Source organism: Styela clava, chromosome 9 (assembly GCF_964204865.1).
Source record: "Styela clava chromosome 9, kaStyClav1.hap1.2, whole genome shotgun sequence".
Taxonomy (NCBI): domain Eukaryota; kingdom Metazoa; phylum Chordata; class Ascidiacea; order Stolidobranchia; family Styelidae; genus Styela; species Styela clava.
In genome coordinates, this window is record NC_135258.1 from 2424 (window position 1) to 285703 (window position 283280).

The 283280-nt window shown below is 36.2% G+C and overlaps 8 protein-coding genes across 11 annotated transcripts; 6 read left to right on the forward strand and 2 right to left on the reverse strand.

The window, feature by feature from the left end:
• Positions 1-9057: 9057 nt before the first annotated feature.
• LOC144427217 (uncharacterized) lies at positions 9058-10005 on the forward strand. The gene has a single exon (XM_078116071.1). It carries the CDS (start codon positions 9058-9060, stop codon positions 10003-10005), a length of 948 nt encoding a protein of 315 aa, XP_077972197.1.
• An 18941-nt stretch (positions 10006-28946) lies between these two features.
• On the reverse strand, positions 28947-117079 carry LOC120339460 (dual adapter for phosphotyrosine and 3-phosphotyrosine and 3-phosphoinositide-like). Its single transcript, XM_039407590.2, has 6 exons — positions 117063-117079; positions 34680-34949; positions 33574-33758; positions 31414-31528; positions 30214-30358; positions 28947-29169 (listed from the first exon to the last, which is right to left on the reverse strand). Exons 2-6 carry the CDS (start codon positions 34905-34907, stop codon positions 29048-29050), a joined length of 795 nt encoding a protein of 264 aa, XP_039263524.2. The 5' UTR covers positions 34908-34949; positions 117063-117079; the 3' UTR covers positions 28947-29047.
• Positions 67022-107032, forward strand: LOC120339696 (cyclin-dependent kinase 17-like). 3 transcript variants are annotated; one of them, XM_039407880.2, is made up of 13 exons: positions 68372-68403; positions 68854-69498; positions 71781-71914; positions 97153-97284; positions 98041-98097; positions 99743-99857; positions 100387-100481; positions 101122-101246; positions 101722-101904; positions 102812-102961; positions 103831-103927; positions 104582-104672; positions 105121-107032. In XM_039407880.2, exons 2-13 carry the CDS (start codon positions 69144-69146, stop codon positions 105234-105236), a joined length of 1650 nt encoding a protein of 549 aa, XP_039263814.2. In that variant the 5' UTR covers positions 68372-68403; positions 68854-69143; the 3' UTR covers positions 105237-107032. The 3 variants fall into 3 exon arrangements, with proteins under 3 accessions (XP_039263812.1, XP_039263814.2, XP_039263813.2); XM_039407878.2 differs by lacking the exons at positions 68372-68403; positions 68854-69498 and adding an exon at positions 67022-67301; XM_039407879.2 differs by lacking the exons at positions 68372-68403; positions 68854-69498; positions 71781-71914 and adding an exon at positions 96295-96577.
• On the forward strand, positions 112044-139898 carry LOC120339697 (suppressor of fused homolog). 2 transcript variants are annotated; one of them, XM_039407882.2, is made up of 13 exons: positions 112044-112061; positions 123909-124091; positions 124574-124702; positions 125581-125717; positions 126214-126356; positions 126858-126943; positions 127187-127259; positions 127564-127690; positions 129585-129663; positions 131268-131396; positions 132318-132394; positions 133224-133354; positions 138174-139898. In XM_039407882.2, exons 2-13 carry the CDS (start codon positions 123922-123924, stop codon positions 138279-138281), a joined length of 1389 nt encoding a protein of 462 aa, XP_039263816.2. In that variant the 5' UTR covers positions 112044-112061; positions 123909-123921; the 3' UTR covers positions 138282-139898. The 2 variants fall into 2 exon arrangements, with proteins under 2 accessions (XP_039263816.2, XP_039263815.2); XM_039407881.2 differs by lacking the exon at positions 112044-112061 and adding an exon at positions 123705-123789.
• A 24243-nt stretch (positions 139899-164141) lies between these two features.
• Positions 164142-233215, forward strand: LOC120339593 (uncharacterized). Its single transcript, XM_078116074.1, has 18 exons — positions 164142-164347; positions 166887-167036; positions 170482-170607; positions 171142-171291; positions 172176-172298; positions 172680-172787; positions 174587-174667; positions 175514-175591; positions 176955-177050; positions 178556-179989; positions 180291-180601; positions 190104-190268; positions 193027-193191; positions 197912-198076; positions 205455-205619; positions 212652-212813; positions 216208-216369; positions 229072-233215. Exons 1-18 carry the CDS (start codon positions 164299-164301, stop codon positions 229249-229251), a joined length of 3870 nt encoding a protein of 1289 aa, XP_077972200.1. The 5' UTR covers positions 164142-164298; the 3' UTR covers positions 229252-233215.
• Positions 233216-238180: 4965 nt separating this feature from the next.
• On the forward strand, positions 238181-252909 carry LOC120338997 (uncharacterized). The gene is made up of 10 exons (XM_039407028.2): positions 238181-238359; positions 240454-240585; positions 241536-241688; positions 243008-243124; positions 244888-245060; positions 245962-246034; positions 248619-248733; positions 249257-249368; positions 250284-250360; positions 250657-252909. The coding sequence occupies exons 1-10, from the start codon at positions 238309-238311 to the stop codon at positions 251613-251615; spliced, it is 1962 nt and encodes a 653-aa protein (XP_039262962.2). The 5' UTR covers positions 238181-238308; the 3' UTR covers positions 251616-252909.
• Positions 252910-254360: 1451 nt separating this feature from the next.
• LOC144427219 (E3 SUMO-protein ligase ZBED1-like) lies at positions 254361-256102 on the reverse strand. The gene is made up of 2 exons (XM_078116075.1): positions 254993-256102; positions 254361-254783 (listed from the first exon to the last, which is right to left on the reverse strand). The coding sequence occupies exons 1-2, from the start codon at positions 256100-256102 to the stop codon at positions 254361-254363; spliced, it is 1533 nt and encodes a 510-aa protein (XP_077972201.1).
• Positions 256103-271118: 15016 nt separating this feature from the next.
• LOC120338831 (purine nucleoside phosphorylase-like) lies at positions 271119-279201 on the forward strand. Its single transcript, XM_039406795.2, has 5 exons — positions 271119-271357; positions 271828-271931; positions 272546-272721; positions 273315-273505; positions 274603-279201. The coding sequence occupies exons 1-5, from the start codon at positions 271177-271179 to the stop codon at positions 274800-274802; spliced, it is 852 nt and encodes a 283-aa protein (XP_039262729.2). The 5' UTR covers positions 271119-271176; the 3' UTR covers positions 274803-279201.
• Positions 279202-283280: the final 4079 nt, after the last annotated feature.

Genomic DNA, 283280 nt, shown 5'->3' on the forward strand with positions numbered 1-283280 from the left:
ACCAAATAGGTCGCATTGTCGAAAATTCTAACTTTCCTGATTGAAATTTCGACATTGCGACTTCGGAATTGCGACTTCGGAATTATCGACATTGCGACAATTTGGTTTTTTCGGTAGCAATGTCGATTTTTCTTGTCTAAAAATTTCACATTTTTGCGTATAACTTTTGAACAACTTGAGCTATCGACATGTGAATATGCCAATGAATGCAAAATTTTGATGCCAATATATGATCCAAATATTGCTGTTTTTGCATTTCCTTAAAAAAGCTATTAGTAGAAAACCTCAAACCCTAACGCTATCGCAATAAACTCTGTCTTAAAAAGGCTATAACTTTTGAAAAATGACTCCATGAGTGATTAAATTGCGGTCTATTGGTTCGTAAAAAGCCCCTCCTTTCGTAGATATCAAAATTTTTAAGATTGGGGTAAAGGAAAAAATATTCCTTTTCCGAAATTCAAATATATTCCCTTATGCGAAGTAAATTATGTTACCTCACTTTGGAGAGGATATGCCAAAATGAAACTTTTGATTCAGGACGTTAAACTTGGCGCAACTCGTATCAAAAGAAAGGTCTCGTTAATACCACCTCAGATATAGTTGAGTTTTTGAAATTGGTTCAGTAGTTCGAAAGTTATTAGCAAAACAAAATTATTCGTTCAAAAATTCGAACCTTGATAACTTTTCGAATATTCGATGAATTTTTAAAGTAAGAAGTGTTTTGGATTAGTTACACTAATACCTTCTCAAAAAACTAAAAACAAATGTTCTATTACATGTAGTTTATTTTTTGCATTTTGGGGTCAAAGTTCAAAGGTTAGGTAAAAGTTGCTTCAATAGTGGATAAATATCATACTGATGGGTTACCCAATCAATTTTTTTCATTTTACGATGTATAGTAAATGATATATTATTCTTCGAATGTTTGAAAATCAGTCGCGATTTTTTACGCTCCATCCATATTTCAGCTAGTACTATGCGAATAGTCTTAAAATTATCATGGTTTGAAAAACATTGACTCTTACTTTAAATGAAATTAAACTATTTTATTTCAGACTTTTAACTTTGACCAACATTCAATTTTATTTGTTTTTTACTACACTTTTTTGTTGGCAAATTGCTCCAAAATTATTGCGATGAAAAATACGAAGTTTAGAGTAGGCAAAACAAAGCTTCCATGGCATTAATAAAAAGCAATTTTTAATGTTGAAAAAGGTTATTTTTCCTCTGCCATAATTGTTCACTTTTCAAAGTGTTTAAATTAGTATGGAGAGCCATCATAAAATACGAAAAATTGATACTAATTCAAGAAATATGAAACCTTCGTGAATTTAGTTAATAAAAATATTGCCAGAGGCGTAATTTCATGACAAACGCAATGCATTTTGAATTATCAAGTTGAGTGATTTCTTTGAACATGTTCAATTCAATTTTAGGGCGAAAGTCGCACTGTTAATTTTAAGGTCAACAACACGCTTCGATAGAAAAATCGACAATTTGACAATTCGAGTTTTAGAATTTTTCCTTCGAATTTCAGGAGTGTTATCCGAATTCAAATCGAAATCCGTTGAAATTTTTAAAATTAGTTCAGTATTTCAAAAGTTATTAGGCAAACAGGAATTTACTACTTTTAACAGGGTCGGTCACACTTTCTGCCGCAATGTCGATTCGGCCAGAATTTACCCCCAGCAATTGTTATGGGAAAACGTGTCGCAATGTCGATGACTGTTGTATTATTGCAACATATACATACTTAATGTGACTATTTAATGGTGCTGTTTCAACTTGTACATTAAAACCCATAAAAAATAATAAAAAACAGCCAAAATTGCTTAGTATATCCTGCGCCGCGACTAAAACAAAATGGCGGCCATGAAGGAAAAACAAAATTGCGAATACATGTAACTTGAGACTTCGGAATTATCGACATTGCGACTTCGGAATTGTCGCAATGTCGATTTTTCATAATAAAATAGGTCGCATTGTCGAAAATTCTAACTTTCCTGATTGAAATTTCGACATTGCGACTTCGGAATTGCGACTTCGGAATTATCGACATTGCGACAATTTGGTCGCAATGTCGATTTTTCAAACCAAATAGGTCGCATTGTCGAAAATTCTAACTTTCCTGATTGAAATTTCGACATTGCGACTTCGGAATTGCGACTTCGGAATTATCGACATTGCGACAATTTGGTCGCAATGTCGATTTTTCAAACCAAATAGGTCGCATTGTCGAAAATTCTAACTTTCCTGATTGAAATTTCGACATTGCGACTTCGGAAATATCGACATTGCGACAATTTTGTAGCAATGTCGAAATTTCCGTCTAAGAATGTCGCAATGTCGATTTTTCATATCAGATTAAGGTTGTTATGCTAATTAGATAGTTTGTCGCAATGTCGATTTTTAGTTGTTGAATTTTCGACAGTGCGACAAAAAAAGGTTGGGGTTGTTATGATAATTAGATAGTTTGTCGCAATGTCGATTTTTCGGCTCCTTTTTGGGTAGCACTGTCGATTTTTTTTGTCTAAAAATTTCACATTTTTGCGTATAACTTTTGAACAACTTAAGATATCGACATGTGTAATATGCCAATGAATGCAGAATTTTGATGCCAATATATGATTCAAATATTGCTGTTTTTGCAATTGCTAAAAAAAAGTTATTAGTAGAAAACCTCAAACCCTCACGCTATCGCAATAAACTCTGTCTTAAAAAGGCCATAACTTTTGAAAAAGGACTCCATCTGTGATCAAATTGAGGTCTATGGGTTCGTAAAAAGCTCCTCTTTTAGTAGATATCAAAATTTTTAAGATTGGGGTAAAGAAAACAAAATTCCTTTTCCGAAATTCAAATATATTCACTTATGCGAAGTAAATTACATTTCCTGACTTGCAAGTAGATTATGCAAAATGCTAACTTTTGATTTGACGTTAAACTTGGCGCAACTGGTATCAAATGAAAGGTCTCATTAATACCAGCTCGGATATAGTTGAGTTTTTGAAATTGATTCAGTAGTTCAAAAGTTATAAGCAAAACAAAATTATTCGTTCAAAAATTCGAACCTCAATAACTTTTCGAATATTTGATGAAATTTAAAAGTAAAAGGGGTTTCGGGTTATTTACACCCATATCTTTCGAATAAACTAAAAATCAAATTTCTAAACATTGTAGAATTTTTTTTGCAATTTGGGGTCAAAGGTCAAATGCTACATAAAAGTTGCTTCAACATATGATAAGTATCATACCATAGCGTTTATTGATTAATTTTCACTATTCCCCGATGCATAGTTAATGAAATATTATTCTTCGAATGTTTCCAAATTAGTCCCGATTTTTTACGCGCAACCCATATTTCAGCTAGTCGCACTGTCGAAAATTCTGTCCAAGCATGTCGCAATGTCGATTTTTGGGCTTTCAAATGGTCGCACGGTCAAAAATTCGGGCATGAATCGTCGAAATGTCGATTTTTCGGTTTTTAAATGTCGCAATGTCAAATTTTCGGGTTCTTTTGAGAAAGTTGAGTTTTTTTTAAATTGGTCCGGTAGTTCGGAAGTTATAAGCAAAACATATAAAAGAGTAAGATTTTTTAACAAAGTCTTTGCAAGACAAGTTTAAAATAATAAAATTAAATATCGGACATGCAAATTGCAACAAGTAAACTTAATGATAATATTTAAAACGTAGTACTATAGGGAGGCGCACGCGCTCTATCACCATTTTCTTAACATTTCGAAGTGCCCAATTATGTGTCTACCGGTAACAATTTATTATTCGCTCAAACCGGATTCAGGACTCCGAAAAACATGAATCCGACAGGGTTTCCAGCAAACAGGATCGGATCAAGAGTGGGAATATTTTCGGTGGCCTGGAGTCAATCAGGAGTCGCAACTTAATCTATATTATGTCCGATAAAAGTACCGTACGCACAGGTATAATTTAAACATAATCAGTAATTTAATTTTCCACCAATACTGAAAATACGCAACATACATATACAAGCAGAATAAGATAAGGGTAGTATTTACAGAGTGGATGGAGACGCTGAAAATCAGTACTGGTTATACACAGCATAAAAAATACGAAGTAAAAATACAAAGCCTAAACTAACTAGTAATATAGTAACAAAATAGTCACTCTAGATACGATGACTACTAGACAGGTAATACAGCATAAAAAAAAAATAAAGTAGAAGGCTCATATTAATGTTAATAATTATAGAAACAGAGTATTCACACTAATATATTTTTAAGAACGTTAAGTATCCGGAGGCCGTCTGGGAAATTCGGAGACGCTCGATAATGCAAAAGAGAGACTCCAAGCACCTTCGAGGCGAGATAAAAACAGCAACTGCTCGGCTGAGTGCCAGCAGATTAATTTACAGTTATGGCATGGGTACCGGTACCGCAAATAGCAGCATATTAATTTGATTTTATCAGGCTGCATAAGATAGAATTTGTGTATATGAAAGTGAATCAGTAGGTTTACCTATAGGTTGTAAAACATGGACTTGGTACCGCGTTATGCTGTTATGTGGTTTAGTCAAAAGTGGGTACCTTTACTACTGTAACAGTGCTGCAGAGCGAAAATTGGTAAAAATTAAGAATTCCTAAACGTACATGAATTATCTGTACATGAATATTAAAACACAATCGTGCCTCGTTAGGCTGATACCATTCAGCCATTGGTGAAATCCGTGTTTACCACTGATGTACAAGCCTGAACCGAATGTAATTTTCAACATTTTTTTTTAACAGAGTTATTATGAAGAGATTCCACCCTTACCGGTATTTGAATAAAGAAAAAAATCTAAAAAAATGTCGTGATTCATCGAATACTGCACGTCAAACATCGGATTCCGAAAATGCAGCAAAATTCGGTGAAACTACCGGTATCATTCGAGATGTTGAAATGTTAGACCTTAACATAGCGGATAATTTTCAAAAGAACCAATTATTGGTCATACTTGATACCGATGATTAATGTTATATGTCGTTAGCAGCAATAGTGATCTTTAATCAGGCAATCACTATTGCTGCTAACGACATATAACATTAATCAATACCTATTTTGATTTCACAGGTCCAATAGTTGCATCTTCTCAACCATTTGCGTTAAATTTTGCTGAGCATGAAGACCAAGGCACTGGTATATAACATTTTATATTGTGCCCCAATTACACAATGAAATTTAACCTGCCTCTTTTTTTCTCTAATGATAGCAAAAAAACAATATATGTTACTGGGGCCAATAGTTAGTTTTTGTATTGTGTGTACCCCCTTTCAAAGTTAGCTCCTGTGTATTACCGCTAGTGGGCAGTGGTTCACTGATGTGTATTCTTAGTAACCGTAAGGCCTCTTCGGCAAGAACCTGAAACCGGGAGCGCACATAGTAAATTTGCTCATCTACTTTATCTGTTTATCGTAGAACTATTGGTTGGATAGACACAATTGTCATTTACCGCAATCAATTCCTGTATAGTTGCTTTATTGGATTACATTTAATAACTGGATATTCTGTTTAACTGTGGATTTACTTGGATTAAAATATCATTTCAAACAACAATATCAGAGCTGCATACTTCCAGTGTATCATAGACAGCAAGACAGGTTTTGGGAGCGCGTATAAATGCATTGCAGTCATAGACTATTTGCGGGGCTATTGAACTAAGTTGGGACTTTGACTACCGTAACAGTAAATGACAAAGTCTATCAGCCTTTGGAGTATTTGGTTGTATTAAGAAGAGTGGAAGTAATTGACAACATATCTTCCAGCCTTTAGTAGAAAGGCGTAACAGTAAATGACAAAGTCTATCAGCCTTTAGAAGAGTGGAAGTTCCAGCTTGGAGGCCTGAGTACTGTTGTGAAAGGAAAAAGTAGATTATCAGTGGTGACAGCACTGATAAAAGCTGAAGAGTTTCCCTGGTCATTTAACTTCCAGGAGTTTACAGTAGCTGACTGGCAACAGTGTTGCTTTCCGTTTGTGTGACAGTGTAAACAGATTTATTTCATGATGAAATCTGCGCGGAAAAGGTTTGCAAAAGGTAAACATGTAACTTCTGAGCCAGCATCCATGGAACATGGTGATATTGTAAACATTACAAAGAGAAAGATCAGACCGTCATCGAAAGTTGTGGAAAATAGGAAACAAGAGTTTGATCAACGGAGGCAAAGCGTATCTAAACTTTGTCAGAAGCTTGTGAAACTATGCGAAACAGCAAAGCATGTTAGCCATATCCTAAGAGCATCATCTGCAATGCGTGCATCTTCACGGGGATTAATGGAGATGTGGTCAGCGCTTGAAGAGATGGTGTCAAGAAAGGAGAGGACATCTTTGTTTCGGGGCATTCAACAAGTGGACAGAGAAGTGAAAGATTCGACCAGGATTGCTGAAGAAACTGTTGATAATCTCATGGAAAAGAGAGATGAAAGTTCATCCAGAAGCTCCACATATCGGACATCTGCATCTAGTAATGTTAGTCGTAAACCAGAAAAGATTGCTCTTGACAGTAAGCAAGAATGGTATGATTTACAGAAGGATGTTGGGGAACTCGAAGTTAAAGTAAAATCCGTGGAAGAAGAGAAGTTGCTCAATCTTCAGGCACTACAGCTGGAATATCAAAGAAAAATGAAGCTTTTGGCTGATGAAAGTCAACTTCAACTGCATAAGTTAATGCAGCAAAGCCAGTTAGAATTGCACTTGCACAAGAAGGAACTCAAGTCGAAGAAGGCAAGAGCACAAGTTTGCAAGAAGGTCCAGCAAGTTGAAAATCCTTTCGGGTTGAATGAAGAAGATTTTATTGCAAATTCAAGTAGTCAACAATCACAGATCTTGAAATCAGATTGGGATCATAGTTTGAAAACAATTCATGGAGAAGATAACTCAAATGATATTGTATGTGAGAATATTAATTTAGGTATGAGATCAAAATATGGAAAAAATAGCTATCCACCTTTTGATGAAATTGTTAAATTTGTAAATGAAGCGTCAGAAAAGGAGAATATTCCTGAGCTTGAACATATGAACAAAAATCGTGAATATGTGAAGTCATATGATGATAGAGAAAAGAAAAGTAAGTCTTTTCCCAGTTATAGAAGTGCACAGAATGCGAGAGCATATGCTCATAAAGTAGAAAATATGAATGCGAACAAATGCCCATTCTGTAGTGTTTGTCATCATATAGATGATTGTGATGAATTTGGTAAATTGTCAATAAAGGACAAGAAGACCTTTTTTCTGAAAGAGAGACTGTGTTATGAATGTGGTTCTAATAGAGGTCACAGGGTTAATTTTTGTAAGCAGAGGGTTACATGTAAGATTTGCAATAAGTTACATTTGACTGCCCTCCATGTGGATAAAACTCTTGATAAAAGTGATTCTAAATGTACTCAAGTTTGCACCATAGAAGGTCAAAGTGGTGGCAAACATAATTCTATGATTGTTCCAGTATTTGTGAGAAATAGTAAAAATCCATCTAAGGAAATCCAGTGCTACTGCATATTAGATGATCAATCTAATTGTTGTTTTGTTTCTGAGGAATTGCAAAAGCAACTTGATGTGAAAGGTGTACAGGCACAGTTAAATCTCTCTACGATGATGAAATCTGGAGCGTTGGTGTCTTCGCAGAGAATCAGAGGACTACAAGTGATAAGTATGGATCGTCAAGTAAAGATAGATATTCCACAAGCTTATACTCGTGTGCAAGTACCTGCGAGCCCTTCACAAATTCCAAAACCTGAAGTTGCCAAACAGTGGAAAGAAACATTTGGAGAAAATTGCAGACAAACTTATGCCTTACGATTCAAAATTGAAGGTCAGTATTCTCATTGGTAGTAACATTCCTAGTGCGGTAAGGCCTCGTGACATAATTCATGGACGGGAAAATGATCCATATGGTCAAAAGTCTATATTGGGTTGGGGAATAATTGGAAATGTTTGCAAAAATGGCAAACGTGATGATAAAAGTTCAATATCTCATCGTATCGAAGTGACACAAGATTGTTCCACAGCGGAATATCTGTTAGAGAGCAATGGTAAATCATCATTTGTATTTTCCACAAAAGTAAAAGAAATTGTAAGTCCTCAACAGCTCAATCACATGATGGAAATAGATTTTGTTGATCACAAAAGTAAGCATGAAAATATGTCAATTGAGGATCAAAGGTTTGTGAAAATACTTTCTGAAAATGTTATTAAATGTGACAATGGAATGTATGAAATGCCTTTACCATTGAAATGTGACCAAGTTAAATTACCGAATAACAAGCCCATGGTATTGAAACGAGTAATGCAATTGAAAAATCGATTTGAAAAGGATTCAGAGTATAAAAGTAAATATGTTGAATTCATGGAAGATATGATAAAAAATTATGCTGAAAGGGTGCCAGAAAATAGACTTGTTGTTAGTGATGGAAAAGTTAATTATGTGCCACATACTGCTGTTTTTCATAGTAAGAAGAAAACCATCAGAGTTGTTTTCGATTTGAGTGCTTTGTATAAAGGAGAATGCATAAATGATCATTTGCTCACTGGACCAGATCTTATGAGTGGAATGACAGGAATTTTGTGCCGATTTCGGAAAGAGGAAATTGCTGTAATAGGAGACATAAAAGGTATGTTTTATCAGTTTGTTGTACGAGAACAAGACAGAGATTTGTTGAGATTCTTTTGGTGGAATAATGGTAACACCGAATCAGAATTAACTGAGTATAGAATGACTCGACATCCATTTGGTGCTCGTAGTAGCCCAGGTGTTGCAATGTATGGATTGAAATTAGCTGGAGATGATGGTGAAATGGCATTTGAGATAGAAGCAGCTGATTTTGTGAGAGATGATTTTTATGTGGATGATGGTTTACAGTCTCTCGAAACTGTTAATGAAGCTAAGTTGCTCATTAAAAATAGTACTTCTCTGTGTGCCAAAGCAGGTCTAAAGTTGCATAAATTTGTGTCGAATCGGAGGGAAGTCCTAGAATCTATTCCTGAATGTGATCGGGCTAGTAGTGTAAAAACAATTGATTTGAATAATGATATTCAATTGAGAGAGTTTTAGATATGCTGTGGGATATAAATGATGATGTTTTTTGCTATCATTTGAATTTGAAAAATCAACCACGAACCAGAAGAGGATTTCTATCAATTGTGAGTTCCATATTTGATCCAATGGGTTTTTTGTCACCTGTGATATTGGAAGGAAAGAAAATTTTGCAGGAACTTTGTAAAAGCAAAACTGATTGGGATGATCCTATCCCAGAGAATGTACAACCAAGAGTCAATGCATGGATTGACGACTTACATGGCATTGATAATTTAACAATTAGCAGATGCATCAAACCACCAAATTTTGGAGTAGTGAAAGTTGTTGAAATGCATCATTTCTCAGATGCATGTCAGTCTGGTTATGGTCAATGTTCATATGTCAGATTGGTGAATGAAAATGGAGATTCACACTGCACCTTGCTCATGGGGAAATCTCGTGTTGCTCCGTTGAAGCAAATTTCCATTCCAAGGATGGAATTGACAGCAGCTACAATTTCTGCACGAATGAGCAGATATTTACGGGAAGAACTAAGGTATGAAAATATTAAGGAATATTTTTGGGTTGATAGTATGGTGGTGCTGGGTTATGTGAACAATCCAGTGAAAAGATTTCATGTATTTGTTGCAAATAGGATACAACAAATTCTTGATGTGTCTGATGTTAGTACATGGTTACATGTTGAATCTAATCAAAACCCAAGTGATTTGGCAAGTCGTGGTATATCAGTAAAAAAGTTAATTGCTGATTCAAATTGGTGGAATGGTCCTGAGTTTTTGCAATGTAAAGGAGCTTATGAACCACCAGAAGTTTCCTATGTACCAAATAATAAAACAGATGCCTTGTTGAAACATGAAATGAAAAAGGCAACAGCGTTCATAACAGTTGAAAAAGAAAATACTGTTGGGTATAATTTTGATATTGATAGACTGGACATATTTTCTTCTTGGTTCAAAGCCAAGTGAGCTGTGGCCAACTGTATTCGATTTTGTCACAAGCACAAGGTGATTGTGCGAATAATTTGGAAGTTGAAAATTTGTCGATTTCAGAGAAAGTAATTATCAGATGTTTACAGCAAATTCGTTTTTCAGAGGAAATAGAGCAGCTGCAAAGTTGTGCAGTTTCTGGTGCAATTTTGGATCGAGCCAAAATTAAAATTCGAAACAAACTTAGCCGAAGTTCAATTTACAAATTGGATCCATATATCGATGAAGATGGACTAATTCGTGTAGGTGGTAGAAAAGGGAGAGCAAATATGCCCATGGACTGTAAGCATCCATTGCTTTTGCCAAGACATTCTCATGTTACTAATTTGATTATTCGTCATTTTCATATGAAAGTTCATCATATGGGACGCGGAATGACACTGAATGAGATACGTCAAAATGGGTATCGGATTGTTGGAGGCACCTCAGCTGTGTCACAATTTATAACTTCATGTGTTGCATGCAGACGTATCCGAAGACCTCTTGATGTTCAAAGGATGAGCGATCTTCCAGAGGATCGTGTGAATGAAGAAGCTTGTTTGATTATTCTGCTGTTGATGTTTTCGGCCCTTTTGAAATAAAGGAGCGTAGATCTATTTTAAAGAGATATGGTATAATATTCACTTGTTTATCTTCCAGAGCAGTTCATTTAGAGTCTGCAAATTCATTAGATACAGATTCATTTCTCAATGCCTTGAGGAGATTCCTAGCAAGACGAGGAACAATTAAGCAGTTGAGAGCAGATTGTGGAACAAATTTTATTGGAGGAAGAAACGAATTACTAAAAGCTATTGGTGAGATAGATCAATGCAAGGTCAGAGAATATTTATTGTCTAATGAGTGTGATTGGTTCGAATTCAAGTTTAATGTTCCAAAATGTAGTCATATGCATGGAAGTTGTGAACGTCAAATAAGGACAGTTCGAAATGCTCTGGAGCAAATTATGCAGAAGTTCGGTTCACAGCTTGATGATGAAAGTTTTCGTACTGTACTTGTGGAGGCTGAACATTTGGTTAATTCTAAACCACTTACAGTTTCTAATTTAGGTGATGTGGGTTCACCCGAGCCATTAACACCAAATCATCTTTTGACGATGAAGCCAAAGGTTCTTCTGCCTCCACCTGGACAATTTCAAAGACCTGATGTATATGCAAGACGTCGATGGAGACGAGTCCAGTACATTGTGAACCAATTTTGGTATCGATGGAGATTGGAGTATCTACAAACACTACAATCAAGAGGGAAATGGACTAAAACTGAACTGAATTTATGTGTTGGAGATATTGTCATAGTGAACGATGAGAATGCCCCAAGAAATGAATGACAACTTGCCAGAGTTGATGCCTTTTATCCGTCTGAGGATGGCCTCATTCGAAAAGTTAGAGTTCTTGTTGCCGATTGTAATCTTGATTCCAGAGGCAAACGAACAAAAGCGGTGACATACCTCGACAGACCGATACATAAACTTGTGTTGTTGGTTCGTGCAGCCAAAGATGGCGATTCCCCGGACGAGGAGCCAACATCTTAGTTTTATTACTTTTTGTACTGTACATATGTTTCGTTTTAAAAAAGTTTTCTTTGCCAACAAAGAACTCTTTTTGGGGAGCCATGTTACTGGGGCCAATAGTTAGTTTTTGTATTGTGTGTACCCCCTTTCAAAGTTAGCTCCTGTGTATTACCGTTAGTGGGCAGTGGTTCACTGATGTGTATTCTTAGTTACCGTAAGGCCTCTTCGGCAAGAACCTGAAACCGGGAGCGCACATAGTAAATTTGCTCATCTACTTTATCTGTTTATCGTAGAACTATTGGTTGGATAGACACAATTGTCATTTACCGCAATCAATTCCTGTATAGTTGCTTTATTGGATTACATTTAATAACTGGATATTCTGTTTAACTGTGAATTTACTTGGATTAAAATATCATTTTAAACAACAATATCAGAGCTGCATATTTCCAGTGTATCATAGACAGCAAGGCAGGTTTTGGCAGCGCGTATAAATGCATTGCAGTCATAGACTATTTGCGGGGCTATTGAACTAAGTTGGACTTTGGCTACCGTAACAATATATGTTCCTAGGTTATGCTCTTCCATACACTTCCTACATTGAAAGTGAGTCTTCCTGTCATGCCCCTTCTTCTGCGTCATCTGCAGTCAGCAGCACTTCACACAAAAGAAAAAGAAGACGCTGTGATGACGAAGCGAGCGATATAGTAACAATACAAAAAGAAATAAAAGAACTACTGCATAATTTGGTAAACTCTCACAAAAAATGGAGAATTGTCTTGCAATTGCTGAAAAATATTGTGAGGGCAAGTAACTCAAAATTGTGACATTCATTCAAACAGTTTATTAGTGCTCCAAACAGTGCTTGTTAGCATTTCGCATAAGGTAGGCCAAAAGTAGGTTGACGGTATTCAAAATTAACACTGATCAATTATAAAAAAAAACGTCTGTCCACCCGCTTGTATACAATACCTGTACCTTGTATATGGAGTGATCCAAAAGTGGGCAGACTGCAAAAAACTTATAATTTACATTAATTTATTAATACTGTCCTTTGGTTCACCCTGTACATTTTTTCATCAAGCCTGGAATTTCTTTTTTTGCCCAATTTCTATAATTTGAAATACCGATACTTCTGTGGGTTTGGAGATCGTTTTATGCTGTTACTATTGACCAATACTCCAATCCCATCTGTAAACTATTATCGTAATGTGGAGATGTTTTTTAATATGGTACCGAAACAAAAATGTGAATTAAATACACTGCGAAGATGAAATATGGTTAATTGGAAAATTCCACGAAATGAGTAAGTGATAATTTTTTTTTTTGCCAAGCGAAAAGAAATGTGCTGGCTTATTGCTCTTACCATCGTACATCAGTCAGTCTGCCAAACATTTTTGAGCGATATAAGATTCAGAAATATTTTCTATTCTCCTTGTGAGATGGAATACAACAGTGGAGACCCTCCTATAGCAAGCAATACGAAACTGACAATATCACTTTTTATAGAAGTATATGAGACTGGTATTCAAAGTGGTTTGTTTATTGCAATTAAACAAAGCGATAAAATACAGTTCTGGCATAGATGTTGACATATGTGTTTTCCCAAAAATAAGACCTAGCCAGAATTTTAAAAATGATTTTAAAATAAGCCCTTCCCATGAAACAGGACAGGCCAAAGACCTTCATTTCTCAACATCAAACTGTGGGTGTAAAAATTAAGTTAAATAAAAAAACTTCATTGAAATATCTGAATCTAGTGACTTGCAAGAAAGAAAGAAAGCCCTAGTGTTATTTATGTTTAGCAGCTTTTCTAAAATTAAAGTGTGTTATTTATAAGTAAACAATTTTGAGTTTTCATATTTTGTATACTCTCCAACGCAAAATTCAATACTTAAAAATTGAAAAAGGAACGCAAAATTTAGACTAATTTATTTTCATAAATCACATTGAGCAAATAGAATTTAGAAATAATGAAGAAATTTCAAGACTAAATTTCACTTTTAATCATTAAATTTCACGTTCCTTTTTCAACACGTATACATGTATATGGGGATTATGACTCACTGCCAGGAAGTTGTCAAAAACTTAATACAACCCGGAAATTGGCGACGAGCATGACGTCATCACTGATTTCGTCATCCCCTTGCGACAAGTCTATCAAACATTTCAGAAAGATGTGTCAATATTAATATGGCCACTCCCAGCTCAGTTAAGGGTTGGGGCTGCTTACGTCACAATCATTGCATGACGAAATGTTTCGAATATCCAAATTTGTGATTGTGATACAAACAGCCCCAACCAAGCTGAGAGTGGCCATATTCAAATCGACTCTATCTGAAATGTACGATACAGGTGTCGCAAGGATATGAGGTAATCTGTGGTGACGTCACGCTTGTCGCCAATTTCACGTGTATTAAGTTTTTGACAACACCCTTACTCCAAAGCACACAAAAATTTTTGACGATACACTTAACTAAAACTTGAAACTATGGCCGAACGCACTGACTCTGCAGTGGGTTCGAAATCATCTTGTGCTGCAGTGTCATCTGTGTCCGGTGCAGGGTAAATTCTCCCATTGAAAGGCAGAGGAACGTTATTTCTCCTGCACATATTGTGTAGAATAACACAACATACCTTTAATTTTCGCAACTTTCAATGGCGTATAGCACAATTTTCCCCCGGTATGATCGAGAATGCGCCACCTTTGCTTCAACACTCCAAATGCTCTGAAACAAAATGCAGTTATTTACCTCTGATGCGGCATTTAGTATACAATTTTGAAATGCAACAAAATATTTTATTGTGTACATTGTGTAAATTTTCTGTCTAGCTGTTTGGTTGGAAATACTTAGGAATAAGTATGGCTATTAAGATTTTTTATTTGCTAGCTGCTATAAAAGGCATAATATTAATTTATGAATAAACTCACTTTTCGATAATTACTCTTGTCTTTTTGTGTGCAATATTATATCTTTAAGCGACTGGCCCATTAGGATTTAAAATTGGTGTCATCAACCATTTTTTTAATGGGTATCCACTGTCCCCAAGCAGCAAGCTGTTACCAAATTGGCCACTTTCGAATTTGTCATATATGTTGGATTGTTGTAATATGAACGAATCATGACTCGAGTCAGGCTATTTGACCACAATGTCTGTAAAGATCATTTTTTCATCGCAGATTGCCTCCAATTGAGAAAAGATGAAATAAATAAAATATAAAAGCAGTATTATAAAGGAAGAGTTGAATAACATTAGTGATTCTAAAGATCTTGCCTACAGAAAACATTAAAATATTATTGAAATATGAGCATGCTTTCCTGTACATTCAAAGAATGAAAATTCTTTCGACAAATGTAAAGATGTTCGTTGGCAGCAGGAGCAATTATCGGCACATGGGTCCCGTCGATAGCACCAATAACATTTGGAAACTTGTTTATATTATAGAAGTTCATTTTGGTTTCAAATGGATCGTCTGGCATATGTATAAAATCATTTGCAAGCTCACCTAGGGCATTAAGAAATTTTGAAAAACCTCTGCTTGCAGTTGGCTGGGAGACGTTAATAATGTCTTTAGCGCTGGACTGGAAACCACTGTCATGCCAGCCAAATATCAAACTTATATTCCCGAATTTCATATTAAAGTGTTTCCTGGTCTAACAAAATGTACTTTCTGACTTTCTACGAAAACTAATACTTTGGGACATCACGCTATCGGAGGATTTATATTCAGATGTTGATTTGGGAATATTACTGCAACTTATTATAATGACATGATATGGAAATATTCAATATTTGAAAAAAAATTTCAATTATGTGAAAATTGAATTTTTTCATTAAAAATAGAAATATTTCGAATCTTTCCGACTCGGAGGAAAAGATTTGAATATACCATTGGGTAGAGGATTAACATAAAAACAAATTCCGACAAAAAAGTTGGCGTGACTTTCGAACTTTTTGAGGTTCGAAAATCTTTCAAGTATGCGAAAATTGAATTTTTTCATAAAAAATCGAATTATTTTAAATCTTTCCGGTCTCGAGGGCAAAGATTTGAATATACCATTGGATAGGGGACTAACATAAGAATATATTCCAACAAAAAAATTGTGGTGACATCCGACGAGTATTCGCACTTTTAGAGATTCGAAAATGTTCAAGTATGAAAACATTGAACTTTTTCACAAATATCGAATTATTTCGAATATTTCCGGTATTGGGGGCAAAGATTTGAATATACCATTAGATAGAAGACTAACATAAGAATATATTCCAACAAAAAAATTGTGGTGACATCCGACGAGTTTTCGAACTTTTTGAGGCTCGAAAATGTTCAAGTATGAAAAAATTGAACTTTTCCACAAAATATCGAATTATTTCGAATCTTTCCGGTCTTGGAGGCAAAGATTTGAATAAACCATTGGATAGAGGACTAACATAAGAACATATTCCAACAAAAAAATTGTGGTGACATCTGACGAGTTTTCGCACTTTTAGAAGTTCGAAAATGTTCAAGTATAAAAAAATTGAACTTTTTCACAAATATCGAATTATTTCGAATATTTCCGGTATTGGGGGCAAAAATTTGAATATACCATTGGATAGAAGACTAACATGAGAATATATTACAACAAAAATATTGTGGTGACATCCGGAGAGTTTTCGAACTTTTTGACGTTCGAAAATGTTCAATGATAAAAAAATTGAACTTTTTCACAAAATATCGAATTATTTCGAATCTTTCCGGTCTCGGGGGCAAAAATTTTAATATACCATTGGATATGGAATTAACATAAGAATATATTCCAACAAAAAAATTGTGGTGACATCCGACGATATTTCGAACTTTTTGAGGTTCGAAAATGATCAAGTATGAAAAAATTTAACTTTTTCACAAAATATTGAAATATTTCGAATCTTTTCGGTCTCGGGGGCAAAGATTTGAATATACCATTGGATAAAAGACTAATATAGGAACATATTCCAACAAAAAAATTGTGGTGACATACGAAGAGTTTTCGAACTTTTTGAGGTTCGAAAATGTTCAAGTATGAAAAAATTGAACTTTTTCACAAAATATCGAATTATTTCGAATCTTTCCGGCCTCGGGGCAAAGATTTTAATATACCATTGGATAGAGAACTAACATAGGAATATATTCCAACAAAAAAATTGTGGTGACATCCGACGAGTTTTCGCACTTTTAGAGGTTCGAAAATGTTCAAGTATGAAAACATTAAACTTTTTCACAAATATCGAATTATTTCGAATATTTCCGGTATTGGGGGCAAAAATTTGAATATACCATTGGATAGAAGACTAACATGAGAATATATTACAACAAAAATATTGTGGTGACATCCGGAGAGTTTTCGAACTTTTTGACGTTCGAAAATGTTCAATGATAAAAAAATTGAACTTTTTCACAAAATATCGAATTATTTCGAATCTTTCCGGTCTCGGGGGCAAAAATTTTAATATACCATTGGATATGGAATTAACATAAGAATATATTCCAACAAAAAAATTGTGGTGACATCCGACGAGTTTTCGAACTTTTTGAGGTTCGAAAATGATCAAGTATGAAAAAATTTAACTTTTTCACAAAATATTGAATTATTTCGAATCTTTTCGGTCTCGGGGGCAAAGATTTGAATATACCATTGGATAAAAGACTAATATAGGAACATATTCCAACAAAAAAATTGTGGTGACATACGAAGAGTTTTCGAACTTTTTGAGGTTCGAAAATGTTCAAGTACACAAAAATTGAACTTTTTCACAAAATATCGAATTATTTCGAATCTTTTCGGTCCCGGGGGCAAAGATTTGAATAAACCATTGGATAGAAGACTAATATAGGAACATATTCCAACAAAAAAATTGTGATGACATCCGACGAGTTTTCGAACTTATTGAGGTTCGAAAATGTTCCAAGTATGAAAAAATTGAACTTTTTCACAAAATATCGAATTATTTCGAATCTTTTCGGTCTCGGGGGCAAAGATTTGAATATACCATTGGATAGAAGACTAATATAGGAACATATTCCAACAAAAAAATTGTGATAACATCCGACGAGTTTTCGAACTTTTTGAGGTTCGAAAATGTTCCAAGTATGAAAAAATTGAACTTTTTCACAAAATATCGAATTATTTCGATACTTTCCGATCTTGGGGGCAAAGATTTGAATATACCATTAGATAGAAGACTAACCTCAAAACGTTCGAAAACTCTTCGGATGTCCCCACAATTTTTTTGTTGGAATATATTCTTATGCTAGTCTTCTATCCAATGGTATATTCAAATCTTTGCCCCCAATACCGGAAAGATTCGAAATATTTCGATTTTTCATGAAAAAGTTCAATTTTTGTGTATTTGAACGTTTTCGAACCTCAAAAAGTTCGAAAACTCTTGGAATGTCACCACAATTTCTTTATTAAAATATATTCTTATGTTAGTCCTCTATCCAATGGTATATTCAAATCTTTACCCCCGAGACCGGAAAGATTCGAAATAATTCGATTTTTCATAAAAAAAGTTCAATTTTTGTGTATTTGAACGTTTTCGAACCTCAAAAAGTTCGAAAACTCTTCAAATGTCACCACAATTTCTTTGTTGGAATATTTTCTTATGTTAGTTTTCTATCCAATGGTATATTCAAATCTTTGCCCCCGAGACCGGAAAGATTCGAAATAATTCGATATTTTGTGAAAAAGTTAAATTTTTTCATACTTGAACATTTTCGAACCTCAAAAAGTTCGAAAACTCGTCGGATGTCACCACAATTTTTTTGTTGGAATATATTCTTATGATAGTGTTCTATCCAATGGCATATTCAAATCTTTGCCCCCAAGACCGGAAAGATTCGAAATAATTCGATATTTTGTGAAAAAGTTAAATTTTTTCATACTCGAACATTTCGAACCTCAAAAAGTTCGAAAACTCGTCGGATGTCACCACAATTTTTTCGTTGGAATATATTCTTATGTTAGGCCTCTATCCAATGGTATATTCAAATCTTTGCCCCCGAGACCGGAAACAATCGAATTAATTTCATATTTTGTAAAAAAGTTAAAAAAATTTTATACTTGAACATTTTCGAACCTCAAAAAGTTCGAAAACTCGTTGGATGTCACCACAAGTTTTTTGTTGGAATATGTTCTTATGTTAGTCTTCTATCCAATGGTATATTCAAATCTTTGCCCCCAAAACCGGAAAGATTCGAAATAATTCGATTTTTCATGAAAAAGTTCAGTTTTTGTGGATTTGAACGTTTTCGAACCTGAAACAGTTCGAAAACTCTTGGAATGTCACCACAATTTCTTTGTTGGAATATATTCTTATGTTAGTCTTCTATCCAATGGTATATTCAAATCTTTACCACCGAGACGGAAAGATTCGAAATAATTCGATATTTCGTGAAAAAGTTAAATTTTTTCATACTTGAACATTTTCGAATTACAAAAAGTTCGAAAACTCTTCGGATGTCACCACAATTTTTTTGTTGGAATATATTCTTATGTTAGTCCTCTATCCAATGGTATATTAAAATCTTTGCCCCCGAGACCGGAAATATTCGAAATAATTCGATATTTTGTGAAAAAGTTGAATTTTTTCATACTTGAACATTTTCGAACTACAAAAAGTTCGAAAACTCTTCGGATGTCACTACAATTTTTTTGTTGGAATATATTCTTATGTTAGTCTTCTATCTAATGGTATATTCAAATCTTTGCTCCCAAGACCGGAAAGATTCGAAATAATTCGATTTTTTATGAAAAAGTTCAATTTTTGTGTATTTGAACTATTTCGAACCTCAAAAAGTTCGAAAACTCGTGGGATGTCACTGCAATTTTTTCGTTGGAATAAGTTCTATTAGTAGTCCTCTATCCAATGGTGTTTTCGAATTTTTTCCCCGGTGACCGAAAAGATTCGAAATAGTTCAATTTTTTCGTATAAAATCACGGCCACACTTCGATATGACATTCGGTACAACTTTTTCGAGATTTGGCTGGAATTTTGCTGGCATTGCGGTGGCGGACTGGAAGCTTCCAGAGCCTAGTAACTTCAAGCTTATTAGGACTTGCTCTTCCACCGACAGTGCATGTGAGCGCCTCGTAAAGGCTGCCAGTTTTGGATGTAGAAGTTGGCACAACTCTGTTATTAATTTTTTATTTAGTCTATAGTCTTCTGTTCAGATCCTTTCACTTGCAACTCGTGGATTTTTTTTTCTGATACGATATGGAGAGATTGTTGGGGCTTTTCTCCTGCAAGCTTCAATATAGGCAGCCATTTGTAAATTTAAAATAATGTTTATAATAATGCTAGAATAAACAAAAAACAATGGGTTCAACAACTGAACAATCTCTGAATCTCAACCCTAGTTTAATCTGTAAATGCGGCAGATATCCCACAGCTAAGTTTACGGCACTAGACTACATACACGCTTACCCGAGTAAGGCCTTTCGATGCTATGCCAATTTTTACATAGTATGCTAACGTCTCAACGAGCCTATTTTAACTTGAATCACTGCTGAGAGCAGCAATCCGAACTGTTAACGAGGCGAAAATTGTCCTCGTTAGCTAGCGAGCTCTTCAGCGCGTTAAAGAAGTTTGGTAAATACCATTTCTCGGTAAAATGTGAGAAGAAGGCACTTTTCGAGACGTCTCATTTGGCGCCAAAAAAATTCTATCGAATAATTTCTCTCGGATATTTACGAAGCTCTGTGAATACCATTTTTACTTTTCACGAGAAAGTCGGGGCATAACTAACACGTTGAGCGGTAACGAAGCTTTGTGAATGGGGCCCCAGGTGTCGGAATAGCCAGTTGATGTATAGATACGATTACTCGCTTGCCGAAAACGCTTACCTAATTTTGATGCCATTCCTGACAATATAATATTTCATTTTGAATAGTATTTAGTATTCATTTAGAAGTTGAATTTGTAAGAATGAAACCCTTGGTACCATGGCTTGCAAAAGCAAAAAGTCCGCAGTGTTCAAATATTTCAAACAGAGTGAAGATAAAAAAAAAATCACTTATCAGCCAAGTATTAAAGAAAGATGGGGCCGTTTGCAATCTCAAGTTCATCAATAAAACTTTAAATTGAAAACGGCATTTGGAAAGACAGCATTTTGACGCGTTCGAGTCTGTCAAAAAAGAAGACATTGAAGACACAAAGAGAGACATCCACATAGGGCCTTCAAGTAGACAAAACTCTGTCTCAAGCTATTTCGCAATTGTGACCATTTCCATGACTAAAGAAAAATTCTACAGACATATCATACAAATGGTGGTGGTGAATATTGCAGCGGAACTTTAACTGTTCTCTTCAAAAGCATTCCACGGATTAAATGGTAAAATGACTAAAAATTAAAAAAAACTAAAAATTGAGAGTATCGCCGGAGAGACATGATATAAGAGATATGGTGGTGAAGAAAACCCAGTGTCAAAAAATAGTGTTGAAGGATATATTACATGGGAAATTTTGTTTTTTGAAAATGGACGCTTGTACTAGACAGGGAACCAACTATTTCGCTATAAATGTTTAATTTGTGGATTATAAAAATGAAATAGCCGTCCGTACATTATCAGTGCGGAATATACAAGCTCAACATACAAGTGAATTCATTCAAAAATTTGTTGAGGAAGTTCTCATAGAGTTTGAAATTAGTAAAGAACATGTATCAGCGATTGTGACAGATAATGCCTCTAACATGACAAAACAATGGAGAAACTCAATGCAGTTATAAGTGGGGACGAGGTTGAGCCAAACGATGATTTGAATGAAGATAGAGGAAATGTAGGTGATTCAGATGAAGCTTTACTTAGTGCTGTGAACAGCATAACGACTGTTTATACAATTAAACACATGAGTTGTACAGTACATACCCTTCAGCTTGCTATTCTTGATGGTTTGGAAGAAGCTCGTGCACACCTTTCTAGGTAAGTTACGTCAAACCTAGGTCACCTAAAATAGATGCTATATCGAAGCGTAGAACAGGAAAAGGTGCAATGATAGATCAAGACATTGTAGGAACTCTATTACTAGACCCATAACCAATCAAAAATGCAGGATTTCTCTTGTCAATCTTTTCATTAGATCTGACACAATTCAAAGATTGCAATGGCAAGATATTGCATTTACCATCAGTATCAATTTTGAGTTTGACATGTTGTTATATAAACCAGCAAATGCTCCATCACGATTAGTATTCCGTAAAAATGATCAGCATTATACATGTCATTGAACTCATGAACTGGGGTCTGGTTTTGATTGTCATGAAGATCTATGACATTCTTTTGATTGACCACGTTTAAAAAAGCACATTCATTGAAAATGGTTCATTTTGTGTCAAAAATTACATTTCTTGCCAAATGCTTGACAAGAATCACGTGATTTAGCATGATTTAAACCACAATACTGGCAAGCAGCATTAAATTTAAACGCGCTCTGAAAATGACTATTAGGCTTATAGAAATCGTCATTATTTGCACGAAATGTTCTATTGTTCATTGCGAATTTGTTAGGTCTAAATTTTGGACTATAGCGTGTGTATCTTTTATGAGGCGATACAGAATCAACTTCTTTCGTTGCATTCATCAATAGGGATTTCATTCTCTCATTTGTAAGTTCATGTATCACACATATATCAAGAGATTTTTTCAATGTAAGATTAGCTTCTTTTAGCAATTGCCTTCGCATAAATGCCAGTCAAAATTCTGTCTTTAATCAACTCATCTTTGAGATCCCCGAATTCGCAAGACTTGGCTTTGATTTTCAAGTCTACAACAAAGGATTGTATAGATTCACCCGACATCTGTTCTCTTGTGTTGAAGTGATGTCTTGTTAGTCCTATGTTTGACTTGGGTAGGCATATTTCAGCAAATTTTTTCTTCAGGCATTCTGGATCATCACGAGACTCAGCAGGAACGACACCTTCAGCTGCCTCATATGTAAAAGATTCTTCTTTTTCTCTGCCCCCTTTCCCAATTATATTGAGTAATATGCAACTTTCAGCTCTGTCAGTTTTATCACTGTGCAGTGCGCCTATGAAAATATAATATTCACGAACGAATATTCTCAAGTTATCTGCATAAAAAATCAGAGGATCTGGTCTGTTCAATGACGATCAGCCATCTTTAAATTGATTGCTCACTGACGCGATTTTTAGAATTCTTCAAGCAACTTTAAATCAATCCTGATTCTGACACCATGTTTGTTTGTGGGTAAACACACAACTGTTCTGGATGCTTGAGTATAATATGGATATAACATAGACGTCATAGATCACAGCTTCCAACAGCATGCAGTACAGGTAAGAGAGAGCGTAAGCAAGTAATGTCAAGTCGAGCAAGTACAGCATTAATAATGACGTCATAAATATCATCTTACACCTTTGGCGTCGTCGAATACCTAATTCAAACTACTTTTAATAGGCAGGTGTTTATTTTTGAGTGTTTCAAAATTCCATGTACAACGATTGTTGCGTTTCACGTTTTCTGTCTTGCATCAACTGTAGTTTATACTTTATAGAATAGCACTCATATTGCACTTCTATTGTTCAAAAGTATTTTACTATGTGAAATTTGTGTTACATACTTATTTACAAATGTGATTTAATTTTTGTATTATGTAGTCGCCCAATAAGACACACCCATCCCAAACCGGGCCAAAAAATTGGTTCTAAAAAAGCGACTTATTAACCGGGAAGCTTGAATATACTCTTGCTCCGGAGTTGGAGCTGAAGACATACCGATTTTAAGCCAGCTCACCAACACTGCTTGTCACACAATTGTATTGCTTGCACAATACTTGTCCTGTTTGTCCTATACTTGTCATGTCATGGTAATCTCACACTTGGGATGCTTGTGTCACACTGGTATTGCTTGATTCCTTCCAATTTCAATAGAAAGGTACATATACCGTCCCAAATTCTTGTCGCTTTAGTCTGCATTTTGAAAATTCTGTAATTGCTCACCGTATGGACATATAAATTATTGAAGTTTTTGTTATGCCCTAGTTGCTTGCAAACTCTTTGTAACTTGTACAATGAGGCATATGATTAACAGCGTTTTACATAATTTTATAGATAGAATAGAGTATTTTGGAATCTTACTTTCTGTGTAAGTGTTAATTGTAAGTATCTGTAAGCCTGAGATGTAAGAGTAATCAGAAAATCGCATTCCGTGTTGTTCTGTCATAAAATTAACCAGAAATTTTTGTGACTGATTGTTACATCACTAAAGTCCTGAAGTAATTAGTGTTATGGCTCGCTGAGGCAACTAGCGAAGTCGAATTATGTGCATGGCAGTCTAAATTGTTATATGGCTTTCTATCGTTTTGGTCGGGAATATATGCTAACAATTTTGGCGTCATAGAAAACTAAATATCGAATGCTGATTCTATTAGCTTCGGTTGGTTATGCCCAGTGGTGGGATTCAACTTTTTTGTCAGCCGGTTCCTTCACAAAGGTTATTTTTTTTAGCCGGTTTTGTTACAGACAGAACATTGACAGAAACCAGTAATGCTAACCGGTTCGCTGATCTCATAAAATTTTGCGAGACGGTTTTATAGAACCGGTGCAGACCGGCTGAATCCCACTACTGGCTATGCCGATAACTAAATGTTATGGCCTAACAATGTGATTCATGCCGGGTGTTTTTCGCAACCAACCTAAAACAGTTTACAAAATATGCTGCTTATATGTCGGAAAAATTAGTAATTACCATTCTGTACCTCACATATGGTAATCAATCAATGTGCAGTCCTTTTGTGGACATGAGTTTAAAAAGAAAGCTGAAGAATTCAAACAGATTTTAACTGTATGTGGGATGGGAAATACCGCAATGCTTGCTTAATATGTCGCAAGTTGTGTCGGTGACAAAATAATTGAATTGTAATCAAATGTTATTTTTATATAATTTTGAAAAAGATTTATAGTCAAGCTGTTTCTAATTGGATGTTATAGATGTTGAATGTCGTAGTCCCCATTTATCATACAACCAAATTTATTCAAATTTGCGATTGGTAATGATATGAAATCGGGCGGAACTTTTTGGACACCCTGTATATAGAATTTTTTTTGCATTTTTTTTTTGCAAGTCTTTTTGGTGGCTTCTGCATGGGTTAGATCAGTGTTTCCCCACCCGAGTCCGCGGTCTCGAATGAGTCCGCGGAGCGTTTGAATGAGTCCGCAACGAGCCAGAAATTCATTGTGGCCGCAAACGTTTTTGCGAAACTCAACTATCAGCCTAGTTACGATTTACGTTAGAATTTAGATAGTAGGATTTTTTCTAACGCCGATAACAAATTTGCAAGATCACATAAAATATGTATCAAAACTAAATATAATAGGATAGGATTTTACATATTTATCCCCGGGAGAGGAAAGCCGATAAGACGGATTAATCATATGGCGAACCACGGCCTCTCGTTCGGTTACTAGTCCAGTCGGGCAATATATTTTCACATTATTATGTTCGCTGATTGCCGTGGCATTTTAATTAAAGAAGTAATGCTTCATCTTGTGGTAAGCCGACGCAACCGCGAGTTACCATGAACACAATTAAATTAAAATAGGAAGACATTTCAAATTCTCATCGTTGTCATGGATTGAATATTGTGCGACAGAATAGGCCATTGTTGAAATTCTTTAAAATTCTGTTGTGTTTGGTTTTATTGCTTCTTCACACAGAGTACGGTTGCAATAAACGCACCTTGAGTCCGCAGAGGTTTTCGCCAGTGAGAAAATAGTCCGCGACCAAAAAAGATTGGGAAACGCTGGGTTAGATTGATAAATGACATAAACTGATCAATGTGTTTGCACAAGAAAAGTATTTGTTTTGTATTGCACTGTTTACCTATTCTTGGCACCAGTGGCGGCGCGTGGTCATTTTGACAACCGGGGCAAGCTACTGCGGGACCAAGTCACCCCCATCTACGGAGACAGGATGAGCGCTGTAAGTTCTCCCATCATTTTATGAGTATAAAAACCATTCCATCGGTAACAACCAATCGGCAAAAGCGACAATTTTTAACGATAAGAAAGTGTCTTTAAAACCGGTCCAAGTCAAGGGATTAATAAATATAGACATAGTTTATTTTGAAACCTCTTTCAAAAGGAAAGGCAATATTTACCCAGATAAATACAATGACAAATTATCAGAAACTTCGGGAAAGCAGACAAAACTTAAAATAAGGTTTAAAACGTTACTATGAAGGAAGGAAAGGTAATGCAAAGATAAGGACATGCGCCGCTCACTCATAGATATATATGCTTCTAGACTTCTACTGCTTGAACATATATGCAACACGCCGCGGTTTTTGGAAGCAAAATGCTCAATAACGCGCTGATTAAAGTAATGCATCCCAGAAATAACGTCTCTGTGAATGGATAAAACAGCCAAGGAATTTAATCTTGCTTCATTGTGTTTCTGAGATACGTTTTTATTACGCTTCAGCGTGCTGAATGTTCGCTCTGCGTCGGCAAATGATGTCCAGAAATTTTGTAGACGCCGCAAAGGTAGTTACTAGAGTGTTATCTATGAGGAACCCATAGAGCGCGCAAGTTTATGTGATGTTCAAAAAAGTTTGATTGGTGTATATACATCGCAATTCATTTTCCAATTTACCCACGTTTATCATGGGGTAAAATTTGGAGACAGTAGCCAACAAATGGATGGGAAATTGACGTGCAAATTTTGAAAAATTTTTGGGGTTCATCAAAGAGAACGCGGCAAGGTGTTCAGTGCGCAGACGATCGCCTATTTGATTCACCAGAATGTCGCAGCATTCCTTTGCAGACAAAATCAAACGCTGCGTTGTTTGCCCGCGGCGTAAAGAAGCACTCCATGTGTCGTCGTATTTTATTGTTTCCCGGATACGAGATACAGCATCGCAGAAGTCTGAAAAACACGACTGCACAGACGCTCCATCCATTAGCCTTGACTGCAATGCGCCGTATAATACATCCACGTGATAGAATATTGTGGAGAAAAAAGCGAGAAAAAATGAAAACTCACCATCTTCTAGCAGACGCTTTAGACCTGCCGCCTCCCTCACAGAGCGTTCGTCCCAAACCGGAGAGCTCTGAACAGCCTCAGTACAGCCGATATCCCGCAAGCCGTGCGATCAACGATTGGTACAAAGCTGTGAAATCTCTCGGTAGGTTTACCATCTTTCACAAACCGAAAAATCACAGCCAGTTGGGAAACGCACGTGATGTCAGTTGTCTCGTCAGACTGAATCGAAAGGAACTGGCAATTCTCAATTTCCAGAGCCAAATGTTGTAAATAAATTTTATACATTGAGTCGAGCAAATAAATCATTTTGGATATCCTTAGATGTCCCTTTCGAAACAGTTGCGGCATCAAGATGATCTCTCAATACTGTATCTAGGGATGCGGTGTATTCCACCATACTCAAAAATACCCCTCTATTAGAAGATCCAGCCCGTTCATCGTGCCCACGGAGGGACAGCTCGTGACAACCAATGAACTTCAAAACATCTATCAATCGACCGAGAACATGGCGGTTTTTCTCGACGTTTTGGTTGTGCCGACGAATAGAAACCGCGCGTCCTTCATCCAACTGTGCTGCAATATTAACATTTCCGAATGTTCGGTATTTTACTGCATTGTCCAGTTGCTCCATAGAAGATTGATGATCCCTGGCACGCTCGGAAAGATGTTTAAGATCTCTAAAACCAAATTTACACCAACGTGAGTCACGGGCGGTAGCAAATAGTAGGCAATAAAAACAAAAAAGTGCATTTTTGTCCTCGCTGTAACACAACCATTCGTGTTTTTTATACCAAGTTTCTGCGCAGAATGTACGCCGACGCTTACCTCCGTCATGGGATTGTTCTAGTGAACAATTTTTTGGTTGATAAGGCCCAAGACGTTGTACCTCTAATTTTTGTTCTAGCGGCAGCTGCGAAAACGGAGTGCGAAGAAGTGCATCAACCTTATTAATTATGAGGTCTAAGGCTGAGAAATGCGAAGCCGGAAAGAAGTGAGGAGCTCAAAAGGAATGTGGAAAATCGAAAGCAAATGGACTAAAGGTCTCTAACTGATTCAAATAGCGAAACAAGCGACAAAAACGAAGGCGAGGAAACTATCAACTCTTCAAGCAACCAACGAACGAGAAGGAATGCGTGAACATGTCAACACGTTGTTGTAAGAAACGTCGGCATTGTGTCGTCATAATTTCGGGGCTAGCCCCGATGATTTAGTAAAAGAAACAGAAAACAAACGAGACAAATGCGGCGAGTGGAAGATAAAAGAGAGAATACGATATACAATGAGCAACCGGGGCAAAATCGGCGTCGCCCCGTCGACGTTCGGCGAAGGCTTTGCGAGCGAAAAATGAACCATGTCGGGAGAATATGGCTAGTGTAGACAATCTGTGCAACCGATATTGAGGTATTTTTCGAATATTTTTTATTATACCGAAAAAACAACCGGGGCATTGCCCCGGTTGGCCCTATTGACGCGCCGCCACTGCTTGGCACTATTGTGGCCCGCGAACAATGCAAAAATAATTTTGTGGCCCGCGGAGCTGACAACCTTGGACCACCCTGGCCTAGACTGATCTGTATGTTGCCCAACAGCGTCCCGGTTAAAACTAATTTACTTATACTTATCTTTCCCACCTTCGCCCTTCGGATATTTTGTTTTAACGCTTTCACTTGAGCTACTATTTTTGGAGAAAACACTTAATGCGGAATATTCTGCCATCAAAGACAGTCTGTTATCATAGACAAACATTCAACCACGGTCTCTATTTCTTTCACACTTTGTCTAACTGTATTACTGGTAAGATTGCAACTGTTTCCATCAAACCTTAAATTCAGATATTCGAGGACCTAGTACAATGTGACGGATGACTTTGTGGCACGAATTATAGTACCAAGATGAGGGACACCGGAACGTTGTATGTGTACCAGGTTAGGATTAGGCCATAATTTCAGGTATAATTCGCACAGGAGTCACTTGGCTAGTCCACGAACACGCAATGTAACTTAAATAAAGAAAATTAGAATAAAATTATGCCCTAACCTGTTACATATACTACGTTTTTATGTCCGCCATCTTGGTGCACATACTACGGGAGCGCAAAAATTAAAAACTATAGATGTTACCATCAACATTTGGTATTGCTGGTTTGCATTGCGACGTTGCCCCGGTCAGGTAAGTTGCCGTATTACTACCACCTACTCCGTTTAATGTGTTTTATGTTACTTTATTTTTCTAGTCAAATTGTTTTTTACTTGAAGACTATTCAGACTTCCGACTCCAGCAAGTTTATAATTTGACTTTGACACCTACTGTGGACAGTTTGAAAATTTGATCTCGACTCCACAGAAGAATTCCACTTATTTACTCAACGTTCAACAAAAAATAAAACGTTTCTCACTGACAGTGTAATTTAATTGGACAGTGTATTGCTACAGAAGCAAAAAGTAAAATATTGCGAAGAAGTTTTCTGCGTATAAGTGTCGTAAACCCATCAATCTTTGCGATTTAGCTTCCACGTTAGCAGGGTGACCCAGTCGTCCAAATCGCTCTCACACTGTGCACTGAATATCCAAGTCCGATCTCGGAAGTTGAGGGAGAAGCAGTAGCTCTTACCTAAACATCAGCAAGAATTTAGCAGTGAGACATGAGTTAGACGAAAATCAAAATTTATCAACGGACATGGAACTCGGCTCGCCACTGCACTCCTGATTACCCTGCTTTGGTTTGAATCCTGTGCGGATGATTATGTGCGAGAGGATTGCTGGACTCCTCGCCGTCGTAGGGTGGTTCACGTAACCGCTGGTCGGTTACGGCTTCCTCCACCACCAAGTCCATGCTTCCCGAAAACAAATAACTAACTAATTCCATACCCGACATTATATAGTAACCGGAGGATGAGGGTGTGGTTCGCCGTATGGTTAAGACGTCCTATTGCTTTTCCTCTCCCCCGATATATTTATGTAATCCTACCCTGTCAAGTGACACGAGCCATCTAAGTGGCATGTCTCGTTATCAACTAACTACCGGTGTGACTCGACACGGTGATTGACTCGAATCGGATTACCAATGACTCGGGGGTTACAACCAACACTGGAATATAGCTAGATCACTAACTAGCCCAAATAATACACCCAAACCGACCTGTAAATCAAGTTCTCTTGTGGAGTCCAAGGATAAATTGGAAGTAATATTATTTCAAGCTTCAAATTAGAGTTGAAATAGTGTTATACATTTTTATGTGATACATTTTATCGCCACTAGACGGCGATATTGAATCATATTGTTTGAGCTTGTCTACTACGAATATTAATTTTGCTTTGGCTTTCGCAATAAAGTAGCGTTGTAATATATTACTGTTTGTAACTGATGGCAGAATATACTACGAATAGAAATCCCACAGCAGGAATACTCGCTGCAGAAAATTTTACCGAAGGAAATTTTGCAGCGTAGGAAAATTCGCCTCATGAAAAATCGTCGAACAAGCGTTTTATGCTCCTAAATAACGAATCATATTTAAATAAAAAGTGACCTAACTGTTTTATCACAAATACTTGTTTTACAGCAAAATGCTCATGCTGCAAAATTTTCTGAGGCGAATTTTCCTAGAACCGTTTCTTGCACAAGAGCCTATTCAGAGACATTTAACCACACGCATACCTGGTACATCTGTCTTGTAGCATTCGTTGCACTCACTCAAATCAATCGTGTTGATCGGCTTCTCATCCGTTCTCTCTTCGAAATAACTCAGCTGGTTTTTGATACAAACAAACCATCTTTGCTTCCAGGTTTTCACAGTTCCTCCCTGTAGAATTAGGAATGAGTTTTAATGATGGTGAAGCAGCACTACACAATTGAACGTTTTATAGGCGGCGAGTCAGGTTCGTACGGCAATTGGTTTATTATTTCTGAGGGTTAGATACTTTATGTATGTTTATTTCATTAGAGGAATAGCCTCAGCATCATAGGTCATGGCTACTTAAGCGCGACGTCTACCTCGATATGCCACCGTTCATATATAACCAAGGTTTATTCATCAGGAATAGGGATAGATTGGGCCAGTGGTTCTCAACCTTTTTTCTTTCGTGGGCTACTTTTGTACAAAAAATTCTGCGGCTCATTAGCTTTCTCATGCAAGGGTGAAACTAAAGGAAAAATAAAAATTATTTTTGTAAAGAAAAACTCCTCCTTTTAATAATTGAAACGAGGATTACCACTCAGTAGCAAAATCAGCATCTCATTCATTGCTACTAAAATTACAGATTAGCTAATTTACTAATAACTCTAACAAGTTTCAATAGGGAATGTTCCTGTGGCCTAGAAGTGGGTCATGCTCCGCTGGTTGAGAACCAGTGGATTAGGCTGTATAATAGCATACCCCCCGAGTAACACCAAATGATAAATATGGTCACCCCAATTTCTGTTTATTTACGCCCAATTGTTGAAAGAACTGCATCAAATATCTGAGTTTAAAAAAATGGTAATTTTCTTTCAAAACCTCCCAATGTGTGTTGAAATCGGGCAGAGGCGTAGCCAGAAATTTTCAAATGGGGGGGGGGGGGTCTGAAATTTCTTATTTCCAAGTTAGATCGAAACAGCTAGCAGATCGGGCCGAACGCCGGAAACGTGTGTTTTCAAGAGTCTTGAGGGTCTAAAATGCGTTTCAAGCAACGAAAAATGGCTATGTAGGACACAGAAAGATACTTTTATATTTTTTTACATTTCAAAAGGGTTGTCCCGACCCCCAAAACCAACCCCTGGCTACGCCCTGAAATCAGGCCCCTCTTCATTACTTGAAGTGAAAAGCAATGACAACAATTTTCAAACGATTCACAGGCCTACTTAGTTATTAGCTCATACCTGCTTAGTAAGGTATCCAGCCTTCGTTGCAATCGGCGTAGCTTTCGTTCTCATTTTGAGCGCTGCATTGTCGGCATCGAGCGACATGGTTGAATGCATTCTGATTTCATCGAATCTTAAAAATGAATATTATTTAGGAACAATAGTTGCCAGATCGGCTTGGCGGTGTGGCGCATTATGCTAAGCGTTAGGAATACGCTCGCCACAAAACCTCTGGTTACCATGCGCGGGTTCGCAGGTTCGAATCATATGCGGGGATAGTTATGTGAGAGGATTGCTGGACTCATCGCCGCCGTAGGGTGGTTCACGTAACCCCTTGTCGGTTGCGATATCAACTATGATCAAGTTCATGCATCTGAATACAAAACAAATGGCTAACTAATTCAATGGACTGGTGTCTGCACGAAGGCCGTGGTTTGCCATACGACAATCCGCCTTATTGGCTCTCCTCTTACCCGGTATAATAAATATGTAGGGTTAGACTATGCCAAACAGGCCCGTCCTTCCAACGACATTCTTACATAATGTTAGGTTTCAGTGGAAGTTTATACAAGCCGTGAGTATGTCCTATAAAATGTTAGCGAAAAAGGTTGAATACTGACAGCAGCACATTTGGCGTTCACTAGTCATTACTTATCGATCTTGATCGGTAAGTATGTCGATAGGTATTTGTTTATTTGTCTGTCTGTTAGACATTTTCGTATGTTACGCGATTCTCACGCAAGTGAGGTTGAATCTGCTCCAAATTTTGCATGTGCATATATCATATCTCGGACCAGGAGCCTATTGATTTTGGATAAATTATGTCGTATAATTAGCGTTATTAGTTATTAATCAATTAGGGATGGGTCACGCGGTGTCGCTATTGAGTCAGAGCGAAAGATACAGCCACTAGATCGATAAGTCGGCAGTCTCTGATCGCTATCTCGTTATATTTTCAGTTGAAACTCCACGACTTTGAACAAGGCCCTGTGGAGCATTCACTAATATAGAGCAATGTATAAGTAGCTACTATTTCGTAGGCTCACAATATTTCCGATTCAGCAATGCCAAATTTATTACACCTCGGGTGAGATGGCGAGCATATAATTTGAACGCGTGATGAGAGGCATGCAAAATCTTCAACCTCTAAGCCAGGGGTCGGCAAACCACGGCCCGCTGGCAATACCCGGCCCGCAGAATAATATAATCACTGAATTATATTAACAGAACAACTGTATTGACGATTATATTCTTCACGTAACAGAATTTGTTTTGAGGCACTAAATTATATCATAACCCAACAAGTATATAATTCACATTCATTCCTTGGATGAGCCTATAATTTATTATAATTAGACGAATGGCAGAGAAAGTTGATGCTTAGTGCAAATGGTTTAATGGCGCAGAAAATGATCAGTCTTCGCGTGCTGCTTAAAATTTAACTGAAATCTGTGTGGAAAATGTAATTCATTGGCCATTTGCTCAGATTTTAACTTTCTAAAAACAAGTGCGGCCCGCCAATGACTTGCAATCTTTAATTTTGGCCCGCGAACGACAAAAGTTTGCTGACCCTTGCTCTAAGAATATTTACACGTGTTCGTAAATCCGACTCAGACACACTTCGACTAGGGAAAAAGGTCTTGTCGATGTTTGCACATCAATCCACTCATTAATGAAGAGAAAGATTGAATACACGAGGAATACCGGAAAACAGAATATTCAAATTGAGCCGTTAAAAGTTCTCAATCCCGGCATCTCGTCCGTTTCCCACACCAGATCGTAATTCGAATTCAAATCTTTTATTTTTAGACAAAAATGCCGGCCCCTGGTACGGAGTCTTGTTCGTAGAGAAAGGCGTGAATGAACGTCTTTTGGATCGGAGGTCTGCTGGGTAACCATAACGCCTCAACCTATTTTGACTATACTGTTAGACTTGAAGCACGGGTGTCGCTGCTCGATGACCAGTAATGGGGTATCGCGCCTCCTTTCAATCTGAAGTATCATTTTTTTTTATTGTTTATTCATAAAGTGTACTTTGGCATGGTGGAAAAATAAATCACTGATTATATAAAACAACTGGCCAAAATCGCAAATTTCCAAGGAGCAGAATATCTTTTCATTTGTCAATGCTTATCTTGCGCCTTGCGCGGACGAATTACCAAAAAAAAACTAGCTTACGTGTCAGGCTCCTCAACATGAGAAGGATAGGGATATTTCAGCGTCACAAGAGTTCCGAATTCGAAGTTCTGACCCATCGTTCCTGAGTTGCTGCAGAGGATCGGTTGGTTTGCGAAGTGGATCATCAGATGTTCTAACGAATCAAACTCAGATATGCCAAACGAATACATCGACCCATCTCTCTCCTGGAAATAAAAGTGTGGAGTTATATCTATATCTCTGTTATAATGGTATGTATAGATCTTAGTTTCTCAGTGGCTACGTAAAGCCCCCATGATACCATGCTTGTATCTCCCGCACACATTTCCATCTTTATTTAAGGTTCGGGTACTTTCCTCGAGAAAACTCTCATATCAGTACATTTTTAACCTTCACTTGAGGGCTCAGAACCTTGCTTTGAGCAAACTTGCAACTCTTCTATCGGGACTCTTTCAACTTTTAATTAAAAGCTCGAGACCTTGCTTTGAGCAAACATGCATAAAAAAGATGTGACCGCATCAGTGGTCTTTTGCGACATACGGTTCAAGTCCACACATCCGGGAAAACAGCTGGGGAAAAGTTATTCCCACAAAGCAGAAGTTTTTGTTAAACTAAATTTTAGTCGAATGAAGGCACTAAGAAACGCAAAGTAACGCTCTAAACTTAAAATGGAAAGAGCACAGTTGGAAACAACTACTGACATTCCAATACCCGCGTACAGAAAGGTATAGATCTGTCATGGGCAAACTAAGGCCCGCGGGCCAAACCTGGCCCGTTGGGTAATTCAATCTGGCTCGTCTGATGCTGCCACAACGAAACTAAAACCAAACTTTGAGGTTTGAGTTAAAAATAGCTCAATGTATTTGTTGAGATTGCAATTAAATTGAGTTTTGGCAAGGGGCTTATTGTTTTTCAATTTTACCTTTATTACACTCTAAATAGTGTTCATAAAATTTAACTTTCCTACGTCACACTTACATGGTCCGCCAGTCTAGATGGGCAACATTTCTGGCCCCCGGTGCATAAACCTTGCCCACTCCTGGCATATATGAATATAAATTCTGGAGTCCGACTCCAGTTTTACGATAATCTGAAAACTCCGCGGAAAATTTCTCAAGACAACTCACCAGTTTGAAATGTTTGATCGCATCCTTTCCTCTCACACTGATGCAGTATTCCTTTCCACTTGGGTTCGAATCCCGCATAAGGTAGCTCCCTTCGACACCGTTCAGCATGAGTAAGGCTTCCGTAAGATGTCGAGTCAGGTTGCCATGGTACCATGGTAGATGCTCAATCGCAGAAAGTTCCTGCTCCTCAGTGCGGTTGTCCATATCGCTAATTAGTGATGATGTCATTATGCTGAAGACGTACTGTTATAACATTTCTATTCAAGTTAGCTGTTCAAAATAATACCATAGAATTACGCTTCACACCAGAAAAAAAATATTTTTCAAGCTTTTCCCAAGACTTGCAGTTGCGTGGAAATCACAACACCATGGTTTCTCAAACTGAGCCTTTGCCTTCGCCGGGGGCCAGGGTGAAGTTTTTTTTTAAGGGGAGGGGGCGAATAAATTGTTTCACTAGTAAGTACCATTCGCAGATAAGTTAATGAAAATTTACTGCTCTTCAATTCTGTGCTTAACTGGAATGCATTTATATTTTCGATTTTGTTTGTTGACTTTTCATAAATGTCGCATAAAATAACTGATGAAAACGCATCATAATCAAAACAATTTTTTTTTTAATATAAAATCAGCGGCTACAAGTATTGAAAGTAGGCGCGAATAATGGGAGTTTGAGAACCATTGCACTAAATTATAGCTTATCCGCTCATAGCTTAATTGTTTCCTGTTGAGTCTTGAATGCTTCAAAACTCGAGTGGTTAGTAGCGCTTAATTCACTGCGATAATTATGTATTAGTGGTTCTCAAACCTTTTTAGGCCTCCTTTTCTTGAATTTGTCAAGTCTCGCGCCCACCTCAAATATAACCAGCTAACAATATGCTACAAAAAAGAGATCGGAAGGCGGAGGCGGAAGTATGTTTTATTCAAAAAACACCTTGAAAATACGTGGAATCGCAATCTCTAAACAATAAAAAACTTTTTGTAAATATCCGAAATAAGTCGGGCAAGATCAAATCTAACAAAAAGTTTTATTTTTAATTAGCTTCACGCCCTCTTAAAAATTGTCTACGCCCCCATCATGGAGCGCTCCCCACCGCCTGAGAACCACTGTTCTATATGGTTTCAGTAAATATCGGCATTTCATTGGTACCTTTGAGAAAAATGAAAACCAGTAACTGGTCAACCATCCCCACGTGCACTGATAACCGGACGAGAGACCAAGGTTTGTTATATGACTAACCCGTCTTGGGATCTTTCCTCTTTGCCGATATAAATATAGAAAATCTCGGACCGCCCATACCAGGATTTCCCTGGCTTGAAAATAAGACCTAGCCTGGATTTTAAAAACAATTTCAATATCAGCCCTCCCTTTAAAATAAGATCTAGTCAATTGCGCAAAATATTTTTGACCCATTCGAGCAAGAAAATTCAGTTAAGTGAAATCTTCATTGAAATATATGAATCTCGTGACTTGCTAGACATTACATAGGATAATGATATGATCATTTTAAATAATCTGTGTTTAGAAGTTTTTTTTTCAAATCAAACGTGTTATTTATAAGTAAATGGATATCGGTTTTCATATTTCGTATATTTAAAAATCTCGTAATTCTCCACTTTGTAATTTTGTTTTTGATAAATGAAAACAAAAACATCCCTCCAAATAGCCCTAGTGTTTTTTTTTTTTCAAATAAATTCAAATAAGTCCTCGTATTATTTTTGGGGAAAACGGGGCAGAAGTTCTCACGAACCGAGTCAACGGAAACTCATTTTCAATATGTCTGGGCTCAGATTTGTACGTTTAACAGCATCAACAGTATCCGTTCGTATTTACGTTCAATAGCGCATGATGGTCACCGTGTATATTTATGTCAATGATGAATAAAGCACAAACGGTGTTAGAAAAACGATTTAATTTGCCGACGTTTCGAATTTCTATTAAGAAAAACTTCATCAGGACATGATAGGGAAGGCACACTCTGCTCTATATATTTACGATATCATGCCCTGATGGAGTTTTCTGAATAAAAACTCGAAACGTCGGAAACACATTCATGTTCGGATCATTTCAATCCTGTGTTACCGGTCCGTGAGTCAATTTAATTCAACGCTAACTGTCTGCAGTTGAGAACCACTGATAAGCTCGCGTCTCTAAAAACATTGAGCCTTCCTTCGGAAAACCCAGGACTACAAATAGGTCCGCATCGTTTATGTAGTTTGCGCCGTTTCACTCTGACGTCATGAGGTGACTCATGCATGTTGAACATCCTTAACAGTTAACGACGGCACCGTGGTTATTCTGCATGGGTTCAAATCGAGCGGAGCATAAATATCTGCGTGAAGAATGACTCCTCTGCCATCAAATTCATGCATCTGGAAGAAATGGTTGAATATTACTGTTTCCAACATATAACCTTACGAGAGGACGAGAAACCGTAATTCGCCGATAAACCAAAAAAATGAGGTATTCTACCGTGTTTATATTTTATACCGATAAATTTGATGCATTTCTACAGGGAATATACCGATATAACACCGCATTTGAGCGGATACATAGCGATAAACCGCATAACCACCGGGCTTCGTAATTTCATTCCTATGATTGTTTTCGAGAACATCGCATTGCGGAACTGTTTACCCCCGAGCTGTTTTAATTGACCGTTTCAAGTCGCAGATTATTAATGAATTACCGACCCTTTCTTCACTTGGCCTGGACCTAGCTCTGATTCAAAATAACTTTAAGGTCTGGATGTTATTCTGATAACGCACTACACCTGAAATATTGATCTCGTAGTCTGTTTATCTTCGGATAAGATAAGTAAGATACGGATTGGATAAGTCGGCTTATCACCAGTTGCGTGCCAGACTTTTCTGCTGCCCAGGACGAGTTTCTAACAATCAAGCTCCTCAAACCTAACTTCAAAAATACTTAGTGGGATAATCAAATTATAGATGTTGTTATACATAGGAACAAATAAATTAAAGGTCAAGTAAGAGTGAAGTGTTCGTATTATTAATTAAATCATCAACAAACGCACACGTATGAAATCAAACGCACGCAATGCTCAGACGAACACATTGGTGGGAAAGGGCAGTCAGCTGATTCACCACCGTCACAATCAGACTATACACGTAATGTCAGCGTTTACTTTTTAAAACATCGTGAGAAACATGTGAAATATTGCGAACACTCAGCTCAAATCTGTTTCTCTGTTTAAACCCGGCTTATCCTAATCTTACCCATAATAAACATGGTCAGACGTAGTAGTGGGGAAATAACAGGATAGAACACTGCCCTAACTTTTATTTCAATACTACAAGATATACAGATCTAAAATCAATCTTCGTGCAATAACAGAACCTTCTAATTTATTAAACCTAATATAAACAAAATGAGCGAAAAGAGATCGGTAACTCAGTGATGGGAAAATATCATATACCTAACCTTAGATCAGGGGTGTGCAACCTGCGGCCCGCGGGCCAAATGCAGCCCACAAGGGGAAGTTGTGCGACCCGCGTAGAATAGCCAATTTTGAATGGTGTGCGACCCGCGAAACGAGTTTTTGATTTAGTTTAATCTGGCACGTGCTCGATATTCCAATATCTTTGCGTCGCAAAGCCTATACCTGGGTTCAATATTTTATCTATGTCTAGGTAGCTAAATTGTGCAAACAACGCATGTCATAAGATCAATAACCGAAATTTTTGGGCCTACAACTACTAGAAAGCCTATGTTAAATAAGGGAGCGGCTCGCGGTCTCACCCGGTTATTTTCATCCGGCCCTCCTGTATTGAAGGTTTCAAACCCCCGCCTTAGACAAACAAAATTAAAGGAAAACGGCCAGTAAATTATTGGTTGGATAATAACAGAGTATCCAGATTATACTTAAGTCTTATAGAATATTTCTCATAAACAAGGCCTCGCTACACTAGCAATACTGCGTGATAGAATTTGAATAAATAAAAATCTTCAGCACAGAAATCAACAGGTTTGAAGAGTTTTCAAACAAAATTTCAAATACTACTATTGACAACATATAATGCTCAATATTGCGTTTCGGTGTCGGTAAGACAAGGCTTCAGTTGTGTAGCTGAGCGCCGAATTTGCTGAGAAGATTTGAAATATTCGCCACCATAGCAACCGTAAATATATATATTCAAAAGTCTTTGAGCGACTTATCTTTAAGACTGAACATTAGGTATATGTTAGTTGCGGAGAAGAACGATTTGTTCCAGGCAATATTAATTAAGTAAAAACCACCACATCCACAATAATTTTAGCAAAACGATTCATTACTCGAATTGTGTTCAATAGTAACCTTTTGGCAATCGTTAATCTGGGAAACCTTATTTTTTCGTTTTTGTCAATTATTTCCATCTTGGTACGAACTATTTCGCGAAATTGGGTTATTTGAGTAGTCTCTACCAGACATGGGCAGATAATCGGACGACCAGACGCTGTTTGTAATATGATTAATTAAGCCGTCTCATAGCCAGACACAGTATACTGCGAAAGAACACCTAACACCTAATCTACATGGCCGCTGGCTTCTGGTTTCTGTTGCAACTACCGTCGCGAGTGGGAAAAGACGGCGGATAGCATCCAGGGTAGACGTCTGCCTGCGGCACACGACGAGGGGGGCCGCGGGCGCACAATAGGTCGGTTCGGCCCAGGCCGGGTATGCCCGTGACGCTCTGGCCGCCATCGCCCCCCCCCCCCCCCCCCCCTGACATACACAGTTTTCTCCGTATAGACGGTTAATACCAAATTAGGTCGCATTGTCGAAAATTCTAACTTTCCTGATTGCAATATCGACATTGCGACAATTTTGTAGCACTGTCGAAATTTCCGTCCAAGAATGTCACAATGTCAATTTTTCATACCAGATTAGGGTTGTTGTGCAAATTATATAGTTTGTCGCAATGTCGACTTTTAGTTGTTGAATTTTCGACAGTGCGACAAAAAAGTATTAGGGTTGTTATGCTAATTAGATAGTTTGTCGCAATGTCGATTTTTAGTTTTTGAATTTTAGTCTGTTTTTATCAATTTTGAGGTCTGTGATCACTCGATCGTGACGAAATTTCATAGGCATAAACTAGACTCCAACTGCCTTCTATAACCCGAAAACGAGACCCCTATCTATTACCGTTCTCGAGATATGGCCTAAACTCACTGGACCGTAACTGAAGGCTACTGGAAAAAAAATTTCGCTGATACGTGATTGAAATAATTTTTCTGATCATGCCCATGCCTTTAGATTCTCGATAGGACCTCTCAAAAGCCGGCAAAAGGCCAAAATCACTAGACCGTGAAGGAGGCACGGGAGCCAAAAAATTCCTTGAAAAAAGTATTAAACCAATTTTTCCCAACCTACCTATGTATTTTTTTTTCTCAATATCTCAATTCTTAAGCGCAACGTTCCGAAGTCACTGGACCGTTACGGGGTAGGGGAATCCCCAAAGTTGGGGTGGTAATATATTCTATTAATTAGTCCCTTTGATATTTATGGATCACTTTGCCCGAAAACCGATTCCAAGTGCTCCTAATCACCCAAAAACCATATTACCTGAGTGGGCGTGGCTTTATCTCGTGACTTGCTAGACATTACATAACTAGCAATACTGCGTGATAGAATTTGAATAAATAAAAATCTTCAGCACAGAAATCAACAGGTTTGAAGAGTTTTCAAACAAAATTTCAAATACTACTATTGACAACATATAATGCTCAATATTGCGTTTCGGTGTCGGTAAGACAAGGCTTCAGTTGTGTAGCTGAGCGCCGAATTTGCTGAGAAGATTTGAAATATTCGCCATCATAGCAACCGTAAATATATATATTCAAAAGTCTTTGAGCGACTTATCTTTAAGACTGAACATTAGGTATATGTTAGTTGCGGAGAAGAACGATATGTTCCAGGCAATATTAATTAAGAAAAACCACCACATCCACAATAATTTTAGCAAAACGATTCATTACTCGGATTGTGTCCAATAGTAACCTTTTGGCAATCGTTAATCTGGGAAACCTTATTTTTTCGTTTTTGTCAATTATTTCCATCTTGGTACGAACTATTTTGCGAAATTGGGTTATTTGAGTAGTCTCTACCAGACATGGGCAGATAATCGGACGACCAGACGCTGTTTGTAATATGATTAATTAAGCCGTCTCATAGCCAGACACAGTATACTGCGAAAGAAAATTCCCTGTTCATCATAGGTTGGGACTTTTCGTTTATCATAACCATACGTACACGTTTGGCAAGAGTTGATCATCTAACAGAGGGTGTTCAACCTTCAGCAAAAAAATGTACACGAGTTTTTGATGCTGTTTAAGCTGGTACGTTCGAGTAATTTTTTTATTTGAGTTCAATTTATCATCTGCCTACGATGTTACAGTGCCCTAACAGCTGATAACAAAAAATTTTGCGCTTGCAACTACTAGAAAGCCTATGTTAAGTAAAGGTGCGACACGCGGTTTTATCCATTTATTCGTATCTGGCCCTCTTGTATGAAAGGCCGCACACACCTGATCTAACATAAGCTCATCAATATACTTGCTAGGTAATTAGAAGATAGTATGTTAAATGTAACTTTCGTGCGAAGCGTCCTGGATCACTGAAACTTAACAAACTAGATTTCGAGCGTCACCTAAATTATCTTAGTTATGAAAGAAAATTTATTGGTTCTGTTTTGAAGTTGACTCTGCATACATCTATAAAGTTTCGTTATTCGAAGTAAGATTAAGCTATGCAATGTTTCGTCGTAATAATTTGGATTATGGTGTAACAAAACCCACAATTACACCCGCTATTTCGAGAAAAGAGGTCATATGGTTCGGATCTGAAGTTATATCTATGTTATTCTTATTCTAAGCCCATAAATTATAACCTAAAACAAGCAGCATAACACGATGAAGCCAAAATGCAGGAGAATATCTCAAGCTCCTGTAAAAGCACCTACTAATAACCAACCCTGCCAACCAATGTCGTAAAGCTTTTACTCTGCATAAAAATATGTTAGTGAAGTCCCTACATCAACACCAAGCATGGCGGACGTATATTTCATTCTAAATACCTGCTCTTATCTTCAGCCCACACTCACCGAATGATGTTGTTTCCCTTCACTTTCAGTTTCCTCAAACACCACTTCCTATGTGACGTCATACAGCTATTGTAACCTCGACAGACTGTTAAAAAGCTCGTTCACCTGACTTGCATTTCGCAATTATTCAACCAAACCAGTTTTGTGCTGATGTACTATTTCAATTTATTTGTTAGTATAGCAGATATGATAAAATCTATTTCGTTTCGCCAATGTTAGGTTCAGCCAAACAAAATTATAGTAACTTTTGTAGAAAGAGCACTCATAAAGGGTACCCTCGTTGTGTATGTACCAGGTTAGAGATGGGCCATAATTTTATTCCGATTTTCCTTATTTTAGTTACATTACGAGTTCGGGGACTGTCTGTTTTAGCCAAGTGAATTTACCCTGCCCATAGGTTTCAGTCCCTTTACAACAAGTCGATGTGAACTGACGAACAAAAGTAGTTACCTCTATATTCGTAGGGGTACACATACTTCTGGAGCGCCCATGAAAGAGTTGCACGGGGTGCCTCCGGCATATGAAATTTCGTCGGCAATCTCCAGAGATTACCAAAGTACACTCCAATACACGCCAGGCCACCAACTTACATATCTCACTTTTGTTTGATATTGGCGAGGCAAAATAATAGTTTTAGTCAGGAATAACGGAAATGAGCTTCGAAAGTTTTCTATAACCAAAGCGGGTACCCGGGTTAGGTTTTTTGAACGACTGGGGTTTATATTAGCGTCGGCGCCACGCTCACTTTACCCTGAGCAGATTCGAACCTTTATGGGAAAAATTATATTTGAGATGATAGCTGGACTCCTCGCCGGTCAATTACGACTTGTTATACCATGGAATCCGTGCATCTGAAACAAATAACTGATTAAATAATCTCATACCCGATATGGTCTGGTAATCGGACTGAAGGCCGTGGTTTGCCATTGTGATTCAGCCGTCCCATTGACTTTTCTCTCACAATGGATAAAACACCTCATTACATTTATTATCGCAATTGCATAGACTGCTCTAAACATGTACATACAAAATCAATTCAAGTCCCAAGAAATTTTCTACCATGACATCCGCAAAAATTACCACCAAGAGCTTCGCTGTTTGCACTCACTGGTGCTATAAAATGTTGAAAGATGAAACAAAACGGTCATCGACTCGTTTTCCTTTTTTTTTCGATTATATTGTCGAAGCCAATTGTGACAGTTCACTTTCCGTGTATAAAAATGGCTAGGACTCTCGACGGCCTCGCATAATTACACAAAACAATGTTCATTGGCCACCCTATTGCTATAAAACCCTTTGCCACTGTTTTGTATTCTCGGTTTGTGGAAATGGAATCTTTCTCTCCTCCGCTGTTGCAATAGAAATGCATAATAATTTGCCTCCATTCTTAATACTCAATACTGAATTTGCCAACAGGGAAATTTGCATTCTACCAAATATATATTATTTGTCTTTGTGATCAAACCTGGTCCTTGTGTTTGGATTCATGTGCGGCCCAAACATGACCAGGTATACAATCTGTAGGAAACCAAAATCGATAAATAGAAAGTAGATTCGGGTGATTTGAAGATTGAAAAATTATCATCTGTGACTTGACGATCATTGGTTGAAAATTCGGAAGTATGCGTTGTCCAGGTCCGGGCCCTATTTAACCACGGTTATTTGTATTGATACATCATAGTAGTAATTTATTAAACACACATTGTACGTCATAATTCAGAATGAAGAAACGCGAAACAACAGCAGATGGAAGACGACATGAATATTATTTGAGCGGTCAATCAATTTCATCATTCAATCAGGTATTTATTTATTTTATCAGTTCAACATAATTTGTTCAAAGCAAGGTCGCGCGCACTCACTCCGAAGTAAAGGAGACTCACTTTTGAGCAAAGTTACTGGCGAACACTGTAATGCCAATAGTTATGGCAATAAATTGCACTTTAGTAAATATTAGATAGCGAGGTGGTTTAAACAAATCATACGCACAATCTTTCGGCTGCAAACTACAAGTTAGTGAATTGTTAATATGAATATAAACTAAATGACGCTCAAAACCAATAACGCCTGAATAATAATGAAAAAAAACATTTTTTCATCTTTCATGCATGGCTATCCGGTGTAGATGCTTGTCAACCACGAATCGCGAGTCAAGTCCGAGTTACGTTTCACTGACGGTCAGACGAGGGCGAGTGCAATTCATTCTATTTAGATGACTCAAGTCACTCTGATTTTTGATACATGGCGACTCGAACCCAATATTGGACTGGTATCCTGCTACGCCTTTCAACCGCTGATTTTCTGATCTGTTTTTTTTATTTGTTTGTCTATGTTATGATAAGTTTGGTTACATATCACGGCTCTGCGGTATGGCGCATCGTGATAAGCGTCAGGAATACGCTCGCCACCGCACCTCTGGTTACCCTGCGTGGGTTCGCAAGTTCGAATCCCACCTGGGAATAGTTTTGTATAAGACGATTGCTGTATAGGGTGGTTTATGCAACCACTGGTCGATTACTGTTCGTTCCACCAGCGAGTTAATGCTTTCGGAAAACAATAACTGCTAACTAATCCCATACCGGAGCCCCGTTCCTGTTCAATATTTTGTTGCATTTGCAATTCCTGTTGTTGATAAATTAGGCTATATAAGGTTTAGCTGTTGCCGGAATAACGCCAATTTGTGGCCAGTTATCATTTCTAGCGAAATCGTCATACTGTTACACTTTTTGCTAATCTGATTCCATGGGTGAAACTGTTGTTGGCTATCGCGCGAGTTAGTATAGGTGTTAATATTTTTAAAATATTTTTGAGCTCCCATTCTTGGATTGTAGCATAAAAAGTATCAAAATTTTAAGCTACCAATTAAGGTGATTGATTACCATTTGGGATTGTAAACTACTTTTGAATGCCTGACAGGAGATGTAGAGCCTTCCGAAGATTTCAAACAATTTTTGTCATCATTTACACTCACCGAAGCTATGTATTTGTTTTCTATTTAAATATACCCATATTAATATAACGCGAATGCCGCCGATCTTTCAAGCTTGTTTTGTCGACGTAGGATTCAATCATCTCAATGGCATACTCGAGCCGTATAAAAGCTGAGAGTTTGCGTATTCACAAGTAACAAGGTTGCGTCTGATGATTATAGCGTGGGCAAAGGACGGTTAGTTTGGGTAGTGGGTAGTATAATGAGGCAGTGGGTCGAGGACAGGTACGTTGAGGGGGCAGAAAGTAGAGGTTAGGAAGTTTGAAGAAAATAGGACAGTGGGTCGGGGAGAGAGTAGTTGAGGAGACAGGAAAATGGGTCGAGAAGAGAGTAGTTGAGGAGACAGGTAAGATGAAGAGTCAGCAAAGTGGGTCGTGGATATAAAAGTTGAGGAGAAAGAAAAGCGAGTCGGGGATAAAAATGTCGAGGAGACAGGAAAGTGGGTCGGGGATAGAAAAGTTGAGGAGACAGGAAAGTAGGTCGGAGATAAAAATTGAGGAGACAGGAAGGTGGGTCGGCAATATAAAGGTTGAGAGAGAAGGAACAGTGGGTTGAAGATAGAAAGCTTGACAGACATAGACAGTGCAGTGGGTCGAGAATAGAAAGGTTCAGAGAGAGATGAGTCTGGGTCTGGGATAAAAAGCTTGCAATTTCTGCGGTCGCTCAGACACTTCTGTAAAGGTAGGACTGTAAACATTGCCTCGTATTCGTAGTTTCCCCATGGATCTTCAGTTGCAGTTATCGTTAATAGGTCTCGCAGACTAGGCAGAAATAAGTTATCTGTAAACGGATAATTCTAATACAAATTTTGGTTTCAAACATGTAAATCAGTTTATAAGAGCTACCACCCTCAAAGTAGGTGTAAATTTTTCAAATATGATGAAGCCATGTTGTTGTTGTTCGACTTTTTGCTCATAAAACTGAATGTTGCAGTAGACAGCAAATATTGTTTTTTTCTGGTAAAACTGGAGGTTGAAGTTGTCAGCAAGTATGGGAATGTTAGACTTTACCCAGCTGTTTTAGGTTAGTTTTGAAACTTATAGATCTTAGGATAGGATTTACATATTTATCCCGGAGGAGAGGAAAGCCGATAAGACGGCTTATCCATATGGCGAACCACGGCCTCTCGTCCAGTTACCATTCCAAGTCGGGTATGGGATTAGTTTTACTGTATTGTTTGTTTTCGGAAGCATGGACTTGGTGGTGGAGGAAGTCGTAACCGACCAGCGGTTACGTGAACCACCCAACGACGGCGAGGAGTCCAGCAATGCTCTCGCACATAACCATCTCTGCATGGGATTCGAACCTGCGAACCCACGCAGAGTAGTTAGAGGTGCGGTGGCGAGCGTATTCCTAACGCTTAGCCCGTTGAGCCACACCGCCGCGTCGTCTATTCTAGCAATTTATTTTATTTATACCTATAATTTGGAAATATAATCAAAACCTAAAACTGGATAAACAGGACGATGTTTACAATCGCGCTTGAAATTGTATCTGAGTAGAAAAGTGTCTGGTTTGTTGTCCAAGGTTTCACAGGTTCTTGTATATACTTAAAACTATCTTAGACTACTTGATAATTTCATCTGATAAAATGGAGGGGAAAATTGATCAATTGAATACAAAGATGGAGTTGTTGGAATCGCGAATTACAAAAAATTTAAAAATAGAAATAAAAGTAATAGTGGAAGAAAGCATAAGGGACCTACTAGATGACTCAATAAGTGAACACGACAAAAAGATTTCAACTCATATTAATGAATCAGTCCTGAATAACACGCAGCAGATGACTGAGAAATTGGAGGCTATGTTTCTTCAAAGTGACCAGCTGGTAGAGAAATTTTCAAAAGTAACTGAAGAACTAGATGGTCTGCGTCTCAAAAACTGTAATCTTGCCACTGATCTCTGCACAGTAAAAGCCAGCCAGGAGTTTATTAATGCAGAGTTTGAGATCCAGAAAGATTACATTGTTAAGCTGGACCAGGTGGTGAGGGATCTGTCTGCCAAAAATGAATACTTACTAAGTATGTTTAATTCTCTCCAGCATCGATTGGACCATGATTTTGAGGACCTTGCACAGTACGTGATAAGGGAAAATATTGAATTTCATGGGATTCCCTTCAGGGAAGGCGAAAACACAGATAACATAGTTGTAGAAATTGGGAAAAAACTGGGCATCACTGTGGAAAGACTGGACATTTCGGTATCGCATCGTCTTCCAAGGAGAGATAGTTCTAAAACTGGACCGATCATTGTTCGATTCACTAACAGAAATAAAAAAAATGAATTCATAGCTAAAAAGTTTGGTGCTTCTCAAATCAAGGACTTTGGTATAACAGGTATGGTCTCACTTTACATAAATGAAAATCTCACACCTTTTAGGAATAATCTTTTATATAACTCAAGACTGGTGAAAAAATCTAAAATGTATGAGAGGCTGTGGACAACCAATGGCAAAATTTTCATGCGCAAATCTAAAGATAGTCCCAGAATTCCAATATCAGAGCTCTCAGATCTTGAAAAACTATCCTAAATAGTCTGTTGATATCTTTTGTATATTAGGTCAGTAAAATGGCTACTCAGCGATTTTGCTTTAATTGTTCTGATAATTTGCTTACAAGCTGTGATTGTCTTTGCTCTACTTGTTTAAAATGTACTTTTCCATTTTATACTTGCCCCTATGTATTTGACAAAAAATTAGAACCACTTGATACATCTAATTTTAACTTTGAAAATGTTGAACAATGTTTGTCGTTCGAGACTTTTGACAATGTATATGATACCTTAGGCTGTTCTGGTGCACCTAAAAATCAATTTACTCTGGCTCATTTTAATATTCGCTCACTACAAAAGCATATAGATGAATTGTCCAACATTGTACTTAATCTAAATTCATTCCCAACTGTAATAGCTCTCTCTGAAACAAAACTTAAAACTGACCCAATTGTTAATGTAGATATTCAAGGTTATGATTTTTTACATACTCCAACAAAAACGCAAGCTGGTGGAGTTGGATTATATGTTAGGTCACATCTAAATCCTTCAGTGTTGCATAAATATACTCTGAATGTTAACGCATGCGAAGATCTCTGGGTTGAAATACCTATTCACTTTGAAAATTTTTCTTCGATAGTTCTTGGTGTGGTGTATCGACACCCAAGATCCAGCGAATCTGACTTTATGGCTGCGCTTAGCCATACTCTGTACCAATTGGCAATTGACAAAAAGAAATTTATTATATTAGGTGATATTAATATTAACTTGTTAAGCTCCTCAACATTTACAAGAAGTTTTCTTGAAATGTTGATGTCTCACGCCACAATTCCAGTTATAACCCAACCGACTCGAGTAACCAGTTCAACCGCTACTTTAATAGATCATATTTATTGCAATATATCTGAAAAATGTGTTTCCTCTATTGTTTGGCAAAATTGCATGACAGACCATTACCCTATTTTTTGTCAGATTCAACTTAGTCATGCATCTTCCCACTCTCACCAAAAAATGAAACGTGACATGAGAAACTTTGTTGATGTTAACTTTATTCAAGACGCCCAAAATCTTTTTAACTCTAATCCATTTTCTAATGTTAATGCTGATAATTTCAATTCATGTTTTAACGATTTTATTTCTAAAGTCCTAAACGTGTGTGATAAGCATGCACCATTAAGAAAACTTACTAGAAAAGAACGTAATCTAGAGAAAAAACCTTGGATAACAAGTGGCATTATGCGTTCGACTAAAGTCAGAGACAAATTGCATAAGACTCATTTTATTAACGGATCATCTGAACAGAAACTGCACTATAAGAAATACGCCAACAAATTGTGCCACTTGAAAAAGAAAGCTAAGGAGATATATTTTGCAAAGCGCTTTGAAAATGATATAAATGATCCAAAAAAGACTTGGAGCACAATAAATTCCTTAATAAATTCTAAATCAAGCAATAACGTTCCTCAAAAACTAATTGATCAGCATTCAGGGGAGGTAGTTCATGACAGTGGCATAATATCAAGAATGTTCAATAGGTATTTTTCACAGATTGGGCAAACGTTGTCTTTGGCTTTTCAGGATGTGAGCAATAATGAGCATCTAAAATTCATGAGCGCTCCAAACAAATTGTCTATGTTTATGGAAGATGCTTCATTGAATGAAGTAGTAAATATAATCAATTCTTTAAAAACTAACAAAGCAACCGGGTATGACCATATTCCAGCTTATCTCCTGAAACTTTTGTGCAGTACAATTAGTCCAGTTCTCTGCAAACTCTTCAATTACTCTTTCTGTTTCTTTTGGTATATTTCCAGATCATCTTAAGGTTGCCAGAGTTGTTCCCGTTTATAAATCTGAAAAAAAAAATAATGTATCCAATTATCGACCCATCTCTATACTTTCATGCTTCTCTATTGTTTTTGAAAAGTTGATGCTTAGTCGCCTCCAAAATTTCCTTAATAAACACTCTATTATTAATAGCGATCAATTTGGCTTTCGAAATCATCACTCGACTACACATGCAATTTTAGATATAATTAGTAAATATTATGAAATCGTTGATAAGGGTTTGGTTGGCTGTAGTATATTTTTGGATTTAAAAAAGGCGTTTGACACAGTTGATCACAAAATACTTATAAGCAAATTGAAACATTATGGGATCCGCGGTACTGTGAGTAAACTATTTTCTAGTTACCTGCACGGTCGAAATCAATTTGTCACTGTCTCTGCCAATGAATCACCTCATGAACTTGTTTCTGTTGGCGTGCCCCAGGGCTCAGTTCTCGGCCCAACCCTTTTTCTTGTTTATATAAATGATGTAGTTAATTGTAGTTCAGGAATATTCAAACTTTTCGCTGATGACACAAGCATAACGTCAATATCTTCCAGTATCTTTGATTTGTCCAGTCTAGTCAAAATAAACTTACAAAATATTTCTAAATGGATGAAATCTAATAAGTTAACTATAAATTCTGAGAAAACACAGGTACTACTAATAAATCATCCCTATAATAAAAATATCAAGTATCCACATTGTCCTGATTTTACTCTAAGTGGTGTTAGACTAAACGTGCATGACGCAGTCAAATACCTTGGAATATTCATAGATAACAAGCTCAAATGGGACCGACACATCAACTCCCTGAAATTGAAACTATCTAGGTCTGTAGGAATAATGACAAGGATAAAAAATTTGATTCCTAAAAAAATCATGCGAACTGTTTACTTTTCTCTCTTTTATTCGCACTTACAGTATGGAATTGTGGCATGGGGTTCCGCTGATAAAACTAGACCTAATGCTATAACTGTATTACAAAATAGAGCTCTTCGGGTTATGACCAATACTCCTTTGCATCATAGTATGAGCCCCATTTACAAGCGTATGAACCTCCTAAAATTAAATGATGTTTATATCTATGAAATTGCTAAATTAATGTTTCAATTCAGGCATAGTATGTTGCCAGAGGCCTTTGACTTGTATTTTAGTGATTGTAGTTCTGTGCATTCTTATGGTACTCGTTCCGCTTCTAAGGGAGAATTTTTTTTTTCACGAACAAATTCAAAATTTGCTCAAAATTCTATCAAATTCATAGGCCCTAAAATTTGGAATGATATCCCAGACATTCTAAAAACATTCTCGTACAAAAAATTCAAATTTGAGTTCATGAAATACATCATATCCAAATATTAAATGCAAAGTTTAAGTCCTCCAATTTCAATGGGATACTGATGTGGACATGTGTATAATATGCTTATTTTACCTTGTTCTCCATGTATTGGTTTAGTGGATTTACACATATGACTAGTGCCTGATAGTTCATAGTTATTAATTTAATAACTGTATACCTACTTTTGGGCCACCCTGTATGTGTCATTGTATAGTCCAACTATATGGCTAACAAATTGCAAGTCAATATGTTTTGAAACCTAGCTAGATCTTGGAATTATGTAGGATACTTTTTTGTAGCATTTTGTGATATTTATTCACTCTATTCTTCTTTCCAAACCAAGGTTCAAGATTTATCAATACTTGCTACATGCTCTTCATGTACGGCATCATATATATTTACATAGTGGCTTAGACATTCCTGAGATGTACATATACATGTGCAAATTTTAAATATGTGGTTATTATGCTTTTCAGTAGTCAATGACCTGGGCTAACTGGGTAAATCTGAAGGTGAGAACCTAAATGAATTTCATTATACAATCCAGTATTTCTAATTCATTTTAATAATTAGATGTGTAGTGTAATCAGAATTTCATATTGTGAATTTCATATTAAATCTCATATGTTATAGTTAAAAAAGCATGCACTGTTGAATGTGAATCACAATACCATTTCATTATAACAACCAGTTTACTTTTGACGATTCAAGCATTCATGGTTTGTCTAAAATTGATATTCATAACTTGTTTAATTGCATTAATATAATTGTTATATAAATTTTTTATTCTCTAATCATAAAACTCACTTGCTACATTCTAATATATTCCTCCACTCCTTAATTGCGGTTCATGCTACAATGGCTGGAAACTGGCCTCTTTTGGCCCTACAATTAGATTATAGTGTACTTGTATGTATTATTCTTGGTCTATCCTGCCAAATTAATCCATCGTTTTATGTATATTTCATTCCTGTCATTTATTATTCTGCAAACAATTCTAATCATTTTCTGATATCCCACCTATGCTCAACAATAGGTTTGATATTATATAATTACTGTTTCAATTACCATTATGTGGTTGTTATGGTTTATTTAATCACATTTATCGATATTGCAATAAATTATTAAAATTGGCAATTTTTTGATACCCCTACCACCAAAGTTTACGTTTGGGAGTAACCAAATTAATCCACTGTTTTATATATATCTCATGCATTATCATTCTGCAAACATTTCCATTCATTTTCTGCTATCCTATCTATGCACAACATTAGGTCTGGTGTTATACCACCCTAGTAACCCCAAAACTGCTCCGCTAAGTGACTTTTTAAATTCATGTGATGCTCCTCAATATAATTACATTGTCAATTACTGTTAAGCGGTTGTTATGGATTATTTAATTAACTGTGAGTGTGATTAAAATTTATCGATATGCGATATCTTAATAAATTTAACCATTTTTTTATATATACTACTACTACCAAAGTTTTCGTTTGGGGTAGACTATGAATTTTTGTAAGATTTGAAATGGTTTTTGGACTATTGTAACTGTCTCATCTTTGTCTTTAATAAATCATATCTGCTTAAATTTGCATATGTCTATTTATGTACTATTGTAGTACTATTTATTTTATATTTTTTCATAGTGTTAATATGATGTACTAATTAATTCTCATATATAGGCTCATTTAGAATTAAGTATCTATTTTGGAAATGCACTCCTCTTTTTCTACCATTAAATTAACTTAAAACAAAAACCACATTATGTTACTGTTATAAATGTGTCATTTTTCACAATAAATTCCCAACCCTGATTAGATAAATCCAAAATTTATCCTCGTTTTGTAAATAGTGTAAATAGTTCTCTATAAACTGAGAGTTAAAAAAAAAGAACCTGTGTCAATTTATGTATTTATTCATGTGTTGTATTGGGTGGTAACTGACTCAGATGACCGTAACTGGTCGTATCGTTACCTCCCAGTCATACCGAAAACTTTTGTTTCACTTATTATGTTATTATTATATTTAATATTATGTGTTTTCTGGTTGACGAAATAATAAATTCTCTCTCTCTCTCTCTGGTCTGCTGAATAAATTTAGGCATTTGATATTAGCCGTTGTTTATGAATATACGTTCATGAAAAGTATTGGCGCTAGATGGCGCTCCAACACCACTTCAGTTCAAGCGGTTCTTGCTAGTCCACGATTTTTGATGGATTTCCGATTTGGCTATGGATTTAAATTTGGCAAAAAAAAAAAAAGATTTTGATTTGTGCAGCATTTCAGTCATTGCCCCAATTATCTGTTGAATTTTAGACAACAACTAACGTTGGATAATATTCCAAGTATGTACGTAAGTAATACCAGTTGATTCTCTTTATATTTGTGTATTTTGTTGTGTTGCTACAGTGCTATGCTGAAATTAGTGGAATGGACGAAGTACGGGACGATACGTTATTCATGTCTCTCTTTGTTTTACTTTATTAAACCGTAGCACGATGGATTACAAGGCAAGTTACCGTAACTAGCGATAGCAGGGGTGGGGTACCGCCGTACCTGTACGGTACCGTTAACGGTAGTTTATGTAGGTATTTCAGTAGCCTATTTGTAGTTGTTCGATTACTGTGTATTTTTGAGTAAGATTGTCATGTTAGCAACTCAGTTAAACCTTCTCCGGGTCTGGTATAGTATAGTACCACATGCACTTCCAGAGTTGGCCTGGCTCAACAATTTTTGCAATGTCATTCCTAACCCCCATCTGACTACGTTGCCAAAAACTTACGTCCCATAGCGTCCCGTACCGTAATAAAACACTCCCAAGGTGTACGGATGGTCGTCGAAAACGCGCAGACAATCACCCGAAATCGAGAAAGCTATTTCTCGTCGCTACGATCCCGATGTGAGAGAGTTTGCGGGCATTAGTAGGCTAGTCCGTTATCGGCGGCGCAAGAGCGTACCTGTCCGGCATAAAATACCTGACCCAAATCGTAAGGTGGGTTACGTTGGGCTCGAGACTGAAAGCAATACACCAAAAAATATTAAAAACTCTCAAATCATTTCAGTTTCATTCTCTACTAGTGAGAATCAATGAAACGCGACTGACAGAATATTCCTATATGCCGATGCAAGGATCGGTGCTGTCATTTCACACTTTGTTGTTTTGGGGTCAAATCAAGTCTAAATCTTAAATCATACTTATTTTACCCCCAGTAGACATAACACTTGCCACTTGTATTTCCGTAATGGAAATTACTTTCCATCACAGTTTGATATGGTAAACACTAGCATACAGTTTGACCCAGTAAAAAGTATTTCTATGAAAGAGAAAAAAATTTAACACCTAACTTTAGTCCCAAAGGTTGATAAGTTTAGTGAGGATGCTTTGTACAAAAATTTTGTTCTCTTCACAATAGTTCTCAATGACTGGGGTTCTGTTTTTTCGAATCATCTTGTATTTGTGTAGTGGGCAAGATTATCCAATCATATCATTCCCTGCTAAATATTGAGTCATTAGTTCCACCCACACTACGTTTAGTTTATATTCATGGTCATTGTTGGATGAAAAGTCGATATGTTAAACTAAAAACACAAATTTCATGAATAATTGATTAGAAGGTTATTCATAGATGGGAAAAGGCCTGGTCTATATTAAGGGTTCATGCATTTAAATTCACACTTATTTTATATTAAAGCGAAATGCTGCAGTTACTTCGCGGCATTGGTTTGCGAATTGATGGGTTTTATTTGGTACTCCCGTAGTGTGTACCAGGTTAGGGTTAGGCCATAACTCTATTCGGATTTGTCCTAATCATTTCGAGTTCTTCATAAGCTAAGTGATTTTTTTCGACAGCTTTTATTATAAATTATAATCAAATGAAATTATGCTCACTATTGAATTACTGGCAACATTGCTATAGATTTTTCAATACCATACGTATTTTTATAATAATTCAATGTGATTTCTTAATCAAAAATAGGCAAAAACCTATTCCTAATTCTGTGCCGTCATTATTTATTATTCCAAGATAGGGGGGAGCTGGAAAAAATATGCGAGCAATATTTATTCATCAGACTTTCCTAAACTGTAATTTGGAAATTAATTATTCACTTTTTAACAACCTAACATGGTTGGAAATCAAGAGACTCCGAGGCCACAGTAGATTTTGCCTGTAGTTCCATAGGCATTGATGTTTTTGGCATGACTTCTACTATGAAACGTCATCTCAAAATATAAACTGAAACGGATATATTATTTTTATAATGGAGGTTTGTCAAAGTAATTAGATGAATAAAGCTGCATCCACTCAAACAATTTTCGTAAGTTGGATTTCCCGTATCGTAGGTAGATTTTCTATTGTATAGGTTAGTCAAAGTAATTTGATTGTTAGAGCTGGATCCACTCAAATTTCTGGTAGATCTGCTTAGGCTTATGCAAAATGTCACGACTCCCCAGCCCTGGTTGTTAGAAAGCATCTAATCATGCGTGTTGGTTTCGATGGTATCTCTCATCACACGCGACTCCTGAGACCTTGCCCATCAATATTTCATGAGACTGATGCCCGGGTACTTGGTTGTTCAATATTGTGAAGTATGTGTACCAGGTTAGGGTTAGGCCATAATTTTATTTTGATTTTCCCCTATTTCAGTTTTATTATGAGTTCGGGGACTGTCTGTGTTAGCCAAGTGAATATATCCCCTGCACATAGGTTTCGTCGTTTAACACCACTTGATGTAAAGTAGGCAAACAAATTAGTTACCTCCATATTGATACACACACTTATGAAGCGCAGAAAAGTTTATGCCAGAAGTTTTAAAACAAGTTATTTGAAACTCCTCGACTGTATCAACCCGAACTGCTTAAAGTTACTGCTGGTGCTTAATTCACTGTGATAATTCTATATGGTTTCATTTTATTGGCATTTCAAATCTTCTAAAGATACAAGTAACTTAATAGAGATTTTATTTTATTGCATTTATTATTTTACTTTCGTTTGTTGACATTTTATTATTAAACATGGTGAACAAAATAAATAATGGAAACCTTTTAATAATAATATTCACTTGAATGTAGAAATCTTTTTATTCAAAGTTTGGCATTGATTGCCCAATGTAGCGTCAGTCGCGGTCTGATACACTTCAACCAGACTATGATGTCACAGACAATCCAGGATGTTTACATTGATTAACCCCTTGTTTGCAAACAATCTGTCATACCAGAGCAACTATAATTCATAGATGGCCAGACATGATCAGTGTTTACCTTCTCAGTATGTGTCATGGGAGAAGATAGTTTTAATAAGTTTCATCTGACAGATTTTAAGTTTATTCAGAACATTGGCCAACTTAATGATTGAATATTCAATGTCTGAAAACTATTTTTCAAAAATTGCCCATGTTATCTATTATCTGTTCTTTATATTTTTATGGAAGCTTAGATACTTCCTCAGTCCTGCTATAACGACGAATTTTTGTTTTCAGTAGGGATTAGTGTTTAATAAGTGGTGAGGGGCTTGATATACTTTGTAATTTCTCTCATTTCACAGAAAAGTAAACCCGGTCATCTGTTTTCTTGAATTGACTACCTTGCAAAATATGCAAGCTTGTTTCGGCTGCATAAACTACGGAATATCATAATCCATGCAGTATACGTATAGTTAATTCCTGTTCTTTCCATGCCACAGATGTTTTGGTTCCCTTTCGCCAAATCATCACAGCTAGTCAGTTATTCAACTTTGCTGAATGCCATTTTCCTTTGATCTTTTTAACAACTGATTTTATAATATAACCATAATGTGAGAGGCTGGGGTATGAAGCACATCCTATGTCCAAGTTTTTTTAGGAACATTTCCCTATATTACTCAAAGTCTAGCACAGGGGTTCCCAAACCAGGAGTCGCGACCCCAAATTGGGTCGGAGTGATAAGTAGGCAGGGTCGCAAACAGGTAATGGGGTCGCTGAGGTATGGTGGACGATGGATGTACAAAACATCTAAGATTTGACAAACCATGGTATATTTAGCAGTTTGTACCATGGCTTACTGTAAAACAGGCCTATAGGCATAGCTCTATGCTTATGCTATAGAAATATAGTTGCTTATTGTGACATCACTGTTTGGTTTTAGCTTATTTTACTTAATACCACCACATGACCAAACTCAAAAGTCCAGTGAAAGAAGCTCTAAAGTTTGATGAAAAATATATATATTGACCTGGGGTCGCACTGGGCACTTGAAAGTTGTCCTTGGGTTCATCCTGAAAAAAAGCTTGTGAACCCCTGGTCTAGCATGTTGTCAAACTGTTAACCGACAGCTGGTTGTTAACAGACAAATTCTGAAGTTGCTTCTGATGACACTTGAATATGGAGAACCTGTTCAGTGTTGAGTTGCTCAAAGCATTCAGTCATGACTTAAAGGGACTTCCAATCCAGCATTCACCACCATGTAGTTCACTGCTATAACTTATTAGGCTCTTGGCGGCTATTCAGCTAATTTGTTGCTAACTTTTTCTAAACAATTGTCTTCTTTCAGTCATAATCGAAAGTTTTGATATTTGCTTCAAGTCTAAAAGCATTTAGTGTTACATTGCCGTAATTCTTTAAACTGTAAAGTGAGAGCCTTTAGAATTTCAGTTGCTTCCAAGTGAGTGCCTGGAAATTTGCTGAGAGATGAGTCTTCTTTACTTCTGGCTGAGTGCCTGTAACTTTGCTAAAAGATGAGTCTCCTTTACTTCTGGGTGAGTGCCTGTAACTTTGCTCAGAGATGAGTCTCCTTTACTTCTGGGTGAGTGCCTGTAACTTTGCTGAGAGATGAGTCTTCTTTACTTCTGGTTGAGTGCCTGTAACTTTGCTAAGAGATGAGTCTCTTTTACTTCTGGGTGAGTGCCAGTAACTTTGCTTAGAGATGAGTCTCCTTTACTTCTGAGTTAGTGCCTGTAACTTTGCTCAGAGATGAGTCTCCTTTACTTCTGGGTGAGTGCCAGTAACTTTGCTTAGAGATGAGTCTCCTTTACTTCTGAGTTAGTGCCTGTAACTTTGCTCAGAGATGAGTCTCCTTTACTTCTGGGTGAGTGCCTGTAACTTTGCTCAGAGATGAGTCTCCTTTACTTCTGGGTGAGTGCCTGTAACTTTGCTCAGAGATGAGTCTCCTTTACTTCTGGGTGAGTGCCTGTAACTTTGCTGAGAGATGAGTCTTCTTTACTTTTGGGTGAGTGCCTGTAACTTTGCTAAGAGATGAGTCTCTTTTACTTCTGGGTGAGTGCCAGTAACTTTGCTTAGAGATGAGTCTCCTTTACTTCTGAGTTAGTGTCTGTAACTTTGCTCAGAGATGAGTCTCCTTTACTTCTGGGTGAGTGCCTGTAACTTCGCTCAGAGATGAGTCTCCTTTACTTCTGGGTGAGTGCCTGTAACTTTGCTCAGAGATGAGTCTCCTTTACTTCTGGGTGAGTGCCTGTAACTTCGCTCAGAGATGAGTCTCCTTTACTTCTGGTTGAGTGCCTGTAACTTTGCTCAGAGATGAGTCTCCTTTACTTCTGAGTTAGTGCCTGTAACTTTGCTCAGAGATGAGTCTCCTTTACTTCTGGGTGAGTGCCTGTAACTTCGCTCAGAGATGAGTCATCTTTACTTCTGGGTGAGTGCCTGTAACTTTGCTAAGAGATGAGTCTCCTTTACTTCTGGGTGAGTGCTTGTACTCTGAGCAGAGGCCACACTCGTCATCTCACAAATTCACAGGCACTAAATCTGAAGTGAATGAGACTCATCTCTGAGCAAATAGAGAAAATAAACCAGTGGAGCCAAATGGTTGAAATCAGGTTAGGACATGTTAATACATCAATGGCCGCTCAGATACGTCGTCTACGTAATAAAGCCAGTCTTTGTTTCGTCCGAGTACTTAAAGTGCTGTCCACAATTGTCTGTTGTCTAAGAAAACTTATGTTTCAAAGTGTGTTATTTGTCACGATGAGAGTAGGGCGGCTACTTAAAGATACTTGGGGAGAATAAAAAATTTCCATAGTGAATTTTCCAGAAATGCTGTTATTTTGGACGCTGCGATGGCCTGTCGGTTGATGCATTAACTGCGCTGGCATTGCAGGCTACATTTCTTCGATTACAAGGATCCGGTGATCAATTTTTGCGAATGTTTGATTCTGAGTCAAATATTTTATTATTTTGAATACATTCTGAAACATATTTTCAAAAATGGAATATCGGTATATTTGAAATGTTCAACAAAGGCCACACAAGTCGCGGATTTAAAATATATGTAAGTTAAAATACATAATTTTCGTCCCCTAATTCTCAGCTTTCAGAAATTTAAGACATAATGGCTCCGATGTGCAAATTTGTTCCTTGGACAATTCAAAATAAGTGTCATATTCTAAACTATTATTTTAGACTGTATTAGATTATTCAATTCGTCTATACGCGAATTTTATTTCAATACCTCTTGAGTGTGTGCAGTCTCGATCCTATTCATTACTTGAGCCCTTTGTACTTAGGTTTTGGATTAAGTGTCGCGCCTCATGGCCTTCATTGTCTTCAATGTTTGTTTACATTTAAACCGACCAATTAGTGTAAAATTATTTTGAGACTTATTTTTGGAAAATTTATTTTTGCAGATTGAGTGATTTACACAGTAGAGAGCAGACTTCTTTAATAAAGAATGATTTCTATGTTGCATAAAAGTAATCAATCCATGGCCAATCAGGCATATTTAAAATGTCTCGTTTTATTAATTTAATTGTCTATAACTGTCTTATTCAATGCCAGAAAGATTACAGACAACTGCGATGTCTCGATGGCTGTTTAACAATTCCACTTTCTGTTCGTCATGAACGATATAAGGATTAAGTAAAATAAAAGAACAGTAAGTAGGAATGACAATTAATCTACATGTAAGCACAAAAGATTTGTGGCGCACTCTGTCCTCTTTCATGGCACACGGTGTGTCGAGGGCGTGGCATGCAGTTTAAAATCGTCTGGCACAGTTTCATGACATGACATTCATACCATTTTAATTGTTCATATTATGTTCATTAGTATGTTTTGCAATAATACTAGATAAGTTTGGAATATTGGTAAGCGTGACCCAATATAAATTTAATGTTCGTAATGTTTTCCACAATGGTTTCACCACACTTAGTTTGATCGAATGTCAGTTTTATCTAATAATTTTTTAACTTCAAGTCAGCCTGTGTATTTCAGGAAATTACACTCAGCCTGCTACGGGCCTTAGGTAGAATCTATACAATATCCATATAACACGCTTGGCCATATTATATTTGAATGTTAGGATGCCATATTATGGATATGAATTTCTGGCCCCATAATCTGTTTCAGGCAGCCTGTGATTGCTCTGAAATATGGCAAAGGCCGTTTCTGTTAAAAAAAAATAGTTAAATTTGGTCGGACTAAAACCAGATAATCCCCTATTTAGAAGAACATGCAGAATGTGTGTCATTGTGTAGTCAATGAACGTAGTGAATGAATAATAAAATTAAGACAAGATCTATCTCTATCATGTTCATATTTTAATATATTACCAGAAATTGACAATTATCTTTCATATTTGCAGTTATATCATGGATCTAATGAAAGCTCAATAATGTACTGGCTATTTCGTATTAGAGTTTGAATTTAGTGATGCAAGAAAGCTAAGATGATTTGATTGGTTTTACAATCCCTTGATATTCAATGTTTGTTTTTCGCTGCGAAAATCACACAAAATCATAATTTTTCAAATGAGAGAATGAAAAGATTTAAATCATTTTGGTTGTCTTTGGACATTGGAGGACTGCGCACTAGTTATACTCGCCATGAAAGAATGATACCTCTGAAACAAGGATTTGTATATGCAGCACTGAATGTAATGAGCTGGCATTGTTCACCTAGTTTATTACACCCTGGGTGAGATGCCAGGCGGAGGAGACTCAGGCCTAAGATTTCTACCCTGCAATGACAAGGTAGTAGAGGCATTGCCTGTTGAGACTAAGCTTAGTCCTGAGAGTTAATATCTTACTCCATATTACGTCCATAGCGTGACAGGGATTTCACGGTGGCTGCACACATGGCGTCTAAGTTTCCGCAAACCGCATATTTGGCCACTTACCAATAGTTGTTTTGTTTTGCAGTATTTTGTGTGAAGTTAAACAAGAGACAGCTCAAGCCAGTGATGTCAGAAGCAAACTTATTATCGGTAAACTGTTTGAATTAGCTGTGTTGGTATAGCACATAGGTGGGCAAGGTTTTTGGACCAGGCGGTGACATAGAAGTTTTTAGGAACATTTTAGGAACAATATTTACAGTGTAACAAAATTGGAAAACAATAAACATCATGCCAAAACTAAATTTGAATGCAATCTCAACAGATTTCTTGAGCTATTTTTAACTAAAACATCAAAATTTGGTTTCAGTTTGATTGTGGCCAGATTAAATTTGGACCGCGGTCCGTAGTTTGTCCAATTAATTTTGGACAATCCTTAATAAAATGAGAATTTTTAAATGAAATTATTTTTAAATGTCCCTATTAAATTTGAGAATTTAAAATATTGAATATAAACGTTTATGTATATTTATTTTTGGACAGTCCTCAAAACGATAATTTTCAAATAAAACTATTCATAAATCACAATCTCAAATATAATTAATTTCTAATTGATTTTTTTTGGAAATGGGAACAAGGTCTGGGGCCAGACGAAATGTTACAGAAATACATTTGTGTTAGTGTGCAACAAAACTTTTGAATCTAATAGTATAGGCATCTATAGTCTTGCCACAGCATCCTTGCGTTACCTGCATACGGATCCACTTTCACAAAGGCATAAAACAAAGCAAGGCAGTTAGTCTTGTGTTACCCGAACTGACAGTCTCAAAATAAAGTTCTTTTAAAAATTTGTAAAATAAGAAATTTTAAACATCCCTGTATTAATACGTTTCTGTCAATATTTGATTATTTATAGATTACATGATTATTGGTGTCGCCAATATATTGATTAAACGTAATTAAGAGATTTCTTGCATCTGACACTTATCAGATCAATACAGTGTGTTATATGAGAAAGGTTTAATAATAAGAAGGCGATATTGTGAGAAATCGAAACCAGGATGAGATAACTTATCACTTAAATAAGATAACGGAAACCAAATAATCCACTATGCTATATTTTAGCAGAGGTATTACAATGTGTTGTCAGGGATGGCCAAGAAACGGAATAACTGAGTAATTCAAATTTATTCTAAAATAACTTTTCGAGTACGGAATATTGAATATTTTATTCATAAATGAATCTGTTCCACAAGAGAAGTTATTTGAGAGAATTGTGAATTAATAGAAATCGGATTTGGTTATTTAGAATAATTGAGATTGTTTTAAATTTATTTTTATTTTTCCATGAATAATTTTTGTCTACAGAAAGTAATAAATACTGATGACATTTTCAAGAAATTGCTTCATCGAATATAATCAATTTTGAATGTATTCGATTTGTTTTGGATGTCCCTGTGTGTTGTAACTCTAAATTATATTGGTCAACTTTAATTCAAGGATTGCTGCAGTGTGTTATAACCTGTCAGTGGGCAAGCGCAACAAATCCTATTAAAAATATAGTTAAATAAATTATTTAATAACAGGAACTAAATAATCCATTATTCTTAACATACCATATTTAAATATAATTTTTTTTGCAGTGTTCCTAATAGCATGGATGTAGAAATGCTGGGGATAAGAACTAAAGCATGTCTCGTCTGTCATGATGTCATTGTCTGAGACTGATATGAAGTCTTTGATGGTTTCTTGTAGAACATGTATAGGTCTCATGAGGTTTCAAGACAATGTTGAAATTTGATAAAATTATTAAGAAATAGCGACTGTGTTTTTTTTCTAATGAAAGTTTGAGACCATATTCATCAGATATTTCAGTAAAAAATGAGTTTGAAAATCAATTTCTTTCTTTTGAGTTGAAGCCCTAAATATTTTTAGCATAGAAAAAGGAAAATATGTCCATTGATAAAATGATAATCATTATTTTTGTGCGCTTGTCATATTTATGCTTGTCTGAAGAAGTCAGACTTTTGTCAGGCGAAAAGGTAGAGTTTGTGTTAGTTGGTTTACAGAAAGATTCTTGAAATACACAATATAGGTTTGATATTTAAAAACAAATTAATTAATCTTTTCCGCTTGTTAAAATCTCAGGTCCGATTCCCCATGTTCACGACCAAGGTTCCCTCTAAGGTGCGCCATTGCGCAGTACCGCCAGACCATTTGCGCAGTAAAATCTCATTCTCGCGCACCTATAACATTACGTTTTCAAAGCGTGGGTCGCCATACTTTCTAACGCCCCTCTAGAATGCCTGTTTCACAGGTTTCATTTCGTTACCTATGTTCATTGTGATGTCACACACGTGTCTGTTACATCAAAGTACCTGGGTTTCTCCTGAAGCATCTGGAAAAAGCTATTGTATGCCAAGTTTACAATGCCAGCGCGGGCCGGTGCCCGCATGCCAGTAATGAAAATGGACAAAATGTTCAAACATTAAAAAATCACAAAAGCTTTTTAAGATAATTTGGTGTATTTTTGTGAATGTACTTTGTTGGCATAGTTATAACATACTGTTGTTGTAATATTTCACTAAGTTTGTTAATCATTCAGGCCTCGGCTCAGCCCTAAAATATCCATGCTCACTAAAACGAACAACTGCGCAGTGTAATATTTTCTTAGAGGGAACACTGTTCGCAACCACCTCACCCAGGGTATAATAAATTGAGCAACGCCGGATTAATAAGATTTGTGTTTTCAAATAATACCAGCCCCTCACTTATCTTGAGGTATCAGTTGCTGCTTTGTTTGGAGCGAAATGCTTGTATGAGTGCAAGTTAATTTATCTTTTTACACTGCCTGTAGTGACGTCTATTCACAATCAAAACAGTTACTTTTAGACGACACTCCTTTAACTAATGTTTACTTAACAAAAGTGCGAATCCATTGTTCACGCTACTTTGCTAATGTTTAACCAGCTGTGGATGACGTTGCAGTTTGCCTGAGTGAATTATAAAGTAGTTAAATCAGCGTTTCCCAATCGGGGAGGATTTCTGTTGTTTTCTGTGGAGTGAATGCAGAAATTTAACCTTTCAAATGTTTAGTTTTTCTAATATTGTTTAGACTTTAGATATTCAGTATTATTGTAATCCATATTTCTGAACACTTTGTAAACTATTTAAACTGTGCAAAAGACTTTAGCATAGTGAGGGATGAATAAATTCAAAATAGACGAATAAAGAAATATGTTGAAATAGTTTGGGAACCACCCAGGTGATGCCATTGGTTTTTGTTTTTGAAACAGTGTGATTTTTAGGCCGTATTATCTTATGAATGGTAATGCATAATAATCAGGGCTAAGTAACTTAGATAAACTTATCTACCGTAAGTGATTCAAGAGTCTTGCTGCACACTAGAAAATTAAATAATGAAATCAGATTACAACCTCATTAGCTTAGCCTGGAACAGTTTGTATCTACAAATACATTTTCAAAAGGGTCTGACATTTGCTTTGAAGCCAGTTTCAGTGCAGAAAGTAGTGTGTAGCAGGACTCTTGAATCACTTGGGATAGTTATCTTTACTCTTCCTACAGCATCTTTGCATAAGTATCCATCGGCGCAAAACCATAGAAGAGGGAGATGTAGTTAGTCTCCAGAAACAATATCAGATAACTTTGTTACGGTTTCAAAGAACCGAAATATTCTGATTCGTCATGATTACACAATTAGTTAAACCCTAGGTTAGGGAGGGAACTTTGAACTTGAGATATGTTTAACTGGGATGCCAACAGTCAAACGCGATTAAGTTTCAATGGCTAGGCCATTTTGATAATGTATCTCTAGTTTAGAAATTTATTAATCGGCATGAGATAACAATTTCAGAATATAAATTTTAAGCCTTTCATTCTAATCAAATAAATTCTTGTTGGTAGTTTCCTGTTGTATTGATCAGTTCAAAGCGTCAGAGAAGTTTCAAAGTCATCATGGTTTATGATGTCATACATTGATGACACGACTTTATTGCAGACTCGCAGTGTGTTTTTAGGTTCGAGATTAAATTAAGCCATAATAAGTTTTTATAGAATTATTAAAGAAATGGAGTGAGTATGTGTCACCTTGTTTTGAGCAAATTAGATTGAAATACCTCTGTTATTTCTAAGAACTTAGTTGTCTGAATTTCGCTTCCTCATAGTTGTTTTACTGGTCACCTGGGCTTGAAGCATCAATTGGTTCCTTCAAAGAAATTTCATGTCAAATGCAAAAACTGGAATTATCTTGAATCCAGGTTTTTTATCATTACCATTACAATAGTTGTTACAAAGTAACGTAATTTTGACATCTTAGAAGTAGTTGGAATGGGTATCAAATTTCAGTCTATAAAGCCCTGAGGCTGGCTTTATAAATATTTAATGGAGAATATCTTTGTGGCAACTATAACTCCAATGATATTGCTGTGTCATTCTCATGATCCTGCGTCACTCAATTTGTTTTTCATAATTCTTCATCTTTCCTGTTCGGCAGTTCCTAATTAAGACATGCTAGATCAGGGGGTGCGCAACCTGCGAAGAAGAAGTGCCAATTTTGAATAGTGTGCGGCCCACAAAACAAGTTTTTAAATCAGAGTAATCTGGTAGGTGCGATAACTTCAATTCCTTCGCGTTGCAAGGGATATACCCTAGTCCAATTTATTATCTATGCTTATGATGTTACAATGCCCTAATAGCACTTTTGTGCAAAGTTAACAACGCATTTCATGAGATCAATAACCAAAATTTTTGTGTGTTTTAACTACCAGAAAGCCTATGTTAATTAAATATATTTGGGGCCCGCCGTTTCCACATCCAGTTATTTGTATCTGGCTCATCTGTATTAGTAAAGGTTGCATACCCCCCTGATATACCGCTGCCCTATATGACTGGGAGGGATTGGAATTTGAGATCTTTGATATACCAACTTGGTTAGCTCTATCTCTCTAACTAACCACTTAGCCAATGGTTTTTTATCTTTCTGGTGGAACGAAACCCCACTGAAAGCTTGAAAAAAACCTGCCTATGCAATAGTTTAATTGTCTTTTTATGTGAATTGTACTATAAATATAATATAGAAGCAAACCTGATACTGGCGAAATCAAATGATCGTTGTAGTTTGATGTTTATCAATAATGAAGAACTGGATTTTATTATATTGAATCAATATAAAAGTATCACTATATTAGGACTTTCGAATTTGAATGGAAACTTGTGAAACCCTTGGACTGGCAGAAAACTACTGCACTTGACCATCACAATTTAGCCAAATGAAGCTCAAAATCAATGCAATTTCCAGAAATATGAATAGAAAAATAAGGACACAGGTCAAAAATGAAAATAAAACCTTAAAAAAACAGCCATAAATGTATTTTATGGGTCACCAGCTGTAGGGGCAGTTTCTCTGTAGGGGCGGTAGAATGGTGCGAAAGCCCTATAGCTAATCATGGTTGTTTCTGGATATTCAATCTATTTTGGGTGTAATACAATGACTCAATATTTTTGTTTATTTACTCAACACTCACTTCTCACAACGAAACATGATAAACTCAACATCTAAATCCACCTCCAGGCATCAGTTTATTTTAAGAATCTTTGTGGTTTATGAGTCGGCTATGGAACTGGAAATAAAAATCATACGCGATTCAATATTGTAAAAGAGAAAATAATGATACTTTACCAAATTCAATTTCTAAAAATCAAATTATGACAAATGTCTTGCGTATAATGCAAGGATGCTGTAGCCGGAATAAACATGACTATACTATGCAATTCAAGAGACTTGCTGCTCACCAACACGAGTGTATTTCTGTAACGTTTCCTCTGACCAAAATCAGACTTTACTTGTCTGAGGAAGTCTGATTTTGGTCATACTAAACATTACCATTTTGATAACTTCAATAAATTGTGAGTTTGAATCAAAGACCTTAAGTTACCCCTCACAAGATTACCAGGCTGATTTATAGCAATGCATGCGTTTAGCCAAGCGAGTGCATACAATGATATAGACCAGGGTGGGCAATTATTTTTCTGATTGGGCCAGTTACAGATAATAACTTGGTTACTGGGACGGATGCGCAAAACTCAATATGACAAACTATGAATAAAAACAGTTCATTTACAAATAATAAACATAACAGTTAATGTACAGCCAACATCTAGTGTACCAAGTGACACAATTATATTCAGGTGCAAATGATAAAGCACGAACTACGGTCTATATTTTAGCCAATGATACATTATTTTCATCAAAATTTCTAACGCAAATTTATATCCATAAAAATCTATAGTTGTAATTTCTACAGCCACAAGTGGGCCGCATAAAACATCTTGGGCCGTAATTTGCCCACTCCTGATATAGACCCTATTCCTATTGACGAAACCAATCTAAAACCAGACCAAAGCTTTATATACAATAACAATCATCAGGAGATAAGATAAGATAAACAAGATAAGATTTGAAAGTCTGATGGCTTTGATACAGCGTGCTTGCCCATTTAAAGTGGATTGTCAATTCAAATATTTTTATTTTTGCAGTTTTAAATTTAAAAATTCATGAACTTTATTATTTATTCTACAAACAAAGAAATCGGAAAATCTTTGCAACCAAATACTTCAAAGACTTTTCTTTGGATTTCCAAATATTTTACAATATTCAACATAAATCGGATTTTATCGAGACGTAATGAACGTAAGGATGAAGAAATTGAAGCGTAGATTCTCGTTTTCCTTGCGTCAGAGTCGGAGTTTTATCGATGATTCAATCTCGGAACTTACAGAACAAATGTCGATCGATGAAGCGAGCGTCAGAGAGAACGGAGGTGAGGTCTAAAGTTCAATTGTTCAAACACGAAAATTTTTGACGGCAATTTAATTGAGGTAATGAATAATCAGGCAAATCCCGCCCTCAATTAGTGACGATATGTTTCTAAACGCGGACCAAACATAATGTGGAAAGTTTTTAAACTTTCGCGGGCTTCAATAAAACATATTTTGTTTACGGTTCTATTTTCAGTATTTAAATAGCCACTTTTGAATCAAAAAATTTGCGTTTTCCTTAGAAACTCGCCGCCCGCCGATGAACATATTCACCGGATTCACAATTCTGTGCGAGAACAAAAATAAAATCATTGTCATCGTTATTGTGGAACAAATTTGTGGAAAATTTGCGTTTTAGAGAAAATAACACAAACGTAAAGGCGTTTATAGCCTAAATAACATGTCCGCTGATAAAGCAATCACGCGCAAGTTCCTATCGAGTATGTTTCCACTCAACGGAAACGTCCTGAAAGCGGCGTCGAAAATGTGTGACGTCACACAAATATCCGATATTCTTATGAACGCTAATTCCGATATTCGAATACTTTATTCGAATTAGCCATCCCTGACCGTGGGGCTTCGTGACGTTGGTCGCGATTACCATGTCTCTAGTTGTCGATCGCGTCTGATGTTGACTGAATCTGATAACATACCTCCAATATGTATGACCTCATTATAGATTAGTCAATCACGAGCAATTTTGACAATTTTTGTCGATCATGGTCGAAAACAGGTTGGCCCCTCTGAGCTATAATATGATGCACTGGACTCGCATAGAATAGCCATCTCCACTCATACACCAATCAATGAAAGAACTCTTACATAATCCCAACTAATATGTCATGGCTAAATTGTATGAAGATTTGTTTCAACAACATAAAAATTTAAAATAACTGCTAATTATAAGATCATTAATTATTTAGAACATGTAGGAGAGATTTCTGGCTATCGACTAGGTCAAAAGAATTTCGCTCTATCAACTAAGTCTTGTTCTAAGTGGATGGCTTGTATTGAAATCATTTTTAAAATTGAGGCCAAGTCTTATTTTCAGGGAAACACAGTATTGGAAACATGTGGTTCAATGGTTTGTTGGGACTTCATTCGGTGATTCTCTTGATTTTTTCCTCTTTTGATATTATTTCACGTTTTACTTACAACTTGCGTGTTCTGAATACAGGATTTAATGACCTGACATAACAAGCAGACACTGATATGTGACGATATATAAGGAGTTACTATTATTTGAAATGACCAGAATCTTTTCGGTTTGCCATTTCCTATTCAATTTATCACACCATGGGATGAGATGGGGGTACCCGTTCTGAACTCGGGATGTGCGAGGTCGACACAGTTGAATTTTACGTTTTAATATTGGGTTATCGCGGAATTTCTCTTTTTTTTATTACTAGTTCTGCTCGTTAATTAATTAGGCAACACTCTGTAAATTGAAATTTTATTTTAGAAATCGCAATTTAACAGAAAACAACTACCAGTCTCACTGAGTAACTCCATACTTTGCTAAATAACACTTTTTAATAACCTTCAAATTTCCAGGTAAAGCACCAAATGGTTCAGGAACTCAGCCAAAATGTTCCAGGGTTGGGGGAGAAAAAATAAAAACCAGAAACATAACTAAAGATTTACCAGCTAGCGTTCCATCCGCCACTGTAAAATCAAACATTCAATTAAAATCAGTAAAAAACTTGGAAAGTGAGACAAAAAGTTGCAACTCTGGTAGTGATGATGCGCCATTGTTAGCGAAACAAAAAAATGATCAATCAACTACTGTCACATCACATTGCCACGTTAATCATGTTTGTAAGGAGGAAAAATCTCGGATAAAAATGACAATAGGGGATTCCCCACTACTTAAAAATTCATCAAGCTCCTCCCCACTCCCAAAAATGCAAATTAACCAATTATCATCGAGCCCTGGTCAGAGATACACAGATGATGACTTGGCTGTTTTGGACTCACCTGGATATGATGACTCGGCATTCATGGATGAAGATTCGTCGCCTTCTTCTGGGCAGGATTCCTCTGGTGGGGGATTGCGTATTGATACAGACATATTGCACAATAATTCAGATATATTGCGCAATAGAACTAGCATATTGCGTAATAGAGATGGAAAGAAAAAGATGCGACATTCGATATCTGCAATATGGAGAAAAAGCTTCGGGAACTCTTCGTCCCTTGGTACGAACGCATCTGCACAGTCATCCGTACTAATTGCTCTCACTTATCATCATGAGTTTCTTATTACTTTCATTTCTCTAATAATTTCTCGCACACCCCGACCAAAACTTTTCTCTAGTCTTCACTTTTGCATGAATCAAGCAATCATGATATTTTGCAGGTTAAAAGTTTCAAATTCCATTTCCATAACTTCAGCCAAGGTGTAATGGATCATCAACGTTTGAGATTCAGTGAATTCAATGCCAATTATATTTGCTGTTTTAAATTTTTGAAAATTTAAAATGTTTTAAAACTTCATATTCCCAAGCAATTGCTCACATTGTATGAATCAAAATTTAAGGTCAGTTGTGCAAATCCAGGACGACGGTTTGAACCACATATTGCTGGGGCAATGAATCAGGTGTGCCAACTATTGCCTTAACTGTGTTGCCGGCTATAAAGATTTCAAGTTCAAATCTCATGCCTCACCCATTTAGTTGAATGACAAAACTCAAATGGCAATTACTCAATTCACACAATGACTTTGCCGGGTTTTTATTCACTATGTAATACAAAAATAAAACTGGCACAATAGAAAAGTGAAATCATAAGCAGGTCAAATAAAGAAGGTCTTCATAAATATCTGCATTCCGGCGGCGTCAGAAATGGTACTATTGTTAGCTCAAAATTAGGTTATGGTCTTTTCCAATATATTAGCTTCTGACATATCAGTGGCAATTTGCACAAACCCTCGTTCGGATTGTGGAACACTTCTCAATAATAAATAATAAACTCAAGTCAGTTTGGTACAACATGCATGATGAATTGAATGGCCAGTGACTCTGATACAGAGTGTCTTGAAATAATCCTTCAGTTAATACTTTTACCCAGTACAAAAAATTTGTCCGCTACTAATGATCATCCTTTCTTCTTGGTTTATCAAAATAAAAATTTCATGATGAATTCTCACGCACGCTCTGTGGAAGTTTCATGATTTTGAATTTCTCTGGAGAAATTCTACCTCATTTGGATATCAATGGATCTTTGCATGATGCGAAAACACCACACAGAAAGAAAATAAGAATAACATAACATCTTTCCACTATACTTGTGATATACGAAATAGCAAGTTATATAACAGTCTACCGTAACTTCTCCAGACAAACCAGGTATAACTTTATCAAACAGGGAATATTCATTGAAAGCTTTTGTTATTTTCATCACGCCAATACTATCAGGCATTCGTGTGGCAACAGCCTCATATGGGTCTGAAGCAAACCAAGACTTGAGGCCCACTCTTAATCAGAAATGCCATTTGATTTGTCATCCTCACTGCATGTACAGAATCCCCAAACATTATTTCTGCATGATGCGGCATATCCTGGACAAGGATCGTTCCGAAACATGCATGGTCCTCATTTACAATGCCTGACATGAACAAATAATGTAAAACATAATTTTGTTTTTGGCATATATTGCAGTCTTAATAACATGTTTATTTTTATTTCTGCAATACCAAAAGTTAAATGAAAATTAGTTCAAGAATAAACGGACCTCCAGAAGTATGCGCACCAAGATGGCGCACAACCTGAACAGAGTATGTGTGTACCGGTTAGGATTCAGGTTGTGCGACATCTTGGTGCGCATACTTCTGGATCACCGAATAAACTCTATTGAACACAGCTAATATTGATTTGTTTTGACCGGCCAGGATGATTCTAAAATCTATTCTGAATTTGGGGGTTTGAAATACAAATCTAATAACAATAGATATCATGTTGCTAAGATGTTTAAGTATACCTCTATAAAATCACTCGGGTGCATTTTGGTAAGTGTTGGAAATACGCTTGCCATCGTACTTTTGATAACCTTTCGCAGGTTCAAAACTCGCGCAGGCTAACTATGCTCGAGAAAAATGCTCGACTCCACGCCATTGTAGGTCAGTTACGGCTTCCTCCACTATCAAGTTAATGCATCTGAAATAAATAACTTATACCGTCTTGTTGGCCTTTCCGTACTCCAGAAGTATGTGCATCAAGATGGCGAACATCGGAACGTCACATGTGTACCAGGTTAGGGTTAGGCCATAATTTCAGGTGGAAATACTACGGGAGTCACTTGCCTAGTCACTGACCTCGTATTAGAACTGAATAGGTAGAATTAAAATAAAATGATGGCATAATCCTAACCTGGTACACATGCGATGTTTCGGTGTCCACCATCTTGGTGCACCACTTTTAGAGCGCCGGCCTTTCTTCACCAGGATGAATATGAATACACAATGCTATTCTTCTTTTCGTCAGGAATTGTCCACGAGAACATGAGATCGGACGGTGAGAGTGATCAGGCATCGGAACCGTCATCTGATGAAGTGCAAAGTCCTGTGAAAGTGCGACTAAGGTCACAACCAACAATGTTACAACGAAGATTCAGCCAGGTGAGATCTTTTCATTGCTATGTGGGGGGAGAGGAAAGCATAGAAGACTGTGTGGATTCACGTTGAATATAGAAGTATAGGTTTAGTACTATTTGAGAGTAAAGAAAAGTCTATAAGACATGATTTATTTTGAGTGGTTTGTGGGAGATGAACACACCGGTCAGTGACTGGCCACTCTGTGGCAGTGTTATGGAGGCTCGATTCATTGAATATACTTGAATTGAACCCAAGTCACCATATATCAAGAACACAAAGTGAACAGAGTCAATGAAATGAATCCGACTTAGTCAACAGCCTGTCACACAGTGATTGACACGCCTTAACAGACTTTCCGTCCCACGCCCCAGGCGTTGCAACTAGGGATGGGCAATATAGAATACCGAATCCGGAGGATTCGAATCCCAAAGTATTCGAATCCAACGGGATTCGGTAACAGGATTCGGTTTTCACCTCTCCGGCGCCAAGCGTCAATTTTTGTATTTCGTGTTTCTAATTTATCAGACGAGCGTTTTTTCTCGCGTGGAAATCTCACTAGCGTTTTTTCTCGCGTGGAAATCTCTCTCGTTTAATATAACTTGCGTCTGCTCGTAAAATCGGTAAACATCAAACACTGTTATCTCAATCGGCATATTCAGGACAAGAAGTCGGCGAAGTATACCTCACGGCGAAGACTCGTATTGCACCATTTTTGCGTTTTATTGATTTGCTAATAGCCAACGTATAATATTAATAAATATTTGTGCCGACTTACTAGCAATATTCCGATAATCTGATTGCAACAATCTTTAATTGTTTACAGATGTACCTTCACTACCTTGCTTCATTTTACATTAAATGATATCTCGCGACTTGCGAGTTTTCCCAAAAAATGATGCATGTAAACCAAAAGCCAGGCGTTAAATGTTATAACATTGCTTTCGAATAATTTAGAACAAATATTATTTACGAATTGTATTACACCATTTTCCGAAATACAAAAGTCATATCGCAATACGCGAAAATCTGTCACATTTAAATTTCACTCTCAAAACAATACATTTTTTTCGGTCCGTTCCTATCGTTTAAGATAGATGCACGTTTGATCTGATAAATTTTAAAAAAAGTTGCCGCATCTGGCTAAGATAGTGACGTATTGAGTTTAATTAGGGCCAAGTCTGTGTAGATAATGATATGTAACGATAATCATAGAAAATGAATTCGTCTTTAAAAGTTGTTACCTAATAACTAAGTACGAAATAACTAAGTACACCATTTTCCGAAATGCAAAATTATTTCGCAATACGCGAAAATCTGTCACATTTGAATTTCACTTTCAAAAGATTACATATTTTTCCGCCGTTCCTACCGTTCAAGATAGACGCACGTTTGATCGAGTGTCTGTAGTATTTTAATCGCCGATAAACTTAAAAAAAAGTTGCCGCATCTGGCGAAGATAGTGACGTATTGAGTTTAAATAAGGCCAAGTCTGCGTAGATAATGCTATGTAATGATAATCACAGAAAAGGAATTAGTCTTTAGATGTTATTACCTAATAATTAACTACGAAATCGCGTTTACGGGACCTTTGTTTTGCAAGTCTTGCTCGCACAGAAATAAAAAGTTGATTTTGATTGATAGTGGTTAAATTTAATATTTTACAACGGCCGCATAGATTGCAGTGGCCACACGCTGGTCCTACACCTGATTATTCTCAGCGGGTTTTAGTATACTCGGCAGACTAACATTGAAAATTATATAATGCCGTTTCATATTTTTGTATTTAACCGCTTACTGTTAAAGTGTATAAAGCGTGTCCTAATTTAGCATTTCAGTATTTAGGGATTATTGGAACATTTGAAGGCAAAAAATATTGTAATTTTCCTAAATTTTATTGTCCTGGAAAATGCTTGTTTAGTATCAAATGAAATCCAAGGTTCAGGACATTTCCAAATAAATTATACATTTATAGTAATACATTTACAATTTTTACAATCTAAATCCAGCATTGTGGGAATTCCCACTATTTGAATAAGTATGAAAATAGAATAGGATTCGGTATTCTGGATTCGATTTAACTATTCTAGAATATTCTAGAATAGTAAATTATTCTACATTGCCCATCCCTAGTTGCAACACACACAGGCTTTTTAACCACTAGGTGTCATGAGATAGAAATTTGAGATATGCTTTTTTACGCCCTCATTTTTGACTACTCTTTTAAGGCGACTGTAAAACAATCATAGATCTTCTAGACAGAAAAGTTTGTTTCTTCAGCCCTGGTTCATAGTCTGTGAAGATATTACTGCCTCTAGATGGAGCCAGTGAGACACAAGATAGTTTTAGGTGAACATCTGGTAAAAATCAAATATCAAAGTTTCAGAGAGTACAAGATATTTTGTATTAAACTGCAATTTACTTTCTCCTTGTTTTCTTCTTACTTTGGTTTCGTGTGTGGGCTGTAGCTCTGAGGGGGGGACGGTAGTGATGAGTAAGAATGCTTATACTTGCTATTTCATGGTCATGATTAGATAACTTTACATAGACATGCTGGGCAATGAATAAACATTATTGTTATTGTTTTTTCTACCCAGTTGTGGGTACTCCCGTAGTATGTGTACCAGGTTAGGGTTAGGCCATAATTTTATTCCGATTTTCCTTCCTAGTTCTATTATGACTGTCTGTGTCGGCCAAGTGAATAGGCTATACTCCTGCCCGAAGGTTTCAGTTTCTTCATACTAAAACTAAAAAAATAAAAATGAAGTAGACAACAAAATTAGTTACCTCCATATTTGTACACACACTTGTTTGTGCATGTACCTAAAGCATCTACTATTAACTTTATTTATACTATGGCATCTTTCGCTGTGGGTTATCACACCATTCAAGGTATGTTTGGTATCCATATGGTGTCGCTCTCTGCCTAGTTAAAACACAGAACCAGTAACTTTAGAAACATATGTAAAAAAGGAGGAGGATGTTTTTAAAGATACAGTAACATCAGGCAGAACAGGAGTAAGAAATTATCACAACCTTCATAAATGTTTTTTTCAGCAAAATCGAGCTATATCTGTGTTTGATATACAGTTTATAGGCCTTGAGCCAAGGTGAACCACAGGCCAGAAATGTAATTGCAACCCCATCCATTTCATTGAGCATTTTTCAGCTAAAACTTCGAAATTTTGTTTTAGTTTGGTTGTGAACTTGTGACAGCATCGGGTGGGCCAGATTGAATAACTCGGCGGGCCATAATTTGCCCATGTCAGGCCTGGAGTCTATATACCAGACGTGCGCAAAGCGTTCATCTTATTAAACTCTGAATTTTCTGAAGTAGAATTTGTACTGTGAGTTCAATCATATGTTGATTGAGTTGACTCACTTGACAAACTCTTAACCTGTTGTGTCATATTTGCTGTAGTAAAGGTTTTCACGTCACATTCTATTTATGAACCTCCCAAAATAATTAACGACTTAAATGAACTGAATTAGCTAGAATTGACGTCATAATTTATCTAAAATTATTTTCATGAAATAAAATTTATAAAATTATCATTGTATAGCAGGGTGTTTTCATAATAAAAGCCTTTTTCAAATTTGCCATTTATTAAGAAGAAAGTAGGTTGCCAGTTTTTCAATTTTCTTCTGTCTGCTTTTTTGCAATTTGATTTTTTTCATCATTAGATAAATTTAGGGTGTAGATATTGTTCACTGATTGTGCAAATTGTTTATCAAAAAGTTAGATGAAATCCTTATTCTTGCTGTCTGGAACAGTTATTAGTAGGACAAGGTTTTTGGACCAGGGGTCAAATATTTTGCACAAGGCGAAAAAATGGTGTGAAGAGTGCGACGCCAAATTGTGTGAGTGAGAAAAGTAAGGTTGTTCAATATTCAAGGGATTCTTTGCTTATGACATAAGCAAATTTGATAGACAGCATCTGTACAGATTGATGGTCCATAAATATTTATAACAATAAAGCCAAACAAATAATATGAGAAATTATATGCAGAGTGGTTTCTTCTTCAAACTGTCAACAGTTAAAAAATTGAAGAGACTTTTGAAGTGATATTACTTTCATAAGTTTTCACTTTTCCCGTTCTCACATGAAATATTTCTAGTTGTTGATTTTACCACAAATTTTGCCATGCAAATTTTTTGTCAGTATATCAGTACAACATATGCAATACAATAAAGATAGTACAACAAAATATTTTTTCCATTTTCATTTTCATGATTTTGCAAATATTAATTTTATGCGCTGACAAAAATAAAAAGCTAAAAACGATAAATACTTGTTACAATTGACCCACAAAATCTTGTTTTAATCTTATTTACTGCCGAAAGGAATATTATTTACGGATAAGGGATTTGGTAAAACTGATTTGTAATAAGTGTGCCGCGACTTTTTAAACTTGTTGTTAGTGTTCCGCGAGCTGAAAAAGTTTGGGAACCCCTGCGCTAGGGTATCACGTCTTCTGGAAACGACCAATATTCTGAGAATGCATTTTATAAAAAGAAACTTAGACAAAACGTCTTGAGTTATTTTAGTTTTCCTTTCGTTTATTTTGTCATGTATTGATCTGTCCCATCACACTTTGGAGAATTGTTAAATTAACAAACTTTGATTGATTAGATTAGTAATGTGATGGGAATAATGTTTAATCAACTTCCACTCTTATTAACTTGTGCTATTGATTGGGTTTCTTGGGAAGAATTCTTTAGCAAGAGTGGAAAAAGTTGGTGAATTTTAGGATGACAGGACAAATGTTGGAAATATGAAAAACAGTTCATTCAAAAATATTTGCGCTAATGATTTGGTTTCTGCGGGAGTAAAATGCTTGTCTGAAGAAGTCTGACGTTAGATATACGTTAAATATTCTTATCTAAATATTTATCAGAGATTGACATCCGGCAATCTAATTTGAGATATCGCTGTCTAAGCTGATACGCTTGTTAATTAAACCCTGTGGGCATGATGGCCTAAAGCACTGGTTCTCAAACTTCTTGAAGCCTGCATTTCCTAACAGCTAGTAAGACAGAAAATATGTTTTATTCAAAAAACATGTTATATGTGTACATGATAAAGAAATGTAAACAATAAAAAATGTAAATATCCAAAATAAAGCGGGTAAGATCAAATCTAATGATTATTTTTATTTCCAATTAGCTTCACGTCCCCCTCAGAAAATTGTCCACGCCCCACCGTTTAAGAATCACTGCCCTGGAGGTTTGAGCATTTGTCGTTACTGTGTTGGCATCTAAGTTCGAAGATCTCCACCCCCTGCCCACAACCTTGGAATGGGAAGCCCTAAATAATAAAACGAAAAAATTACAATTCTTGTGAAAAAACAGTCGCTTCCTATGTATTAGTGGCATTTGAATGTTAGCGCTTCATATCGAAAAGTTCAATGATAGGTTTGATAAAGCATTTGGATTATATTATATTTCTCAATTTGGGAAGTTCCTATGAATGGAAAAGTGTTTTTGCACAGAAATTTACTGTTTTGCTTTTAAATTTTCACATATCATGAGCTATTTGAAGCAATTCATCGTTGTAAACTGCCTGAGTTTGGTCAGATCAAGCGTTACTAATTAAAAATTGTGGAAGTGTGATGCCAGACTTTAATTGAACAAGTCAAGGCAAAATCAGGTTTTTTTGATCTATGGTGTTAGGATGGAATAAGTTTTTGTTGTTACTGAAATATTATAATTGCAAGTAAGACAAATAGAGAAAGGCAATAAGCTTAGCCTCATTTTTGTTATCTCCTTCTAACTGGCTCTGAGCCAAATCTGATAATATTTGGAAAATATTCAATTGACGTAAACGACAGTTGATAAAATAATAACATTGATTTTCAATTGTGATATCATAAATGGAAAACCGTTATCTTTAGAAAAGAAAAAATGACTTTGTATTTTATTAATAATCTGATACATTTGTGTTAGTGTGCAGCAAGAATGTTGAATTAAATAGAACACTCAGTGCTGCTGAGGCAAAGGATAGAAAGTTATTCTTGTGATACTCTTGCTGGTAGTTTGAGAACTTTATTAACCCAATAGGGAAAAACATGAAAAAAAGCCATTTGAGAGAATGAATAAAATTTGTAGTATGGTTTTTCAAATTTTGATTGAAATACTTAGTGAATATTGCTTATTGCTTCAATTCAAGATTGAATATGACTTACTCATTTTTTCAGTTAAAGTTTATTCAATTCACTCTTGAAATATACGATTCCCTAGCCGCAAAGAAAACGAAGGTATAGTTCAGTTTTTACAATGTGTAGCTGACTTTAACTTTTACATCTGATTAGTTCATGCTTGGTCAGGCTGTGCATGTTATGGATGATTGATAGTTATGATAGTAGCAGACGAACTCACTCATGCATGCAATTTGTGTCATCATAATATCTCTTTAATTGAATGATTGACCACAAAGTAACAGACCGAAGAATTTCGTCTGAGAATATTTATGAAAATTGACGAGGGTTTTTATAGTTCATCAAAGATTGGAGGACTTATTCAAGAATTTTTGAGAAGTTATTCTTCAAAATTTCCAAATAAAAAAAATAGTGGGATATTCAGATTTAGTTATATAAGAATAATTTAGAATATTTCACTGCAAATGTAGGATTTTGAAACAAGACGAAAAATGTTGGAATATTATTGAAATGTAGTTATATCCATTTCATTGAAAAAGTTTCTGTGCTGTTGATAGCCGATGTATAAACAAGCTAGGTTTTATTTAACTTATGCTAACTGGAAAACATAAATTAATTAATTAAATCCAATATTTATGAATACGCAATGAATAGCAGTATCAACAGATGGGTGTCGTTGCTTGATAACAATTATTGCTTCTCGCACATCCTTTCACCCCAAAATTCCTGAAGTACCATTTTACTTCTTCTTGTATTGTTTATTCATGATAAAGTGTATTTTAGTATGAAGAATTAACCACTAATTATTAATGGTAAGGTGGGCCAGGCTTAGTGAGTGGATGCCTGACTGTTATTAGGAACCAAACAGTCTACTCTATCAGTGTTTGAGTGTCTGCACAGATAACCTTAATCAGAGCAATGAATATAAATCACTATATAACTAAAAAGAATGTGTTCTTATCAATTAAATTTATCTAAAATCTGACCAAAGATAATGTCATCCAGGAAACATGTCTATCTCAGCTTGTCTGAACTTGAACTCTGTCTAAACTTGACTTGACTTGTCTGAGTTGATTGAACCTAATGTTTATGAATACGTAATGATTTGTGATGGTTTGACCATAAAGTCTTGAAAATTTTTAAAATTGCAAACGGAATTTATCAAAACCATTATGTTGTTTTTGCCCTCACAGATGCATTAATAAAGTAAAAATATTTGAACAATTACTGGTTAAAGAACTTGGTTATGATATATCGATAACTGACTTCAAACAAAATTGTAAAGGGCCTTTATGGACACCCGGTATATTTAATATCATCCCAGAATATATTCTAATCCTGCATCAGAAAACTCATTGAATATATATCGACTGTTGGACATGTCTAAATCAGAATAATATTTCAAATAAATTTTTAAATTATTCGGTTTTGCCTTTCAGTAGACGCAGTTTTTTTGTGAACAATGGAGGTTATCACAGGATAAATCCTAAAATACCACGCACCCTATGACTGTGGAAATGATCAAATATTACAATGTCATTGTCGCGCTAATTATAGAAAGGCAGTTATTAAACCTATTATATTGTAATAATAGCTATTATGATGTATCAATTATCTTCTTAAATTACAGAAAGCCTGTCATCCAAATATTTTTGAATATTTTGTAGTTTAGATTTAGGTATTTATATTGAGGAAATATTTAGGATTACTTTATTTATCGTGAGGGATTGGGAAGCCGATAAGATGACTTAATTATGTGGTCAACCACCCCCTCTCGTCTGGTTACCAGTTCATATTGGAGCTCCCGAAGTATGTCATACTTCCCGAAGTATGTGTACCGCACAACCTGAACATAGTATGTGTACCAAGATGTGTGCCATCTTGGTACACATACTTCAGGAGCGCCGTTCATGTTGGGTATGAAATTAGTTAGCCAGTAATTTGTTTCGGATGCATGTAGCCTACTTGCTAGTGAAGGAATCTGTAATTTCCATAAGCGGCATTATATTTATAATCTCATTTCTGGGAAACATTTTATTAATTTTATCAAGAACTAAATAGTAGTGACTGATACGTATTGATCTGCTATTTCAAGAAGAATTGGAATAGTTTAAGCTCATCATTTCCTATCTACAGTAATTTATTCCACACTTGGTGTACTATTGTCAGAATTGACTGCGATTTTTAAATTTCGGTTTGATTAATAATTGGGGTGGGTGGGGGTGCATATGTCAGGGTATAAATGAGAGTAAAATTTGTGAACCCCCCCCCCCCCCCCCCCGATCCCCAATTGTTAAAAACAAATATAATTTGAAATACCAGTTAATCCAATCTTAGAGGACCAATTATCACACCATAATCCCTTGTCACAAGAAGCATTATGATTAGACAGACAGATTCATAATCATGTTTCATTATCTACTCTTCTTATTAGATTCAAAAATATATTTATTTAATCAGGTATGTGGATGACATAATGCATGAACCATTATAGGCATTTCCAGTAATGGAATTATTTGGAAAAGGGGTGCATTTGCTGACAGGTTAATGAGAGGGTGAAATCTGAAAACCCCTTATCAGCAAATGTCGAAAACAGATGTAATTTTAATATTTAAACAGCCATTAAACCAATCATGGAGGACCAATTATCACATCATAATCCCTTGTCACAAGCAACATTATGATTAGACAGACAGATTCATATTTGAATGGCCATGAGATACCAGCAAAACTTATCAATATATCATGCTTGATCTTTCACTAATTAAAATCATTTCAATTGTTTTATAAATTGTTCCAAATTTCATAACGAAGGCTCAAGTGTTCTTCAGTATAATCAGCCTATTATTCTATAAATAGCAAACTTTAGGTGACCAGTATTGTAGGTGATAGATCTATGATCAGCCCACGAAAGAAGTTATCTGTTTTAGGGTGATTTTACGGTGCTCCAGAAGTGTGTGTACCAATATGGAGGTAACTAATTTTGTTCACATACTCTACATCAAGTTGTGTAAAGGAACTGAAACCTATGGGCAGGGGGTATATTTACTTGGCTAACACAGACAGTTCCGAACTCGTAATAGAACTAAAATGAGGAAAATCAGAATAAAATTATGGCCCAACCCTATACACATACCACGGGAGTACCGATTTTATTTTATATTAGGGGTTTTATTATTAATATTAGTTACTTATTTTGGAAACATTATGAACTATTCATTCAAACTATATTAAAGCATGACATTTTTATGAGAGATTGAGATGTTAAATGGAGAAAGATGTAGTTGATTAGAACTGAAAAGCAAATGTTAAAATTTTGGAGAAAAAATCATTCAAAAAAATTACCAAAAAGCTGATTCCTAAGCTGGTATCTAATCAAAGAAGCTATATTCAAGAAAGAATTACAATGAAAAGTTTGAAAATCAGAAATATATGGTTCCTACATTTACCAAAAACAGTTTTTAAAGTCCTTTTGGAAGCCCTCTGATTAGCATACATTTTACATATCTTTGTTTGTGTAAGGGATGCCAGGCTTCCTTTACTAATGGGAATAAGTTCTTAAATAATATTCCTGGGAATTCAAATATATTCTGATTGCAATCATGTTTCACAAAGAGAATGCAATGTAAATAAGTTTGTTGAGATGAACATTGGTTTGATTGATACTGTGAGACTCAGATTGCTCAAAAAATTGCGAATTCAAAATATCTCTCAAAGTAAAACACTCAAAATCTGCAATAATTTTTTAAGTCAATGAATTTTCAAGTTAATTTTCATTGACAGTTGTTCATGAATAACTCATGAGACCATCGTGTGGCAAGGGAGCTAATTAGTCTGTGACCTTCCGATGTATTAGTCGTATCTCACTCCAAATCAGAATATAATCATTCAGGCTATTCACAGGTCAATGGATAGACCGCTTGTGATTTCAGATTGTAGTAAGAGGGATGGTGATTTTATAGGAGAAAAATGTTGATAAGACGTCCCTCGCGACTTCTGTCACATGGATAACATATATAGAGATTCCTTTTTTATTAAATTTGGTCGCTTGATAGAAAAAGTTGGAACTTTTGTCTTAAAACGCCCATCTTTGAATAAGCACATCACTGACCTCAGAAAGTTCCGAATGACAGACTGTTGCTACAACCAGTTGGTTAATTATTATCAAATTAAAGTGTCAGACGAAGTGTTTGCTCAGTAATTGTTAATTCATTTCATGCATTGAGGATTGAAAGTTCATACAATAGACAGCAGTGGATTCCTGACCTAATTTTTTAATGAATAAATTTTGAAAGTCAAGAATAGACTCAAATACCAAGCGGCATGTAGGGCTTTCATGGACGCAAAATTAAATTACTAATACTGTAGCATTTAATTCACCAGAAAGTGAGAAACCTGTGATGGTTTGCCATTCTGAGATTGTTGTCCGCCATCACCTGCGTGGCTTTACTCAATTAAGCACAGCAAAGTAGACACTGCCTAGCTGGTATTTGAGATAGGTCTCGCTCATTGTATACAATTAATATTAAGCAAGGTTTTAGTATTAAATACAAGATAAACAATAAAATTCACTAGATCAATAAACTATGTTGGACAAACAACAGAATTTAGCGCTGGAATATCCATTCCCTTCAGATTATTCTGATTTATTAGTAAAATTATCTACTATGATATGTAACTACATTTGAAGGTACTCATGTAGTGTGTGTAACAGGTTAGGTTTAGGCCATTCATTCGGTATTTTTGCATAAAAGAGTCAACATTATAGAGATTCCTTTTTTATTAAATTTGGTCGCTTGATAAAAAAAGTTTAGAACTTTTGTCTTAAAACGCCCATCTTTGAATAAGCACATCACTGACCTCAGAAAGTTCCGAATGACAGACTGTTGCTACAACCAGTTGGTTAATTATTATCAAATTAAAGTGTCAGACGAAGTGTTTGCTCAGTAATTTCCAATCAATTTCATACGTTGAAGATTGAATATTCCTACAAGAGGCAGCAGTGTCAGGGTTAGGAAATAATTTTGTTCCAATTTTCCTAATTTTAGTTCTATTAAGAGTTCGGGGCCTAGCCAAGTGACTTCTGTAGTATTTCTACTCAAAATTATGGCCTAACCCTATTCTGGTACACATACTATGTTCCGGAGTCCGCCATCTTGGTTCACATACTACACGAGTACCAAATCATCTACTATATGTAACTACATTTAAATAAGTGATCCCCGCCATAAACTCGGCTTAACCTCAAAATCAGTTCAACTCCAGGGCCGATATCTTTAATTCAATTACATCTACAGCATTTCGACTTTGATAAGAACATTTTTAAAAATACAATTGTGATCCAATAAACGATTGGATAAATTGAATTATGACAACAGAATCAATATAAATAGTGTACTGCGCTACATTATCTGTTCTGAAATTGAATTTTAATCGAAGAAATTAACTTCAAGTAGAGAAGAGGAGATGGGGGGACAAGTAATGAACAAAATAAGAGATCATCCTAAAATAATTTTTAGTCGACATATTTTAAAATTTTTTGCTCTGAGAAGGCTCAGCACAATGGCCACTGTCAAATGAGGAGCTAGAATTGCCTGGTTCATTTCGTGCAACCTTTAACAAAAAAATTGGTGAAATCACATGCCACACCCTTATCTAACATAGGCTTTTTAGTAGTTTCTGGCACAAAAATTTTGTTTATATGATATGGGGGAAACGCTTGAAAGTACGAATGGGAGCACTTTTATATACCATTGTGGCACCTTGGAACACTTAAATGGTATATGGGAACACTTTTATGTGGCAAATGGGAACACTTGTATATGAAATTGTTTTTTTGATATCATGGACTCCCTCAACTATAATATTCACACATCAATGACCACTCGTCTAGGGCCTTATTCAGGGTGAGGTTGCGATCATAAAGACCTGGCCTCAGCAAATCAATATGAAGCTCTTAAGATTTCTATATTTAGAAGAGCCATTGTTCTGTCATTATTGATTTTTGTGGTGAGGTCGTGTTTCTTTTGTGTTACATAATAATAGGCTTTGTCGCTTTCATAATATAGCTGGTTATAAGGAGGAATAGAGGATGACAAGCATTATGCTGTCATTATAGATCTGTTTGCAGCAGAAGACTTCAGGATTAGTTTATGGTAGGGCCGTACATGGGCTGGGTCTCCCCGGGATATCGAGGGATTCCAGCATGACATGGCAGGTTGTGATTTTGTTTACAGCTTTTATTGAAAATAGAAATATTTCTGAGGTTATTAAACGTTCTGCGCGGGCAAGGCAATAAGCACCTCTGAGTAAGGAAGTACTTTAATGTTGCGCATTGCCTATCCAATTCATTACACTCTAGGTGAGGGGAATGGAACTCTAGATGTAAAACCTGCGATGTCAACACAGTAAAGTCTAATGCTTTAATATCTAGTTCGGCAGTGCCTTTTTTGTTTTGTATACTCCCTTTGATATTGTGCATTATGCAAGATAGGATAGGATTTACATATTTATCCCGGGAGAGAGGAAAGCCGATAGGACGACTTAATCATATGGTGAACCACTGCCTCTCGTCCAGTTACCAGTCCAGGTTGGGTTTGGGATTAGTTGGCCAGGTATTTGTTTTTGGAAGCATGGACTAAATGGTGGAGGAAGCCGTAACCGACCAGCGGTTACGTGAACCACCCTACGGCGGCGAGGAGTCCAGCAATCCTCTCGCACATGATCATCCCCGCATGGGATTCGAACCTGCGATCCCACAAAGGGTAACCAGAGATGCGGTGGCGAGCGTATTCCTAACGCTTAGCACGATGCGTCACACTGCCGAGCCAATTTCTGAATTCCCTAGTTAGAACTGTTATGTAGATTTGTTGTTGACTTCACATGTTCAAATTCCAAGCCCATCACTTCAACCAGATGTACTTCCAAAAATACTGGTTACTTACTTGGTAACTTGTATAGCGATTTGTTTGCAGCAAATGAATGAAAACATTTGCAAAGAAATTGTGTAAATTCCAAATCGCTAATATATCAAAGTTCAGTTTAGTTATACAAAGAGAGCCCATTAATGTGGTCCAGATCAAAGTCTTATTAGGGTTCACGCGAGGTATAAAACAGTCTTGTGCAGGAATGATCATTGCAGAAGGGTCCATGCCATCTTGTTTCCCAGCCAGGGAAGAATCTTGTCGTTCTTAGGGCGGGATTTATTGTGCTCTGTAGTTTTGTTGTATTAATAAAACTTGAATTATACAAAAGCAGAATTGCAAGTTGAGCACTAGCTAGGAATTCATTGAAGATTCAATAAATAAAGTATTTTTTGTACAGTGGGAGCTTCAGAGCCCAAAGAGCTTCAGCAAAGGGAAGGGAGGAGTGTAACAAAAAGTTGGAAGTCACTGGTCTATGCAGTTCAGTTATGTTTGTCATGCAATGACACTTTGTTCTGAGTTGGACTTAGTAGGGTTTTGTGTCCAACACTGGTCTGAGTCTGGGTTTAGTTTAGGTCCAGGTCAATGTCTGAACTACACATTCAGCAAGTTCTGTATGATAGGTTCAATGTTTTGTGTTTTTTTGTATAGCCTGGCAAATATTTTCACAAAATCGACACTTTTTATTTATATTTAAGTCCTGATTACCGGTAGGTCCAGGTCAATGTCTGGACTACACATTCAACAAGTTCAGTGTTGTGTTGTTTTGTAGAACCAGGCAAATATTTTCATAAAATCATCACTTTTTATTTATCCTAATGTCTTATTTGGGATTATCATTCATTTGAAAAATAGTATTTGAAAGATTATTTTCAAAAACTCTTAGTCCTGAATTTCATCTGATTAAGCCAAATTTCTTCAACATCCCATTCTCAGATTTTTGTTTTATTTTTGGCTGAGACATCGCTAGTGGAAAAGTACTCAAGTAGCTAAAATCTATAAAGAAATTGTTATGATAAGTATTATGAGTATGTCGTGTCGATGGAACAGAACATGGAATTTCTCTATTTTATACAGGTTACAAGAAATGAACCCAAGGTCTATTTGCTTTGCTACCCTGATTTTGTGTTAGCGCTAATCCATGTACGCGACATGTTTTTCAGCTCGTAGGTTATATTTAGATTTAATACTTTAATGACATGTTAACAAGGACTTCCGTGCGAGTTGATTATACGGTTGTTCGACTCTACGATGGTTTGAACAACGTGGTGCGACAAATTCAGTCAAATGAAGTCTGAGTTAAGTTTCAGTAAGCAATAGGTTGAGGTTGATACATAACCGAATAATCTAAATCAGTGGTCTCAAACGGTTGGACGTGTCCCACAATGGGGGCGTAGACAATTTTTTGAGGGGATGTGTAGCTAATAAAAATTAAATATTGTTAGATTTGATCTTGCCTGCCTTATTTTGGATATGTACGTTCCTTACACATATTTTCAATGTGTTTTTTCACCTCACTTCCTGATATTTGTAACTTTTGTTAGCTAGTTATTTTTGAGGTGGGCACAAGTCTTGACAAATTCTGCGACAAGGGGTGCGGCTTAAACAGTTCGAGAACCACTGATCTAAATTCTGAATACATTCCAAAAAATATTCTTGAATAGATAGTAGTAATCAACAGAAAACACATTATAGAAGTCCGATGTGTATTCAAAGAGTTTGAATCTGGATATACAGAGAAGTTGAGATGAACATTGAATATTTTAAAGTTTTAAGAAATGAAATAAAGGTCTTTTTTGCCCAATAGAATGTGAAATGGTGGAATTCTGTATGATACTAAATACCTGTGTATTTGAATATACAGGATAATTTCCCTTTACAATTCCAATTTTGTTATGAAGTCAGTTCTCAATATATCTCAACCAGGTTTATTGTTTTTTTAATCAGTAATTGTTTAAGTATTTTTACTTTATTAATACATCTGTGAGGGCCAAAACAATATATGGTATCGATAAATTCCCTTTGCAATTTTAAAAATTTAAAACTTGATGGACACCCTTTATTTAAACAAGATGGTGTTGTGGAACCCTGGTTGAAAACCACCGCCCCGCCAAGCAACCTCTGTTACTTACTTTCAGCAGTTTAGCTAGAATTTTCATGTTATCATTGAAAAACCCAGCTTTGGTAAGTGTCAGAATAAGTGCTGGCGGAACCCCGATTCACCTCCATATATATATCCCATGGCCATCAAATATTCTAGCGCCTTTTGCTTCATTTTGGTTTTCTCTATCGTGAAGGGGTCGATTTAATTATGTTTTGTTTTCTGCGGTTTCATGGTCTGTCTAGAAAGTGTTTGGTATTTATCTATGATTATTCATGACTCAAAGATAGGCTGCACTATTGAAGTCAGGTCCATACTCTGGTCAGTCGGAGTGATGTTTGCAAAATTTGAATTCCTATAAAGCTGTTTTGAACCTAGTTTTAGTTTTGAATGCCACATTCATGTCATTTAAAATTTTATATTTGTGCTCTTTTTTTGCCGAATAAATTCCAATGCCAAACAAAATTTTTGTATAGAGATTTTAGTGTCGGATCAGTTATCAACTTATATGTCTTACAGATTTAGCAATAATATTATTCTAAACAAAAGATTTTGTATTAAATTTGACCACATTTTTTTGCATATTCATTGTTCGAAATCTGTTTCAAAAATAGTTTAAGCTTTGAATGTGAGTCATATCCATTTCATATTTGAGCTTATTATCGACTTGCAGATTTGGCAAAAATATTATTTTAAAAAATATGAAATTTTGTTCTAAATATTCTTACATATTCATTGTTTTAATCATATTTTTCTAATGAGGTAATTATTCAATACTTTTACTTTGAATGCTGTTCAATTTATTTTGAATACAAACAACAAAATATATTCATTTTCTTGTCTAAACTCATTGAATATGCATCAACTTCTATTTGTGTCTTGTTAATCATTATTCATTTTAGAATAACCAATATATATTATTCCAAATCATATATAGAATAACAGGGTATATGTTTAAATTTGAACTTTAATGTGTTATTTTCTTTGGTTGACCCAGTGTAGGATATATCCTTAAAAATAGCAGATTATTTGGTTTAATAATAAACGTCTCAATTTTTTTCAGTGATCTTATCCTATCATGTGTGAAGCATAACTTGGGCATTAGTGTATTATCAGTTCAACATGACACAATGTATTTGTAATCTAATCTTATCAAATATAGATTGAGATCAGTGTGTTATCAGTTGAACCCGCCCAACAGACAGAAAATATTTCTGCCTAGAATATCTCAAATTGTGTAAATATACCCATTTTCTTAAAGCAACAATTTTCTCACAAACCATAATCAAACATTGCCTCAGGCATATTAATTACTAGTCTGTTTATCTGAGAAATGTTCCGACGACATTTCTAAAAGTTTTGTTCAAAAGCAAAGTTCAGGCAGTTGCGCTTCAGTTATAGTTTAGACAGAATTCATTCTGAGCATCATTGGTTTTTATGTGGGACATGCAGGCAGTGTTAACAGTCCATATCGGGCAAATGTTGGAAAATTACAAAGGAAAGCTGATTTCCTAATTAAGATTGAAGCAATATTCATCAAAGTATTTCTATAAAAAGTAAGATGCCAAAAATTATATCCTCACTTTTTATTGAAATACTTTGGTGAATATTGCTCCATACTATACAAGTTTAAAAAGCACCTATTTCGTGTAATTTTTATGAATTTTCAACATCTGTCCCTTTGACTTGAAAGCCTTGTTAGATAGTAAATTGCAAATTAGGATTCATAATTTTAATTGCATTCAGTAATTGATCCTCATAAATAAGAGTCTGAATCTGAAATAGGCTTTGTTCAATTTTTGATAACTTGAATGAAATTGGAGGTGATGATCTTAAATCAATCCTTTTGCATCCATTCATTATTAGTCCATATTCTTGGGAATAATTTAGAATATTTGAATTAAAATTTTTAATAAATTAGCCATTAACACATGGAGAATTGCCAAGCAGCTTATTACCGTATATTGAATTACTATTAGGAGCGGAATCTTTTGGGTCCAGCATTGTCTGACCAATTTATTATATTTTTGGTGAGACTGTTGCATGGGGATTCAATCCAAAATGTCTTCTGTCTACATGCTAATGCAGTGGTTCTCAAGCGGTGGCCAATTTTAATTAGCGGAAAGCTGATTAATAATAATTTTGGATATTTAGATTTCTTTATTGTTTAGAGATTGTGATTCCATCCATGTATTTTAAACATGTTTTAAGAATAAAACATACTTTTGCCTTACTATCTGTTATTTGTATCTATTTGTTAGCTGGTGATTTTTGAGGTGGGGCAAGAGACTTGAAAAATTTCAAAAAGGGAGCACCGCTTATGAAGTTGGAGAACCACTGCTCAAATGCTTTGACTGCTGGGCCATCGACGTCCCATTCTATCCATTGAGGTGAAATGTTTTGTCATACACGATCTCCTCACAATGTTTTACCAGATTTTGAAGTATCGGATTTCATATCTGAACATTCCAGGGCTTTGTGTTTTGTAAGATTTCTTTAATGCTTTACAAGGCATATGTTGTTGCTAAAAGGGCCGGCCTTGCCTATTCAGCCGAAGTAAGCCAGCCCTGCTCTGACACTAAGTTTGAATCATCAAATTTAACCATTAAAAATTGTAATCATGTTAGCGTGTCGTACTTATTCAGTAAACTAAAGACCAGTGAAGGCACTTGATCATGATTTTGTTTTTGGTTAAAAAGTAATAAAATGTAAAATAAATGAAAATGCCTAATTTTCGGTGGTTTCAAATGAATAATTTTTGAAGAATTATGAGAGCCACAGGAAGAATAGTTGAGATGCCGCAGATGGCTCTAAGATCTGAGGTTTAGAATCACTGCTTCAGATAATAATGACGAACCTAATTAACCTAAGGTATTTGAATATATTCAGACAATATTCATGTAATAATACAGACTCTCGGAAACCCATAGACCAGGGGTCGGCAACCTAAGGAGCAATATGATCCGGCCCGCGATGCGTCACTGAATTATAGTAACAAATTATAGCTGTTTTGTCGATTATATTCTTTACGCAAAAGAATTTATGTGTAGACTAAATTATATTATAACGGAACAAGAATATAATTCACAATTACTCTTTCAATGAGCCTATAATTTAATTATAATTTAGACAAATGACAACAAAATGCAGAAAAGTTGATGCTAAATGCAAATGGTTCAATGGCGCAAAAATATTCAAATGGTCAGTCTTCGCGCGCTGCCTAAAATTTAACTTCTGATCTGTGTGATAAAATGTGATTCATCGGTCATCCATTTGATTTTCAACATTCTTAAAATATGTGTGGCCTGCCAATGACTTGCAACCAGGGATAGCCATTTCCGAATACTAAACTATTCCGAATACATTCTAAAATAATGTTTTCGAATCTGGAATTCTCGAATTTCTACAAATGGCCATATGAAATGATAGCCAAAGAGTTGTCTGACGCTTTCTATCATTGGTACCATGATATTACGATAATAGTCAAGTCTATTGACAAAAATACTACTTGTATTCAGATAATTGTGTATATTTTCTGAGAGTAATAAAATTTCTTGGCAATACAGGCAACTGAAACAAGCAACAACAATAGAAAATCCATTATACCTTTAAAAATTCTGATATTTAAGCATAGAGTATTCTACTACCTACCAGTATATTTGTATATTAATTTATGTGAACCATATTGTTATTATGTGTAACATATTGTTGTGTTTGAAATTAGAAAAAAAATTAGTAGAGGATAGATGACCACCACTGCCAGCCGCGCAGCCAGGATTTTCGAAATCGGAAATTCCCATTGACGCCTGTAACACCCACCGCGATTCCGCGCTCGTTAAAAGAGCCGTCTTTTCAGCGTATAATGATCATTCTGTTACGTAAAATATTCAATCCATGACAACTACGAGATTCCAAAATATCTTTATATAATAATTTAATGTGTCCAACGTAACTCGCGGTTTCTTCTTCTTACGTCAAAAAAAGAACATTACTATTCGGTCCACGGCGATCTGTGACCTAAACGTACGAGATAAACTGCCTGATGTATTTAATTTTAGTATGTATTTTTGCAATCTTGCCAACTCGTTATCGTCGTTAGAAAAATCTCAAATAATTATATAAAATCCTGTTCAGTGTAGAGTATAATTCATTTCATACAATGAATATACAAGTTTAGCAGTAAATTAAAAATACATATTCATCGCCGCGATTATGCCACCTGTTAAAAGAGTCGACTTCTACAACAAATAATATAACAACGAATATATATTTTTCTGTTGTGCAAAGTGATGAATTCGTGACCGATACGGGCATATTTAAAATGTCTTTCTTCATTAATTTAATTGTCTTCAATTCAACCTGCGGTTGCGTCGACAAAATAAAATCCTCACCACTCTTATATACCATTGCAATCCGCGGTCATAAAAATAAAAACGTGTGGTAAACTGCCCGAAATAAAATCCATAAATCCTCTAACATCTTAGAGGGAAATTTATTTCATCAAGATAAAATTGATTGAATATACTTTTAAAATATTCGACGGCAATTTGAAGTAATGAATAATCAGGCAAATCCCGCCCTCAGTTCGTGACGATATGTTTCTAAACGCCAACCAAACATAATGTGTGCCAGAGGCACACGAAATTCTGCGATTTTCACTGCCTAGAAGAGCGTTTTTTAAATTTTCGCGAGACTCAATAAAACCTATATTGTTTACAGGTTTTATTTTCAGTATTTTAAATTGCCGCTTTTCAATCAAAAAGTTGCGTTGTCTTTAGAAACTCGCCGCCGATGACGGTATTTATCAGATTCACAATTCCGTGCACGTGCAAAAATAAAATAATTGTCATCCTTATCGTGGAACAAATTTGTGAAAAATTTTCGTTTTAGAGAAAATAACACAAACCGTAAAGGCAATTACGGCCTAAATATCAGCTTACGCTGACGAGTGATGAAAACAATCACGCGCAAGTTTCTATCGAGAATGTTTTCATTCAACGGAAACTTCTTGATAGCGGCATCGAAAATGTGTGACGTCACACAAATATCCGATATTCTTATGAACGCTAATTCCGATATTCGAATACTTTATTCGAATTGGCCATCCCTGCTTGCAACCTTTAATTTTGGCCCGCGAGCGACAGAAGGTTGCCCACCCCTGCCATAGACTGTATTGGGGGAACCCCAGACTGCCTCAAAACTGGTTAAAAAATACTGATTTAGTTTGCATGTCATTTAATGTTTGTCTGTAGCATAGTTTAGAGTGAAGATCTGGAATGCATCATTGTCAAGAATAGCTATTCAGTTAGCAGTCTAAACGTATCAGTGGCTGATTGCCAGAGTAAAAGTATGAATGCCATGAATGAGAACAATAGTCAGAGCCTTGTTCAGAGCTAAAGTGTTCATAAACAACTTTTCCCCATGGGAACCTAGTAAACCATTGGTATGCTTGTTGCCTTGGGAATAATTCTAATTAGGTTATTGTGGTTCGGTAGGTTTCTCAATACTGGTTATTCTATGAATAGATGCCGGCTTGAGAGCATTTAGATCAGAGGTGGGCAAACTAAAGTCCGTGGGCCATAGCTGCCCAGAACGAAATTTTATGCAGCTGCGAAAGCCATTAAATAAAAAAATTAAAGCAATTTTGTCGCTTCATTACTATGGTTGCTTATTAAAACAAACTTGCATGTGTAGACTTCAATATTTCAACAATGAATAAGATTGCATCATAATTTTATTTTTTGTATAAGTTAACTTCTAAGTCAAAATTTTTATTTTTTGTAATAGTCAACTTCTAAATTAGTAGATGATTGAGTAAGCTTTCTGAGTTTTGCACACTGACTTGAAGTTTCACAAGCATTTTTATTCGCGATACCCTTGGCTTTGGAATTGCATTCCAATATATTTTAAAAAAAAATTTAAAAAGCAACATGCATTGTTTACGGAGCAATCAACTATTTGTGGTAGCACTAGCGAGCGGTATTACGGTCTACAATCGTGCCAAAGTCTTTTACTCCAAATATGATGAATAGGCAAATCAATTTGAATACTGTATCACTGTGCACTGCACTGTATTAGCCGTTATCTACGTTATTGTAATTTGCTTTTCAATTCTTACATTGCCTCATCTATGACCTTCAGTGAACCTGGTTAGAAGGTCACAGGATATGACATCATGTTTGTTTATTCATTGTATTCAAGGTGATTTGAAGGACAGGAAGCTTCAGACGATTGTGAGTCTCAGGTTATAATAATGGTTTATTATATAGATGAGTTTATGAATATCAGTGTTTCCCAAGCAGGGGAGAAGGGGGGGCAGATTTTGTTTTTGATGAGGAAATAAGATATATTACTTTGTATTCTGTGTTTTACTAATATTGTTTAGTTATTTGGTATTATTGTGACACATATTTATGCATGCATAATGAGCTATCTACCTATGCAAAAACCAGAGTGCAAGTTGCAAGTATCACTCACAATTTGTTGTAACCTGAGATCTTGGGATATCAACATTTGCTATTTGAAATGGATTTCTTGTTTCGGCTGAATATGCATAAATGGCAAAATTTTGAACAAAAGCAATAGATTCCAGTTAGGTCAGAAACCTGCATCTCCGAACCGGAAAAATATTCTCGTTTTATGAGAATTTTCGCTCTGTATTTGCTGTAGCATCGCTAGTATTCTTTAGTTCTTTATTACTATAATAAATATTCAACATGTACATTATAAACTACCTAATGAATGCATTGTCACATTATTATAGCAATCACCATTCTATATATAGAAGAGAGAGATGATTAAGGTCTGCAGGGAATTAATTACAATGCTGATTTCAGTGTGTTAGGAATCATTTGGTTTGGTGGTGTATGTAGAAGAGGCAAGAATAATAAAATAGGACATTTCAGACTATTTTGAGGAGAGGAAAGATACCCTCGTAGTGTGTGTACTAGGTTAGGGTTAGGCCATAATTTTATTCTGATTTTTCTTATTTTAGTTCTATTGTGAGTTCGGGGACTGTCTGTGTTAGCCAAGTGAATATACCCCTGCCCATAGGTTTCAGTTCCTTTACACAATTTTATGTAAAGTGGGCGAACAAAATTAGTTACCTCCAGATTGGTGCACACACTTCTGGTGTACCAGAAAAATCATCAGTAATGTTTTGCAAAACAAATTTATTGACACAATTTCTGCACTGAACGTCCAAATTATTTCTCAAAAACACACTTCTGGAGCGTCGAGAGAAAAGATAATTAGTCTGCAAAGGGTGGTTGTTATGTTTCCAGGGCATTAGTCACGATGCTGAGGTTAGCTCAGTACAAGCACAACTGTAAGAGGCGTACAATATAGATAAACAATAATAGCTAAATCAGTAGTTCTGATATATTTCTCCTTTTCCTATTTTGGATCCCTATATTCTTCTCCCGCTATGCATAAAAACTTGCTGGATAGTTAATACTGTGTCCATGAATAGTTGTTTTGATAATACTAATTTTTTTATAAAGGCAATATACATTAAATACAGAGTACTTGTTCCCTCTCTAAAAGCACTTACCCTATGTAGGAATTCCTGCCAATCGGCAAATGCTGGACAAAAGAATATTGTTCTTACCAGTTGTGTATGATGTATCAGGAGTAGGAACTCACTAGTCTTGTCTATTAGCCCCTGAGAAATTGTTACCTTTGACATGTTGGCCTGGTATTAGATAGATTACGTTATTAAGAATCGATTCTACACAGTTTTATACATAGAGCGATTGCTATTCATCGATAAAATTTGCCTGTATGAACACTCGACCCCAAGTCTCAATATATTCTATTAAATATGTTTGCGCGTTTCATTCCGCACCAGGCCCTATACAAGTAGTCACCGATGCATCATTAGAAATAACAAGTGGTCGACAACAGTTTGCGATTGTCTGTTATTTGTTTGTTCAGTATGTTCTAAGGATCCCAAAATACTGTCGCAAGCACTGCGATATTCCGTAGTTTCGATATTTCAGCAATGGTTAGTAATAGTATTGATAATGTGAAGAAAAATCAGAGCAAGCAGAAAAATAACCTTGTCTGTGGTCTATTGGTTAGATCAGAGATGGGCAACGGGGCAAAAATTTGTCCATCTAGACTGGTGGGCCATGTAAGCGTGACGTACAGTGTTACAAAAGTAAAAGTGGAAAACGTTGAGCCTCGTGCGAGAACTAAATTTAATCGCAATCCCAAATTCCTTGAGCTCATTTTCTAGCTAAAACATCAAAATTTGATTTCAGTTTGGTCATGGCAGCGTCAGACGGGCCAGATTGAATTATCCAACGGGCTGAATTTGGCCCATGTCAGGGTTACCACATGTAAAATTTAAACCTAATACTCGCATTCGGGGTACCAAAAATCAGATGCTGGACCGTAAAGTCGTTTCGGAAATTGAATATTGCGTAACAATCGCTGCTGATGCGAAATTTGATCCAGTAGTTTCGTTATTTTTTCACATCCGAGACAAATTGCACCATCAGCATGTTATGTTAGATAGGTCGTGGTAAAGGAAAATGAGCGAAAGAAGCTGATTCCTAATTGATGTAGTTTGGTGTAGTTGTTAGTCGTTGTATACTGATGTGTACACTGCCAATTCTAACAGTTGCTCTTGGATTTTGAGTGTCAGATGAGACTCAATTCGATGTTTAGAGATTTGACTTGGCGGTTGGCGCATCATGCTAAGCGTTACCTTGCATGGGTTCCTATGTTTGAATTCTGTGGGGGAGGATCTCTCTAGACTCCTCTCACTGTCATGGAAAGGTTTATTCATAAACCCATTAAGGCATTAAGTAGGGTCAGTTCATTAGCTTCATTGTAGTGATTGCTCAATTCTTGTTAGACATTGTATACTGGCGGTAATACACTGCCATGATTCTAATAGTTTCAGCAGCTCATCGCAATTGAGTGTCAGATGGCACATGCTAAGCGTAAGGAATACACTTTTCATCGCACCTCTGATTACCCTGCATGGTTTGAATCCTCCAGGAGACAATTATATGCGAGAGAAACGCTCGACTCCTCGCTACCTTGACAGGATTCATGTAACTCCTTCAGGTACACAATGCCCGAATCAGCATGGTATCACTCCTTATATTAGAAGCCGTTTACCTAGGCTTGTGTGATGTGAAAACTAATCATAAAAAACACTATAGGTTTGGTATTATCCTGCCTAAAAATGTTTCTTTTTCTTTTCTGAACTTTTAGTTTTCTATTTTCTAAAATTGAGATTAATTTTGGGTCAAAAAGTACAAAATGAGTAGAATGTATAAAAAACGACATTCTCTGGTGCAAATGTTCATTAAAACCAGAGTTTCTGACACTATTCTCGAAAACGAGAGAAATGAAAGTTTCATCAAAAAATCTGGCAACCGTGGTACCGATGATAAATCTGGCAACAGCGGTAGTGATGAAAAATCTGGCAACAGTGGTAGTGACTCTGATAGCACTGAGGATTACCCTCCTGGATTTAGACCTCCTGGATATGTGAGTCGCTCTGTTAGTTGTCAAACATAACATGAGAGCTATTTTTTGAAATCATTCCCATTGCCCTTTGTAAGCACGTTAGATGGAAGAATGGTTATAAAGGAGGAGGGGTGGTTTTGCGGGTCGAAACCCCCCTTTTGAAATGTAAAAAATATGAAATAAAAACATGCATATTCCAGCGTTTGCTCAGACCCACTAGCTGTTTCGATCTAACTTGGCCAATAAAAATATCAGAGCCCCCTCCCCTTTGAAAATTTTTGGCTATGCCCCTGGTTACAATCGCCATTTGAATGATGGCCTCTTTCATAGAAGGGTTATTGGACTGCCATGTAGACAGCAGGTTAAGAATAGGGATGGATATATGGTCCCAATCACCATTTGAATGGCCTCCTTCATACAGGGTTATTTGGCTGCCATATGGACAGCAGGTTAGGAATAGGGATGGATTATAATAAGGCCCCAAACACCATCTGAATGGCCTGATAATGTATATGCACTAAAGTGCTGTGGAAATTGCAGTAAGGTCAATGGTCATGCATCAGCTCTTTTTTTATTTATTTTCTCATCTTTTGCAGCAAGACATCACGAAGCGTCTATCCCTTCCTGCAAACGTTCAACTCCCCACAGATTATCTTCAAAAAATTACCGTTAATTCTCCGGGTTTCAACAATCAGCCTATGTCAAGGAAACTGAGAAGAGCTTCACTGGTGAGTGGAACTACATTTGTTAGGGCACCTGTTCACAACTCAAACGAGGAGACGTGCCGAAGTTTTTAAAATAATCATGTCACGTGTCATGCTGCTCTCAAATAATTGTTGGTATTGGAAAAGAACTTCATTGAATACGTAACAACAAACTTCACCAAAACACATAAAAACGAGTAACTATATACTTGAAACAATTGAATGTAAAATGCTTCTATATTTTATGTGGGAGTGTTTTTAAACTCTCATCATGCACAAGGCTCTATGCAAGCACCCAAGTTGCCAGTCCATGTTGGGTATGGAATTAGTTAACCAATTAATTGTTTAGATGTATGGACTTGATGGTGGAGGAAACCTCAACCAACCAGTGATAACATGACAAGCAGTCCAGCAATCCTTTTGCTCATAATTATCTCTCACAGGATTTGAACCTAGGATATTCAGAGTAGCGATGACAGATAATTCCTGAAATTGGCTTAGCACGATGAGCCAACCGCTGAACCTCTTTTTCAACCATTTATGTGAAATCCCTCTCTCCCATCGCTGAAATGTCGAATTGTCATTCTCATTTTACTAATAATATAATGGACTGCCAATGTTTTTTTGCACTTTCGGAATTTGTCAGAAAAGTTCGATTCTATACTATATTTCCTTATAGTGTCAGTAGCTCTTGGCTTTTTAAAGGTTACATGTTTCTTCTCTTAAATTTCCCTGTGTCTTTGTGTTGTCCACATTTCTCAAAAATGTCATTTTTTTCAGTCCGAAATTGGTTTTGGGAAACTGGAATCGTACACGAAGCTTGACAAACTGGGAGAGGTGAGTTCATTTGTAGATCCAGGTTACGAATTTACAGCTTCAAAAAACTTTTTTCATACTCTGCCTCTGCCAATATTATTTCTTGCAATCTTCCTCGTTTAGCAATGCCCGCCTGAGTTATTACATTCTGGGTGAGATGGTAGGCATGGGATTCGGGCCTGGGATATTTACCCTGCGGAGCTGACCCAGTCTGACACTTTACCCATTTTGCCATCGCACCAACTAAAGCGACTGAACACAAAAACAGACGACAAAATAAAATAGTCATCAAATATGGCTAAGTACCACTGTCTTAACATTCTATTACCGTGGTTCTCTAACTTTTTAAGCCCCGCCTACTTTTTAGAATTTTTTTATAGTCTCGCGCCTCACCTTAAAAGTAACCAGCTAACAATTATTTACAAATAACAGATAGTGAAGCAAAAGTATGTTTTATTCAAAAAACACGCTGAAAATATGTGGATGGAACATGAATATCCAATATAAAAAATTGTAAATATCCAAAATAAGTGAAAATATGTGGATGGAACATGAATATCCAATATAAAAAATTGTAAATATCCAAAATAAGGCAAAGGACAAATCCCAGAAATATTTTTATTTTTAATTAGTTTCACACCCCCTTAAAAATTGTATACGCCTCCCTCATGGGGCATGCCCCTTCGTTTTAAAACCATTGTTCTTTTCTGAGTGAGTTTTGTTTGGCAATGTTAAGTAAAACTCTTAAATCACTTGGTTCTATTGATGACCAATACAAATCTAATACACAGGTTACAAATCCAGTCAAGCGAATGCATGTAAAGGCAACCTCTGCCCTGTGACACGGGTAATCGCAGCCAACATATTTATGGTTGTATTTGCGCAGATGGCGCCACATCTAGGTCAACCGCAAAACACTTCAAATACAATTTTAATCCTCTAGGGGGAGCTAATTGTCAATCAACACATCGTTTCACTCCCCAAGGAAAAGATATTTATAGTCCATAGATGCCACTATGATGCCACAATGTATTTGTACCCTGCATAGATTATGCTTCAACATAGATAACCCTTATATAATTGGCATATGTCAACACAGGCCCATACTTGATCATATGCAATTTGAGAGGTATTCAAATAAAAATAAACAAGGCTGTTGAAAACACGAAGCAAAATAATCTTTCATTTTATGGTTACCTGTACAATAGGTTATCATCCCAGTGGTGTCCCGACTCCCTGGTGAAGTGGTTCCCGAACTTTACAAACCCCAATTGGAATTACCAAAAACTCAATTACCCTTTCATAGAAATTATACTTCCTGTAATTCAGTAGCAACATTGGAATACATAAACACCATAATAATGTCTTGATTTAATCTCAGCGAATGTTGAAATTTAAAGAAACTTTATTTGATTATTATAAAAATCTAAGCTGAATCAACTTCAAGCAAGTGTTTAGTCATAGTTTCAAACAATATTCATCAGTTCGAAAATCAAAAACATTTCTTCATTTCTTCAAAATTTTTATTTCAAGCCGCATGTTGTACACCCGTGATGTATAAAATCAAATAGATGTTGTTTTCAGATGTGTAATGTACGATACCGATATAATTAGGATATGATAGTTTGTTCCTGCATCAAGCCTAATGCTCATTCTTTTTACACAGGGCACGTATGCCACGGTTTTCAAAGGCCGAAGCAAACTGACAGATAATCTGGTTGCTTTGAAGGAAATTCGACTTGAACATGAGGAAGGGGCTCCATGTACAGCGATAAGAGAAGGTGGGCAGTGTTGATTGATATTTTATAAGTTTGCTCAGATCAAGGTCACATACACTCACATAGAATTCAAGGAGACTCGTTTTACTCGAAGTAATATGCACTTACTCAGAAGTTAGAGAGACTCATCTTTGAGCACTTTGGCACTCTCTCACAAGTAAAGAAAACTCATCTTAGAGAACTTTGGGCACTCTCTCACGAGTGAAGAAAACTTATAGTCATCTCTGAGAAAAGTTAAATGCACTAACTCAGAAGTTAGAGAGACTAAGTTCTGAGCGCTCTGATGTTACAGGCACTCCCTGAGAAGTAAAGAAGTCTCATTTCCTAACAAAGTTAAGGACACTCACTCAGTCCTCATTTTTGATCCAAGTTACGAGCCCTCACTCAGATAAAAAGTTACGGATACGGCATTGCAGGCAAGCAAACATTGATGCAACACAAGAACAGTGTGGCACAATCCGACCCAAATCAAGAGATTGTTCCGGTTTCCCAAGACATTCTCTATTTTTAATACCTTTTGATTTTTTTCCAGTTTCATTACTCAAAGACTTGAAACAAGCAAATATCGTTACACTGCACGACATTGTTCACACAAAGAAATCTTTGACTTTGGTGTTTGAGTATTTGGTGAGTTTCATAATATACTTAATAAAAAAAGATAATTTATTGTGTATTCTGTCACTGTGTGGAAACATTCGATAACTCAAATTAAATATTGACAAACTATGACTACAAAAGTGATGCTCAAACTTCCATAACCCATGGTTCGCTTCTAATGCTTCTCAACAATTGCAGCTCTTGAGCTCTTCTAGAAAAATTCTTAATTTTGCCTTTAATTCATTTTCATCAGTTTTTTCAACAAAACCAAATGAGTACTCTCGTAGTATATGTACCAGGTTAGGGTTGGGCCATAATTTTATTATGATTTTCCTTATTTTAATTCTATTACGATTTCGGGGAGTGTCTGTGTTAGCCAAGTGAATATAGCCCATAGGTTTCAGTCACTTTACACAACTGGATGTAAAGTAGGCGAACAAAGTTAGTTACCACCATATTGGTACGCACACTTCTGGACCCATAAAATGAATAAGAATGCGTGGACTCTGACTCAAGAAGATAAAAAAATCACACTTAGTTTACTTCAAATTACTTATGAATGGTACTTAGTGGAGGTCTTTACTCGTTGCCACCTCCGAGTTGCTCTGTTGCCCCCTTGTGGAGTCGAGGTTTAGGAAACTCCAACTAAACTTCAATTTTTACTTTTCAGGACCGGGATTTGAAGCAATACATGGATGACTGCGGCAGCATCATGAGTATGAACAACGTTCGCTTGTTTCTATTCCAGTTATTGAGAGGGCTCAAGTATTGCCATAAAAGAAGAATCTTGCATCGGTGAGTGAGTTCGGTTGTATTAAGATGCAAATATTACTAACCTCCTGGTAGTACATTTTGACTTTTTTAAGGGTGGATTAAGTATAAAGATATTCTCTCCATAACTTCTAATCAGCCATAAATTAACTCCCAAGTCTACTTTCGCACTTCACAGTGCAGTCTATTATTATATCTGAATGGTAGTTTTCTTGAATTAACTTTCCTTACCAGGGATGTCCTATGTAGCCTTCCTTATTTGTAAACTTGACCAAATCGGAAATAGGTGTTGATGGAGATGTTGCAGGTTCCCATTTATTAAATATGATATATTTTGTCCAATCACAGCATGTGGTACATTTTTGCGGGTACACGAGCGAATCTTAAATTGTCCAAAGAGTATCAATGAACAGAAAGTTTGAGGAACCCTGAGTTAGCGTATTTTGTTGTATTATGATACATCCCTAACTCCACCAACCTTATCTTCTTATCTTATCAGAGATCTGAAACCCCAAAATCTACTGATCAATGATAAAGGAGAATTGAAGCTTGCAGACTTCGGACTTGCTAGAGCAAAATCAGTTCCCACCAAAACGTATTCAAACGAGGTCGTTACCTTGTGGTACCGACCACCAGATGTCCTACTTGGGTCAACGGAATATAACCAATCCATCGATATGTGGTAAGTATCCTTCTTTGACCTTTGTTGAAATGACAAGGTCACCTAAATGAGCGTATGATTAGTTGACTCGTTGGTTTCTCTCCATGGACAAACAAGAAAAATAGGCGCTAGCCTGGTTCGCAATACGCATACCACAGGAATATCCTAAAATATATTCTTCAAAGGACAATAAGTTGTGTAAATGGACTGAAACCTGTGGGCAGGGGGTATATTCACTTGGCTAACAGTTGACGAACTCGTAATAGAACTAAAATTGGAATAAACTTATGCCCTAACCCTAACCTGGCATGCATACTTCGAGAGTACCGAAAAATATATTCTTAAAAGGACAAATATGAGCTTGGTATTCTGGTTTTCTTGGCATCCAACCGGTCAACTATTCCTCAGGGTAATCTATAGTGCTGTGGTAATCCTGGTTCGCGACATGAATTCAGCTCCACCTCAAAACTCAATATGAAAAACTATGACTAAAAACAACAGTTGGGCTAACGTTTATTTAATAAGAAACACAATCAGGGTCATTATGGTGTTTATTTTCATTGATATTTTGAACTGAAATTCATATCCGTAACTATAGTCCTAATTTCAGCAGGCACAAGTGGGTCGGATGGTCCTATAGCTAGGAATAAGACAATTTTGAAAATAAACTTTACTTGATTTAACTTTTACCATTATCTATTCAAATTTATCTCACAGCTTTCAAAGAAATAAAATTTTGAAATTATTTCTGATTTTTATTATTCATATGAAGTATTAGAAAATGTGATTGTTAAAAACCACGTAGCCACTAAACGGGACCACTAAATTTCCAGTAGTTGCAGCTCCAAACTGTTTCAAGCTCATGTTCCTCAGCCCTAGTTTAATGGACATATCAAGTTGCAAACTCTAATCAAACTTGCACTTTCAGGGGAGTTGGCTGTATATTTTATGAGATGGCAGCAGGACGTCCACTCTTCCCGGGATCAACTGTAACTGACCAACTACATCTCATATTCAAAACACTCGGCACTCCCACAGAAAAAATGTGGCGAGGAGTTTCTCAACTACCTGAGTACAGGTAATGCTTACTTTGACTTTTGATCTAGGGATTTTCCACTTGGGGGAGGTTTCTGAATTTGGTACATATCATTGAATCCTTAGTGATTCAAGAGTCTTGCTGCACACTAACACCAGAAACACCCATCAAAAAGAATCCAGGATTTTCAAACGTGGCAGAAAGTCACGCAGTACTGCGGAAACTAAATCATTAGTACCTTTGAATCAATTCATATTTTCTTTGTAAATCTTGTCATTTAGAAATTTTGATTCAAATTTAATTTTGGCAACTACTACATTAATTAAGTGGATTGCATGAAACTCGTTCAATTGTTCTGTTAACTGAGTATAAACGTATAATTTGTAAATGCCCATGAATATAACCAGAGTAACTCCCGAGCACTCGAGTACAGAGAGCTTGGCTACTTCATCTTCTCAGCTGGTTGGGCAGGATCAGTCATCTGTGACTGATGACATCACAGGTCATGCTCAGCCATCTGGGAAAATGCTAGTTGCCAGAAATACAATACAGTTATCACTTTAACTGTAATGCGTTTATCCGTTTGTCGCTTTTTATTATTAAATGTGGCGAATAAAATAATTGATGGAAACCTGTGAAAAGTAAAACTTTTGGGTATCTTTGGAAATGAGTCACAGATTGGCATGATTTAATGTAAGACGTCCTGTCACTGCCAGTACTGGTTCATAGTTCCTCCTTTCACGCTCAAGGTCGGTTAACCTTGAAGTCTTGCCCGGCCCCTTCTGATTATATTTCATGATTATTGTTTATTCTTACTGCAGTATTTCCCTTTATGTAATTTAAAAATATTCGGAAAAGAAATCATTCTCCATCAATCTGCATGTACATTCAAACTCCTGCTAATATTCCAGGCACCACAGCAAGAAGATTTATCCTGGGGAGTCTTTAATCAGCATCTGCCCAAGATTGGACCACGATGGGCTTGATCTGCTTGGAAAATTCTTAGAGGTTTGTCTTTTGGTTGAGTCAGGCTTTTGCTAAACAATATATTTTTCCAGTTGTGTAGCAATTCAAATCTGGAGTTTGTGTTATTACATGTATATTGACTGCATATAATCAAATACCTATTAGGTTCACCATTATTATTAAAGTTGCTCTGAAGACCATTTTGCCAATATCAGGTTTGCTTTTATATAGCCTACTTGTATAGTTTAAAAATAAAATATTGTGCAGGGCGTTCAGTTTATACAATTCGTATATTAAAAAGGCAATTAGACTATTGCACAGGAGTTCTCTAGCTTCTTGAAGGTTTCATTGGGGTTTTGCTCCATCAAAAAGTCAGAAATGCATTTGCCAGATATGCAACAAGACTAGTGGTCGCCCCGATCAGACTTGTTTTAAGCAAGAGTGTATTGAACTGCAGGCCCTTTCTCCTTGTTTACTTTCTATTCCGGATTCGTATGTGGCTGTTGCCACAAGGATGCGTGACTGAGGTAGTATTATGAAGATAAATAAAAATAACATAATCTCTTTCCACGAAATATCAAGTATATTTAATATATGTATAAATATACTTGATAATTCGTGGAAAGAGATTATGTTATTTTTATTTATCTTGATATGACCTTGGAAATTAACGAAGGTCATTTCTTTTTTTTTTAGTTTGATCCTCAGAAACGTATTTCTGCAGAAGACGCCGTTCATCACCCGTTCTTCAAGACTTTGGGACCAAGCGTACATCGCCTACCAGACAGTGAGTGTTATTTCTAAGAACAAGACTATAGACTGACTTAATAGCTTGAATTTTGATTACCAAAATTTATTGGACATGAAGTTTACAAACAATAGTTTTGTTGTTGTTTTTGTCAGCCTTTTCTTTTCTTCTTGTTGGTATGACAAAAATGACTTTTTTTCATTTCCTACTGGACTAATTCAATCTATTACTAAGCCACGTTATTTATTAAGGTTGGCTTGTCCAATTAGCAATTCCTTTTTTTGCTTCAGATATATGGTTTTACTTATGAGTGAGTGCCCGTAACTTTACTCAAGATGAGTTTTCTTTATTTCTGAGTGAGTTCTCGTAACTTTGATCAAAGATGAGTCTCCTTTACTTCTGAGTGAGTGCCCGTAACTTTGCTGCTCAGAGATGAGTCTTTACTTTCGAAACTTTTCGGTAATCGATCTTTATTTGTCTTTTACAGCTGTTTCCATATTTACACTTCCTGAATGTTCAGTGACCCGTAACCCAGGGTCACGTAATTCCTCATTCCCTCACCAATCCAGCGGTAAAGGACGACGACAGTCTATGCTGTTTTGAGGCAACAGTGCTGCCTAGTAACAAAGAAAAGACATACACGCCATCAATGGTAACAGTTGCTTATAGCAACAATGAAGAAGCGTAGCGCCTGGCAACAATATTGTTGCCACGGTGAAGTGAGGGTCATGTATGGTGATTTTTCTCCAAGAATGTGATATAAATGTTTTTGATTCATACTTTCCTGGTCTGAATGTATTTTTACCAAAAGTTATCCCCGATTGATCAGTTATTTAAAATGCATCCTACACGGAAAAAAAAAGAGTGCTAACAATTTATGGAGCTTAAATATCTTTGCAGTCTTGGTCCGAAAATTCAACTTGTTTGAATATACTTCTCTACTTTTACCAATTTTGAATACATTCTAATTGAAGTTCCTACAGAGCTTGATGTTTATGTATAAAACAAAAAGCCTCTGCATGATTCATACTATATTTCTGCCACTATTTATTTTTCTGTGTGGGATGGATTTGAAATGAGTTCTGTCATAATCTTTGCACATTCTGGGTTTGAGACCATTCCTAGAGACGAGACGCAATTGCTGTTTTTATATTTTACCAATTGAATATTGACGTACTGTGATTTTAATCAGATATTTATAGGATTGTTGGCTTCAGTGAAAAATCTATTGCCAGGAAATTAAACGCATCCCCATCTAACATAGGGAAGGTAGCTTTTAAAAATAAGGCTGATCATAGAAAATATTAGTTTTTTACGTAGGTTGCTTAATAAGACATTGTACAAAAAAGAATTGACAAATGACGTAAATCTCACTTTATATGGCTATTCAGACTATTTCTCTAACTAAGACTAAGTCCTAACTCAGAAATCTCTAAAGCAAATGGCCGTACAAACGATTTTTCGCACAGATTTGGTTATGCCTCAAGTGAAGTTGGAAAAAGAGTGAAATAACGTACTTTCGTTAGAACTTTTCTAATAACGGATTCTGAATGAAGGTTTCAGCATTTCTTAATTTGATGAATTGTTTCTCAGCATACTAGGAAAAATATCGGGCTTTCTACACTTACTTATTTACCTACAACTTATGGTCCAATTCTTAACATTACCAAATATACCAGAGAGTCTCATTAGGGAAAGCACCTCCCAAATTTGGGGGTTCAATATTTTAACAATTTTCTTTACAATTTCTTTCTTTAATGAAATTTTATATTATTGTTATTTCCATTTTGCCTGCCTGTGATGTCATAACTGACCGATTATGATGTCATAGAGAGTTTTTAAAGTTGTTAGTGTGATGTCATACTGTGCTCCATTGCTTCATCTTTACATTGTTGCATCACACTTTCACCATCTTAATTAATTGTGACTTCATAGTAGAAACTGCTTGCACTGTCCTGTTGTTATTTTGCTTTGTCTTGTCCGGACACGCTTTTCATTTTATAAAATTTTTTAAAGGAGGGGAAATTCCCCAGTTTGTATCCTCTCCTCATATTATAACATTTGTCTCTCACGCCACCAAGTGGGGAAATCATGTACTATCGTGCCATACATATTAATAGTACTCTTGTTACATTTGTTGTCATGACATCATGATATGAAATATGATGTCACAGGACAATAATATGACGTCATAGTGACCAGCGGTAAGTCTTCATTTGCTAACTCGTGCTGAAATATTGAAATCAAACATAATTATCAGAGTCATTATAATCTCCCCCCATTTTAAATTTTTTCGATATGCATCCACTTTTTATGGTTTTATCTGATGGACTTCGATCATGTCTAACTTGGTGTTTTTATCAATTTCTGTAATATAATAAATGAATTTCATTTCCTAATCTGTGTATTTACTATTTTAAGAAAAACTGGATTTTAATCAAAGAGGAGAGTATTAGACCTAATCTCATCATCCAGCAAAGATTTTACTTTAAAAGACCCACAGTTCCCCCACCAAAAAAAATTGAACACATGTTTTCTATGCAATTCAAACTAGCGCGAAGGCGTTGAGGAAGGATTTGAAGTTAGTCTCGCATACCCTCTACTGATAGTTCTTGTATATGTTTTTAAAGGCAATGTGGCTTTTGAAGTTATACAAGTCGCGTATCCTCTACTGATAGTTCTTGTATAAGTTTTTAAAGGCAATTTGCAATATAAATTCACCAAATTTCTGAAAACTCAATGTGGGATTTGGCATACTCCATCATGAACACAAGTGCAAAAGCCCAAATTATATTTTTCTCTCCTTCGCGCCATGATTCAGGTTTATTTGCTCTTGACTTGTTTACACATTGGCATTTTCATCTTCTTTTGCCCATACACCGCCAACAACAGAGGCTCAATTACATTCATGACATTTTATTAAGATTCAAGCGTTTTGAAGTCATCGGTGAGCAGAATAAATAGCTTGATTTGGGTTTCCTTCCTGTTTAGCAGTTGCGGTAATTGATGTAACACTTGTAGATATGTGTCGCAGTGCACTTTGTTAAATTTGTCAAGGCTGGCAAATGGGCAGGTGACATATGGTTGACGACTGACGTTACCCCATGGTAGCATCACGGAAGGCTTCATTGACACGTGGGTCAGGGCAGTGTATGTACGAGAGGTTCGCTAGAGTAGTCAACTCTATTGGGGCGGTTCACAAAACTGCTGGTTGTTTTAACCATCAAGCAGTGATTTCCCTACACCCCCCCTATAGGGGGTGAACACCCCCCCCCCCCCCTAAAATTTCAAACACCCCCCCTAATTTTGAGGTGCGATTCCACACTGAGGGGTTCTAAACCGCAGTCTGCGGGCCAATTACGGCCCGCGTGACGATTTAAAATGGCCCGCCGAACTTGAGTGAAATAGTTTAACCCTTCATGTGGTACCTTTTGAGTTTTAGATACCGTCTATTGTTACATGTATATCACAGTTTAAGCACGTTTATTTCGTAACAATTGAATTATTCCGGTATCTTATGTATACGTATGGGTATTAGGATTACACACTGCAGTATTTTAGATATCAGCCGTATATTAAGAAAGCTTAAAGATGTCACAAAACGAAAACTAGGCACTGAAAACAGACTTTTTTTAGATGAATGACAGCGTTGTTTATTTCTTTATTGAAAAGAATCAAACTTCAGCGATTTGTCTTCTTACCAACAAAATATTTCAGTTCTGAAGGAATACAACATTATGCGACATTATGACCAGTTGACGAGCTTATTCCAAAATTTAATTCATACAAAAGTCAAACAAACATGTTCAAAAAAATTAGAAATGTGTAACAAAACAAGCCATAAGTAGCCATTCATACAATGCCAGATGAGCAAGTAACTTCATTAGTCACTATCAGTTGCAAATTACTTGTTGAAACGTAGTAGTATATATTTACGGTTGAAAGCCGTGCTTGTTATCTATTCCCCGGGAATTCTATCAGCTAAATATTATAATTATTGATTTCATTACATAACAAACTGCGATGTTAGGTGTATCTAAAATCAAGCTTAGAGCCTATTTTGGTGCCTATTTCTCAAAATTTTCTCAGGGCGCTTGAGCGCGCCCTGAACCCCAGCCGTGTCGTCCCGCACTTTTCCTCGCTCCCCTTTTCTGGCCCTACAATTACATTCTGCTGTGGATTTTGGCTCGCGTCAATCAACTTGGGGGGCCCCATGTAGCCTACATCGTTTCTTAAATACATACCATTTTTTTAAGAATACAAATAGCCTAGTTTTATATCTAACAGCAAATTATTTACCACCCCCTAAATTTTGAAACACCCCCCCTAAAAAGAAAAGCTGGGGAACATACTGCCATCAAGTAAGTCTATGCATCTGACCGTAAATATATACTACTACGATCTGACACAAACAACCGACCAACAACTCCTATACCTGACATGAAATGGTAACCAGACGAGAGACCGTGGTTCGCAATATGATTAAGCCGTCTCTCCTCTTCCCGAGATAAATAAGTAAATCCTATCCCAAGTCGCCAAATTACTAGCAGGGTACCGAACGAATAATTCCCAAATACATTCAGTTTGGTGTTGGCTCACCTTTTAGCTGCAACGCAATGACTTATCCAATCCCAGCCTGCACATCTAGTAATTAGTGGTGAAGTAGATCCCGAATGTTTTGACACCGCCCATCAATTACCCGCTTTATTTGTCGGAACAATCAATGAATCCTCAGGTTGCCCGATAGGGCACGTCTCGCCACTCATGTTGCCAGTGAAGCGAAGTGAGCCAACAGTCCGGCGAATATCCTAGTTCGTGTTTGGGCCGAAGAAAGGAAACAATTTGCAGTACAGATAAATACATTACGGGAGTAATTGTCACTGAGATTTTCGTGGCAATTCTGATTTATATTGCAGTAATTTATTAAACACAGTTGATCAGTACAGTCACGGCATTATTCATCACTAGTCTTAAAAAGAATGCACATGCATGATCATATAAACACCATCGGTTATTGTAGATATATAAATGATTTAGAATTTCCTATTTCCGATCGTGTTCTTCTATTTTACATTTTTTATATGCAATGTATCGATCAATCCCACTAACAGACAAACATTTAGCAAAAACAAAAAATCGAACGCCAGCGGCCCGTGAACCACCATGCAATGGTACCGTGTTTCCCCGAAAATAAGATGTAGCCTGAATTTTAAAATAATTTTAATATAAGCCCCCACCTCTGTTGAAATAAGACCTAGGCGATAGAGCGAATTTTTTTACCTGGTTGATAGTGGGAATTCTTTCCTACACGTTTTAAATGATTACTCCAAAACAGGGGTGTCCAACCCGCGGCACGCGGGAAGGATTCGTGCAGCCCACTTAAAGTTTTTATATAAATACGGACGTATAAACATATTCAACATAAAATTTTCCTGGTACGATATCAAATCTTACGAGATTTGAGGCTTCAATTTCACGCCGCTCCTTCATAGGAAAAGCGCTGTTAACGCCACATAATATGATTTTGCGGAGGGCCACTTAAGCATGCAACATCAGTGGCGATACAATGAGTTTTTTACCCATTGTGAAATTAATTACAGACTGTTATGAAGATATACAGTCGTTTATCTCAAAGCTTGAACTGTATGAAACTCAATTTGAATTGAAGAAAAGCAGTTTATTTCCCATTTCTAAATAGCTTCGACGGCAACAATATGGGATTCTATGAATATTTGAGACAAAGTCGCAAATTTGTTGAAAGCATTTAATGAGAGATTCGCTTAATTGCAAAATTCGACAGTCTCTTTAAAATTTTGTACGCGTTCCGTTGACATTCGGGTAGAAGAGGCACTAGAATATACGCAACTTGAATTGATGTCCAGTCACCTACGGAACTGAAACAGTTGTTTCAAGGAGATAGAAAACTTCCACAGTGAGTATATCGAAGATAAGCTTCACATCATGAGACAAATGGCAATGCGTGTTGCGGCGGCAATAGGCACAACATATATGTGCAAATATTTCCTTTCGAAATTGAAAATTATGAAATCGAAGCATAGAAGTAAGCTGTCGAACGGCAATTTGACAAGCCAGTTAGTTACGTTGTGAGGTTCCAAAGCTAGCCGTTAATATTAAACAGTTGAGCAATGACATTCAAAAGCAAGTTTCGCATAAGTTGAACAAAAATAATTGCTGACTATATTTTTTCTGCCGATGTACATTGCTTGAAGGTTGTGCATTTTGCATTAAAGTTTAAGTTGAACTTGGTGTTGTTTGCGTGCAAGTTGTGTTAGAAATTCGCAAAGGGTTATGCAATCAAGGCGTTTGATTTAGCGACGCTCAAATTCTAAAGTAAATCGGCACTGGGCTGGTATTATAGTTGGGCAAAAACGTTTGTGCTCGCGAAGTATCCGTACCAAGATGGCACACAACCTGAACCTAGTAGGTGTACCAGGTTATAGTTCAGGTTGTGCGTCATCTTGGTACAGATACTTCAGAAACAGCAAAACGTTTGCGGCCCGCAATGAATTTCCTCATGTGAAAGTGGCCCGCGACACTAAAAAGGTTGGACATGCCTGGTCTAAAACGTGTTAATCTACGTTTAGTTTTTTTAATTGAAACGTGTTATTTATGAGTAAATGGATATCGGTTTTCATATTTTGCATATATCTCGTAATTCTCTACTTTTTAATTTTGTTTTTGCGACATTCTCGAAAAATGAGCCCTAGTGGTATTTTTTGGAAAAAAAAAATTGAAATAAAACCAGGAAACAGTCCAGCAATCTTCTTGCACTAAATTATCCCCCACAGCATGGCATTCCAGGTACAGCAATGAACGGTGAGATATTGAACAGCGTCGACTTGAATTGTTTTACGAACCTGTTGAGAGTAGTCCGCGTCGGCATTCCTAATGCTTAGCACAATTCGCAAATCTTCGAGACGTGACAGGGCGATACAGGAACTTACGAGGCTGAGAATCTGAAACACTTTATTTGCTTTTCGTCTGACATTTCCTGCTGAGAGAAAGCCTGATTAAATATTTGAACGAAAGATCGGCTCCTGTCTCTCACGTAGGAACAGAAACCGTGACTACGCGATTGTAATCGCACAGAAACCGAGTCCAGAGACTAGTAAACAAACAACAACTTGATAACTATTAGTAATAATTTCTATTAAATTAAAACCCCGTTCACCGCTACATCGTTGGTGGGCATTCTGCGTCAACAATTTATTTAAAAAAACCTTTTATGTCGTAAGAATTCTTTGAAAAACATCGTCGTCGATGTCAAAGCCGGTTCAGTGGACCGTGGCCGAAGCATTGTTTGTCGTAACAATACCCGACTGCTTTGATTTCATTTGAACCTCCAAAGCCGTGACCACCCTGTCTGCAGTTCGAAGGTTTCACTCTTATTCAGAAGTATTGTGAAGGGTAGGAATGGCTTTTATATTATTAACTCTGTAATTTAAAAATTATTTAGAATTCCGGACTAGTTCACTAAACGCCGTCAAGTACTTCTAGTTGGCGTAGCCATTTTCGCATACCCGTCATTTCTAACCCTCACCTGACTACGTCATTCAAAAATTCCGTCGTTACAAAGTACACGGATTGCCGTCTAAAATGCGCAGACGATCACCCGAAATCAAGCAAGCTATTTCTCTGATATGAGACAGATCGCTGGCGTGAGCGAGTTCGTTATCGTCGGCGGAAATGCCATTTCGAGCGATAGTAGCTTTTCTTCGGCAAGCGCTATGACGTGATTGTGACGTCGTAGTGACATACTTTTGGGATGACGTAGACAAGTTTGGGTTAGGGATGACATATGCAAAAATGTGTGTGCCACGCCAACTAGAAGTACTTACGGCGTTTAGTGAACAGGCGCCTGGAAATCTTTAGTTTCTGTACATTATCCAAGATCCGATGTGCATCCATTATTGTCGCTGATTTCACGGTAGGTTAGATAGGGGTACATCAGCGAGCAGGTTAGATAGAGGTACATCAGAGAGCAGGTTGGATAGAGGTAAATCTAGTGGTGGGATTCAGCCGTTTCGCACCGGTTCTATAGAACCGTCTCACGGATTTTTTTGAGATCAGCGAACCGGTTAGCATTACCGGTTATCGTCAATGACTTTTTGTAACATAACCGGCTCAAAAAATATGACTTGTGTGATGGAGCCGGCTGACAAAAAATTTGAATCCCACCACTGGGTACATCAGCAGACAGGTTAGATAGGGGTACATCAGCAGACAGGTTAGATAGGGGTACATCAGCAGACAGGTTACACAGGGGTACATCAGAAGGCAGGTTAGATAGCGGTACATCAGAAGGCAAGGCTTTAGCCCAACTCGTACTCCAGTATACTTAGTAGCGTGTTAGATGCAATAGAACAAGGCGACGCAATGTCGATGCGACACTCGAATAATCAATGTCGATACTTTTTAAAAGTACCCTCTCCCTGGCTGGCTTCATTCATGCTCAATTTCTTATCGAGTTCTTACGACCTTGACTTGGCGAGTTATTTAGGTTAGTTAAAACGTCATTTGTAAGATCTCTTTCTCATTAAAAAAAACTGCTACATACCAATATTTATACATAATGGTTTCCGCGAAATAAGGCAATATTTTCCAAACCTAATAAACTGAAATCTCGTTGAAATCAAATCCCGTTTGTCTTAAGAACAAAGTTAAAAGTAATTCAACAACTTGTTAATCCAAAAACAAAAACGCTTTTCGGGTGTAACCAATCAGCTCGTCGTGACACAATTTAACCCAATCTCTTTGAATTTATTGTTCGGTGTTTCTTTTACTTTTGTATTAATTTCTGTTAGAGATTTTATTGAAGGGGTCTCTAGTCGGTAACCGGTATTGTTCTTTCGCCTCTTCTTTACGCTGAAATGTCTTATTACTTTATTACATATTCTTTTTGTTACAAAACGCATTTCGAATATGGTCGAAAAACAAACATCAGCAGGCACTTCCTACGCGTGGGGCGCTATTAGCCGCTTGAGACAAAAACAACTAAATTACTCGATCTGTGTGGTCTTACACGGTGTGACTGCAGGATGTCGCCACAGGCCATGGCAGAGTTCACTTTCACCGCCAAGAAAGAAACGTTCAAAGAACCGCTATTTTGCTTGGCTAGTCATATTGCAATGGTTAAGAATATGATACGATTGGGTTTCTGCGGCACCAACTGTTTGTCCTGCGATACTTCGGAAATAGTAAGATTGCTCCTGAATATACATAAATTCAAAATCTCATTTGGTATAATCCAACAGTGTATTTATTATTTTTATTTCAATGTTAACATATTACATATTGCTCCATTAATAGCTAGGCATAACACTAGTCAATTTAGTGACATTAGTGATGCAACAATATGTCAAATGATTTTTTACGTTAATTCTATGACGAAACAACACCAAATGCGATTTCTTGATTGCTTTCCGAATGCGACGCGGGCCACAGATAATGGAGCTGCGGGCCACATGTGGGTAAATACGTAATATTGCAGTACGAAAATGTTCACATTTTTCTGGGGCGATGTGGACAAAACACGTAGCCTGCTCGTAGATTTTGGACACGTGCGCGAATTACCAAAGCGCTTTCGCAACTGATCGAAACCTAAAGTGTAATTACCCATGCAGCCAAGGCACCGCCTGGCAATCCATACCATACTTGTCAAACATTTAATCAAGGCTCAATCGCCAAATGAAGCAACTTTGCATCATATTTTCGATAACCAAGCGGCTACACTGGTACAAAATAACAGACCAACATAATTTCTCGCATGCAAAAATCCTATTTGCGTACCAGAGGGTCAACTTATTTGGATGTCACATTATCAAAAAAACTATAAAAAGCAAAATATTATTGGCACTCGTAACACTTTCACTCAATTACATTTATTAATATTTGGACACTAAATGGTCGAGTTATTGCTGAAAAACCCAAAGATAGGCCCAAATTTTCTATTCACTTGTATGAGATGTTTGACAGAAATTAGTCGACCCCGGAAAATCTTCACAGTTTGGGACAGACCCACAGTTTGGGAACCACTGGCATAGCTTATGTAGCTGAGTCCAATATATTATCTATGCGTATAATGATGTTATTTTGGATATTTACGTTCCATCCACGTATTTTCAACGTGTTTTTTAAGAAAACACACTTTCGCCTTACTATCTGTTATTTGTTGCCCATTGTTAGCTAGTTGTTTTTGAGGCGGGACTCGGGAAATCCTAAAAGGAGGCACGACATAAAAAGTTTGAAAACCACTGCTTCAACAGAAACCGAGGCTCGTATGCATTATCGTGAACAAATTCGAAGAAACATAGATCGCGAAATGATGCCCAATATCATTACTATATAGCCACTATATTAGCCACCTATCACATGAAATTTCGCTTCAATAATTAAAACAACCAGGCATGCATGGCATGAGAATTGGCCGTGGGCCTAGCATGCGTGAATCCACAAGCCCAACGGTATTTTAAATGACCATCAATAGAAGTTAATCAAGACTAACTCACAATCCTTCCTCAATGCCTTTGCTCTAGCGTTGGTGGATCCGTATAATGCAAGGATGCTGTAGCAGGAATAAAACTACCATACTATTACGCAATTCAAGAGTCCTGCTGCACACTAACACAACTGTATTTCTGTAACGTTTCGTCTGACCAAAATTAGACTTCTTCAGACAAGCAGTTTACAACTTACTAGCAGTTAAAGATCATAAGTATGGTCGGCGCTACTTGCGAGACCCCAACCCAAAGTGGCAAAGTACGGCCTTATCATTTATACAGTCGGTTCCCAACCTTTATTTCAAGCGGCCCAATTAAAAAAAATCTGTAAAATCTCGCGACCCACTAAACGGCATGTAGTTGTGTGGCTTTACATAAGCAAAATAGATGTCGAGTTTTTATGCTTTTATATTTCCCACATATACAATTACTACCGAGCAACACTCATACAAAATACAAAACAAACAACAAAATTAACTAGAAAATAAACTCCTGAATAACTGTAAACTACTCTTATTTTAAATAAATAAATCGATTTGAGAGGATTTTCAGGCGACCCATCGTCAGGCGATACGATACAAAAAAGTAGACCTTTCCATTATTTTTTTCCAACTCAATACAAACAGAACAAAATTTGACGAATAATTGTGGGTACATATAGCTAGTAATTACTAAGTAACATTTAACGTGTTTGTTCGAATAATTTAACTATATTTCACTGCTATTAATATTTTGTTTAAAGTTAAACCACATAAAGCCGTTCGAAGGTGAACGTTCTAAAATCAATATCAACAGATTTCATTCGTGCTTTGTTTAGATATCGTGGGGCATTTTTTAAATCGAATTAAAAGGAAATTTCAAAATCGCGAGTCTTCACAAACAAACATTCGGTTCATAAATAACTGAATGTATTTGCTAACATTCGACAAAAATTGTCCTTCATTTGTGGGCTTGGATGCTATAGCTCCTAAACTAAAAAGCCCAAAGTCTTTATACGTCGCGGCACCAATATTTCATGGCTTATAGCCAAAATACCCATGTAGTACATTTAGTCATAGTCATGCGGGCATATTGCAAGCTTTAAAACCTCATTCGAATTTTTGGAAGCTTGACTGAGTTTCTGTCAATGTGTTGTTTTTCGAATTATAGATGAATTTATTTTATTCCGATTTATTCGCAAAATCAAAATAAACATGATATATACACAAAAGATTAGGGCGGAAAATCTGGGAAGTTAACAAAACCTCAAAAATATATTAAAACGTATTTAACCCCGAAAAGAAAACGCGTTCACTCCACGAAGAAGAAATGGAAACAAGTCACACATACGAACAAATAAACATGAATATTGACGGCGGTCATTACTCGGGCGTTTCACTTTGTAATCAGATTGCGTGCAATTCATTCCAAATAGCACATGCAGCGGACAAAGGGTTAAATCAATAGGCGAGCTCAGAGGGTTAGTACGTTTTACCGACAGTAACGAAACGGTTACTTGAGAAGGTTGACCACAAAAATGCTTTTTTGAATCGATACGAGAGAGAGAGAAACGACATCGCTTAAAGAGAAAAACATAAAAATTGACGAAAAAGCCGATGAATAACGGCGACACGGGTGGTCCGGTGTAGTGCGGTAATCTTTGCGTGCCTCGCTCGACAGTTTTAGTTTACACAGCGGAGTGACTAACGCTTGACGTCGGCGTGTTATCATTATACAGAGACTGTTTTGTGAGAAAGACGTGCGCTGGACAAATTCTAAGGATCAAGTGTCTGTCAGAATTAGCCAGAATAATAGCGCGCATAATAACTAACGATCATGTATTATATGTGCGTATATTGCAGGTACCATCATCGTTTATAATAAATAAATTCCATACTTTAGGAAAGTGAGTTATCCGTTATAATGGTACCTTAATACAACCAAATACCCCAAATTGTGGAAAAGTGAAGAGACAATAGTGTATTACACAAATTCGGTTATTCGGTTAATTGCTCATGTTTCTTTGTTATTGTACATCATTGTCTTCTCTGGTGTATTTGAAAACGACTTCATCATTTATAACATGTATGAGCTTAGGTAATTTCTCACTTTTCTCTGTCTGTTTTCTGTTTTTCAATATTTTGTTCAAAGTTAACTCATTCCAACCTGAGGTAAACAGAATCAAAGAAAGTAGAACAGACACTTACTGACTTAGTTGTGTTGCAATAGACCGAATAGCTAAATAATGACATAGTAGCGAAAATGGGAAGTAAATTGCTATAGTTCTGTAGTTACTCTGTTTGTAAATCTTTTTTGCTATGTTATGTATTATGGGGATGATGTTACATTCTGAGATAAATAAATGTACACATTGTCGCCATCCACTTCTATTAGGTCGTAAGTTTGGGGTTTATTAATTCTGTTTTGTTAGGGTGTTGCATCACTTTCTCTTTGTTATTGTTAGTAAGTTGGAGATATGTCACATGCATGCTCTGTTGGGTTGATTTGGTTGAGTTATTAGATTGGTTAGGTTGTATATTATTGCTTCCGTTTTGTTAGGATAGGTGTTGCACCACTTCTGTCTGTTTATGTTATTGTTAGAACTTTGTTGAACCAAAATCAAAGGAATCTGATCAGATACGATCTGTTGGGGCAATGATACGATAGTACTCAAACTTAGCCTGAGATATGTAGAATCGAAACCCAACTTATCTGAACCTAAGATGGACAAAATCAAGTAAAACATATTAGTGGGGTGATGACAATGTATTATCCTACCCCATCTGTCTACCTCTGTGATTTTAAACCTTTTTGTGGAGTTGAACCCCAATGAAACATTCCAGAGGCTCGAGCAACCCCTAAGCGATAGTTGCCCTATGCAAACCTAACAGGCATTCAAGTATACTTGAATATTATATACACCCAGATTTGAATCAAATCTTGCCGACCCCCCCCCCCCCAAACTGTACTGGCAGAACCGCTGCTCTCAACTTCAGGATCAGTTATGGAAGGGTTAGCGTGAGGAAGAAATTGTGATCTTGATGAGGCTCGGAAGTGTGGAATACGCTCACCACCCTTGATTATCCTTCGCGGGTTCACACTTTATAAGTTCGAATCTCAGTCGAGATGGCTATGTGCGAGAGGATTGTTGGACTCTTCGCTGACGTAGGGTTGTTCACGTAACTGCTAGTTACGGCTTCCTTCCACTGTGCATTTAAAAACAAATAACTGGCTAACTAATCTCATATGGGACATAGACTGGTAACCGGGCAAGAGGTCGTGGTTTGTCATACAATTAAGTTGTCTTATCGGCTTCCCCTGGGATAAATATGTAAATCCTATTCTATCCAAAAATACCTTTATATTTCATGTCATTCCATATGACGGACAACCGAACAGTATCCATTGATTGATGATGTTTAATGATATATAAAGAGCTACGAATAATTGGAATCCTTTTGGTTTTGCATTTTCTTTACAAATCAGTGAAATCACTACACTTTGGTTGAAGTGTGGGCATGGGATTTAAACTTGCTGCTCGCACAGAGCCGTGCTCAGAGGGGATATCATTTGTCTATTCAGAAATCGTTTCTCATAATGCTGTGATGTGTCAATGACTGCTCTAGTTCTCAGTCATAATATGAAGTCTCAGAAAGCAGAGCGTATGGCTATGAAGGTCAAATGTCAACATAAGTTCTCATGAATAAAACAATTTTGGGTGAAATATGAGGTTCTACAGGACTAATATAGGCAGAGTTTGAATTGGCTTCTTGGCAACTTCTTACATCTTTGTTCAAAAATTTGTAGTTAGGGCCATTAGCTGCAGAGAAAATCGAATTTTGCAAACTACAAAAAGAATTCGGTAAAATAATCGCTTCGTGTTCAATAAATTGAAATCCTACCCAGGTGGTCTTGTTCAAAATAGCTCGAGGCTTAATGTTAGTAATAACATACGTCGCTGATACTAGTGGAAAAGATTAGAGGCCGGTATCGTGTTGTTATGGATATAGGTCATTATAAGATTTGAATTTTACGATGGATAATTATTTTTTTAATTTCTGAATTATTTGGGCAAAACTAATATAATACCTGCTCTCACTCATAGGTTGAGGAGACTCTTTGTAAATTTATAAGCGACCACTAGAATGATGAGATTGTGTTAGTGCATTAGACCAGGGGTTCTCAAACTTTTGGTGTTGCGGAGCCCTTGGAAAGGTTGACTATTATTCACGGAGCCCCAAAATAAATGTTAAAGTTGTTACTTTCAGATTAATATTCCTGAGCAAGTTAAAAGTACTTTACTTAATTTAAATGCTGAACCTTAGGGTTAATACAAGTCATAAATAAATCTAAATTTCAAACATAAATTATATATACACTAAAGCTGTAAATTTGACACTTGACAAACATATTAATAAATAAGGGGTCGAATCTTTTCCCTTTTGACATTTTTGGAAGACTTAAAAGGCCGCTAATAACGTGCGCAATTGCATTTTGTTACAATCGCCGATTTTTTTTCGTCAGCATGGCGTGTCTTTGAACCTTTTAACATCTCTACGCCGGTGTTTATTCTCCCTAAATCAAAACTTTCCCTCGGCATATATATACATGTATAGTTACACAATGACGACGTTATTCGCTTTTTTGTTCTCGTGGGGAATTATGAGTTCAATGTGAAAAACATGTTACCATATTATAGTCATCGTTACGAAATGCTAAAAATAATAATTAATAAAGAGATAAATCCGCAACTCAAATTTCTTGATTGAAAAGCGGCATTCTAAAATAATAAAACTAAAACTTAAAATGGAAGATCACAGGTTTGGTTTCAGCAGACTCACCTCAGATTGGAAACGTATTTATAGACATTGTAAATCACAAAAATTGGTGTTATGTTAGGTTTTCATCGTAGTAACTGCGAAATCGAAACAGAGTCAATTGTGCGCGCGATGTACCTTTTCCCCCATTATGAAACAACCGACGGAGCCGCACGCAATCAATTGTGCGCGCTCCGCGATGTACCTTTTTTTTCATTCTGAAACTACCGACGGAGCCGAATGCAATAAAATAAATTTCAATTGTTCGTTAAATGCTCGCATCGGTCATGGATTAAATATTTTACGCAATAGAAATCTCGTTATCCCCTTTTTTTTTTCCGCGAAGAATGTTGCGCGGAAATTTCCGATTCCAATTTTGAACCACCACCCTCTTAAGAATCCTGGCTGCGCTCCTGCTTATAAATAATGTCATTTTTTAATTCCGCCTCTTTGCCATATTTCGAGGCTATTTTGTTGTCAGATTTTATCAAAGCTGTTATTGCTTCTTATTAAAACAGTTACAAAACTAGTCAGTATTTTGAAAAGTAATCCAATAGCTCGCGGAGCCCCTGGGTTTCTCTCGCGGAGCCCTGGGGCTCCGTACGGAGCACTTTGAGAACCTATGCATTAGACGGTACTCCTGTAGTATTTGTACCAGGTTAAGGTTAGGCCATAATTTCATCCCAATTTTCCTTATTTCAGTTCTATTACGAGATCGGGGACTGTCTGTGTTAGTCAAGTGAATATACCTCATGCCCATAAGCTTTCATCCTTTCACACAACTTAATGTAAAATAGACAATCAAAATTAGTTACCTCAATATTGGTACACACACTTCCAGAGCACCCATTGCAATTGATTGATTTGAGACTTGCTCAAGTCAGGAAAACACATTTGGGGTAGTGGATTCAACATAACTGAAGTTCTCTGAACTCTTGGCTTTCATTTTCACTACATTCTCAGTTATATTTTGTCAGGGTGCAATCAGGGTTTGTCACCCTTCTTACCGGGATTATGTTTTTCAAATAAAGGTGATTCTAGCTTAAACCCAAAGCTTATGGGAGGGGGCGCAGGGGAATTTTGTTAAAAGGAATTCAGCAAACTGAAGTTGAGTCGCACACAGAACTTACTTACTTATGAAATTTTCTCAAATATGGAACCTATTATTAGTTGTGACAAGTTCAGTAAAGATACAACAGAAGACAATGTATATTTTAGAATGGAATTTTATTGTTTTTTTTGCAGTATTGCTTGTTTTCTTCACTAATATTTATTCGCACACGATAAACTATTTGAACTGTACAAAAACGAGGGTACAACTCGCACACAACACTTGTAAAGAATGCATTAAAGAATGAATATATCAAGTAGTTTTATGCATAGTAAGGTAGGAATAGAGTTTCAAAATAAGCGAAAAATAGGAATTTAAGAAAACGGTTAGGGACCACTGGTATGTTCAACAATTTGGGAATGCAGGAAAATGAGAAGAAATAGTGTGGGATGGCCAAAACAATTTCAATAACATTTTTTAATATGAGAATAATATTCTAAATTGGCCATGCCTAACAATAACACATAGAATTTATATTCAAAGAGAGTCTGAATTCTGAAACAATATTTTTAAATGTATATTGGGTAAGAATAGGATAGAATCCGTGCAGTTTTTTAATAAGTTTGGGAATGCGAGAAAGGAGGGATGATTAATGGTTTTATTTTTTAACACTTTACAGATATTAAATGAAAGCTTTTTTGATCATATTATGAAAGTTTTGTGTGGATGTAGCGTTTGCCCCAACTCTGTTTTTGTTTTGAAATTTGTCTCGATTTCAATTGAGACAAGTTGTAATATTTTTGTCGGGAATGTCATTTTCTCATTGTCCTATTTTATGTTCCAGTTTCCGAAATATAACAAAGGAAAGTTGAAACACTAATGATGTGGTGAAAGTACTTATTAACCTCTGGGTGGTCTCCCTTGCTTTTTGGGTATATTGTGTGTGTGTGTATATGAAGTGGCAGTTTCAAGGAAAATATGTAGGTAGTGTTTATCAGAAAAAATCTCACAAAAGCTTTTCAATAATCCGTGGTACATTTTTATACAATACTGAAATTACTCACAAAATGGTTCAGATTGAAGACAAGCACAATGTACTGTCAGTATGACTGGATATAATTAGTATTTGGGAGTAAATTTAACCAATCTGAAAATATGCAAGTTTACATACAGATTATTGAAAAAAGTTGGGTTGGAATTACAGAGTTAGGGAGAAAGATACAAAACAATACTAGATATTGACACAACCTGAGATATACCTAATCAAAAAATGATTCTTGGTTCTATAATGGAAGAGTATTCTGATTTATTCTATCATAAGATAAACAACAACCAAGGAAACAAATTACAAAATGATCAATAACATGAACTAACCCAGCATAGAGGTGCAATCTTGAATTAATTTAATCAATATATTATATGGGTCATTCATAAATGACATTATTCTTCATCTACTTGTACTTGGCCATTCACAAATAACACTATTTGTCATCTGGTTGTACTTGGCCATTCATAAATCACATTATTCGTCATCTTTTTATACTTGGCCATTCATTAATAAACATTTTGGGCTATAAATCATGCTTGATCTCTACATAACATGCTACAAGACCCATGTTCACTGAAGTGTGAATTGTCTGGTATTCAAGCTTCGCTCACTAGTTGGGTGGTCTGTGAGGAGTCTGAATCGAATTGTGTTTTGGAATTTCTATTATGTTTGCTGTTTATCGAAAGTATTATGAAAGTAGAACCATTACAATGGCTCAAACTCAAATCATGGGTGAAACCTGACGAGAAAACAGTTTTCAGAAAAAGGGGGAAATCTATAATTTGATTTAAAAACTCTCAACTTTTTATAGAATATCATTTTAAACTTTGATTGGATACCAGCCATTTGTGTGTATGTATTTTCGGTAATAGAGATTTTCTGATTAGATATTCTCAATTGATTTTCCATGACGAAGGAAGCAATACAGCAGCATCTTGGCATTTCTAATCAAAGATTTATTCTAGCCAGATACACATCATTATTCATTTGATAATTCATGATGTATTAGCCCAAGTAATTCCAAAATACGTCAGACAATTGCTGTTTGATTAACTATTCATCAATGTAATTATGTGTTTATTTTAAGCTCTGCATAAATAGGATCGACTATTGATTCATGGCCCTATTTATTCTTTAAGGAGAATAGTTATTATTTCGCCTTTTGTTCTAGTCTGTATCAGTGAAAGCAGCGTTCGTTCGTTCATTCTGAGGCTCTGAACCAGTTTGTTTAGTCTCTGAGCAGTTTTACGATGTAACAATTTTTTCAGACATTGTCTTTGAACGAGGCTCTAGGAATTAGATGAGATATTAAGTATTAATTGCTTTAATTCATTTCTGTGCTTCAGTTGCATATTTTGAAATCTGATAGTGAATTAGATACCCTTGTCTGATATATTTTCCTTGTTGTTTTAAATGTAAAAGAGCAGCTAGCTTTGTATTGTTTCAATATTGCTTATGCAAAGCCTGAGAATAATATTTTTGAATGGAGTATTCCACAACCTCGTAGCTGTATTGATATGATCTTCTTGAAGTCGTATGTTAATTGGTATTCACCAGTGCATGCTTCATCTACATGATTTCAGTAGCTATCAAAATAATTCCTTTTTTGTTTATAGATCATTCGTTCATCAGCATTCGTTTTTTTCACAGTTTTTCAGGCAATACATAATAGTAACTAGGAACAGCATGTATTGCCAACTTGCTTGCCACCAGCCTAAGCATTTGAGACCGATGACCATAGGTATTATTATCTCCATTTGTCATGGTTTGCCACTTGAGTAAGTCGTCTCATAGCCCCCCCCCCCCCAAAAGGGATAAATATGTAGATTCTAATCTCATTTATTTTATATTTTCCTACAGTTAGCACAGTATAATGAAGTCAATACCAGGTGGTGCCACAACTCGTGGCATCATACCACCAATCCCAACTCGGGCCTCGGCACCCACTCCACCACCAGGATTAGATGCCATATATCAGGCCTGTAAAAAAGTTTATCCAGAGCAACCGAACCCTCTGCAAGTCACTGCGGTCATGAAATACTGGTGAGCAGAGTTTCTACTTCTCATCTTTTCCTCAAAGAAGTCCTTGGACATGAATTGATGGAAGTCGAAACATTTACTAGTTAAAAGTGGCCAGAAGATCTTCTATGAAACTAACTCAATAATTCAGGAAGTTGAATTTTTTAAGATATCAATTAAAATAAACTTTGAAAGTGTTCTTTGCTCCTGAATAGTGATGGTCTTAAAACCAGATAGTTGGTGCACCTTTCTAAGCATCAGATACATGCCATCATAAAGATGATTACTCTTTATGGGTGTGTTTAACACACATGGGAAATAATTAGGTGCATCTAAGAGGGTTGCTTAACTCTTCTCAGGGGGATTCACGCTACCACCTCCACCTTTTTCCTCCAAGTCTACACATCTAAAACAAATAACCTCAACTAATCGTATATGCTCTTTTCTTTTTTGTATGTTCATGGATATGCAGCCGTTGAACTAATATATCATCCTTATTGTTACAGGCTTGGAGGGCCAGATCCTCTTGACTATATTTCAATGTACCATAACAAAGGCAGCAAGGAAGTCCCAGAGCATTGGCATTACGTCACGTTCGGTTTTTCAGATCTGCATGGAGATGGCAGAGTACACCCGTAAGATTATTAACGGATATTTTGAAGGTTAAAGCTACGTTATGCTTATCCGTGTGGCACTTTGAATATTTTGACCTGTTGTGACAGTTTTTTCGTAATAATGGAGAATATTGCTAGAGATCTTAACCTAGAGATGGGCACCTAAGCATCTTGTGCGGCTCCCCTGCCTGCTCTTGGAGAAAGTTGTGAAATTGTTTTAGATTTAGATTTCCATTCAATCTTTTTTATATTATATTAAAATATTTTCAGCTTTTTTTCCTCAGCGGTTCAACAATGTCAGGACAAATCTAATTAACTGAAGGTTACTATGTGGTACAGCCCTTTAAAAAAATTAGAAGTAACTTACTAGATGTGGCCCTTCGCAAAAAAGATTTTGAGAATGTCTTTTGCACATTCCTGACTTGACTAAAACACAAAAAACAAACTTTGTATAGCATCGCCCAGACAAATCACAGTTGAAACAGCTCTGCAGCGGAATGTGGGTATTTCTCCTCAGATATAACCACTTCAGATAGCTAGTTTAAAATCAGTATGGCTTCACTGTAGCATATTCGAGCTGTGGCTCCTGCTAAGAATCTTTAATAACCTTAGAGAATTTTTGGTGTGACTTCTGCTATGGATAATCATCTCAAATGAAGTTTTGCGACAGTAGGACTCAAAAAACTTTTGAATTGATATTAGAAACCATGCATTGAAAAAATTTGATAATAGATTCTATTATTTGTATGTAGTAATAGAAAATTATAAAAAGTAATTAGATTGTTTTGGTCTGGATCCATCAAATTTTCTGGTAGCTCCAGATCCATCTATCACAGTATGCTTGTCTCCAGCTCCTCACCTTTATTTCTCAGAACGATACTTTTTTATTCTTTTATCAGGACTGCCACACCGAACATGCCGAGTGGTTTCGGGTTTGAATTAACAATGAGACTGAAACGTGAACCGGGTGAGACTGGGCCCCCTACATGGCCTGCTGAGTTGCTACAGGCTCTGGGAAGATATGTCTTCCAGTCAGGTAAAATGGTTACTATAAGTATTGTGTGGACCAGCATTTACTGGAGCTTAGTTAATGAGAAATGAAACGCATGAACACCCTGCTTCTTTGATTGGACCATTTGTGTCAATCGCCACCATATTTCTATAGTTCCAGTACAGTGTTCACCCATGACTTCAGCATGTCTTGAATTTTGGTTGTCATGCTGTAACTTTGCTCAGAAATGAGTCTTCTTTATTTCTGAGTGAGTGCACGTAACTTTGGTCATAGATAAGTCTCTTTTACTTCTAAATGTGTGTGTGTAACTTTGCTCAGACATGAGTCTTACTTACTTCTGAGTAAGTGCCTGTAACTTTGCTCAGAAATGAGTCCTATTTACTTCTGAGTGAGTGCCTGTAACTTTGCTCAGATATGAGTCTCATTTACTGTTGTTGCATGTGGCCTCACTTTTTATCAAGCTTGTTGTCATGGTTTCGGACATTAAAAAAAAGGATAATATTATTATATTTTTTTCCAGAAAATTCTCTATTCAGTGGAGATCATGTGTCATGGCATGCGCCGTTAGACAACTCTGAATCCCGGATCACTCATATGCTAATGACAGACGACCCTCAGTTGCCAATGGTTACGACCCCTCTCGGAACTGTGTCATTTATACAGGTAATAGATTTTATCTTAATTTATTGTGGCTGTTTGTTCTGCTTGGTTTCTCAAACTTTGCATCTAGGGTGGGGTTTCTTAACATTGGTTCAATAAGCCTCTGGGGTTTGGTGCACCCTGAAGTTTAGCGAATCCACAAAGGTCATTCGAAACATTTGTATTTATTGTGCCAGTTACTTGGGTTAAAAATAACCAAAGTACATCGTAGAAGTCCGACATTCCACATTTAAACTTGCCATGTTACGGCATATGATTAATTTGTTTGAGCTTTCATTTGGGATATATGAAAATCCTTTTCCTGAAAAGATGTAAAATTATGGGGGTGCATTAACTCATTCCTGGAAACTCAACTCTGAGCAATGTCCCAGGCTTCTACTACAACCAAATAGATTAACACCGGTCCATTACACATGTACTCACTCAAAAGTAAAGAGACTCATCTTTAAATTACTGAATAACTGAGCTATGGTATTTTCAAACAATGTTCATCCCACTTCACAGGTTGTCGGAGTCTGCAGTGAAGAACTTCAGGCCGCTCAGCAATGGAACGGACCAGGTGTCATTGAATTGCTAAAAACAGTTCCTGTGTGAGTTTCTCGATTTTAGGTTTATTTTAGATTAGGTTGGCATTTTATTTATGTACATTTTTGCTGCAATTTTGCTAAAAGAAAGTCACTTACCCTCATTAAAAGTGGAAATTACTTTTATAAGATTTGCAAGTCCATCTTTGATGCCAGCATTGTTAGGAATAACGCCAGTCGCTAAGCTAAACAATGTTTTTGTGAAAATCCTAAACCCTATTTTAAAACATTTCCTTACATTTCATACAGAGCTGGAGGCCCATGGCTTGTAACAGACATGAGAAGGGGAGAAACAGTGTTCGAAATAAACCTAGATTTACAGGTGGGTTCAATAAATTGTTCATATCATTGTATTTCTGTATGACGGTGTTTTTCGCTCTTGACAAGGCTCTGTAAAGCTTCACTGATATCTAAATACATGTAATAAACTACTATTTTTTTCAAAACACCAGAATATTAACAGTTCAGCACTGCCTACCCTATTTTTTAAGAAATTTGAGTTTCAAAGTATCTGGCTATACTACATGCACTAGGCTATAATGTAGACAGCTCAATATGGTCGTTTTTTTTTTCAATATCCTAACAAAACTAAAACTGATATTTAAAATTATATTTAACACCACTAGGAAGAGGTAGAGAACGGCATTCGCACTAGTGGATCCAACCTGAGTGGTGTCAGTGCTCGCTGCATATGGACAGAGTCGAGTGCGCAAGAGAGTGATGGACACACGCCTCCTAAACTCTCAGAAGAAGGTAACATTGGTTTGTTGCTGATATTTGTATTTCTGGCAATTGATGTTTTTCCAGAATTTATTGATTCATATACACAGCATTTACACAGCACAGCAAATGTTGACCCATCAATACAATTCCAATCTAATAAGTAGGGATGGGCATTGGGCAATATAGAATACCGAATCCGGAGGATTCGAATCCCAAAGTATTCGAATCCAACAGGATCCGATAACAGGATTCGGTTCCCGCCTCTCCGGCGCCATGCGTCGATTTTTGCATTTCGGGTTTCTAAATATCAATTAAAGACGAGCGTTTTTTTCGCGTGGAAATCTCTCTCGTTTAACTAGACTTGCGTCTGCTGGCAAAGAACCCGTAAAATCGGTAAACTTCAAACACTGTAATCTCAATCGGCGTATTCTGGACGGAAGTCGGCGAAGTACATCTCATGGCGAAGACTCGTTATTGCACCATTTTCGCCGGGCGTCAATTTTTGTATTTCGGATTACTAATTTTATCAATTAAAGGCGAGTGTTCTTTCTCGCGTGGAAATTTCTCTCGTTTAATTAAACTTGCCTAATCGCAAAGAACCCGTAAAATCGGTAAACATCAAACACAGTAATCTCAATCGGCGTATTCTGGACAAGAAGTCGTGAAGTACACCTTACGACGAAGACTCGTTATTGCACCATTTTTTGCGTTTTCCTGCTTTGTTATCTAGCGAGGGTTTAATAATAATAATTATTTGTGCCGACTCACTGGCGATATTCTGATAATCTGATTGCAACAATCTTCAATTGTTTACAGGCGTGCCTTGCTTCATTTTACATTACTGTAAATGATTTTCCGCGACCGGCGAGTTTTCCCCAGAAAATGATGCATGTAAATCAAAAGCCAGGCGTAAAATGTTATGACATTACTTGCGATTAATTTAATTAAATCAAATATTATTTTGGAATAATTTCATTACTTTTATTACACCAGTTTCCGAAATACTAAGTTATATCGCATAACACGACGATCTGTCGCATTTAAATTTCACTCCCAAAAGATTACATATCTTTCGGTCCGTTTCTATCGTGCAAGATAGACGCACGTTTGATCGAGTGTATGTAGTAATTTTATTCGCCGATAAACTCAAAAAAAAGAAGCCACATCTGGCGAAAATAGTTACGTATTGAGTTTGAGTAGGGCCAAGTCTGGGTAGATAATGATATGTAACGATAATAATAGAAATTGAATTCGTCTTTAGATGATGTTAACTAATAACTAACTACGAAATCGCGTTTACGGGAACCTTGTTTTGCACGACTTGATCGCACAGAATAATAAGTTGATTTTATTTGATAGTGGTTAAATTTAATATTTTACACCGGTCGCATTGGTTGCAGTGGCCACACGCTGGTCCTGCATCTAATTAATTCTCAGCGGGTGTGTTTTAGTACACTCGACACTCTATAACATTAATAATGATTTAATGACGTTTCATATCTATTTTTGTATTCAACCGCCTACTATTAAAGTGTTTGAAGCGTAATTTAGCATATAAGTATTTAGAGATTACATACATTTGGAATAATTGAAAGCAAAAATATTGTAATATTCTTAGATTTCATTGTCCTGGTAAATGCCTGTTTAGTATCAAATCAAATCCAATGTTAAGGACATTTCCAAATAAATAATACATTTATAATTTTTTGACATCTAAATCCAGCAATCAGGAAAATTCCTTCTATTTGAATAAGTATGAAAATAGAATAGGATTCGGTATTCTGGATTCGATTTAACTATTCTAGAATAGTAAATTATTCTACATTGCCCATCCCTACTAATAAGTGATCAATGATAATTTCTGCACAATTGCCAGCATGCCTGGTACGTCCTTACTCACTTTTATTGCAACCCTCTGTTTCAGTTTCAAACCAAATCAAGGACGCTCTTCTGCAAGGCCTAGAGAAGTCAAAGCAGAATATTGATGGCTACAGTATTGATAAGTGAGTATACAATTGGATTTTTGACTTTAAAAATGGGGAAAGTTGATGAGACAGACTAGTCATGGTTTGCTCATTGGTCCATATCAGAAATAGTAGACTTGTGTGTACCACACGTTAACAGAGTTCAAAGTTGAGTTGAATCACTGGCAGTTAGTTTAGTGTAGTTGTGTTGCTTCGAGTCTTTGACAATTAGTAAGTGGATGCCCTCCCGATTTGAGTCCAGTTGTTTGTTTCAAAAGCATCAACTTGATGGTAAATGATGCTGCAACCAACCCCGCAGCAGTTCTTATGTACCAGTCCAGGTCTGGTGTAAGCCAGGTCCAGATGCATGGTCAAAGATTGCGATGGCGCGGCAACTGACCAGCTAGAGCAGGGCTACTCAACTATTTTTACCAAAGATCCGCATACAAAACACAAAAATATTTGGGCCCGGTCTTTACAGAAATTGTATTTTGGCACTCCTAAACACGCACTTCCTCGGTCGACTAATGATTATTAGCTAATCAAGATTGTTCAATATGGCGTTATAGTTCGTTTCATATATATTTAAATCTATAAAAGTGATTTGATGAGAGGAAACTTTAAAAGTGGGGCTAATGATCCAAAATAAAAAATTAGGAGCGGTCCGAATCGAATACCCGAAAGGGGCGAATTTGGACCGCGGTCCGCCAGTTGAGAAGCCCTGAGCTAGAGTGCTGAATATGAAAAAATCTAAATCATGCTTACACAGATTATAATTAATTTTATAAGCTGGGTTGTAAAAACTAAAGCCCCTCCTCCACAACTGTTGATCACTAAACACCCCGCTGCCCTTAGTATTTCTACCAGTACTCTTTCTATTCTTTGCCATTTAGCACTCATGGTTACTAAGGCTACCCCGCGAGGCCAAGAGAAGAAAATCCACTGAAAAATTTGCTAAACGTGCGAAAACTGTTAAAAATCATAGCTCTAGATCAGGGGTGGGCAAATTCTGGCGAAGTGTTTCATTCGGTCCATTTGTGTTTGCTGAAATTATGACTATAATTCTTATGAATATAAATTTTTGTTGAAGATATCTATAAAAAAAAGGCCTAAAAAACCTATTGTTGCACTGTGCTTCTTATTATTGTATAAAGATTAGTGGTTGTAAATTACCCTGTTTTTCTTATAGTTTTTTATATCAAGTTTTGATTCTTCAGCTCAGTGACCATGTCTATTATCTGTAGTTGGACCACCCAGAAAAGTAATTGCCATTGTGTAACTGATTCAGTGATCAGGGTTAAACTTTAAGTTTATAGATTTATGGAACTTTCTTGAGAACAAAATTAAATGCAGGAGTCTTGCTCTACATCAAACCAAAAATATTTCTCAATACTTCCCTGTTTCAACAATTCGTGTCAACTACTCCGATGCTGGGAACATTGACTTGAGTCACTCCTCATCGAACTGTAACAAAGCCAAAAAGTGACTCAAGCTCTTGTTCAACTAACCCCCATTTACACCTAATCAAGTGATTGACTAGAATTTGAAATCGAGGCACTATGGACCTTGTGACTCGACTTGTCTTATCTAAACTGTTTTCTCCACACCGACAACTCCCCTCATGTAGAATCTTATCATTTCAGTGATCGTCGAGACAGTGAAGACAGTCTATCTCAAGTTATTCCTCACGAACTGGTTTGCACTCGAACATTCGATGCAATTCATCTGAAATTCAACTTAGAAGCCGCAATGTTGCTTCCACTGTCTTGCAGGTAGTTTGCTTTATTTTGGAATTTTGCGTAATTGTATTGTCTCTTAACAATCTTTAATTAAGGGTGTTTTCTTGATGTCTTTTAATGACTTCCATCCCAGACATAGAGTTGTGTAAACAGACACTAATATGAAACAAAGTTAATGTTATTTGATAGATTCTAGGTCTTTATGCTTCATAAATCATAGCATTTGCATAACATCTTTTCACGCTTTCCATCCCAAACATGGCACTGCATAAACAGCCACTGATATTAAACAAATTACTGTTTTTGATAATTGGTAGATTTTGAATCTTTATGCCTCATTATTGCCTATCTAATTCATCACCCACTGTGTGAATCGTGAGGCTCGGTTGCTGAATACTTAGATCTCGAATGCCAACATATTTGGTTCCAATGCTCTAAATGTAAGGCCAATGTACGTGCTGGTCTACTTTCTCAATTGTTTTATCAGAATTAGGAGCATACAGCTCTAAACATAAAAGCATAAAAAGCCTTACATCACAGTAGCTCCTAAATATGATTAGATTTCTGGACTTCTCGTCATCTCAGGGTAACCGCTTGTCAGTTATGGCTTCCTCCACCATTAATTCCATGGTTTTGAAAACAAGTAAATGGCTAAATAATCCTATACCCGACTTGGATGCGAGAGGTCGTGAGTGGTTCTCCATGTGATTATCAACTTTGATCTCCCGTTTAGTAAATATGTAAATACTATCCTATAACAATAGCTGCTTGTGCCTTGCTGAGTTGCTGTTGTAGCAAAATGTGTCAATATTTATCGTAAATGAAAGTTCAGATTCTCACCAAGGGTACATTGTATTGAGTCCATAATGGGAAGATTAAGATCCAAATATCATCATCTATGATTGTGTGCTTGTATATAGCTTTGTTGAGCGATTGTACTTATTTCTCTCACAGGGGTCGAATTCTTCACGGGAGACATTTTACATTCAAAAGTGTTCACGGTGATACAGCAGTGACATTAGTTGCCACAGGTAAGTTGTTTGCTGCTCTTAGTTTTACCTCAATTATTTCAGAATCGTGGCGTTTTTATAAAATTTGCATTAGCAGTAAGGGGTCAGTATCAGCTAGAGCATTGGTTCTCAAACTGGGGTTCACGTTCGCTTGGGGGTTCGGGGGGGGTTTGAAGTAAAATTTTGATGTCATGCATTTACAGTGTTTCTGCAAAGCACGACACGGTCTACTGAAGACATTATTATGTAACAAACGTTAGTGAACGTGCCAAGTACCGTTAATTCAAAGTGACTATTTTCACTTTGTGTAAATCAGAGCGTATTGTTTAGGCAAGGTGTGTGCATCTGGTTGTAAACTTTCTCGGGGTAATTTAAAAATGAGACCTGATATGAGAGTTGCATTATCCAAAGAACCCAAGGTAGAAGAACTAACAGGAACCAAAAAGGTGCACCCATCTCATGATGAATGCTTGATATACCGCGTTGCTATTTGCTTTCATTTCTTTAGTGGACCGCGAGTCATCATAAAAAATAAAAGTGGACCGTTATGCATGATTTTTCAAAAAGTTTGAGGACCACTGATCTAGTGGCTCTAAACAGTTTTTTCGAGCTATGAAAAATTGCTATGTATGATACAGAAAAATCTTATTTTTTATATTTTAAAACGGGGGGGGGGGGGGGGGGGGCGGGGGGTTCCGACCCCCAACCCTCCCTAACTATGCTAATGCGACCCAGCCTGGGTTAAGCCATCGGAAAGATTTTAAACCTTAAGATACTAATACTGAGATTTACACTGCGCCACTGATATGAATGAACAATGATTAGCGTTGTAATTTATTCTCATTTTCAGGAGTTGAAGGAGCATTTGTGACTGAAGAGACACCGTTTGCTGCTAGGGGGCCCTGGTTGCAAGTCTTAGTTCCAGAGGATTTTGCTCAGGAGTTGGTGGACGACCTCAGTGAACTAACGACACCAAATAATGTAAGTGCCAACCTTGCCCATCAATGTATTGTGTAGACCAGTAGTTCTCAACCTTTTTCTTTTGTGGCCCACTTGCACAAAAACTTCTGTGGCCCATTAATTTTCTCATGCAAGGGTGAAAACTACACAAAAAGACAAAGAATTCTTCATACAAAATTAGACACTTTCATTTCCATAATTAGTATAAAAATAACCATTTAGTAGCTCAGTACATTATTATGATGCATTTGTACTACAATTAAAGTAACAATTTACTACCAATTTATCAATAACTCTTTTAATTTTTAAAATGTTTGTGGCCCAGCAATAGGTCATGGCCCATTGGTTGAGAACCAATTGGGTTGGCAATTTGGAACGGGATATTCTGATTCGGGTTCTTCCAATTTGCATCAGGTCCTCACATATTAGTGGCCTAAAGATCTGTGGTTTTAATCCAACACTCCTCCAGTGTGTGGACCAGAAAGATATCAGCCCTGTACCAAAATATAGTGATCAATTAAACAGGGGCTTGTTTAGGCGTAAGATTTGAACTTTAGAAATTTACAAACATAAATTTATCAGTAATTGCTCTGCATAAATCTTGTGGGAGATGAATATGTGTTACTGGGCCCAGGTTGTAATATATGACAATGTTGAACACAAAGATTTCCGTTGTTCTCAACATGTAGTGGAGGTGCTTTTTGTCAATCAAATCTTTGCCAGAAAATCCCAGGCAAAAAACGTATTCTCACCCTATCATCTAGAGCAGTGATTCCAAAGTGGGCGATATCGCCCCCCGGTGGGCGAAAACGATACAGAGGGGGGCGAAAAAGTCGAAGGGGGCGATAGGGGGGCGATTTCACGAAACCTGTTTTTGTTTGGAGCATTGTGCACTTATTTCTGTACTTTGTGTGCATTCGCAGGCTTGAATTACGTTGGCGATTATCACATGCAAAAGGATTGCCGGTCTTTGCAGTAAGGTACGGTAGTTTGCGTATCGCTCGTCAAAATACGGCCGGAGTAAAATAATCTGGCCCGGGACGATTCACTGAATGACCTTTCCCGACCTTTGACCGCGGAAAATTCTTCCTATACTTAGTTTAAGAGTGTTTCGCGAGTTGGTTCCTGTAAAAGGGAATATTTGTTTCAAACTATCATTCTAATTCATACCATTCAACAATCTGTTGATTCGCACTATCGTACTTACGAAAATAAAAAGGGCATACTACTATAAAATATCACGGCAATCGGCGAATATAAATTTTCTGGTAACCAGCTTGTAGGTAACGGTTATCCCATTGTTTATTGTATGCTAATTAGGCCATACAATAAGATAAGCTTGAATTTATTTTCGAAGTAGTCGAAATTTCTTATTCGAAAAAAATATATTTCCGAATGTATTCGAAATAGTGAATTATTCGGTATTGGCCATCCCTGGCTGGTAGGGGTTCAATAGCGCAGTAAATATTCGAATATATTGCAATGCAAAAAGGAAATAAAATTCATATTCTATTCGAGAGATTCGTCATTGCTTAATTTTTCTAAGAATGTATCTTGTGCGAACAAATATTTCCGAAAATGAACATTACAAAGAACAAATCGAAAATGTTCCAATCTTGGCGTCGTAAAGCTATCAAGCGTGATGCAGCAACATGACAGTGTCACAATAAATGTCATTGCAATAATTTTTTAATAAGACGACTGAGTTGAATTCACGAATTGTCGCAGTTTTTGCGCACTGTTCCGTTTTTAACTTACCCGCAAAAAACTAGCAACCCTAAATTTTGTCCCGCGAGCGAAATAAAATTTGCCGACAACTGGGCCGTACGTAGCCTATAGTCGGTCACGACTTCTTCCACATCCGAGTCCATGAATCCAAAAACAAATGGCTGATTAATTCTGTGGACTGGAGATCGTGGTAGGATGAGGAATCGGGGATGAATTTTACCGAAATATTTTGGTGCAGGTCATCAGGCTGTAGGAATGAATTAGATGTACGAAAATCATTAATATATGGAAAATTAACTTTGTTTTCATTATTTTAATGTGAAATGGGATGAATTTAGAGAGTAAAATGCTATAAGGCAAGAGTACACGGCGGTTTTTGAGGAGGTAGAACCCCGAATTCTTTCATTTCCGACCTAATATATGGTGAAAAGGGGGTTTTCAACCTAGCTACTATTGCTATCAAAACAACGAAATCGCCTTTTTATCAGTAAACGGGGTAATTTTAGATATAATAAAAAACTCGCTGAAGAACACCAAGCTCATCCATCTCATTAAAATACACTATAAACTATGAATTGTCTTCTTTTTTGGTCTGTAATATATTCGTTTCTGACTTTACATTTTTTTGTAGTGCAGGGGGGCGATGAAGTTGTATAAACCAGTGGTTCCCAACCTTTCTACCCTGGCGGACCGGTAAAATTAAATTAAATGTACTCGCGGACCGGCGAAAAATTGAAATGACCGGAACATAAAAGAATAACATATATTTGCGTAATACAATGCGATGTCGGGCACTCAATATGCATCTAGAGTCTAGACAAAAAAGGCAAACTTAAAAACAGCTCACACGAAGAAAAACTATCAAATAATATGACGGCCAAAAATATTTGCGTAATGAAATGCAGTGCTGGGCACCCATTATGCGTAAGAAAGGCACACATAAAAAACATGTACATGTCAAATCATGTACAAACGTAATTAACTCTAGTGAAAATTTCCTGCTGTTTAGTTTCCAATATAGGATTGCAAACGATGCCTCAAGGAAGTTTCTGCAACACGTAGCCCTGCAGCGGCGTGCAGCCAATTTCCTTGCTTCGCTTTGCTAGTGATGAAAATATTTTTATATATAAGTAATAAAAATAGAAGTAACTCGTTGAAAATACGGACAACAGTTTGATTGCTCGATTACTTAGCGATGGGTATTCGGTATCAAGAGATATCCAAAATTGTGACAGTGATTCTTTTTTAAATCTGGACTGTAAAGTAGAATCACAATTTGAATCAAGCTTTTTCATTGGGTTTGTCATATCAATCCCTCTGCAGTTGATCGATGCTTCAAACGGAATGAATTTACATTACAATGACAAATTCGTCGGTAATTTGGCACCAGGCTTAAAATCCTACTTTGTCTGCTCAAGATACTGGAAAAGATCTCAGCTTTTTTCGCTCCTCGTGACCACCTGCCATATTTTACTGGATTATTATACTTTTCTTGATGGTTTTTTGGTTTGAACAAAGAAATATGCATAACGTTTTATTTGGATGGTCATATTAATCAGGAAAAGCATGCAAAACAGAAAAGGCACGCGTGCCCAATTTTAGGTTTCTGAATCTTGCAAGATTTGATGGAGCGCATTCACGATGAGCAAAAAGTGTGATTACTTGGCGCCAAGATGTCGCGAAAGACGTCGCAATATGACGGCGGAAGAGAAATTGCGTAATAAATCGACCTCGTCTTCAGTAAAAAGATCGGAGCGCTTTCGAGATGAATCGGAGCCGAAAAAGCGAAAAGTATGATTACTCGGCGCCAAGATGTTGCAATATGACGGCGGAAGAGAAATTGCGTAATAAACCAACGCGACCTCGTCCTCGGTATAAAAACAACAAAACACCGAAATTTTTTCGCGGACCGGCAAAAAAGCCTCGCGGACCGGCACCGGTCCGCGGACCGGCGGTTGGGAACCAATGGTATAAACTACTGTAGGGGGGCGATGATCAAAAAAGTTTGGGAACCACTGATCTGTCTAATTAGAAATATTTTCCTTATTAAAATATAGTAGATTCTTCCATTTCTGCGGCTAATCGAAATAAGACTCGATTAAAGTGAAAGTATGGACATTAGGGACTATTACTGGGTTTCTAACTTTATGAGTGTTTCACGTAACTAGGTCATGGCTTCCTATACCGCTAGGGCTGGGCATTTTCGAATACCTTGTGATTTCAGAATCGAATCGAATAATTTTTTCGAATCGAATCTCGAATACTTGAAAATATATATTTGTAAGCGACTTTATTATAGTAATTGGTCCTCTCAACAAATGAATTACTGAAGACATAAAATAAATAACCCAGATTAGATTACTGAGCGTTCACACAGAATAACAAACACGTTTTATGAATAACTCACTACAGAAAATAGTCATATGTTAGAATTTGGTTGAAAAAATATGACTCCAATGAGAAAAAAAATTGGGGAATTCACCTCGACCATTGGCGGAAAGATAAAAAAAAGATGGCGGAGATTCGAAATTTAGCTCTGAACCGATTCGAATAATTTACTATTCGATTCGATTCGATTATTCGATTCGAAATGCCCAGCCCTATATACCGCCCATGTTCATCTCTAAACAAGGCATTAGACAAGCAGCTATTAATACGTAGGACGCAACTGATTTTAGAGATCCATCCTGTCCAGCATTGCTTTCCAGCTTTGACACCCTTGGTTGAAGTTTAAACCTGCGACCCCAAATATGTTCAAAGTCGCTATTTCCTACTCAATTCAGTACTTTTATGTAATGAGCTACTTGATGAAACCTGGGTGTGGGCATGGTATTTGAACCTGTGGTGTTTACTCAGTATCAGCATATAAATAGTAAATGCCCATGTATAATCAGTGAATAACCATAAACATGACCAAAGTGACCACACCTAAAGAGCACATAGCTACTTCACCTTCACAGCTGGTTGGTCATGATCTGTCACCTGTAACTGATGACATCACAGGTCATGCTCAGTCATCTGGGAAAATGTTATTAAGATGTGGTGTCAGCTTAGTTAAGCCACTTGATATTTTATATCATTATTGTTTCCCTCAATTTGTCTTTATTCTCAGGTTGAACTACCAAAGCACTTCAACTGGGCAGACCGGCAACTCAGAATTTCAATATTTGAAGACGGATATTTTGACGACCCCATGTCATATACGCAGGTTACGACGTGACATCGACTCATGGTTCATTGACTGTCGAATCTGTTCGCTAACGTGTGACACTAGTGTCGATTGTGATGTCAGTCTTGTGGCCGTTGTCAGTCTTATTATGAAGAAGTCGTCTTGTCAATTTCCTTACCCACGGGGATGAATTTACATTGTTCGAATCCATATTTCAGCATAGAGAAATCTAAATTAAAACAGAGTGTGTATTGCTTTTATCACTGTACATCTGTCTGGCTCGAAACAGCTTGTATGTTCGTCCTCAGATAAGGGCTGTCTATCTAGGTTATACCAGAACCTGTCTGTCTAGCTGACTGGTTCTCAACCAGTGGGCCACAGAACTATTTAAAAATTGCTAGTTTCATTTATGTCACAATATTCAATTCTTATTTTAGCACCAATGAATGATACTGCTGTTTTTTGCTACTGAGAATTAATCCATGTCTAACTATGAAGTTAATATAGTGTCTATTTTCGCTGAAAGATCATGATTTTTTTTGTAGTTTTCCCCTTGTAATAAGAAGTTGATGGGCCACAAGAATTTTGGATAACAAAAATGGGCCACGAAAGAAAAAAAAGGTTGAGAACCACTGGTCTAGTTGAAATAAAACAGTGACCGTTCGTCTGGCTCGGAACGGTCTGCCTTTTGTCTAGTCTGTTTTTCTGGCATTAAAAGACTATCTATCCGACTTCAAAACCAGTCGAAACTAAACGATGTCTGTATTTTTCTAAATATTCAGAAGTTACTTTTTTTTTTCATTTTATTCTTTGCAATTCTCTCCCACTTTATCCCACCAATACATCATCTGGCCGTATGACGCTAGATAACCAGCAGTCACTAGCATCAATCCATTCCCCCATTATCAAGTCTATGTATCGGAATCAAACAAATGATCCCTTACCGACATAGACTGGTAACTGAACGAGAGGCTGTGAATCGCCATACAACTAGCCTATCTTATCGGTTTCCCTGAATGAATCCCATTCATGTAAGGTTGTTCCAATGATTCCATACCAGACATGGACTGGTAATTGGACAAAAGACCAATTGTCATATGATTAGCTATCGCATTTCATCCCCCACGAAAAAATATGTTAAGCGGATCTACTCTTCTTGGGTTAGTTTTCGTCCTTGATTTAAATTTCCAATCATTTTGATTAATTCAGCATCGGGAAACTTAACAAATCGATATTTAATCGAGGGAAGCTAGAATGGCAATTCTTTTAAACCACCATCACTGCTAGTTACTATCTTTTGAACAAGGCTTCCTATGAGGACCCACTGATACACAAAGAGTTATATCCTGGTGCACAAAATTAAAATCAGATTAAACTACTGTCACTGCTAGCAACTATATTCTTCCCATGCCTCCCCCCCCAAAAATGATAAGTAAAATACCAATGCTGAAAGTAGAACCGCTGAAAATATGTTCTTCTACCAGCTAATTCAATTAATTATTCTTCCCTCATATTAGCTACCATCTCGTTTATATTTTACATTCACTGCCGTTACTTTAGCTGCTTCAAATAATTTTACCTTTTAATTATGGTATTTTGTCCTCAAATTATTTTTTATACTTAATTTTTTTGTGCAGTAATGTTGCCTGAATAAATTTTACAATGTGATGTTGGTGAGTTAAGGGAATTGGGAAAAGACTTCTTTATTTGTGTGGAAATAGTCTAACACCTGTTTCTGTGGATACTTCATAATAACCTCCTTTTATGGGATAAATTAAAATAAATTCATTCTCAACAATGAACACCAGCGGGGGGGTCTCCAAAATCTCGTGCCCACTTGTGCCATGTGTCCCATGTATCCTACTTGTACCATATGTTCCACTTTTACTACTTGCCCGAAGTGTAGGACATGCGGCAAGTGTGGGACAGGTGGAACTAGTGGGACACGACATTTTTGAGACACCGCCAGCTGGGAACCCAGATAACATAGGTTTGGGTGGCAAATCTGCCACTAGTATCCGACCCTGTACGAAAAAGTGTTCATCACAATGGGCACATAAGTGGGTCGTTGTCTATTTGATGCTGCGAAATTATTTCCACGTATGTCACAAGAGTGGGGTTTTCGTCAGCATGGACTAATTTGTAAAAGTACAAGCCGTCCTTCCGGTTTATGCCACAGCACTGCCCGGATGGGAATCGGTTTATAGTGTACGCTCTTCGCTGAGGCCCTGTTTAAAATCGGGCTTGATGTTTGGCTCATTTAGCTACTAAATAGTGTTATACCAAATTAAGACTACATAATACAAAGGAAATTAGGAATACTTGTCAGTGGTTACCTTGCCGTATCTGTATCAATTAAAAAATAAATAAATAAACTTATCCGTCTGCGTTGCTGGGCGGGCGTTAGTTTTATATTCCGCATGGTCAGCAATTTTGTAGTATTGCTCTCATCGAGGCATATTCCTTACAACTAGATGTCGCTAATTAGCCATCCATCCGAAATAAATCATGATGGTTCTTCCCATTCCTCTAGTTCTTTTATCTGTAGTAATCTGTCGTTCCATTCATGAATGTGTATTTTAAGTTAATTTTTCTAAATATCTAATTCTGAATCTTAAGAATACAAGTTACCTAATCTAAATGAAATCGATTTATGCGAAAATAGACCCGCCTCGAGATGACGCCGTAGAGCAATATTCACCTTGATATTTTTTAAAATAAGGGAATTCCCCTGTATATTATTTCTAAGCTATGCTGAGATTTAGCTTGAACTTTCAATGGAGGATTCAGGCAATATATATTAAGTTGGAACTCATAATAGTATTCATAATAGATGTATTAGTAGGATATTAATGAAGTATCACATACCCATACTGGTATGGAGAAAAGACTTGTGAATGTAGTCGTGTATGTAGTCCTAATTTGGTATAACACTATTTAGTAGCTAAATGAGCCAAACATCAAGCCCGATTTTAAACAGGGCCTCAGCGAAGAGCGTATACTATAAACCGATTCCCATTCAGGCAGTGCTGTGGCATAAACCGGGAAGACGGCTTGTACTTCTACAAATTAGTCCATGCTGACGAAAACCTCTGTTCTCTGATATAAACCAAAAATATACATGACTCTCGATGTATTTGGACAAAAACAAAAAATGTAATCAAACAATTCCATATTGGCACTGGAATTCAATTCGACATAAAAAAAAAGTACCGTAGTTTTTGTATTGGCCTAAGAATATTATTTTTGTTTTTTTAGCCAATGAGAGACTTGTAGGTTATTAGGGTTAATTATACACAAATATTTGTATTGTTGATACAATGAATATTCCTCTCAGTGGTCAATGTAATATTTCTAAATAATTCAGTCAAATTATTACGATTTAAAGTTCAAGTTACGGTACTGCTTGAGGACACAACATAATTTAGGTGTATTATGTACCGGTACAATTTCACATTCTGAGTTATACATGTGTATTTGATTTTCTGCCAGGTGTTAAAGTGACGGCAGGGGTAATTTTTATTTTTTTTTAAACCATTTTATTTATTGGGGTATATCATTTTTAATATAAAAACATGGGGGTGCTTGAATTTTCCTAAATGAAACTTGCTTATCAGTGTGTACTTCTGGTAGTATCCTAGTATATTTATTGACCATGGTCTGAATAGGGATGGGCTGGGCAATATAGATTAATTCACTATTCTATAATATTCGAACCGAATCCTATTCTATTTTTATTGTTATTCAAATGTGAGAATTCTCCCACCATATTGGTGGATTAAAATTACCGGTAAACAAAATTGTGAATGTATAAATGTCTTTGTATTTAATTGGAAATGTTCCAAGCATTGAATTTTATTTGATACCAAACAAGCTTGAACTGTTTTTCGTTTGTATATTTTACCCAGACTTGGTCCCACTCAATGTGTGCTTGTTTAATAGTTACGGTAGGTCGGACATGATTAACTGTCTTTACCAAATACAGCATTTTTTTTTTGATTCATTGTCCACTAAAATATCACAGACACTGGAACCCAAGCATTTGTAGATTTTAGACGATAGAATGATTAGCTAACTTGAATTCCATTTCCAGAAATACGTAATATTTTGGGAGGGCAAGCAAAATGTGATTAAGTGCCTTGTCTTGTAATATAACTTTGTATTTTTGGAGAAGGTGTGTCATACAAGTATTCAGATTACTCTATGCGCAAATAATATTTGATCAAAATTTATTGCAAATGTTATAACATTCAACGCCTGGCTTTTGGTTTGCATCATTTTTTTGGGAGAAATTGTAGCTCGCAAAAAATCTTTTTAATGTACAATGAAGCTCGGTAATCAGAATATGGCGTGTATGTCATCACCAATATAGCTGATGGGGTTCAACATCAAACCTGGCTGTTAGGACTATCTCAAATGTTTTGTTGCGAACTGCATTTAGTCCACTTAATAAAAAAATTGGATATTTTGAAACTGAATGACTTATTTTACCATGAAACAGGCAAAATTTTGCATAAATTTATCTCTAGCAGTTTGCCTGAATCGCTTGCGTCCCATTTCACCAATTATAAAGTTGCCAATATCGTATCAAACGCGATACTGATCAAAAAATTCATATTTTATCCCAATAGCCGCAACTAAATTCTCCCAAAAATCAATTAAGTTCACTCCTGCAAAAATTTGGAATTGTATTCTTGAATCTATTAGATTGGCTTTCTACATGAAATTTGTAAAATTATCTAAAATTTTTTGTTAGGGATTACTATCAGGTAGTGATAATGATAAAAATAGGTAATTAGCCATGATATGGTTGTCCCCTAGCCACTGGGAGCTTACTATATTTTATGCTTCATTCTTTTTCCAAATTAATTCTGTTTTTTTGTAACTCTTGCTTTCGTTTAGATAATATATTGGGTAGTTAACAAGTCAACGAATATTTTAAATTTTTTTTCAATGATTAATTGGCAGGAATGGGTGGTGGCTGACTTCAATGACTTTTGGTTGTATTGCCATCTCCCAGTCTATACCAAAATAAGTGCTGTGTATTTTATTATTATTCATTTGTATTTTGGTTAATAAAAATCAGAAACTCTCTCTTTATTGCAACCTCCAATATCTTGTTGTGCAGGTATTTCCTCTCACTGGTTGGCGCTATTGTTCAGTTTTTTGAATGCCTGGTTAACGCCTATGATTACTCTGTGGAAGTGATGTCAATGGACCACGTGTTGCAGGGTTCTGCACGATGGGTTGTTTTGTCATTGGCTTGAGAATGTTGCTTATGATTTTATAGCTAATGAGAGTCCTACAGGTTAATAAGGTTAGATATATGTAGGTATTTGTACTGATAGTAAACAGTGTATTATTTATAGTTGTCTCCGTGGTCAATATAATATATATTTTAATATAATATTTAATTTCGCATAATGAAATTTTGTTAAAAATCATGTATTTTGTAAATAACGATAGTTCGCTTTTTAAAAAACATTTTGCATCACTTCTGCTCAAACTATAATACTACCTCGCATTTTATGTCTTAAACTGCCTATGCGATTCATAATTTGTTAACTTTAACTGACAAGAGATATAAATAGTATTGTTTGGTATATTCTTCTCTATCTATGTCGAACAGTACAACACTCAAGCCCAACAATTTAAAATCTTAAAACTAGAAAATCTTGAAATATTGTATCAAAACAGCAAATACTTAATCAATATTTGATGAATCTAGCTTTAGGCTGGCCAACCCGACCAGAATTCCTGAATAACTTTTGATAATTGAAAATTTTGTCGATAATATTGTTTTTAAATAACAATCAGAATTTGGATCATTAGCAAATGTAAAAAAATAAAATTTTTAATTTTACAGAAAAATAGTAACAGGAAATACTGTAGAAAATAGTAATAGTGTACAGAAATATACAACATAAATTTGAAGAGCAATTCTGCCTGTAATGGAATTTGATATTGATTGGAATTATATTTGGGTACCAGGTATGTCTAGTCAAACAATGGTACGAGTATTACGTTAGAAAATTTTGCAAATGGTATTACAGACTGGAATCAAAACAAAGACATGTTCTTTGTGTTTTTTGCAATATGAACAGTGTTTGTAAAATTTATTTTTCATTTGTAACATTACCTTGGGATTGGTGTGGGTTTCTTCTTCAAGAATTGAATACTGATATTTAGCAACAATCATGATAGTAGTGTGTGGAAAATCAGCTATCTGGCATTTAAGCGAATTTGATGGAAAGTTTATATTCTCATTCAGTAACGAAAATTTAATATAAAAAATGCTTAGGAACATGAAAAAGTAGATCTAGAGGTTGTAGATCTATTTTTATTTTGAAGTCTGTAAGGTCACTTGTTATTTGCATGTCGTATTACTAATATCGATCAGTTGCTAAAAATATTATGATACATATATATGGATACATTATAAACTATCGAACTGTATAAAAGCTAGAGTTCCTGGAATCGCAATATATGCTCTGTTAAACATAACAGACTATATACCAGACCAAGCACAAAGTGCAAAACCTCTCTCGCTTTAACCCAAACGACCATGTTTGATCAGATACAGAGTTAGCCAATTATTGCCCACACATGCCAAATGTCTACCAGTCACATTTAGACTTCCTAAATGTTCAGAAAGTGAATATTTTTAAACAAATATTGCTTAACAGTTTTATCACTATAATTTTTATCAATTTGTTTCAATGTAATTTATTCATGGTATTTTTCCCTGCAAGCATATTTATTTACCTACAACAGTGGTTCTCAAACTTTTTGAAAAATTATGCATAACGGTCCCCTTTCAATTTTTATGATTACTCGCGGTCCACTAAATAAATGAAAGCAAATAGCAACGCGATATATCAAGCATTCATTTATTGATTGATATTAAAACAGTTCAATCAGATGGGTACGCCTGCTTGGCTCCTACTAATTTTCACTTCCAACTTGGTACTCTCTGCTGTTATTTGTCTTACCTTTTTTTTTAAAAGTAATGTGATCCAAAACATGTATCTTGTGCCACTAAGCCCTCTGTATTGAATGCCGTTGTGGGCTCCTATAGAACTTGTGGTATCGAGAAAAGAGATAGACAAGAAAAATACACTTCTATGCAGGTGCGAATAGACTGAGGAATGTGTAAATTGATACTCATCCGATTTCATACTAAACGAAGCATGGAGTGTGAATCTCTTCTCGCTTTAACTCAAACGGCCATGTTTGACTGATTATTGCTTTACTTTATATCCAATAATTAGGTATGTTGTGAGAGATTCTTTCTTAATTAATTCAGTGTTACTACATGTACTTACTAGGTAGTTTAAATCCTAACAAATTTGATAGGTAGAAACTAAAAACAAGAATTCTAAAATATCTATGGAAGGTTGGGGATATCATGTTCCATGTGCCAACTTTATTCATGTCTATACATATATTTTTTAGACAGTAAATGGCGAAATGAATAAAAACATGGAAATATTAAGAAAAAAAAGTGTTCAAGTTAGGAAATTATTTTTTTTGACTTTATGTCCGAAAATAGATTATTGCATTACTCATTACACCATCAACAGCACAATTGAATCATATGCCACCAACATTGCAGTAAAAGAATATTTTTCACTTTTAAGCCTGGTTATTAAAAACAAGAATAAAAAGAATGTCACCTGATTATATAAATCATTAAAATTGTTATGCAACTTGAGAAGGTTAGTATCATTTAGCAATTCTGTATATACTCTGGATGAGTAAAGAAAAAACTAAAATATCCCATTTTCAGATTGATTTAATAGTATATACCGGTATTTATAATCTAATAGTATCTATAATAACTTTCCCTGCTACAGAAACTAGTTATTCAAAGTTGCATATAAAATTATGCTGGCATACACTGAGATTTGCATACTTGCAATATAATCAGCTAATAAGTGTTGTTTGTGATCAAACAATTTTAGGGAACATTGTTTTATACACTGGAATATGGTATTCGTGCTAATTAGCACATGTGTGTGTAAGGAATGCATAAACATGAAAAGTATTTTCTTGGAAGATGATAGATTGGTCAACTGATTTTTATTGGAGAAGTCTGTAATGTCATATAAACAATCATACTTTTAAATGATTTTATTAAGGCATTTACTGATCCTGGATTTTAGTGTTTTGGGTGACAATTTTCCTCTGTATTTGCATGTTGTATTACTAACATTGTTTGGTTATTCATAATATTGTAATACATTTATATGGTCCAATATGAATACAATTTAAACTATCAAACTGTATAAAGGCTAGAGTGCAGGTTACATGAATCACTAGATAATAATCTACGGTATTATGAATAGAACGAATATGAATGAAGTGATAGTTGAGTTTTTACACATAGAGGAGAGGGAGAAATAAATAGTTTTGAAAGAGGCCAAGAGAAGAATTTATTGGTTAGAATGAGAACCACTGGTTTAAATAAAATGAGTGATTTTTATAACGTAAACTGTAAATGATATATTTTTCGATTTGTAGCATAAGACGGTTAGAGTTATAGACCCCACAGAAACCTAATTCTTAATCATGTTGTGAACCACGGTTTCCTATCCGGTTACCATATTATATGGGGTTTGCCATTATTCATTCCAGAAAACTTTAACCAACTCGTGGTTATGTGAACCACCATACAAACCACTTGATGATGACTGATCAGTTACTTGACTAGTGATTTGGCCTTAAAGATTTCAGTCAACACTGTAAAATCAGAAATATGGTCAGATCAAAAAGAAAGCACAGAAAAAAAGTTGAAAGTAAGTATGATATTGAGGTCAGAATAGATTGTATCATAATCTTTTCTGAGTATATTTGTCATATTTGCACTTTCTGTTTTCATAGCTTTTTGATACAATTTTATCATTTATATAGATACTACTAGCTGTATGTAATGAATCTTTGTATCCTACTCACCACCTGGTTGCTATCATGCTTTTATGTTGTGAAATATTTCATTATGGATGTAAAGATTGGGACCTCCGGAAGTATGCACACCAAGATGGTGCAAAACCTGCACTCGGGTTGTGTTCCAAGTTAGGGTTCAAGGTATGCGACATCTTGGTGCGCATACTTCAGGAATACCAAAGATTGGGTTTGTCCGAATGCGAATATCTTAATATGTTGTATCTTTAGCTTTTGATGAGATTTTTTGTATTTGACGATTGACTTTTCATGTCTGTGACCTTGGCATAAGCATGGCAAGAATTTAGTTGAATCAAATTTGGTTATTAATTCTGTCAAATTGGAACTAGCAATTTTGGATGAATAAACCAACAAAATTTTTGTTTTGTTTTTTCTGAAGAATCGTGATTTTTGTCAAAATTTTCTAAATAAAATATCTCAAGTCTTCTGCAAAATATGCTATACAGCTTATTTGGGAATAAAATTAATTTCAGAAAATTAGAATACTAAACTGTTCGCCAATAATGCTCAAAATTAATCGAATATCTAAATTGATTTCAAAGTAATTTTTTTCCTATTTTAGATGCTCATGCTATGCTCACTGTTTAGAGTAAATTTTTTATGGTTTTCCATTCATTATATTTTAAAATTCTCACCGACTGAATATACTTCTACAGAACATCTCTACTAAGATTGATCTGTGGGTTATACAATTCCTGCTATTGTGATATGATAATGGTATCATCTTTATTGATATTATAGTAGTGTTACTGGTGTATCTCGTAAATGAATTATTCTTTATGAAGCAACAGTTTATTTATGAAATTTCCCAAGAGATAGATCCTCATTACCTTAGCAGCACAAGACAAGCAGGGAATAAACATTTTGGGTTATTTCTACCCAGATGCCATTAAACTCAAAGTAATGTCAACCTTTGCACTGTGTAATTTAACACCCAGCCAGACTTCATACCAAATGAAGCATGAAGTATGTGTGTCAGACTACATACCAGACCAAGCATGAAGTGCGAATCACTCCATGCTCTAACTCAAGCGGCCATGTTCGATCAGATACAGAGTTGTCAAATTATTTCCCATCCATGCCAAAGTCTACCAGTCACATTTAGACTTCCAGAATGTTCAGAAAGTGAATGTTATTAGACAAATATTGTTTGGCAGTCGTGGCCGTTTGACTAGTTTTTCTAGTACGGTGAAGCGAGATAAACGAGACACCAAACTACACAATAACAGTATGTTAACCCATCTGCATACAGGGTCTTTCCTATCACCCCTAATTCACTTGTTTTTGTAATGCTTGTATCTATATTGGAATGATATTCCCGAATGTGGACGATGATCAATTCAAATGGATCTATAATAAACACTAGATTATCAATGGAGTATATCACATCTACTTGGATAAAATAAATCATGTGAATCATATTAAATTTTTTTTGAATTTTATGATAATAATCGGAATTCAATACTGCAATTGTTCTCTGATAGAAACCAAAAATTGACATGACGCTCGATGTATTTGGACAAAAACAAAAAATGTAATCAAACAATTCCATATTGGCACTGGAATTCAATTCGACAAAAAAAAAGTACTGTAGTTTTTGTATTGGCCTAAGAATATTATTTTTGGTTTTTTAGCTAATGAGAGACTTGTAGGTTATTAGGGTTAATTATACACAAATATTTGTATTGTTGATACAATGTATATTCCTCTCAGTGGTCAATATAATATTTCTAAATAATTCAGTCAAATTATTACGATTTAAAGTTCAAGTTACGGTACTGCTTGAGGACACAACATAAATTAGGTGTATTATGTACCGGTACAATTTCACATTCTGAGTTATACATGTGTATTTGATTTTCTGCCAGGTGTTAAAGTGACGGCAGGGGTAATTTACTGTACCATTTTATTTATTGGGGTATATTATTATCAATAAAAACATGGGGGTGCTTGAATTTTCCTAAATGAAACTTGCTTATCAGTGTGTACTTCTGATAGTATCTTAGTATTTTTATTGACCATGCCTGAGTAGGGATGGGCAATATAGAATAATTCACTATTCTATAATATTCGAACTGAATCCTATTCTATATTTATTGTTATTCAAATGTGAGAATTCTCCCACCACATTGCTGGATTAAAATTGTAAATGTATTGCTGTCTTTCTATTTAATTGGAAATGTTCCAAGCATTGAATTTTATTTGATACCAAACAAGCTTGAACTGTTTTTCGTTTGTATATTTTACCCAGACTTGGTCCCACTCAATGTGTGCTCGTTTAATAGTTACGGTAGGTCGGACATGATTAACTGTCTTTACCAAATACAGCATTTTTTTTTTGATTCATTGTCCACTAAAATATCACAGACACTGGAACCCAAGCATTTGTAGATTTTAGACGATAGAATGATTAGCTAACTTGAATTCCATTTCCAGAAATACGTAATATTTTGGGAGGGCAAGCAAAATGTGATTAAGTGCCTTGTCTTGTAATATAACTTTGTATTTTTGGAGAAGGTGTGTCATACAAGTATTCAGATTACTCTATGCGCAAATAATATTTGATCAAAATTTATTGCAAATGTTATAACATTCAACGCCTGGCTTTTGGTTTGCATCATTTTTTTGGGAGAAATTGTAGCTCGCAAAAAATCTTTTTAATGTACAATGAAGCTCGGTAATCATAATATGGCGTGTATGTCATCACCAATATAGCTGATGGGGTTCAACATCAAACCTGGCTGTTAGGACTATCTCAAATGTTTTGTTGCGAACTAGATTTAGTCCACTTAATAAAAAAATTGAATATTTTGAAACTGAATGACTCATTTAACCATGAAACGGGCAAAATTATGCATAAATTTTCCTCTAGCAGTTTGCCTGAATCGCTTGCGTCCCATTTCACCGATTATAAAGTAGCCAATATCGTATCAAACGCGATCCTAATCAAATAATTCATATTTTATCCCAATAGCCGCAACTAAATTCTCCCAAAAATCAATTAAGTTCACTCCTGCAAAAATTTGAAATTGTATTCTTGAATCTATTAGATTGGCTTCCTACATGAAATTTGTAAAATTATCTAAAAAATTTTGTTAGGGATTACTATCAGGTAGTGATAATGATAAAAACATGTAATTACCCATGATATAGTTGTCCCCTAGCCACTGGGAGCTTACTATATTTTATGCTTCATTCTTTTTCCATACTAATTCTGTTTTTTTGTAACTCTTGCTTTCATTTAGATATATTTGGTAGGTAACGTGTCGACGAATATTTTTAATTTTTTTTTCAATGATTTAATTGGCTGGAATGGGTGGTGGCTGACATCAATGACTTTTGGTCGCATCTCCATCTCTCAGTCTATACCAAAATAAGTGCTGTGTATTTTATTTTTACCGGTATATCATTATTTATTTGTATTTTGGTTAATAAAAATATTAAACTCTCTCTTTATTGCAACCTCCAATATCTTGTTGTATACTTATTTCCTCTCACTGGTTGGCGCTATTGTTCAGTTTTTTGAATGCCTGGTTAACGCCCATGATTACTCTGTCGAAGTGACGTCAATAGACCATATGTTGAAGGGTTTTGCACGATGGGATTTTTGGCATTGGCTTGAGAATGTTATTTTGGGTTTTATAGCTATTGAGAGACGTAGGTTAATAGGGTTAGATATATGTAGGTATTTGTACTGATAGTAAACAGTGTATTATTTATAGTTGTCTCCATGGTCAATATAATATTTTAATATAATAATTTAATTTCGCAGAGAATTAGAATGTTAAAGTTTTTTGCCAATAATGCCCAAAAATAATCGAATATCTAAATTGATTTGAAAGTAATGAAATTTTGTTAAAAATCATGTAATTTGGAAAAAACGATAGTTCGCTTTTTAAAAAACATTTTGCATCACTTCTGCTCAAAGTATAATACTACCTCGCATTTTATGTCTTAAACTGCCTATGCGATTCATAGTTTGTTAACTTTAACTGACAAGAGATATAAATAGTATGGTTTGGTATATTCTTCTCTATCTATGTCGAACAGTACAACACTCAAGCCCAACAAATTAAAATCTTAAAACTAGAAAATCTTGAAATATTGTATCAAAACAGCAAATACTTAATCAATATTTGATGAATCTAGCTTTAGGCTGGCCAACCCGACCAGAATTTCTGAATAACTTTTGATAATTGAAAATTTTGTCGATATTATTGTTTTTAAATAACAATCAGAATTTGGATCATTAGCAAATGTAAAAAAATAAAATTTTTAATTTTACAGAAAAATAGTAACAGGAAATACTGTAGAAAATAGTAATAGTCTACAGAAATATACAACATAAATTTGAAGAGCAATTCTGCCTGTAATGGAATTTGATATTGATTGGAATTATATTTGGGTACCAGGTATGTCTAGTCAAACAATGGTACCAGTATTACGTTAGAAAATTTTGCATATGGTATTACAGACTGGGAGCAAAACAATGACATGGTCTTTGTGTTCTTTGCAATATGAACAGTGTTTGTAAATTTCATTTTTCATTTGTAACATTACCTTGGGATTGGTGTGGGTTTCTTCTTCAAGAATTGAATACTGATATTTAGCAACAATCATAATAGTAGTGTGTGGAAAATCAGCTATCTCGCATTTATGCGAATTTGATGAAAAGTTTATATTCTCATTCAGTAACGAAAATTTAATATAAAAAATGCTTAGGAACATGAAAAAGTAGATCTAGAGGTTGTAGATCTATTTTTATTTTGAAGTCTGTAAGGTCACTTGTTATTTGCATGTTGTATCACTAATATCGTTCAGTTGTAAAAATATTATGATACATATATATGGATACATTATAAACTATCGAACTGTATAAAAGCTAGAGTGCAGGTTACAAAAATCACTGGCTAGTGATTCATTACGGAAGTAACAATAAATGCTAATTGTGTTTTTACACATAGAAATAAAGAGTTTCGAAAGAGGCAAAGAGAAGAAAAAATCGAGTAAGATTGAGAACCACTGGTTTAAGCTATTGCATAAGAATTGTATTATAATTTCAAAAATTATGAGTTCAAAAATGAAGCTGACCAATTCAAACATATTTTTGACTGGGTGTGGGGGGGAAAATACCACAATGCTTGCTTGATATGTCCGCAAGTTACAATAGTAGTGGTTGCAATAACAATCTAATACAGCAGTTTCTCTTTATGACACTTTCTCCATTACGAAAAGTTTGAAATCTTACACTAAATGTAGATATAGTAAGTGTTTGCACGTTTGGGTGAGCTTTTCTTTGTGGTTTTTGCATGCTTTATCAAAAAAAATGTCAAATAATAATCAATGTATTTGACAATGAAAGTGATTGTTTTGTATGGCACTGTTTACATATTCTTGGCACTATTGTGGCCCGCGAGGTCGATAACCTTGGACCACCCTGAGATAGATCATCATTACCTTAGCAGCACAAGATATTTTATATTTATAGGCATTATTTATAAGCAGGGAATAAATATTTTGGGTTATTTCTACCCAGATGTCATTAAACTCAAGGAATGGCAACTCATGCACTGTGTAATTTGACACCCAGCCAGACTTCATACCAAATGAAGCATGAAGTATGCGTGTCAGACTACATACCAGACCAAGCATGAAGTGTGAATCACTTCTCGCTCTAACTCAAGCGGCCATGTTTGATCAGATACAGAGTTTTCCAATTATTTCCCATCCATGCCAAAGTCTACAATTCACATTTAGACTTCCAGAATAATCAGAAAGAGTTGTTTTTAGACAAATATTGTTTAGCAGTCGAAATCAGTCGACTAGTTTTTCAATGACAGTGAAACGAGATAAACTAGACACCAGACTACACAATAACAGTATCATAACCCATCTGCATGAAGAGTCTTTCTTATCACTCCTAAATTCACTGTTTTTGTAATGCTCGATTCAATAATGAGTTGTTCGAAATGATTTCTACCTTCTCTAACACCAAATAAAATTAATGAAAATAAGACTGATATGTGTGAAAAGTATTAGCCAAATGAACATAACATTTTGATTAATACTTTTCAATATTTTTTTAAGTCATTATATAATTTCCTAGTGTGTAATAATGTGAATTCATATCAATAAATGTATGATGTTGTATAAAATTTTGCAAGTAGAATTTGGTTGATGATTTACAAGAATAAATCATTTATTTTGGGTGAGAAATATAAAAGTGTTCCCATAAATAAAACAGCAAATTTTGGGAGAAAGAACGATTCTTATTAGACTCGGTAAAAACAAAAAAATATGACATAAAAAACTTCTTGTTAGATGGGAAAAAACTAATAAAGCATTAACTTACTAAGGAAAACGCTTAATGATATATATTTGCTTGTAACAGGACTCAATATAGGAAGATTTATACATATTTCAATTATAAAATAGGAAAAACATTTCAAGGTGTATATACTGATATTAAGTTTATTTGTAAGCATTTTCCAGGTGTAGGACAATAATTTTTTTGCCTTGAACTAAAGACTGTAAAAAAAACGGCCGCCAAAAAGGAGTAGTCGCACATCGATGGGGTAAAAGATATAAAATGGCACTCAAAGAGTTTCCCGATCGTTGGTGACAGTTTAAAATTCATGTGATTTCTAAATACTGATATTCCAGATGAGGACTCCCCTTATACACTTTATAATAGTAAAAAAGTAGTGAGATACAAAAAATAGATGTGAAACATCATTAATAAAAAATTGTTAATGTTAAGTGCCGAGTGTACTCAAACATAGTCACTGAGAATTCATCAGATGCAGGGCCAGCGTGGTGCTCCTCAATCTACACGGTCGCAGGAGCGTGTACCGCACTTTGTGGGTCCTCGATAACTAATGGCGTAAATTATTAACCTTGACCACTATTGAATATAATTCAGTATATGCTGGCGTGTTTACTCCGTGCGAGCAAGACTCGTGAAATACCAATCCAAAAAAATAGGATCACCGACTTGAATTACAAAAATATGTCATTTCTTGGGAGTGCAAAATAAATGTGACAACGTGCCTTGTTTTGCGATATAACTATTTATTGTCGAAGAAGGCATGTCATGATAGTATTCAAACTATGCGCAAATAATATTGGATCAAAAATCATCGCAAATAATTTTCAAACATTCATCCCAACGACAAAAAATAAGAGAATTAGAATGTTAAAGTTTTTGCCAATAAAGCCCAAAAATAATACAATATCTAAATTGATTTGAAAGTAATTTTTTTTCATATTTTAGATTCAGGAGTTTAGGAATAATTATGGATATTTACCGGTAAACAATTGTCATTATAAGCAATTAAATTCTCACTGTTTAGAGTCAATTATTCATGGCTTTCTATTTATTATATTTTAAAATTCCCACCGACCGAATATACTTTCAATCCGAAAATTGATATGTGGATTTTGACAATCCCTGCTATTTGGATATGTTAAGAATATCTTCTTTATTCATATTAGACTAGTGATATGTATCTCGTAAATGAATTATCCTTCATAAAGCAACTGTTTATTTATGAATTTTTCCAATAAAAAGATCATCATTAACTTAGCACAAGACCAAGCACAAAGTGCAAAACCTCTCTCGCTTTAACTCAAACGACCATGTTTGATGAGATACAGAGTTAGCCAATCATTGCCCACACATGCCAAGGTCTACCAGTCACATTTAGACTTACTAAATGTTCAGAAAGTGAATATTTTTAAACAAATATTGCTTAATTTTTATCAATTTGTTTCAATGTAATAATTTATCCATGGTATTTTTCCCTGCAAGCATATTCCTTTAACTTACAGTGTGAAGGTCACTGGGTTTTGGGATACATGATGGCAGTATTTGAGTTTGTCTTATTTGTATCTTACCATGCTTTGATCAAACCTGTTGAAATGAGCTTAACGTAACCAGGTTTTAAAAGAGTTAATTTGAAAATTTTGGATTCAAGCTCCGATTCGAAGAAAATTCTCTGAAGTGATATGTCTCGCAAATATATTATTCCTGGGCGGTCAGCTAACTGTGGCATGCAGTTGTTAGCTTTGAACTGTCTGTTGTTATTTGTCTTCCATTTTTATAAAAAGTGATGTGATCCACAAAGTGTCTTTTGCCACTACGTCTCCTTTATTGAAGGCTCATAGTATTTCTAGTATTGAGATAAGAGCACAGGTGCGATTAGACTAAGGAATGTGTAACTTAACACACCCCTGACTTCATACCAAACCAAGCATGCATTGTAAATCTCTTCTCGCTTTAACTCAAACGGCCATGTTTGACCGAATATTGCCCATCCGTGCCACGGTCTACCAGTCACATTTAGACTTCCAAAATGTTCAGAAAGTAAATATTTTTAGACAAATATTCTCTAGCGGTCGTAGCCGGTTGACTAGTTTCTCTAGTACAGTGAAGCGAGATAAACGAGACACCAAACTACACAATAACAGTAGCTTAACCCATCTGCATACAGTCTTTCTTATCACCCCTAATTCACTGGTTTTTGTAACACTTGATTCAATAATGATTTGTTCAGAATGATTTTTACTTATATTAATAACAAATACCAAAATTATTAGACATAAGACTGATATGTGTGAAAATTATTAACCAACTAAACATAAAATGTTGATTAATTAATACTTTTCAATATTTTTTTAAATCATTATATAATTTCATAGTGTGTAATACTGTGAATTCATATAAATAAATGTATAATATTGTATAAAATATTAAAATTGAAATTTAGCTGTGAAAAAGATGTAAATTTCAAGATTAAATAATTTCTTTTGAATGAAAATTGGTTTATTTTATTTCAAAAGTTATCAGGGTCAGGTATTACTTATTAATATGATTTGAAATATGATTTACTATTCATCTAGAGCAAAAAAATTGTAACTGTGATGTAATGATACCAACATGAATTGAGGTAGTGACTGTGTTATTAAGATAGCAAAGTTTAAATATATAGACACAAATTGTATGTAAATGTTCCCTTATGCCATATAAAAGTGTTCCCATGAATTTAAATAAAACGATTCCTATTGGACTTGGTAAAAACTATAAAAAAAATATAAAAGAAGAAGCTCTTAGGTACTTCTTCCAATCTTTGCATTGAAAATAATTGATTAGTTCAGTAGTTGGAAAGTTCACAGCTACAACAGTTCACAGCTTTAATTTAGTCAAAGTATGTAAATGTTCCCATATGCCATATAAAGTGTTCCCACAGATTTGAATGAAACAGCAAATTTTGGGTGAAAAAACAGTTCCTAGAAAAACTAAAAACTCTCATGTACTTCTGCCATTATTTGATTGGTTTGAAAAGAGCTATTTCACAGCTACAACAATTCAGTAAAACTAGCTATGTGTCTATTTTATAATGAAGCATTAATCAATTCAAAAGTATTATTAGTGTTGGAATGAATTTAAATGAAACAGCAAATTTTGGGTGAAACTACAGTAACTGTAGGACTTGATAAAAATGAAAGCTTGTAGCATTTGAATCAATTTTTGTCGTTGGAGCTTTATATTACAATTTTAGTTGTATTTTTCACTTCTTTCTATGTGTAAGTGAATAAAAGAACCTTTAGGGTTTATTTATGGATCTCAACTTCAGTTTTTAACTTACTCACCACTTGCTCAATTGTTATATTGCTATAGTGAAGTGAAATTACGGTTGGATATTATTTATTTTATTTGTGTGACCTTACAGCTATAGGCATGATTATTGATCTCTTTAAAATTACATTAACGATGTAAAGATGGGGTTTGTCTGAATATTTCACTATGTTTATTTAATTTTTGACGACATTTTTTTTTATTGTAAACGTTGCTTTTCATTTTTTGTGACCTTGCAGGCAATGATTTCGTTCAGTCAAATTTTGTTAGTGATTCTGTTATTTCGGGATGCCACTTTTATATTTACGAATCAAATCGCATTTTTTTTCAATCAGATTTACGAGATTCCTTAAAAGAGAGCGATTTACCGAAGAAAAAAAAAAACATTGAACATTTGTTGATCGTTGTTTTCGGTGGCCTTGAATCTGCTGAATACATTTATCTGGGACGGAAATGGAAATGAACTTTTTACTGATCTGCGTAATTTGTTTCAATTTCAGCACTGAACACTCTTTTACGCATCACTCGAGATGATGTGTGGTGTAATTGCCCCAAACTGCAGGTTCAGTATTTCATTGAATGGTCTAAGTCAGTATTTCCCAAACTTTTTCGACAACGGAACACTTACACTTTTTATCTCGCCTTGCGGAACACCAAAAATGAAAGAGTAAAATAGATAAAGAAATACGATGTAATGTAACTGTTCCCAAATGCCCGGTTGCGAGTTGACGAATGCGCCACGGAATTTAACCTACATACCTATAATATGATTCAATATTTTACATATTTCATTTATTGAAAATGTTTTATCGTTTCTTAACTTAAATGGTGGGTACACAAATCGATAAATTTATTTTATCTTCCTCAGTGTTTCCTCTCTATTGTTACGTCAGATGTAGATAAAAGTACTTGCTGTAATTTCGCGGCTGCAGACCTGCAGTTTACTTATCTGCTGAATCGAGTTTATCAAACATGAGTAATTTTTCCAGCATTTCAAAGTAAAACCAGGGATGGAGGAAGAAGAGTTGATCTTTTGCCTTTATTCTTAAGACCTACTTGCTTGTCTATATCAAAACCATAAGGATTACTGTAAATTTGATAATGAACTTAATAATCAAAAAGCTAAACCAATGGTTACTAAAACCTTAGTTAGTCCGATTTAGGCCGGCGGTTACGCGTTATTGAACAGTCAGTTGGGAGACAACGCCACACTTCTTAGATCGCCATGGCGACCAATTTGAACGTATTTTTCGATTACTTTTCTACGGAACACTCGTAAGACGCTCGCAGAACGTTAATGCTCCGCGAACCACAGTTTGGGAAACGCTGGTCTAAGTATACACAAATTTTAATGAATATCTTAAAATTCATGAAAATTTTAATAAAAATTTTCAACAGAGCACCTGCGCTGCGACTAAGTTAGGGTAGGCCCTGGCATGTTCTGATAAAGAATCAGCTACCGACTTCTAGAAAATATTCTATTTAAATGAAAATTTAATTTAAACTTCTTTCGGAGTGAAATATTTCGATATATTTGAAGAGAATAATTACTGAATAAGTTCTTCGGTCGGCTATGTTAGTCGACAATCATGTTTCTCATCCTAAAATATGTATTTAATTTCTTATATTTGCGTTTATCGTACTATCTGTCGAGTGGCGGCGGTAAACGAAAGGAGGGGAAACATAATGTGATAAAACATATTATATTCGTTTATTCTTTCAGCCATATCGTTGAAAGAAATGTAGTATTTCTTTTTAGCGCGATACAAGCGGGAATAATACATTTCGGATTATTTCCAGTAAAATGTCATAACGAACAGATGATAGTAGATAATACTTGAGGAATGGTAACTTCTGCACTGTTTTACATCATCACGTGCCAGAATACCAAACCAAGAATAATATGGGAATGTTGTCTTACTTAAGCGCCTATACCATGTTTGATCGAGATATACCGTCACCCAATTATCGTTCGTCAGTTCGCGTCCATTATGCACATTCGGACTTTTTGAATTACGAAATTAAACATAATCCAAGATAATAATAAAGCCCGAGTTTGCTAATACGCCGTGAACAAATCATACGTGTCTTTCATATTTAGAGAAATGTTTTTTGATGTCGTAGTCGGTTGAACAGTTATTTTTATCGAAATTAATTTAATGTGGTTCATTTTTTTGTGCTTGAAGCATATTTATTCTTGCAATACAAATAGAATGTTGTTGTCCTATTACTCCATGCTGCTAGATAATTATTTGCCGAGTATCTCCAGGTTTTGCGAGCTCTACCACGATAATGCCCCCATAAATACAGAGATGGCTAGCACTGATATTTGTGTAACGAGGTCACAAATTATCGTAAAAGATTGTACTAATATTTTGGAGATAAAAAATCTGTAATAATATGTGAAATATCAGAGTCGCATATACTGGTGTGGGTAGGGTAGGCAGTTCCATTATCAAGTTTAAGACATAACGGTACAATGGAACTGTCCCCGTGCTTTTTTCACGTATGCATTCCATCAAATACTCTCAGTCCTGATACAAGTACTGCATGTGTATAGCGCAAAGCTACATAATAATAACCCAGTATTGTATCACTCACAGATAAATTGCAACAGCAAGTCTTTCATCAATACAGATATTGGTGATATGTATGACCTTCATCTTTTTTTATCATGATGATAATAAATGTGACTCATTCTCTGAAATATTTCATTGTCCACTTTGTCTATAATATAAATTCGAGCTTTTTTTTGACTTTGAGCAAACATAATCAAGCAGTAAAAATAAATAAAAAAGACTAATGAATTCAGATTCGGAAAGATTCGATTCAAAGATTTTTGATTCAAGATTTGATTAAAAAAAAAGTATCCAGAAGTGACAACCCTAGAATCAGCAATATTTCCGTATATTTCCTGAAGGATCATGATTCTTGTCAAAAATTTTAAAGTAAAATATCTCAAGTTTGCCAATGATGCCCAAAATGAATCAAATATTTAAATTGATTCAAAAGTAATTTTCTTTTCTTTTATATATTAGATTCAGGAGTTTAGGAATAATTATGGATAATTAAAAAAAGTGTCATTTCAAGCAATTGAATTTATACTGATTAGAGTAAATTATTTAGGGATTTTCATTTACCGACTGACTAAACCTCTACAAAATATTCTGAATATTGACCTGTGGATTTTGACAATCTCTGCTATTTGTATTTGTTACCAGTGTCTTTTTTATTCATATTAGACTAGTGATATGTATCTTGTAAATGGATCATTCCTAAGGAAGCGACTGTTTATTTATAAAATTTCCCAAGAGATAGATCATCATTAACTTAGCACAAGACAAGCAGGGAATAAATGAGTTTGGGCTATTTCTACCCAGATGCGATTAGACTCAAGGAATGGCAACTTTTGCACTTTGTAACTTGACATGTGCCAGACTATATATCAGACCAAGCATGGATTGCAAACACTTCTCAAACGACCATGTTTGATCAGATTCAGAGTTGACCAATTATCGCCCACCCGTGCCAAGGTCTACCAGTCACTTTTACACTTCCTGGATGTTCAGAAAGTGAATATATTTAGACAAATATTGTTCAGAAGTGCTAATCAGTTGAACTATAATTTTATCAAAGTCAATTTGTGTCAATGTAATTTATTCATGGTAATTTTGTTATTCAGCGATTTTGGTTAATTGAACCAACAATCTTTTTGTATATTTCCTAGGGGATCATGATTTTTGTCGAAATTTTCAAACTAAAATAACTCAAGTCTTCTGCAAAATATTATACTTAGCTTATTCAGGAATAAAAATAATTTCAGAGAATTAGAATACAAAATTATTTGCCAATAAAGCCCAGAATTAATGTTATATCTAAATTGATTCAAAGTAATTTTCTTTTATATATTAGATTTAGGAGTTTAGGAATAATTATGGATAGTTATCTCATATCATTAAAGATAGTTATATGTTAAGGATATCTTCTTTATTCATATTGGACTAGTGATATTTATCTCGTAAATGAATTACACTTGATGAAGCAACTTTTTATTTATAAAATGATGGGAATTAAATATTTCTATGCAGTTTTAGACTAGAGGAATGGCATTATGCACTGTGTAACTTAACACGGGCTAGACTTTATACCAAACGAAGCATGAAGTGTTAATCTTTTTTCGCTTCAACTCAAACGACCATGTTTGAGCAGATACAAATTTGACCAATTATCGCCCACCTGAGCCACGGTCTAGCAGCTACATTTAGACTTCCTGAATGTTCGGAAAATGAGTATTTTTAGACAAATATTGTCTAGCAGTCGTAATCAGTCGACTAGTTTTTCTAGTACTGTGAAACGATATAAAGGAGATACCAGACTACACAATAACAGTAGCTTAACTCATCTACACACATTATCGTTCTTATCATTTCTAATTCACTGTTTTTTGTAGCGCTCGATTTAATAATGAGTTGTTCAGAATGATATCTACCTTTATTAATATATACTAAATAAAATAATAAATAACTCACTGCATGACGCCAGGAATGTCCAATTCGAATATCGCAACCTTCGAATATCGTTTTTCGTGTTGTGTTTATAAGAATACCTAATACCGGACACACATCCTAGCACTGTCGTCCGTTTACAATTATGATTGTACATTTCAACTTAATCGAGATAATTTGTGCTACAACGGCAATAAATCTAAAAGCAAATTGTGCCGTAGTTAATGGTTTTAATCTTCAGTTTCGATAGTAATCGGGGATAAGGGGAAATTTTTGCATTTTTTTCAATTTAAATATTATTTAGTATCGTTATCCTGGCGTCGTTGATGAAAATATCGTTCTAGTTAAGTTGGCGTCATTAATTTACAAGCAAAGATAAAAGCATAACAGCCGGCATGAAATATTTTTAAATTAACGCGAACTCAAAAAATTAAACACGATTTTCGGGCTTAATTCTTCGGCATTAACTGATGGAAAATTTGAGAATCGGGTTTAATAAATCACTAGTTACTCGGATTATGACAATGATTGTGTAATAACATATGTGTTTTTTTATTGAATCAGAATCTATATGAAAAATTAGCTGTGCCAAAATGTGTGTGCGTGATGTTAAGGACTTAAAGGTAGAATTCAAAACATTTCCCTGGTCGCATAGTTGCTCTTTTTTCTTGTGCTTGCCAGAATACATCACAATCCATAGTTGTGAATACTGTATGTTCGTTAAGTCTCTTTTCTTAGAAGCAAGAAATTCACTAATTTCAATCTTATTACATATGTCATTTGTTTTTATAGCTGCTTCATAATGATAATATTGATAAGCCTAATTCCTGTGTCCCTGGATTCTAGAGAAGTGGATAAAATTTATGAGAATTTTAGAATGTGTTCAGAATTCCAAATTTGAAAATATTTTTTCATAAAGTATTTGAAATAGTCAGGTATTTGGTTATGGCCATCCTGCCTGACGCCTCATGCTATTCATTATTCTCTACACCGGGGGTTTTCAACTGACAGACGGCGATTTAAATCGGATCTTTCACATATGTTTCTCATTCTGAAGCACTGGCAAAAACACGTTTGGACATCTGGCTTTTGAGACAATAGTTGTTTGTAGTATACATGCACTTTTATATACTTTACCGTGGTAGTACAATGCGAGTTAACGATTTTGAAAATATTTTGGTATTTCTTTTTCTCAGCTTTTCGAATCGCTTTTCCATTTTTTGTACACTCCTAAGGTGCTTAATTATATAGTTATAGTTATAATATAGTTAATATTCTAAATATAAAATTCTATCACAACTAGTCGCTGCGATTTCGCCAGTAGTTAAAATAGCCGACATTTTTAGCAAATAACAATTTTTCTGTTGTGTAAAATATTCAATTCATGACCGATGCGAGTATTTAGATGACTTGCCATTTATTGATATTAATTTAGTTTTGTTCGCTGAAATTCGCCTCTGTGTCGACTTACTTTAAATTATTTGACTGATAGTATTTTTTATAATAAGATAATAATAGGGAGAGAAATATTATTTTTTCCAAAATATATTTTTTGTGATTGAATGATATTCTCAGAACTTCTGTTAACCAAAACAGTTAAAAAAATTATTTCCAATAGTTCTGACAGATAGATAAAAACAGTATTTGGTGATGTATTGGCAACAGGTGACACTTTCATGCTGCTTGTTGTATCCCACAGGAGATATGATAATGAACATTTGTGCTTTATCGTTATCGCACATTTCACACTTATTAATTATAATATTATACTTCAATTGTCTGCATGTTTTATGGTTTACATATAAAGTGGAAATATATCGAGAAACACAGAGGTGGGTTGTGTGTTCAACAATTCAAGGTCTAACTGTCACCGTACATCGAACAAAAAATACTAAGAATATTTAGTTACTGCTAATTTTTAAAATCTGAGAATTTAGGGTTTAGATTAAAAAGCAGTCATTCAAGAATTGCTTTGAGAATAGATTACCTTTGACCAGTATGTTTGTGTCAGGTGTCGAATCATGGAACTAAAATATCTGCTGACTCACTTTCCGTCTTTTTTATATTCATATTGCAGCAACCAATTCCGACTTTTTAGTAGCAGTGTTAAATTGGCAGGAGCCTCGATGACCTTCAATGGTCTTACATACTGGCCAACACAAAACAATGTGTAAATTAGACTACTTCTATAAAAATCATCGATATTGTTTTATACTGTTTTTGATTGTTTTCATTATAGTCTAACTCTATAAAAATTATCGATATTATTTAATATTGTTTTTCATTGTTTGTGGAAATAAATCACTCTCTCTCAGGATGATTTATTAGAAACAATACAAAGCACTTTGTCATTCAATAAAATGTTGACTGAGCTATAAGGTGAAATCAGAATTTTTTTTTTTTAGATAGGGTTGCTATATTACTGATGACCAACTTCGGTGTCCGCCATCTTGATTCGCATACTACAGGAGTACCAAATATTTTACATAAAGTGATACTTGCAGTTGGTACCAAGCTCTCAATTCAGATAATTGTGGATTTTGAAAAGATAAAAATATCTTTTCTTCTTCAAAATATACAAAACAGCCCTATATATATATATATATATATGCTATTGTGATTGAGACAGACAGCACAATCATGGATTAGTTTTAATAAACTGTACAAATTTGTCAAAATATCATGCATTTTTTCACATATTGTGACATGTACCGGTATTTACTGATGTTTTATAATTAAATTAATCCTGAGTTGTGTTCTAGCATTGACCACTCAATAAAATATTTTATTTATTGAATAGAAATTTAAAATAGGTTTCTAGTCTATTTCATATATGAGGATAGCTATCTGGCTATTGAAGATTCCTGTATGTGGTCTGTGGAAGAAGACGTGACTTTGAAATAGGATCGGATTTACATATTTATCCTGGAGAGAGAAAAGACGTTTCAAAAGTTGTCTAAAAATGGCAGATCAAGATCAACCACAAGAGGGAGCTAATGTGAACATTATAGGTATGTATTTGTAATTTTTGTAATTTTTAAATCAAAAATGTCAGAACAAACTTGTCAGTGAGAACCTGTTTCATATTTATATCCTGTTTGATGTTTGATTAGTAGTTGCAGCATTGCTCACTAATTTGGTTCAGACCAATTGCTCAAGCACTGTTTAAACCTTATTTGAATATTATCATGCAAGGGACATTTTGCTAACGAATCATAGTTTGAATCATAAACCTATATTTTTGTTTTATCAGACAAAATGCATATTATGGTTTCAAAAATAAATTTTGTTTCAGGGGCACAAATCAATGAACTGCATGCAGCACATATAAATCAGATTGTTGCTCAAGCAGGCGTAGTTCAAGTAGATCACATTCAGCAAGCAGATGTGAACTGCTGCTGTTTAGGTAGAAAATAACCTATTAGAGCTCCTACCGTAAACAATTATGCTTGATTAGATAGATGATACAAGTGGATACAATTCCTAAAGCGATAAATCCAAGTAGCTAACGAATATTTGTGATTTTTTTTTGGGAGTTCTACATTTTCTTTCTGAACAAGGTTCTGTTAGGTAACTACTTTTACTAGGATCATCACTGGTATTTGAAATTTTTTAAGCGTTTTAGCAAGATTTCTAGTGTTTTCAGACGGTTTTTCACTGTTTTTAAGCGTTCCAGGTTGTTTTTTTGGGGTTTTTAGACAGTTTTTCACTGTTTTTAGGCGTTTTAGCAAGGTTTCTAGTCTTTGTAGATGGTTTTTCACTGTTTTTTAATCATTTCAGCAAGGTTTCTAGTGTTTTTAGACGGGTTTTCACTGTTTTTAAGAGTTTTAACAAGGTTTCTAGTGTTATTAGACGGTTTTTTACATACCAAATCTCATATACCAGAATTTTTCGTTTATGTATCTGTACATTTGTTCTCTGAACAAGGTTCTGTTTAAGCCAGTGGTTCCCAACCGCCGGTCCGCGGACCGGTGCCGGTCCGCGAAGATTTTTTGCCGGTCCGCAAGAAATTTCGTTGTTTTGTTGTTTTTATGCCGTTTCAATCGCTTTACCGTAGACAAAGTTGCGTTGGCTCATTACGCAGTTCTCTTCTGCCGTCATATTACGACGTCTTTCGCGACATGTTGGCGCCGATCACTCACACTTTTCGCTTTTCCAGCTCCGATTCATCGCGAATGCGCTCCATCAAATCTCGCAAAATTGAGAAGCCTAAAAATCGGCACGCGTGCTTTTTCTGTTCTGCGTGCTTTTCCTGATTAATATGACCATTCATATGAAACGTAATGGATATCTCCTCGTTTAAACTAGAAAACAGTCAAGAACAGTATAATAATCCAGTAAGATATGAACTTGTTGCGACCCCACAGGTGGTCACGCGATACACGCAAAAAAAAGCATGGGCCGCAGAGATCTTTTCCAGACACAGTAGGATTTTGAGCTTGTCGCCAAGTTATCGACGACTTTGTCATTGTAATGCAAATTCATTCCGTTTGAGGCGTCGATTAACTGCAGAGGGATTAATATTATGAACCCAATGAAAAAGAAAAGGCTTGATAAAAATTGTGATTCTTCTTTACAGTCCAGATTGAAGAAGAATTACTTATCACAATTTTAGATATCTCTTGATAACGAATACCCATCGCCAAGTAATCGAGCAATCAAACTGTGGTCCGTCTTTTCAGCCAGTTACTGCGTTATGCGAAAAAACATTCTCATCAATCAATTAAACCTCACTTTGATTGAAACGAGGCAGCGAAATCGGATGCACGCGGCTGCAGAGCTACGTGTTGCAAAAACTTCTTTGCCTCGTTCGCAATCTTGTATTGGAAACGAAACAGCAGCAAAATTTTCACAGGAGTTAATTGTGCATGATTTTAATGTGAGAATTTTATGTGTGCCTTTCTTACGCATAATGGGTGCCCAGCACTGCATTTCATTACGCAAATATATGGTATTATTTTATGTTTCACTCATTTTTAATTTTTGGTCGGCACATTATTTGATAGTTATTCTTCGTGTGAAATGTTTTAAAGTGTGCTTTTTTTTGTCTAGAAGCATATTGAGTGCCCGACATTGCATTATAAGACGCAAATATATGTTATTCTTTTCTGTTACGGCCATTTCAATTTTTGCCGGTCCGCGAGTACATTTAATCTAATTTTACCGGTCCGCCAGGGTAGAAAGGTTGGGAACCGCTGGTTTAAGCTATTCTAACTAGGGACACTAATGGCAATCGAAATCTTTTTATTTCAATATAGCCTATCCAATTTTTTAGATATCAGAATTTTTTGATATAATTGGTTGTGTACCGTAATCCAGGCTAACAGATACTGTAGACGGCCTTTATAACAAATGCTGTAATGGTCATGGACGTGGCAATTTTTTATTCCAATTTTCGAAAATGCACTTCTGAAAATCCTGTGAAATCACTGCTTTTTAGTTTTGTCATGTGTATTGTAATCATGTTAAAGAAGAGAACTCATTGGCCTGCGCGTTTTTTCATCACATAAAATAATTCCGGCAGTGTCCCAATTTATGTTTCAATTTTAGCTGCGCCATCTCTGTCTGCGCCACAAGTCGCACTACAACGTGATATTGTTGAGCCACAACTTCAAGCTCAAGCTGATCGAGCATCCTCCAAGAAAAAAAGGAAGAAGAAAAAGAAGAACAAGAAGAAAAAGGAAATTCCCTCTTTACCAGGTATGTCTCCAGGATAATATTATTGAGCATTTTTATACAATATTATACTAAAGCAATATTACAAGTTTCCGTGTGGAAGTCTCCTAAACAACAGCAGTGAACAACTGCTGTTTAGGTAGAAAATAGCCCGTTAGAGATTGCATCTCAAATTTTGCTTTTTTAGTACTATTACGAGTTCGGGATTGTCTGTGTTAACCAAGTGAATATACCAACTGCCCATAGATTTCAGTCCCTTTACAAAACTTGGTTCCTCCTGGAGCGCCCAATTTGAGCTATTCCCGCAACACTTCAGTGGCACATCCCGCTTCATCGCAATGCTGCCACTCATAATATTTTTACGATATCACTGAAAGAAAAATCCATCTGATTAAAATTATTTTCCAAAAATTAAATAAATTTACTTTACATTAATTATCCTGGGAAGTCACGTCAGGCCTCGTCGGTAGTTTTAGAACGCAAAAAGTGTGCCACAGAATTTTGCAATTTGCAGGGTATAAAAAAGCTTTTGATCTTAATACAAAACTTATGACGAAAACAATCAATGATTTTAACAAAATTCAAACATACATGTCATTGGCATATTTTTCATTTTTTTAAAAATTTTCATGGGGGGTTTCTACCCCGAACCTTGCTGCGACATTGACAATATTAGTTATCATTTCATAAATTCTTTTCTGCAACCATTTGCTGTGATATATGCGACATGTTACGAATTTTAGGGTCGCCTCATATGCGAGGATATACAGGTACCATAAAATTTAGAGATAGACCAATGGAATGCGGCCACCGTCGCAGCGAGTGTTTTTGGTAGATTTGTCGTCACCAGTCTGCAATGGACCTTTTTCCGAGCATCGACTTCCTTGTTTACTTCATGACATTGGCCAATCAGCAAGATGCAAAAAGTGACGTAACAATGCTCCCTTTTCGCATCCGCTCAGACAAGCGTGGTCGTAAACATTACTTCGTTTTCGCGTTTTTGAACTGTATTCGTTAGTTTTTTGTTGTGTTTCGGAAACTTAAATATAAATCAGATAATTAAATGATCACTCTGTCTTCCTAGGAGTTTTAATTTAATTGCAGTAAGAAAAAATTAGTGTAGAAATAGCTGTGATAGACTAGGCTAAAATTCTTTACCTGTACTTTTTAAAAACATATTGTTGTATGCAATGAATCATAATGATGGTTTGAAACACATACTCCAGTTTACAGGCGCCAACTCGCAAAGGCACTCTTAAAATAGCCCCGAAAATTTTGCAATGGTAAAGTATGTGAAAATTTTTTTGGGGGTTTAAGGTCGGGGAAAAGTCCATAGGAGGGCTGTATATGTAATATAAACTAAGTAATACAATGGTTTAAGATTACCAATTTCAGTTGGGAGACCTTAGGAAAAGACTTCTGGCGATAAAACACATTACGTGGATGGTTATAATTATAATAAAGACATGTGCTTTAATTTTTTGAAAGTTATCAAATCACTCTTCAGTGATAATTGTTTTATGACATGAGCAAGGTTTAGAAAAGACAAATTTAGAGAAATAAAATTCCATAAAAGCCATAGTCAAAACAACTTTTATCATGTTTCCCTCAACAAACTTAACGGGAAGGTGACAAAGTGTCAAATGAATTAACACGGTCTTTGGAAGTTACTTTGTTTTAAACATGCTTCATATGTTGTGTTTGTCTATAGCAGGGGTAGCCAACCTGCTTTCGACGGTGATCAACTAAAATCTTCAAAATAGCTCCCGATCGACAATAATGTCACACACATAAACGAGTGAGTACTGAATGATATGCAGATAATTTCACACACGCATACAAAAAATTCTACCGCCGCCAATAAGCTTGGATCTGTGGGCACTTTTCTAATGAAATCGCCACGAAAATATGTATTTTAAATGGAAATTTTTTTTAATGTATTTGTAATGTGAAAATATGTATTTTTAATTAGATTTAATTCAATTACGTAATTGTACCCGGATTAAATGTTTCATCATTTACATTTGAGATTTATTCTAATATTACATATCAGATGTAAGGCAAGATGTCACTTCTATCGTTAAAAATGAAATTTGTTGCATACTGCAGAAGATATTGTAGGATCATTTGTCAGTCATGACCCGCAAAGTTCATTCCTAAACCTTGGCAGCGGCGAAACTTGAATTGCGCTATCGGACTTGTCTAGACTCCAATAGTGTATTACAAGGTGGTCCAAACTGCGGCCCGCGGTCTGCATGCGGCCAGCAGAATAATTTTAGCGTATTCTACTAAACCATTGGCAGATATTTGTATTTATTAACAATATAATTTTAAAACTATTCCAACTTGGAATAGTCATTTTCCTAATCCCGATATCGGGATTGATGTTTGTTAAAATCACAGAATTTCATTGTTATATCTATAAACGTCAAGACGGTGCCTATATGATGGGAATGGCGTTCTGTTGTCGGTAGAAGGGGAATGAATTGTCTTGTGCAGACTGAACCAAGCCGATGCGACAGCAATGACGAACCGCAAAAATGACTTGGCGCCGCGCAATCAAGTTTTTTTTTTATCTGGGTCTATACATGGTTGTTTTTTGAATGTAGCACTAGTCCTGCTCACGCTACAAGTCATAAATTTTTTCAAATACATATACGAATTAATCATACAATGAGTGTAGAAAAAGGGTGACCGAGTAAACTAAGAGGAAACGTATTTCCTTACCCACAACATCGTTAAATCACAGTATCTGGTGTGTTTTAAAGTAATACCTATCCCGAATGAAAAATATATAATAAACACGAGAAAAGATATCAAAAATACCACGATATTTCTCGGGCAGCAATTTTAAAAAACTAAAGACTTCGTATAGTCTTCTTGAAAAACTGATTAGAACGATAACTCTCATTCTTATTATATCTATAGTAAGAAAACTCGCGATGTTTTGATCAGTTTTGGGTTTTCTCCGACTGCGGCCCGAGAGACCTCTTCAGAAGTTTTTGCGGCCCGCCAACCTCTCAACCTTGGACCACCCTGGTGTATGTCATGTGTATCATATTTTACGCATGTACAATATTATATTCCTCCTGTTTTAAAACACACAACAGGCACTGCATGAAACTGGATTTTTGGGGTATGCTATTAAATTCACTCGACATCAGATGCGATCGACTACTCATGACTACCCCTGGTCTATTGCATAGAAGGGGACAGTCGTAAAGAGTGCTTTGTGCTCAATCTATATTAAATGTCATGCATCAGTCGTTAGCATCCTATTTTTAAGGTGCATTGCAATGAATAGTGACTTGCTGGTCTGGGCCAAAATAATGCCGGCATAATTGATTGTTATATGCCAGGTGTGTCACCAGGCAGAGCAAGGTCCGCTAGACAGCTTTGGGTTTGAAAACTTGTATTTTTACCACAGAATATAATTCCTGCATTGTCTAAATATATACTTCAATTTCAGCACTGCTACCTGCAGCTGCACAAGCTGAACTACAACATAATGTGGCTGCACCACAACATCAAGTGAAGGATGATGCAGCATCTCCCGAGGCAAAAAGGAAGAAAAAGGCAATTTCCTTTTCCTTAGGTATGAACCAAGAATAATTTGGAGTATTTTCATACAAAACTAGTGTAATGCGATAGTACAAGCTTACATGTACTATCCTCTGAACAACAGCAGGTGTGAAATGTCCTGTTAGCGCTCCTATACAATCCTGCTTGAATAAATATTAGATTCTGTATTGAAATACAATTTCTAGGCTACTAAATCATTGTGAAATTTTTAGCTGGAGAGTTTTACATTCTCTCTCTGAACAAGGTTCTGTTAATACTCTTCTAACAGGGACACTACTGGCAATTTAAATCTTTTTATTTCAATATAGCCTATCCAATTTTATATATCCGGATTTTTTTAATATATTGGTTGTCTAACCCAGGCTAAAAGACACTGTAGAAGGCTTTTATAAAAAGTGCTGTAATGGTCATGGGTGTGGCAATTTTCTATTCAAATTTTCAAAAGTCCATTTCCATAATCATGTCAAAAAAGAGAAATCATTGGCGTGCACGTTTTTTATCACACAAAATAATTACGTCATTGTCTAAATATATGTTTCAATTTTAGCTGCGCCATCTCTGTCTGCACCACAAAGCGCACTACAACAGGATGCTGTTGAGCTACCAGATCAAGCACAAGTTGATCGAGCATCATTCAAGAAAAAAAGGAGGAAGAAAAAGAAGAACAGGAGGAAAAAGAAAATTTCTTCCTTATCAGGTAAGAACCCAGGATAATATTATCGAGTATTTTTATACAAAATAGATTGAAGAAATATTCCAAGCTATCATGCCGAATCCCCTGAACAACAACAGGTGTGAGATACTGCTGTTTAGGTAGAAAATGGCCTCTTCGAGCTCCTACCATATACAATTCTGCTTGTTATATCTGAGTTGGAATACAATTTCTCGAGCAATATATGCCTAGCAATATATGCTAATATATTCATCTCATATTGCTTTCTAACCTGATCTCAGTAACTGTCGTTCTTAAAACGAATTATTTGAGTAGGATAATCTCAATTCGATTTGTTTGTCACTTGTGGGTGGGTCGTGCAAAAGCTATCTAATCACACTTGGGTGATGTTTAGAAAAGACAAATTTAAGCGAATAGAATTCATGAAGGTAAAAAAACTGTTATTACATATCACAACAAACCTGACGGTGCAGCCACAAAGTGCTAGATGACTTAACATGGTCTTTGGAAGTTGCTGCATTTCTAGACATACCCTACAGATTGTTTTTTCCTTATAGCAAGTAAGGGAATGGCCATAACAGTGGTTGTGCCCAATTTATATTTAAAGTTGACTTCCGCCATTAAAAACATTATTTTTCCTACCACAGTCCAGTAAATTTGGTCACTTTAGGACATAATAAATGTGCTTTAGAACAATGCATAGCCATGAAATTGATGGTAATTTTTTCAACTTTCCATGACACACATGAGATTACTCTAGAGGGGTATTCCAATGAATAGTAACTTGCTAGTTCAGTTAAGGCAATTTCTGGACCTTTTGCTGGGTGCTAGTTTTGATTTTGAAAAATTGTCTTTTCATCACACTCACACAATATAATCCCTGCATTGGATATATACTTTAATTTCAGCACCGCCACCTGCATCACTAGCTGGAATACAACATGATGCGACTGCACCACAACATCAAGAGCAGGATGATGCAGAATCTGCCGAAAAAAAATTGAAGAAAAGAGGAATTTCCTCTATATTAGGTATGAACCAAGAATAATATCGAGTATTTCCATACAAATCATTACTGGAAGTCTGGCTAACTAATTCCTTCCAAATTTTGGCTGCAATTTTATTTTGATGAAAAAAAAATTCTTAAAATTGATAATGTATTTTAGTGTATTTTTTTTTCAAAAATTACCTATGGTGAGATAAAACTTCATGCACTATTTGCATGACTGACTTCTTTCAACGCCACAATGAAAACAGCTGTTAATGAGGATTTTATATCTTCTAGTAATATTGTCCAGGTCACTTTTGGTCACTACATTTGAACAACTTTTTCTAGAATGTTAACATGTTGACTAGCATCGTATGGCAGCATATTTCAACTTTTTTGAACATGAATTTATATTTCTCTCCAGATGCATCTTCTTCAGACTTTTCAATATCTTCACCCCCGACCCATCAACCATTACCAGTTGCTGCCACAGCATTCGATCCTGTCTATGAAGGGGATCCACCCTCACCAGGTATATCTTGATGTGTCTAAAACAGCGTTTCCCAACCTTTTTTGGCCGCAGACTATTTTCTCACCGGCGAAAACCTTTGCGGACTCAAAGTGCGTTTATTGCAATCGTACTCTGTGTAAAGAAGCAATAAAACCAAACACAACAGAAAAACCAAACACAACGAATTTCAAAATCGGAAATTCGCCGCAATTACTCGTTCGTTAAAAGAGCCGACATTTTTGGTGTATAATGGATTTTTCTGTCGCACTGTCGTTCATTCCATGACAACGACGAGAATTTAAAATGTATTTCTATTTTAATTTATTTGTGTTCATCATGGTAACTCGCGGTTGCGTCGACCTACGACAAGATAAAAGCATTACTTTTTTAAAATTCCACTGCCATCTGCGAACATAATAATGAGAGAATATATTGCCTGAATATATTCAGCTTTGATACATAATTTTTGCGATCTTGCGAATTTGTTATCGCTGTTAGAAAAAATCATACTATCTGCTATAAATTTCCAGAATGTACAACTCGATTTAGTATTTATTAAAATATATTTGAAGTATATATATTAGTAAATCAAGAATACATATTCATCGCCTTGAAATTCTCGTGAACAACTTCTGAAGTAATCGTCGCGTATACGTCACTCGTTAAAAGAGCCGACTTTTCAATGATTTTTTCTGTTGCATAAACTATTCAATCCATCCCCATGTGTGATTCTTTTATTCTGCGGTTGTGTTGACGAAAAAAGTGCAATACTACTCAGAAAATATCATGACAATCCGTGGACACAAAAATGCGTGGTAAAGTGCACGATTATATCTTGTTTTGACTCGTATTTTTGTGAATTCGACAAATCTGTGTGAGTTCGACATTACTACTGTGCGTACCAATCTGGAGGCAGTAAAGCAAAGAATCCTAAAGGAAAATGCCCTGGTACGTATACTACGGTAGCACCCGAAATTTTGCGATTTGCAATGTCTAAAAAAAGCCTTTTTATATGGGTTGCGACCGCTTTTTATTTAGAAAATTTGGGTTGCCACCATTTACACCTACCAGAAATTTTTTTTATTCCTCGTTGTTTGAACTCGCGAGAAACACCTATTACAAATCTATCGAAGTGTATACAGACTCTTGTTTTCGTCGGAAATCCACAAGTGAGTTGTTAAATCCAATCGTTTGATTAAGCGACTCGCAAAAGTCCTGTCGCATCACATGTTACCAAATTTTCGATTAGTAAATATGCTATTCTAATAGTGAATATATGCCCAGCCCTACTCAGTAAACAGTAATTATTGACGCAATTAATGTCATGTGAAAAAAACTGACTTTTCATCTTTTTTTGTAAATCCTAAAAAAAATAAATATTGACGCGATTAATGTCATGTGAAAAAAACTGACTTTTCATTTTTTTTGTAAATTCTAACGCAAATCCTAAATTGGCTGATAGTTAATTAAGTTTCGCAGAAAACGTTTGCGGCCCGCAGTGGATTTCTGACTCGTTGCGGACTCATTTTAACGCTCTGCGGACTCATTTGAGACCGCGGACTTGGGTTGGGAAACACTGGTCTAAAACATAGGTAGGCCTTGTTTCTCTATTATGACCTTCTAGCACCATGCAATGTGGCGGGAGGTAAACATACATGTATTATACAGAATAAATATGACTCCCAATCCTATGATGTTTCTCTGTGCATGTTTGTATTCATAAAAACTGTTTAAAAAGATTTTATTCTGAAAAATTAAAAAACTCAATAAATTCTAATTTAAAAGTATGTATCATCCTTATTTATCATTCTTCATTTAAGGTTCTGCAACATATTTGAAAGCAAAGAAATCCGCTAAAGTTAATGTTGATATTGATTCATCAAACATTTACATGGATGCTGGTAAGCACTTAGTATTGTATTGTTTGTAAGTTGTTGAACTGATTAGTCCAGTGGTTCCCAATATTTTTTCAAGTGACCCAAATTTAAAAAAAAATAAAAATTTTGTGAAATTTTTCAACTCAAGGATATGATCTAATACCAAACAGCATGTAGTTGTGCGATTTAACATAAGCAAAATGTAAGTTGCCAAGTTTTAACGATTTTCTATTCCCCAAATATACATTTGACGACACTTCAATACAAAATAAACAATAAAATTTCCTATTTTTTTTCTCAAATTAAACGATCGAAACGAGGATTTTCAGGAGACTCAGCTGCAAGCTTCCTATTCGTTTCAAATCAATGAATTTTCCGACGTATAATATGCATTTTCAAGGTCAAATGTTGTCTTCTTAAAATAAGGTGCGTGCGTATTATGCACGGACAAAGAAAATGTCAAAAAATATTAGTCGATATTTCATGGTCAACTGGCTAATAATTCTCATATATAATGATCGTGACTCGTGAGTCTTTTAATTTTAATCAAAACATGCTTGTTTTGGGAGAAGCATATACTAGTCAAAGAAAACGTTATGGTTAATAAAAGTAACAAGGGTCCGAAATATTTAATTAACTCAAGCGTTGAAAAAATTGTGAATCAAAGTTGATAGGATTGAGCTGTACATCTGTTAACTGCTGTCGTTTCTCTAACTTTGTCGGCAAACTTTTAGCGTCATAAATCACTAAATGTTTGTGCCTATTGTGCATGGAGATTGAAAAATTTTCGTGCTTTATATGCTAAAATAATCTGCGTATCATGCATTGGTGGTATATTATACTTAAAGCCTCTCTATATAAATTTTTTAGGTAAAGCAACGTTAACTAAAGCAAAAGTAGCAACCACAATTTTTCATGCCCCTGTCAACATCAACATAGAACATACAGGTAACTAATTATTTTTTGAATTTGATCAAGGTAAATGTCTCAATGTTGTGGATTGCTAAATTCGATGTTGGATCAAGCTGGGATGTGTAGCGCATTGTGCTAAACTTTAGGAATATGGTCTACGTGGCACCTCTGGTTTCTCTGCCAGAGCTCGCTAGTTTGAATCATGTGTAGATAATTATCTGCTAAAGGATTACTGGACTTCTCGTCGCCGTAGGGTGGTTCACATAACTGTTGGTCAGTTACGGCTTCCACCACCATCAAATTCATGTATCTGACTGAACAGATAACTGGCTAACTATTCCATACCCAAATTGGACTGATAACCGGACGAGAGGCCGTGGTTCACCATATGATTTAGCAGACTTATCGGCTCTCTTTTTTGCTTTGGGATAAACATGTTAATCTTAGCATATAGTGTAGGACTGCGGCCACCGGTTGATTCCGACTTGACCAACCCGGAATAGCAACTGCGATTTCTTTCTGGGTAAAAAGGCGATAGTACAAACACAGTATTTATGAGTAATGTTATAATGCCTACATATTGAAAAATGCTTGAAATTTAGTCACAACTATTGGCTGCAATTCATTTTGATGATAAAAAGCAACTTCCAAAACATCAGTAATTTACATTTATTACTATTCTCTATTCCAAAATACTTACAGTGAGTTATTGACAGTCCTAATGCACACAAACTTCCTGCACTATTTGTATGATTGACTCCTGGCAGCTGCACCACAAGCTGGACTACAAGATGATGCGACTCCTAATTTGAACCTCCTTATTAAAAATATTATTCTCCACAACCACGATCCAGCTGGTTGTGTAACTATCGATTAGATGGTTCACCTACCAAGCCTCGCTTATGATAACAGTTCTCCAACAATCAAGTTGCTAAAACTTGTCTAATGTATATTCAGATATCTGAACCTTGGGTGTCGCTGCTTGATAACCAGCTTTGGTTCCCCGCGGCTTCCCTTCCCCAGTGAAATGTGTATTCAATATTATTCGTCTTAATATTGGATGTTAATTTTTTTTACTGGATGAAAAAAATAAACTTGACTATGACAGTAAATTTGGTCAAATTAGGGTATGAAATATGTACTTTGGGACAATACATAGCACTGAAAAGTTTGTGAGAATTTTTTTTCAACTTCCTGAGTGATGAGTCATTGGCATATTACTCTTGGGGTGGGAGGGGGGTTATTGCAATGAATAGTGACTTCTTAGTCTGGGCCAAAACAATGTCCTGCATAATTTATGGAATTGTTACGCACCCAGCACGTCTCAAGGTAGAGTAAAATTGTACTTTTATCATAGAATTTAATCCCGGCATTGTCCAAATATATATTTCAATTTCAGCAACGCCACCTACAGCTGAACCACAACATCAAGTGCAGAATGATGCACCATCTGCCGAATCAAAAAAGAAAAAAAAGGAGATTTCCTATTCATCAGGTATGAACTAAGGATAATATTCAGTCTTTTTATACAATATTAGTCTAAAGCAATATTATATCATAGCTTCATATTGTGAGTCCCCTGAATAACAACATATGTGATTCACACCCAGACTAAAAAATACTGTACTAATTTACTCTATAACGAAAATTTGCTGCTTCTGTTACCTTTTTTTATCGACTTATATATGCAAACTAATTCGTTAGTTGTCGTCGGCTAACTACTACTTTAGTTATATATTGGACTCCTAAAAACTCGACAATAGAACAAAATGTTATTCATAAGTTATGCAATGTTCACCTGAGAATACCTGTTAATTTGATATGACAACCTTTTTACAACCTTTCAATATTTTATTGCTCTGTTTAAATAAACTTACGATAACCCAACAATCAAAGTGTAGAAAGTATAATTTACAGCGTAAAGCATAAAAAAAATTTGAATTTCATGTGTGTGTGCTCATTTTTGTATATTACATTCTCCCTCATCGGTCAACTTTTCCGCCTCTTCCCACCGCCGTCCTGCCACTCTCTGTGGTCTTCATTTAACCTAGCTTAGTCAGACAATGCCGGAGATAACAAATATACTGTTCTTAGTTTTTATTCTGTAATGCACTGTCATTTCTATTTTCCATGTGTACGTTTCTTATTTATTAGGCATTAATTCAATTCTAGCATGGTATTGTTACGGATTTTAAACATTATTATACTTTATACAAATATTATATCCGAGTTTTGTGGGGGCTTAGAACGGATTAAGACATTTACAAGTAATATATGTCCCTGATTACAAAATTTTTACCTACAAAGAGGCTTACTAAACAAATTAATTTTGTAGGTAGAGTTTCTACTGTAGTTGCAAGCGATGATTCTTGAAAACGCATAAATTTCTAAAGAAAACAGGTTTTCAAATTTATTGTCACACCGACTTTAAACGAATTCAGTGAGTTCAGTTGGAACAAGAATATGCTAGATTTGCTAATATGACATTGACAGGTACTGGTCTAGGCTTTGCGATGCAAAGAGATTGGAATTTCTTGCATGTACCAGATTAACTAAACTGAAAACTCAAGTCGCGTGTATAATATTCAAAATTATCACTTTTCGCGAGCCCCACGATTTTCATTTGCGGGCCGCAGTTTGCACACTCCTGCTCTAACTTATTGCTAATTTAAGGCATAACAATATTCTACACATACAGTAAGTAAAATATGAATGAATTTTATTACTTTCAGAAAATATACTTATTTATCTGAATACAATTCGATTTGATACTTATAAACTATCAATTACTTTGTGTACATATTCTGTTAGTTTGTGACTTTATTCTGAGATTTATATTGAAGCTTATTGCCTATTAAAAAACTAAAACAAAAATCGCTGATTTTAGAATGTATTCGGAATAGTTTACTATAAGGAAATGGCCATCCCTGGAACTTACAGTATTGTATGACAATTTAGTGTTGTACAGCAAACTTAATATTGTTTTTGAAAACTTTTTAGGAGAGCACACAACAGAATTTATTGACTGTTTCAACGAGAGAACCACAAATATAACAAAAGTGAACATTACAGAAAATTACAGAGCACAAAAATTAAATGAACCAGACTTTGAAGTAAATCCCCAACTTAGAGAAGTGCCTGATTTCTACAGAGGAGAAATGGCCCCCAAAGTTACTGAATATAATACCGAGCCTGGATTTTCAGTTAAAAAAAGTGAAGAAAAATATGGAGAACTTATTTCTCTAGATGAACTCGTAGAACAGTTACGCAGCAAAAAATACAGGTACACCGCCATGATCGGACAGGCCGGTAGCGGGAAAACGACAATGACAAAACGTCTCGCCGGAAGACTGAAAATCGCAGACGAAGCCCAAGCTGATGAAAAATTGAAGCCGGAACGTCGCTTTGAATTTTTTCATTACCTGGAAATAAAAGATATTCCAATTTTCAATGGAACTACAGAAGATGATAAAATCAGTCCACATGAACTATTATTTGGAAAAATAGAGCCAGGACTCGCAGAACCAGCTGTAGAAAGTGGCTATAAATGGATGCAAGAAAATCAGTCAAAGTGCATTCTGTTCCTTGATGGCCTGGATCAGGCAACTTGGAGTCTCATTGAAAAAAAACACAACAAGATGAGGTATACTGATAAATCGAGCACAGCAACTATCATGTACAATCTCATAACAGGCCATCTCTTTCCCAAGATGACAATCGTGATTTCTTCACGTGAGCACAGAATAGCACGCCTCCCTTTAGAACTGAGGCCTCAATTTATAACTGCCCTTGCTGGTCTGAATCTAGATGACGTTAAGAGGTTGTTCATTGCGGTTATGGGAGACACCGGAGAAAAAGCTTGGGAGAAATTAACAATGCAGTCACCGGCACTTATTGCGTTTTCATCTGTTCCACTTTTCCTAATTTATAATGCAATCGTTTGTAAGTTCAACCCCGAGAAACTGGCAGATACTATGACCGAGGTCGTGCTAGAAATCCTCCGCATTTTCACGCGATCCGATCACACCCATGGATTAAAAAAAAAAAACGACAAACAAATTCAACAAATACTTTGCAACTTGATGAAAATGTCATTCGATGGCACTAAAGAAAAGAGAGTTATTTTCACAATTCATGATCTTGAAAAAGTTAAACTTGAATCCCATGAAGTTAATGACATTATTATCAACGTACCTGGGAAAAGCATGTTTAACCAACGTCTCATGGAAGTAGACCATCTGATGTTCTTCAGTCATCAAGTCATCCAAGAAATTTTATCCGCTCTCTATATATCAAATATGGATTCTACCATGTTTCGCAACTTTGTTGAAACTGAGATTGAAGGCGATCACTGGGCAGTTGTTCGTCGTCTACTAAGTGGAATTATTCTGAACCCTGATATTGAAAGCAAACTCATAACAAACTTTTCTCCTGGTAAGTTTAATACTTTGTCATGTCTTTCATACCAATTTCACATCTGGTTGACAACCAGTATTTTGATACTTGAAAGAAAAAGTCAACATGAAGGATTCATTATATACGGTACTTTAATTGCAGCCTGTTGTCTAGTCATAACAGTTATGCTATCTACTCTGCTCAATGATACCTTTTGCCCACAACCACAAGTATTCCCCTCATGATTCACAATGTGTTTCCACTTACAGTAATCACCTTAAGAATTATGTTTCAACTCCGAACTCAAATTATATACATTTTTTATACCGGTACTTATCAGATGCCAGACAAGATGAGAAGAGAAGAATTCTGAAAGATTTTCTCGCATCTCTGTCAAGTGACTATTTGTCATCATATCAGAAGTTGGAGCTGTATGGAGCATTGTATGAAGCTAACGACACCGATCTCATTCAATCCTGCATCAAGAACATCAATTTTGACCGTGTATCCTTCACTGCAGCAGGAATGCATGCCATGTCATCAGTCATGCGACGCTGCAACCAACTAGATCTGGTTCGTCTTATACAGTGTAATCTCAATGCTGAGTTGGCTCATATCCTGCAGTCAAATCTAAAAGGTTCCTGTTTGAAGGTGTGCATATTATTCCAATCTTAGATTATGATTGAAACAATTATTTGTAATTCCAAACACTCTTTGTGATGACTTACAGTCATTTGTTGTTAAAGTTTTCGAGAGCTAAATCATTTGTATCTGTATAGTTCGAGCCCAAATTGTGGCGAAAAGTAGGTTTAAAACAGCTTCGTTTTTGCCTAATATCTCAAATAAACTTCACCTGAATCCAACTTCCATAAAGTTGAATTGCTTCTTGCACCATAAGGTTTCAGAAACTAGATTCCTATTTTTCTGTATATACTGTAAGCGGTGAATTCGACCAGGGTGGTCTAAACCCAGGCTCGCATTCCACACCTAACTATCTGTGGCCCACGTCTCATTTACGGGAGGGTGAAATGAAAAATCGCAATTGATGTTGTTTCATCATAAAAACCGTTTGACATATTGTTACATCATCAATGTCACTGAATTGAATAGTGTTATGGCTAGCTGGGGCAACTAGCAAAGTTGCATAATGTGCTTGGCTAGTCTAAATTGTTAACTGGCTTTCTACTATTTTAGTTGGGGATATATGCTAGTAAAATAGGCTTCATGGAAAACTAAAAATTTAATAAGGAATCTATTAGCCTGGGATCCCTATACCTGGTAACTAATAGTAATGTTATGGCCAAACAATATACTTTCTGCTGGGAGTGTTTTTGCAACCGGCCTAAACAGTATTACTGCATATATGTCAGAAAATTTAGTAATTACCCCCCTGTATCCTAAATTTGGTAAAGTTTGGTGATCAATCAATCTGCAGTTATTTATAAGTCAGTTTGTAAACATGAGTTTAAACAGAAAGCTCAATATGTCTGCAAGTTGTGTCGATGACAACCTGAAACGGCATTTTCTCTTTATGACAATTTTCCCATTATAAGGAGTTTGAAATAATACACTAAATGTAGATAAGGGAAGACTTTTGCACTTTTCTATAATTTTTTTGGTGGTATTAGCATGTTTTAGCTTGATAAATGACTAATAATGATCAATGTGTTTGGACATTAAAAGTGGTTTGTATGTATAGTTTACCTATTCTTGGCACTTTTGTGACCCGCAAACAATACCAAAATAATAGTGTGGCTCGCGAGACCGATAACCTTAGAACACCCTGTATTAGACATATCAAACTTTATGAAAACTTAAATGAAAGTGCGCTGGTAGTAAGCAATTGTCAATTAAGATATGGCAAGTATAGCCTGTATAGACTCGGTACTAAGGATGTCCTTATCGTTTTCGTTTCTGTTTAGCATTGTATTCGAATAGTTTTTTCCAATTTTTGTTGATCGGAATTCAGAATTCAGCGAAACTTGCGACGGCGGCAGCTCCAGTTTGTTGTTACGTCACGAATTCGAATTCAAAAGGTGAATAGGAAATTCAGTGCAAACACTCTAACTACTGCTGTCAAATACCAGAGAGTAAAAATTAATGTTTTCCAATAATAATACATAAGAAGTATAATAGTACCGGTATATCAAAAATAAATATTCATCGCCTCGATACCCCTAACATTAGGCAGTTACAGAAATATATTGGTGTTCGTGTGCAGCAAGACTCTTGAATTGAATAGAATATAATTTTACTGTTGCATAAAATAGTCAATATAGGCCGATAAGGGCATGTTTAAAATATCTTACTTTAATAATTGTGTTAAAAGTAACTCGCGGTTTCTATGACTCACAACAAATTAAGTTCACTCTATCAAAGCAATCTGCACTTATGAAATACTTCCTGAATATTTAGTGATATCGCGTATTTACAACACGGACTCCACTCCGTGGCAGTGCTGCCACTCAATTATTTTTGGAATTTACCGTTAGAAAAAAACAATATCTGCGATTTAATTTCAAGGAATAAAATTTATTTTATCAAATTAAAATATTGATGATTCAATTGGGTTTTTATCATCATATTCAGGGGAAGGTCAAGTGTGGTGCCCTACATACGAGAGAATGTCTCATGCCGTGAAAACACCGATAATTCACCGTTCATCGTCTGGAACTATGCGTGAAAACGCTTTAATATGCGATCATCAGCTACAAAATTATATTTTAGACACAGCAAATCGCTATAATTTGATTGATAACCCTTGAGATCTATATCATAGTCCATTCTTGAGCAACTTATTACCAATGTTCACTTCCTAAATAAAAACTTCACGTCGAAGAAAACAATTAGCGATGCTGATGCTATTAATATTGGTCTGTGAAAATCACACACTTTCAATGGTGACTTTCCCAAACTCTCAGAAAACTTAAAAAGGGAGGGAAAGTTTTTTGTTTTTTACATTGTTTTTGTGTTTATGTAAATTTCGAAAAATAACTGGTTTGCAGAACATTATTTCCTCAATTTGCATCTGCTCAATTTGCTTGCGTACGTGTTCATTCAATATTGCGACCAAATTTATTGGTGGAAGTCGCTATCATGTACCTTTTTTGATATTTACAACTTTAGTGAATGTGAGTCATCTTTTCTCAAAGCACTGCGATTAGTGTTTAAATAATGCTTCCCTTTCGGATAGCATCGGCTCAGTGGTCTGGCGCATCGTGAAGAGGAATAAAGGGTAGGATAGGATATGATTTACATATTTATCCCGGGGGAGAGGAAATCCGATAAGACGGCTCCTGTTACCAGTCCAAATCGGGTATGAGATTAGTTATAGCCAGTTATTTGTTTTTCGGAAGCATGGACTTGATCGTGGAGGAAGCCGTAACCGACCAGCGGTTACGTGAACCACCCTACGGCGGCGAGGAGTCCAGCAATCCTCTCGCACATGATCATCCCCGCATGGGATTCGAACCCACGAAGGGTAATCGAAGATGCGGTGGCGAGCGTATTCCTAACGCTTAGTTCGATGCGCCACACCGCCGAGCTCTTACCATAACATCTCTGAATATTCTGCATGGGTTTGCATGTTAGGAGAGAAAAGGATTTACATATTTATCCCGTGAAAGGGGAAATACGATAAGACTGTTAACCATATGGCGAACCACAGCCTCTCGTCCGGTTACCATTCCATGTCAGGACGGATAGAGTGCTATTTTTGTTGTATTTGTTTTAGAAGATATCTTTTATTTAAGATGGCAAGGATTCTCTACGATATGCTAGAGCAAACATTCCATCCCAGTTGTCATGCCCGGATTTGTAAAATTTGCAGTCCAGTTTAAGTAAACAATTATTATATTTATCATGCTTAAACCCGGTCTGCTTCCATCACAAAAGATACCTCGCTTTTATAGTCATTAAAATGATGTTCTATATGTCGACTAAGGAGATCAGATTAAGAGAATAGATTCCCATGACATCAGTAGGAGAATGTTTGGTTCTTTACCCAAGGAGTCTTGAGTAGGTAGATGGTAGGAGGCTAGAGGATGCCCATTCCTCGATCCAATCTTTTAAAAAGATTAAATCCCCACAACCAAGGTTCAAGCACACAGATGGAGTGGTGAATTGAATTGCTGTATTAAATTGGGTTTACAAATTTTATCTTGCTTCCAAGGTTGTATTGGGCCTCTCTATACCAGAATTGCCTGGGGTTAGTAAGAGAGACCAGATGTTTAAACACTTGGAAGGCAGCAATTTTGGTCCTAAGACTAATTAATCCCAACCCAACTTTATTAGTATCGTCCTGGAAAATCATCCTACTCAAGACTTCCATGAATTCAGAAGCCCCAAAAAAAAGGAAAAATACTTCTCTCTATTATCTGTACAGTTTGAGGAGGTATGAATACCGACGTTGCACTGTACAGTACCTGGGACAAAATTAGAGAGTTTATAATCACAATTTTTGCCATACCAAGATAGAGACTTGATAGAGCTTTGATTTACCTGTACCTGTACTTGTCATTACTACGCCAACAGCTTCAAATCAATGCTAATTATAGAATTAGCATTTCCTGTCGATACTAAATTGCCTTTTTCTTGCTGTGTACTCCCTCGAAAACATCATTTTAAATGTTGCTACCTTAACTGTTCAGTTATGATCATGCATGGAATGGCTAATCACATGTCATCGAGCATTAGGAAACAGCTATACTTTTTTAACACAAAATGAAGGAGAGAAATATTGGGAAACCAGTTATGCGATGGGTAATACTTGTATTTTGAAATCATATGGCATTCCGACAAATTTTGTCTATATATGATGTTATCTACCCGATTCACAATGACTCATATTGAGAACAGGCCACACCGGCTTTTACACCGGCAGAAATCACATGCTACCAGTGTTCGCTACTAGCGCACTTTTTTGCTAGTATAAATTTGACAAATGAACTGTGTGTAACCCAATTTTGCATTACATAACGATATTTGTGTAAATTATATGCTATGTGGTGAAGACATGGGAGGTTAAGCATTTGCATTAACGGCAAAGTTCTTGTTTATAGTATGATTTTCAATACCAGCTCTGCGATTCTGCTTCTCCCACAAAAACGCTTGGCGTCGACCAGATGTTGGGATGCGACCCCGTGCGTTTCTATGAACAGAAGTGGTCATTTGACCAAAGTTTACGCCAAACTAGTGCAAAAATATCTTGAAAAATTGGAAATATATAGATCGAAAGCGAAAATTTGTCAGGCCCTCATTCATTTCTTTGTGAATTCATTGGAGGCATTCAGAAAGTTTTTATACGCAACAAAAAATGGAATTTGGAATGTGGAATGTAAATTTAGGTATTATGTCCAAACTACAGATTTTCGAAAATCATCCAATTCACACAAAATAGGATTTTGTCGTATAAACAGCCATTTTATTGCAACCGCAAATGTTAAGAGCACAGGAAGTATTGAGTTATCCTCTAATTCAAATTGGTTTTATATAATAGTGATTTGGTGGTATTTATGGCCATATGTCACCCTAAATAATAACTTTTTTAATGGATGTTTATTTAAATTCATGATATTTGGGTTTTCATTTATTTAAAATTCGGAATTTTCCGGAATGCTCAAACAAGTGTAATCAACTTACCAAAAGTCCGGCAGAATCATGGCCGAAGCTCGTTTTGAGACATAAAGTTTTTTTTATTATATAGATATAATGTTAATGACATAAATAATGCTACCCACCCAGAGGGGTGTTTTATATTATTCACTGTATTTTTGTTTATATTAACAATTATTTCATTACTACACAGATTACTTTTGAATATATAGTTATATTGAATCTTTTACAATGTCAGAAATTTAGTTTTAGTACCATAAATGGTAGTATATTTCACTAATATAAATCAAAATCCTTCGACCTCGCTGCGTCGGCGGTTTAATCTTTCTATTTGCACTCTATATATGTGTTTCTTGTGGATGTGGAATTTGTAAATGTCTATGCCCCAGCCCAGAGCGGCGCACTCAAAACAGAATTCTACAAAGCTTTGGTCCAGATTCTAGAAGGTATCTACCACCAGAATCCCCTTCTGGTCGTAGGGGATTTCAATATGATCCTAGATAGCCGAGACGCCTTGAATTCGAACGCTAAATGGCGCACGGCTGCTGGGAACATTTTTAATGCCTACATAACTAAATATAAAATATCCGATTCCTTTCGCCAGCGCCACCAAAACAAACAAATTTATACCTATATATCAAATACAAAACGACAAGCCAGACGAATAGACAGAATTTATAATTCGCGAGAAATAGATCCTTTAATTACGCATGTAGGGCACACTATCAACACAGTGGCAGATCATGCTCTCTGCCCACTTATTAAGCTTAGGACTCTGAAAAAATCAAGGTGGGGCAAGGGAATGTGGCGAAACAACACCTCGTTATATAGAGAACAAGAGTTTTTGGAACTAATTAAAAACACATAAAACAGGGCCGTCATCAACTTGGAAAGGTTCGAAACGATTCAGGATTGGTGGGATAGTTTCAAATTGAGTACAAGAAAACAAACCATAGCTTACTCGATAAAAAGAACAAAACAAAACAATAGAACCGAAAAAACGATAAGACAAAACATAGATAACATATTAACCAAGGGCAAAACATTGACTTCAGAAAACTCGAGAAACTCCAAGCAGAGCTCAACATACTTTTGGAAAAAAAAACTAAATACAAAGCAATCTTGGCGGGAATTGAAGATCAAGAAGAAGGGGAAAAGCCATCAAAGTTCTTTTACAATAAAATGAAAATGCGCACCAAGCAAATAACAATGGATGCTATCCAAAACGCAACGGGAAATCAAGCCACCACAGAGGATGAGATAACAACAGCAGTAGAAGATTTTTACAGCGATCTTTGGGGCAAAAAGTGCGATACTGACAACACCTACCAGCACCACTATCTTGACCAGATGGAAACTACCCAACTCACCCAAAATCAAAATGAGCAGATTGAAAAACTGGCAAATGAAGACGAGATCCTTTCTGCAATCAAGGACATGAAGAATAACAAAGCCCCTGGCCCAGACGGGTTAAGTAAAGAATTCTACATAACCTTCTGGAGTACCATCAAAGAAAAGCTGACAATCATGGTAAACAACATCCTAAGCTTTGGCTGTTTTCCGTGTAGTTCCAAATATGCCCGGGTGAAACTAATTTACAAAAAAAAGGAAACAAGAACTTACTTACAAATTGGAGACCTATATCAAACCTTAATTTCGACTACAAACTGGTTGCAAGACTTTTAGCAAAACGACTAGAAACCCCGCTCACCACACTGATTAGCCACGCGCAAAAAAGCACCCTCCCAGGGCGAACCATGTTTGATGCGCATTATAATCTAGAAGCGGTCTCCCGCTATTGCAAAACAATCAAATTCCTGGATACCTAATCATGATAGATAACCTAAAAGCTTTCGACAGAGTAGACCATAACTTCCTATTCAAAGTCCTACACAAAATTGGACTCCGTCCCAAAATAATTAACGTATTAAAAAATATGTACATGGACATATACAACATTATCGATATCAATGGTAAAATGAGCTACCCTATTAAAATTAATAGAGGTATTCGGCAAGGCTGCCCACTCAGCATGCTCTTATACATTTTGAACGCGGAACCCCTGATTCGATCGATCCAACTTAATCCCGACATACATGGCATCAAACTTGGAAAATTTACACACAAACTGGACCAATTTGCTGACGACGCCACATACGCAGTATGTGACATAACGTCGATTAAACAAATTTTTTCTGAACTCCAAAAGTACGAAAAAGCAGCGGGTCAAAAAATAAATATAGATAAAACTCAAATACTAAGCCTCACTTTGGGCGCAGAACGACAACTTCTAAAATCCCCGCACAAGGAATACCAAAAGGAAACGGCAAAAATACTAGGTATTTACTACGGGAAAGGACGTGAAGCTCACACATGGAACGAAGCACTCGTTAAATAACCCGGAAACTCAACTTTCTAAAAACACGAAAACTCACCTGGATTGGAAAACTTATGGTCCTAAATTCTGCAATAATGTCCCAAATTATATTCCACGCAAGATTTATAGAAATACCGCCAGTACACCTTAATAAAATACAACAGCAAATCGCCAACTTCATATGGTTTCCTGAAAAAATCGTGGCCATCAAAAGAAGTACTTTACAACGTCCATGTCTAGAAGGCGGCATAAATATGCCACACGTCAAAACGAAAATATTGGCATGTATAGCTGAGAGAACAATAGCGTTAAAGAATATAGACTCACTAGGCTCCAAAATCAAAACAGTCAACCAAAACCTATACACAAATTCGACTCCCCACCTTCCTTTCGTCCCCCAAATTTGGAAGAAATACCTAGAACCGACCAAAAATTTCGACCTTACAAAACAACAATGGGCTACCTTAAAACATAAGGACATATACGCAAAACTTTTGCACAACCCGGAAAATGAGTCACCTCTACCTACTGGAATAGACTGGAGCGACGTCCACGCTACGCAAAAATCCTTAAAGAATAAATTAACAAACAAGGAAAGAATATGTTCATACAGAATAGTGACGGACGGATACATCTTCGGAAACAAAGCCCGCATAAGATCGATACTCCGGGACATACATGGAAAACAAAAGCTATTAAACTGCAAGTTCTGTGGAAGCCGCCAAGACAATACAAAACACATATTCCTACACTGCACATATATTACTCGACACATCACTAGAATCGTTGAAAAACTAAACCTGGCACTTAAAACACCAGCCCAAATATCCAAAGAAAATATATTTTATAACCACTACACCGTGTCCAATCAGATCATCACCACGAAACTATTCCTATTATTCAAATTAATAATCATCAACCACAAAATCAAATTAGACATAGAGAATAAGATGGTTGATCCAAATGAAGACAAAATTATCCAAAAAACAATTCTAAAATGGTTGGAATTTATTGAACAATTGGATCATAAGTTCCCTCACACCACAATACTCGCTGGGTACGACTATTAAAAAAAAACAATAGCCAAACCAGAACAAATACAACCAAAGTTTTTATTGTGCTCCCCATAACGGGTAGCATACTTCTGAGAAAGACCATCTAGTGATTTCACGGTTATGATGAATCGGAAGCTTCGTGGTGGATGTCATGCTGTGTACGCGTTACGCGCCTCACCGTATGTACGGAAGCCGGGAGTGGCGGAAGTTGAGCTGTGTTAAGCATGGCATTGACGGAAGATCTGGGCAGACGTCCTGCTATTTGGCACATAGCATGTACTGATGCTCGGGGCCGAAAGTCTTTGCATTGCAATACATGGCGGATACGGAAGCCGCCTTATGTGTATGACCGCTGCATAAGCAGTGGCATGCTTATGAAGCGTTAATACCGATATGACTCGGATATGACGTGTCTTTAAGACGCTGATCCGAGACTGGAAAAACTCTGATCCGTAAAAAAAAAAAAAAAAAAAAAGTATCAGGTCTCGGAGACAATACCTAATATTGTAAGTTAATAAAATGTAGTTCTAATGAATTAATGATGATGCCAGTGATAGTGCCGACTAGTGGCAGACATGATAACATACGCCAACCTGGTTAAGGGAGTTATATCTATATATCCAAAGACACCAACATTTTAGCTCACCATCTGGTTTACCATCTCACAATTTTTATTCATTTTATGCAGTTGCAACAAGAAACAAAATATTGCATTCATTGGCGTGGTGGTGTGGCTCACCGTGCTAAGCGTTGAGAATACGCACGCCACCGCACCTCTGATTACTCTGTGTGGGTTCGCAGGTTCGAATCCCATGCGGGGATAGTTATGTGCGAGAGGATTGCTGGACTCCTCGTCGTCGTAGGGGGGTTCATGTAACTGCTGGTCGGTTTCGGCTTGCTTCACCATCAAGTCCATGCTCCCGAAAAAATAATAGTTAACTAATCCCATACACAACTTGGAATGATAACCGGACGAGAGGCTGTGGTTCATCATATGGTTGAGCTGTCTTATCAACTTTCCTCTCTCCCGGGATAAATATTCCTATCCTATTATGTGACTCACATTCCCACTATGCTAGCATAATCTTACAGTTCTTATTTATTTCAGTTGGATAAACTAGATGTCAGTGGAAACAAGAAGCTTGGACCTGCTGGCTTAGGTGATCTTGGATTAGTTGTTGCACAATGTCAGGTGAAGACATTCGAGGCTGTGAATTGCAATCTGAGAGCAAAAGGAATGAAAGCATTTAAGGATAACACTCACGATGCAAAGGTAAGATGATGATTACTTTAATCAATGGTTGAGCTTTAAAAGTAAATAGAGTAATTTTGAATTGGAAAAATTTATATGGACGATGGGGGTACATGCATGAATAAAAGGAATTATGGGCGATACAGTCATCCCTATTCCAGAGTTATGCTTTTTATTGAAAAAAGAATTGTTCTTTGTTTGCTTAGAACAAGGCTCTGCACAGTCAGTGATTATACATTGTTTATGTCAAATCCAGTGAAACAAAGATTCTAGGCATTGGTTCGAGTCAAAATTATTTTTCAAATTCTCGAAGTGACTCGACTCAAAGTCGTCTTGACCCAAACAAAATGACTTGGCTTGGGTAATTGCAAAGAGATTTGATTTGTGAGAAATTCCTTGAAATAGAAACGAAATGAAATAAATCGAACTTTCACTAGCTGTTGCAGAAATAACCCAAGATTATAATGCCAATTGCCAAGGAATGTTTTCAATACATAGCTCAACCCCAGTTTTAATAAAAGTTGGTTTATTTAACTCAAGGTAAAAGTTCAAGGCGTCAATGTGATTAATATTTATTCATTTCATTGTTGTTGTTTTTCAAATGTACTTTAATTCGAATTGCCTTGCAACTCAACTTGACTTGAGATTTAAAATTAAACTTTTGTTTGTACTTGGTACTAGGACTTGAGTCGAATTAATCGTGACTCGATTTACTCCTTGTGGACTAGTCAAGATTTTTCAGTTGCGCAAACTTTTGATTTTGCCGTATGAAATTAATTGTGTTCAACTTAGCATGCGATTTTGTTAACAACCAGCAAAATAAACGTACTCCAAATAACACAGCAAGTAACCCTAAAGAGTTTCAGCGCAATAGAAATTTGATCAAACATACTCTGTCTATATTGATTAGCTTTTACATCGGGGTAAAGAGTCAAGTATAATCCTAACAGTAATTTGAGAAGGTGTATTGACTGTTTTAATGTCAGTCACAATGGCATAATCTCCAACGGAGCATATAATACGGTTGTCACACGTCATATTTTTCCCTGACATATACGGGATTTAGTGGTCAAATTTGCGTCAGGGAGAAATGTTAAAAAGTGCTTAGATGTCAGGGATTTTCAAATACAGTGAATCCCTGCTACAAACCCTCAAGTTTTCAGCTATTTGCTTTCTTTGCCAACGAACTATTCCAGTTCTGAAGGAATACGACACTAACCGCCATTAAGAGTCAAACAAATATGTTTCAAAAAAATGGCAAATGAAATGAATCCACATAACTCCAGCTAAACCAATGCGGACATTCCGGCGCTACACTACTGCTACCGGCCCGCAAGCAACTTTTCGATTCTAAATTTGGCCTGTGGTCAATAAAGTTTGGAAGCTAGACTGAAGACCTTGAGCACATATATGTGCTTTATTTAAATAAAACAGTAAGGACAACCATTGCAAAAGTTTTCAGCTCCTATTGGATAAAATCTATTGAAGATTGATCTTGGTGTTTGGTTGTATTAATTGAGGCTGCAATGAATCCTAAAAGTATGTTGTATTAAGAAATGATTAAAGTATTTGTATTAAGACATGAGATTACTGGGATAATTTAGGAAACTCAAGCAATTGGATTATGGAAGTGAAAAAGGAACACTGTGATGGAAAATTGGTATTTGCAGCCACCAGTGATCAAGTCCGACTGCAGTATAAAACAGAACATTCACGGGATGTAAAGAGAATAAAAATTAATGGAAATTTATTGTTGTATTGTAAATAATGGTTTATTAAAATGATCAACATACAAACATTCAATGATGATTGTACATGACATTCATCCTATGGTACTTAAGAGGAGACATGTTTGCAGGTGGTTACAAAAAAAATTAAAAATATACCGGTAGACAGCTATTCATACCTACAGACATACTCACACACAATTTCTCTTTTTAAAAGATATTAAAACTATAGGTGGAGTAAGTAATATGGTGTTCAAGGTTTTATTTTGTAATAATCAATTTTTTGATAGTTGGATTATTGGAATAATATATTATCTGTTGATCAAGGTTTACGTTTGATGCCAACGATTATGGTTTATCGCAATATCACGGAAAGTTATCATGGAGCAAAATAATCATTAATTAACAACATATATTTGTATATCGCTGTATCAGTCAGTCAGTGTAATTTTCTAAAAGTTTGAAAATTGAATTTATATTTCCACCCTTTCAATAAATTCAGATGATTCAAGATTTAATTAGTTATCACTGTATTAGCTTGACTGCTTCAAAAGTATAACAGCCCGAAAGTTCAATACTTTCACGCATCTTTTTTGTTTATTTCTGGCCCAAGTCTCGTTTAACTATGTCTGTGTTCTTTGTCATTTTTTTTTTTCTGTGCTGGTGGGCGTGATGGATGATTCTAATGTTTTAAACCTTTTTAAAGGTTTTGCTGGCTCTCCAGAATTCTCCATTAATAATTTGTGTGTATTACTCTATTATGGAGTTTTCAAAATAAACATTGTGCACCTGTGCAGTTAGTTCTTTAATAATTTGAGACAAAACCTAATATTGAAAGTTGATAGAATGTATTTCTAATGAACTCTTATTGGCAGACAAAATAGAAATACACCAGCCTAGCATTATCGATATATCTAAAGACGCTACTTTTTTTCTCAAGAGGTTCTATGGTTTACCATCTCACAATTTTTATTTATTCCACGCAGTTGAAACAAGAAACTTCAGAACATTGCATTCTATTTTTTGGCTCACATTTCCACCATTTATTTCAGTTGGATAAACTAAATGTCAGTGGCAACAGGAACCTTAGACCTCGTTTCTTTGGTGAAGTTGGATTAGTTGTTACGCAATGTAAGGTAAAGGAATTCGAGGCTGGAGGATGCAATCTGACAGCAAGGGGAATGGAGGCATTCAGGAAAAACACTTGCAATGCAAAGGTAAGATGGGAATTATTTTATTCACTTGTTGAGCTTAAAAGGTAAATGAAATAAAGTTGAATTGAAAAAACATTATATGAAGGTTGTAGGTTCTTGCATGATTTAGAGGGATTATTGGGTAATATAGCGATCCCTGTTCCTAAGATGTTTTTTATGGAAAAGAATTGTTTATTGTTTGCTCAAAACAAGGATCTGCACAGACAGTGATTATATATTGTACGAGTCAAAAGCGGTTTTGCAGGGATTCCAGTCAATGACACAGTCACCCTTTTAAAGTCTATAAAAATCTTGACTTTAACTATAAATGTAATTTTACAAAACACCATAGGACATCAACATGTTCAGCTACGATTCTTCTTCAAAATGCTACTGTTTAAATTTTCCCACCTAAACTATTAGTGAAAACAATAGGTATGCCTTAATAATTGTGTGCAAACTTCTCATAACTTATCGCACGGTGTTAGATAACCGGGAAAAATATGCACTTTGGTGGCATCACACTGACCCTGCATCCAATAAATTCTCAGTGGGTGTACTTTAGTACTTCCAAAGCACTCAAATTGGTAAAAATTTAATGCTGTTTCATATCTATTTTTGTATTCCACAGTTAACTACGAAAGTGTATAATGTGAGAATTTATTTAGTGTAATAGTAGTTGGGGATAATTTCATTGTTCTTAGAAAACAAAATCTAATGCTCAGCACATTCCAAATAAGTACATTGACAGCAAAACATTTACAATTTTTGCCCAAATTTTAATCCAGCAGGGGCAGGGGCTATGCTGGGGAATTCCCACTATTCAAATATAAAAACTATAACTAGCCAACTATAAAAAGAAAATAGGATTCGAAAATTCTTCCACATTACCCATCACTAACTATAGCATCACATATCCATCCTATTACTAACTATCAACTCTTTATAACAAATTAACACTTTCTCAGAACAATGCTCTGCGTAGTTGCCACAGAGGCCCAACACAGCTAAAACTGACTAGTCAGCTCTTAATTCTAAATATCAAGCTCTCCAATTTAACTTTGGAATTAATACCAGAAATAAAATATCGCCGAGACAGATAGATTGTATTATTTATATGGCGCAGTATAAAATTATGAATGTAAAAAAATAATTCTATGGTCAGGAATTGGAGCCACTGTCCCTGATGTACAGAAACTGAATCAATATTTATGGTAAAACTCAATTACTTTTAACTATGAGGTGCATTTTTGATGAATATCAGAACAGAAATTGGACATTGCTATAGTTTTTAATTGTTGATGTCGATAGGTATTTGTCTGTCTGTCTGTTAGATGCACGCGATATCTCACGAAAGCGAGGTTGAATCTGCTGAAAAATTTGCATGTGCATTCATCATAGCTCGGATCAGAAGCCTATTGATTTTGGATGAATTTTGTCGTATAATTAGCGAGTTATTAATTAGTGATGAAAAGATCCGGATTTTTGCAAATCGAGAGAATGATTTTTGTGAAGCGAGAGATTTTTGAGACGCGCTAGGTGTGTGTGTGTGCGATGCGCAAGTTTTCACGCTAGTGAGTCAGAGCGAAGGATACACGTCGCGAGATCGTATCATTGTCCATTGGCATCGTCGCGATGCGCAAGTTTCCTTAGAAAAATTTTTCACGCTATTGAGTCAGAGCGAAGGATACACGCCGCGAGATCGTATCTCGTTACTTATAATTACTTTTTGAGCAATGTTCAGGTTCGGGGTTGCAGAATTCCTCACCAAAATATCGCCAGGCTGTGTTTGAATACACACGGTGTCGCTATGAAGTAAGAGCGGGTGAATCGAAACCGCAGTTTCTGTTTTGGGGATCCCCTGACTTACGATCGATAAGTTATGATATTGGGGTTTTGACACCTGGAAAATTTAAAATCCATTGCATTAAGTTTAGTTTTTTAATGACTTTAAGACAGTGCTGGTTAACCTCTTTTTTGGTACACCCTTTTCACCCTTTTTAAAAATCTGGCCTATCTTACGTTTTTAATATGTAAAAAAACTCATTGTTCAGATGTTACATATATCTTTATTTCGACGCAATAGTTTATTATTTAGTTAATGTGAACGTTGCTATTGAATTCTATCAAGCATTTGTGCAAAGCAAGGTAATAATAACCTTGTTTCCAGTGCCCCTTTCATTACAGCAGTGGTTCTCGACCTTTTACTAGCAACGTTTTTTTACTCCTGCCGCGTACCAACAACAAAACCTGTTTTTTTTGGCGGCGGGAAACAATGTTACCAAAAATGCAGTATAGCCCTTTTTAGACTGTTGTGCAATGTTTCAACATAATTATTTATGAGCAGTAACAACGTATTAATTGCATGCAAAAACGCAGGGAATTCGCGTCTACCGTCGGAGTTGACATTCTCAAATATTGATTCAAAAACTTACTGATAAATGAGCTATGAAACTTAAAATTGAGCCTATCAGCCAACACAGATACCACAGACACAGCAATAGAATTATACGTATAATGTATCAATTCGCTATCAAGATATCATCTCACTACGCGTCGACCGCGTTGCTTTGTTTTAGGTTGGCAGTAGCGATCTTTAAGACAAGGAATGGTAGCACTATAAGCTTGTCATGCGAATACATTATTTATGAAAGATAAAGAGAAAGCGTTGCTGGCATAATTTAGTCAACTCAAAATTTAATTGTTACAACGATTCAAAGCTGCTCGGTTGATAACCACTGCATCAGGCTTGCCCAACCTTTTTTGTGTTGCGGGCCACTTTCACATGAGGAAATTCTTTGTGGGCCACAAACGTTTTTACCAAACTTGAACACCAGCCAAGTTTTGATTTACATTTGAATTTACAAACACATAGAAAGCAAGCCAATCAAACGCTTAAACAGAACAACAAATTTGCATATTTCTGACGAACATACAAGAATCTCCACACACTTTTCGCTAACAGACAAAAACGGGAAAATTGAGTGTTATATTGCGTACCAATACTTTTTATTTATTTATTTGTTTCCTGTGGCTATGATGTTTTTTCAATTCCTAAATGAGCATAATGTCATATGAATTACAACAACTTTTCAGTGGGCCATTTGAAAATTTCGAAATATCAATACATAGACACGACAGAATAATATTACGAAGCCAGTAGCAAAGATATTGATTTTTATATAAAGATTTTTATTTTACTTCAGCGATAAGGACGATCAAAGCCGACACGAGATAATAATCAAAATGAAGATAATTCGGAAATTTGGGTTACCAAATAATTGCTGTAAATTTCCTCAGCGTTTTGTGGCCGATGATTGCATAGTAGTAGCCTTCGAGTTTGTAGAACAAATCGCGCAGTTCCGCAAGAAAAACTTGAACAAACATCGATTTGCACCAGAGCGCAAGACTGATACATACAAGATAAAAGCTATCCTCATTTGAAAGTAGATGGTCGAAACAATCATGCCAAAATCACGAAACATAATTTAGGCCTAATAAAATAACTTGGAATTTAAAAGTCTGCTTATAAACTCATTCAAGAGCGGGCCGCAGTAAACAGCCTGACGACATTTTCTCATACTAGTAGGCTACTTCGTCCTGTGTCAGAGTCAGACGCATCCCAGTCTCACATGAGTACCGCTACAAAAGAGTATTGTAACGTTAAAATCAGAATAAGCAGATATCAGAAAATGTTAGACATACGTCATGCATAAATTGACACGTATAGGTTAGTTGGATTGATATATGTATGTATGTTTATTCGTCTCGTAAAAGCAATATAAAAGAGTAAGTAATTATAAATACTGAAGACGGGATGTATGCACAAGACCATATTGGCCTAAAACACAGATGTGCGGCATACACCCCTTGATATCACATACCATTGCCAATTTTAGCGCATTTAAATAGCATGTACCCCTACAACAGGGGTGTCAAACTAGCAACCCAATGGAACTTCCAATGCGAAGTTCCCTCGAACGCTTTACAATAATTGTTATATTTTGTAAGGATTTTTATCTAAATGTAATACACTTTTCAAACCTTTGAAATTGATTATCAAAAGAAAAATACAATTTAAAGAAAGTAGTTGCAGTCTCTGAAAAGCCCTAGGGGGCGTTTACATTGGATGCGATGCGGCATGCGCCTGTTTCAAATCACCATTGTTTCAAATGGCGCCATTTACACACAAAGTGTTGCTTTGTGTCAAGCGTCAGGCACAAATATATTGAATAATAATAAGCTATAGTTGGAATTAATTCAGTTGCGATGTAATGAATACTTGGTTTAATTTTATTTAATATTCAGAATATGGCAATTCCGTTACTCCTGATTGTCTGACGTTGCAGAATAAAAATTAATCAAACCTATTTTGTCCATATTCAACATAATGAATTGCATCACAATTTGTGTCACAAACTACTTCTATCTAAAAATATGCTTCAAGTATACATTATCAAAATATATCAAAAACTGTTTGCGGCCCTTGGCACAATTCCCAAAATGCAATGCGGCCCTCAACTACCCTCAAGTTTGACACCCCTGCCCTACAACATTCTATACGGTACACCCTATCGATGTGCTACACCTTTTCTCTGGTACACCCGGTTGACGCACACTGCTTTAAGATCAATAGTTTTTACTTTTGCTTGTTTTCTACAACGTATACTCACAATCACAGAGATACGAAACGTTTACCGAAGCTATTCTATATTTTGGCTTACATCTCCACCATTTATTTCAGTTGGATGAACTAAATGTCAATTTCAACGAGAACCTTGGACCTGATGTTTTAGGTTATCTTGGATTAGTTGTTGCACAATGTCAGGTGAAGACATTCAAGGCTAAATTATGTGGTATTACAGCAGAAGGAATGAAAGCATTCAGAGAAAACACTAGCAATGCAAAGGTAAGATGGGAATTATTTCATCACTTGGTTGAGCTTAAAATGTAAATGGAGAAGTTTGGAATTGGACAAGTTTATATAGCGGTTGGAGGTTCTTGCATGATTTAAAGGAATTACTGGGCGATGCAGCCATCCCTATTCCCAGATTTTGCATTTTATAAAAAAATAATCGTTCATTGTTTGCTCAAAACAAGGCTCTGCACAGTCAGTGATTATACATTGTACAAGTCAAAAGCGGTTTCGCAGAGATTCCAGTCATTGACACAGTCGCCTCTCCAAAGACTATAAGAGACTTGGACAAACTAAACAAAAGGATTCGACTAGAGTCAGATAATTGACTTGAAACTCTGAAAATAATTTTGAGAAATTTTGTGGAATAGAAAAATAATTTCCATGTTGTCTAATGTTGGGTTGAAAAATCAAATATTTACTAGCTTGTTGCAGAAATAAGTCTAAATAGGCTGTGTTGATGTCGAGGTAATGTTGTCAATAAATGATTAACTCCCAGTTTCAAACGAAAATTTGTTTATTTAGCACCAGATGGATTCATGCATTCATGTGATCGTGGCCAATCTATTCCATTTTTATTGGTAAAATTTCATATGACTCGTGGTAGTGACCCAAGGCCTCTGACTCAATCCAATAATAATCATGATTAAACCAAGTTTTTTTCTCGCCGCTAAATTTTAGGAGGAAAAGTTTCCAAAAATCCATCTAAAACTGGCTAATGAATATAAGGGTAGCGCGAACTACTTCCGGTATATAAGAGAGAGTAATGTAATTTCTTTTTGGAGTGCCAAATCAAAAAGCTCTTGTGGATATCGGTAGCGAATTGGCGGACATCTCAAACGAAAGCAAATTTTATCGCGCAATGAGAAAAGTGAGAACTTGATTTTAGTCGCAACATATTTTTTTTCTACTTTTCAGTGCGTTATGATCCGAAATCTCGTATATTAGTGAAAAATATTTTACTAATACCATAGAGCTCTTCGTATTTTTCAGTTGATAATTGAGTTACTTCCGTAGCTATTGTATAACCAAAATTATAGCGAAATAAGCAGCCATGACGTACTGATTACGTGATTACCAATACCGATCACGTGACTGGTGCCACGAAGATAAGATAGCAATTACGGAAAAGATTGTGATCGCGTTCTTGGCAACAACTGACGAGTTTTGTTAAAACTTTAACCCTTTTTATCATAAGTAAAAATAACACGATTTCATTCACCGCAATAATTTGTACATTTGTGAGCTTTCGTTAGATCATGGTCTAACTTCTTCAAACTCCGCGCGGCGGTGTGTCTCATCGTGCTAAGCATTAGGAATACGCTCCCCACCGCACCTCTGATTATTCTGCGTGGGTTTGCAGGTTCAAATCCCATGCGAGGATAGTTATGTGCGAGAGCATTGCTGGTCTCCTCGCCGCCGTAGGTGGTTCACATAACCGCTGGTCGGTTACGGCTTCCTCCACCATCAAGTCCATGCTTCCGAAAATAAATAAATAAATAATCTCATACCTGACATAGAATGGTAACAGGACGAGGGGCCGTGGTTTGCCATATGGTTAAGCCACCTTATCGCCTTTCCTCTCCCAATGGATAAATATGTGAATCCTATCCTAATACTAGATATAACTGTAAATATAAAGATCATATGAATTTAGTCTATGACTGAGTTTCCTATAACTGGATTTAGATGCTATGTGGATGGGACAATTTGGAATAGGATAATTTTGTTGAAAGAGATCATGTTATTTTTACTTATCACTTTAAAAATATCTCGTTACGTACCACATACGTATCCGAAGTAGAAAGTAAACAAGGAGAAAGAAAAAATATCAGATTGTGTGTAATGTTGGCCGAGGCAAGTAAAGATTTCAAATTTCATCATTTAACTGAATCCATCTTAAAGCGCCTGACGAAAACTCAGGAGTCATACTGAGATACAAACGCACCTGAAATGTATTACACATGTTTTGGTCTTATTCGATTCTGGTTGTATCATTACGTTGCAATCTTGGTACCGCTTTATGTAAAACTACAGAAAAACTTTATTTATGTAAGATTCACTAGGACTTGGCAATTTTTATTTTTTCGGAGGAAAAAAATTTGAATGACTTTAGCTATACCTAATCTAGAAGGCAGATCATGCAAGCAGCCTGCAACTCCTGCCGTCTTGTGAATTATGTTAAGTGGCACTACATGATAGGATGTCGATTATGGTTCTGTGATTTTTGTTTTATGTACTAATAAACCATGATTCGGTTTATGTCATTTTGGTGCTGTCTTAAATTTAAGGGGCTTGAGCTGACAGTCAAACTTACACTATACGCATAAAAATTAAGCACTTAGTCTGCAGCATCCATTTTCACATCACATTTGTGTTTGGGGGTATTTAAGCAGTTACGGTGTTTGGTTAACGAGACCCTGGAAAAAAATACAGGTACCGGTAGTGCAACCAAAATAACATTTACAAAATGGTGGCAATTCAGGTCATATGTGACATCACAATTATCTGAATGCAAAGCAATCCATGTTGCACAAAAATGCTAAAATGTGACATATCTCTGAAAAAAATAGGATTTCGTGGATTCCCAATATCTAAAAACTCAAGGATTTGTATCGGGGATTCACTGTATTTGAAAATCCTGACATTTGGGCACTTTTTAACTTTTCTCCCTGACTCAAATTTGAACACTAAAATCCCAGACATATCAGGAAAAAATCTCGCGTATGGCAACCCTATGCTAGATCATCACTTGTTTGAAATTAGGAAAAACATTATGAATGCTTGGGCATTTATGGCACATTGGGAAATGGAGAACTTGTAATTGTCTTTAAAATTGTAACCCCTTGCCAGCATATTATACCCTCCATATTGCAAAGAGCTGCATATAGTGAACCTTGTTTAATTTTGATATCGGATATGCTGTTTTGGACAATGCTGCAAGGTACGGTACTGTATTCACTTTCCAGCTTTTTTTCAGTTTTGTTATTTTCCGATTTTAAAAACTTCCATACAGTTATAACCAAATGATGTTGTTCGTCACGTGTAATGTTGTACTGTAACAATCAATTTTAAATTTCAGTACTTGTAGACGAAGACTCTTTTATCCTTATTGTTGCAGCGGTGTGTCTTGTCATGCTTAGCGTTAGGAATATGTTCGACACCGCACCTCTGATTACTCTGCATGGGCTCGCAGGTACGAATCCCATGCAGGGATGGTTATGTTCGAGAGGGGTTGCTGGACCTCGCCGCCATAGGGTGGTTTACGTAACCGCTGGTCAGTTACGGCTTCATCCACCATCAAGTTCATGATTCCGAAAACAAATAATTAATTATCCCTTACACGACATGGAATGGTAACCGGACGAGAGGCCGTGGTTCGCCACATGGTTATGCCGACCTAAAAACAGCCCTAAAACGGCGAATTTATGAAAATTTGTATCTAATCTGAGCCTACAGATCATAGAAGGCCATAAGCACTTATCACAGCCAGGAATGAATATTGAGCCAGGGATAAATTTGAATTTAATATTCAATATCGCAATTCGCCACCTCCAGAATATCGTTTTCAGTGTTGATATTAATATCGAATATCGCTCACACATCCCAGCGCCCCGCCCCCTCCATCCACGTTTTGATTGAGAATATTTTTCGATCAATATATTTTATGTTTTATCATAATCGAAGACAGCCCATTGCGTGACAAGTGACAATTAATTACTGCTGTCATGAAAGGAAATCAGCGCCGACTCGAAGTGCTTATGACACTTCAAAGTTTTTTTTTCGAAAATATTGTACAATTATTATTGTATACCGTTTTTTAACATAATTAAGATATCTTGAGCAACCACGGCAATAAATCTGAGAGAAAATTGTGTCGTAATTATCTTCATACTTAGTTTCGATAGTGACCGAGCATAATAACAAATTTTTGCATTTCCAGCACTTTCCAGTGTATGAGTGTTCAGTGTAGCTCTTAAATATTATTTAGTATGAATAGGCAGAATTTTTAGTGAGATCAGGGTTATGCGCGAATAAGCCGACCCCTTAGTTTTGCACCTTTTTTAAACTCGGCTTATATGCGAGGATATATGGTTGTTGACATAACAGTCTGTACCATTTCATTCACCCTTGTTTCCTGGTTTCAAGCATTTCCTACTATTACAGCAAGCCGCCTGTTTGGCGAAAAGCTTACTTGATATTTTAACTCCCGGTAGTTGCTCGAAGTATTTGTGACATATATCAGTAGTTAAAATAGCTACATAAAACCAAAGTGACTATAAACCAAGTGAGGACATGCATTGGTAACGTTATAAGCGCTCGTGTGACGTCACACCAGCCATTTTGTGTCCAGAGTTCTATCGCTGTATGATCCTAACTAGGTGATTTAAACCTGTGATCGTTAACCCTTTCCGTGCGGTGGGCACGTATACGTACCCACGACAAAACTCTAGATTGCGGCGGGTACGTTGATGTACTCTACTGTTTTATTTAGCAATCGGTTGCAAACTGTTGGTCTAGTTTTTCCGAGTTTTAGTTTATTGATAAGAAGTCTTCTTCGAGATTAACATAAGCGACGGTAAATCTCGCTTACCATGGGAATTTTATTTGCGTCGGAACGAGGGAGTGTTTTTGAAATTTATGCAAATTTCGGTGTTTTTTGGGTGGTAATAGAAGACATATTATCCCTTCCATCTACCAATGTATTTTGAGTTAGATAACGAAATTGCTACAGCAATATTATGCTATTGTTTGCCAACCAAGAAGCGGTAACAGTAAAGGATTTAGCGAATATTTCTATTTTTTATCACGATTTGAAGTTTCAACACCCAAAAAAAAAAATGCCTTTTTTCTATCCGGTTTGTGACTCAGATCACCCCTTTTAAAAAAAAAATTTTTTTAATCGCCAATTGCAAGCTCTTTAAATAAGCTTTCTAACGAGTCGTCAGTGGGCAGCAGAGAATCAATACTTTTTCGTTATTCGATCGATTAGTTGTGGGGGTACAAATGCATAAAGTCGGCGTAGCAATTACGATCATTTTATAAAAAATAAAAATCGCATGGAAAGGGTTAAACAGCTGAATAAAAAAAAACTATACTCAATAATTCGGACCAAATTTTCGCAGCGGCAAAACGAATCAACATTCTTGTGAAAAATTAATTATTCGTTTCTCGTTAAGGTTAAAGTCATCCAACTTCACTCGATAAATCAACACTCAATAAGACCAATATATTAAACAAAAAGATACACATTTTATTATAAAATTTCTGATGTAAGTATCGCTACTTGCACATAAGCTATTTTAACAAACTGACAGAACTACAATACAAATTATACTACAGAAACTTGCACTATTTTTTGCGGTACATGTCATGATATTAAAATATGCGTATCGCCAATTTTCAACAAGGTGTACATTGCCAAAATAATATTAAAAAATATACTACATGCATGGAATGAAGGATAACGGCGTATATCAAGTTTACAAGAACATCTAATAATCTGGAGTGTATAAAATAATATATTATCTATTTGACTCTTGCCGCAGGTCTACTCGCATACCGTTTTTCAATAATTTTATTTGTCTTTTCTTTTGCGTGAATATTTAGCCTTAAATTGAGAAATGTTTCAAAACTTTAAAAGCGATATTGTGGCAAGATGGGAAGTTATATTCCAAGCAACTTTATCTGTCAGAAAAGTAACAGGCGAACATATATTAAGAAAGGCATTAATATTATCGCGAAATATAGTTTATAGTTACATACTATACATACAAAAATACGATTGATTTTTTGGATGGGTGGCATAAATATTGGGTAAGGTAAAACTATCAATTTTCAAATATTTATCATGTGTGTAAGACCTAAGAAGAGTTGGAAACGATTGTGGGCATTCATCGGGATTGACACTTTCCTTAGAAACAAACAAACAATTTGAACTCCGTGTCTTTATAGGGTTCCCCCGGAAACATCAACGCTAATTTTTCACTGTTGGATATCGATAAAATTACAATTAAGTTTTTTCAACGAAAACGGAGAAGACATGATGGCGTCGCTAAATCATCTAGTAAATATTTTACATTTTCCGAAGCAAAAGAATCGAAACATCCTGCCAATAATAAGTTGCTAAGAGCTGCAACACCAGTCGCAGCGGCTGGTTTTTAAATTTTGTACTTTATAATGTACATGCTTTGATGAAATTCATTAGGCCGCACAATGTGCTAGCCATGAGATTGTTTACATTCTATAAATTTTGGAGCAATTGTTGCAACAGTTCGTTGAATTAAGAAAAATTTTCCTGTAAATATGCATTCCATCATCTTCTGGAATGATTAATGTAAAACGCAGACTTTAAACTTTTGGCATGGTGAGAACAGGTATCATAATACCAGTTCAAATAGTACCTGATTTAAACGTATGCATTAGGTTAATGATGTTTCACACTTGTGAAGGAAAGCGATATGTGTTTTTCAAACAGAACGTTGCTACGTAATTGCGTAACGAAGTAATTAGGGAACGTTGTTGTTTAACTCAAGTTTGCTCAGTGGACATGTCAAGAATTGGAGATCATTGAATGAAATAACTTATACAATTTTACTGGTGCACGATAAATTCTATCTAATGTCGAAAGCTATCTTTAACCTCTGCAAATGTGTCGATGTCATATTAGGTTAAAACAAGAACAAATCGAAGTTTTTGTTATTATTTCAAAAGCTTTTAAAAAAAATTCCACACTTTTCAATTTTGCAGATTTTTGTATGATAATTGCAACATTTTATCTCCATCTCATAATTATAATTAGTCTCCTAGGTTGTCTTTCAAACAATATAAAACTTATCTGCATATAATATAAGATTAGTGAGATATGAGGTTTCAAAGTTGCATACCTCACACGACATGATAAGATAACTATCACAACTTTCAAGAAACCGCACGATACCAGTATGATTCCACGAGGCAAATAGCAAAAGAAAAATGAAATTACCCGAATAAAATGCAAAACAGTAAAAAATCTTCAAACAAATTGACAAACAAGACCTTCTGACGAAGCTAAAACAAACCGACGCTACCGCGTTCCCCCGATTCGCTGGACATGAAATGGCGTACGATATGCATCATTGCACTCGGTGTCTCCACTTGGTTTATAGTCACTTTGCATAAAACAACATAAAATGCATTTCTTATTAATTATCATTGGCGCCAACTAGTGGTAGACAAAATAACACACACCAACCTAGCTTTGCCAGTTTAGCTTAAGTGGTTCACTATCCAACAATTTTTATTCATTTAATGCACTTTAAAATAGTGTGACATATAGTTTGCTCACATTTTCACCATTCTTGACAATCTTACAGTTTTTATTTTTTTTCAGTTGGATGATCTAGATATCACTTGTAACTACTACCTTGGACCTGATGGCCTAGGTGAAGTTGGATTAGTTGTTTCAAAATGTCAGGTGAAGGCATTAAAGGCTTGTAATTGCAAGCTGACAGCAGAAGGAATGAAAGCATTCAGGAAAAACACTTGCAATGCAAAGGTAAGATAGGAATTATTCCATTCACTTGGTGAGCTTGAAATTTAAATTTCGAAGTGGACAAGCTTATATAGACATTGAAGGTTCTTGCATGATTTGAAGTGATTATTGGGCGATATATCCGTCCTTATTCCCAGTTATGCTTTGCTCAGAAAAGGCTCTGCACAGTGATGAACACATTTAGGGGTGGGCAGAATGCCAGAAAACGTTACTCATTTTGGAAATTAATGGAAATATTAGAAATGCGGCAAAGAGCGTTTGATGTATCAATTCGCTATCAAGATATCATCTCACTACGCGTCTACCATTCTCGTCGAACGCATGCCCATCTCGCTTTGTTTTAGGTTGGCAGTAGCGATCTTTAAGACAAGGAATGGTAGTACTATAAGCTTGTAATGCGAATACATTCATTATTAAAGATAAAGAAAAAGCGTTGCTGGCATAATTTAGTCAAATCGAAAGGTAATTGTTGCGTTGAACATGATAATACTGTATATACAATTGTGAATTTCAGAGTAATAACCATTTATGCTATAATAGTCGTTTCGGTATTGTTATGTTGGGAAAAACTTGACGAAAACGTTGAAGAAAAAGGTAATTAACTAGGAATCAATTTTTAACCCTCTACTGTACACAGAATTCCTCAAGGCCCAATTTTTTTTTTAGAAATTTTTGAAATTTTTTTTTTTAGAGGAGTGTGTTTTAAAGATATATTGCTGAATAGAACTCTAGCACACGCTTTTAAAAAGCCATAAGTGAAGCTTTAGGGCTTAATGGTTGACAAGAAAAATAATTTTAAAAATACCCATGTCAAATAAAATGGGTCCATAGCGCCAAGAGAGTTAATAGAAATATTGAAAATTCGGCAAAAAAGCGTTTTTTTTTGTGCATGATTTCATCATAATCGCTGATTGTTTTTGTCATCGCAATCGTTTCAGTGTCAATATCCAAAAGTTGGTTTGCCAATATTTATTCCTGCCCTTTCTCTTTATTGCAAGTATTACTTCTTGCGGGTCGGACATTAAAGTTTTATATTTTTAGTACACCTGTGCATTCACATGGGCAACAGCTGTTAATTAAAGACATTAAGAACTAATTTCAAAACCCAAACTAATATTTCATTTTGATCTTTTGCGTTGGCTTTGATCTCACTTATCATCGCTTGAAAATTAACCGTCCCGGATTAAAGTGAACGGTAATATTATTAACGCACCACCGGTATTCAGATATTTATTAAGACAATAATTGACTTTTTTATGCTTTTCTATTGTGTCTGTGTATTTTTGTATTAGACAGATAAACCTTGCAAATTCGCAATTGCGTGAATCCTGAATGTTGATTTAAACGAGTGTTTAAATAAATTAGCAATCAAAAAAGAAACATCGTGCGAAAACTGCGACAACTCTTGAACTCACTTCAGTCCTCTTATTAAAAAATTATTACAATAACATTTGATGTGACACTGTCTTGTTGCTGCATTACGCTTGATAGCTTTACGACGCCAAGATTAGAAGATTTTTTAAATGTGCATCACTAATCTTAGTTCTTTGCTTGTTCTTTGTAATGTTCATTTTTGAAAATAATTGTTCGCACAAATATGTACTTCCAAACATCAAAGTGAATATTTTTGCATGGTTTCTGCATTTTGATAAAGATTTTCTTTGAAAAGATACATTCTTACAAAAATTAGGCAGTGATGAATCTCTCGAATAGAATATGAATTTTATTTCTGTGTGTTTCCATCTGTCTAATTATAATAAAACTGTTTGGATGTTTCCCCAGGCATAGACTGCCTTGTGTACTTCATGACATTGGTCATTCAGCAAGATGCAAAAATAAATGTAACAATGCCCTCTTTTGCATCCGCTCAGACACATTTCTCACTCAAATAGACTTTCAGCGTGGTCCTAAACATTACCTCAGTTTTAAGTTGAATAAGTCAATGATCATCCTAGGAGTTTCAGTTTAATTACAGTAATCAAAAATTAGTGTAGAAATAGCTGTGATAGACTAGGCTAAAAAATTTTCCGGTACTTTTAAAAAACAGATTGTTGAATGTTATGAATTAGAATGATAGTTTGAAACAAATACTTTATTTTATAAGCAACAACTCGCGAAACCACTCATAAAATAAGTACCGAAAATTTCAGAATGGTAAAGTATGGCAAAATTTTCCGGGGTCAAAGGTCGGGGAAAAGTCCATTCAGTGAAGTGGCCCGGCCAGATTACTACAGATTTCCCAATCACTGGAATAGGCAAACCTTACTGCGAAGACGAGTCCAGCAATCCTTTCGCGTGTGACGTGATTCAAACCTACGAAAGCACGCAGAGTACAGTAATCAAGGGCACGATGCGTTTTGCAAAATCACCCCCTTCGACTTTCCCACGCTCTGTATCGCTGTATTGCCCATTCCTAACTATAGCATCACATATCCATCCCTATTACTAATTATCAACTGTTAATAAGAAAATAACCTTTTCTCAGAACAAGGCTCTACATAGTGGCCACAGAGGCCCCACACAGTCAATGGGAGAGAATAGAAAGCTCAGGTTTTTCACTCTCAACTCTCAAAAGCTTTGAGCTTTAAACTTTTTATATTGCTTATTCAACTTTGGAATTAATATCAGAAATTGAATATTTGACTTTGACTTCAACATGAATGTGGCAATTTAGTGTATTTTGACATACGACTATTTATTACTTTGCAGGGCAATATTATAAGTATAAGTATAAGTTTATTTCGACTCCATAATCAGCATAACAATACATTTGACAGATAAAAATAAATAAATAAAAACTGATTATGAAATCAGGCGAGCAAACAAAACCTTAGATAAGGTTTATAACGTACAAAATATAAGATGGAAGGTTTTGCCGAGAGGAAGTGGTACGTGTTTACTCACCTAGAATTATTAAGTTATTTCACACACGCTCACATGCACCCACCAGCCACACACACACACACACAACCACTGAGAATTTATTTAAGTAAGAATAAGACGCGATAAATTTAGGGTATACTATACAGTAAACAAAAAAAAGAAATAAATAAATACAAGAAAAGAAAAAAAAAAATTTTCTGCCACACCATATTGATATTTTTGTAATGATTGCCATTGCCAAATTAATCGATCTTCTAATCGTTAATTAAGATATAAAAGGAAGATTCTATTGAAAACATATTGCCAAGCTGATTATAGTTGGAGTCAAATGCCAAGTTGCCCAACCAAAGTTGCCAGAATTGGGTGCATGAAGAGGTGGGCGAGACCATTTCATTCCCCAAATTAGAGCCTATTATTGCCAAATTATAGTCCAGATTGTAGTAAGTAATTAAAGTTACCGGTAACACTAAAATTACTATAATTAAGTAAAGTAGGATGTGGAAATAAATTGGTTACAAAGGGTGTAAGTGAGGTTTTTCATTCTTGGGTATTGATTTCAGACAAGGATATAGGAATAAGGTTGTTATTTCACAGGATATCGGAGTCTTTTTTTGATTTTTTTCTTATGTGTTTTACTTCATTTAATCACTTTGAAGTAACCTGAAAAACAAAAAATAAAACTGCGAGTAGATGTTTCAATGATTGGGTGAAGGGGAACGCTCTGAACTATTTATTACAGGCAAAAAATAATTGTTTAATTAAATGGGATGTATTGTCATTGTATAGCGATGGATAGATGATTTATGATGACATTCTGCTTGGGACAGAGAAAAATTTATCACACCATGCAAAAAACACACAAAATTTTACTATCTATACCTTGGCCAACAAGTCAACTCAAACACCATGCCTTAACATAAAATGCATGCATACATAAATGATATAAAAACCACATCCAATTACAATGACCCACAGCAAATTAAAATCTGAAGGGGAGAAACCAACATAGCTCTACTGCTCGCCTAGTTGCAATAATTAGTAACCTTGCAGGAACGATATTGTACTATCTACAACCCTTATACCACCACTCAAACATAAGACCAAGCGTGTATGATAAGGACATCACAGCTAGAAAAAGATAAAAACACGAGCGTGAAGTGATAGAATGTGTGCAGTTATTTAAAGAAAATATCATCCGGGTACGTTAGCTACCTATATATTTAAAAAAATATATATATATACTCAAGCATGTCACAATACCATTTCTTTGGTGCTGGACTAGTTCTGGCCAAGTCGTGGCAAGATATAACAATATTATTATAGCTGTTCAACATTTTCATTAAAACAATAATGTGCAAGTGTGGAGTGTCCCAAGAATTGATGAATTCAGCTTAACACGTGGTAGAACACTGTCAATAAGAGGCTTTATTTCGCTTGCTGGGGTTTTCAAAACGTCATTCTCTTCAACGGTTGCTATTGCGGTGAAAAGTTCAAACAACCTCCTTTTGCTTCTGAGTTAATGCATCTAGTGCGTCAATGTACTTTTATGATTAATATGGCGTTTTAGATAGTCATCTTCCCATTCCCATCCACGATTTGCCTTTCCCAAATCACTATCAGATGGCACTTTTCTGACAAACTTTGCAGATTATCACATTCCTTGACGCGGAAAAGCGATAAATTTCGGAAAGTTTAGCAGTTTGTTTTTTAACTTATGTATACCGGTATCACGATTGAAAATTATTATCAAACACTCCACTGTTGTATTTTGTTATTCCACTTTAAAATCAATTTTCCTATTTTAGCCATGCTTCCTGGAATAGACATTTTACTCACACACCAGATAAAGAACACAAGTATATTGGTTTTGATTAATAAACCACTCATTCTAGTAACCTGCTGAATATTAAAACACTTGGAACTTTTTTGGTAATTTCTCGTGAAACCTACTTAATATAAGCTTATGGTCACGTGTTCCACAATCTGGAGATTCAGGAGCATATATTTATATGTACAGCTCGGGTACTACGGGACCAGGCCACGCAATGATATTGAAATCGCTACAGAAAATACTTAACTTAATTACTTAATTACTTACTATACTTAATTTCTGTCAAATCCCATAAGAAATTCATTACGCATATTGTAATAGCTGGAAGTCTATCGTCAAAACGAAAGAGCCTTCAAATGGTCCCATGGAAATGAGAGAGAAGCACACTCTATTTAGATATCTCTGTGGATAGAACGAGCATTCCGGTTAAGCGTTTATAAATAATGTATAACATATAAAATATGATCCACCCTTTGAAAACGAAATGTTTCAATTGCGCAAGAATGAGATTTTACTGCGCAGATATTCTGGTGGTACTGCGCAATTGCGCAGTTGCACAGCTCAGAGGGAACTTTGGTTCCCACTAATATGAATTTAAATAATGGTTAAAGATATTGCTTGAGGTGGTTGAAATATTTTTTAATGGGGAGGTGCCAGTAAGTCAAAAAAGTCTGAAATCCCATTAAAATAGGGAAAGTTTAAAAGTACTCCAGATATAGCTGTTGGGGTGAAAGTTCAGGCATGACCGAATGAACTACAGGATCACATATTCATCCCTATTGCCCAACACAGCCCATAGGGAAGAAGAGAAAGCTTTGTGATCAGCCATCCTTGACTTTGATAAAGGCTGATTTTACTGTTGCAGGCAAATACATAGGGGGCTCAACTCTAAATATTGAGCTTTTTAATCAATTAAGAATTAATAAGAAGATTTAAATATTGCTGAAAAGAATAATGGAACGTTGTAAAAGATGGAATGTGAAAAAATAATTATATGCTCAGGAGCTGGAGCCATTAAAAATCTTTGTAGATCCAACTTAAGCTATATTTCCCAACTCATGCTCCCCAACACTCTTGAAACCATAGTTTACTGAGAGAAAGAGAGAGATTTAATAATTTGTCAACCAAAAAAATTGCAGTCATCAATACAGTAAAAAAGTAGCAACAATAAAATTGTTTTGGTATGGACAGGAGGGAGCGATACGACCATGCGGTCATCGAGGTCAACTCCCACCTATTTCGCTTGTATGAATAAGATTCGAATTTTAAGATGACTTAATGAAAAAGTTAGACCAGTAAAATTTTTAAAAACTTTAGGAACAAAAAATAATATAAATGTAAACAGATTATACCTAATAATGAATTGGGACTCAATATAACCTGAACGGGTAAGAATAATAAGGTGAAAAATGAAGTCAACATGAGATATAGTTGGAAACTTAGTTGCACTAATAATATCAGTCGGCTTTAAACTATAATAAATAATTCTTTATGTAAACATTTTAAATATATGTATAAAGAAAAATATATAAATACAGCGGATCAAGCGCTTCAAACAACATGGCGAAAATTTGCAACCAAGCTAAGAAGTTATTGAAACTTAGTAATATAACTAACTTCTTTATCATTGAAATTAAAATAAAAAAATACTTTTCACAAAATTTATATACAATCAAAAAGAAAAGGATACAGGGGATCAGTGTAAGGGGCATTTTGGACTTTAATCCTTAGCCTTATTAGCATTGTCAAATGTTTGAAGATTCCACCAGAATATCAAAAACAGGATAGGATTTACATATTTATCCTGGGGGAGGGGAAAGCCGACTGCATGAGAAACAGGTCAGCTCTTCTCTCACCATACCATGTCCTTGATGCACAGTAACGGAATTTAATATCTATTGTAAAAAAAGTACTTTCAACTATGAGGTACATGTTTGATGAATATCAGACCAGAATTTGGACATTGCTATAGTTTTCAATAGGTCATGATATAGATAATTCGACTCTTGGAAAAATAAGTAGCGTCAGGTCTCTGATATTCTGAGACAAATGTAGCAGTGAAATTTAAGAAAATATAGTTTTAATGAAATATTAATGTCGCCGATTAGTGGCAGACATAATAACATCTGCTAACCTGACTCAGGCGATTTTATTGATATATCTAAACATGCCAACTTTTTAGCTTAGGTCCTACAGCTTACCATTTAACGATTTTTTTTCGTTTTATGCAGTTGCAACAAGAAACTTCAGAATATTGCATTTTACAATTCGGCTCACGTTCCCACCATGCTGAATAATCATACAGCTCTTATTTATTTTAGTTGGGTGTACTAGAAGTCAGTAGCAACACCCTTGGACCTGTTTGCTTTGGTGAAGTTGGATTAGTTGTTACACATTGTCAGGTGAAGGCATTAAAGGCTTTCTTATGTGGTATTACAGCAGAAGGAATGAAAGCATTCAGGGAAAACACTCGCAATGCAAAGGTAAGATGGGAATTATTTGATTCATTTGTTGAGCTTAAATAGTAAATGAAGTAAGGTTGCATAGGGAAAACTTATATGGAGATTGGAGGTATTTGCATGATTTAAATCGTTTGATGATACAGTCATCACTATTACCAAGTTATGCTATGTATAAGTCAGAACCAGTATCACAGAAATTCTGGTCATTGACTCGTGTCAAATGTTTGAAGTCTAGAAAGGAATTGTCCCAAATTCATCTTGACTCACCTGGACCAAATGATTCGACTCGAGTAACCGTCAGAAAAAAACAATAGTGATTCCACTTGATTTGGGATTCATTTGACTAGAACATACTGTGACTCGACTTGTGTTGGACTGGGGAACTATGCTTGACCAATTTGGAATTTAACTTATTGTTTTTGAAATATGACTCAAGATTTCTGCTGAACAATGCATATTGATACATTACATAAAAATTCAAAAATCATAAATATATTTGTTTTCAATGAGCTCTACCATGATTTGATAAGCAAGGAAAAAATGAATTGTTTCCATATTTGGGCAGATCAGATACTTTTTTGTTTTGCGGTGTTGCATTGTCTATACAATTTATGGCATGCTTGGTAAGGGAAGTGAAACCAAGCTCTTCGACTTCGGATAAGAAGCATGCTTGAGAAATGAGACTGGGCTCGTTTGTTTGCCACATCGTGCCAATCTCATTGCGTGGAATAGGGGAACACGAAAGGTTAAATGAATAAACAAAGATAGATTAAAATGTGTTACAGTGTTCCCACTGATAAAAATGTAAATAATACCAAAAGTGGAAAGGTGGATAGAATATTTTTGAATGGGAAGGTGTGATTAAGTCTAAAAAAGCTTATTAAAATGGGAATGGTTCAAAATTATTCAAGATACAGCTAGTGGTGCAGAAAGTTCGAGCATGATTGAATGTACTACGGGAACACATATCCATACCTATTCCTAACTATCAACAGTTTATAAATTGACTCTTTCTCAAGAACAAGGCTCTGTATAGTGGCCACAGAGGTCAATGGTATTACACAGCCCATGGGAAAAAATTAAAAGCTCAGTGGTCAGCCTTTTTTGACTTTGATGAAATTGATAAAAATGTCTCTCATTCTTGAAACTAAGTTTTAAACTTTTTATTATACCAATTTAACTTTAGAATTAATATCAGAAATTGAATATTGCTGAGGAGGATAGATTGTATTATTTGTATGGAGCAGTATAAAACTGAATATGAATGTGAAACAATAATTATATGGTCAAAGCTGGAGTCACTGAAATTTATTGCAGATTTGGTTCCAGCTATATTTCCTGGCTTCATGGTTCAACTCCGGCTTCCCAACTCTCTTGGAAGCATTGTTCATTACATGATTAAATCTTCAGTCACTATACCAGGGGTCATCAACCTTTTCGAAGCCGAGGGCTACTCTCTGGGTTCCGCTTAAGTTAAGGGTTCGATGCACACCTTCAGTCACTATACAAGTGATTACCAACTATCGTGTTGCAGCACGTTATTGTGCCACAAAACGATTTTGGTGTGCCACAAATAGATTTCAATTTCGAATTTATTTCAAGTGATTCCTATTTTTAATCCCTTGTCCGCAAGAATTACTCATGGCTCTTGCTAACAAACAGAAGCAAGAAGTCGTATTTGTGTATTGTTTCAATTCTCATTTTTGCGTAAAGCGCACCAACACGGTTTCCTAAAGTTGTAAATGTCAAATAAGGTAACAAAATATTGTGCGGAATTTTACAAAGGAATATTTGACTGGTAGAAATGCCATCATTGCCAATTTATTGAATCATCATTTAAACTCTAAATAACATTCAGAATTCACGCAATGATTACCTTGTTTGCATACACAATTAGGTACGAAAATAAACCAGGCACAATAGAAAAGTAAAATCATAAGAATGTCAACTATCGTCTTCGTAGATATCCGCATCAGAAATGGTAATATTTTTAGCTTAAAATTGGGACAGGTAATTTACAAACGGTAGGAAGAAAGATCCAAGCTGGCGCGGAAGATAAAAAACAGAATAAAACCCCGGATTAACTCTTCATTAGATGTATTTAACACATGTCGCCGATATATATGCATAGTTCTCCAAGGAATGTGAAGTCAAACTTCGAGTTCGCCGTTGTGTAATAATTGGTCCTTGCATAAAAGAGGACGAGCAGAAATAACTCACCAACATGTCTAGTGTCCTGGATACGTGTTGTATATATACTAAAAATACCCGATATTTGACAATTCGTTGAAAATATTCGAATTATTAGATATTAGATTCAATAAAAATGTTCTATTCTGCCATCCTTTGCGATATCTAATTACGCCAGTAATCTGGCAAAACTGTCCAAACACTGATGCAATGAAACTTAATCAAATCTTCATTAAATTTAGTAAATTACACCAATTCACGAAAGAGTGGTTGAATTAATTAACGATTATTTCATATATCGAACACAAAAACAGTAACCATTTTCGAATAGTTTCTCCGGTCTGAAAAGTCGAATAAGCGTTTCGACATAGTAAATGCTATAGTCATTACCATCAATTTATGCTTGGGCCTTGCTAAAAATTCATAACATGAAAAGATAAGTCCAGCGGTTTAGTGTTTTTAGCGATGATAATGATAATGATGATGGAGTCATTGGAATTTCTTGTAGATCCAACTCAAGCTATATTTCCCAACTCATGCTCCCCACCACTCTAGAAACCATAGTTCACTGCATGAGAAATAGGCCAGCTCTTCTCTCACCATACCATGTCCTTGATGCACAGTAACGGAATCTAATATTTATGGTGAACCTCAATTACTTTTAACTATGAGGTGCATTTTTGATGAATATCAGACCAGAAATTGGACATTGATATAGTTTTCAATTGGTCATTATATTGATGCCTAGACATCTAGAAAATTTGAAATCCATTGCATTAAATTTAGTTTTCAAATGACTTTAGGATCGATAGATTTTTACTCTTTCTTGTTTCCCACAATGTATACTCACAAAGACATTAAATTAAACTTTTACCAAAGCTTGATTTAGCATCCAACTTGTTTATTCAGAACTTTAGATTGTAGAGTGAATTTTAATTGATACTGATGAGTGAATAATTACCAGTAGTATCAGGTCTCTAACAATCTGATACAAAACGTAATATTCAAAGTTGATGAAATGTATTCCTAATAGATTTTTAATGAGATCAATTAGCGGCGGACAAAATAACACACACCAACCTAGCTCAGGCAGTTTAGCTATAGTGTTTGTATGGTTCACCATCTCACAATTTTCATTCATTTCATGCACTTTGGAACGATGTGACATTTAGTTTGGTCACATTCCCACCATGTCAAATAATCTTAAAGTTCTTATTTATTTCAGTTTTATGAACTAGATATCAGTTGCAATCATCTTGAACCTGCTGGTTGGGCTGAAGTTGGATTAGTTGTTGCACAATGTCAGGTAAAGGTATTCAAGGCTGAGATGTGCAATCTGACAGCAGAAGAAATGAAAGCATTCAGGGAAAACACTTTCAATGCAAAAGTAAGATGAAAATTATTTTATTCACTTGTTGAGAGTAAAAGAAGTAAAGTTGGATTGGAAATAGCTTATAGTATGGAGGTTCATGCATGATTCAAAGGAATTAATGGCGATGTATTCACGTACTATAACTCGGATTGACTTTTGACTCAACTTGAATTGGGATTTGAACATTCCTTAGAAATAGGACTTAGCTCGTGCAGAACTGGGAAACTTCAAATACTGATAATAAAAATTTGATTTTACTGGATGTAATATTTTCAAGATTTAAAACAAGGCTTTTGAGTTGTTCCCACACTATCCCAACATTCCATGCATGCTAATACATGATCTAAATTGATGAAAATTTAAAGACCATACATTTATTTAATACCGGTAATCATTATTAAACTAATTTTTTTTCTAGCCACTAATTGGGGAGTATTCAGTCTATAGGCCTGATAGAGCTTGAAATGTCGGTTGTGGCAGCCACAAATGCATGCTTCCTCTTTAAATGGTTAGCAAGTTTCTGGTGGTGTTTTGATACGCAAATTTCTTCTTGCAAACAGAGCCCACGGTGTAAAACGTGCCATTTTCCTCCAGTGGGGCATGGATGGGCAACTTCTCTAGTCGGTGGGCTAGATGTGGGAAAATGAAGTCCGCGTCGGGCCGGATTATTACATGAATAGTATTCAATATCTTCATCACATATTTATTCGCTAATTCAGGAAAAAAAATTATAAATCGTTCAATGCTCAACCCTCTCTGTCAACTTTACGTTTCTTGGGATATTCTATGGTTAATAAAACTTAATATAAAAACTAATTTCTAAATTATATTTATATTTAGAATTTAAATATAACTGATAACAGTAGTGGGGAATGTTTACAACGCTCTCTGCTTTGACCTCATATTGTTTGTTCAGCGTGTCAGGGATGGCCAATTCGAATATCTCGTCATTCGAATATTGGAATTAGCGTTTATAAGAATATCGGATATTCGTGTGACGTCACACATTTTCGACGCTGCTTTCAAGACGTTTTCGTTGAATGAAAACATTCTCGATAGAAACTTGCGCGCAATTGAATTGCTTTATCAGCGGATGTATTATTTAGGCCGTAAACGACTTTACGTTTGTGTTATTTTCTCTAAAACGTAAATTTTCCACAGATTTGTTCCACGATAACGATGACAATTATTTTATTTTTGTACCTGTACGGAATTGTGAATCAGGTGAATAGGTTCATCGGCGGCTAGTTTCTAAAGAAAACGCAAATTTTTTTATTGAAAAGCAGCAATTTAAAATACTGAAAATAAAACCGTAAAAAAATATTATGTTTTATTGAAGCCCGTGACAGTTTAAAAACGCTTTTCTAGGCAGTGAAAATCACTAAATTTTCACAATATGTTTGGTCCATGTTTAGAAACATATCGTCACTAATTGAGGGCGGGATTTGCCTAATTATCCATTACTTTGATTAAAATGCCGTCGAAAATTTTTGTGTCAACATTGTACAAGGTTTAAAATGCGACTTTCACCGGGTTGTGAGAATGTATATAATATAATTAATCTAAAGAATATTCCATCAATTTTTATTGTGCTGAAATAAATAAATTTTACAGAGATTTTACGGCAGATTCATGGATTTTTTGAACGGTTTTATCTTAAAAAAAATCGGAGTGGCAGCATTTTGATTGAGCGGAGTCAGTGTTACACATCTCAAATTTGCCGAATTCATAAAATACAGATCAAAACAATATATAATCGGGAAGTTAACACGCATTTTTATATTTATGTCCGCGGATTGCCATGGTATATTAGAGTGGTAAGGATTTTATTTTGTCAACGCAACCGCAGGTCAAATTGAAAACAATTAAATTAATAAAGCAAGAAGTCATTTTAAATGACTGGTAGGTAGTAGAATACTAGGCTCAAATATTAGAATTTGTATAGGCATAATGAATATTCCATTGTTGTTGCTTGCTTCAGTTGCCTTTATTGCCAATGCATTTTATTACTCTCAGAAAATATACACAATCATCTGATTACACAAGTAGTATTTTTGTCAAAAGACTCGACTATTATCATAATACCATGTTACCAATGATAGAAAGCGTCAGACAACTCCTTGACTATCTTTTCATAGGGTCATTTGTACTAAGTGTACAATTTAATAAACTGACTGTGTCACAAGTTGCCATTATTTTCATTGATAGCTATTAACTATCAATAACTTTGTGTACATATACTGTTGGTTTGTGGCTTTATTCTGATATTTCTATTGAAGCTTATTCTCTATTTTACTGGGCTTTAATAAACTAAAACAAAAATGTGATATTTTCGATTTCAGAATGTATTCGGAATTCCAGATTCGAAAACATTATTTCAGAATGCATTCGGAATAGTTTAGTATTCGGAAATGGCCATCCCTGGCAACGGTGCTATCGCAATTGTTTGTTCACTAAGGCATGGGTTCCCAAACTTTTTTTTTGCGCCCCCAATTTTCATAAAATTAAAGCCTACAGATACTCGTACCCCACAACTAGAAACTTGGAGAAACTTCAAAAATCAGTAGGCTACTGTATATCAGTTTAATAACCTCAATGGGAACAATGTACCTGCATATTGACTCCAAGTGGACGTTGACGGTGAACATTCTCCCAAAAATTATTTGAACGAATCTGGCAATGCGCTAAAAAACGTGGAAACCTTAGAAGCTTTTGTAACACATGGCATCGTGTAAAAATCTCTTAGATCAGAATCATAACAGTTCTTTGGCAAAACATAGATGGACTTAATAAAATGTGGTAGATCATAAGGATGCGTACAATACTTTGGAAATAGTAAGATCGCTTCTAAATAAGCATAAATTTAAAATCCTATATCTTATTATATTCAGTTCAATGTTATCATATTACAGATTGGTCCATTATTAATTCGAAAGTAAAACAGAGCATGAAAGTAAAATAGGGAAAAACATGTACGGAATCACATCTTTTAAGTGTCTTTTATTATGATAGAACTCATTGTGGTTTTGTGTTTGACTTCTCGGAACGCTTCAAAATTATGTATGAAACGTCTAAATACGTAATACTGCAATACAAAAATGTTCACTTTTATGTAGAGACGATGTGAACAAAAGACGTAGCCAACCCGTAAAATTTAGACACATGCGCCAATTAACAAAGCGTTTTTTCAACTGATCGAAACCTAAAGTGTAATTACTCGGCCAAGACCCCACCTGGCAATCAATACCATGCTTGCCGAACACCTAATTAAGGGTCAATTGCCAAATAAAGCAACTTTGCTTTTTATATTCGACAACCAAGCGGCTACACTAATACAAAATAACGAACCAACATAATTTCTTGCAGCCTGGCAAAAATCAGATTCTCTTACTAGCGGGTCAACTACTGGGATGAAACCTAATATAAAAATTTATGAAAAATAAAATATTATTGGCGCTCGTAACTCTCACTTAATTACATTTAAAATTCGAAGTTACGCACTTTTACAACCACTGCACTGAGGCAATTGTTTCTTTCCCCAGCTCGCAAAAAATACTTCAGTATCCAATCTTTGCTTTAACCTTTTATTGCGCGGCGGTGTGGCTCAACGGGCTAAGTGTTAGGAATACGCTCGTCACCGCACCTCTAATTACTCTGCGTGGGTTCGCAGGTTTGAATCCCATGCAGGGATGGTTATGTGCGAGAGGATTGCTGGACTCCTCGCCGTTGTTGGGTGGTTCACGTAACCGCTGGTCGGTTACGGCTTCCTCCACCACCAAGTCCATGCTTCCGAAAAACAAACAATATAACTAATCCCATAGCCGACTTGGAATGGTAACCGGACGAGAGGCCGTGGTTCGCCATATGGATAAGCCCTCTTATCGGCTTTCCTCTCCTCTGGGATAAATATGTAAATCCTATCCTATCCTTTGTTTAACAAGTGTGCTAACGCAATGGACCTTTCTCTAAGCATCGACTTCCTTGTTTACTTCGTGACATTGGCCAATAAGCAAGATGCAAAAAGTGACGTAGCAATGCTCCCTTTTCGCATCCTCTCAGACACTTTTCTCACTCAGACAGATTTTCAGGCGTGGTCATAAACATTATCTCGTTTTCGCATTTTCGAACTCTTTTTGTTAGTTTTCAGTTGTGTTTCGTAAATTTAAATATGAATCAGATAATTCAAAGATCACTCTATCTTCCTAAGAGTTTTAATTTAATTGCAGTAATAAAAAATTCGTGTAGAAATAACTGAGATAGACTAGGCCAGTGGTTCCCAAACTTTTTGAAAAAAATTCCATGACGGACCCCTTGCAATTTTTTTAATGATTCCCGCCTTGTGCATTAAAACAAAACATTAAAAGATAACAACAAAAATCAATGCACCGTATAGTGAAGCAAACAAAAGAATATAAGACTCAACTCTTATAACATGTATGACATCCACTCTGTTTCGATATTTGGTAAACATGCAAAAGGGCACCACCAGCTACAGCTCTGCAGTTAGTAAACCTGTGGTGGCAGGAATTGAACTCTCTCTGTGATATCACAGGCACACAGCTCTGTGACATCACAATGGGAAGCGTGATTGAAGTGAAGAATCAGTGTCTCCAGCGTTGATTGCAAAGCAGCAAATGGCGACGAATGTGTATTTGCAAATTTGGGCACTTAATTTTGGTATTATCAAGCTGTTAGCCATATTACGGATTTGTTTCGCGGACCCTTCGAAAGTGCTTCACGGACCCCAAAAGGTCCGCGGACCCTAGTTTGGGAAACACTGGACTAGGCCAAAATTCTTTACCGGTACTAAAAAACATATTGTTGTATGCGATGAATCATATTGATGGTTTGGAACACATACCCCATTTTACAAGTGCCAACTCGCGAAACCACTCTTAAAATAAGCCCCGACAATTTTGCAATGGTAAAGTATAAGAAGACTTTTTCGGGGGTCAGAAGTCGGGGAAAGGTCCATTGTTTGTTACTAAGACAATTGTTTATTTCTCCAGCTCGCACTGACAGTGCGGTGAGCTTAGAACGATTGGCAACTTTCAGGAATGATGCGTCGGACCACATTATAGAGTGTGGTTGGATACAGTCGGCGGGCCGGTCAAAATATCGTCGCGGGCAGGACGTGTCCTGCGGGCCGTATGTTGCCCACTCCTGCAGTGGGGTTTAACAGACGTCGGTCGCCTCCCCTGTTTTCTAATGTTGGGTTTCAACTTCCTATTATTGTTATTCATCTATCAGTTTATGAAATCTACGTTTGAAATAGAAAAACAAACTACCGTACTCCATTACTAATGCCAGCAATGGCTGTATGAAGCGACCTCAACAGCCGGAGCTTGATTGCAACCACAATAAACTAAACTTGTGACACAGTAGAATAGTTGATAAGGTGATTTTTTAACAATTAATCGATTTTAATGCTGGATACCATGACGTGAATCTTGCGACGCGGAGAAGTATTGTTTCAATCAAGTTTTTTTAATCTGAATTACAATTATTTTTTAAAAATTGCTTCGAATTGAAATTCTGAGACTTATATTCTTATAAATAACTACGGTACATCTTTGACTAAAACAATTGACAATTTAAACAAAAACAGTACTGTGAAAATAGAAACCGCTTCTAGTGACTTTTCAGTCTTCCTTATCCTCCTATTACTGGCTAATATATATTGAAAAAATCAAAAGCGATGATTGAGGGTGTCTTGGCATACTATGTGTATTTCCTAAGGGTCCCATGGTTGGCTAAGACTCTCCTTCAAAACGCTACTTTTTAAATTTTCCTACTTAAAATATTAGTGAAAATAATAGGTATGCCTTAATAATTGTGTGCAAACTTCTCATAACTTCTCGTGCGAGGTTAGATAACCGAGAAAAATAGGCACAAGATGACGTTCATTGTCTGAGCATTGCTTCGCTTGTGTTATATATGCACTTTAGTGACATCACACTGACCCTGCATCCAATAAATTCTCAGCGGGTGTACTTTGGTACTTTCGGCGCTCTCACAATAATAATAATTTAATGCTGTTTCTTATCTATTTTTGTATTCCACAGTTTACTATGGAAGTCCATGGCTGCTACGAGCATTCAAATGTCATGCCGTATTATGGTAAATGAATTGTGTTCAACTCAACTCGCGTTTTTTTTTTACTCCCAGCAAAATAAAAGCATTATTACTCCAAAATATGACAGCAAGTAACCCTATAGAGTTTTGGTGTCTTAAAAATTTGATCGAACGTATCTTATATTGATTATCTTATATATCTGGGGGGAAAGTCAATCCAGACAATAATCTAAAAGGGTATATTATATGCACAAATGATCGTTTTAACTTCAGTGACTATGGCGCAATCTCCAACTGAGCCTAATGTGTGCTGTACGAAATTTTGGCCTGATACAGTGTCTAAAATAAGGTTTAATAATATGTCACAGGACTTTCAAACCAAATTTTTTTGTTTTATTTTTAGTATTTTATTATTACGATTTTCAGTTCTAGTATTTACTTCCGATTTCTTTTCAGTCGAAAGTTTTTTTCTCATTGGTCATACTGTTCCACGCGGGAAAAAACTAATTATCGTCGTCCTGATGTCACAAGAATTATAGCTTACTTGCATAATACTGATGTTCACAGCCTGAAAACTATGTCACACTGACGACTATAACCACTATAAGCGACTTTTTCAGTCTTCCGAAAACCTGTCTATGACTGGCTAATAAATATAGATAAGCACAAATCGTAGGCGATGATTGAGGGTCTCTTGGCACACTAGGTGGTCTTCCTGATGGGGTTCCCTTTATATCGGGTCGCCAAATTTTGTCTGAAATTTTTGATAGTACCTGCTGTAAATACCTAGGTTTTAAGCGCGCACTATTTTCCAGTATTTATTATAAGGAGAGAAATTTCCTCTTGGGGTCCCAAATCTAAAAGTTCTTGTTGTATATTGCAGTGAATAATCCTCCACACTTGATTCCTGAGTGGAGTCTCAATAGAATTGGCACAAAAACCAATTATGAGATGATGTATCCATCCCTATTCCTGAAATATGCTTTTCATAGGAAAGAATTGTTTATTCTTTGCTCAGAACAAGGCTCTACATAGTCAGTGATTACACATTGTAAAATTCAAAACCAGTATTGGAGAGATTCCAGTTATTGGCTTGAGTCACCTTTTTAAAAAACTAGAAGTGTTTCGTATCAAGTAATTTTTGATTTGACAGTCAGAAGATAATTATGTGCAAGCCTTCGATATAAATAATATGATTTACATTTACAATGTTGATTAGTGTTGCATTTAAATAATCAAAACTTCATTAGCTAGGAAAAGTCCGTGCCGATGCCCAAATAATGTTGTATAACTGAATTCCAGTTCGATTTAAAAAAAACATTGGCCAATATATACACCCATTGTTGTTTATGAACTCTAACTCTACAATAACTAGGATTGACTTATGACTTGACACAGGATTTAAAGTTTAACATCTGTTGAGAATCTGTTAAACAGTCCAATACCAAGTAATGCTCAAATCATTTTAGTGTTTATAGAAATATTGAATTTGACTCTCGCCGAAAATATCCCGGCTGGAATATTTCACAATCATTATTATATATTTTATCATAGCCTGTGAAGCCACAGCAATAAAACCAGAAGAGTTTTGAATATAACTAAGTATAAGCATGAATCATAGCATTCCTTGCAATTTACAGTGCATAAAATAGCGCTTGAATATTATGTAGTATCTATCGTGAATTTTATTGTTATTCCAGACCAGTGTCTTTGATGATAGTAGGGTTTAATTTATGAACAAAAATGAAAGCATACCAGCCGACAAGAAACATTTAAAACAGCGCCGACTTGAATTCCATTATACAAATTAGGTGATAAAAAAAAACCATCAAATTATCGACCTATCTCCATTTTATCATGTCTGGCTATTGTCTTGACCTCACAGAATATATCTATGATTAATTCGAGAAGGAAGAGCATGTCTGCTTTGCCTTATTAGACCTGAAAATAGCCTTTGATACCGTTATTCATAGAGCAAGATAGCTATATTTCTTTTAAATTGTGTTTATATTTTAAATTGTGTATGTAGAATTTATATTTTTCAGCATGAGGAAAAAATAAATTACTGATTACTGCATACTCTTTCGCAAACTTAGTCATTATGTAATTTGTGGTTGCGCGCATGCCCTCACCAAAGACTATCTGCAGGGCAGACTCCAATTTGTCGAAGTTCACTAAGTAAGAGTAATCCAAGGATCTTACTTTTTATAAAAGATATCTCACATTGCTCTGATTTGATGATTAAATTATTTGCGGATGACACTGGTTTTCCAGTAGTTCTAAATCTTCATTGAATCTCCAAAAACATGTCAAACATGTAATTGGATACTATGTAACAGGATCATCATAAGTCTAAGTAGTCTACGTAAAGAGTAATTGCAAATACAACAAAACTCCTTCAGACATCAAACTCAATAGAATCAAGCTCAAGTCTGTATCTTCATATAAATATCTAGGTTTGAACATAGATTGTCATCTACAGTGGGACATATGAAGTGCGAAAAATACTTTCACATTCGGTAGGCATCATGAGCAAACTCCAACTTTACACAGACAGAAACAAGCTGAAGATAGTCTATTATTCTCTCTTTCAAACATATATCCAATATGCAGTTGTTGCATGGGGATCAGCCTCCAAGTCTAAATTAAATCCTATTAAAGTTTTACAGAACAGGGCTGTTAAAATTCTCTATAGGCCTACCGCTCAAATTGACATGAATATCACGTATCATGAGACTGGTCTTTTGGTCTAAATTAAATCCTATTAAAGTTTTACAGAACAGGGCTGTTAAAATTCTCTATAGGCCTACCGCTCAAATTGACATGAATATCACGTATCATGAAACTGGTCTTTTGAAGTATACCAATATTTATCATCTAGAAATTTGTAAATTGATGCACCAATTCCACAATTGTTGCCTTCCAAATGCATTCAATAACTACGTTGTCAAGCAAAGCAGTGTTCACAATTATACCACTAGATCAGATCTGCATCATCACTCCATGTGCCCCGCCAGACGTACACTAAAACTTCACTCAAATATAAGGGTGGTATTATGTTGAAAACTCTCCGTGCTGAAATGCGAATTGGCCTTTATTTATTGTTGGCCTTAAATCAGTAAATAAGTTGATATTCGATTTCTGTAATTGAAACAATGCCCTGAGCAATGATACATGTTATTTATATGTTCAAAAGCAAATGAAACATGTCCTATCAACAGGATATTTTTTTCGACTTGCTTCCATGAAACAATCTGTCTTAAAGTGGTTGTGTTGCTGTTTTCATACTCTCGCATAAAAAGGAAATAAATAAGGTTAACTATTTCTGAAGACCCAGTACCGTTAATATTGTATACTTGTGATAATTGACATATAATGTAATTATTGTATCACGAATTTTCTCAATTTCTTTTTGCTCTCTCCTTATATGACTGAATTTCATTTTTGTATATTTGTCCATTATTCATTTATTTCGGCGAAGTTCATTTTTGAACTCTTAAATTGAAACATTGTCCAGAACAATGACGTATTTATTCATGTTCAAGAGCAACTGAATTTAACTCGATGTTCATACTGTCGTCTAGCACAACATTGTCCAGAACAATGACGTATTTATTCATGTTCAAGAGCAACTGAATTTAACTCGATGTTCATACTGTCGTCTAGCACAAAATATTGTTTTAAGGAACCACATATACATGGATGTACAGTGCAGTGCATCTATATGAGTGATTACCACTTCAACACTCAGTACCGGTACTTCTGTATGAGACTGTATCTCGTTTAATTTAGTGCCATACAGATCCGGTCTTTCTAGTTAATGCTATAAGATTTTGTTTCTCTATTATGTTTTCATTACTTTCAATGCCATTGCATCTAATTGAATGACAGTGTTAGCAATCGGACTATCTCACACAGACGAAAATCAAACTTATATTCTATATTGTTGTTACAAACTTATATTCTAATGTAGAATTTAAAACATTTAACTGAGTGCCTAGTTGTTCTTTTTTCTGTGCTTGCCGAGATATGCCACAATTCATAAATACAAATACAGTAATTTTCATTATAACTACTAATCCTATCACACATGCCATTTGTATTAATAACTGCTTTACTATGATAATATTATTAAAGCTTAATTCTCATGTGCTCTAATTATGGGAAAGTAAATAATGTTTATGTGTTGTGGGATGTCGGAATGTATTCAATATATTTCCAGTATCCAGTTATGGCCATCTCTGTAAAGTAAAACGAAATGGGACTTGGATGAAAAGTGGCTCTTGGTTAACTGATGATTTTTACTAGACAAAATTAGGATTCAACGGAAAATGTTATAAAGCAGTGGTTCTCAACCGGGGGACGGGGGCTAATAATTGGTCATAAAGCGACTTCGTTTGCCCACATTCCTTTTAAAATAAAAGTCCCCGTTCAGTCGTTCACTGCAGTTTTTATCACCTAGGTCAAGGGTCGGCAAACTGCGGCCCGGGCCACATGCGGCCCGCGAACTAATTTTCTGTGGCCCTCGACCGTCCCGACTTTAAATGCATAATACAGAAATTGATTATAAATTTTTTGTTGTTTTCACATAGATTTGTGCGGTAACGAATGTAGCTGTACGGCAATTTTCTGCAGTGTCAGTTCTGAGTTATATGTTGTTTACTTGCTGTTGGTTGTAACTTTAAAATAGGTTTATTTTTAAAATATAAAAACGAGAATTTCTTCCCCATCTGGAACGAAGGGAAGTTCGCGGTGAGGTTCGAACATTCCAAAGTACTTGGACGGAAAATATTTTTCTTTTTTGCGCATTCCAAAACCGGTTTGCTTGATATGCCAAGTCAGCATCGCAGTTATTAAGGGATTCAATGTTAAACGTCATCACAGAACGTGTCACAGCAAATACGAAATTTGACTCAGAAACCCCAGGTTGCGCCACTGCTCTGCGCGACAGTAAAAATCGTGTAATGTACATGCCACATATTGCACATATAGCTGTGAGCAGATTTAAATGAAATGTATTACACTCGCAATAAACTTCGTACTCGCTTGTCAGATTGTCATTTGGCAACGTACTGCGGGGCAACAAGGTTATTATTTGATTTCAACGCTTTGTGTATGACACGGAAAAAACAGCAAGTAAATAAAAACGATGTATTGTTTGATAATATATATGTATATATATATTGAAAAAAGCAAAATAAACTTCTCATTGTAACACAGCAATAGCGGGTGTATATAATTTCAAGTTTAATGTGGCAATTGTTCGCAGGCAGAAATGAATCGGCTCGCACGCTACCGGAAATGTTTATATGCGGCCCGCGAGTACATGAAGTTTGCCGACCACTGACCTAGGTCACAGGGTTATTCACTTTCTTGTGCATGAATTGTTTGATCATAATAAAATTTGGAATCTACCAATCAAACTAGTTTGCTGGTAGGCCGTCTAACCTGCAGACGGACAGTTTCGACTGTCAACTGCGAGATAGCCCTCGCTAATGTATCATAGACGCGAAAGCCCATTTGTAGATTTCTAAAGCCCAAAATACGAAAATGGAACTACAGTCACGTTGGCTTGAGCTTTACCAAAGTAAATTGAAATGACAGAGAATATGCTTGCATTGCTCTATGACAGTCTATGTAATGAGCAATGAATCGTTGCGTCCATCTAAACTCAAAACCGCCGTGACAAAAATCATCCCTCGATGAATTTTTTGCGCGCCAGAACAGACGTCTCGTACTTCTCTCATTTTACCGAGAATTGGTATTCACCAAAGTTCTTTAACGCGCCGGACTGCTCGCAAACTAACGAGGGGAAATTTTACACGTTAACAGTAGTTCGACCTGTTTTTAGCATGAATTCAGGTTAAAATGTATGTGTGTTTATTTGTAACAGTATCTACATAATAATGAAACGATATAACTAAGACGGGATACATGTTCAATACCTCACTGGCCTAAGACAAGTATGTGCGACATGCACCCCAACAAATACTGTGGTGTTTGCATACAAAAATAGGTATCAAAAAACCTATATATGCCAACTAACAGCGTACCAACATCAAATAAGGGATTACATATTCATCTATTTTGTTGTCTGTTACAGAAGTAGTTTACCAATATGTATCTCAAAATTCATTTTATTCATCCATAGATTACTTCTATATTCCCCAAACTTTAAATGACAGTAAAACGGAGGTCATTGCAAAATGGGCTTATCCGTGCCGGGCGGCTAGCAGTGAGCGATACGGTTGAGTGATCACACAGTGGTTTTTTTTCAATGACTACCGTGCGTAAAGTTTTTACGAGATGTTTCTTGAATCGCACTTAACGATATTTCGTAACTGCGGTTTTGAGAGACAATGTTACGTGCTCGTAAACGCGGCTTTTTACGAAATTTGGCGGATGGGGCCCCAGGTTAGGCCATAATTTAAACCAAAATTTATAATTCACAGTTGAAACGTACCTAAGTAAATTCATGGGGAATCAAGATGATTTGGGCTTGTTACTTCAAACTAGTGAACTCAACTCGGATATTGATGACCTGAGACTTCTGTAATATGTGAAGATTCTAACATCCCGGAAAGTTTTGTCAACTTTACATTGCTGTTTATGATTTTAAACTAATAAACTTCATATTTTTAGATAAAATTATTGATTCTGGATACGCTTCCAAGCCATGCAGATGAAGTATTATCTACAATTAGTGAAATTGTTCATCAATGTCAGGTGGAAACATTGAAGATAGGACGTTTATGCTTCAACTATGATCAGTTGAAAAGACTCAGAAAATTGATCACTCCGGTCGAGTTGATTGTCAAATAGAATCCACAAACATGCCGGAAATATGTTATTCAAGCATGAATCTCATTCTGCTTTAACTGGTTCGATTTTTATAAACAAAAAATAGTTCCTTCATATCAAATGCCAAAAATTTAACATTTGCAAACATCAGAAAATGTTTTTACGGTACTCTTTGTTTTCACTCCACACATGCCCCAAGCAAGCAGTCATTTATACCAGGGGTGGTGAACCTGCTTTCGACTGCGATCGACTAAAATCTTTAAAATAACGATCGACTGATCAGTCATAAAGTCATACACAAAACAAACGAGTTCTGAATATGCAGATAACTGCACACACGCATACAAAAAACTTTACCGCTGCCAATAAGCTTGGCTCTGTGGGCACATTCTCAAAGAGATCGCGACAAAAATTTGTATTCTTTATTCAATTTGTTCAATTCAATTTCTTAATTGGATTATGTATTTGTACCCGGAGTAAATGTTTCATCGTTTATTTATTCAAATCACACAATTCATATCTAAGGTCTGCCTAATTTTTAGTCATAATCAGGGGCGCAGCCAGGATTTTTAAAATGAAGGGTTTAAATTTAGAATTGCTGATGCTACAGCCTCTGAAACATTTGCCGCGTGCTAGTTAATGCTCGTCTCACACTTGCGCTGTGCTGCAAAGACAGCTCATTACCGTTGGAAAAATCTCATCGTCTGCGACAAAATTCTGTGAAGTAAAATTTATTTTAGTACAATCAAATATTGATTGAATATACTTTACAATTATGCCCGTCGGTAATTTTAGAATTGATCAAGAGGTACATTGCGCTCAATTTATAGTGACTGTATGGTTTCGAAATCCAACCAAGCAATCGAAATATGTGCCGTAGGCACACAAAATGTTTAAGTTCACAATCTCTAAAATAGTATTTTTATTCTGTCATGGGCCTCCTAAATCCAAACTAACTCTTTTCATAATTTTTAGCATCTCGTCGATGTTGTTTATATAATAAGAATAACTCATCGTTCTCACTGGTTTCACAGTTCCGTGCAAAAAAAAAAAAATTAATGACCATCGTCCTCTTGGCACAAGACTGATATGCTGAAAAAAATATGTGAGGGTAGTTTTGGGGAATAAACGCCCACGTAAAAGTGTTTACGGATTAAATAACACGTCACGCTGACGATAACAATCGGCGATTTTAACAAAACGCACACATTGTTAGCGACTTTTTCATTCTTCCAAATATCAAACGGTCGACCCCATAACTTCTACCGCTGCGAATAAAATTTATCACTCTTGGAGTGCTGTAGAAGTTATTGTAGGATCATTTGTCAGTCAAGGCACACGATATTCGACAAGTTTTTTTTAAAACCTTGGCAGCGATGAAATTTGCATTAGTTACGTAATGTTATTAATTGCATTGACCACACTGACTCGATCGACTACTAGAGATGTGGCGATCGTCGTGTTGGCCACCCCTGATTTATACATACGGCCTACCAAATTTAAATCTGAGAGTTTATATTAATATATGTATTTTGGTAATAATATCTAATACCTATTAGGTTTGCCACTATTATTAACTTGCTACACTTTAAAGATCATTTTGTCTTGCTAGTGCCAAACCACTGTTCCACAGCTGTGCTATAGATCAGATGATTCGGCCTTATCAGGACTTTGTGATTTCTACAGTACATTTCTATATAATAAGTAAATATGCAATTAGGCGATTGATCTGAATTTTTGTTGACTCCGAAAAAGGCTTTACCAAAATATAAGTCATCTTCGAGATATTTACCCAATTAATTAGACTATGAGCAAAATAATAAGTTGGATCAACCTTCAACCTCTAAGTTTACTTACCGATATTATTCCAATAGAATTATTTTAACATTGTCAATGTTCTGAATAGGTCTTTGAACATACCTGCCACTTCCGTGTGGTAATAATTGTTGGTTTTCTGGATTTCCGTACCCCATTACAATGTGTAATTTCCAAGTGTTGACTTTCTAATGCTCACATTTCTGTTGCGAACTTATGTTTTTATTTACATATTTTATTGATTGAAATTTTTTTATATAGCGCTCATTTTTTCTATTCAACGAAACGAGGCCCTGTACTTGCAGCCACAGTTATCATCTAATTACAAGTAAAAAGCAACTATTTTTAGAATCACCAAAATCCTACCTTTTTGGTATTGCCTATCCAATTTATTACGCCCAGAGTGCAGTTGAGAGCAAATTTCTTCTCATTGAAATATCTCCTGTAGTTAATTGAGCTTCTGCCTGATATATTACTGTAGATCTGGTATATGAACAATAAAGTTTGTTATGAAAAATGTATTACTGGTATACCATTCCCTTATCCTACTTTTTTCATAATGTGCATTTGCGCCACATATTAGGTTTTAACTACTGATTGTGTATTTTTTTCATTTTTATTAATTTAGTTGCTATATCTGGATTCACTTTATCAAAGCTGATTATCCACTATCCCTAATGTTTTCAATTTATTTTATTTTTAAAATTTATTTGAGTCTCCTGCTCACAAGTTCCCATTCAAATTCTTATCCTAATGATGGCTCCAGTCACATATTGAAATTTATCCATTCTCTTTTTCTAATGTTATTATGACGCGTATCTGTGCTGTAAAGTAAGCATTGACACTGCATGTATGTTTTTTCTACTTTTTACTAATTTTATGGCTCCGCTAGATCCACTTTATCAGTACAAACATCCAGCATCTTTAGATTATCTTCATGTTCACAAATGCTTTGCCTTGATGAAATCAATATTTATTTTGAGGCTCACTTCGAATTTATTTGGGTTTCCCTCTCACAAGCTTTTACCAAATCTTTTAGTCAACATGCTTCACCCGAGCATTAATACAAAGACAACAACGCAAACAAAGCAACGAGAGCTGTCTCTGAATTATTTATTGGAATGATATAGATTGGACCAATAAAGAGATTTGTTCTGGGGAGCAAGAAGATTCTCTTGATATTATCAATTACTTTATCGTCCATTATTATGTCTATGATTATGGGGTTGAAATTAACTTATAAGTTTATATCCATGATAAAAATATAAGCATCAACTGTATATCCTTTATAAAAAGAGTGTAGAAATCACCCTGGTGCACATGTTTAGCATTTTTTAATTCAGGTTTCCAACGTAACTATTTGATTTGAACTTTTATCATTACATGTTTCATTACATTACTGTTTCACAACCTTCTACTTAATTAACATAAATCTTCACCACTTTCGCGTTTCCGCATCGAACAAGTCCCCGTATAAACGACCACTGATATTGAGCGATATTTATAAACTGGCTCGATGTGTAATCTTTCAGTTTGGCATTGCATAACCGATTAATTTCACCCTGGGTGAGATGGGGACATGAGATTTGAGCCCAATATAGGTAACCTGCGATTTCATGAAGCTCTCAATCAAAAGCAAACACGGAAATTGCAAAGGCGGCAAATTGGATGAGGTCCAACATACTAACAATAAATATATAGGAAAATCAGAAATGTTGTTAATATCAACACAATAGCGTAAATCTCAAAATGGTTTGTCAATCTAAATTGTGCTACAATACCTGAACACATTAATTCATATAAATACGTTGCTATGTATATATATGGCTCTTCACCTTTCCGTGTTTCATTCATGATTTTTCGTTGGTGTAAGTATGTTATAAACCAAATTCCTTCTATATCCGCTGCTGTAAGTGAGCATATAGGTGTCCCTGACACGATAGTCTTTCGTGGCTCCTCATCAATTGCAAAACATTGTGGTCTTTTATGTGACTTATTATTATTAGTTTACAATTTTTTCCATATTTTTTTGTGACTTTTTCTTGATCTAGCATTATTCTGGCGTTTTATTTTATACATATTATAACTTGAAAATCAATAATATCTGCAACCTATAACCATAAAAGGCTTGTAGTGATTGAGCCGTTGTGGGCGAGAAGGGGGTGAAGTACGCTGGTATCAAAGTATCATTTTTTCACAGACCATACAGCGCACTATATTATAAGGCACTAACAATAAATGATACTCATGTAGTATGTGAACCAAGATGGCGGACACTGGAACATAGTATGTGTACCAAGTTAGGGTTAGGCCATAATTTCAGGTACAAATAATACGGAGTCACTTGGCTAGTCCCCGAACTCCTAATAGAACTAAAAGAAGGAAAATTGGAATAAAATTATGTCCTAACCAGGTACACATACTACGTTCCGGTGTCTGCCATCTTGGTTCACATACTACGGGAGGGCCCAAAAACTGCTTTAATTGTCGTTCTTATTCGTATAGCTTAGGACGCAATAGTTTTTAAAGCAATACCTGTACCGGTTTTGACTATAGGCATTAGGGCCCTGGGGTCACCAACCTTTATGGAGCTGCGGGCTACTTTCTGGGTACCGACTAAGCTAAGGGCACTCTTCGGAAAAGCCAATTTGATATTAACGGTATTTAGCCAAGGAGACACTGATATTGTTAATTATCCATGAAACTATCAATAGTAGTTTTGCTATCAAATGTTATATTTTACCAACACATTTGACATGGATATCATATTTTCAATCAAGAACAAAACTGGTGTATTGCTTCTCAGTACATGGGAAACCTGGTATTGCATGATCTGGTTTGCAACTTGACACAAAATATGAGTGGGTCTTGCAGATGTTCATCGATGAGGTGTGTTTAGTGTACGTACTTGATGAAGTTTATATAACAAAAGGCTTATTCACAAAGATAGGTTGAACCGAACAAGCTTGCGACCATCGAAGCTGCTGTTCATACACCACGGCACTTTCTGTGTCCACTAGAGCCCTAAAGTGTGACAGGCTCAGATTGGCTTTGGGGTGAAAGTCATTTGGCAGTGTTACAATTTTAAGCCCCATCTGCCCCGCATCAAGGCTGAACGTTGCTCAACAACGCTTGACACGCCCAAGTTCCATCAAAAAAGGTTAGAAATGAACGACACGCATGGCCCAGCTGACCTAGTGTGTGTGATGTCATGATTGGAATTGCACGTGACATTACCGATGTCACATATAGAAAAAAGGCTGACCGCTACAATAAATAATATATTTCTATTTCTCATATAAGGCTGAAACGAGAATCAAGAATGAATTTAATAGATGTAGCTTACTGCTGAGCGCCGTTATTTGAAGCATTTTAAAACAGACCTGCGAGCGACTCATGTGGTCCCCGCGGGCGACTTGGTGCCCGCGGGCAACGGGTTGGTGACCCCTGCTTAGGCAATAAAACATACTACCTGATACATACATTGGGCTCATCGGCTTATAAGGCGCACCATTTTTCAAGATTTAAGTGTTCCTTTATGGTCCCTAAAATATGGTAACACATTTCAATCCAGTGCGGATCTCGGCATTCTTAAAGAATGTATTTTGGCAAAGGCAGTTATTTCAGTTTGCACATTCGAAACTTCAATTCGAATTCGAAACAGGACACAAGCATTGTGCAAATGAAAATTTTATTTGTTGAAACCACAGTTTTAAACGAGTTTATCTACTATGAATCGGAAGTCAGTTCAATATTCTGCGAAAATGTCGATCAAAGATCAATTCATTCTCGTAAGGGTATTTTACCGCTTTGAGACAGTTTTATGCAAATCAATAGTCTTGCTGCACGCATAGACTTCCTACACCAGACAGAATCGTTACAGCAGACTTGTACAATTAGAACCGTCTACACTTCCTTAGTAATAGGCATTCAACTTCTTATTTGCAAAAATGTACCGGTGATGCTTGAGGGCTTGCTGATTGCATTCTTGGGTGGCTGTTTTTTAGAATGATATAAAAAATGATAACCTCCAGTCGAACGGTATGCTGTAACGTGTTACTGAAAAAAATACGATCAAAAGAACATTTATAGAATTGATAGGATGGAATGCATGGTTATGGTATGTGTATCACAACAGTGCTTTTCCTACAAAAATATGGAATAAAAAACAGTCGTTGACGTAAAATGATGATGCTGCAGTTCAATTTCATTGCAAAAATAACACAGTGACAAAAATTGCACAATCATGGATTAGGGTATCGAAATTTTTTGTCGTTTTCGATTAGTTCAATTGAAAATCATTGTATCCGTTCCAATGCTTCCAATATCGAATTTCCACGAACGACCACCATTCCAACAGGTGCAGTGATCCCGTCTTCGATCTGTTCCATCATCCACAACTAGATTCATAAAAGGATCGAATCCTCGCAAAACACCCGCAACAGAATGTCCACTATGTAACTTCAAATTCAATCTTTTATCCATAAACTTCTTTAATTCCCGCGGATGGGCCTCGCTCATGTTCATATTACGCTATACAAATCCCAGTTGTTGACGACTAGCCGTTTCCAGAGATATAAACAAGAAGTCGACGTTCGGGAAAACGAACCTTTTTGTCTTGGGAGGTCGTGCTCTTCAAGTGTCGGACGGGGTCTGGCGAGGCACTTTTGTTGCTTTCAGCAGGGCTGCCACTTTTGCCTGACTAAAAACATCTAGATTGACCTCGAAAAACATCCAGATTGAAAAATAAAACATCTAGAAAATACATCTAGATATGAAGTCATTGAATTTAAGGAAGAGTAACCACAATACAGTAATATATATTAGATGTCGAAGAAGCTAACAACACCCCTCAAAAGTTTTTTATTTGAAATTTAGTTTATAGCTTAAACAGCAACCTAATGTTCGATACAGATTTAACCAAGTCAAAAATAACACCAAACTAGTGGACAATTTCATTTATTTTGTCAAATCGAATACACTCAATGGCAGGGGTCGGGAACCCATGGCTCGCGAGCCATATATGGCTCTTTTGGTGACGGCATATGGCTCCCAGAAAAATCTAATATTCTAAGACTAAGCTTACTATTGTTACGAGATCCCAAACTCTTTTATAGACGAATTTGGCAGGAAATTCCCAATACGTTTCAAAACACGCGCCCAGCACATGTCTATGTTATGTAAGATATTTACTAGACAGGCATTGTGACAAACAAGGGGATTCTGGAACATATATTGTGACATCACAAAGCGTTATAGTTTTAAAAACACTACGGAGATGCCTAAACGAAAAAGGGTGATGAGTATCGTAGATTTCCACATTGGGCTGCATGTGAGCAACCGTTCAAGGCCCGCAGCGCCTACATGCAGCATCAGAAATCACACTTATTGACATTGTATGTGTTGACTTTTGAGTGAACATTTCAGGTCTGATTAATTGAAGAAATGTTATATGGCTCGCACAGAAATGCAATTGAAAATATGTATATTTTATGGCTCTCTTGACCAAAAAGGTTCCCGACCCCTGCTCCATGGGATTTCTGCTGTTGCATATCAGAAGCAAGTCTTGAAATACGTGGTCGTGTTTTTGATAACGATAGAAGCATATCGCCTTCAACGTTTAGTTAGTGACGAGCCTTGGATTTGATATGAACAAGAGCAGAAAATACACTTTCACAAACGCAAGTGGAGGCAAATGGAACAATACAACAGTAATTGTCTTCGACGTTTGGTTGGTGACGAGCCTTGAATTTGATATGAACGAGAGCAAAAAATCCACTTTCACAAAGGTAAGGGGAGGCGAATGGAACAATTACACGTAATACTTCTATCGATACGTATGGGTAAGACGGCAAAATGGCGCACCAAAACGGAGAAAGTGATCACTGTAGCTGCGTTCTCGTATTTATCATTGTGCTGTCATAACTTGTATTTGTCACAATAGGTCTACGGGAGATAAATTAAAATAGTTTTTGTAGGCTATTGTCACAATGTCATAGGCAGCAAATGTTCGAGCGTATTACAAAAAAACGATATTAAACTGCAAATAATTTCCTTGAATCTTAATTTAATAGCGGACCCCCGGTTGAGAACCACTGACTTATAGACTTAAATAACCTAATAATTTTAAAACCCCTTGGCAACAATATCATCGGACCAACGTCGTCCTTTCTACTTAACGTTAATAAAAACGTCACATGTTTTAAACATGTTTAATTCGTTATTCAAATATTTTAGGTACATATGGCTGTATGGTACCGGTGGACGAATACAATATGAATGAGTTTTATCGTAATTATATACTGTTTTATCAATCTTACATCAATACTTCTAAATAATGAAATAATATTCATTCACCTATTACAGTATTATACACATCTCTTTATTTATTTACCACTGAATAATATTTAGAATCTTGAAAAAAAAATATTTAGATTTTATAGCTAACATCTAGGCTCCGTCCGGTTACCATTCCAAGTCGGGTATGGAATTAGTTATATTGTTTGTTTTCGGAAGCATGGACTTGGTGGTGGAGGAAGCCGTAACCGACCAGCGGTTACGTGAACCACCCAACGACGGCGAGGAGTCCAGCAACCCTCTCGCACATAACCATCCCTGCATGGGATTCGAACCTGCGAACCCACGTAGAGTAATTAGAGGTGCGGTGGCGAGCGTATTTCTAACGCTTAGCCCGTTGAGCCACATCGCCGAGCCCCCCTTCTTTGTTTCCAGATACATGGACTTGATGTTGGCCTGCAAACAAACAAAAACAATACAAACATTTCACTTTAAAGCAATTTCGCCTTTAAATATGATTATAAAGCCACAGTTCGAATCCCGTGTGGTATGCGCTAATTATGTGCGATAAGATTGCTGGACTCCTCGCCGTATTAAGGAGTGCGTAGCTAACGTAACCACTGGCCGAGTGCAGCTGAAATCCAGACATAGACTGAATAGGGGTCGCGCTACGCCATATGATCAAGTCCTTTCATCAAATTTTTTCCTACCGATATTAATATGAAAATTGTACCTAATTCAGGGATAACATTTATTGACACTAACAACCGGGTTTGATTACGGAAGCCATTTGTCTCATATATTGACTCACTGCACCTCTACGTGGCAAGCAATCGATTGGCGTTTTCATTTAGAGCGGTGTGTCGATGTTAGTGTTGTAGGGCTCTCCTCACATTGTTTCGAAATGCGGCGGGTTGTGGCAAAGCTGGATTTGGAACGTGAATAACTATAAAAATATACCAGATCATGGACCGGAGAAGGCGAACTGAAGCTGACTGGCTGACACTGGTATCAGAGGTGAACTAATTTCCAATCCTAGCCATCTGGACTGAAAAAATAAATAAAAGCCCAGTTACTAGGGATGCGACAAGATTCGGATTCGTAGTCGAATTTCTCATAATTTGATACTCTGAATCGGCCCGAGCCTTTGATGATTTTACCCGAGTCCAGGACATCATACGTCACGCGATAGTCAATCGCAAACTGATGGCACATTATATGGAAAATTCTATTTTTTCGTTCTGTTTTGCCACGAGAGTGTTCTCTCTTTTATCTAACGCTTACGGTGAAATAAAACAGTGCGTCAAAAGTGCAATTCACAACGACGTAAGGCGTTTGATAAATATTTCGATCATCTACAAATCGACCATCACTTGTAGTCAGCGGGTACCCACATTTAGAAATAAGACATTAAAAATTGTGAAAATTAATTTTAGAGAGAAGTTCAACTCGCGGATGTCAGTGGCTTTATATTCGTTTATATGCACAAATACAAGCTCGCATATAGCGACGATCAAATGCATGAAATTTTTTCCAATCGAATCATTCGTTGGAATATTATCAGAAGACTGAAAACTCGTTAAGATCACGGCGTTTTTTATTTCATAGTTTTGTCATAATCGCTGATTATTTTTTGTCACCGCAATCATTTCGGCGGCAGACAATCCAGTTAATGCTGGTAAACTATATTAAAGCACTTTTTTATTTACAAGGAAACAATGATTCTCACGCAACGGCGGACATCATAGTTTGTTTTTTATATTCCGGACAGAATTGTGAGTTCACATCGGCGAAGATGAAGAGCTATCAAGGAGTGAATTCACAACACAAATTAATTTTACTACACAAATATTATTTTGACCACATAGAAATGCCATTTTTGCCGATTTATCCAAGTATTTAGTTCAGTGTTTTAACCGAAGCTGAGTTACATGAATACTCAACACTTCATAATACTTACACATGTAACTCAACTTTGGGTTAAAACACTGATACTAAATACTTGGATAAATCGGCAATAATGGCATTTCTATGTGGTCAAAATAATAATTTTCCCTAAAATCTCGAGAAATTCCCATAGATTACATCATTTGTCTTACTTATCTTATTACTTATTTGTTTCGACGTTTCTAAATTTAAAAAAGCAATGTTGACAGGCTTTATGCAAAATTAGATATTGAAAAGATATGATAGGCGCAGAAAAAAAACAAAAAAAAATAACACAGGATTTCTCACATTTATCGTTTTCGTCTGTTAGTGAGAGCCGATGGTAAATTCTTACTTTTAATTCATCTTAAATTAATGTTAATAAATTTTATTTTGCTTCTCAATGCGCCGTGATTTGTATTATTAAAAGTGATTGCGTCGGAAAAAGAGAGTTCTTAAATTAGCTTCTCTCCCGTAATGAAGTTTGAATTTGTTTTTTATCTGTTTCGTGGAGATAAAGGTAAATACGCCTCACCGAATTGTAATCAACAATTACGCATTCTTATTTATCATTATCAGCGCCAACTAAAAAAGATGAATGTCCCAAAAGCAATAGTGTTTATGTGCAACGTTTTTAATTACCGATACTTGTCTTATCTTACAAAATGTTTAATTTACGGCCAATATACGCAAACAACATCATCACTTTATATCGGAGCTATGTAAAAGTATTGAACTCGGATACGAGTCCAGCGCAAAAACTCTGATTCGACCCAGCCGAACCATCTTGGATTCGTCGCATCCCTACCATTTACTGTTCCCGGTCTCGTGTAGTTTTGTACCTGAAGTACTTCTAGTGGCCGTAGCATAAGGATTTTCACACTTGTCAATCCTGCCCCCACCTGGCTATGCCATTCAAAAATGACGTTGTTTATTGTTCATCTTCTAATGACAGTAATGCTTCATAGGTGTCACAGATAAATACTCAATTTAGGGTCACCTTTACATACCTCTGGTATAGTTAATTCATATAGGTTGAATTACTGAATAACTTTTTCATATCTTAATTGTTGGCAACTGAACAGAAGGCTTACCCTTCTCTGGTATAAATATGAAAATCCTTAATAACAATCATTCATTTTTTTATGGTAAATAAAGACCATTTCATTAATCATATATTTTTAGCTTCAAGCTTTGAAAAGGAAACTGACAAGCAAGAGTGAAGCTTTGTTGATTCTTTCTAAAGATCTTGAATCGACACAGAAGGAACGAGATCAGTTCAAATTGATGGCGGAGAAATTGAGAGTCAGATGCCAGGTATGATGTGATGTTAATTAAAAAAGGCCGATCCAGTGGCGAGAATTGCGAGGAAGGGGGGTTGCAGTTTTCAGGAGGTGGTGATAATCATCGAACATGTTCTTGTTTTTTTTTGTTTCAGAAGCTATACCAGTGGCCTTTCATACATCAGACAGTGTTTTCTAATGTTTATTTATGAACTACAGTTCTTTATAGCATTGGCTCCCAACGGAAGGCCCGTGCCCATCCTTTTCCCTAAGGAGGCTACATAGTAATCGGACTGGAGGGGCAAAATGACTTTACCTTCACTTTACTCCCTATTATTACATTGCCTGATAAGGTTATTTCACAGGAGGTTTTTATAGTGTTCAACAGGTACTCCTGGAGTATTCGCACCAAGATGTCGCATAACCTGAACCCTAACCTGCTACACAACCCAAGTTCAGGTTGTGCGTCATCTTGGTGTGCATACTTCAGGAGGTCCGTTGAACATGTATTATTTGAACACATGAGGGATAAAAGCCTCCTTTACGAGTCATAAAAGATTGAAAACCACTGCTTTATAGTACAGAATGAGATTTCAATAATTATCCTGGGGGAGAGGATAGACCCAATCATATGGCGAACCACGGCCTCTCATTCGGTTACCATATAATGTCGGGTATGGGATTAGTTAGTTATTTGTTTCCGGAAGCATGGACTTCCGAATCCTCTCGTGCATGAACATCCTTCTTAGGATTCGAACCTGCGAATCATCGTAGGGTAATTAGAGGTATGATGGCAAGCGTAACACTAACGCTTAGTACAATACTCCACACCGCGAAACAAGCCGCCATATCAGTAGCTGGCAATAGATAGAAAACTAATGGCGAGCGGTGAAAAGATGGCAATCCATTATTTTGTATATAATCCCCAAATATTGACTTCAAAATTTCTAGTCCTTGATCTGTAATTATTCACTTTTGCTCCAGGCATATAAAAGACAGTTCTCAGATTATCCATTGACACGAGACCAAGCGTCTTTGATTCAAATGCTTCGAGACACAAAGAATCAGAAAGTTGCTCAACAGAAACAATGTGAGGTTTTACAGCTGAAATTGAACGAAGCTCTGGGAGATGTGAAGGTAAAGTGATGTTTATTTTCAACCAATGTACTCTGACTGGGACCAGTTGCAGGTTGAAATGTCAGATTCAAATTTTAGTTTCACCTCACCTGGGCTGTAATAAATTGTATGGGACAGCATTTCTCAAACTGTGTTCCTCCGCGAGCTACTTCGAAGTATTCCGCGAAATAGGGATCGAAATTGAACCGCCATTGCGGTCTCGATGCGACTCTTAATGGTAAATTTGTTTCCCAACTGGCGACAAAGAGGTGGGTAGGCTTTGCTATTTAAATATGCCACGTGCCAGCGTTCAAAGCAGTATCATATTGTTAACTGTCGGCCTAATTTTCTAATTATCAAGTTTACAGCAAACTTAGAATTTGAATAAGTCAACATAGAAGGTTTAAGCCAGGGGTTGGCAAATTATTTAATGCTAGCCGGATTCAGTCCACCGAAGTTTTCATGTTGTGCTTGCTGAAATATGACAATAGTTTTTATGGATATAAATTTTTGTCGATGAAACTAACATCATAATGACCCCAATTGTTACATTGTGCTGATTGTTATTATATGAAATTTAGCCTAGCTGTTGTAAAAAATAATCTATTTTTATTCATGTTGGGTTTTGTGCCTCCCACCCAGTAACCAGGTCTATTATCTGTAACTGTCCAACCCTGGTCTAAGCCTTTGGCCCAGGGGCTGCAAGGTTTTTGCACCGTGGGCCAAATAATTCTGCCCAACTCGACTGGCCATGTAAGTGTGACGTATAAAGTTATATTTTATGAACAATCTTTACAGTGTTAAATAAGTAAATTCAATCACAATCTCAACAAATTTCATGAGCATATTTTTAGCCGAAACATCAAAATTTGGTTTTAGTTTGGTCCTGGCAGCATTGGCCGGGCCAAATAAGAGTACCCAACAGGCCGGATTTGTCCCGCCGGCCGTAGTTCGCCCACCCCTGCTTTAGCCACTAGCGTCACAATAATATAAGTCAGGCCTGCACAACATAAGGCCCGAAGGCTGCTAGATACTTCTGTGCGGCCCGCGGGTGATTTGGAAACACGCCACTTCTCGGGTCTAACAATCAAAGCCGGCATTGTTATTTAAGCGCGCCGCTACTCCGATCATATTCGAAATCGTGAGATTTTTGTTTTGCACTAGTTTTAATAAATACCTGTTTCACGTTTATTATTTTGATTTGCAGTTCATCTTGTGAAATATTTATGTGGCAAAGTTCGGACCGGGCCTTCAGATTTAAGCTTGCGGCCCTCGTGGTAATTTGAGTTGTGCAGGCCTGATAAAAGTAGATATTAGTCATTTGTCTTTTCCTCATTTAGTTGCTACGGGAACGCTTTGCACGACAACGAATTGGAGATGAAGGCATTGGACCGCGTCATTTTCCCGCTCATGAAAGAGAGGAATTGGTTGTGCAACTGGAATCGGAGAAACAACAGGTGGTTTATTTGATAGACCTGTAGATAGTGGTCGTTGAATAAGCTAATACGAGGGTTGGGGGGTCGGAACCTGGGGCCATTTAGCTGTGACATTATGGTGGAGCCCAAAATTCAAAATACCTATATCATAACTAACAGCTGGGGTTACGTCGAACTAACCATCTTTCCTTGCTCTATATGCCTTTGTGCAGGTGGGTTCGTATGCGTATAACGCAGCGATGCTGTGGCAGAAGTGTAAATCTTTGAGTCCTGCCTACGTGAAACTGCATTTGGGCAGAAATTTCATGATAGTGGCCACGGTGGGGTATGGGGAGGGAAAAAAATATAGCGCAGGAGCCCATGTGATTTCGAACAAGCTCTTCAGCCCTGACTGAAAAAATCTAATACAACAAATTCCTGTGTAAGCAGTGAATTAATGGTCAACTGTGTTGGCATAGCGGATTACATATCAAGGTTGCCAGGAATTTCCATATGGGTTTTGAAATTTCTAATTGCCAGGTTGAACCGTAATAATTGGGGGTCTGTGGACTTTCTGAGTCTCGTGCAAAAACATTTATCCCAACTGAAATTTTAACTTTAGATAGGAATATTTGTAAGATAGAGTTGGAAAGTCACACAATTGTCTAAGGACCGTCTTCATTTGACCCCGTCAGCCATTTTGAAATATGTCTGAATCCAATTAAAATTGAGTTGCTTTGTTGGATTTAAATGCGGATTAAAGATCTGAATGAAGCATTTAGAGTACGATTACATCATAATGGATGTGTGGGAAAATTGTTCATATTCCTCATTTTCATTTCTTCAGCAACCACAAATAGTAGCATACTTCTTAATTACATACCTCAAATTCTTCATTTTTTACTTTACTAACCAATGCAAATTAAGTTCCAACTTTGCTAATCAATAGCAAGGCTGGCGTTCCCTTTGCATAGACAGAGACTTCACTCGCTATCCTAACTGGCCTTTACTTTGGCTTTTTGGGACGTTGTGAAGTGACACCAACATCCTATTTAAGTTAATGAAGTGCATACATGTTTAGAGGGTTCCCAATTAAGAGTTTGATTTTTCTTTGGAAGGACTTGTTTTTAAAAAGGTTTCTCGAGTCAAGAAACTGACCCAAACCCCCCAATGCTGTTGTTTTCTTTTGTTAATAATTTAACTTATGCTATCAACTGGATTTCTGTTGGACTAACTACTTACCCTTTTTCTATGCTTTTGTGATAGCGATTTCGTATGTGTATATTCCAAGAGTGCTATAGTAAAAATGACTATTCTGAGTTATTTAAAGGATTTGCTCAAAACAACTAACATAAATACTTTTCTGGGCGCCCCAGAAGTGTGTGTACCAATATATGGAGGTAACTAATTTTGTTCGCCTGCTTTACATCAAGTTGTGTGAACGGACTGAAACTTATGGCCAGGGGTTATATTCACTTGGCTAACTCGTAATAGAACTAAAATAAGAAAAATCGGAATTAAAGTATGGCCTTGTTCCATAATCCCTTTTTTACTGGTGGTTCTGTATGTATATATAACAAGAATGTTGTAGCAAGAGTAAAGAAAGCTATCCTAAGTGATTAAAGAGTCCGGCTTCACACTGACACAGATATTTATGTTTAGTATGCACTGCATACTATGCAGCAACACTCTTGAATCACCTAGAACCGCTTGTCAGTTACGACTTTCTTCGCTATTAAGTCCATGCATCTTAAACAAACAACATTTTGAATTTGAATAATTCAATAACTTTTCCTATTATCCAGGCTGAACAATACAGACAAGAACTGAACATTGCAAACGACCAAGTTACTGAATTATCCTCTGAAAGGGATGAATTTAGGCTGAAAGCTGAAAGACTGAACAATGAATTGAATTTCATGCTCAATGGAGATAAGAAAAGGATTATTGACATTGATGCCTTATGCATGGAAAACAAGTGAGTAAATTGGCCCATTTATATATGAATCGTATTCTGGTCTTACCTTCTCAAGCAAAGCCCTGTAGCCGCTGATATCTAATGAAGTCACTGTTATTTTGGAACCAGAATCTTTCTCTCCTAAAAACAGTAAAGTTTCTCCCTGGTTGAGGAGAGGCTGTCATATATAGAAGCTACTGTTTTCCGAGAGAACCCAGTGATTTCACTCTAACACTCTAAAGAAGATTTGATACGAGTAGCTACAGATATATCATGAGTGTTTCCAGGGACCTGAGGGCCAGACCCCCTCTCCCCCCAGAGAATTGTATCACACTTAGCAATCTTTTGTAGCTTGAAAGGCTTTTTAGACTCTCAGGATTTTCGGAAACCCTTATTCACGACTGCATCCGCTCGGTGTTGCGGTCTAATTTGGCAATTACAAATTTCCAGAACTCCCCTTCTTGGATACGCCCTTGATATACAGGATGTTAAAGAAGTAACGCAAAATTAAGAAATTTTTTTTGTCATGGCAACGTTAAAAAAGTAATTGTTAAAAAGCATCAGCCCTTGAATGTTTAAAGAGCATTTCACAGTAATATAATACTGTTATAAAGTGCCAGTCGTAAAGGTTTTAAGTAGCACGTCATCTTAACTCTTGGTAATTTTTCGCTACTTTTTTAACACCCTGTATATCAGGAGCCTCTATTGTTTGGAAGGATTGAAATCTTTCCAGTTGTCATCTCCTATTCAATTTCTTGGACCTTGAGTGAGATTGTGATTCTTTCCAAAATAATAGTTGTGAAAATGTCTCTTTTCGTAAATAGCGAATTTTTAGATCTTATGCCTGTACGGAACCTTGTTCGGGGTGAACTCATGGAATTTTATATAAACTAAAAAAATTAGTATTGCTTTCCGATTTCAGGTATCTTCAAGAAAGAGTGAAGCAATGTCAGGAAGAGAAGAATTCTTTGCATTCACAAATGGGAAAACTAAAAGTAAGTTTAACTATTTCATTGAGTATTCAAGTGTTTTTTTGTCCTTCTGAACACAAGTTTTTTGATGATTTATCAAGCAGTATTGCACGAAACTATTGTTCTAAACCTGTCCTGGTGGTCAGAGCGTCAGACTCAAAAATATTGGCGATTTAGGTCATGGGTGTGATAAATCGGCTGGCCAACCAATGACGAAACTGAAAAAAGGATAGGATTTACATATTTATCCCGGGGGAGAGGAAAGTCGATAAGACGGCTTAACCATATGGCGAAGCACGGCCTCTCGTCCGGTTACCAGTCCATGTCAGGTATGGGATTAGTTAGTTATTTGTTTTCGGAAGCATGGACTTGAGGGCGGAGGAAGCCGTAACCGACCAGCGGTTACGTGAACCACCCTAAGGCGGCGTGGAGTCCAGCAATCCTCTTGCACATAATCATCCCTGCATGAGATTCGAACCTGCGAACCCATGCAAAGTAATTAGAGGTGCGGTGGCGAGGGTAACGCTAACGCTTGGCACGATGAGCCACACCGCCGCGCCATACTGTCCCTTCAACCGGTGTTACACATACGTGTATACAGTGCCAAACAGAAGGATTTCAAGTTCTTTCAGTAAAGCTGCTTCTTACATATCATTAGAGATCAGTGGTGGATTCCACAGGGCATTGTTCAGAGTAAAAAGGTTGTATGGCAGTCACATACAGAAGTCTGGAAACTAGAGTTGTATAATGTTTTATTGAATTTTGCTCATTGCGGGATATTATGACGCCATTATGATGTTAATTGGTACAGGAACCATATTAAAATTGTTGTCAAGTGTTGTGTTGCACAGCGAATAACCACTAATATGCTCGTATCATATCAAATAGAGTCACAAAAAATCTGTTGTATTTTGTACTAAATTGCTATCCTAAACCAATCTAATGCCATATGAGGTTCAGGAAACACATTACAACGTCTGTGGCATGTAATCACATTATTTCCTGAATGCATTTCATGACTCATTCACATTCATGAAAAAGCCTGAATATAGTCATCAGATATATCTGCAGTTTAAAACGTGCCTCTAAAGAATGGACGTTTCTCTGACCCTTGACCCCTGAAAGATTCTTCCTGTACTTTATCATTGCGAAAATTTCAACGCTGATTTCTAGTGTTTTGGAGATTGCTTACAAACTGGCTCACATGTTCAAACCACCATTTTTATACCAAACAAGAAACCATGTGCCGCAATTTTTGTTCATTGTAACTAAACTAAAGGTCCTTGAAAGACACAATAACAATCACCTAAATTATTTGATTCACAACTATTTTTTAAAAACACAACTGAAAAATAACACCCAAAACTACCGAAACGAGACAATGTTTACAACCACGTTTGGACATCTGTCTGAGCGAAGAAGTGTCTGAGTGCCGGCATGAATTCCAATTGTTATGTAATTGCATACTTATTGTTGCTTTGTAATTGCCACAAAAGTAAACAAGAAAAACGATGATTGGGGAAACATCCATTGAAGATCAACATCATTTGCCTTTGTAATCGAAAGAAGTCCAAGGCTTGCTCAGCAATCCATTCACAACTCTGATACTATATTTATTTCGGAAACTCACAAGTGTGATTCAATATCTCTATTTTGAGCCCATTAATTCTTGGCATATACAATCCAGACCCTGCTCTTCTTTTGATCAGTGTTGTGATTTTCTAAATTATTTTTAAAGATATTGCCCGATTTTGTATTGTGTGCTTTAGTGGACGTTTTTAACTTTGTCCAAAGTTTTGCTCATATTTCAGGAATCCCTGCGTTTTGTTTGTTTGTTTTTGTTTTCTATGATTTTGCGACAGGTGTGACAATATCTCAGACTATGACAAAATTGGTATTTTCTCAATAGGTGTTTCCCCATGCATCTACTTTCCAATTATAGCTGTAGCAGTGGTAGATCAGGGATAACTCATTGGTGATGTAACAATAGGAGTTGCAATATAAATCGAATAACCTGATGGGTATTTTATTCTTCAAAGTAGTTTGACCAAGGAACATTCCCAAAAGTTTGTGTAAATATTTTTTTTTGCCAAATTGTTATCAAAATGGTAAACCGTGTTGCGAGCTTCATTTTTTGAAAACACTTAGGTTAATTAAAAGATAATTTTATATTTGGGTGAGCGAACACTTACCACTTCCAAACCTTATTTACTAAGGTTTTGTTTGCTCTCACAAATCTATAATCAGTTTTATTTATTACTTATCGATCTTTAGATCGGTAAGTACTGTCTGTCTGTTAGATTCACGCAATATCTCACGAAGGCGTGGTTGAATCTGCTCCAAATTTTACATGTGTATTCATCATATCTCGGACCAAAAGCCTATTGATTTTGGATGAATTATGTCGTATAATTAGCGAGTTATTAATTAATTAGTGATGGACACGTGGTGTCACTATAGAGTCATGAATCGAAACCGCAGTTGCGATCTAAGTCTTTGGTCTCCGACCGATATTCTCGTTTTGTTTTTATTGATTATTTTATCATCTATTATGCTGATTATGGAGTCAATAAAAATTTATATTTCTCGCACCCACTTTTATTTTCAGGCCGTGCTGAACGCAAGAAAGGCGACCAACACTGACATACAGCCAGGAAAGATCAGAAACTCAGGTCTTGTCATTTCTCCGAAGCAAGTTAAAGAGATATTGATGAATAGGGCTGGTAAGTAGCAATCGGTAACCTGTGACTCTTAGTTTTTAGGAGACCTGGCTCTTGTGAAATAAATTGGCTACAGCAGTTTTTTTTAGAAACAGTCATGGGCAAAAGTCAATTACTGCTCACTAATTACACATCAAAGCAGTTATAAGTCGAGAGCGGTAAAAATAGTTTGCATTAATTAAGGTGATTCAGATCTGTCAAAACAAAATTTCATTTTTATATTTCAAGTCTTTTCATTTTTTCATAAACTGAATTATTGCATCACACATAATTTATTTGGCTTCTTCTTGGTAAAAACTAGATTATCACATCCGGTGGTACACATGGTTTTCCGGTAGTTTCATTAACCACTGATATTGGAGTAGATGTGGCGGCTCCGAGTAGGTTCGAGTTTGATAGAAAGGATGCCAAAATGGCTCTTTCAATGCTAAAGACTGTCCACTCGTAGTGTATGGAATTTTACTCAGAAAAGACTTCGAAAAAACAGGAATTATTTGAATTCAAATTTCCTTCTCCTCAAACCAAGGTCTTCCTACGTCAGCAGAAAATGTTTCAGACCTTCAATCCATCGCTGCAGCGCTACTGGAAACAATAAACGACAAGAATTTAGCTCTGCACCATCTCAGGAATACTAACAAGTGAGTGGGTTATCTGTGTGGAATTTTCCCAACTTGGGAGATTTGGGAGAAATATTTGTTGTTTTCGAGAAGGAATTACAGGGATATTACTTTGTATTTGGTGTATCAGAAATATTGACTAGTCATTCAGTATTGTCGTCAAACATATAAACTCAGCGGTGTGGCGCATCTTGCTAAGCGTTAGGAAAATGCTCGTCATGCATCTCTGATTACCCTGCACTGGTTCGCAGGTTCGAATCCCATTCGGGGATGGTTATGTGCGAGAGGATTGCTGGAGACCTCGCCGCCGCAGGATGGTTTACGTAATCGCTGGTCGATTACGACTTCCTCCACCATCAAGACCATACTTCCGTAAACAAATAACTGGCTAATCCCAAATCCGACATGGAATGGTAACCTTACGAGATTAAGTCATATGATTAAGCTGTCTAATCGGTTTTCCTTCTCCCCCGGGATATGTGAATCCTCTCCTATATGCGCACATCATAAACTATATACAGAGTGACCATAAAGTCCCTTTACATTTTTAATTTTATTATGAGGTCAGTTCTCAACCAGGTTTGTTGATCTTTAATCAGTAATTGTTCAAGTATTTTTACTTCATTTAATACATGATCTGTAAGGGCCATAACAATATATGGCATCTTTACAATTTTATAAAATTTAAGTTTTCATCGACACCTATAGATTTAGTTATATAACAATAATATTTAGTATTATTTTGACTCGAATTTTGTATTAGTATTTTGATGTTGTACAATCTCAGGAGTATGAAAGACTCATCTTTGAGTAAAGTTACGAGCGACCAGTGAAACCCAAGAGATTATGAATCAATATGAATGTTTGTGAATACAGAATTTTTTTTGTTAATAATAATTTCCTTGTTTTCATAAATTTTTTTAAAAATCTTTATAGAATTCTCGGGAACAGAGTAGCTGAATTAGAACGAAAACTACGAACATTAGAAGTTGCTGGACTTTGGAGCACGAATGGTAAGTCAAAGGTTTCTTAATCTATCGATAGCAGGATAGGAAAGTCAGGGGAAAAGCAGTTTGTGTATCAAAGCTAACAAGTTATTGCTCTCCAACACCTGGGCACTTGTCCAGCTCTCATAATTCATGTTTTCCACGTATTCTAAACTAGGTATAAGCTGCCATTGTTTTGGGAAGACCAGAATATTTTTGGTTTTGCGTTGCCTTCACAATTTCTCTTAACCTGGGTGAAATGTTGGATATGCTATCTAAACTGCTATGCCAAATTAGTTACGGTTTATATTTGTCTTTATCAGGTCAAACGCCTTCACTTTCATCCACACCAAAGATAAAGATAGAAGACAAATCATCCAACCTCACTCCCACGTCAGCAAACAATCCAGAGGATGAATTTCTATCCAGTTTGGGATCAAGGTTGAGTAAACTTACTGATGTCTGTGCAAGAAGTTTCGAGGAATACAAACTTGTGTCACTGACACCTGAAAGTTCTGGCAGCGTAAGTGATGCCGCAAAAAGTGGTGATGCCACACCATTACATAACGGTGCCACAGAATTGAGTGAAGAAGGTACTCATATCAATGTGGAAAAAAATTTCACACATTTGGAGGATGGTGCCACAAATGTGGGTACTGATGCCACATGTGCGGTTCATAGTGACACCGAATTTGATAATGATGCCTTGACCAGTGGTGACACTGAACAAATTGACAATGCTACTTTTTGGACCAGCTGTGCCTCAGAACTCAATGATGACGCCACAAACTTGAGTACTGATTCCTCAAAAAATATTAATCACGATTCAAACTCCCTAACTGGAGTGCAATTAAACAGTGATGGCGATACCTCACTTTTACATAATGGCGCCACTGAATCTGATCACGATTCCATGGATATAGATACCAGTGCCACAAACACTGTACCCTTAAAAGTTACTTCCACAAGTGGCATATCGGAAGTGTCATCGGACAACCTTCATTCAGATGCCACAGAAGTCAAAGAAGATGCCACACATGATGAGGGGCATCAAATTCTTCCATCCTCGTTAGATTTTGATAGCCCTGATAATGGTGATAACTTTAGCGACAGTGCCACTATTGATGACACTGCTGCCTGTGATGAAAATGCTGCCACAAAACTTACCAAAAATATTGATGGTAGCACAGATGACATAGTTCCTGAATCCACTGCCACTGATACAGTTAGTGATGCCACAAATGCTTCCACTGCCACCTCACTAGATGTCCCTCGTGATTAGGTTCTACACAATAACATATTTTGGGCGTGGCACTGTAATTGGGTCCTTTTTATTGTGACTAGGGGCCCTTGCTATTCTAAGGCGCAATAACACACAATTCTGACATGTTACCATACCAAAACATTTTAAAAATAAATTGTTGGTCATTGTATCCTGACAGTGTGGTATTCTAGATTCCTATCTGGCGATTAATAGGATTTTGAATATTATAAATTGATCAACTTGGCAGCAAATTTATAACATGTATACTTTAATGTGAATATCTGAATTCTATAAGAAGCATTTTTAACTGGTAAGAAGTAGCAATTGGCGAATTACACTAGTTTGAACCTGTTTCAACTGGGAAGAAGTAAATGAGTCGTACAAGCGAATACTCTGTGCTTGAGATCATTTTCAATTATCTCATTCTTACAATTGATAGAAGCTGATTATTCAAATGTTGACTATATATCATAAAATCGCGCTATTTTGTTGTGTCTGAGAATCCATTGTAATTCCTTATTAACATTTCTGAAAAATATCAGCCAGTTTGAAACAGTTACAGCTGGTATGAGGCGAACTGTGTGAATCCATTCATACAGAGATATATTTTTTGAGTCTGAGAAGCAATTTTTCCGCTTAAAATTTTGTAAAGGATGCCAGTGTGAACCGGTTACAACTGATAATTAGCAAACGATAAACTGTTCCGATCACACAACAACCATCACTTCTTTGTGTCTGAGATCCAATTCTTGTTTTTCATGCTTAATATTTTGCAAAATAATACCAGTTTGAACCAGTTACAACTGGTTATTTGAAAAGCAAGCAATATAAGTTTGAACCATCAAGAAGAAAACTATTCGAATTGTAACTAAATAGAATTCAATAATATTATTTCAGAATGTAAACGATATGGCAGATTACTTAGTTTTGGTATCTCTGGCATATTGTGCAACCATGTGTGACTTGGCAGAATTAGTTGGTTGAAATTAAATTGATGTTATTCTAACTGGTCGTGTTAGATTGATTTTGGGGGTGAATGAATCTTCAAAGTATATTTTATATTTGCACTGTTTTATTTTTTTTTAGTTTTTAGCAATTTAAAGGGTTTTATGTTGTGCAATGATAGTTTGTCATGTCATAATTGTAGTTGGTGATGCAATAATAAATTTGAAGCAATTTTGTAGTTATCTATGGTGATATCATAATTTTGTCCAATGTTTTTAATTGTTACTTGTAATGTTATATTGTTTTCTCACACATATTATTATATATAGTTCACAGAAATTCATATTATAGCCTTTTTGCTTCATAATTTCATTTTTTTTGGCCAAAATTTGGAGTTTGCGAGGTTATAGGGTTATGGCTCGGCTTTTGGTGGCACCTCATGTCAAGCGTTAGGAATATTCTTGCCGCAACATATTTACGACCACTTGTTGTAACCACTAATTACCCTGTGCAGATATGCAGGTTGCTGGACTTCTCGTCACCGTATGGTGGTTTTAGGGTAGGCGTAATTTATTTTCGATTTTCCTTATGTTAGTTCTACAAGTTCGGGGACTGTCTGTGTTAGCCAAGTGAATATACGTTGAAAATTAGTTACCTCCATATTGGTACACATATTCTTGAGCGCCGCTTCATCCACCAAGTCCATGCTTCCGAAAATATTAAAAATTTGCTAAGTAATTCCATCTCGACATAACGCTCACCTAAAATCATTTAATTATTTTCGAAACGCATCGGCGATGACACGATAATATTAACTCGGTTAGAGGACTTGGAAACAAATGGTAAAAGTCAGGAACAGTACAGAACAGTATATTTGGAACGATTGGAAACGAAAGAATTTTGTTGACAGAAATTTGAATAATTCGACATGGTACCGGCAATAATATTGAGGAAACATGGTATTTGAACTGGTAGACACAGGCCTGATTCAATGTATTTCACGGAAAAAGCATGCATACTTTGGGTCGGTAACTGGTGTCAGATCTATTTGTCTATATTAATTTAATGACTGACCAATGATCACCATTCGCCAGTGCTCATGATTTCAACCACAAGAAGCAACGGCCGAAACGCGTTTTCGAGTTTTTATGTTTGTTGTTTACTTTTTGTTTGTTTACGAAGTAAAACAGAAGCTAATCACCTAAATGCTATATTGTAATTTGCATTTCGGCACAAGCACCGTCACATGACTTCAAATTGTTTTCACCACTTTCGCTCATCAAAATTTATTTATAATTCTACAAGTAAGCTATGCCCGTGAATTTTACTTTCTCGTGTTAATGTTGGTACATGCTGTTCATTAATTTTTCCAGTATAATTGCCGTGATGTGTTTTCCATTTGTGTGAGTGTGGCTAAAAGGGCACAAACGCTTGCAGCGTTAGCTATAAGCCTATAAACCTTTCTCTAGGTTTTGCTCATTTTTTCGATCTTTTCGTCGCCCTTGTCTGTGTTTTTATTTTGTGTTCAGTGTTGTCAGGTTGTGGACTACAGATCAAAATAAAATTGTATTCTATATAGGGCTGGGCATTTTCGAATACCTGATGATTTCAGAATCGAATCGAATATTTTTTTCGAATCGAATCGAATCTCGAATACTTATAAAAATTTTACCAAATTAGCAACTACAAAATTACATGTGACTTTTTTTTATTGCAATGGGTCCTTCAGATACATGAAATCCCAAAAACACAAAATCTATCACTCAGTCATTTGCTAAGTTGTCACATATGATCAATAAGTCAATGGGAAGGAAAAAGTCATATGTCAGAATTGCATTTTAAAAATACAAGAGCTTCCACATGTGATCCGGTGAGGCTTGATCTGAGCTCAGTGGCAGTGTTTCCAGCTGCAGAAAATAATCGCTCACTTGGGGTTGATGTTGCTGTTACACACATATATTTGCCAACAAGCTTGCTCAAGTTTGGATAATTAGTGTTTTGCTCTTTCCACCAAGTGAGGGGGTTTGAACATTCAGAAAGTACTTTGGAACTAAAAAATTTGTTCACTTCATTGGCAACCACTGGGACCTCAGTATCTGCACTGTCATCGGACTCTGATGATTCGAAGGCAAGGCTTATGATGGATGTCGATTGCTGAACTGAAGAAGATGAAGGTTCAGCTTTTTCAACAACTGTTTGTTCAAATAAGACTGTGAGTTCCAATTCGATTGCACTTTTGAGCTGGAAAAAATAAGCATGTCAAAAAAGAAAACAAACTTTAGCCAGATCAACTAGGAATCCTTATTAAGTATGGCCAAAACAAGCAACATTTGGATAAATTTGAAATTTTATGCATTCAATAAATGACAAGTTTTGAATACAGGAATATTTTAGATTAGTTTTCTTATGGAAATCTGCGATTTAGGAACCACAATTGACATCAAACAAGCCTCTGCAAAAGGTTCAAGTACTGGAATCAACTGCTTGAAAATCTCCCAGTCCCCAGGCTTGATTGTAAGAGCGGAGGCTTTGGTGGCATTTGTGATATTTTTATTTCCAAGTATAGCCAAAATTGGCCATTGCAATTCCTGCAACCTTACAAGCATGTTGTAAGTACTGTTCCACCTTGTGGATACATCCATTATGAGTCTTTTGGAGGTAAGCTTCATTTCCTCACACTTTTTCCCCAGTGCACTGGTCGCCAATTCACTTCTCTTAAAATGTTGCACTAGTCGTCGAGCTGCTGCAAGAGGTTTTTCTATGCCGTTTATTCCCAATCCTTTGTTTAAACAAAGTTGGAGAGTGTGCGCTGCACAAGCAACACTAGCCCAACCAAATTTTTCATGAAAAATATCTTTGGCTGCCTTCATATTAGATCCATTATCGCTTACTGCTGCACAGACAGCGTGGGGACTAACACCAAAGTCATTGAGAACTTCTTCTACCCACTCACAAATATTTTTTGCAGTATGTCTATCATCCAAAGGTTTCACACTTAACACACATGAACACAGATTAAATTTGGCATCAACATAATGGGCTGTAATGCCCAAATATGCTTCCATTTTCACACTAGTCCAAGCATCGAAAGTCAAGCTCATATGCTTAATGTTTTCAAGAAGTCTCTTAAGCTCCATCTTTTTTTCACAATATTCTTCCTCTACACGTCGTGTTATGGTCCTCCTGGATGGCAGTGAATAATTTGGTGCAACATGTCCCATTAAGCGCTTGAAATGTGTTCCTTCTATTGTGCTGAGCGGGCGCATATCCTTTACAATAAAATCCACAACTAGAGAAGTAATCTTTTCTTGCTGAGCAGGGAGGATGGGACGAATAAGTTCCAATTTGGACTGTTTACTGGAGGACTCGTCCAAATCACTTCGATTATCAGGGTTCAAACAAATAGTTACATGCCTTCTTTTAATATGGGCTAATAGATTACTAGTGGTAGCATGGTAACTAAGTTTGTCTCCGCATCTCTTGCACACGACGTACTGGCGTTCGTCATCGTCTTTGGCTGGGGGAGTAAAGTGGCGCCAAACGGGAGATTTCCTATTCATCATACCGTACTGTTGCCGAGTACCGGTATACAATATTCTAGAAACCCCTTTAAAAATACACAATAATTCTGCAAAAAAAGCACGCAAATTAGTCTTCTATACCTTCTCACTTGCAATGTCGGCAATCACAAAAACATACGCAAGTGTAAAACTGCCTGTCCTACAACTGCCTATCCTAACTGACGGCGCAACCGATCTTCCCGCATTCTGAACAAATTACGCGCCATAAAAGCGTGCGTGACAAAATCACGCCGGCGTAGCACGTGCGAGAGATAATATGAGAGAGAAGCTCGGCCGTTTGTCCTGCTCACAGCTGAGAGCAGAGAGGGGGCTTTGGAGAGGTGCAAGTCTGGACATGTTCAAACGCCGCCTACAGAATACAGATGTGAGAGAAATAAAATAAAAAAAAACAGCGATCGAAATGTCCCGCCGAGAGATGGCTCCACAAAAAAAAAATCGTTAAATCGCCTCGACCATTGGTGGACAGGAAAAAAAACAAGATGGCGGCGATTCGAAATTCCCGTCTGAACCGATTCGAATAATTTACTATTCGATTCGATTCGAATATTCGATTCGAAATGCCCAGCCCTAATTCTATAGGGCCGCGGTCGGCAACCACCGGGCCGCGGCCCATCGCTGGTCCGCGGAAAGATTACTACAGGTCTGCAGAGAGGTGACACAAAAACGGTCAAGGCCGTAATAAAACCTCTACAATATAACCACTAACCTTACGACTAAAAACAGCACCCAACAGCAAACCAAAACCAGGCAGACACAACACCTCTGAGCAGCATGTCTGACTTTACAAACAATTGCCATGTCATGCTGGGTCAATTGTTTCTTCTACGCCCGTATAAGAATGTCTCTCATCAATCCGAATAAGGCATCTCCAACAAAATGATTTTCGCTGAGAACGTGACTGGAGATGCACCAATACCACTTTTGTCACTGATACCGATCCGATATTAGCTCGAAACGGCGATGCCGATAATGCCGGATGATTCTCGCTGAGAACGTGACTAGAGATGCACCAATACCACTTTTGTCACTGATACCGATCCGATATTAGCTCGAAACGGCGATGCCGATAATGCCGGATGATTCTCGCTGAGAACGTGACTAGAGATGCACCAATACCACTTTTGTCACTGATACCGATCCGATATTAGCTCGAAACGGCGATGCCGATAATGCCGGATGATTCTCGCTGAGAACGTGACTAGAGATGCACCAATACCACTTTTGTCACTGATACCGATCCGATATTAGCTCAAAACGGTGATGCCGATATTGCCGGCCGATATTCTGATACTATAATTATTACCTCCCAAATGCAGGACAGACGGGTTAAAACAATAGTCTTTGAGAATTATTAATAGCGCACTATATTTCAGATTGAAAACGAGATATATCACATAATAAGCAATTGATTTTTTGGATCAAAAATGTTAATTGGTTCAGATGCGTTGAGTACTAACGCTATTAATCCCGATGTTCAATTGGAAAACGCGTAGGGTTTGGCTAGTGTTGGTGGTAAAATAAATAAATGTTCAACCTATTTATCCCATCAAACTGATACATTAAGTGCGCAGGATTTTCTGTCAATATAACGTCGTATTTTACACATCGGAACATCCACTAATATTCGATTGATATATTTCTTCATAATTACCATGTAATATTGAAAATTTAGCAGCTAAAATAGCCAAATCTGTTGAGCCAGTTTGGCTGATAAATGCTAAAAATAGGTGAATCCTATTCCCGACATGTGAATGGCTCATAGTTTACGATCAATCCAAGCATAAAAGAATTTCAAGATTCTAACTTATTTTTTATAATATTTTGGATCATATTAAAAAGCAAAATATATCGGTAAACACTCAGCCGATACCGAAAAATTGACCGATATTGCCGATACATCTCTAAACGTGACTACACCACTACTGGCTTGTAGCTAACCGGTCATACCTAGTCAGTGCTAATTCTATACTTCAGATAATCCTAAAGTTGGCACATCGAGTAAAATAATTAGTTTTGGCAAAACATCACATCAATACCCAGACTAAGGTCAGAAAGGTTAACAGGCATTGATTGTTACCTTCCCAGAAATCTTATTAATGTGAGGCCCGGTTTTCAATATTGGTAACTAAAACAAACGAACTATCGAAGTAGGCTGGATCTAAGAAACACGTAACGTGTGTCAATGTCGACCATATCTTCAATGTGGGAACAGTTAATGGCCAACAAACAAATTGTAATATCGCCTAAAATAGCATCACCGTCGTTTCTAGTATATCGACAACAGAATATTCCTAATGTGTACAATTTATTGCATAGACATAGTTGGTTTGTATAAAGGTGGTCAGGCTCTACCGGTCCGTCACTTGAAAAGGGTTGCCGACCACTGCTATAGGGCATACATGTTTAAAAACTCTAAAAAGCATAAATTACAAATTAACGATAACAACATAGTGCGCCGTGAGTTGTTTTCCTAATAAATTGCCACCGCACGGTCCCTAGATCGCCATGGCGACCCATTTAGACGTATTTTTGATTTATTTTCCATGGAACACTCGGAAGACGCTCGCGAACACTAGTGTTCCACGAAAGACAGTTTGGGAAACGCTGCTAGTGGATCAACGTAACGTATGCTTGTTACTAACGCCATAAAAAATTCAAATATCTTCGTTGAAATTGACCGCTTACTGGTACATTATTTTCTAAAACATAATCATCAACTTTACTTATTCCCGTTCTGCTCGTCCGATGATTAATTAACACGTCATTAATTGAAACCGGCATATTCCACATTAGCGTTGTTTGATATTTCCATCCTTCCTGTGCTATCAGCTATCTCTAGATATTACATCTCATGTTAATTAAATTAAAATGTTATATTACGCGAGTTGACAAAGATTTGAAGCAGTTAATATAGGGGGTAGGCAAGGTTTTTGGACCAGGGGTCGAACATTTCGATACCTAGATTGGCGGGCCATGTAGGTGTGACGTAAAAAGTCAAATTATGAACAATATTTACAGTTTTACAAAAGCAAAACTGGAAAACAATAAGGCCTGTGCCAAAGCTAAATGTTATCACAATATTAAGAAATTCCCTGAGGTATTTTTAGTGAAACATCAAAATTTGGATTTGGTCCATGTCAGAGTTAATGTCAATACGTTCAGAAAAACAGCAATGAGCTAATGAAGCAGTTCCCAAAGCGTGCGCCGCGTTGAGTTGCTACGTGTGCGGCGAAAATTAATGGAATTGTGTTAAACATAGCTAATATATGCTTAAATATTTTACATATTGTATTTATTATAAATGTTTTATTGTTTCATATTTTAAATGCTGTGTTATGAATCAATAAATTAATTTTACCTTTCTAGGTCGTTAACTTTCTGTTACGTATTGTCTACATCTATTGTTAAGTAACAATAAATATTAGACACTAATTTTGTGAGCAGCAGTTTACTTACATGTCAAACCGAGATTAGCGGAATTTTCGCATTTTAAAAGAAAATGAGGCAGAGACGAAGAAGAAAAGTTGTTCTTTTGCCTTTGTTCCATTGGGTATACATGTTTACAAACTTCAAAAGGCATAAAGTACGAATTAACGATGTTTTATAATACCATTTTGTTCGTGCAAAGGCGCCGTGAGTTTCTTTTCTTCCTGGCAATTTGACGCCGCAAGGACAAGAAGGCCGGGAACCGTTGAGCTAGTGAGATCAACGTAATGTATGTTGGTTACTAACGCCCGGGGCTGCTCACTGGCATATTATTTTTTAATACTGATTATCAATCTTACTAATTTCTTCTCTGTCCGAGGATTAATTACCTCAATTAAATGAAACCGACAGATTCCGCATCAGCGTTGTTTGATATTTCCGTCCTTCCTGTGCGCGCATCAGCTGTCTTCAGATATTACTGTACATCTTGTGTTGCAGTTGGCATTTTGAAGTGTGAATATTTGAAGGACAGTTCAGGAAATTTTCGCATATATTCAGGGCGATAGTTTTGACAGGTTATACAACGCTTGTTCGGAATGAAAGGTGCTGAAACGTTGTAGAAATAAACCGTGTTGAGAATCATGGCTTGTCGCGCAGAGTAGTGCAAAAATTTTCTGCTGCGCGGCCGAGTTTCTGATAATGATGCCATTTTTACCTAACTTCAAAAAAAATTCAGGGATAAACAAATTATAATTGTTGTTGTACAAGAGAATGAATAAATTGAAGGTAAAATAAAAGTGAAACGTTTGTATTATTAAATAAATCAAACTGAACAACAAGCTCACATGTATAAAATCAAACTCTTTGTTAACAAAAAGCAAGTTACTTGCTTCCCCCTACCTACAACTCCACTAGGCCGCCTTGTTGGGCATGTTTTTTTCACTAGTCCATCGTATCAGGCACATGTAGCGAAAGTAATTTTAAAATCTAAATGATTCAGCCTCAATTTTGCTTTGTCGATAAAATATTAGGATCGTTTGCACAATGCCCCCGTCACAGATGTGACATTTATTAAATGAAAAAAGGTCCCGCCACGTTTTGAAACAATAAATTAGTAATTGTCGGTTCGGATTAAGAATGAGTTAGGAAGGAAGGAAAGATTTACATATTTATCTCGGTGGGGAGGAAAGCCGATAAGACGGCTTAATCATTAGGCGAACCACGGCTTCTCGTCCGGTTACCATTCCATGTCGGGTATGGGATTAGCCAGTTATTTGTTTTTGGAAGCATGTACTTGATGGTGGAGGAAGCCGTAACCGACCAGCGGTTACGTGAACCACCCAACGACGGCCAGGAGTCCAGCAATCCTCTCGCACATAACTATCCTTGCATGGGATTCGAACCTGCGAACCCACAAATGGTAATAAGAGATGCGGTGGCGAGTGTATTCCTAACGCTTAGCACGATGCGCCACACCGCCGAGACGATTTAAAAAATTGATTTCCAGCGCAATCTGCATTCATCGCCCTAAATGGAGGGTTATTATTTTTTTTAGCGCTGGCGGGATTTTAAATTTATTTGGAAGGGGGAGGGGCGTCTACTTTGTGCAAAAGACCCGAATATGACAGTTGTGATTCTAAAACGTGAATACTTGAAGGGAGAGAGTGCATTTTCGTATATTATTTGTATATTCAAGGTGCAATGTGGCGAGAGACGAATCATAGATAAATACCATAACTTTGAAGGCTTGTGCAAAGTTATGTTTTTGTGTGAAAGGCGACGCAACGTTGTATTGAAAAATAGATAGCATGTGGATTTAAATGGCTTGTCAAGTCGAAGGAATAGTTAGTCGTCACAATTAAATGAAGCGACGCGATGATGGGGTGACCAACGCGTCGAACTCCACGTCTCGAGTAGTCGATCGCGTCTGGAGTTGGGTGAATATGATAACATACCCCCAAAAATTGCATTGAACCAGTTTCATGCAGTGCTTGTTACGAATACAGAACTGTAAATGCCCAAAATCGCATGCAGTGCATGCTGAAGTCATACACATACAGTATACAATAGAGACGTTAAAAGCATAGTATTACGTAACAAATGCAAGTTTCGCCGTTGCCGAGGTAATAAATATAAATAATAATAAATAAAATAAACTTGCCGAATATCGTATGCCTCGACTAACGAACAATTCCACAATAACTTCTGCAGTATGCAATAGTTGTCGTCTCACTCCAAGAGTATACTTGTAAATTTTATTTGGAACGATAGCAGTTCGGTGTGGCAATTTCTTGAATAGTGCGCATACAGAGTTGACCTAATTGGCATCGGTGGAATTTTTATATATGTGCAGTCACCACATATTCAGTACTCATTCGTTTTCGTGTATGTCAGTCACCATACGTCCCAATTTAGCTGGGACAGTCCCGGTTTTGACAATCTGTTCCGGCGTCCCGCCCGTTAGACTTAAATGTCCCGGTCATGCAGTATGGCAGTCATAAATATATTTTGTTTAATATTAAAGTAAAATTGTGTGTTTTTAACAAAGGCAGCCCATTTATTACTGAATTGTGACTCACTGTTACATTATGTCATAATTATTATATATTTAATACGTCAATTCAACACCTAACGTTAACTGTACTGTCGTTGAATTATCTAAATACCAAGAAAGGTGCACGTTTTCCAATGAGTTGAATCTTGAATATTACTAATATTCATACGAGATAAATATTACTGAGTCTTGAAATCGAACCAAGCTTTGTCCAATCCACACTGTCCCGCTTTTTGGTTTCTTATATATGGTAAGCCTAATTATTACCGATCAGTCGATGGCGAGCTATTTTGAAGATTTAAGTCGAGTGCGATCGAAAGCGGTTGGCCATTCCTTGTCTTATACCAGGGCTTATGTGCTCATTAGACTTACTATAATAACGAATATTTGCTTATATGTTATATAGACAACCATCCACCTCTTCCAAATATTTCAAGTCGTTCATCTTCGTTTACGTTTTCACGTGAATCCATTCCTCAAATTTATGTTTAGTATCGCAAACCAACCGATATGTATTGAAACAGTTTAAATATTTTTGTTTTTCCGACGGAACTTGCGTACTGAAAGAGCAGTCTTTTATGAAGTTAATACAGGGCTGATAGCTGAAAATTGAGTACTACAGTAGTGTGTGTACCAGGTTAGGGGTGGGCCATCATTTTATTCCGAGTTTCATTAGTTTAGTTCTATAAAGAGTTCGGGGACTGTCTGTGTTTGCCTATTGGTTTCCGACCCTTCATACAAATTGATGTAAAGCAGGCGAACAAAATTTAGTTACTTCCATATTGGTACGCATACTTCTGGAGTGCCGATTTATCATAGCCTTCTTCGGAGTAAAATACTATACACCACGGTTTGGCAACCCTCAGCATTGAAAGAGCCATTTGGCTCCGTATTAACTCTTTTATGGAGCATTAGATTAATGTTCGTATATTGTAAAGTTGCCCAATCGAATCCAAATACAGACACGTATTGAAATATAGAATTAGACCTAATACCGTAATACAGTTACAAGGTCGAATCCAAAGCAGTAAGATCCCAAAACATAATGAACACTATATTCCAAGCCTGGGACGAAAGGGCGATAAAAAGAACGCTCGATAGTGAGAGAGTATTGCTAAGGCTTTTCGCGATAAACCCTTATCAGGGAAATAGCTAAAATGACCTATTCCATTGAATTCACATACTATTAATATATAGGGGGTTACATAACATTGAAATCAATAGATTCCACATTCGCTACGACCTACAGCAGCTTACTTAGTGACATAGCCTATATACATTTTCTGAACTGAGGGAAACCGTTGTTGGTGACTTTGATACAAACCCGTTCCTACAAACTTATATTGGGCTGCAGGAATTTTTGTATTTATTAAATGTCATCACTATCAAAAATTCTTGTAAAAATATTTTTTCTCCGCTTCCGTTATTATTTGGAGATATTAGGTGCAAAACGGATAGTAGGTTCTTGTTGATAGCGTATTTTAAAACTGGAAGGAACAGAAACAGGCGACAAATACGATATGCACATATACTATTTGAGCCGGGGCAAGCCCGATAGAGCATATTATTACATAACAAATGTGAGTTTCGCCGCTGCCAAGATTTAGGAATGAACTTGTCGAATAGCGTTTGCCTTGACTGACAATCGATTCATTGATACCTTATGGAGTGTGCCAGTCCAATAGTAATGTGATAAATTTTATTCGCAACGATAGCAGACAGTGGTGGGCAGCCGGTTCGCACCGGTCTATAGAACCGTCTCACGGAACTTTATGAGATAAGCGAACAGGTTAGCATTACTGATTACTGTGAATGTTCTGTTTGTAACAGAACAGGCTGAAAAAAAAAACTTTCGTCAAGAAACCGGCTGACAAAAAATTTGAATCCCACCACTGGCAGCAGTGGAATCCGAATGCCCAGTTTTTCTAATTCCAACCGAGCGAATAATCGTACTTGGAGTAACTTATAAATTAGATACCGACGTTTGAGTAGCCACGTGACATTATGGTTTGAGAGTACGTTTTTTGTTGTTTAGAAGATATTACATGGCTACTTTCAAGTTTTTGAGGAATTTCAAACACTTCAAATTTAGGCAGGCCTTATATCAGAATTGTATTATTTGAATAAATAGTGATAAAACATTAACTCCTGGTACAGTTGCATAATCAACTTAACAAATTAAATGGATCGTAAAACACTTTTTCTGGGTATTTGATTAGGAATGCGTCTAGGAGCCTAGCTTTTTGCCAGCGGTGGCCTTTTTTGTATGTGTGTGTGCAGCTATCTGCATATTCGGGTATTCGTCCGTTTTTTTGCGTGACATAATTATCGATCAGTAGATCGCAAGCGATTTCGAAGATTTTAGTCGATCTCGGCGAAAGCAGGCTGACCACCCCTGCTATAGAGCAGTGTTTCCCAAACTTTTTGGGCCATATTTCTGGGCCTAACTAACGATTGAGGATATTGTTTCATTTATACCACAAACGTTAATGTGATGGAAGAGGTTATTTTTTATTGTACAATTCATCAAGTCTCGGAGCAATTTGTGGCTAGCAAACTTGTAAGTCCGACTCGAACTGTACCTTGTCATCATATTGGTGAGAGCTGTGAATTCTGTCTCACACAAGTAGGTCGTTACAAAAACAATACAAATTTAATTGCCTTTTCTGACAGAAATGTATATTTGTCTGAAACGCTCAACCAAAAAAACGCAAATGCTTTTTGATTGAAATCAATCATTAAAGACCGATTAGACTCCTCACATCGTTGCGGACCCCCTGTGCAGTCATCACGAACCCCCGGGTGTCCGCGGACCCCAGATTGGGAAAAATAGTTGCATGGGTTAAGAAGCGCTACACAGGTATTATATTTATATTTTAATTGAAATGTAAGCAATTGAAAATTTTAATGTGCCTTTCAATAAAATATTATTTCTAAAGATGCGCGGGGGTAACCAACACGCTGATCGCAATCGACCGGTCGAATGCCACGTTCCTAGTAGTCGATCGCGTCCGATGTTGAGTGATTTCATATAATACCTTAAAAAATTGTCTTGCACCAACTGCGGTTCGCGTTAGAAATGTTTTGAGAATTTAATTTTCGGCGCAATCTGCACCCTCGCCCCAAAAAAGTAACTAGATCTTTTCGTATTTCGAGCGAATTCAGAGGTGTTATTTTATGATGGGGGCTTTGTACAAAAAATCCCGAAATACTTATACGAAGCATTGTTAACAATAATTTTGTGAATTAACCCGACACAAAATTCATAACGCAAGGTTTGGTGAAGCATACATGGCGAATCGTTGGCCTACGATTTGCTTGTGTAATTTTAAGGTCAGCAGGCTTACGGGTTTCCTATTTCGAATTATCATATTATAACAGTATTTTCGATATTTATTTTGGGGAGAGGAAATCCGATAAGATGACTTTATCGATCAGCAACCAAATTATAATCATATGACGAACCACGACTTACTTTTCAGTATTCAGTCCATGTCAGGTATAAGCATGGTTAAACTGTTACAATTGACAAACGGATTTCTCAACGGGAGAAATAACCATTCCTTCGAAACCGGATTATGTACATTGGGTCGACGCCTTTGAATGTAATTGGTGGAATAAGAAACACCCACCGGCGCAACTCAGTAGAGCGTGGCGAGACACGTGAGTACCTAACCGGTCTCAATATTCTACGGTCGGTTTATGAAACGCTCGTTGTGCGCTCGCATTTCTTACGTGTCTGATCCGTTTTTTTGGATTAATTTTGATTGATGTCAAAGCGTTGGTAAAGGAAATACGTGAAACGAATTTGTGAGGAAGGGAAATACGCGAAGTGAACCGGCGGATGTTGACGTTCAACCAGGCAAGTAATATGCAGAGTACGGTTTGCGTGATTTTTAGTGAACGCCACTCGCCTGACTGCTGTGACTGTAGGTAAGCAATGATGGGTCTGACGATCCGCACTTATTTCGGATCTCCTGAATTACGCGCCATCAAGTACTTCTAGTAGGCGTAGCATAACGATTTTATTAGTGTAATATTTGTAACCCCCACCTGAGTATGTCACCCAAAGATTACATCACTGCAACGTCACAATCTCGTCATAGAGCTTGCTAAAGTATAGCTACGATCGCACGAAATGGCATCTGTGCTGACTATAATGAACTCACTAACGTCACCGATTGCTCTCTTATCTCTTATTGGTATCTTTGTAATGAATTAGGTTGGTCGTTATGAGTTAAGTTTTAAAAAGTACAACAGCCCGAAAGTTTAATAATTCAGATACTTTGTTTGTTTTTCTATACAGTATGAAGGCTAAACTCAATACAAAAACAGTAGTTACTGTATAGCACACTATCCAAATTTCAAGAATTTCCCTCCATTTGACTCAACAAAACAAACATGCTACCGAATGTGTACCACAAACGAGGGGGCATCTGGGACCACGTCAGATGCTTCATATCGCGCCATGCTTGTCTCAATAATGATCTAAATTAATCGCGGCTGTCACATGACCAAAATTGCCGTTTTTTTGCTAAAAACTCTCGAATGCTACGGTAAAATTTTTTTTCCTTTGGTAAATCGGATTTTTTTTTCCAAGGAATTCAATGATGACGTTACTAGATTGTGTTTTTTTGTAGTATTTTGCGCAACTCCAATATACTGTATTATTACCGATATTGAGGGACAACAATGTCCAGACGTCTCCCAAAGGAGGGGTGTCTGATCATCTGTAAAATGGGTTTCTCTGAAACGGGACAATGTCACCCGATTTGTATAGTGAAGTTATGAAATCAAACTTCCCGGTCTTTTCAATCAGATATTAGAACCTCGGGTGTCGCTGCTCGATAACCAGCTTTGGTTTTCCTGCGACCTCCCTTCTTCAGTTGTAATGTGTGATTTTCGTTTCGAATTTTGTATAAAACTAACTATTTATCGGTTAGAAAAAATAAATTTCACTTGTTTATTTCTGGCTCAAGCATTGTCTAACTAAGTCAGTGGGCGGGCACATGATATTTCTCATGTTTTAAACTTTTGCTCGAGGTCATACTCTCCAGAATTCTCCATTTTCAATTTGTGTGTATTATGGATTGTCCAGTAAATATGTTTACGTGTCCTATAATGTAGTACGGCACCGATTCTCGGATTCTAAGAATATCTCCCACATTGAAATCAATTATAACAGTGATTGCAAACCTACTTTCTAACCATAAAGACTCTTTTGACTATTTGGTGTCATAATACATTTTGAGTTAATTTTCGGTAACATTGGGGGTTGTCTGGAAATAATAATATATATGATTCACTGCTGTGGAGTTGTGCGACAAACTTCGATGGATGATTATAAATGCTCTTTTTGCTATTTGGAAGTCATTTTTTATCTAATTATTGAAGTGAAAGTGCCTATTTTTCTGCAGAAATAATTTACTATTTCCCTTGCATGGAATTTTAATTGGCCACTGAATTTTTGTGCAATTAAAATGGGCCAAGGGAGGAAAAGGCTGAATATTACTGAACTAAATAGAGTTGATAATTAATTCTAACCTGGGAAGGACTTGTTGTTCGCTGTAAATACACTGTTCTACCTTGAGTCATATTTTTATTTAAAATATGATAATTCTGTAATTTAAAGTATTGAAAACTGAAAGGAACCATAAGACAGTAAGGTGGTATGTGGATTGTAAGTCAAAGAAATAAAGACATTTATGTCATGGGACTACATGATAAGTCTTGTTATTGAATATTTTTTTCTCTGGATTATTGGGATAAAATCCTATTTTAAAAAAAAAAAATTCAACTAGTTATCTGAGAGATATGAAAGTTGGTAAGATGATTTAATCACATGGCAAACCACGACCTTTTATACAGTTAACAGTCCATGTCGGTTATGGGATCATTGGATTAACCTAATATGATCAGAATAGGAAACGGAGAGCAATTGAAAAAAGCCTAATCATGCAGCAATTTACTGCCTCTAGTTCGGTTGCCAGTTGTTTGTTTCAGATTGTTGCTACTCAACTGGCGGACCACGATTCGAATCCGCACCTTTCGAGTATTTGATTCGGACCGCACCTAATTCTTTATTTTGGATCATTAGCCCCACTTTTGAAGTTTTCTTTTATAAAATGACTTTTATAGTTTTGAATATGTATGAAGAGAACTATAGCACCATAATAAACAATCTTGATTTGCTAATAATCATTAGCCGGCCGAGAAAGTGTGCGTTTAAGGATGCCGAAATATAATTTCTTGCAAGACTGGACCCAAATAATTTTGAAGTTTTGTATGCAGATCTTCGGTAAAAATAGTTGAGTAGACCTGGTCTAGATCAAACTAAATCATAAAATTGGCGGTTATGTAATAAAGAATTCTATTTATAAAGTGCGGCCGACTTTATTAAAATTGTCGAGAGCTTTTTGTAAATATACAAACTCGTTTCAATGTTTGTTTTCTACTCTGAGTTCGGCCGCTTGAATTGCAAAGTAAACAAAGGATTGCCGCGGAGTGTATTTGCTTCAATATTTGTCCGGTAACTGCGGCATAAAGTTAACTGTACTAGGAAAATTTCGCCTTCAAAACAGTCACCTAGATCTATGACCTAAATGTTTGATTACTTACGAACAAATATCAATAATTCCACTGGCATTGATGGATGACTAGTAGTGATTTGCTTGATGACTTGGTCATTTGAGAATGAAATTCTAACATTTTGTTAGAATTTCTCCGAAATTGACTGCAGCAGTCATCATTCCCAACTTTTTTCTGAACATACTCCAACCTCTTAGTTGTTCGACCTCAATTCAGTAGCGAGCTTCATTGATAAAAGTGCAGATTCACATTAGTTTGATTACTTACATAAAGCCGAGCAAATATTAACGTTGTTTAACATAGTTCTGGAATTTTTTAGGGATTGACTGATATATTTCAGAACTGGGTGAGGCTTTTGGTTAGGTCATTCTAATGATTTATAAATATGCTCTGATTATTTGGAGAAATTTTGCTTGTCCTACACCAAGTATTTCGGGCCCTGCTCATGAAAAGACTATTTTTCATACCTGTAGATTAAACGGCACAATCATAAGCGCAGCGGTTCCTAAATGGGGCACCTCGGCAATCGTCTAAGTGTGCCTTGAAAATTGACAATTGTGTTTTGGACCTAACTAATATATGAATAACTATTTTACATATTGTATTTATTATATTGTTTTCATGTTTCTTATTGTCTACGTAGTGAGTGACTACGTAGAGTAGTCTACGGTGTGAGTTTTTTCCCTGATACTTTGGCACTGCTTGAAAAAAAAGTTTGTGAACTGCTGATATAGTGGTTGAGACTAGGATATCATGTTCATTTCAGAGAGAGGAGAGGGGATGGCCCTTTATCATGTGAACCACGGACTCTCGTCAATGTCAGGAATAGTTAGTCAGTTATTTGTTTCAAATTCAGGGACTTGATAGAGGGTGAAGCCGTGACCAACCAGTGGTTTTTGAATCTCTCTATGGCAGTGAGGGTTCCAGCAATCATCTCGCATAAATATCCCACACAGATTAATCATATGTGCGATGACCAGTGTATTCCCAACACTTCAGACATTGCACCAATCCTTTCCGAAATTGTAAGCATGGTCCACTTGAAACACCGTTTCTGAAGTTGACGCTTCCGGCACTTGATACTTTCATTCTGAATTTTGTCTCATTCTCTGAATCTTTAAAGTTGCCGTCATCTATTTCAACCAAATTCCAACCTTGGACCAACTGTCTAGCCAAATTCTTAACTTGTTTGCTCACCTTACATATCTCTCTATTTACAAAGCAAACTAGGCCTCACTGCTGCCCAGATGTTGATTGCTCCATATAAGCATTGCTTACTAGTGATTGGCTGGGGTTTTAGGGGCGTGAGTGTTAAATATTGAGGTTATATACTTGGGTTCATATCGGTCCATGGGAATGGAAGGTCGATAGTATGATTCCACGCTTACAATTGTATCTTGTTCTTGTATAAAGCCAAATATGGCAACAGATAACCTCTTCAAATAGATATTGGCGTAAGTTGGCATGTGGTCTACCTTCGGTTGACGGGTTACGTTTACCACAATATAAAATGAAGTTTTTATAGTAGTATAAACATAGAAGCAGAGACTGTATATTCAGTGCTACTGAATCCAATTTTTTTGTATTTACAGTGATCTACACCAGTGGATCCCAATCTTTTCTCAAGCGGCCCACATTTTTAAAAAAAAAATTTTGTAAAATCTTTTGATCCGCGGATATTCTTGAATAGTAAATTGCAGTTTTACTAGGTATTTCACTGAATAACTTTTTGTTTATAACAAAGTGACCCGTGAGGATTTTCAGGCGGCCCAGTTTTGGGTCCAATTTTCCTTATTTTAGTTCTATTACAAGTTTGGGGACTAGCCAAGTGACTCCTGTAGTATTTGTACCTGAAAATATGGCATAACCTGATACACATACTACGTTCCGATGTCCGCCATCTTGGTTCACATTCTACGGAAGTACACTGATCTACGCCAATTCCTTTGTTGGACTATGATTTAGATCAGAATATAAACCAGTGGATTGGCAGCTGTGAGATTATCGATCCATGATGTGTGGACCAAAATTAATCTGATTCTCTCAGATTTATCTTATTCAGTCTGGCAATCAATATTTTGTTGGATTATCTTTAAAAATAATCAATACAGCTCTAAATAGATCAACGTTCATTTCGACTTAAACTGCCTTAGGCCCTTCAACAGTCGTCGTTTATTGGTGCATGATGACTGACCTTATTACTATTCAACGGTCTTATCAGATCGGCATTGTCTGGTTCAAACATTTTTTAGTTTGGGAACCGGTCTGGTCTATCCAATTTATCACACACACGAGATCCGAACCCAGGATTTTGAACCGTGCTGTCAACATAGTTAATAAGTTCAATGCTCCACCAACAAGTATTCCACTTCAGATTCTTATTACCTATTTCTTATGAGAATATTTTTATAAAACTAATTTTATTCTGTTGCAGATAATATAATTTAATATATAAAAATATAATATATAAATTTTGACAAAAATAATGGCAGAAGAATATAGTCACGAAAAAGTTATTGAATCGTACGATTATTTAAAGAAAATAATCAAGGAGAATCCTGAGGTCGGGATTATCTGCGGCTCCGGTCTGAGTGGCCTCGGGGAGGACGTTGAAAATAAAATTATTGTGAAATATGGGGACATCCCCAACTTCATGACTTCAACAGGTGAGATTTGTACTCTGTCTTGAGGGTTGAGGCATTCAACTACAATTCCATGTGCGTAGCTTGGAATTTTCAAGGGTGGGGGAGAGGGATGTTGGTTTTAGAAAGTCTCCAAGGTCTAATATGAAGATTTTCTATGTTTGATACAGGGAACATTACATTCGAAAGAGAGAATTTTTTTTTAGAGAAAGCCCTCGCCACTATTTCAAAAATGTGAATTTTCAGAATAACACACCCGCCACGTTTTAAGTAATTACGCGCTCGGCACAATTCACCGGTGACTAAGGTGTTTTTGGGTGGGGGTTTCTACAAAAAATCATGAAATTATCTGCTATCAATTGCCATTGATACTTCCAGCTTTTATATTATTCCTTTCCCCAAATGTAAGATGGGTAAACTTCTATAAGTAAGAAATAGTTCTTAGACTACCAGTGGAAGCCAACAACTTGTATGACTTTGCACCTTTTTTATAGTTCAAGGTCACAAAGGTCAACTAGTGTTCGGTCGTCTCGGTGGCAAGAAGGTCATGTGCATGCAAGGCAGATTTCATCCTTATGAAGGACACGAAGCTTGGAAGGTTTGTTGTTCGGTATTCTTGTTTTCGAAGATCCAGAACAACTACTATTCGTTTTGTATTTTCTGGATGTTTTCCAGCTAATAAGACGAATTCCTGGCTCCAATTTTTTCAGCAGGATACATGATTCTATCGAAACAAACGTAACCGCTTTCTTCCAGAAGGCCCTCTTTAAGTTAAATTATCGCTTAAGGTTAGACTGTACTATGATGGCATTGCAGGTCACATATCTCAGGCTCATATCCCATGCCCAGGGCATTATGGCTTGGTTAGGTAATGCCTGTGACGTAATGTGATTGCTCAAATGAAGAGCAGCGCGACTCCTAGTTGTTGCGGCGCAGCTCATCTATCTGTCTAGTTCGTTAACTTGTAGACATTTATTCATGGTTCACTGTCTGAGTTGTATTGTTAAGCCGCTGTTCTCAACAAACAGAGTTCCGTTCAGTGAGCAGATAGCAATTAAGCAATGCAACAATGCTGAACCAAGGAGATTCAGTCTGAAATATCAAGCTATGGGTGCATTTACAGAGCCTTGTTGAGGGCAAAGGATGTATGAAGGTCGGAGGTCCAACGCCTCAATTACTAGCCCAGATTCTAATCTTTATTGTTTTGTTCAGATCGCAGTTCCTCTCCGAGTGATGAAACTTTTTGGCGTGGAGTTTGTTATCATCACCAACGCAGCTGGCGGGCTTAATCGATCGTTCGGAGTCGGAGATTTTATGCTGATTAAAGACCACATCAGTTTCCCAGGACTTGGAGGGTACAACCCCTTATGGGGCAAGAATGATGATAAGTAAGTATTGTATTCCTTATTCATGTAGGAATTTTCTCGCAGAAATTTTTGTTGTTGTTATTGTGAGGAATTTCATTTTTGCTGTGGTATTAATAATATTTTTCAGTTCTTTATTATTATACATGGTGTCCATAAAGTCCCTTTATAAATTCAATTTTGTTATGAAGTCAGTTCTCAATATATCTTAACCAGGTTTGTTGTTTTTTATTCAGTAATTGTTCAAGTATTTTTACTTCATTTATTAATACATCTGTGAGAGCCAAAACAATATAATTATGGCATCAATAAATTACCTTTGCAATTTTACAAAATTTTGAGACTTTGTGGGCACCCTATCTAACTACTTTTTACGCTCACATTATAAACTATTTGAACAGTACAGAAGCAGGTTTGCATAACGCTAGCTGGGGATCTATTAATATTTGAACGAGACTATCGGTCGGAGACTGAAGACTTATCGATCAAAACTGCGGTTAATGTATCAGTGGGCACTTCTGAGATCATCATTCATGACAAGAAATTTGTCTTCGCTATGGAAAAAATTGAAGAAATATTGTATCACTATTGTAATTTCCATTTTCTTTTATTTCTAGATTTGGGCCGAGGTTCCCAGCAGTCACCCAAGCATACGACAAAAATCTTCGTAAGTTGATGTACGATACAGCAGTTGACCTTGGGATCAAGGACACAATGAGGGAGGGAATTTACTTCAATGTTGCCGGACCTTCATACGAGACCATCGCCGAGTTAAATCTCGCGTTGAAGCTGGGTGGGGATGCTATCGGTAGGTTATGTTTAATAAATAGTTTCTGGGGGGAGTTGATAAGATGGTTTTATAAGCATATTTGCTTTTTTGTTTATTAATGGAATAATAGGACGACTGACGAGATAAAAATGGTCTGGGGTGCAATTAGTAAGTTAAAATTTCATGAATTAGAGTCTATACATCTGAAACATAACTAGCTAGCTAATTCCATATCCGACATGGACTGGACGAGAGGTCGAGGTTTGGCATATGATTAAACAGTCTTATTGGCTTTTCTTCACCGGGATGAATATGTGTATCATGTCCTTAATTTGGGGAAAATTCATAACACGAATTTATATCTCAAAGTTAACTTTTTGTTTGATGGGATGATAATAAAAGGTTTCTGCTATAAAAAGCCGTATTTTCAGAATAATCAAGTAGATTCGATAAGGTATCTAGTCCTGATCATCCGAATCTTAAGTCAGGTCAATCACTGATTACAGGGTTCCACAAGTATGTGTACCAATATGGAGGTAACTAATTTTGTTAGTCTACTTTGCATCAAGTTGTGTAAAGAAACTGAAAACTGTGGGCAGGGGGTATATTCACTTGGCTAACACAGACAGTCCCCGGACTCGTAATAGAACTAAAATATAGAAAATAAGAATAAAAGTATGACTTAACCCTGACCTGATACACATACCACGGGAGTACCGATTCAAATTATTTCGTCGATTAGTTGATGATGAGCAGAAGTCTTTGGATGATCTGAGTTAATTCGAGTTACGTCAATGACTCCTCAACACTGCTGCCTACTCATGTAATAAACACTCACCTCTTCTTGCACTCGGGAAAGTCGGGTCATGGGTCATCAGAACCTGAAGTCTAGCCAATCTTTGAGTTTAGTCTCAACCTGAACATTACAATTTTTTAAAATTTAACCTCTTCTGACCTTTGACCTCTGGTATGAGTACAGCACACTTAATACACGTGCCTTTTAATCTTTGTCTTCTTCCAGGTATGAGTACAGCACACATGTCCTTTGACCTCGCTTAACCTTTGACTTCTTTCAGGTATTAGTACAGCACACTTGTCTTTTGACCCCTTTTAACCTTTGACCTCTACTATTCCAGGCATGAGTACAGCGCAAGAAGTTGTGGCAGCAGCTCATTGTGGATTGAAAGTCTGCGCTTGCTCACTCATCACAAATTATTGCATCATCGATTATGAATCCACGGAGGCAGCCAACCATGAAGAAGTTTTAGAAACGGGGAGGGCCAGAGCTGCGGCTATGCAAAAACTTGTCACAGAGTTTTTAAAGCGCTGTCCTTAGGAGGGGGGTTAGGTTTTAGAAAAAGTGTAGATTTCAGGGTCAGTTTTAAATTTTTTTAATGAAATTTGAAATGTAAAATGTGATTTTTCAATTTATATTGCTAACTTGATGTTATACCACAGTGGTTCCCAACCAGGGGTTCATAGCCACCATGACGGACGCATAACTTATTTTACTTTTCCCTTGACAAGAAAACTCCTCATTCTCCTAGTTTCTTTGCTTGATAATGTTTTGTCACAGGGTGTTTTCACTTTGTTGTGCATGAATTGTTTGAATATAATGGGATCTACCGATCAAAGTAGCACTATGATTACTACTGGAATGATGAAAAGGGGGCCATGAGATACACAAGGTTGGGAACCACTGTATGGTATAATATACTATCTCCAACACTATAGCTAGACAATTTTTTGGGACCAAGTGGGGTGGGTGTACGTGCAACCACTATTACCCGCTGTGCTTATATATTATCATAATATTGTAAACGAATCTGTATTTTATCCCCCCTCACAGGGAATTCCCCTTATTCACTTAAAACTCAATTATACCTACTCAAGTCGAGTCCTAAAAATGGTCAAGTCAACTTGACACAATCAGATTCTATTAGTCACTCGTAACTTCGAGGAGTTTTAATTTACTCAAGTAGAGTCATTAAATGTGACTGGAGTCGACACACCTCCTCAATTTTCATTTTGCATCCTCCTTGCTGGGAGTTCCCCTTTCTCCATGACTTCCATGACAGAGGGATTAGGTGTAATCCGTCCATTTTTGTTTTTCTTCTGAATTGCTCATAGCAAGGTTATGAAACTATTTTGGGGAGGAAAGATAGTATTGATAGGAAAGCTACAAGCGACCACTACATGTCATAATATAATATGTTATTATGAAATTACAGAATACTTCCTCCCTATAGGGGCTTCCCTTTTATCAAATGAAAAATGTGCAAGGAGAAGAATAATGAAAATGAAGTTGTATTACCCACTGGTATGATAATAGTTATATCTAATTAGTAAATTTAAATTCTGTATCCTCCCAATGGGAGTTCCCCTTAATCACAATGAATGTTGCATCTTAATGGGACTTCGTCTGTATCACATTGATGGTTTACTCTTATATTCTTTATTCTATTATTCATTTCACTCATACACACCAGGAGACGTAGCCTTTTCCGTAGAGGTCAGAAGCATTGCAGGCGGTCACTGTCATTCTGATATTTATACTCGTAGTAGTAATTGATCTATAAGGTGTCCATGAAGCCTTGAAATTGCGAAGGGAATTAATCGATACCATATATTGTTTGGCTTTCACAAATGTATTAAATGAAGTAAAAAACAACCAACCTGGTTAAGAAGAGTCGTCGAGTCTTTCATTAGCTGCGGCTCATTTACATCATGAAATGCTCAAATAGACTTACTCAAATCGAGTAAAATTTGATTAATGTTACTCCAAAACTTACTCAAACTTGGGTCAATGGTTTATTCTAGTTTTGACTTTAATCAAAAGCCTCCTAAACTTTGAGATTTTTATACTCAAGTCGAGTCCTAAAACATGACTCGAGTGGACATACATTGAGTCTTATATCAGCTGTGTCTCTCGTTATACATTTGAAATGCTCAAATAAACTTGCTCAAGTTGAGTAGGGTTTCTTATAAACTTGTTCAAGTTCATGATAAAGTGTGAGTGGGTCCAACCCTTTTTTATTTATGATGAAAACACCTCAAAATTTGCACTTCACACTGTCTTCTACCAGTATCAAGTTAGTTTTAAATAATTTTTGAATTTTGTGCAACCTCAATGCCAGGATTTTATTATCTATGGAACAAACAATAATTTCTCTTCTATTTTTACATGCTAAAGAAATTTTATTGAATACTTGAAACTTCGGTTATTAACTTTTATCTGATTTCTTACCAGTCCAAGGTTTGCCTGTGTAATTGAAATGCCTCCATATTGGAATTCAAGTCATTTTATCTGAAACAAATAACTGGCTAACAGATCCCGCATCAGACACAGACTTGTAATTGGCCATGGTACATTATTCTCTTCTTTTGCAAGCATTTTCAGTGTTTGGCTTAGATATTTGAAATTTTGTTCATGTTTGCTATCAAGTTTTTATTTTTGTATTTGGGAATATTTACTGTCTTGGACCTGGTGCCAAAAGATTTGCCTTTTAGACTGGCAGGCCAAGTAAGCGTGACATAAAAGTTTCATTTTATGAACAATATTTACAGTGTTAGCAAAAGTGAAAAACAATAAGCCTCTTGCCCAAACTAAATTTAATCGTAATCTCAACAAATTCCTTGAGCTATTTTTAAGCTAAAACAACAAGATTTGGTTGTGGCAACATCAGGCAGGCCATATTGAATTACGCAACGGTCTTGATTTGGCCTGCGGGTCGTAGTTTGCTCATGTCAGGTCTAAAAACTTTTAAATTATATGGTTATGCGTGACGTCAAAATTATTTTAGATTTTACGAGAATTTTCAATGCTTTGCTTGGAACCTATATTCCAGAACTTTCATTTACTTCATTCAGTTTCTTTTATTTTTATATTCAACGCTACACAATATTTTCCAAGACTTTGAAAATCTATGGTTGTCAGGGGCAACAAAATTACCTTCGTTTTTATGAAAATTATTTCAATATTTCCCCGAAACCTGTTTTGATTCCTTATTGAAATTCTAAAAAATAATTCTAATTTTTCATTTTATGCTATTTATTGGTTTTCCATTGTTAGATTCAATGAAATTCATTTTATTCAGACAATTTTACAATACCAGTTGTTCTCCAGTTCCAGAAAAAACTTTGACTTTACCAAATGATTTTAATTCATTTCAATTGTATTATATTTATTGGAATTATTTGAACGTGAATCATTTAAATTTGCTCTAAAATTACTATTTTTTCAGATGGAGTGATACTTTCTTTGATAGTTGTTCTCACTGTTTCTTCTTACGTTTATCGCTACTTTTCTTTTGGGCCCTGACAATAAATATTTTTCAACATGTGTTATCACGCTAACAAAACTTTTTGAAATAAGAAACAATGACAATTATTTTAATATGTTCCTCTGCATTTAAAAATACCCGGAATATTAACAAAACGTGCATGTGACAACAATAATTAAATGTGTACATGATAAAGATTTAAGATAAAACTTGGGGTATCCTGCTAATTTTTTGGTTGAGAACCGAATGATCACTATAGATTAGTAGCGACACGCTTTGAATTGAGCTTTATTTATGTAATATTTTCACTCAAGCATCACCCATGTCATTGTCATTATTTTAAGGTGTCTTTTTTGATCACTTTGAAGGTGTCTATGGTTTCACTATGATTTTGTAACACATTATTTCTTGTGCTCTGAGCTGTGAACTGTTATTTTCGGAGCTCTGAACTTTTACGCTTCTGGTACCCAAAAAGCAATATATATAGTAAAAATCGCTAAAGTAAGGTCACTTGTACATAATCAAAGTGAAGAAAATTCATCTCGGAGCAAAGTCACGCTCGCTCAATGACAAGTAAAGGAGGCTCATCTTTGCACAAAGTTACCGGAACTCTGTTAGAAGCCTCATCCCTGACCACACTTGCTCAGAAGTAAATAAGACTTGTTTTTGCGAGCAAAGTTACAAACACCACTGAATGCCAAAGGTACTGAAAATTTAGGGTTATGGTGGCGCATTCACTCCTGACATTTCCCATCTGCAGGTGCCTGGTCGGTGCTCCAGAAGTATGCGCACCAAGATGTCGTACAACCTGAATCCTGACTGATACACACATACTATGTTCAGGTTGTGAACCATCTTGGTGCGCATACTTTAGGAGGTCCACCTGGTCTTACTCATGCCATCATGTTGTTAGTTTTACCTATAAAAGGGGTTTATATACTTATTCATTAATAACACAACACTTTTTACATTAGGCTTTGAATTATAATTCGCAATGTATTATGTCATTATTCAACCGGTACATGTATTTACACCAGCACGATCCGTGTCTGGGTTGTGATTTTTGCTTCAACGTTTTGGTATTTTTATTGAATTTGGGTGGATTTAAGCAATTTGCATTGGGAAATTTTCCAGGAATGTGGAATTTTAATAAGAAAAACTTTGCCCCATGTTCAGCTTACAGTTATTCGCAGCTTTTCGAGTTTCTGTAGCAAGTTTTGAGTCAGATTACCGCCATTGAAAGTATGAATTTCCGGCTCAAAATTAGACTCCAAATTCTGGCAGTTTGGAAACACGACTCTGTCTCTGAGAATAAAATACATATTAATATCTTTCTTTATTAAAGATAAACTTAGGGTGTTGGGATGCTTTATTTTGTTGGTGATTCCTGACATATCATTTACACAATGTATTTATTTTTAGTAGATGCAAATATATTCATAACATATCCAAGTGTTTTCGTCAATTATCATGGGATATATTTATTTGCTCCAGATATGTGGACTTGATGACGAGGAGCCCGTAACTAGGGGTGTAAGTTACAGAATTTTGAAGCGATTCGAAGCAATTTCAGAAAAATAGGCTTGATTCTATTTAAAAATTATATAGAGGACATAGGGCCATTGCACGACGCAGCGGCGTTGTCTCGATATCGGCCAAAAGCGTTTAATTTCCTTACGTTTACGGTTTTCCCAAGTCGTAACACTCCCAGAGAAAAAAGTTAGAGATGATATACTAAATAGAATCAGATTTGGAAATATTCGAAACTTACATCCCTACCCTTAACCAACCAGCGCTTACGTTAACCACCCAACGATGGGGTGAGGAGCCCCATATAGGGACATAGGATATTTCATACCTAAATCTAACAAAAATTCATAACTGCGAAGTGAAACTGGGGGGGGGGGGGTGGCAAGCGTATTCCAGAGGCGTGGCATGATGCACAAACCGCCAGGTCAATTATTCGTTTCATATGGACTCAATGATGAATTAACGTTTCATTCCCGTTCCCGATGTGTTCATGTTGGCCTTATATGACAGGACATTCCACCGGAAGACCGACGTGTCTTTTTCCAAATATATAAATGACTTCATCAACCCAACCACTCGAACCTGCTATTACACCACGTGCGCGCAATATCACGTGAAATGACATCATAGGCGCCGGTTTAGGGGCGTGTCTTATTTATGGGCGGGGCTGTTCGACTTCACTACAAACTATAACATTATTTAGACCGGAATTCACTTTTAGCGAAAATTTGTAAAATCCTTTTTTTTTGTGAATGATCCGATTTTATTTCAAGTATGCATTGCAAGTTGCCGTTGAACTAAATAAATTAAAAAAGTAAAATGCTGGATGAATTAACGATACCTTGCTGAACAAAAAGCACGATTGAACATTAAATTTATTTCAAATTTAACATTGAAATGAATCATTTAACTAATGAGACTTTGTTTTTTCATGTTTTGGGTTTAAATCCATTTCATAATTTGTTATTTAAAGTCCGCATTATTCGTCTAACAACGCGCCGCTAAAATGACATAAACAAAATGAATGTCACGCTGCCAGGAGGCGTGCCGCGTGTTTTGGTCTTGGCATCGACTTTAGTCGTGATTGCGAGCTTGGAATCGGAATTATAAGGAAATTTATTTTTCTTTGGACTCAATAAGGCGCTAGAATAACGCTGTGGAGTAAAGAGAGGCTATTAGAAAAACTAATCGCGGCTGCTGTAATGAACAATGAATATTTTCTGGTAGGCCTATTGCTGTTCAGATAAATCGTTGACAGGTTGATGTCAATTCAGATCGGGGAACATTGAAACCAGTAATTAGCCTATATGGATTATTGAGTTTTAAAGACGTTCATGTTCTATGGAGGTCACTGAGACCTGCTTATTTCACTGTTGGCCAGTTATTTGTTTCATGATCTGTGTGGCTCATCATGCTAAGCGTTAGGAATTCGCTCGCCACCGCACCTCTGATTACTTTGCATGGGAATCCCATGCGGGATGATCATGTGCGAGAGGATTGCTGGACTCCTCGCCGCCGTAGGGTGGTTTACGTAACCGCTGGTTGGTTACGGCTTCCTCCACCATCAAGTTCATGCTTCCGAAAACAATAACTAATCCCATACCGACATGGAATGGTAACCGGACGAGAGGCCGTGGTTCGCCATATGAATAAGCCGTTTTATCACTTTCCTCTCCCCTGGGATAAATATGTAAATCCTATCTTGTATGACCCAATGTTAGACTACTCCAGTATTCATAGGTGTCACTGCTCGATAACCAATACTGGTTTATTTCATCCCCTTTCACCCTGAAATGCATTATTTTCCTCTTTTCTTACCTCGTTCTGTATGTATAGTGTGTCTTTCTTACGGTATATCAGTACGGCACACTATTAATTTAGATTATTTTTGAGACAAGCATGGCGCGATATGATGCATCTGAAGTGGTGCCAGACACCCCTCGTTTGTGAGACACATTGAGTGTTTGTTTTATTGAACCAAATGGAGGGGAATTCTTGGAATTTGCCGTACTGTCTATGGTGATACTGTGGTAAAAAAAACTACTGATTATCACCTTCTGACGTTACTTACAGCTTTATGACAGTATGGTGGCGAGCAGTCTAACAATCTTCTCATACAGGTTTGGTACAGTTTTCCGATTCAAAGAATAGCCCACATTGAAATCAATTTACCGAGGGAAACAAAATTTTACCGTTCAAGAGTTTTCAGCAAAAATACGCTATTTCAGCATTTCTGATGGCCATGATTAACTTTGATTATTATCGAAACAAGCATGAAGCAATCTGCCGTCATGCCAGATGCCCCCCGTTTCAGAGACAAATAGAATGTTTGTTTTATTAAATCAAATGTTGAGACATCTTGGAATTGGTGAACTGTGCCTGATTGTCACAAGGATTCGAAGACCCGCAAGGTAGTCAGACGTGCAGTGGCCAGCTTATTCCTAACATTCAGTACAATGCGCCATACTGTCAAGCAGAGATACATTGTAAATGAACAGTAACCAAATGTAAGGTGCTGTCTCATCTCTGATATGATGGTTGCAATATTTAGTGGGTTTTAGTTTGACAACGAAAAAATTTCGCGCTTCTGTGCATACCAGCATACCGCATACTTTACAAACAAATTGACGATGTCGATATCCAAAGACATCGATTATAAATACAGTACGGCACACTCAGTGGCGCAACCAGCGGGGGGGTTACGGGGGTCGTGTCCCCCCCGTTTGAAATTCGCTTTTTTTTATTATTGTTCTACGTTCAAACAATGTCGTTCTACGGTCATAACAATCCGGTGAAAACTACTTTTTTCCAGTGCTTTATCACCTCGACGTAATTTAACACCGCCCGACTTCAATCATACCTTTTTGCTGTTAGTTACGTAATAATCGCTATCCCCGCGTATCCCGTTGTATTCGAAAATGAGATATGTTACCTCAAAAAAGTAGAAATCGCGCGCTGTCGATGCGAATTGAAAGCGACAATAGCATAATGCTATCTCTCTCTCTCTTGTGACGAATACTCTTGCGCTTCATCATCTTGACGCAATGTAACGCCGCCCGTCTTCATGTTATAATAATGCAGTAGAAACTCTGAAAATCTGGATACGAAAATTATTTTCGGAAAAATATTGCTTCGATTAACCTAAGATTTTCTACATATGAAAGGCCGAAAACCGAAAACGCTGTACACATCCTACCGCCCCCGTCCACATTCTGATTTAAAAACATTTCCCAATTATTTCATTTTTTATCGCAATCGAAAGCAGCCATGTGTGGCACGGCAATAACTAACAGTCGTCGTGAAAGGTTTTCAATAAACTCCGACTTGAAGTGATAAGACGTCGAGGACGTTTTTGGTTGAAAATATTTTACATTCGTTATCGTATATTTCAATTTAGTCAAGACATGTTGTGCGCCTCGGCAATAAACTTAAAAGCAAATCCTACCCTAATTAATTGTTTTCATCCTCAGTTTCGATAGTTATCGAACTTAAGAGGGAATTTTTTAATTTCTTGCAATCTATAAAATAGCTTCTAAATATTATTTGGTTTCTATCGGAGATTTTATCGTTATCCCGACGTCGTTGATAACAATATTGTTCATTTTAAGTTGGAGGTATTGATTTATAATCAAAAAATTATAACACGTAATATGAAAAATTCAAATCAACGCCGACTCAAAAAGTAAAACACGTTTTTCCATCTTTATTCTTCATTATTGGCGGACGGAAATTTGGGAATCGGGTTTAACTAATTTGATTATGATGACGATGGTAAACAAAAGTACATAAACATATCATACCGTTCTTAGTTTTTAGTCGTTATTTCTCTGTCCTTTCTTCTTCTATGTGCCTATTAGGACCATAAAACGTGTTTTATTTTTGAACTCTGCGCTGATTTGAATATTTCATGTCGGCTGTTATGTATTTTTGTCATCAACGCCGGATGCCGACGAAATCCGAAATCCTGTAATGTTCGGTCACTATCGAAACTGAGGATGAAA

Bases quoted from the DNA above. Each gene is read 5' to 3' on its own strand.
- LOC144427217 (XM_078116071.1), top strand. From the start codon at position 9,058: ATGCTGTGGGATATAAATGATGATGTTTTTTGCTATCATTTGAATTTG.
- LOC120339460 (XM_039407590.2), bottom strand. From the start codon at position 34,907: ATGACATCATCACTAATTAGCGATATGGACAACCGCACTGAGGAGCAG. The intron at 33,759-34,679 runs GTGAGTTGTCTT...TTTTATTTCCAG, and splicing joins CGATCAAACATTTCAAACTG to GAGAGAGATGGGTCGATGTA. The intron at 29,170-30,213 runs GTATGCGTGTGG...GCTGATGTTTAG, and splicing joins CTACAAGACAGATGTACCAG to GTAAGAGCTACTGCTTCTCC.
- LOC120339696 (XM_039407880.2), top strand. From the start codon at position 69,144: ATGACAATAGGGGATTCCCCACTACTTAAAAATTCATCAAGCTCCTCC. The intron at 71,915-97,152 runs GTGAGATCTTTT...CATCTTTTGCAG, and splicing joins TACAACGAAGATTCAGCCAG to CAAGACATCACGAAGCGTCT. The intron at 104,673-105,120 runs GTGAGTGTTATT...TGTCTTTTACAG, and splicing joins CGTACATCGCCTACCAGACA to CTGTTTCCATATTTACACTT.
- LOC120339697 (XM_039407882.2), top strand. From the start codon at position 123,922: ATGAAGTCAATACCAGGTGGTGCCACAACTCGTGGCATCATACCACCA. The intron at 129,664-131,267 runs GTGAGTATACAA...TTATCATTTCAG, and splicing joins GATGGCTACAGTATTGATAA to TGATCGTCGAGACAGTGAAG. The intron at 131,397-132,317 runs GTAGTTTGCTTT...TTTCTCTCACAG, and splicing joins TTGCTTCCACTGTCTTGCAG to GGGTCGAATTCTTCACGGGA.
- LOC120339593 (XM_078116074.1), top strand. From the start codon at position 164,299: ATGGCAGATCAAGATCAACCACAAGAGGGAGCTAATGTGAACATTATA. The intron at 164,348-166,886 runs GTATGTATTTGT...TTTCAATTTTAG, and splicing joins AGCTAATGTGAACATTATAG to CTGCGCCATCTCTGTCTGCG. The intron at 179,990-180,290 runs GTAAGTTTAATA...GGTACTTATCAG, and splicing joins CATAACAAACTTTTCTCCTG to ATGCCAGACAAGATGAGAAG.
- LOC120338997 (XM_039407028.2), top strand. From the start codon at position 238,309: ATGGACCGGAGAAGGCGAACTGAAGCTGACTGGCTGACACTGGTATCA. The intron at 240,586-241,535 runs GTATGATGTGAT...CTTTTGCTCCAG, and splicing joins AATTGAGAGTCAGATGCCAG to GCATATAAAAGACAGTTCTC. The intron at 246,035-248,618 runs GTAAGTTTAACT...TTTTATTTTCAG, and splicing joins CACAAATGGGAAAACTAAAA to GCCGTGCTGAACGCAAGAAA.
- LOC144427219 (XM_078116075.1), bottom strand. From the start codon at position 256,102: ATGAATAGGAAATCTCCCGTTTGGCGCCACTTTACTCCCCCAGCCAAA. The intron at 254,784-254,992 runs GCTTGTTTGATG...TATTTTTTCCAG, and splicing joins TACTTGAACCTTTTGCAGAG to CTCAAAAGTGCAATCGAATT.
- LOC120338831 (XM_039406795.2), top strand. From the start codon at position 271,177: ATGGCAGAAGAATATAGTCACGAAAAAGTTATTGAATCGTACGATTAT. The intron at 271,932-272,545 runs GTTTGTTGTTCG...TGTTTTGTTCAG, and splicing joins AAGGACACGAAGCTTGGAAG to ATCGCAGTTCCTCTCCGAGT. The intron at 272,722-273,314 runs GTAAGTATTGTA...TTTTATTTCTAG, and splicing joins TGGGGCAAGAATGATGATAA to ATTTGGGCCGAGGTTCCCAG.